Source organism: Acartia tonsa, chromosome 9 (genome assembly GCF_053477335.1).
Source record: "Acartia tonsa isolate MP-2025a chromosome 9, ASM5347733v1, whole genome shotgun sequence".
Taxonomy (NCBI): Eukaryota; Metazoa; Arthropoda; class Copepoda; order Calanoida; family Acartiidae; genus Acartia; species Acartia tonsa.
In genome coordinates, this window is record NC_137268.1 from 7,208,326 (window position 1) to 7,443,908 (window position 235,583).

General features: G+C 33.5%; 9 protein-coding genes and 3 long non-coding RNA genes across 22 annotated transcripts; 2 read left to right on the forward strand and 10 right to left on the reverse strand.

Annotated features, from left to right (window-relative positions):
• Window positions 1-42,164: 42,164 nt before the first annotated feature.
• Window positions 42,165-72,038, reverse strand: LOC145328107 (major facilitator superfamily domain-containing protein 12-like). Of its 4 annotated transcripts, none has more exons than XR_013882338.1 (19): window positions 70,503-72,038; window positions 69,472-69,522; window positions 67,256-67,326; window positions 66,023-66,128; window positions 64,829-64,965; window positions 63,027-63,120; window positions 61,208-61,312; window positions 56,654-56,720; window positions 55,981-56,023; window positions 52,187-52,232; window positions 51,444-51,541; window positions 49,176-49,263; window positions 47,933-48,044; window positions 47,680-47,735; window positions 46,532-46,585; window positions 46,125-46,145; window positions 45,467-45,580; window positions 43,641-43,809; window positions 42,165-43,266 (listed from the first exon to the last, which is right to left on the reverse strand). XR_013882338.1 is itself a non-coding variant. In XM_080171679.1 (19 exons), exons 1-18 carry the CDS (start codon window positions 70,647-70,649, stop codon window positions 44,400-44,402), a joined length of 1,485 nt encoding a protein of 494 aa, XP_080027805.1. In that variant the 5' UTR covers window positions 70,650-72,038; the 3' UTR covers window positions 42,165-43,809; window positions 44,362-44,399. The 4 variants fall into 4 exon arrangements, 3 of the variants coding, with proteins under 3 accessions (XP_080027805.1, XP_080027803.1, XP_080027806.1); XM_080171679.1 differs by adding an exon at window positions 44,362-44,474 and having other exon boundaries at window positions 42,165-43,809; XM_080171677.1 differs by having other exon boundaries at window positions 42,165-43,809.
• A 111-nt stretch (window positions 72,039-72,149) lies between these two features.
• LOC145328109 (charged multivesicular body protein 6-like) lies at window positions 72,150-82,013 on the reverse strand. Its single transcript, XM_080171682.1, has 8 exons — window positions 81,939-82,013; window positions 81,292-81,366; window positions 80,126-80,211; window positions 76,566-76,624; window positions 75,312-75,398; window positions 74,002-74,095; window positions 73,596-73,733; window positions 72,150-72,553 (listed from the first exon to the last, which is right to left on the reverse strand). Exons 1-8 carry the CDS (start codon window positions 81,985-81,987, stop codon window positions 72,512-72,514), a joined length of 630 nt encoding a protein of 209 aa, XP_080027808.1. The 5' UTR covers window positions 81,988-82,013; the 3' UTR covers window positions 72,150-72,511.
• A 1,700-nt stretch (window positions 82,014-83,713) lies between these two features.
• Window positions 83,714-127,317, reverse strand: LOC145328106 (putative phosphorylase b kinase regulatory subunit beta). 2 transcript variants are annotated; one of them, XM_080171676.1, is made up of 30 exons: window positions 127,205-127,317; window positions 126,093-126,200; window positions 125,555-125,615; window positions 124,797-124,878; window positions 124,183-124,264; window positions 123,105-123,208; window positions 122,766-122,841; window positions 121,647-121,746; window positions 121,341-121,417; window positions 120,165-120,346; window positions 119,664-119,812; window positions 118,892-119,050; window positions 118,379-118,482; window positions 117,647-117,746; window positions 117,013-117,072; window positions 116,520-116,608; window positions 115,801-115,979; window positions 96,805-96,914; window positions 96,314-96,403; window positions 95,806-95,897; window positions 95,292-95,397; window positions 94,757-94,860; window positions 94,225-94,408; window positions 93,351-93,460; window positions 92,273-92,392; window positions 91,696-91,848; window positions 91,121-91,252; window positions 84,929-85,002; window positions 84,281-84,368; window positions 83,714-83,898 (listed from the first exon to the last, which is right to left on the reverse strand). In XM_080171676.1, the coding sequence occupies exons 1-30, from the start codon at window positions 127,279-127,281 to the stop codon at window positions 83,796-83,798; spliced, it is 3,255 nt and encodes a 1,084-aa protein (XP_080027802.1). In that variant the 5' UTR covers window positions 127,282-127,317; the 3' UTR covers window positions 83,714-83,795. The 2 variants fall into 2 exon arrangements, with proteins under 2 accessions (XP_080027802.1, XP_080027801.1); XM_080171675.1 differs by having other exon boundaries at window positions 95,806-95,900.
• Window positions 127,318-127,405: 88 nt separating this feature from the next.
• Window positions 127,406-140,409, reverse strand: LOC145328108 (uncharacterized). The gene is made up of 11 exons (XM_080171681.1): window positions 140,270-140,409; window positions 139,238-139,363; window positions 138,924-139,031; window positions 137,064-137,181; window positions 135,604-135,697; window positions 135,060-135,228; window positions 133,885-133,950; window positions 133,189-133,225; window positions 132,643-132,730; window positions 131,612-131,671; window positions 127,406-131,263 (listed from the first exon to the last, which is right to left on the reverse strand). Exons 1-11 carry the CDS (start codon window positions 140,351-140,353, stop codon window positions 131,143-131,145), a joined length of 1,071 nt encoding a protein of 356 aa, XP_080027807.1. The 5' UTR covers window positions 140,354-140,409; the 3' UTR covers window positions 127,406-131,142.
• A 6,973-nt stretch (window positions 140,410-147,382) lies between these two features.
• LOC145328105 (uncharacterized) lies at window positions 147,383-149,066 on the forward strand. Its single transcript, XR_013882337.1, has 4 exons — window positions 147,383-147,520; window positions 148,046-148,115; window positions 148,511-148,568; window positions 148,976-149,066. It is a non-coding gene; the product is annotated as an uncharacterized LOC145328105 (long non-coding RNA).
• A 275-nt stretch (window positions 149,067-149,341) lies between these two features.
• On the forward strand, window positions 149,342-150,349 carry LOC145328103 (uncharacterized). The gene is made up of 2 exons (XR_013882336.1): window positions 149,342-149,445; window positions 149,665-150,349. It is a non-coding gene; the product is annotated as an uncharacterized LOC145328103 (long non-coding RNA).
• Window positions 150,350-152,246: 1,897 nt separating this feature from the next.
• Window positions 152,247-167,808, reverse strand: LOC145328110 (uncharacterized). 6 transcript variants are annotated; one of them, XM_080171686.1, is made up of 20 exons: window positions 167,672-167,808; window positions 164,463-164,520; window positions 163,257-163,328; window positions 163,054-163,121; window positions 162,178-162,273; window positions 161,433-161,489; window positions 160,869-160,926; window positions 160,344-160,446; window positions 159,597-159,688; window positions 159,066-159,111; window positions 157,752-157,823; window positions 157,548-157,596; window positions 156,761-156,813; window positions 156,639-156,683; window positions 156,066-156,098; window positions 155,683-155,728; window positions 155,451-155,579; window positions 154,126-154,218; window positions 153,352-153,425; window positions 152,247-152,430 (listed from the first exon to the last, which is right to left on the reverse strand). In XM_080171686.1, exons 1-20 carry the CDS (start codon window positions 167,718-167,720, stop codon window positions 152,350-152,352), a joined length of 1,374 nt encoding a protein of 457 aa, XP_080027812.1. In that variant the 5' UTR covers window positions 167,721-167,808; the 3' UTR covers window positions 152,247-152,349. The 6 variants fall into 6 exon arrangements, with proteins under 6 accessions (XP_080027812.1, XP_080027811.1, XP_080027810.1 ...); XM_080171685.1 differs by having other exon boundaries at window positions 155,668-155,728; XM_080171684.1 differs by having other exon boundaries at window positions 157,506-157,596.
• A 2,515-nt stretch (window positions 167,809-170,323) lies between these two features.
• On the reverse strand, window positions 170,324-177,427 carry LOC145327711 (uncharacterized). Of its 2 annotated transcripts, XM_080171265.1 has the most exons (9): window positions 177,366-177,427; window positions 176,511-176,597; window positions 175,375-175,461; window positions 174,892-174,954; window positions 174,511-174,588; window positions 173,799-173,846; window positions 172,725-172,751; window positions 171,239-171,297; window positions 170,324-170,619 (listed from the first exon to the last, which is right to left on the reverse strand). In XM_080171265.1, exons 1-9 carry the CDS (start codon window positions 177,403-177,405, stop codon window positions 170,599-170,601), a joined length of 510 nt encoding a protein of 169 aa, XP_080027391.1. In that variant the 5' UTR covers window positions 177,406-177,427; the 3' UTR covers window positions 170,324-170,598. The 2 variants fall into 2 exon arrangements, with proteins under 2 accessions (XP_080027391.1, XP_080027393.1); XM_080171267.1 differs by lacking the exon at window positions 174,892-174,954.
• A 16,330-nt stretch (window positions 177,428-193,757) lies between these two features.
• LOC145328490 (uncharacterized) lies at window positions 193,758-198,911 on the reverse strand. Its single transcript, XM_080172199.1, has 10 exons — window positions 198,850-198,911; window positions 197,993-198,231; window positions 197,497-197,543; window positions 197,109-197,177; window positions 196,497-196,601; window positions 196,076-196,146; window positions 195,388-195,470; window positions 194,859-194,918; window positions 194,329-194,399; window positions 193,758-193,814 (listed from the first exon to the last, which is right to left on the reverse strand). The coding sequence occupies exons 1-10, from the start codon at window positions 198,879-198,881 to the stop codon at window positions 193,758-193,760; spliced, it is 834 nt and encodes a 277-aa protein (XP_080028325.1). The 5' UTR covers window positions 198,882-198,911.
• A 2,417-nt stretch (window positions 198,912-201,328) lies between these two features.
• LOC145328320 (uncharacterized) lies at window positions 201,329-202,923 on the reverse strand. The gene is made up of 2 exons (XR_013882420.1): window positions 202,784-202,923; window positions 201,329-201,421 (listed from the first exon to the last, which is right to left on the reverse strand). It is a non-coding gene; the product is annotated as an uncharacterized LOC145328320 (long non-coding RNA).
• A 566-nt stretch (window positions 202,924-203,489) lies between these two features.
• Window positions 203,490-206,571, reverse strand: LOC145328491 (uncharacterized). Its single transcript, XM_080172200.1, has 7 exons — window positions 206,401-206,571; window positions 205,851-205,911; window positions 205,105-205,184; window positions 204,939-205,000; window positions 204,606-204,671; window positions 204,017-204,068; window positions 203,490-203,591 (listed from the first exon to the last, which is right to left on the reverse strand). The coding sequence occupies exons 1-7, from the start codon at window positions 206,410-206,412 to the stop codon at window positions 203,490-203,492; spliced, it is 435 nt and encodes a 144-aa protein (XP_080028326.1). The 5' UTR covers window positions 206,413-206,571.
• Window positions 206,572-206,764: 193 nt separating this feature from the next.
• Window positions 206,765-219,584, reverse strand: LOC145328492 (uncharacterized). Its single transcript, XM_080172201.1, has 13 exons — window positions 219,204-219,584; window positions 218,293-218,333; window positions 217,622-217,692; window positions 217,419-217,453; window positions 215,262-215,311; window positions 214,879-214,935; window positions 213,879-213,948; window positions 213,504-213,593; window positions 212,905-212,964; window positions 212,274-212,333; window positions 211,754-211,811; window positions 211,071-211,131; window positions 206,765-206,929 (listed from the first exon to the last, which is right to left on the reverse strand). The coding sequence occupies exons 1-13, from the start codon at window positions 219,262-219,264 to the stop codon at window positions 206,765-206,767; spliced, it is 879 nt and encodes a 292-aa protein (XP_080028327.1). The 5' UTR covers window positions 219,265-219,584.
• Window positions 219,585-235,583: the final 15,999 nt, after the last annotated feature.

Below are 235,583 nucleotides of genomic sequence, written 5' to 3' on the forward strand. Positions count from 1 at the left end.
TAAGTGTTTAATTTTGGCAATTTTTTTGAGTTTGATTATTGTACATATGTCTAAAATTTCTTATAGATTTTGTTAAATATAAATAATATACAAGAAATAGAATAACATGTGGATATAGGAAATGTGTATTCCACAAATGATCTGGTGATTAAGAAACCTCTTTCCTACCTCACATCCTATTGATAGCAGTGATTAGTCAGCAAGATATACTATTCACAAGATATATAGATAGATAGGAGGTCTTACTATAACATAGATAGATAGATAGGAGGTCTTACTATAACATAGATAGATAGATAGATATAAAGATATCTCCTACCTCACTACCTATTGATAGCAGTGATTAGTCAGCAAGTTATACTATTCACAAGATATATAGATAGATAGGAAGGCTTACTATAACATAGATAGATAGATAGGAGAGTCTACTATTACATAGATAGATAGATATAAAGATATCTCCTTACTTAATTACTATTGATAGCAGTGATTAGTCAGCAAGATATACTATTCACAAGATATATAGATAGATAGGAGGGCTTACTATAACATAGATAGATAGATAGGAGGGCTTACTATAACATAGATAGATAGATATAAAGATATCTCCTACCTCACATCCTATTGATAGCAGTGATTAGTCAGCAAGATGTACTATTCACAAGATATATATAGATAGATAGGAGAGCTTACTATAACACAGATAGATAGATAGAGGTCTTACTATAACACAGATAGATAGATAGGAGGGCTTACTATAACATAGATAGATAGATAGGAGGGCTTACTATAACATAGATAGATAGATAGGAGGGCTTACTATAACATAGATAGATAGATATAAAGATATCTCCTACCTCACACTTCCTATTGATAGCTGTGATTAGTCAGCAAGATATACTATTCACAAGATATATAGATAGATAGGAGGGCTTACTATAACATAGATAGATAGATATAAAGATATCTCCTAGATAGATAGATAAACATATATAAGAAGATATTAATATATAGATAGATCTGGTTGATTAATGATTAGTATTCAGCCAGTCACACCACAGATAGTTAGGTATACATAAGATAGAGAGATAGATATACATATATAGGAAGATATTAATAGATAGATATATCTGGTTGATTACTGATTAGTATTCAGCCACACCACAGATAGTTAGGTATGCATAAGGTAGATAGATAGATTGATAGATAAATAGATATTAATAGATATATATATCTGGTTGATTAATGATTAGTATTCAGCCAGTCACACCACAGATAGTTAGGTATGCATAAGATAGATAGATAGATAGATAGATAGGAAGATATTAATAGATAGATATTAATAGATAGATATATCTGGTTGATTAATGATTAGTATTCAGTCACACCACAGATAGTTAGGTATACGTAAGATAGATAGATAGATAGATAGGAAGATATTAATAGATAGATATTAATAGATAGATATTAATAGATAGATATATCTGGTTGATTAATGATTAGTATTCAGTCACACCACAGATAGTTAGGTATACATAAGATAGAGAGATAGATATACATATATAGGAAGATATTAATAGATAGATATATCTGGTTGATTAATGATTAGTATTCAGTCACACCACAGATAGTTAGGTATACATAAGATAGAGAGATAGATATACATATATAGGAAGATATTAATAGATAGATATATCTGGTTGATTAATGATTAGTATTCAGCCAGTCACACCACAGATAGTTAGGTATACATAAGATAGAGAGATAGATATACATATATAGGAAGATATTAATAGATAGATATATCTGGTTGATTAATGATTAGTATTCAGCCAGTCACACCACAGATAGTTAGGTATACATAAGATAGAGAGATAGATATACATATATAGGAAGATATTAATAGATAGATATATCTGGTTGATTAATGATTAGTATTCAGTCACACCACAGATAGTTAGGTATACGTAAGATAGATAGATAGATAGATAGGAAGATATTAATAGATAGATATTAATAGATAGATATTAATAGATAGATATATCTGGTTGATTAATGATTAGTATTCAGTCACACCACAGATAGTTAGGTATGCATAAGATAGATAGATAGATAGATAGATAGATAGATATATCTGGTTGATTAATGATTAGTATTCAGCCAGTCACACCACAGATAGTTAGGTATACATAAGATAGATAGATAGATAGATAGATATTAATAGATAGATATATTTGGTTGATTAATGATTAGTATTCAGCCAGTCACACCACAGATAGTTAGGTATGCATAAGTGGGAATTTAAAACAGTGGATAATGTAATGTACAAGAATTTAACACACAAAAATAACAAGATTTCAGTATCCTTATAATAAATTTACAGGACCTCTGTGTGTGTGTGTGTTTGTGTCTGCCTGTCTTTACCGTAGGATTTCGCTAACTGCTGAACCGATATACTTATCCTTTACAATGTAGGTCCTGGGAAGGTTTATTATTATTTTAGGTGATGGTACCACCACCATCCTGTAAGAAATCGCTATATAACAAGGATGACAACATCCATAAAAGCGAAGCACTGAAACGGAAGGACAAACGGACATTAACACTTGTATAGTGTCTGAACTGAATAATCCAGAATATAAAAGTATCGAAAGAGTCGAAGCAAAATTGTAAGTAAATTTGTTGAAAAACTACTTGATACAGGATAATGTTTATGGACATACTTACATTTTAAGGACTTGATTATAGAGTTGCGTCTTTTATACTATTGTTCTTTGTTGTCCCAGGAATCAATATACCAAAAATCAGATCAAACGGATAATTAGATCACATAAAAATTTGTTGTTAAAAAAGTAAAAAAAATCAACATGTTTAAAATGGACGTACGGACATTATGGTAATGATTATAGAGTTGCTATGCTTTCTAAATCGTACCTGACTACTACAGAAATCATCATGCAAAGTTTGAAATCGATAGGACAATTCTAACATGCCTAAAATAACGAATAAAAGCTATCTATCTCGGACGGACGGACGTACGGACGGACGGACCGACCCTAATTATAGAAAAGCTTCGCTTTTAAAAATGACCCACCCAAGAAACATTTTTGTTTTTTTACACTCAAATTATAAATGGTGTGGTTGGTTTCCTCGCCCTTATAAAAGTAAATAAAATTATATTTACAGAAGAAATTGCTATGGCCTTCATTGTTAATGATTAAAAAGTGGCATTTTCCCCAAATACCTTTTAAAATAAAATTTAACATAAATGGGATAGTTTGAGAAGGTAGTTTTTGGTAAAGTAAACTTATTTAGCTATATTAAATTTTTGTAACACTACATGACAATCCAAGCAAAAGCTAGTATACAACATACATACTTGCATATCTTGCACATTTATAATTAGACTAACACAGGAATATATATAATATATATAATTGCAAGTGTAGGATAATTAGTTTTTAAAGGCGAAGGTTTTCTAAATTTAGGTTCAGTCCGTCCGTACGTTACGTACAGTTAGCTCTTTTTGTTATTTTAAACAGGTTAAAATTGTTCTATCGATTCCAAATTTTGCATGGTGATTCATGTAGTAGTTAGGTATGATTTAGAAAGCGTAGCAACTCAATAATCGTTACTAAAATGTCCGTACGTTCATTTTTAACATGTTGATTTTTAACTTTATTAACAAATTTTTATGTTAAAAAATTATCCGATTGATCTGTTTTTTTGGAATACTGATTCCTAGGACAACAAAGTACAATGTTATAAGCGAAGCATCTCTATAATCAAGTCCTAATAATGTAAGTATGTCCTTGAACATTATCCTGTATTTCAGCAGTTTTTAACAAATTTACTTCCCATTTTTTCGACTTTTATATACTGATTAATGAGTTCTGACACTCTACAAGAGTTAATGTTCGTTTATCCTACCGTTTCAGAGCTTCGCTTTGTTCTTAAAGGCATTAACAAAATAGATAGATGGATAAATTTAAGAAGAATGGACGAATATATATGAAAGGTTGTATAGATGGGTGGAGGATAGAAAGATTGGAATAGATAGATAAATTAACGAAAAAAGCTAACCGTTGCGTATGGACGGACGGACGGATGACTTTTAAAAATGAATGGCGGTGACTAATATTATGGATGCCATGCTTATTTAACCCGAAACCTGTATTAAATACCACATTATAACCCACTTCTCTTTGCCAGGAATCTAAAGGGATGTACATCCCCAATAATGAAAACAAAATTACACCTTATGTATATTACAATTAGTTTTTGAAACGTTCCGACACATAACTTAAAGAATTACCCAATCAAAATTCAATAAAAGATCCCAAAGTATTTAAGCCAACGAATAAGAAAACGTTATAATAAAACTTTGGGGACTAGTGTAATAAACTGCTCTATGTCCCCTTCCATCCTGCATCTCTGCACAGTTGTGCAAAATACCGGAGAAAACATTTTGCAAACGTAACAAGAATGACACATGCAAAAAGTTTAACAAAATTGTGTAACATTAGCGCACTAAAACTACGCGTTGTCTACAATATAAATTCTTTTCTTTGAAATCAGGTAATATCTTATATACAAACACAGCAGGGTCTTCAACACTTGGGCCAGTTAGTTGTCTGGATTGTACATTTGTAACCTTTACTTAAATATATTTTTGTAAGCTTTAGACATTAGAAGATGATTAAAGTCCCTCAACAGATTATGACGTCATATGATAAAATAACCAATGAGAGGTCATCATAAATTTTACCATAGGTCAATTACAGTGTATACTGGCATCTAATTGGCTATTCTATCGTATGACGTCATAATCTGTTGAGGGACTTTTAATCATCTTCTATACACAATCATGTCGCTTCTATTAAGGCATAGGATGCAACTAGAAGCTGCCAATTTTTCTTAAAAAGTGAGATAAAATACTCTATAAGATGACAGCTTGCAATGTAGGCAAACAAAAATATTACTTTAAGTAAATTATATAGTAGCCCCGCTCTAAAATAAAAATTGCAATCTAGTTTTGTAAAATGTAAAAAGATTTACACATTGTCCTTTATAATTCTAGTTGTACAGTACAATGGCCATACTTTTTTCAAGAGAAATTCAATAATCATTTTTTATAATTTTTATTATTTAATATTTATATCATTTAATTTTAATGTCATCTTTAATGGTTATTGCGAGATAAATGTGCATTATTAAGTTATAACTATTCCAGAGTATTTGTAGAGCTTCTTTTGTCGGTTAAAATTTTGTGCGATCATAATCTATCGTTCCACCGTTTGGCCGTTAGCAGTCTTCAAAATTCTTACATTTTTTGAGATAATCGTTACCAGGAATATTTTACCGTGAACTGCACCAGATCCAATGAGATATATGGTTTGGAGTATCTAACAAAAAGTGGACATTACAAATAGGTAAGAAATTGTAAAAAGATTAAATCTGACAGAACATTTGTGTTGTATTATATCAAACAAAATCAAATTTCCACACATAAAACTACCAAAAAATGTGCTGTTTTGATTTTTTATTATATGATATTTACCAGGCTGACATGACATTTACTTTTTGTAAATAGATCTATTTTCTAAAATAATTTTACTCACACCTTGAATAGAGTTTTCTAGATATTTACATTGTTTAAAGGACGCCTGCAAGAAATACCACGCTTTAACTGCTGAAAGACTGCCACAAGTAGACCCAATACCCCAAATTTAAAGCTTTCAGCTTCAATAACAAAAAAGTTCTAGTCATTTCAAAATAGCATTTTATGTACAATTAAATGTTTGAAAGATTTCCAATGCTCATAAAAGAAAAAACAAAATTAAATTACGTCGCCTAGACACAAAATTATAATCTTATCTTTGTCAGAAACTTAGATTGCCGGTAACTGATTACATTTCTACAATAAAAACACCACATTTCATAGTCAAAATCTATGAAAAAAATTCGATTTAAATTGCATTTTTAAACGAAAATCATAGCGGAAACAAAGGGGTAAACTAATACAAGCTCAGCTGTGATTGGTTGTTAAGCTGATTCAGACTTCTGATTGGCTACATTACACTCGGTACAATGCAAGTTAAACTTATTTTTTTTAATGATTTTGACTATAAAAATGGGTATTTTTATTGTAAAAAATATAATTAGTTACTGGAAACCTAAATTTATGACAAAAATAAGCTTATAATTTTGTTTCTAGGCCACATAGTTTAATTTCAAAGTTTTCAACATGAGCATTGCAATTGTTTCAAAATTTTCATTGTACATAAAATGTCATTTTAAAATGCCTAGAACTTCTTTGTTATAGAAGCTGAAGGCTTCAAATTTGGGGTATTTGGTCTACTTGTGGCAGTCTTTCAGCAGTTAAAGCGTGGTATTTCTTGCAGGCTTCCTTTAATGATTGACCTTTTTGTTGTGGCATTTTCAGTCGAAAAAGTCTGTTTTATAATAAGTAGCAAAGCTCATAAACATAAAATAGTGTACTAGGTAACAAGGGGATAGCACCGTCTCTTGCTATTTTGTATAAAGATAAATATGAAAATGTTGTAAGATTTGCTTTGAAGCTCTGAGAAATTGTTGTATTGTTACAAATAATAACAAAATAAACTTTCTTTTCAACACAATTTCGTTCTGACTTTATTTGTAAATGCTATTAATAAAGGTTTTTGGGTAAAGCCTCTTAAGGAGGTTTCGTCGTATTTTCACAGTAGCTTTTTAAAGGTTATTTTAGGTTAGGTTAGGTTAAGTAAGGTAAGGTGATTGGCAGGAATTAGAAAAATGGGAAAAGCTTTTGTGAAAATACGACGAAACGCCCCTTAAGAGGCGTTGCCATGAAAGGGACTATACCCAAGATTTATTTTAATGGGGTTATATTGAATTTAAAAGGTTTTAGATGCTAATAAAATATATTTTGAATGCATAATGAGAGGTTCCAAAGTTTTAGGGGGGTAAACACCCCTTTATCCCAGTTACTTTTGGACGTCTTGACCTCTACATGATTTGTTTAACAAGGACTTAGCAGTGAACAGCGGCTTAAAGTGGGTGATTCTTCTTTCTGCAGACCTTTTGTTCTCGAATCTCCGCTGTTTGTAGCGGCTTTAACTGCAGCATGGTCTTGACTGAAGAAATAAGGCTTTTCTCTTTTCTGATTTTAAAAATCCTAGTTTTATGAATGTTGTCATCATAGCTACATTTATATTCATATTATTTATTATTTGTATTATGCAGGTGTATTGTATTCAGGGATTTAAAGGGATAAGACAAAGTATAATGTACATCACCAATTATGATACACAAAATTACGCATTCTGTAGATTACATTAGTGGGTGTAACGTTTGAATACTCAACTAAATGAACCAACTAATCAAAAATTCAATTAAAGCCCCCAAAGTTGTTAATCTGAAGAACAAGAAAAAGGTTATTTTAAAACTTTGGGGACTAGTGTAATAAAATAGTGGAGGGGATAGGGTAAAGGTAATGGAAAGAATGATCGTTTTTATAGCCCGCTACAAGTTTAACTTTATTAGAAAACATGTAAATCTGGTGTAAGATCCAAGTAATAATATATCCATTGCCAAGACTGTCCTATTAACCTCAGACAATATATCAAATAATCATATTTGTCTCACTTTATGTACAAAAATAATGATATGTATATTAAGAGATATAAGTTCTCCGGAATTTTAATGTAGGGAGTAGATTTGAAATCTGCATCAAATTTTAAGGATTTTTTTTATAAAATTCGTTTTTTGTAAAATTCTTTATCTAAAAGCGGAAATACATTTTAAGTTAATTAATTTTGACTAATAGGATAGGTGGATTTTAAACTACCTGCGCTCTAATTGGTTGAATGATGTACGACATCCAATCAGAGCGCAGATTTTTTAAATCCACCAATCACGGATGCCAAAATTAATTAACTTAATTTGTATTTCCGCTTTTAGATAAAGAATTATAGAAAAAACGAATTTTATAAAAAAAATCCTTAAAATTTGATGCAGATTTTAAATCTATTCATATTCTTTGCAGCAAAACTACTCTATGATTTACTTTGTCTGTCTGTCAGTCTGTAAAGCAATAGGGGGAAAGTGATTTTACGGATGACATATAAGACAGACTTCTATTTTTTGGCGACGGTCAGGGGTCTAAAGGGGTAAGTTAATGGCCGACTAATTGATGTATATCCCCAAAGTTTACAAAATTACTCCTTCTGTAGATTACAATTAGCTGTTGAAACGTATGGACACTTAATTTACTAAACCAACCAATTAAAAAAAAAATTAAAAAGTCCTGAAAGTTAACGAATAAAAAAACATTATTATAAAATTTTGGGGACTTAAGTAATTTAAAAAATTTTCTACAAGGATAACATTATTTGTAATTAAATTAAGGATAAAATATTGAGAAAAAATTATATCTCCCCTGTCCTATTATATAAAGTACTAGCGGCTGCGCCCCTAGCATTTAGAGGCTCTATATTCGAAGGAAACACCGGACATAAAAATAGCTTAAAACCATACTAAGACTTATTTATAAAAAGAAGATAACCTAAAACCATCTCAGGACCTATAAGAAGCTTCACTATAAAGGAGAACCATATCAGTTCAACAGTTAGCGAGAACCTTCGCTACAAACAAAAAAAGCTTAGTACTTTATAATACAGGATTAAGGTTTTTATGTCTGTAGTGAAGAATCTCGTTATTATATGAATTACTATTGGCTACGACACTATCAATCAGCATCTAGGGACTCGTTATTCGAATGTGTAGAGAGGGGATAAGAAACTAGATTAAAACCATCCCAAGACTTTAATCGGAAAATAAATAGCCTAAAACCACCAGAGGACATGTGTCTAATACAATACAATAGTGGTAGAAAAGGGTTGTAAATATGTATATTAATAAAGATTTACAGTCTTTTCTTTCTTGCGAGTGTCTAGTTTTGGTATAGACATGATAATTGCTTATATCAGGGCTCGGCAGCCGAGCTTCAGCCGCGACTAAGCCTCAAATTTGAATCTGTTTGGATGCCTCAACAATTTTACTATGTTTAGATCAGGTTTAGACTCCTTAAAATTGTTAAAGGTATATTTCCCTGAGGCATACATGCGGCTGAAGTGTGGCTGCCGAGCCCTTATTCTTGGTAATGCATAAAAAAAACCTATAAATTTATATTAATAGAACAACTATTGTCTGTAGCTTAATACATGTTTATGTAAAGATATGTTATTGATAAACATATCTTTTTACTTTTTAGTATCAAAGCTACTCTATAATTTACTTTGTCTGTCCGTCCGTCAGTCCGTAACGTTATGGGGAAAATGTGATTTTCTCGGCTGTTGTTGAAGATTTAAATTTTTAGGGAAGATTCCTAATTTGGAAGTTCTACATTGTTTCGTCTGTCCGTCTGATGGGAATACTTCAAAAGACATAAACATACTTTAAAGATTTCGTGATTTATTTCTTTGTCCGTTTGTCCATTCCATGATATTTGTTGTGCTTACCTACTTATGGACATTGTCATCCTTGTTTATATCTACCTGTGCACATATTATAGTATAAAGGTTTGGTATAACTACGGATCTAAATGGATAAGACAATGGCTGATAAAGTGATGTTTATCCCCAATGATGATGCATTAAATTAACCCGTTCTGTAGATTACAAATAATGGTTGAAACGTTTTGACTAGATTAAATAAAAGTCACCAACGTTGTTAAGCCAAAGAAAATGTTATTAAAAAACTTTGGGGACTAGTGTAATAAACAGACCAATGTCTCCTTCCTCCAAGAGTATAACACTACGGAAGAATCCAATTTGTGCATAGTTAGCATTCCACAGTTCTAACTTCTAAGTCCGTTCTATCTGTAGTACATTGGAAAAAGGAATTGTTAATTGTTCCCAAAAAGTTATTTACCAATGCTATGCATGATTTTTCAGTATGGCTGAGAACCGGTACTCATCCAGCTAATATTAGCGGTTTCGAAGCCATGACAACATCCATAAGTAGCGAAGCCTAAAAATTATGAATTTATATTAGAAAAAAAATTACTATAGAGCAATGTCATACAAGATAGGGAAATTACGAAACCTTTAAAATCACTAAATCTTGCACAGGAGCCTAGAAAATCACATTTCTCCTATAGCGTTACGGACGGACAGACAAATTGACTTATAAAGTAGCTTCGCTACTAAAAAAGGATGATAACATCCATAAGTAGCGAAGTACAAAAAATCAGGTAGATTTAAAGAATATAAAATGATTTATTAAAATCAAGAATAGAAATATATCGGGGGGGGGGGGGGTCACAAAACCTTTCGCACGTATTTCTAAGTTTTTTTATTTATATTTTGTAGCCTAGCTGACAGACTGACGGACAAAATAAATTACGCACTGGATGCTCATCGTTATAGGAAGTCTCCTTAAAATATGTCAGCCGGGTATCTTGATTAGCAACCAAGAAAATCATTAAGGAATTACAAACGTACTAATGGACAAATTCTTTAAACATAGATTTGATTGACGGACAACAATCAGAATATATGTAAGTTTTGGTTCAAACAATAAAATTTATTTTATTTTTCAACAAATCAACAAAGTCTTTTTCCTATAGCCAAAGATGAATGGACACATAACTATTTGCAAGGAAAAATTTTAGGATGCAAGATTAATAAATTGACCTACTTTATAAAGAACTAATTAATTCAAGTTTGGAGTAAATAAATAATTTTTTTGTGTAAAATATATACAATAACCGATCGAACTTTTGTTTAGGTAACCTACATGATACAAGGCCGTCCAAGCTTTTATAGAAAGGGTAAAATGAGGGGTTTTAGGGGGTTAATGTGCTGTATTTAAAACTTAAAAGAGGATAAAATTAGGAGTTTTAAAGTTATTTACAATATATTACGGATAGTAGAATTGCAATGCCGTGTAATAAAACAACCATTTAGAAAGCACAATTTGGGGAAATTTGACTTTAACAAAGTATTTGAAATACAATGTAAATGTGAAACAAAGTGACAAAAGCTGAAAATTAACCTTAGTTGCAAGACACGAGCCCCCTATCCTGATATTTTTTCCAAAATAATATTACTGTTGAAAGAAAAGTATTTTGTTATTCATTTTGTGCATTTGACTTTGTATCTTTACAGACATACTTAACAAGAACAAGGATGACAACACCCATAAAAGCGAAGCACTGAAACGGTAGGACAAACGGACACTAACACTTGTATAGTGTCAGAACTGAATAATCAGAATATAAATGTATAAATGTCGAAGCAAAATTGTAAGTAAAATTGTTGAAAAACTGCTTGATACAGAATAATGTTTATGGATTGGACATACTTACATTTTTAGGACTTGATTATAGAGTTGCTTCGCTTATAATATTGTACTTTGTTGTCCCAGGAATCAGTATACCAAAAATCAATCGGATTATTAGATCACAATAAAATTTGTTGTTAAAAAAGTAAAAAAATCAACATGTTTAAAATGGACGTACGGACATTCTGGAAATGATTATAGAGTTGCTATGCTACAGGAATCACCATGCATAGTTTGAAATCAATAGAACAATTCTAACATGCCTAAATTAGCGAAAAAATTTATCCGTTACGGACGGACGGACCGACCCTACTTTTTAAAATAAAATCTACTACTAAGAGTCTATGTGACTGTTTTTACATTTTTGCTAACAACTAATATCGAGAGTTTTTTTTCTGAAATAAAAGCTGAATATTGTCCATAAATTAATTTTAATTTTCTCATGTGTTCGGTTTTCCTAATGTAATTTGTAGACTGTCCATCCACTATTTTTTATACTATAATGTTAGAGCAACCATACATTCTACTTTGGTTGAAACAAACAAAAATAATGTTTTTGTGACCCAATTCCCTATTATATTATATCTTCTACAAAACTTTTATTTCAGATATAGTTAGAAAAAAACTAGATAGAATGCTGGTCTTATGCAGGAATAATTTTTTTTGCAAATATAAAAATGAGTCATTTGATACATCGTTATGTCGATAATATGCCAACCAATTTAACTTTTATTTCACAACAAATTGTCAGTTTAGTTTCAGTCAAGAGCACTTAATATTAAAGCTATATAGTTGACATTCACCATTGAAATTATATTTATTTATTGTATAAACAAGGATGACAACATCCATAAAAGCGAAGCACTGAAACGGTAGGACAAACGGACACTAACACTTGATACTTGATACTAAACTGCTTGATACAGAATAATGTTTATGGACATTCTTACATTTTTAGGACTTGATTATAGAGTTGCTTCGCTTATAATAATGTACTTTGTTGTCCCAGGAATCAGTATACCAAAAATCAATCGGATTATTAGATCACATAAAAATTTGTCGTTAAAAAAGTAATACAATCAGCATGTTTCAAATGGACGTACGGACATTCTGGTAATGATTATAGTGTTGCTACGCTTTCTAAATCGTACCTAACTACTACAGGAATCACCATGCAAAGTTTGAAATCAATAGGACAATTCTAACATGCCTAAATTAGCGAAAAAAGCTATCCGTTACGGACGGACGTACGGACGGACCGACCCTAATTATAGAAATTACAGGGGGAAATATAGGGCTCTGTTATGAACCTAATTTATTGGTCAGTTCGTTCAGTCAGTAGAAGTAGAGGGGATAGGATAGATTGGGTAGGGGTTAACGATCTTTTAACTAGCTGTGAGTATCACTCTTATTACATGGAAATCTGGTCCAACATCCAAGTAATAATAAATCGATTTTTATAGATATTCCTGTTTTAAAGTATCGTAGCTGCAAACTAAACGGTGTTTCAAGAGATATGTCTATTTTAAAACCTTAATTATGCATAGAAAAAAAAACAATTATACAAAATGGTTTCTATATTTGAAAAACCTGTTCTGGGGTATTTATGTTTCAAATATTTAAAAATGATTATTTCAACAAATTATGCCTAAAAAAACGGTTTTTCCAAGATTTTATTTTCGAAGATTTGTGGATTTAAAGGTTATGCAAAAAATGTGCACATTTTTAAAATTCCAAATATATAAAGCATTTTGTATAATTATTTTTCTATGTATAATTAAATTTTAAAAAAAAAGACACTTCTCTTAAAACACCCAGTACAACAACTTTAAACGAAAACCTTTGAAGATTTTTTTTCGTAAATTATATAATTATTTCTAGATGAATTTTCAAGTTTAAAATTTATGATCAAATAAAGAAGAAGTGGAATAATATTTGATAATAGAGGAATTGTATAAATTTTAATAGAGTCAATTTAGAGCTTCAAGGTACAGTTTTTTTCTGAAACAAAATCTTTTAAAGAAGATAAAAAATGACCATTTACAGAGGGATCTAAAGGGTTAAGACAATGGCCGAAAATTGATGTATATCCCTTCTGTAGATTACAATTAGTGGTTGAAACATTTGGACACTCAATTTAATAAACCAACAACCTATAAAATACCTCGTAAGGGCGAGGCTGATGTCCAGAACCAACGCGTCCAGGTCCACCAGCCCAGGATAACTAAGGAGAGCTATGTTGTCCCCTTCTCTGTTCATTCGCCCAAATAAACCAATTAATAAAAATAATAAAAATCAAAATTTCCCAAAGTTTTAATTTACATGAAACTTATTTGAAATCAAGAAAATTATTGACATTATAGAAAATAATAGGATGCCTATTGGTGTTTGTACTGAAGGATCTAGCTAACTGCTAAACTCATATGGTTCTACCTACAAAGAAGCTTCTTATAAGTCTTTGCGAGGATTATAACTATTTTTGGGGACGGTTATCTCTATCCTCCCAAGATAAATCACCCCTAGAAATTTAAAATTGTAAATAAAGGGTAGAATCCTTCACCACTCTATTGTCCCTGAAAGCTTGTAGTGCATACTTAAGGTAAAAACAAAAACTGCCTAAAAGAAAGATATATTATATAAAACTTTAAAAGGATAGGCACAATTTAAAAAATTTATGATGTAATTGAAATGAAAGATTTTATCATGTTGTTTTTCTTTAAAGATTTTATGCTTTGTCTACAAACAATTTGTCGTATTTTTCGAATAGAAGAGAACATCAAATTCAAATTATAAAAGGATTTCAAAATTTTTACCATTCAAATATTTTTCTCAATGAATTTGAACAAAAATATTTTTGTTATCAGCAAAATTAGAATAGTTACAGGAATATGGGATAGACAGCTTTTCGCAGATATTAAAATGAAATGTTACAAGATTAAAACCATTTTTAAGGCCGAAGACCATGGCTAACAAAACTGGTATTTTATGATTTTTATTTTAATATTCTTGGAAAATTGTCTGTAATACGATGATTTACATGATTTTTCAGTATGGCTGAGAACAGGGTTTAATACAGCGGATATTATACAGTTTCGAAGCCATAGCATTTTTTTATTTAACTATATTATAACATTAAAACATAAATCCTTACAAGTAACAGGATGTCTGTCTGTCTTTGTGAACTGAAGGATCCAGCAAACAAGTGAAGCAATATGGTTCTCTTTTACAATTTAGCTTCTCTTAGGTCCTAGGAAAGTTTATAAATATTTTGGAGGATGGTATCAACGTCTCCGAGGGTATAAACACGCTTCTATAAGAAATCACCCCTAGAAAAAAATTAACCCCTACACCACAAATAAAAGCTTTTATTTCTTTTTCTTTTTAAAACTATACAGAAAGAGGTTGACGACTACCCCCCCTTTTTTTTGTCATACAATATTTTATTTCAAATAATTTTGTCATGAGTAATCCTTTATCACTGGCATTGATAAACTTAGTTTTGCTGAGCAATACACAAAAATACAGAGATCTAAAGGGAAAATACTATGGCCGATAAATTGATGTACATCCCCAATGATGATGCACAAATTTACCCCTTCTGTAGAATAAAATTAGGGGTTAAAACGATTGAACACTCAACTTATTAAAGCAACCAATCAAAATTCAAAAATTCCCCAAAGTTGTTAAGCCAACGAATAAGAAAACGGTAATATAAAAAAAATTTGGGGACTAGTGTAATAAACAGCCCATTGTCCCCTCTTTCTCTGACAAAAATATAATCAGTACAACGTAAATCATTCCAATTCATTCAAAATAAATAGACTGAAAATTCTTATATTTTTTTGCAATTTCATCAATAATTTTAGTTATATATGTATAATATATATCAAACGAATTTTAAGGCTTCTAATGGTTAATGTTGAAAAAAACCTTTATGGAATTTATATATACGAGTTCTCAGCTTCTTTGGATATCTTTAAACCTTATACAAGAGTAAACAGATGTCTGCCTGTGTGTTTCTTCTGAAGGAGCTGATATGGTTCTCCTTTACATGTCCATGGAAGATGTATAACTATTTTGGGGAAGGGCACCTCTACACTCTCAAGGGAAATCGCCCTCCAAATTTATTTTTTTCTTTAAAACTCAAATTAGATAACTCAATGAGATCAGTTTAGTGATCTTAACATACAAACAAAAAACCTCTCTAATGTTACATTTAAAGCTTCGTCCTTAGAGGGATATAGTAGCACCTTGAATAGTAAGGGAGTTGTCATTTAGCTATTAAATGTTAAAGTTATGAGTACTTTTTCTACTTTAATAACAGACAGACAGACATCTTTTTTTAGAAATAATTCAACATATGCGCAACACTGAGAGATGAGTAGATGAAGCCATGGATCTAAAGGGATAAGACAAAAGTCAATAAATTGTTTTAAATCATCAATGATTATACACAAAATAACCTCTTCTGTACAATTAGTGATTGAAACGTTTGGACACTGAACTTAATTAACCAACCAATCAAAATTCAATAAAAGTCCCCAAAAGTTGTTAAGCCAAGGAATAAGAAAACGTTACCATAAAACTTTGGGGACTAGTATAATAAACAGCTCAATGTCCCCTCCCTCCATGAGAGGAAGCATTTTGTTGAAATTGAGTCAGATTTGACACCAATTTTTCATATTTTCCATCTATTCAAATTCAACAAAATTTGTGTAATGTGAAAATGGATATAAAATATGTTGATATAGTGCCTAAAAAAAAATTGTCGTCAATTTAGGTTGCCAGTATGGACCTCATTTATTTATTAGTTCGTTTATCCTATAGAAGGTGAGAAATGTTATTTTAGCCAGCTGCGAGTATCACTTTATTAGAGTACATTAAAATTCTGGTGCAACATCCAAGTAATAATACATCGATTAATGAGAGTGTCTTTAGTCACCCATTAGATTTACAGTGAAAACAAAATTTTTTAACTGTAAAAGGAAAATAGATAAAGACTAGTTTTCATGAAAAAGATTACCGAAAAGACATACTACCATTAGAAAATAGAACATATAGAAAAAATATTTCATGGCTTTAAAGCTAAAAAAATTAAACACTATCGTTTTTAGATGTCTCAAGGGTTAAACAAATGACGAGAAAGCACTAAAAGATAATTTAAATTGGTGGAAAAAGTGAAAACTATTTGCCTTTTTAAGAAAAGGCATAAATATAGAAGCATTGTATGTACCTAATGAAATATGCGGCTGCAGATTGTTATTTTGAAAAAGCAGTTCGTTTATTTTTCTGCTCATTAAGACTAAGGCTCGGCAGCAGCCCGTCAGCTGCCTGTAAGCAGAGAAATAAACCTTTTAAAATTTTATATTTTAACAATTTGTATTTATGATTTTATGTTATTTAACTAATTAAAAACCAATGAATTACGTAATAATAATAATAAAATTTTAACCTGACTTAAATATGGCAATCCTTCTTATAAAAAAATTGAAATGTCAAATAATTAGAAATAGATTAGCTCATAAAGTTTTTAAACATCGAGCTCGTTTTTTAACATAACTCTTTTCTAATCATTGCATGCTCCGTTCTTTTCAAAAATATAGGATTCTAAAACTTTGTAGTATTACTAGCGGCTTCGCTTCTAGCCTCTAGGGGATTTGCCCCTAGAGGTGATAAAAAAAATTAAGGTGAAATTCGTTAAAGGACCAAGGAAATCTTCAGCAAAAAAAAAAAAAAAAAAATGGGGGGGGGGATTTTTTTGTTTTTTGGGGGTTTGGGGTGTCCCACCCCCCAAGAAAATAGCTTAAAACCACCACAGGACCAATAGGTATATACCCTGAAGAGTAGAATCCGATCGGTTCAGTGGTTACCGAGATCTTAAGGGACAGACAGACGGACAGACAGACATCGTTCTACTTTGTATTATAGATTAAAAGAAGTTCCTATTTTTTTAATGCATAAAAAAGCATTACTTCCTTAAACCAAAGTTTGTTGGTTGCATATGAGTCTTCCCTCAAAAGGATGATTCAGTACGACCAATTTCCTAGGAGTTTTGCTTTAAAATAAAATACTTTTGTGCTTCATGTTATGGTTATGTAATTTAATTTTATAGAAAGACATTCTAGTTATCCTCGATCTCTGATAAATTTTGCGTTAGCTGGCACTCTCTTATTCCCTATTCAGCTTTTGTGTGCATTATTCCAAGGTGTCCCCTCCCTTCCATAATTTTTGTGTTATTATTTGTTATGATCATAAAAAGTGTTTTGCGTTATTCCTTTGATATTTTAATACATACTAGCGGCTTCACCCCTAGCCTCTAGGGGCGTTGCCCCAAGAGGTTTAATCAAACCAATTTTTGGTATTTTAGATTTAAAATAAAAATTTTAAAAAAAATCAGGGGGGGGGGGGTTTGGGGGGGAGGGTAGTCGACCCCACTGTTTTAAGAAAAAGAATTAATTTTTTGGGGTGGTTTGGTGTGTCCCACCCCCCAAGAAAATAGTTATAAACCTTCCCGGGACCTATGAGAAGCTAACCTGTAAAGGAGAACCCGATCGGTTCAGCGGTTAGCGAGATCCTTCGCTACAAACAAACAGACAGACAAACAAACAGACAGACAGACATTGTTCTACTTATTATAGATATACTTGGAATAAACAAGAAGTTAGACATTTCCTAACCGTACCTTATAGACAACCAATTTGATAATAATACGTCAAACTCAAAAGTAAAAAAACACCATAAGTAATATCGAAGAATTAGCTATCAGAATAATGGCCTAATATTTACTTATTTCGAATGCCTGATAGACATAATAATTTTCACTATGAAATTAATTTTACGAAATTTAAATTTGGCTAAAACAACAGTTGATATTTATGCATAAATGATGGAACACTATTATTTTCATATTCACATTTGATTATAAGACTGCATTTCAATATACAATTTTCTTTTCAAAGATTCAACAATAGGAACATTATTACAATAGATAAATTATTTCGTGGAGCTTGCACCAGATTTTAATGTTCTTAAAGACGTTAATAATGGTACCTACTTGCTTTGTTCGGTTCAGGACATGGGAATGCCTTGGCCCCAAACAGTCGAAGGTGAAGGACCAAGAGTCTGGCCTTGAGTTGACAAGTTGACTGTTCAGTCCAGGTGCAACTTACCCATACGGCATTGGCAACAATTAAAGTTAAACACGCAGCGGGCTAAAATAACGCATCCCCCTTCCACCATCTTTATCCCATTCCCTCCCCTACTACTGGATGAACACTAAATGAGTTCCATGGTAGCAACCTAAATTGAAAGATTTTCCAATGTTATAACATCCACGTATATTCTACATCCATTATTTTTAGAAGTGCAGTTGCTATATTATTCTCAAGATGGAATTTACCCTCAAAGTGCCGGTCGAGCTCAGACCCCTCCACCTCTATCTTAAAAATTAGTAGGGGAGTGGAATGAATAGTTTATCTTAAATCTAGAGAAGTAATAAAATTCTAGAGGTATTAATTATCTTTCAGTTGCTCTACTTACAGTATTCTTCAAAAGTAAAAAAAAGATGGTATGGTTTTAATGTGTACAAAACTGTTTTTCAAGCTTTTTTCTCTCTTTAGAATATGCACGGTTGTTTATTGCATCCAACTTTTTTGTCTTACCATTTAGGAGGGGGTATTTAAACCCCCCCCCCCACCCCAAAAAAATAAAATATGTTGGGTAAATGATCGGTTGACAAACCATTAAATAAATATATTACATTAACAATATTGACAAAAGAAGGGCTTGGCTTGGTGATCCTATTATTGCTAAAGCATAAACTCCATCTTGTTAAAAGCGAAGCTTTTCTATAATTAGGGTCGGCCATTGCTTCTGTCTGTACGTCGGTCCTTAACGGTTAGCTCTTTTCTTTAATTTAGACATGTTAAAATTGTTCTAGTGATTCCATTGCATGATGATTCCTGTAATCGTTAGGTAGAATTTGGAGAGTCCGTAAGTGCATTTCAAACATGCTGATCTTTTAAATGATATAACCATAAATATAATGATTTCTAGGACAACAAAGTACAATATTATAAGCGAGGCATCTTTATTTAAAATCAAAAATATGATAGTATGTCCTTTAACTGTAACCTGTATCTATGCAATTTTGCAACAAATTTATGTACAATTTTGTTTAGACTTACAAATTAATGTTCTGCTTATTAATTTCTGACACTCTACAGGATTTATTGTTTGTTTGTACTTCCTTTTGATTTTAGAGCTTTGCTGTTCTGATGGTTGTCATCCTTGTCCATCTATATCTATACAGGGATCTAAAGGGATAAGACAATGGCTGATAAATAATTGTACATCCCTAATGATAATAAACAAAATTACCTCTTCTGTAGATAAAAATTATTGGCTGCAACGTTTGAACACTCAACTTAAAGAATCAACTAATTAAAATGCAATAAAGTCCCCAAAGTTTTCGAGCCAACGAATAAGAAAAATTCATTATAAAACTTTGGGGACTAGTGTAATAAACAGCCAATTGTCCACTCTTTCTCTGATATCTGATATATCCTGAGTTGACTATTACCTTAGATAGTTTTCCAATTTCTATAAATACATAATGTACACAAAATGTAAACACTCATAAAAATGTTTCTCAAAAAATAATATGTCTATTTACTGTTTATCATAGGAAAATAAAAAAAACTATGATTTATAAAAAGTTTAAATATATCATTTTAAACAAAGTCATATTATAGAAATAAAAATATAATATAGTACTATTATATAGAGTAGTAAGGTTTTTCTGTATCTTAAGATTTTGGTAACTACTGAACCAATTGAGTTCTCCATTTTATGGAAGCTTCATATACACCCCAGGAGGGTTTTTGGCAATTTGATTTTTAAAGTAAATCTTGGTTTGGATGGTTTTATGGCTATTTTTCTTCTTTCTCTATCATTCTAATACAAAGCTCCTAGATGCTAAGGGTTCAGTCGCTAGTATGTTATAAGAAACTAACTAATATTTAAGAAACCTTGATGTCAACAAAGCATTTGATTAGTGACAACCAGGGAGGGAGGGGACATTGTATTGTTAATTATACTGCTACCCAAAGTTTTATAATCATGTCATCTTATTAGTTTGGTTTTAATTTTAATTAAATAATAATTGGTCAGTTCCAAACACAAAGTGACCAAGTTTTCCAACAAAAAAACCAGTAGAAATACATGCTTAATTCTGACACACAGAAAACTGTCCCGAATTTGTATTAATTTTGAGGAACAAAACTCCAGTTACGTCATATTTTTCTTTCCCGAAAAAGGGAAGGGGGAAAGAAAATCTCTTCAAAAGAGATGGGGAAAACCCCCTTTTCTCCCATCTCTTTTTTCTTCCCCCCTTCCCTTTTTTTTCTTTCCCCCTTCCCTTTTTCGGGAAAGAAAAATATGACGTAACTGGAGTCTTGTTCCTCAAAATTAATACAAATTCGGGACAGTTTTCTGTGTGTCTTAATTCTGATATGCTGTTCATAGATTGACTTTTTTGGAATATTTTTTACAGTGACCATTACATAATAAATGTCTAGAATACTTAATGTAGATATGTATTCAGAGAGGAAAGGGTCTATACAAAATTTTGGAGATATGGTGTTTTTAAAATGAAGATAAACTTTAAAATTAGCAAATAACATAAATTCCAGTATGGCTTTAAAACCGATTAATATCCGGGGATACTGAAAAATCATGTATAGCATTAAATTACAGACAATATCCCACGAATATTAAAATAAAAATCTTAAGATTTATACCAGTTTTGTTAGACCTGGCCTTCGGCCCCTCGGGACATTAAAACTGGTTTATATCTTATATTTTTTTATTTCAATATCCACAGAAAGCTGTCTCTAATACGATGCGGTAAATAGCTATTCTAAATCATTCTTACACATATAACATAGTGTCGGGCCAATAATAAAAAAGAACTACAATAATAACAAGATAGTCATAAATTGTTACACAATATTAATTTAGAATATAATTCTTAATATTTTGAGAAAAGTGCCAATTACAAAAAAGGGATAAATTGTTGGCTAATTTACTGGGAAGTACAGAAAAAAATTGTAAATTTGTATAAACATCTTTTACAAAAATATGTGTATAGAGTCTAGCTTGTAAAAAGAAAGTATTTTGTCTAAGGATGTGAAAAGCGACAGAATTGTATCAAGAAAAAGAAAAATTTTTTAGTTAAATTAAATGATCGAAAAATTTAAGTACATCGCTAATAATGATCCACAAAATTACCCCTTCTTTAGATTAAAATTAGTGGTTGAAATATGTGAACACTCAACTTAATTGACCAACCAATTAAAATTTACTACAGTACCCAAGGTTGTTAAGCCAACGAATACGAAAATATTAAATTGTGGGGACTATGAAATAAACAGTCAATAATCCCCTTTCTCTCTGTATTATAGTGCCATTTAAGAGTTGAACTGTCTGGTAATTAAGTCAACATAATATTCAAATCATAGTATCACTACTAGAAACCTGGATCTACCAAGGTATGACATTTGTCTACATCTTAATATAATTTTTTTATTGAGAAAACTTATCTGCATATATGTATATAGGTTTATTGATAACCCTATTTATTTATTCTAACATACATACATATATATATGTGTACTTCATGTATTCTAAATATGGAGAAAACTTATTCTTTAACACTATCTTTTCTTAAAGCAAATTTGTTGCTTTCCCTTGTAGTTCCTATCGAGCAAAAAAAAACCTTGAAAGAAAATGGTTAGAAAACCCCTAGCGGCGAGTCCAATATTACCCAGTAAAACCAAACACAACCTGGCATAAAATAAAAAAACAATCAAACGAAAAAATCCTCCTCCTCTCCCCTAATTAAAGCACACTTCCTTTACCCGCAATTGAGGTTTAACACAAAGCGCATCACCTCGACGTCGGAAAGGTGATAACAGCGTCATAAATAAAGACGTTAATAATAGTGTATACTGCTGTTATGTCAGGTATATGACATGAATAGTTACAAAAGTAGAGGGAATGCCTTTGCTCAAAACAGGCGCAACCTATTACCATGCACAATTCGGACTTAAATACAAAGATCAAGCAATCAAAGAGTTGGTTGTCTGTTGGATGTTACTTAACCTAATACCCCGGGTGGTTGAACAGAATTTTGGGTCCCCTTAGCTATCTTTGGAAGTTGGACTTGCCCCTGGAGTGTCATGGACAGAAGCCTCGCCCAAATGAAGTATTTTATTATTGAATACGTCCTAATTCTGAATAAGCTTTGTGAATATAACAGAAAAAATTTCAGTCGTCTATCTTGAATAGGAGTTGAGAAAACCATGAAAACTTAAAAATGTAGGAATTAATCTAGCACCCTTTAATTAACTGATGAATCTTGATGAAACTTGGTGAAAAATATAAAGAATGTTGACATAATAAATAATCCCTGAAAATTTCAGCCCTCTATCTTTTATAGAAGCCGAGAAAATCAAGTTTCCCCCTTTCTGTCTCTGACAGACGGACGAACGGACGGACATTTCGAATTATAGATTAGCTTTGCTTCTAATAAAAAAGATAGTTCTGACTTATGTGTAAATTTTATTCTTTACCTTAATTTTGTGTGACATATTAACACAAATATTATGGTAATTATTGTGCATACATCAAAATATATTAGAGTAACTTTTCTAGGGTTTTTGTGCCTTTTTTAAACAGAATTAATTTTTTCTGGCATTTAGGACAGTTGTCAAATACTTTGCTGAATTCAAACCTACACTTATTTGAACTATATACAAATTACATATTATATTGTTTTAAGCTTAGCATTCAAAATTTTAAACCTTAATAATAAACTAACAGACGAGCGGACTAAGGGAGTAACAGAGAAGATTGGCTTGTTAACGTTATTTAAGCCTAATTTTTAGTGGCGAAACTTCTCTATAATTCACTTTGTCTGTCCTCTCGTCACTCACCAACGCTTTGGGGTAAATGTGATTTTCGCGGCTACTATTTTTTGTTGTTGTAAAGATTCCCTAACCTTTGAGCATCCAGTATTTAATTTAGTTGGTCCGTCGGTTTGTCAGTCATACTACAAAATTGAAATATCGAAATCTATTTTGCTCTTTAAATCACCTTATATTAATCATATTCGCAATACTATTCTCTATTTTGCTCTTTAATCACCTTATATTAATCATATTCGCAGTACTTCGCTACTTATGTACTTATGTTAATTCTAAATTTTACTTGAACGTTGTAGTTTCTTAAATTGAAATTGAATTAATTCTCGACTGACTTTACTATGTGTTAGTGTTACATAATTATGAATACCATTGTTAATTGTTAATTCAATGAGTATTCAGAAGGGCAGGGATGGGACTATGGATGATATATTGTTCTTCAACCTCAATTCTAATTTGCAAAACTACAAATTACAAATATACAAAGAGAGCTAAATAAACTCTGGTGCTTTTTTCACAATGTGCCTGTTGAGCGCGGATACCCCCTCCACCCTCTCTTATTCTAGAAATATATAATACAAAGTAGAATGATGTCTGTCCGTCTGTCCCTTAAGATCTCGGTAACCACTGAACCAATCGGATTCTACTCTTCGGGGAATATACCTACTGGTCCTATGGTGGTTTTAGGCTATTTTCTTGGGGGGTGGAATACCCCTCCCACCCCCCCCCCCCAAAAAAAAATCCCCCTACCAATTTTTTTGTTCATTCTTTGAAATAGTGGTGGAGTGGGGGATTTCCAGGTAATAAAAGATGTAATTATACCTATTGGGGCAAAGCCCCTAGAGGCTAGGGGAGAAGCCGCTAGTTGGAAATAAAGGAGGGGTCAATTTAACTTAACCCTAAAGATTCTAAGATTTGTTCATAAGAAGCAATTGCAGAAGTTGTCTGTGAATATGAAAATAACAAAAAAAGAATCATTTTAACCAATTCAAAAAATGTTGATAAATATTCTGTAAGTAATGGATTTTCATCGTCTTTAAAAACTAGTTTTATTGATGTAAAAACAGTAGATTTTGAGTCCCAAAGTCAAAACTTCTAGTATAGTTTACTATGTCTACAAAATATACCAATCTTTTACACCCTCTCTATTTAAATTCTCCTATTCATTAATTTATTAGAAACCATTTCAAAGGCTACAAATCTAACCTCTTTCCCCCCTCACACAAATGTAAAATCATAATATGTGCCTACAATGATTTTAAAAACTTTATAATACATCCAGATCAATAGAAAAGAAATAATTTACATGCTTTATTTCTTGCACACAAATTTAAACTTTAAGCTAAATGCACCTTAAATATAAGAATGTTTCAATGGTTCATTGACAACAACTTTCCTTTTTTATTTCACTATAAATGTTGCTTACTTGCTAAGATTATAAAATAGTAGATTTACTTTTAGTAAAAATCTGTAATTTGTTTTAAATTTTGTTGCTTTATATGGTAACCATTTCATTTGACTTGATTACAATGTTGAAATTGAATTATGTGAACTCTGAAAGCCTGAGTGTTCCTTCATTAAAGTAAAAGAATAGAGGGAGCATGAACTATATGTGACTTTGCTCACAAGGCGGGGCTCTGTCCCGATTTGTATTGAGTCTTATCAGGTAATAGCGTCGGAAATATATTTGCAGACGAGTTCCTTCAAAAGAACAGAAAGTAATTTGCGAACAGATGAAAATGGTCTTCACCACTTGGGGCAGGTAGTTTTCTGAATTATACATCTATACTAAGTTAAAACATATTAAAACCTTATAAGAAGAGGATACCGCTTTAAATGCAAGATAAACTTTCAATGGACTTGTATTTTATTTATTTTATTGCAATGCTCAGATGTAGCAGCTGTGTTTTTTTTATGGTTAGTCCGTTATTTTTAGAAATATCCTCAGCCTTTTAAATTTTATATTTCTAGAAACTTTATGCTAAATTTATTACTCATTTCATATTTAACTAGTGGCTTCACTACTAAAATCTAGGGGCATTGAATTTAAAGAGGGAGTGAGTATAAGAATCCTGAAACTATCCAAAGGTTAAAATATAACAATGAAATATTCTTGGACCTAAGTGAAACTTCATAAAAATAGAGAATTTAATCGGTTCAGTGGATAGCGAGATAGAAATACAAAAAATATATTAGTCTTCAGCATCCCTCTTCCTTTTTAACCCCAAAATTTTTATGTTGAAGAATTTTGAATTATCATTTATGATTCTAGATACTTAAGTATGATCAGGGAGGAAGGGGATAATGAACTGTTAATTACACTATTACCCAAATCTTTATAATCACGGTTTCTTATTTGTTAGCTTTAGGCATTATTATTAGGTTTTGATTGGTTGGGTAATGAAATTGGAGCACTAAAACTTTTAAACAATTATAATTATTCGGTATTAATTTATCGGCTATAATGAACTTTGAGCACTAGAACTTTTAAACAATTATAATTAATCGGTATTAATTTAGCCATTGTCTTATCCCTTAAGATCCCTGAGTATAATTATTTAGTTGATAACTGTTGCATATCTCTATTCAATAGAAAGTTATATAATTCAATGAGAATACATTCATAATATATATGCTATTGTTTTATTCAAGGGTTGATTAACAATTTCAATGTATCATCCTATTATATAAAGTAATATGCTTATTTTTGTCTGTTGCGAAGGATTTCGCCCACCACTGAACCGATATGGTCTCCTTTATAGTGAGGCTTCTTTTATGCTCTGAGATGGTTTTAGGGTATTTTATTTTTACAAATAAGTCTGGGTATGGTTTTAGCCCTACATTTTACTGACTTTCCATATCACTTCAAATAGAGAGCCCCTAGATGGTAAAGGCGCAGCCGCTAGTTACAAAAAAGTATAAGTACACTAGTTTCTGCCTTTTCGCTAGTGAATATCAACAGTTTTTAGGTTGGTAGATATAGCTCTGGTGGCTTTGACATTAACTTGCTAGTTCGCGTATGTTTACAGTGGCTTTAAGTAATACTAAAGTAACAGGATGTCTGTTTGTTTGTCTGTGTGTTTGTACCGAAGGATCTCGCTAACCGCTGGACCGATCGGGTTCTCCTTAACAGGGTAGCTTCTCATAGTTCCCGGGAAGGTTTATAACTATTTTCTTGGGGGGTGGGACACTAACAACCCCCCCTTCAAAAAAATAAAAAATATCCCCCTCCCCCTAAAAAAATTAATTTTTAAACTAAAATTTAAAATGAGGGGGGACACCCGGCACCCCCCCCCAAAAAAAAAATTGTCCACAACCCAAAATTTTTTAAAATTTTTCTTTTAAAATCTAAAAAAAGAAATTGGGTTATCAAATTCGACTTCCCCCTCCTCAAGTGCCCCTAGAGGCGTAGCCGCAAGTAATCTATAATACAAAGTAGAACGATGTCTGTCTGTCTGTTTGTTTGTAGCGAAGGATCTCGCTAACCGCTGAACCGATCGGGTTCTCCTTTACAGGGTAGCTTCTCATTGGTCCCGGGAAGGTTTATAACTATTTTCTTGGGGGGTGGGACATCCCCAACCCCCCCAAAAAATGAAAAATACCCCCCCCCCAAAAAAAATTTCTTTTTAAAACAAAAAATAAAACAGTGGGGTCGACCATCCGCCCCCCCCCCCTTCAAAAAAAATTTCCTCACCAAAATTTTTTAAAAAAATTTTCTTTTAAATCTAAAATACGAAAAATTGGTTTGATTAGCCCTCTTGGGGCAAAGCCCCTAGAGGCTAGGGGCGAAGCCGCTAGTAATACACATAAAGCGATTAAGTTCTCCACTTTAAGGAAGGTTCAAAGAGGTTTTAGGGGCTATTTTATATTTAGATATTTAGTATTGGGATGGTTAATCAGGATTTTTCCCTTTGATTGCAGAGCCCCTTCATGATAGGCCGCTAGTTAATTAAAAATGTAATAATATTCCCAAATCCAAAGGCTAGCGTATTATATGTTAAGTAAAGATAATATAGATTTTGGCACTTGCATACATTCTTTATCAGTTAGTTCTTTATACGTTTTAATAAAACAGCAAATTTTTTTTTGATTTAAAAAAAACGCAACAACTATATGTGGTAAGCCGAACGTTTCAGCTCACAGGGTTGCGAGTTCGAGTCCAACGAGCCTTAGCCTTGAATTATTCTACCAAAACAAACTAGCAGGATTTAGTCATACAGAAATGATATATTTAACTGAATAATATTTACAATGAATGTTTACTATATATATACAACAGATTATAACAATGGTTAGGTTTGAAGGGGGTGTGGGACGCAAGGGCTTAGCTCCCGGCGGTAGACAGGCTGTGGGGGCAGCTGTGGTAAAAGGGGAGGCAGCGCCTCCCGGTTGTATAATCGCGTGAGGGGCGCGTGATAGCTGCGTGTTTGAGCCCCTCCCCACATTTAGGCAGGCCAGTTTGACCGCTGGATAGCGGGGTCAACATCGGTCATGAGATAAATGGTGATATAATAAGATTAGTGCAGAGGGTTTGTTATGATAAGTCACAGCGTAGCAATTCTGTAAACTGCCCGTCCGTCTGGCTGTCGTATTACCACAACCTCCCCTTCAAGGGTTGCGGGGCTCCCGAGCCACCAGGCCTTGAACCTGGGGATATGACAACCTATGTCTGCGCAGGACGGGCTCTTCCTGGGGCACAGCTCGGTGGAGGACAGCTCTGGCTATACAGGCTCCGCGAGACACTCGCTGCTCTGTCTGGCTGTGGTTGGATATCAACATTGTCAACTCCCGGTTGGCCTCCAGCCGTGGGTTAGCGACGGCCAAGCCCCGTCGTTGGAAGTTTTGCCTCGTCTGCAGAACTAACTCTGTCTCGGCGGGTAACTGGACACGGAGGCCTAGGCTAACTCTGGAGGCTCCCAAGGGGGGAATAACGATGGAGGAAGGCGCATAAAATTCCATGGGGGCGCCTGCTTGGTCCAGGTTGCTGGGCCTCCTAGCTCCTACTCTGATGGGGATGGCTGTCATCAGCAGGGGGCACATTGCTTCAGCTTCGTCCTCTGGGGCCGCCTCTTCCATCGCAGTGGCCGCCTCTCCTCCTGCAGGCTCGCTGCTGGCTGGCAGGTTCTCCATGTCAGTATCAGGGTTCCAGATGGCATCTCTGGGTGGCTCTGGAGCTGGCGGCGGCGGCGGTGGTTCGTTGGGTTGATGCTGCAGGTTCTCTTCTATCGGGTCACGATCCTGGCCGCTAGGCTGTGGGGCGGCTGCGGCTGGCTGGTACACTGGGAACTGTCCTGGGTCACTAGCTGGCGGCGCCGCAGCTCCGACCGGCAGCTTGGTGGCATCCTCGTCGCCGTCCAGGTCGCCTTGAATGTCTGTTGGAATCTGATGGGCAGTCACATCTCCAGTGTATTTGCGCAGTCGGCCTACATGCGCGGTGACTTCCGAGATCCTGGCGGTTGGAGAGGCAGGTTTGATAACATAATGGACGTCTGTAGCTTGCCGCACTACCTTCCAGGGGCCAGTCCATCTCTTGGTAATCTTGGCTGTCGTCCCTGGCACCAGGCGGGGGGCCAGGTACCAGACCAAGTCTCCAACCTCGTACTTGGCCGTGCCGTCGTAGGCTGCCGCGCTCCTCCGGATGGTTCCCTCCTCTCGCTGCTGGATGGCGTCATACACTGCATGGTAGCGTTGCAGGAGAGCTTGGACGTTGGCTGGAACCGAGGCATATTCTGTGTCTGGCAGCCGGAGCACCATGTCCACCGGAAGTTTGGCCTCTCTCCCAAAGTAGGCCAGGAACGGGGTCACGCTGGTGGATCTGCAGGCCTTGGTGTTGTAGGCGAAGGCAATGGCAGGCAAGTGTGGCTCCCAGTTGTTGTCGTCTCTGTCTAGGAACAGACGCATGCCTGTGTTGAGCGTCCGATGGAACCTTTCCACTCGGTTGGACTGCGGGTTGTAGGGCGGTGGATGTGTCAGGCCAATCTCAAGCTTGGAGGCCAGCTCCTTGAATACCTGGCCGGTGAACTCCATCCCGTTGTCGGAGTGGATCTTCAGGGGGCATCCGAACGTGGCCAGGTGGCGGTGCAGCAGGGCTTCAGCCACCGTGAGGGTGCGCTTGTTGGGGATGGCGTAGAGGCTGACAAACCGGCTGAACCCGTCTTGACAGGTGAGGATATAGCGGTTTCCAGCTGGGGTCTCTGGCAGCGGCCCCACCAGGTCAATAAACAGGACTTGCTGTGGATACCCCTGGCGGGAGGGCACATGTATTCCTAGCTTCAACCTTTCCTTGGTAACCTTCTGGACACACTCAGGACAAGTCTGAACCATCAGGCGGACGTCACGGGACAGGTTGGGCCACCAGAAATGCATGGCGACGTGGGCGATAGTAGCGTCCATTCCAAAGTGCCCGGCCATGGATCCTGCTGGATCCTGGGCAAAGGGTAGCTATCCAGTTCCAGGCACTTGTTGAGGGCTCTGTAGTCGACGGCCCAGCGGGTGCTCCCGTCCTTCTTCTTGATGGGCACCAGGGGGCTGCTCCAGGCGGAGTCTGAAGGCTCTATGACTCCCTCTTGTAGCCAGGTGTCCAGTTGTTTCTCCAGCTCAGCCTCCTGCCGCGGGTTCAGATCCCTAAATCTCTGGCGGATCGGCTGAGTCCCTGGTTTGAGGCGCAGCTGCAGCTCTACTACGTCCGTGCAGCCGGGGGTAGAGTTGGAGAAGACATCCCTGTATTCTGATAACAGGGTCCAAACCTCCTTCTTGAGCAAGGGGTCCTTGCGCAGGAACTAGTTGTCCTCCATCTCAAGGGCCTCCCACAGCTCCTGCATATCTGGGGGCTCAACAGGCTCTTGGAACGAGTGGAGACGAGGGGGAGGCTTATCAGAAACCTCTAAAATGTCAGGCTTGACTAGCTCCCCAGCCACTGGGAGGCCAGCGTCCAGCAGGAGGGGCGTCTCCCCTTCATTTACCACCAGCACTTGAAACACGCTGGCGGAGCCAGGCCTGTGGGCATACAGGCCTTCTGGGATGACAAGATCCTCCCCAAACCTCTGTTCTGGGGCAGCTAGTTGGATGGCATCCTTGGTACGGTGTCCTACTAACTCAACAGGGACAGCCATGACACCGCGGCCAGGCAAGACCACCCGCTTGGCCGTGCGGAGTTGGGGTGGCTGGCCGTCAGTTGGAGTGACAGCGCTTAGCCTATACGTGGCTGGTGCGGGGTCAGCTTCGGCTCCGGGACCCACCGGCCGCGACTTGACGGGCTCGGCCTCGGGAGGGGCTGACGTGTTGGAGCCAGGTGTGGCTCCGAGGGCGTCCGGCCACGATTTGACGGGCTCGGTGCTGGGAGAGGCCGGGGCGCTGGGACCAGCCTGGGCTCCGTGGGCGTCCGGCCGCGACTTGACGGGCTCGGCGCTAGGAGAGGCAGCGGAGCCATGCGTGGCTCCGGAGGCGGCCGGCCACGACTTGACGGGCACGGCGCTGGGAGAGGCTGATTCCTGGGAGTTGAGTGTGGCTCCGGGTGCATCAGACCGCGACTTGACGGGTCTGGACTCGGACTTGGCTGGCTGAATGGCTGGGGGTCCCAGGTAGAGGGGGCCAGGTGGACACGGCTGGCCGTTGATGAAGGTGTCGGCGGAGAAGATTGGTTCTGGAGGGCTGGCAATCTCAGGGAACGTTGTTGGCAGGTTCTCCAGCGGCACCTTGGGCACTGGGGGCAACCCCATGGCTAGCAGGTTGGTTCCCCTATGGGCGTTGAGTGCAGTGTCCACCCAGTGCGTGCCTTTCTCGACCACACGCGGCTGCTCTGGCAGTGGGCCTGGCAGAGGCCCCTCGTAACTCAACTCTCTCTCGGCTGTCTCCCGGTCGATGGGGACGCCACAGAGTGGGATGAACTCCCCACGCACCCACAAGCAGGGGGGTTGCATGTCGAAACAGAGCCTAGTTCCGAACTCCTTGAGAAAATACCCTCCTAGGTTCAGAGGGTGTGAGAGATTCCGTACCACAGTCACGTGGTACAGATGGAGTATAAGGGTGTGTGAGACTGCCATATATAATTCTTTCAATTTTCCTATTACCTGGAGGGGCTGGCCTTCCTCGTTAGCAGTCAGGATTTGGGTGTTGTCTGGAATCAACATGCGTTGCACGCCCATTGCGTGCATGAGGTGTTCAGAGATTACAGCAGACCCTGGTACACGGTTGCCAGAATCGACCATGGCATCAACCTGTACATGCTGGGCAGGGTCAGGAGTGGGAAACCTCACCCTGATATGGCAGGGGAAGTGGAGGTCCTGCCCTTGAGACAAGGGGGCCTCCCGTTCGGCTGGGGTTGGCAGAAACGTCGGTGGTGGCCGAACCGCAGCTATGGTGGTATCCCTTACCATGGTGGCTTAGCCTGTAGCTTCGAATCACTAGAGCTTATCAATTATCACTGGGTCAACAATTTTATATTTCTTTTTATCACTTGGTTGACATTTATACACACTTATGTGTTGTTATCACTAGGAGCTCTAGGTGTGATTCTGGAAGCACTGGCAGCAGGGAATGTCCGTCCTGCAAGGTTCAGAGGGGTGACGGCGGCAGGGAATGTCCCGTCCTACAGCGCCGCTGGTTCGAATCCCGAAAGATGGCGGCAGGGAATAGCTCGTCCTACAGCGCCTCGGGTTCGAATCCTGGAAGGCAGCGGCAGGGAATGTCCCGTCCTGCCGTGCCTGTTGCTCAAATTCTGCTATCCGTCGCAGTGGTAGGCCTTACTTGTGTGCTGAAGCTTCGCAGCCACACATTGCCTTCTCAAGGAGACCAGCACCCAGCTGTCTGTCTCGTAGGTTTGGCCTGGGTGTCCTGGGGCTTGTCCCAGCTACACTTGCCAATTTAAACTCAGTTCTGTAGCCGTTTGAGCTAAATTATCCGATTACCGTGGCTGCGCACCTAGCGCTACTCCTACACGGTACGGAAAAAGCGTCTTAACTGGCGCTTTTAGCAGGCTAAATCTGCTTGCCGTAGGCCAAAGGCCCACATATTGCGTTCAAAATGATGGAAATTCGACCTAAAAAGGCCGTCTCACGGGTCAGTTGGCTTCTCAGTTGGCGGCTGATTGTCCCCTTACTTGCCAAAGGGTCCAATCAGAGGTAGAATAGGCTAATTTCTGTAAGGCTCGATTGAAACACGCTGACACCAAGATGTGGTAAGCCGAACGTTTCAGCTCACAGGGTTGCGAGTTCGAGTCCAACGAGCCTTAGCCTTGAATTATTCTACCAAAACAAACTAGCAGGATTTAGTCATACAGAAATGATATATTTAACTGAATAATATTTACAATGAATGTTTACTATATATATACAACAGATTATAACAATGGTTAGGTTTGAAGGGGGTGTGGGACGCAAGGGCTTAGCTCCCGGCGGTAGACAGGCTGTGGGGGCAGCTGTGGTAAAAGGGGAGGCAGCGCCTCCCGGTTGTATAATCGCTGGATAGCGGGGTCAACATCGGTCATGAGATAAATGGTGATATAATAAGATTAGTGCAGAGGGTTTGTTATGATAAGTCACAGCGTAGCAATTCTGTAAACTGCCCGTCCGTCTGGCTGTCGTATTACCACATATACATCTAAAGTTCTTCGACCTTTAGAACAAAGCCAAAAAAAGACTTGGGTCATAGCCATTCAGTCAAATATACTTTGCGATGGCCACATGGACATAAACTAATGAAATTAATCAGAGGTTTGACTGTAGAAACAACTATGCATAGTTCTTTTGTCCTTGAGCTTGATTAAGCACTTACTTTTTATAAAAAGTAGCCAAGGAAAAAAACAATATTATCCGTTAAAGCGTAGCTGATTAATTTGATGTTAAAAAACGGTTAAACAAAACTAAATTAATCCTTAGTAAGCGCAGCAATATTAAGTTGAATATTCCAATAGATTTTGAACAACCACATTAGTTTGATTATTATGCTATACTTTTAATTGGGAAAATTTAGAGGGTGTGATCAAGAACGTTCAAGCTTTTTTATTGTGGGAGGGAGTGGGGGGAATTTTGAATTTTTTTTGAGGGGGGGGGGTAATCCATATATCATAGAGGCAAGGACGGCAAAGTTTTTTTTTTATTTGGGGGTGTGGGGTAAAAATGAATTCATATGGACGTCCCTGGCTGTGATTCAGCAATTTAATTCCATTTGAATTTGCTGAACTCTTTGATTGCACGACCCTTGTCTAGGAAGTCCTAACTAAGTTGCGCCTGTTTTGGGCAAAATCATTCTCCTTACTCTAACTATTAATGTAATGCAACTGACACAGTAGCAGTAGGAGTGAAACATTTTTAACGTCTTTAGTTATGACACGTTGTTAAGCCAAGATTCGAACTTATCACCACCCCCGACGACGAGCAGATGCGCTACGTGTTTAGCCATAGTCGCGGTTTTTGGATGTACCCTAATATACAGAAGCTACGCTACGATAAAACTATCAATGTACTAAGTTAAGAATCAGGGAGGGATGTAAGTATTGGACTGTAAATAATACTGGTACCCAATGTTTTACAATCAAATTATCTTAGTTTAGATCCTTTTATCCAATTTTAATTGGTTGGTTCAAAACTAGTAGTGTTTACACTTTTCAACCATCAAATTTTTCTTAACTACAGAAGAGGTAAATTTGTATATCATCCTTGGTAATGTATAATAATCAATCATCTGTTGTCTTATCCCTTTAGATCCCTGATACAGAATTGCCATATTCTTGTTCTAGGTGTACATACTATCGGGGATAAAGGAATGAGACAATAGCTGATAAATTGATAAACATCCCCAATGATGATGCACAATATTACCCCTTCTATAAATCACAATTAGTAGTTGATACGTTTGGACACCAAACTTAATGAACCAACCGATAAAAATTCCCTAAAGTTGCTAGGCCAATAAAAAACCGTTTTTATAAAACTTTGGAGACTAGTGTAATAAAAAGGCCATTGTCCCCTCCCTGCCTGACATAGTATCCAAATTTATATAAGACGTTGATTACACTTATCTTGCCAATAATCCTAGTTATTTTAATAGTTTGTCCAACATTAGATATATAATTTATTGGATGTTGCACCAGCTTTTCATGTAGTCTTATAAAGAGATACTCCCAGCTGGCTAAAATAATGATGACCCCCCCCCCCTTACCACCTTTACTTCATCCCCTAAAATCCTATTGGATGAACGAACTGACCAATAAAAAAGATCCATATTAGCATCCTAAATTGACGACAAATTTTCCCCTGTCAATATATCCACGTATTTTATACTTGGCCAACGGTTAGTTTTAAATAAATCAAAGTTATTCAGTTCAGCCAAAAGTCTGTTCGTCCGTCTGTCTAAAGATTAAGATATCTGTAACAACTAGACCGACAATATTGTGCTTCTCAGAGTATATACATACATATTGGCCCTATTGTGATTTTAATCTTTTTCTTTATTTCTTAATCAAAATAAGAATAAAGAATTTTGCTTCAAAACAATTTGTTTGTGGTCAAACCGCATAAAAACCACCAAATTAGTGCAACAATAAAATATCGTGCAATTAAAAGGTTTGTTAATAAGAGGCAGATTCAGTTTAAAGGTGCGTGGAATCCGAAGCGACACACAAAGCATTCCGAGAGGTAATTGTAAGTACATAATATAAAAAGGAAAAAATAAGAAAGAAATAGAAATACATAGTAAAATGAGTGCTAGAAAGATATAATGTAATTTCTTAGATTCTTCCCAAATTGACTTTTTATGTGTCTGGTAAAGAAAAATGTTTTGGGGAGAGAAAAATAGAAATAGAAAAGTATATTTTTAAAAATAAACAATAATATTCGATTTACCCTCGTATAAAAGTCTGTCTGTTACGAAGGATATGGTTCTCCTTTACAATGTAACTTCTAAAAAGTCCTGAGAAAGTTAATGATATTTTCAGGGATGGTACCACCAACCTCCAGGAGAAATCACCCCTAGAAAAAAATATTTTTTTTCTACTTTATTTTTTCAAAACTAAAGTTGAAAATGGAGTATAATGTAAAATCAATATACCCTTTTAAACAAATTATACTAGATATAATATGAAACTAGGATATTTATTTTATCTTTACATTGGATATTTGTCTTAGAAATATCTTGACTGGGTAATATAGACATCCAAGAAGGGAGGGGGGTGGGGCTAAAGGGGTTTCTACCCCCCTTAAGTTTCAGTCGAAGTATAAGGCCATTAGATGTAAGATCAAAGGCATATGACCTTTTTTAATTTAAAAAAAATTTATTAGTTCAGTCAATTTTAACTTTTTTAGTTTGATTATACTTTTATTATAAAACAAGACATCTAGACACACTTAGATAGATATGGCTAAACACTATTAATTCATCAAGCCTCATCATATATGCCTGATGCAATTTGATTTTTTAGTATAATTAACTCTGCTTTTTTTATGGATTATGTCTTGGACTTTCTAAATTTTTACAATTTACATAGTATTAAAAATAAAAGTCAACAACAAAAAATAACTTACTTAATCAGTTAAAATTAACAACAAGCAATTTGAATTTAACTCATAGTTGAAAAATGAGCTATAGAAATGAAATTATCCAACTAAAAAAAGCCAATTTTGATTTTTTAGTGTATTGAGTATATTGAATAAACCTAAGTTAGAATACAAATTGCCATAAAAATTCAACTTTAGAACATATACAAAGAACAAAACTTAATATAAAGATAAAATTCTACAATACCAACCTATCCAAAAGAACACAAATTCTCTTCTTTTGTTTGAATAATCCTGAGTAAATAAACTAATAAATAAACTAACTTTTGGTTCCCTTCGTCCTCCGGGGGTTCAAATGCTCCCTAAAAATTAACCTAACTTTGGTTATTTCATAAACCGTTTGATCATGAACTATAGATTAAGCAAGAAGCAACACCCCCTAGCCCGCAGGGGCTCAAAGAAATCTGACAATGAACCTAACCTTAGTTTCAAAGTAACACTTGATGAACTGTGCATATATTTTGGACTTTGGTTATCAGAGCTGTAGTTTAAATAAGAAGCAACACCGAAGCTTGTTTTATCAAATTAGAAAAAAATATTTGTTATAATATCGTAAAATCAATGTACCCTTTTAAACAAATTACTTGATATATTATGAACCTTGGTTATATAAGGAAATAGGCAAAATAAACATTAGAGTTTACACACCTAGGTCATCTTTAAATTAGAAACTTGTGCTATCATCGTGTTTGTTCACTCAGATCTTGTAAACGGCTAAACTGATCATTCCTCAATGTTAAACCGAAGATTTTCTACATTTAGGGTCAGTTTGTCCGTAATGTTTGAATCGTCCTTTTGATTTAAATCATATTGATTCCTGTATCAGTTAGAGATAATATTTAGAAAGTGTGACAACTTTATAATTTTTACCAGGTAGATCAATTGTAAAGGGGGGGGGGGGGGCGAAAGTGACACTTTTTGAAACCAAAACTAAAGGAGTCAAAGGAACTCAACTAAAAAAAAAGAGTTATTTTTTTTGAATTTCGGCGGTTTTCGGCGGTTGCGCCGCTGTTTCTTCACATTTCCATATTGTACCCCTATAAAGCAACTGCCATGCAAAATCTCAGACCTGTAACTCTTTTTTTAGTTGAGTTCCTATGACTCCTTTAGTTTTGGTTTCAAAAAGTGTCACTTTCGCCCCCCCCCCCCCCCTTTTTGATATATATTTTTATCTTTCTATTCACTAAATTTTTAAAATGATAATTCCTCGGGCAATCATGCATAATTTAATGAGCAGCAAGTCTTAAAAAGTAACTTGGATGTCGAGGAAGAGCCTGTACGAGGTGCATCTACCTGGAGTGCAACAACAACAGCAGCCCAGCAAAGTCTTCTACCCTACTCCTCTCAGAGGACATCAAGTCAGTCATTTATGAATTTTTCTACTAACTGACCAGCCGATGCCGGCAGGACTGGTCAGAATCTTATTGCTGATGGCCGGAATTGAACCCAACCCAGGACCTAAACCTACCTGGATATGCCCAGTATGCAATGTCAAACTCTCGACAAATTCAACATCAGTAAAATGCACCATCTGTCATCAATGGGTCCATTGCCGCAAACTTAACAATTGCAGCAAATTAAAATCTTATAAAGATTATGACAATACCTCATACACATGCTCCAGCTGTTTACCTGGCCTTCCTCGCATCCTCTCAACCTCAACTACATCCTCTTCATCTTTATCAACAACATCATTTTCACCACCATCAACTACATCAACTTTATCCTCTACTACTTCAACTTCATCATCTACTTTACCTTCAACTACATCCTCATCAAATGTTAAACCTATCCTGCAAATACATAACAGTGAAGCATATGAACTACCAATCCTTCAATGGAATTGTAATGGAATAAGAAGTAAATTAACCGAACTAATACAATACCTACATAAACACCAACTAAAGATTGCTGTCATTCAAGAATCGAAGCTGAACTGTAATTCAACACCTCCAACCATTCCAAACTTTACTATGATACGTAAAGATAGACTCTCCGATAAGGGGGGTGGACTCATCATCTATATACACAAAACAATACAGTTCCAAATGCTACCAGATTTTCCATCAGACGGCCATACAGAAGCTTTAGGTATTCTAGTGGGAGACACCAACATCATTAACATTTACATTCCTCCTACTACCAGCTGTACACCTGGTTTTAAACCCAAGCTCAATGACTATCTCCCAGCAGGAGACTCTTTGGTCTTAGGTGACTTTAATGCTCATGATCCACTCTGGCATTCAAGCATCCAGGACAACAGAGGTTCAGACCTAGCTGAAATTATAGGGAACTCACCCTATGGTGTGCTAAATGAGAACATGCCAACCAGACTTCCATCCAACGGCAATGCAACATCACCAGACATCTCTCTTGCCTCAATCTCACTTATTAACAGCACGGAATGGAGAACAACAACAAGTCTTGGATCAGATCACCTGCCAATCATTATCAAGATCAGCACCAAAATTACACCCATCAAAAGTGATTTCAGAAATTTTATAAATTTTGAAAAAGCTGACTGGGGTAAATTCACATCATTAACTGAAGAAGCATTTGAAAATCTACCTGATATTGAAAATGGTGACTCTATCCACACAGCTGAAAAACAGTTCAGGAAAATTATAAATAAAGCAGCCAAGAAAACCATACCTGGGGGCAGAATAAAGGACATAGTTCCAGAAATTCCCTCAGCCACAGCTGCCAAAATAAAACAAAGAGATGAGCTCAGAGCTAATGATCCACACTCGGCTGAAATTGCCGCTCTCAATAGAGACATCTATACAGAGATTAGTCAACATCGGAAAACTAAATGGCGAGAGAAAATTAGTTACATTAGCAAAGGCTGCTCAACTAAACTATTCAAATTGATTAAAAATCTGAATGGTAAAGGAACTAGCTCTCAAAATCAAGCAATAAAATTCAAAGTTAGATATATCTCTTCTGCCAGAGACATTGCTAACGGTTTTAACAAACAATTTACATCTGTTGTTAGACATATCAGTTCCAAGCAGTCAAGATCAGTTTCTAAAAACATCAAGAAAAATGATCTGGATAACCCAATCTCTTTCACCTACCAAGACACAGACAAGGCGATAAAATCATGCAAAGCTTCTAAAGCGGCTGGACCAGACAACATTTCCAACCTACACCTGAAACATCTTGGACCAAATGGTATTTCATACCTAACTAAAATCTTCAACCTATCAGTGTCTACCAGCATAATACCTGACATCTGGAAAAATTCCATAATTATTCCCCTCCTAAAACCAAACAAACCATCAAACATCTCTGATTCCTACAGACCTGTCTCCCTACTTTGTCCAGCAATCAAAATCCTAGAAAGACTTTTACTTCCCACTTTAACAGACAATTTAGAAGTTCCAGTTTTCCAGCACGGATTCAGGAAGAACCATTCAACAGTATCAGCTTTGAATGAGTTTAATGATCAAGTCGCCACAGGCTTTAATGAAAAAGCCTCCAAGAGACCAGACAGAACTGTTTTACTCCAAATAGACCTGAGCAAAGCATTTGACATGGTAAACCACGACAAGCTGCTCAAGGATCTAGATCAAACCACACTTCCATCATGTCTCAAACGATGGTTTTGTTGTTATCTGAAAGGTCGTCAATCTGTAGTTAACTTCAGAAATGAAAGATCTAAACACAGAAACAACAGATCTGGAGTACCACAAGGGGCAGTCACCTCCCCCATTCTGTTTAATTTCTACCTTCGACATCTTCCTAAACCTCCCAAGAACATCCAAGTTGTACAATATGCTGATGATATTAGCATTTATGCCACAGGTAAGCCTTATACAGGTCTTGCCGAAGCCATAAACAAGTACATCCCTGAGGTTCTTACATTTCTGGAAGAGAGAGAACTACAGGTTTCTCCCACAAAATCAACGGTCACACTCTTTACACCAGACACCAAAGAATTTAAAGAGATCCCAGAAATTAAGATGAAGGATACTGTTGTACCCCATGAACCTACCCCAAGGCTACTTGGTGTCACATTTGACACCATGTACACATTCTCACACCACGTGAAAAACATCACAGACTCTGCTAAGACCAAGATAAATCTGATGAAATCCTTGGCAGGCTCAACATGGGGACAAGATGTTGAAACCCTTGCTCTAACCTACAAATCCATCTGTCGTAGTGTTTTAGAGTATGCAGCTCCAATCTGGAGCCCAATTATATCAGATACCAGTTGGCTTAAACTCCAGACCACCCAAAACCAAGCTCTCAGAGTTGTCACAGGCAACCTCGCCATGGCCTCTGAGCAGCACCTGCACAGAGAATCTAAAATCATCCCAATCAAGGACCACTGTAGGATGATCACCTGCCAATACTTGTTGACCAACCATGTCCAAGACCACCCTGGTTTCAGACTAACAACTAAGCCTCTCCCCCCACGTAGTCTGAAACCTACAATCCAGCACTTTAGGAAAGACATTGAAAATCTTCTACCTGTGAATAAGGATGACCTAAAGGCCAAGATAAAGGTTATTCACACCACAGGCGTGCAAAAGGCCCTGGCACAATACCCCCCCAACAAAGTCCTCAATGCAACCCCTCCTGAGGTGAACAAGGAGGAAGCCAACCTACCCAGATTCACCAGATCCAGACTATCACAACTGCGATCTGGTTACTGCAGAACACTAAACTCTTATATGAGTAGAATAAATTCAAATATCGACGATTGTTGCCCACTTTGCAACAATTCACCCCACAACACCAATCATCTGTTCAACTGCCCAAATAACCCGACCAACCTCAACATTTTATCCCTTTGGACCCAACCTAAACAGGCGGCAGACTTTTTATCTATTGACGAGGGCATAACCTGAACAGAAAAATTCGAGACTGACAAGATGTAGCTCTGGAGGCTAATCAATCAATCAAAAAGTAACTTCGCTTATATGTATATGTTTTATCCTTAATTATTTTTGATTTTACTCTACTGTCGTCACACAATGGATTTAATATTATCTTTATCTTTCACAATAATATCATACAAGTGAAACTTATAGCTAGCTAAAATAACGATCCTTCCAATCCACCCCATCTCCATCCTGTTGAACGAACTGACTAATAAGTGATGTCCTTGTTAATGTTAGCAAACTAAATTGATGAAACTTTTTTCCTGACACAATATCCACGTATATTCTATATCCATTTGTATACTCCTCTGATTAAACTCTATTATCGCTCGCACAAACATATACTTTATCATTTATCATGTCAGCTTTATCAGTTTTCTCTCTCAAGAAAAAAGGATTCAATATTATCAGTTTAAATTGTTAACATTGAACTTGTTTATTGGTCAGTACATTCATCTAGTAGAAAGAGAGAGGATAGGATACAGGTGGAGGGGGGTATTTAAGCCCGCGTCTAGTTTCACTTTAATAGAGAACATGAAAGAATTGGTATTCGAAACAAGTGAAAATATATTCATTTTTGTTATAGACTTAAAGTTTTTATATTGTAAATATTCTATAGATAAATTCCTTCCTTACTCCCTGGTTTTCAATATAAAGTTATTAATACAAAATAAATCGACCCCATTTTCTATCCTAAACAATATCTTTTGTTAAAATCTTATTTTTTGCATTTTTATATATTGCAAGGTTATGCGATTTTTAAAGTGCGTTAAAACTATTGTTTAAAAATGGATATAGAATATTTGTATATTGACAGAAGGTGTCAATTTAGGTTGCTAATATGGAGCTCATTAATTGGGGAAGTTCGTTTATCCAGTATGAGGGGATGGGGTAAAGGAGTTGGATGGGTGGTATCGTGATCTTAGCCAGCTGCGAGCATTATTATATTGGAGTGCATTAAAATATGTTGCAACCTTCAGGTAATTTTATATCGATTTGTTTAAACAATTCATATCATAATGTTAAAAGCGAAGCTTTTAAAAAATTTTGGAAAATCCGTCAAACAATAGTTCTGAAAGTAAATTTTGGAAAGTAAATTTTGGTATGATAAATTTGTCATAACAGTCTGAAAGCTTGTCTAAGAGTTCTTTTAATTAAAGAATAAGATACAAATTTTAAAGCAACCAGGACTCGGCAGCCTCATGTACGCGTCAGGGAAATCAACCATTTACAATTTAAAAAATCAGCTTGAAGTCTAATTAAACCTGACCTAAATATGGCAATACCTCTTTTCACAAAGAAAAAATTTTAAGCATCCAAACAGGTTTAAATTTGAGGCTTACTCACGGCTGACGTGCGGCTGCCGAGCCTGAAATCAATTACATTCTAAATCAACTAAAAAATTTATTAAAGCCTCTAACAATGTCAAAAATCAACAAATCATATTATAATAATATAATGTTAATGTAATATAAAATTAATAATATCACAGAATCATATGGAATTATCATTTCATATAAAAAATAAGTTAAGGATCGAGTCGATATTACGAAAGAAGGCCTTTTACAGTGTGGCTTCAAAACCGATTAATATCCGCTAGATTAGAAACGGTTCTCAGCCATACTGAAAAATCTTGTATAGCGTCATATTTCACAATTCTTAACAGATATTAAAATAAAAATTTTAAAATTAATACCAGTTTCGTTAGCCTGAGTCTTCAGCCACTCTGGGCTAACAAAACTAATTTCAATCTTAAAATTTCTAATTTCAATATCTACGGAAAGCTGTCTATAATATGATGCAAATTAACAACTATTAGAAATGGCCTTTATCTTAATTATGAGACGATCCCCACCCAACATAATATATTATGGCTAAGATTTAATCATAATAGTAATTAAAAAAATAATACAACTTTTCTCTATTTCTAAAAAATATAATTTTCTAAGAAAAGATACCAAAATGTACTAGAGAGTAAAATACATGAAATTGAATAATTTGACAAATATAGTTTCTTCTTAAATACTTTTCGACCAAAATAAATATTTTATACGACTACGGAGATATAATTAAAAAATTAAAATAAAAAGTAAAGGGTTACCTTAAACGCTTAGGTGTAATAAAAGTATCAACCCTTTTTATATGCTAATTCTATACAATTTTTACAAATATAATATCTTAAATTTAGATAGAGTATTTTGATTTATCGCATTTTACTTTATACAGTTGGCTTCAGATAGGAAAATGAAATTTTGTGGGCTATACTATGTTTTGTTATTATATTCCGTTAAAAAGTTTTTATATATAAAATGGCTCAAAGATGGATTTAATCCCTTTTAAATGAATCGGAACAGGAGTCATATTTTATGGAAATTTTTAACAGTTAAAAATCTCAACATTTACATAATAAATTTTCTAATACATATAAAATATTCTAAAATGATAATACAATGGTTATTTAGTCTTTTTATGTTGCCGTAAGTTTTTTTTAATCTAGTGCAGTCCACGAAAAAAATGTTCCAGATAACGTTTATTTAAAAAAAATCTATGAACTTTAAAGGGAGATAACAGTCAACCGGTGGAATAAATAGATTATGCTCGCAAAAAATTTTAACAGACAAAGGAAGGCCTAAAAATAATCTAGAATAGTAATTACCAAATAATGCATGAATAATTATCTCGCAAAGCACATAACTGCGCGAAAAAGACATATTTTACCATGTTTTTTCTTCAATTAAGCTTTCCCTGTGCATTATAGGATCTTGAATATTCCATATTATTACGTACGTTCAGCCGTTTGTGGCAGCTAGCAGCCTTAAAAGTTACCTAATAGATTTTGAAAATAATAGTCACCAAGAACAGTTTACCATGAACTGCAATAGATCTTACTTTTTGTGTCACTGTGAATGAGATACAAATATGTTAAAATATGAAATTTATAATGAAGGATATACATTAATATTAAGTGTATAGGTTTGGTGAATCTTGTGTATTATTCAGTAATGGAGTTCTTTCTGATGATGCTTCAACAGAAACCTAAAATATATGAATATTCATCATTTAGGGGTATTTTTTCAACCTAATAAGTTACCCCTTAACTACATATTTAACTATATACATTATTTAAGACTTTTAAACAGAAGAAGAACACTAACATTTGGCATGGTAGTTGCTCTAATATGGTACAATATAAAACAGTAAAAAAATAGCGGCAAAAAATGCCGTTGCCGCCAAAAACAGGCCTATCCCGCCAGTTTTGTTTTGCTTAGTTTTAAAAGCTATTGATCCATCTCAACCCAAGACTACTTTATCAAACTAACATCTTTGTACAGGCCAAATATATATTGTTTTGCTTGTTCTGAATACATTGGACAAATTTTAATCATTAAAGACATGCTTATTATTTTCTAATAAAGTTCTAATGATAAGTTTCTTATAATTCTAGATAAAAAACTGATTACTTTTATTTTATACTAGAAGGATATTACAAACAGAATAGTTGCAAAATATATTCTAAATTAACTACCCCAATTAGATTTTCTAAATATAAAAACAACAATAAAAGACAATCCCGTGTGTTGAACTTACAATCTTTGCAGGTGCAGTACAATGAGGTGTCACAATTATTATTCATTTTTGTAATCATCATGATTATATTTATTATTATCAGCCACTATTACTCCAGATATACTTTTCACTTCCTAATTATAGTTAGAAATTAAAGTAAAAGATTAGAGGGGGCATGAGCTATTTGTAACTCTGCCCACATGGCAAGGGACCCTGTCCCGATTTTGTATTGGGAATTAGAAATTGGCTAATAACATCAGAAATATAAATGAACAAAAGCAATTTGTTAGCAAATGAAAAGGGTCTTCACCACTTGGGCCAGGTAGTTGTCTGGATTATATATCTATACATATACATTTATTGTCAAAACATGTATTCTTCATTAATTTAAAATTACATGCATTGTAACTACAAATAAAAGTAACATCTAATGTGGTGCCTCACAAAATGTAAACAAAGATCAGCTGATTGTAGAGCATGGTAATGCAGTGCGATTGCCGCTTACAATTATGAAAATATAATATCGTCTTTGTTTGTGTTAAAATAATATCAAGAAGTATTAATTAAAACAAATTCTTTCATGGATTTAAAATTACGTGCATTCTAACTACAATCAAATATAACATTAAAGCAAAGCTATTTTAGTGATAAAATACTGAAAAGGGTGATTTTTAAATATGAGAAATGAAACTAATGTGAAATTAATATAGCTTTTTAAAAAAACATTAGTGAAAAATTAAAAAGTATCAAACACTTGCCTAAAGTCTAAACTACTCAAATTAAAACGTGCTAATTAAGAAACAATGATTTTAAAATAGGGAAATGAGAACATGCAAGTTTTTTTGTTTACAAATTCAATTATAACATATCTTATGAATTCAGTTGGTCTTCATGTTTAACCTCTGCTAAGGGGCTTAACCCAAGATAACCTAACCTAACCTGACCTCACAAATAAACATACAAATGAAAAACTACAACACCTTACTTCCAATTTATTTTCAAATATAAACGGGGGAGGGGGGGGGGTGAATTATAAGTGCTCAACAAGGTAATTTGTGTGAAATCGCGTATAATTATTTTTAAAATCTTCGATTAATTTTTTTTTAAAATCCTCTAAAATGTGTACCTGAACTGGAGGTCTAGCTTGGTAAACCTTCATTTTGTAGAGGATCAGTGCAAATAGTCCTCCAAGTAATACTGATCCACCCACCACGTAGAATAATACATCTCGGAAATACCACTGCATTTCAAATTTTTATTGTTGGCTTGTCATTTTTTTGGTTAACCAACGATTATATTTATAAAATATTTTGGAAGCTTTTCTATAAATGTCTTACTAGTTACTTTATTGTAGAGAGAGGGGGAAGGCGGAGATAGGACACCTGTAATCTTGAATCTAAGTTTATATATATTACAAAAATGAATCTTAAACACTTTCAAGTAATTTTTTTTTCTATTCTTCAAAAAAACATTTCATGAAGAAAAAAATCAATCCAATTTCCCACCTCCTTTATAACGATGACTTGCATAAAAAATTTTCTCGACAATTTAAACTAAAAATTCAACACTTTTACTACTCTAGGATAAATACTTAATACCTAATAGATTATAATAATCATTAATAAGCTACATTTTTAGGGTTCTTAAGGGAAAAGACAATGGACGATTAGTTGATGTATATCCTTTTTGAACTTCAAATCCAATGAATGAGCCAATTCAAGTACAACCAATCTTTTGAAATTTAAAAATCAACTTTAATTTAAATTTAAGACAACAATTTTTTCCTTGAATGCTTCTTCAATGCACTAAAAATAGAATTAAATATTTTTTTAAAATTTTAAATCTAACAAATATTATTTTACAATTTGTATTTAAATCAAATTAAAATGTATTCTATAAATAAAATAAAATAAAGTATGTTTAAAGAAACTATAAAATAAAATAAACATACAGGGGTGTATATTCTGCAAAAGATTTTTTTCCCCTCCCTATGTTTTTGTCTATAGTTGTGAGAGGACAAGTAGCTTTTTGCTGATTTATCAAATATTTCCCCATATTTTAAGTGTTTTTGGTCCGATTTTAGAATTTTTTTCTGGATAATAGTATCAGCTGATATTTTCAGTACACTTTATCTTTTATCCTTTATCCGAAGATCCAAGAATATACACCCCTGTAAAAATATAAAACTTACTTTTTCACATGGAATGAACTGCTGTACTAAAACTACTACAACTCCATTTGAAACCTAAATAAAATAAATTTCAATATTTTTTTTTTCATGTGAAAATAAGGCCAATAAGCAATAAAAACTAAGTTTACGTAAAAAAGAAATCTATAATTTGAAAAATACAGTGTTTTTTTTTATGAGAACTTTTTTGAAAGCAAATTTTACCCCAATATATCAGAATTAAATGATTAATGACTTATTTTCTTCATTTTTATAACCATTAATAGAACATCACAAAAATATTTCAGTTTTTATTTAAAAAGTACAGAAAAATAAAAAATTCAAAACTTAGGTGTCATCATCTAAAAATGGGTTTAGCGCAATTTCTTATGCTCAAATCTTCTACCCTTTGCAAGAATATCTGCAAAACGCTTCAAAGTTGAGATATAGAGTTAAAAATTGATACAAATACTATTGTGGACATGTACTAGAACATTTTAAAGGTTGGAGGCCATATCTCAACTAGGAAGGAAAAAGTACCTCTAACCCTCCCCCAAAGATGAGAACCGAAAAAGTTTCAAAATTGAGTTCTCGATACATTTATTTTTGTCACTATACTGTCAATAGAATCAGTTCTAGACGTCCAAAACCACTTCCAAAGGTATTTTTGTCCTCCAACAAGTAAATGCGGAGGTTTAATTCTTAATCTTATTAGATATTTAAGCTGTTTTGGTAGGCCCAGGTAAAGATATTAATAGTGGTGGAGTTAACTTAACCCAATGTATCAAACTCCCCCCTCCCTCTAAAAAATTGGATTTTCGGCAGTCGACTTTGGGGGTTCAGTACTCCCTCCCTGGTAAAGACATGGCTTTCAAACTTTAAATGTCCTAGTACATGTCCCTAATAGTATCTGTATCAAGTTTTAGCTCTTTATCTCAACTTTGAAGCGTTTTGCAGCCATTCTTGCAAAGGGTAGAAGATTTGAGCAAGAGAAAAATGATAACTATATGATATAATGAAACTCATTTATTGGTCAGTTCGTTCATCCAGTTGGAGGGGAGGGGATGGGGTAAAGGGGATGCATTGACTTTATGCCAGCTGTGATTATTTAAATAAATTAATATATATTGATTGTTGAAATTTAAAAACTGAAATCAAAAAATAATCATTACCTTATCTGTAAATGACATGGCTCCATAAACAAAAGCTGAGGAACTAACATTTTCTCCTACAAAAGTATAGTTATTTATTGCGTCGTTTTATAGACAAGTTTCGGCGGATATTAAAATAAAAAGATTAAAACCATTGTGCAGGAAGAAATATAAAAAATTTGCGGGAAGGGAAGGGGTAATTTTGTGTATCATCATAGGGGATGTACAACAATATATCAGCAATTGGCTTATCCCTTTCTATCCCTGCACTTACCTATTAATTCAGCAGTTAACGAAAGACTGGTGACAAGAATAATACTAGAGGAAGCTCCGAACATAACAGCCACAGCAAATATTCCATAATTCAAGAAGAAACTTGATGTTCTCTGTAACAAAAATACATTTGATCATAAAAAATCTATTAATTAATAGTAAAAAAAATTAATAGGTAGGTATTTGTTTTCATATTATGATTTTTATTTCATTATTCGTAGAAAATTTTCTATAATACGATGCAATACATAATTTTTCAGTATGGCTCAAAGTGACACTATACTGGTTTTAAAATAAGTCAGCATAGAGAAAAAAATAAAAGAGAGGAATCGAAGCAACTAGAAGACGAAAATAGGCAGTGGGCCTAGAGGCCTACTCAGCGCTGTTGCCGCGCTAAAATTTATTGCTATTCCACTACTTTTCAAATGGGAGGATTAAAAATTATTTAAAAAAATATTTTTTTACTTTTTACTATTTCCATATTTAGGGCAAGAATATTAGATTAGATATTTTCGTTTTAATGTTTTAATTAAAAATTACATAGAATTTTATTTTTAATTAAAAAAAATTGTTCATGAAAGATGAATCCTTCTATTTCTAAAAAGGGGGAAATTTTTTTCATAATGAACATTCAGCTGATTCTGACCGCCCACGGCTGTTTGCTAAATATCGCTTTTCTTTTTATTCACATTATAATTTATGATTGACTTACAAAAAGCCCTGGGCGGCTTTTGATTTTCGTCTGCTTCTAAATTTAGGGATGGGGAAGTAGTATTTTACCATGAAAAAGGGGTGAGTATTCATCCTCTTATCCTTTTTCCTTATGTAAGTCAGTAACAATGAGTTTATTTCTAAACTTAGAAAAATCAAATACTTTGATAAAGTCATGGTTACATTAATTGAATTTGTACTTAAAACCCGTGAACTTTATTTAAAGGCTACTTACGGCAAAGTGGCTGACCCTATATATGGTAACACAAAATTTTAACCGACAAAAGAAGGCTTGCAAATTATCTCAAAGCGCACATAAATGCGCGAAGAAACCCTTATTTACGCGTGTTTTCTTCAATCAAGGTAATAATTAGGTATTAGATTACAGCTATTACAGATTACTTTAACAATATTCGGGCATAACATGTTCTTTCAGCCGTTTGACAGCTAACAGCCATAAAAAGTCATGATCATTTTGAAGATAAAAGATGCCAGAAATATTTTACCTTGCACAAGATCAAAAAAAATCTTACATTTTCACCGGAAGCTGCAAACGTGGTGACACAAGCGATGATACCAATGACTGCGCCCAAAACATAAGTTCCTTTGCTGCCCAACGTCCTAAAAAAGAAATAATGTTAATAAATCCTCCTTTCCTTATATAAAAGTAACAGTATGTCTGTATGTATGTAGTTTAAGATCTCGCTAACCGATGGACTAACATGGTTTTCCTCTACAGTGAAGCTTTAAGTCAAGGCAAGGTTTATAACTTTGGGAGAGGGTATTATCACCCTCTCAAGAGAGATCGTCCTAGGAAAAAATATCCTCGACTATTTTTTTAGGTGAAGGTAGATTCCTCCCCTCCCCTTTTCCTCGAGTGCCTTTAGAGGCATAGGGGCCAGTATTATATAGATTAGTAAGATTTTTTGATTGAAGCTTAAGACTTCGCTGATCACTGAACCCATTGGGCTGTTTTTTTAGGGAATTCCTCTACTGAGGTAGATTCTTAAAAAAAATGTGATTTTGGAGGATTTTTCACGAAAACAATTTTGCCCCACTTAACGATTAGTGGGGCAATTTTTTTTTAAAGAATCCACCTTTCAGCTATTTTCTTGGGATTAGTACTAATACACCACCCTACTAAAAAATATAATATAAAGTTAGATTTGTTTGCATTGCATTGGTAGTAAAAATTAAACGATTCTTTCTTCCAACTTTTAAACTCTTATCCTTTTCTATATAGTATCCATAGACAGTGTTTTGTACTTTTAAGGCTCATCAGTATGGCTCAATTCATCAGAGTTAAAAAGATCTTTTGTCTGAAGCTGAACATCTGGATGATTTCAAATCTGAATGGGTTGTACTCTTTAGGGAAGCTTTATATATGTCTTGGGGTGGTTTTAAGCTATTTTCTGGCCCTCTCATAAAGGCTTTGGACGAAGCAACTACCTAGTATTTTACATAATCTCTCAAAAAAATAATTGAGAATCTAATATGTTAAATAAATTTTAATCTGTTAGCTATGAATTCACTTACGTACATGTATCAATATTATAATAGTTATTTCTTTCATCGTATTATAAACGGCTTTCCGCGGATATAGAATGTACAATTATAAGATTAAAACCATTTTTTTAGCCCCCAGGTGCCGAAGGCACGGGCTAAAAAAATTTGTTTTAATTTTATGATTGTACATTTTTATATTCGTAGAAAGCCGTTTATAATACGATGCTAGACATAGTTTTTTCGTATTGATGAGAACCGGTTCCTATCCACCGGATTCGAATGAATACGAGAAATTATTTTATTTTATACGCCACTTGGAGCACTTAAAGGTGGGAGAGATGGGGAGGGGGGAGTTGAAGGCGTTGCCCCTGTTTTCAATTTGAGATTTTCAAAAGTACAAAACTTTTTTGATGGGATTATTTTTTCTAGAGGCAATTTCTCTTTTGAAGCAAGACCGACAGACAGACGTACAAAACAATACATCGAATGAATGCGCATATTTAAAAGATTTCCTTACTGAAGATTTCAGCTGTCTATCTTGAATAGCAGCGGAGAAAATGACATTTCTACCATAGCGTTACGGACTGACTGGCTGACGGACGTACAGACAAAGTGAATTATAGAGTACTAGCGGCTACGCCCCTAGAGGCCTCTAGTGGCACTTTAAATGTTTTTGTTTGTTAAATCAATTTTTTATGTACGATACCACCTTATTTGACGTTGAAGTCTCCCCTAAGGGGGGGATTTTTTTGTTTTTTTGGGGGTTAGGGGTGTCCCACCCCTCAAGAAAATATCTTAAAACCACCACAGGACCAGTAGGTATATTCCCTGAAGAGTAGAGCCCATTCGGTTCAGTGGTTACCGAGATCTTAAGCTTCAGACGGACAGACGGACAGACAGACGGACAGACAGACATCGTTCTACTTTGTATTATAGATAAATAAACATCTTTATGGTAGTGTGACAAGAAGCGGAAATGAACGCATATCTATCTTTTTTATTGGTATATTAAGCCTCTTGAAAATATATAATCTAGGATCACAATCCTTCTTAACTGTCTAATCATTAGTTTACAAGGAATTACAATAAAACAAGGATGACAACATCCAAAAAAGCAAAGCTTTAAAACAAGATGGCCAGACAAACTAACATGAACACTTGTAGAGTATCAGAACTTAATATGCAGAATTATAATTTATAAGTTTTGATAGCCGCGATAAAAATTGTCTGTAATACGATGTTGATTATTCAGCAGTTATTAATCGGTTTTAATGCCATACTGGAAAATAGCTTACCTATTTAAAGGATTTGTGAGAAATGATGTGAAAAATCCGGCAATAAACATAACTAGAGGTATGATGGCAATATATATTGTTGTCATGTCCAGAGATTCCTAAATTTCAAACATAAAATACTTGGTGCATTTACATATCACTGTTGCAGCTGCTATAAAAATACTGTCTTAAAAGGAAGCCTGCAGAAATTACATCCAGGGATCTAAAGGGATAAGACATTGGCCGATAAATTTATATACATCCCCAATGATGATACACAAAATTACCCCTTCTATAGATCAAAATTAATTGTTGAAACGCCAGGACACTTTACTTAATAGACAAACCAATCAAAATACAAAAAGTCCCCAAAGTTCTCAAGCTTACGAATTGAAATTATAAAACTTTTGAGACTAGTGTAATAAACAATCCAATGACCCCTCCCTCCCTGAATTACACCGCACCAACTGTTAAAAGACCGCCACAAGTAGCTTCAATAACAAAAAAAGACGTAGCCATCTAAAATGTCATTTTAGGGAGTTGAAATCTTTAAAAAATTTCCAGCTTTCATATCAGGAATTAAAATATTAAATCAGAACAGCAAAATTATAATCTTATTTTGTGCATACAAATTTGAAAAGCCATAACTGTTTACGGAAGCCATACCTTTTCCGTTTAAATATTAATTTCCTTATTTTTAAGCTAAGATTTAAACCTGTAACCTAATTGTTAAAGAAATCATCATATAAGTTTGAAACACTGACCTGAATATACAACGGAATGTACGCTTGAGAAAGATTCACAAATAATCTAAAATAAAACAAATAATTTCTCAAAAATTCCTACAAATAATGGTTACAAAAGTGTCTGATTTCAATCAAATATTTGATATCAGTGACACATGATCAAATATCTAATCCTAAAATAATTTTTTTAGGGTTGGGCCGGATATCCGGTGAGGCCGGATATCCGGCCGGATATCCGGCCATTTTCAATATCCGGCCGGATACCGGATATTGAAACTATCCGGCCGGATATCCGGCAATATAATATTTTATATTTTACAACAAATATTTCTGCTTTTTTTCTTATAAATGGCTGTAATTTTCTTATTATTGAAGCTATAAGAACAATTTTTAGTAGCGAAGCTACTCTATAATTCACTTTGTCCGTCCGTCCGTCCGTCAGTCCGTAACGCTATGGGGGAAATGGGATTTACTCAGCTCCTATAAAAGATAGAATGCTGAAATTTTTGACAATATTTCCATTATCAAGGAGCACAATTGACTATAAAACATCATTTGCGGTCGGACCGATTTTTATCAGGTTTTAGGCTATTTTTATATTTTTCACATTTTTCTCCATATCTTCAGTGTATGGTCCGATTTTCAAAATTTTTTCAGTTATAGATTTCAAAATTAAATTTCCCATTTTTTAAAGAAGACAACAATGACGGCCAGACTGCCTTTTCAGCAAAATTAAATTTCCCGTCTTTAAAGGAAATAACCATGACGGCCAGACTGCCTTTTTGGCAGGTTTTAGGCTATTTATAAATATATTTAACACTTTTTTCCATATCTTCAGTGTATATGGTCCGATTTTCCAAATTTTTGAAGTTTTAAGGATTTAAAAATTAAATTTTTTGTCGTTTTAAGAAAACAACCATGGCGGCCAGACTGCCTTTTATCAGGTTTTTGGCTATTTTTATATGTTTTACATATTTCCCAAGATCTTTGTTAATTTTGATCCAATTTTCAAACTTTTATGGGATATCAGTATCAAAATAATTTTCCCCATTGTAATGAGCATCTTTAATATAATTTACTTTGACCATTGTCATCATACAAAATAAAACAAGGTTGCATATTTATTTTATCCAATAAATCTATTCTTGATTTTAGTAAAAACCTTTTAAATCTACCTGTACGTATTCCCATCTACGATATTTTGTGCTTCGCTACTTATGGATGTTGTCATCCTTGTTTGAATATGTTTATCTTTATGTAAATTTTATATTAGAAATCTCAAAACATAAATTTTGGCGGGGGCAGCAGTTCTTGGCAGCTGCCAGCCTCAAACTGGCGGTCTGCAGGTAAACAGCAACGGCTTTTATGAAATTGTAATATGTCATGAAGACATACAAAAAGCCTAAATTTAAAATTTGAAGTGTCTAAGTCAAAAATTGCTGTCACAGGAACCGTTTAAAGATTTCTGGAGACCTGTAGGTTCAGGACTTGCAGGACTATACCTGGAACCTGAAATCCACTTGAACACCTATATTTCTTATGAGGATGTACGACTTTAGAATATTTAAGTATTTGATAACATGAAATGCTTTGTTTAAGTAAAAAAAATTTTTTTTACTTTTAACCTGAATGACCTTGCCAGGTTTGCTGGCATCCTGTGCCCGCCAGGAAGGAGGTATTCAAAAAATTCCAACTCTCAGTTATGTGTCATACCCATATTTCGAAAGTCATTTAGTTATAGCCCTCTACCTTTTATACAGAGAAAATGCACAGGGGGGGGGGGGGGCATGCGTTCAATGACACCTCCCCGCCCATCCTCCAACAGGGGTTAATATTACAGATTGAGGGTAGTAATAGTTTATTAGATTAATTGCTTAGAAGAAAGATCATTTAATAGTTACATAAATTTTAAGTTTTAACCTGAATCCTTATAATAAAGTAACAGGATGTCTATAAGTTTGTCTGTCTGTCTGTACTGAAGGATCTTGCTAACCGCTGAACCGATCGGGTTCTCCTTTACAGGGTAACTTCGCATAGGCCCTGGGAAGGTTCATAACAATTTTGGGTGAGGGTACCACCACTCCCAAGAGAAATTGCCCCTAGAAAAAAACACCCCCCACCCAAAAAAAAATATTTTTATTTAATTTTTCAACTAAATATAAAAATAAGTCAGCCCCCCCCAAATTCAACTCCCCTCCGCCCTCAAGTGCCCCTAGAGGCCTTTAAGGGCGTAGCCGCCAGTTTTATATAATAAGACGCCAGTAATATGGCCGGTTATCTGGCCGGATATCCGGCAATTTGGCCGGATATCCGGTAGTTGGCCGAATATCCGGCGTTGGCCGGATATCCGGCCGGATACCAGATATCCGGCATTTGAAATCGGCCGGATATCCGGTATCCGGCCAAAAAACTATCCGGCCCAACCCTAATTATTTTTTATAGAACACGAAATCAATATCATTTCGCTTTATTTTAAGACACTCAAGAATAAAGTTATAATTGAATAATATTTTATAATATTAAGAATTTTGGTGAAACATTAGACTTTACAAATCTTGAGAAGGTTTTAGGCTATGTTATGCAGTCTAATCCCCCTCCTCCCTTTCATTCACGACGCCGTCAAAAATGTGCTTTTAGGTGAAATAATGTCAGATCCGCAACATTAATCATCAGAATTGAGAAAATGCCTTGGCCAAAAACAGGCGCAACTCATTACCATGCACAGTTAGGACTTCCATACAGAGGTTGTACAGTGTGTTTTTTTGAAAGCAATTTTACCCCACTTATAGTTATCAGAATTTATTGATTAATGGCTTATTTTCTTCGTTTTTATAGAACATTAAAAATATATTACAGTTTTTGTTTAAAAAGTACAGTAAAATGTAAAATTCAAAACTTAGGTGTCAACATCTAAAATTGGTTTAAGCGCATTTTTCTTATGTTGCAAGAATGGCTGCGAAACGCTTCCAAGTTGAGATCTAGAGCTAAAAATTAATACAGATACTATTGGGGACATGTACTAGAATATATCAAAGTTTGCAGGTCATATCTGAATCAGGGAGGGAGTACTGGCCCCCCAAAGTCGACAACTGAAATCCAATTTTTTTCTTGCAAAGGGTAGAAGATTTGAGCATAAGAAAAATGCGCTAAAACCATTTTGATGTTGTCACCTAAGTTTTGAATTTTAAATTTTACTGTACTTTTTAATTAAAAACAGAAATATTTTTTTCAAGTTCTATATCTATTAATTGCATTAAAAAACGAAGAAAATACGCCATTAATCATTAAATTCTGATAACTATAAGTGGGGTAAAATTGCTTTCAAAAAAGTTCTCATAAAAAAAAACACTGTATAATTAAAAAGTGTGTTGTTTATTGGGTGTCACTTGACCTATAACCCCGGGACAGAAAAGGATGGATTGGCTTCCCGTAGTTATCCTGGGTTGTTGGGCCTGACATTAAATGTGTCATTGACAGCAGCTTCGCCCGTAAATAAAGGGTAGATAGGAATAAACAAATAAACAAGGATGACAACATCCATAAGTAGCGAAGCACAAAAAAATCATGGATAAGAAGTCAGACAAGAAGATTTAAAGAGCATTGATGTTGAAATCAATAATAAATTTTAGGAGAAAAAAAATCATGAAACCTTACTCAAGTATTATTATAGTTTTTAATATTTGTATTTTGTATGAGGACTGTCAGCTTTTTCTCTTAAATAGCAGCCAAGAAAATCACATTTCCTCGATAACGTTACGGACGGCCAGTCAAAATAAATTATAGAGTAGCTTTGCTACTAAAAAAACACAAACCTTGTTGACATATATAACACAGCTACTCCATAAGTTGCAGGCACTATAAAAAAAATCAGTTAATAAACAAGGATGACAACATACACAATAGCGAAGCTCAACGTAACAACGCATTCAAAATTATTAAGAAGCCTTAATATCTCAAAATTAGATAAATAAAGGATGCTTAATGAGGTCATACTTGCATTATAATATTCATTTTAGAGATGCTTCGCTAATAAAATTGTGCCGTATCGGAAATGGAATCAAAATGTTAAAATTAGATTTACAGACTTTCTTGTAATTATTAGATATGACACTTTCAAAATTGTACCTAACTCTTACAGGAATAAACATGCTAATGTAATGCAAAAATAGAAAAATAAAATGCCTGGATGGGGAAGGGAAACCATGATTGGTTATTTGTCGCATCGTGCAGCTTTCCGTGGATATTAAAATGAATAATGATAACAATAAAACCAGTTTTTTAGCCACTAGGGGCCAAAGGCTCATGCTAACAAAACTGGTAGTGATTTTTATTTCATCATTTGTGGAAAGTTGTCTATATTACGATACTATACATGAATTTTTTAGTATGGCTGAGAACCGGTTCTAATCCAGCAGATATTAATCAATTTTGAAGCCATACAAGAATAATAATTTTTACAACAGCACAAATGAAACAACGCATTACCTTTAAACCAGAAAATAATAGGAACTGAGGGTATTAATTCTTTGCTTCTATCCGCTTCTATCTCGAGCTAAAATTCAGAATATTTAACATTTTTTTTGTTGCAAAAAAGGGATAGTTGCACGAAGTGCATTTAACGAGTTTGGGTACTTAAAGTCAGGGATCTAAAGACACAGGTCTCCTTAACAAAACCTTAGATTAAAAAAAATCTCCAAAGAAACGGACAACGGGGCCTTCAAATAGGGCACAGTGGTGGTCAGAATCCGTTGGAGATTAAATCTTAGCTGCTCCTTCTTGCCAGATATTGCAATTTGAAGTTTTGTGGTAAAAATGCCTTAAATTACAAGAATTCCATGGATATATGCATACATTTTTCATCAAATAAAAAGGTGAGTTTAAAATTTGAGGAGTTTAGATGTCTCTGTATATGTAAACTACACAGTTGCTCCCCATTTAGAAAATTTTAAAACTTCTAAGAAATTATTTTAACAAGAGTAATGAAAAAGGTACAATGTCCTGTCCAGTTTATAACGTTAAGCTAGAGGCTGTTACCCTGGTACAGTAGGAAAAATCCTCAGTTCAAGTTTACATATAGCTAAAGTTAATTCTTAAAATACTCACAACCTCCTCCCCCCCCCCCTCCAACCCCACCACTTACAGCCCATAAATTTAAGGAGGGAGGGGGCGGGGGGGGGGGGGCAAAGTAACAGTATTATGTTTTACTCAAAACTACTTGAAGTATTGTGAGAAAAATTTATATGTAAGATTCTTAGGCCCAAAGTTTCTGGAAATATTGTTGACTACCCCCCATCTCCCCCCCTCCCCTGAGAAATCTAATAGGAAGGGGTGAAGGGGCAGAGTTCTTTAGATATCACTAAAGAAATATATAAGCTTTAGTACTTAAACTTTAGTAGGCATCAAAATCTCTTGCAAATATTACTTTTACAAACATTACTGAATCCCCCCCCCCATCTGTTGGAAATAGTGACTAGTGGCATAGGTAAATAATATTGTGTATCATTTAGAAATCTCTAGAGATATTTCAACTTATATAGGCCAATATTTACTTTTATAAATATCTATTCCAACTACAACCCTCCCAATTTAGTACAATTATTTTGCTGCATAATGTTCTCCAACCTATTGGACTTATAAAAGAAATATTGTCAACCCATTGCTCCTTCCCCAAACATTGAATAAGTAATACATATAAATCAATTTGGAAATCTAAAAGCTTTATTCCTAAGTTTGCTCCTTATTACTTTAGTGGTTCCTGAGTATAACACAGGTGGTGAGATTGTATGGAAGGTAGCTGTAGAGGGAGGGGAGGGCAAGCAATAATTTAATGTTTTTTTATGGGGTAGGAGTATGCAGCAATATGATTTTTCTGGTTGGGGTTGGTTGAAGTTGGGGAAAGGCCAGCAATATTTGTTCAAGTATGAAGTAATTATGGACTTACTAAAGTTTAAATCCAAAAGCACACTATATCTTGAGTAATCTCCAAGTAAATCACAAGGGTATTGCTATACTCGCTTCTATTACGTAATTGGAGGGGGGGGGGAAGGAGATTGTAAAGCAATATGGAGGGAAAGGGGGCTTGGAGGGGGGGTTTCAGCAAAATTTGTAAAAGTTACCAAAGCATATCTCAAAGGTTTGCTTTGTTGCTATAATTCTAGCAGTCTCTTAGTAACACAACAGAGTAGTACCCTATCAACTGCAACTCTCCCCCCTTTCTCTCTTTACAAAATGTTATGTTTTTGATTTATGGGGGGAGGGGAAGAGGTCAGCAATATATGAAAGAGTGCTTTGGGTCCTACAACAATACAAATCCAAAAGCTTATATATATATCTAATAGTCTTTTAAAACACATTGGAATGATCTTTTGCCAACCCCCTTCCCCTCTCAATTAGGTTAGGAAGAAGGGGAGGGGGAGGGGAGGTGGTGGTCAACATAATTTGTACAAACTTTTGGCCTGAAAACCTTACATAAAAATTTTTCTCACTATACTTCAATTAGTTTTTGAGAAACACATAATAGTATCATTATGCTTCCCCCCCCCCCCTCTCCACCATAAAGTTTGTTGGTTGTGAGAGTTTTTTGGGGGGGGGGAGGGGGCAGAATTACTAAAAGTAACTTATGCCATATGTAAACTTAAGGGTAATAGCCTTTAGGATAAAGTTGTAAATTGGACAAACCTCCTTAAGCTTATAGTACCTTATTTATTACTCTTATTTAAGTTAAAAATATCATCTATAGTAGTAAAAATTGTTTTGAATGGGGATGTAGTGTGTAGTTTACATATGAAGAGATATCTAAACTCCTCAAATGTTAAATTCACCCTTTTTATTTGATGAATTAAGGTGTTCACTTATGCATATATCCTTGGAATCCATGTAATTTTAGGCATTTTTACCACAAAACTTCCAATTGCAATATCTGGCAAGAAGGAGCAGCTAAGATTTAATCTCCAACGGATTCTGACCACCACTGTACCCTATTTGAAGGCCCCATTGTCCGTTTCTGTGGAGATTTTTTTTAATCTAAGGTTTTGTTAAGGAGACCTGTGAAGAGATAAGGCATTGGCTGAAAAATTGATGTACATCCACAATCATACACAAAATTACCTCTTATGTAGATTACAATTAGTGGTTGATACGTTTGTAAAGTAGTGAACCTTTAAATGTTTTTTTTTAGAATATGATAAAAATAGGTTAGACATGATGATAATCGAAAAAAAAGTTTACATTTTGAATTACGTCCAGAGGTGTCTAAAAGTCAAGGTATCAGAAAAATGATTGTAAGGATAATTTACAAGGTTACCGTCCAACATATAAAATTGAGTGAAGACAAATAAGTTGCATATATCAGAAGAATTTGATTTCAAGTCTTGATATTTTGCAAATAAGTGTTAGAAAATATAGAAATTATTTCAAATATATGACCTAAAAGTATAGTTTAAACCATTGAACAGGAAAAAATACTTGGTTCACTAAATTCAAGTTTAAATATATTTCGTGCAACTACCCCTTTAGTTTATTTCAGATTTTTTGTTTGTTGTAAATTTTGATTAATTTTAGTTAGAAACAAGCTTATTTTACCTAATGTTTTTGCTATTTAAATTATAGAGTTGTATCAAAATATTTTATTGAAAATATTATGAAATGTAATATTTTTTGATGGAAAATAGCATCAAAATATTAGGAATTCTCAGTAAAATATGAACAAAAATATATTTAACATTTAACAGATATACAGACAGACAAACTAACCTGGGTAGGATCAATATCTTCTTTAACAAGTAGATGGAAGAGCAGACTTAATACAGCCAGATATACAGACAGACAGATAAACTTACTTGGGTAGGATCAATATCTTCTTAGACAAGTAGATTGGATAACAAACTTGCTACAGACAGATAAACAGACAGACAGATAAACTTACTTGGGTAGGATCAATATCTTCTTAGACAAGTAGATGGGACAGCAAACTTGCTACAGACAGATAAACAGACAGACAGATAAACTTACTTGGGTAGGATCAATATCTTCTTTAACAAGTAGATGGAAGAGCAGACTTAATACAGCCAGATATGAAGACAGATGGACAGATAAACTTACCTGGGTAGGATCAATATCTTCTTAGACAAGTAGATGGAAGAACAAACTTGCTACAGACAGACAGACAAACTTACCTGGGTAGGATCAATTTCTTCTTTGACAAGTAGATGGAAGAACAAACTTGCTACATAGAGATATACAAACAGATAGATAGACAGACAAACTTACCTGGGTAGGATCAATATCTTCTTTAACAAGTAGATGGAAGAGCAAACTTGCTACAGACAGATAAACAGACAGACAGCTTAGCTTACTTGGGTAGGATCAATATCTTCTTTGACAAGTAGATGGAAGAACAAACTTGCTACACACAGATATACAAACAGATAGATAGACAGACAAACTTACCTGGGTAGGATCAATATCTTCTTTTACAAGTAGATGGGATAACAAACTTGCTACAGACAGATAAACAGACAGACAGCTTAGCTTACTTGGGTAGGATCAATATCTTCTTAGACAAGTAGATGGGATAACAAACTTGCTACAGACAGACAGACAAACAGATAAACTTACTTGGGTAGGATCAATATCTTCTTTAACAAGTAGATGGGATAACAAACTTGCTACAGACAGACAGACAGACAGATAAACTTACTTGGGTAGGATCAATATCTTCTTTTAACTAGTAGATGGAAGAACAAACTTGCTACAGACAGATATACAAACAGACAGATAAACTTACCTGGGTAGGATCAATATCTTCTTAGACAAGTAGATGGAAGAACAAACTTGCTACAGGCAGATAAACAGACAGACAGACAGACAGATAAACTTACTTGGGTAGGATCAATATCTTCATAGACAAGTAGATGGAAGAACAAACTTGCTACAGGCAGATAAACAGACAGACAGATAAACTTACTTGGGTAGGATCAATATCTTCTTAGACAAGTAGATGGGATAACAAACTTGCTACAGACATACAGATAAACTTACCTGGGTAGGATCAATATCTTCTTTGACAAGCAGATGGAAGAGGAGACTTGATACAGAGCCCAGTGCAATCACTATCAGGGTGATGTACAGAAAATTGTCTTCATCCTAGTAAACAAAACAAACAATGAAAATCTTATGGTTTTGAATATTTTTTTTATAGAAACAACGTTTTAACTTTAATTCTATTTATATTTATCTTAGAGTTTCATGCTTTTGTAATCTTGAAAAGATTTTTTTTCCAAAATATTTTAGGTTTTCAATATTTTGTATTTAATCATAAGTTGTTGTACTGCCTGCTATATTTCTAACTAGAGGTTTTTGGAGAAAGAGGGATGAGGACGACCCTCAACTTTTAATTTTTAAAAAATTCTCGGGTTGATTTTTCTTGGGAGGTTAGTAGATATAAACCATTCTCAGTAAATATGTAAAGCTTCACTATAAAGGAGACAATATAAGACATGGAACAGATATCATGTCACTTTTATATTAGGATACAAATGTTTGAAAGTGAAATTATAAACAATGAATTAAACCTTCCTAACACAGGGACGTCCAAGCTTTTTTTGAAATGGGTAAAATAAAGGGTTTCTTAAATTAAGAAGGGGTAATAATGAGGGTTGTAAAATGAGGGGTTTCAACTTATGAGGGATAAACACCCCAACCCTTGGACGTCTATGCTCTAACAAAAAGGTGTTCATCTATAGAATAATATCCACTTTTCAATTTTAAATCAATCAAATTAAAAATTCTTTCTTAAATACCTAAACAATATTTTTTTATCAATTATAAAGTGTTGATAGTTAGGTAAACATTATTTTAATCATTACGCAAAACGAAGATAAAAAACTTGCGTACAATTTTCAAAAAAGTGATGTACATCCCCAATGATGATAAACAAAACTATATCTTCTCTAAATTAAAATTAGATGTTGAAAGGCTTTTACACTCAACTTAATGAACCAACCAATCAAAGTCCAATAAAAGTCCCCAAAGTTGTTGAGACAACTTAAAAGAAAACGTTATTAAATAACTTTTGGGACAAGTGTAAATAAATCAGCTTTAAACAGAATGCTTTACCTACTTATAGGGGCTCGGAAGCCGAGTGCAAGCCTCAATGAAATAGTCATATCATAACTTTAAAATACAACAGAATAGCTAAACCTATTCCTAAACAGACAATACATCTTTTCTATTTTAGTGTACACAAGTGGGTTTTAATTTAAGGCTTATGCGCGGCTGCCGAGCCCCCATGATACTTCTTTAATCATAAATGATGATTAAAAGCTTTCTATAAAAGAAATTTCTAATTATAAGCAAACAATTAAAAGATAAGAATATTTTACTAAGTACATTTAATCCATAAGATTAACAAAGTTATTTTAAAACGATTTTGACCATAAATCTGACACTTTTAAGGGGCGCAATAAAAAATATTTACGACTATTTATTTTGCTAGTTACTTAATATGGCTTATTACATAAACTATGATAAATAATACCATTTTAATGATTTATTAAATATTTTTTTTCTTATGTAAGTAAATATAATGTTTTTATAATATAATTCATATATAAAAGTTTGCCTGTCTGTTTGTGTTTGTACTGAAGAATCTCGCTAACTGCTGAACCGATAAGATACTCATTTACAGTTTAGCTTCTCATAGGCATGAGTTTATAACAATTTCCCAACAAAAATTACCCCATGAAAAATTAACCCCCCGTCCTAAAATGTTTGTATGTAATGTAACATTTTCCCCTTAAAGTCCATGTAGTTCATATGCGATGCGAGAAAAATCGCTACAACAAAATCAAAAACTTACTTTGCTTGAAAGTTTTTCATCTGAAGAATTGAATCCAAAGAAGGCCAGCGCTATCAAATATACAATTATATTGGATGCTACTGTCATGGAATACCTAGAAAATAATTTTAATATTATTAAATTGACTGGCTTTAAATATTTTAATTTAAATCTGACAAAGCGACAAACAAACAATAACAATCATTGAGTATTAGAGAAACAGAGCACATATTCTTTAGAAAACAAAAGTTTTTCTAAATGAGTAATGTTAATGGATATAGAATACGTGGATATATTGACAGGGAAATTTGTCGTCAATTTAGGTTGCTAATCTAGAGTTTATTTATTGATCTGTTCGTTCATCCAGTAGGAAGTGGGGGGGGGGGGATTAGGTAAAGGGGATCTATTTAGCCAGTGGGGAGTATCACTTTAATAGAGTACAAGAAAATCTGTTGCAACATCCAAGTAATAATAATAATATATTAATTTACCCAATAGATTTAGTCCTCAGCCAGAGCTGAGATGGGTTTTTAAAAGATGCCGCGTTTTTCTCGACATTTTTTACGCTATGAATAACAAGCGCGGCATTCGCGAAATCTAAACATAGTATACAACTTAAGAATTCAAAATTTTAAAATTATTATTTTAGCTATTTGTATAATGTCTAATATAGCTCTAAAAAGATATATTAAATAATATGCAGCAAAAATGGATTTAAGATAATTTGTTTTTCTTTTAAAAAGGCATTACCAACAAAAGCTAAATAATTAAATAAATCGTTGTATACTCTGTTTAGATTTCGCGAATGCCGCGCTTGTTATTCATAGCGTAAAAAATGTCGAGAAAAAACGCGGCATCTTTTAAAAACCCATCTCTGGTATCATGGCCAAATAGCCGCTAGGAGATCCTACCTTATAGATGTGAGACCAGTCCTCTCATTCTGGTCCTCAGCCAGAGCTGGTATCATGGCCAAATAGCCGCTAGGAGATCCTACCTTATTGATGTGAAACTATTCCTCTCATTCTGGTCCTCAGCCAGAGCTGGTATCATAGCCAAATGACCGCTAGGAGATCCTACCTTATAGTGTGAGAACAGTCCTCTCATTCTGATCCTCAGCCAGAGCTGGTATCATGGCCAAATAGCCGCTAGGAGATCCTACCTTATAGATGTGAGACCAGTCCTCTCATTCTGGTCCTCAGCCAGAGCTGGTATCATGGCCATATAGCCGCTAGGAGATCCTACTTTATGGATGTGAGAACGGTCCTCTCATTCTGGTCCTCAGCCAGAGCTGGTATCATGGCCAAATAGCCGCTAGAAGATCCTACTTTATGGATGTGAGAACGGTCCTCTCATTCTGGTCCTCAGCCAGAGCTGGTAACATGGCCAAACAGCCGCTAGGAGATCCTACCTTATAAATGTGAGACCAGTTCTCTCATTCTGGTCCTTGATCAGAGCTGGTATCATGGCCAAATAGCCGCTAGAAGATCCTACCTTATAGATGTGAGACCAGTCCTCTCATTCTGGTCCTTGATCAGAGCTGGTATCATGGCCAAATAGCCGCTAGAAGATCCTACCTTATAGATGTGAGACCAGTCCTCTCATTCTGGTCCTCAACCAGAGCTGGTATCATGGCCAAATAGCCGCTAGGAGATCCTACCTTATAGATGTGAGACCAGTCCTCTCATTCTGGTCCTCAGCCAGAGCTGGTATCATGGCCAAATAGCCGCTAGGAGATCCTACCTTATAGATGTGAGACCAGTCCTCTCATTCTGATCCTCAGCCAAAGCTGGTATAATGGCCACATAGCCGCTAGGAGATCCTACCTTATAGATGTGAGACCGGTCCTCTCATTCTGGTCCTCAGCCAGAGCCGGTATCATGGCCAAGTGTGAGATCTGACAGGCGGCCCAACCAAATTGAAATATCACGGCAAAGGCAGAGTAATATATGACTTGGGCCCACTGAAGAAAAAAAATCATAACTAAGATATATTTTTTCCAGTATGGCTTCGAAACCGATTAATATCCGCTGGATTAGAATCAGTTCTCAGTCATCCTGAAATTCCTGTATATCTTCGTATTACAGAAAATTTGGGCCCACTAAAGAAAAAAATCATAACTATGATATATTTTTTTTAGTATGGCTTCAAAACCGATTACCTAATATCCGCTGGATTAGAATCAGTTCTCAGCCATACTGAAATTCCTGTATATCATCGTATTGCAGAAAATTTTCCATGAAGATTAAAATAAAATCATAAAATTGAAACCAGTTTTGTTAGACCGGGCCCCTCGGGTCTAAAAAAACTGGTTTTAATCTTATAAATTTTCATTCTATTATCCGCGGAAAGCTGTTGTATATAATACGATGCGATTAATAACTATCTATTCTATTGAAAGTATTAAATAGGGCGGTCCTAATCATATTTGTTTTTATCTTTACGTATAGGTATCTAAATGACTGTCCATTTTCTTCCTGTCTATCTTTTTATCTTCATATCCAACTGACTACCAAACTGCAAATCTAACTTTCTATTCACTAAACCAACAATCTATCACACTATTTATACAACTCACAACTAAATTGCCTATATATTTGTCTATCTAAATGCCACCGAATTGTCTATCTAACTACCTTGTTCACCTATCCAAACTGTCTATTTAACTGTCTATCCAACTGCCAACCAAACTGCCAATATATCTGTCTGTCTAACTGATTCTGAACCTGGCTACCTATCTAATTTTCAATCCAACTAACTACCAACCACTCTATCTATCAACTGACGACAAATCTTTCTATAAGTCAATCAAACTTACTCTCAGCCTTGCTAACTAACTGTCTATCCACCTAACCACCAAACTGTCTATTCAACTAACTATCAAAGTGTCTAGTTAACTGTATATCCAACTAACGACTAATCTGTCTATCTAACTTTCTGTCTATACAACTTACAACCAACATGTCTATATAACTATCTATCCACCTAACTACTAAACTGTCTAACGTAACCATCCTTACCTCATCCGAGCCCTCACAGCCCAAACAGGAATGAAAAATAAATGGAAAGCTGACAACAACACAAAATACACCAATTAAATGCCAAGATTTTCTTCGACCGTATTTCCTAAAAAAATATGATTACATTGATTCTATTTTTAATCTATATTCGTACCAGGGAAGCAGGGAACATTTGGCCGTTTATTACACTAGTCCCCAATGTTCTATAATAACGTTTTCTTATCCGTTTGCTCCACAACTTTGGGGACTTTCATTAAATTTTTATTGGTTGGTTCATAAAGTTAAGTAAACAAATATTTCAACCAAAAATTGTAATGTACAGAAGGGGTAATGTTGTAAGTACACCTACATAAATTTATAGGCCATTGTCGTATCCCTTACTGCAGTGATTTGGTATAATCTGAAAGTTAATTTAATTTATAGCCCAAATTTATTTTTATACACTATTATTTTTTTATCTGATTTGTTAAGATAAAGTTGTTAAGATAAAGCTAACAAATAAGAAAACGTTATTATAAAACTTTGGGGGCTAATGTAACAAAGAGCCCATTGTCCCCTCCCTCCCGGATTCATATTTCTATATAGTTATAAATGTCCCATTAGGTATATGTTTCATTTTTTAACGTTGCATTTATAGATGTTGTGTTTCTTGTACTTATTTTGTTGTTTCTTTAACAAACCAAAAAAGCATATTAATAACAAATACTTCCGGCCTTTGACTTTTTATATCTTAACAGTACTTAAAAAGTTAAACGTCGACAAAATATCTTTTTGTTGATTTTATTATCTCTTGTAAAGACAGAAAAACATGTTATTTCCTTTTGGTGTAAAGGTTATTTATGTATAATAGGGTATTTACTTTAAAGTCATATTTATAAATAATAAAATGATACCCAAAATAAAAAAAGGATAAATGAAATCAATACCTAAGGATTTAATGAACTAATAATTATCTATTTTTTTTGCATATACATTAAAGTAAAAACAACAATAAAGGGGGCATGATTTATATGTACCCACAGGGCAGGGACCCTGTTCCGATTTTGTATTGTGTCTTTGAAATCAGCTAACAATGTAAGAAAAATAAAAACACAGCCTAGTCCCTTTAAAAGAACAGAAAGTAATTTTCTAGCCGACGAAATGGGTCTCTACCACTTAGGCTAGGTAGTTGTCTCGATTACACATCTATGCCTTATTTATATATGTACATCTTTATAAATTTGAAAAATTTACCTACATAACCAAAGATTGTCTGGTTTATCACTCATTAACCCAACAAAAGTTGTACTCACTCCATCTGCCAACTAAATAGGAACAAAGTTAAATAATTATGAGGGTCCAAATATACATCCTTGTGGAACTCCAAAGATTGTCTGGTTTATCACTCATTGGCCCAACAAAAGTTGTACTCACTCCATCTGCCAACTGCATAGGAACAAAATTAAATAATTAAGAGGGTCCAAATACACATCCCTGTGGCACTCCAAAGATTGTCTGCTTTATCACCAATTAACCCTACAAAAGTTGTACTCACTCCATCTGCCAACTAAATAGAAACAAAGTTAAATAATTATGAGGGTCCAAATACACATCCTTGTGGAACTCCAAGATTGTTTGGTTCATACTAGGATCTAAAGCGATAAGACAATAGCCAATAATTGATGTACATCCCCAATGATGATACACAAAATTAAATTACCCCTTCTGTAGATTACAATAAATGATAAAACATTTTGAAACTCAATTTAGTGAATCAACCAATCAAAAGTCCTCAAAGTTGTTTAGTTAACGAATAGGAAAACGGTATTATAAAACTTTGGGTACTACCTAGGTAAAAAACAACCCACTGTCCCCTCCCTTCCTGGGTTTATCACTCGTTAACCAATAATAAACTAAGGATGACAATATCCAGAAAATCAAGGCTCTAAAATAAGACAATAACTCTTTAGATTATCCCACCTTTCTTTTTTCTTCATATTTCGCCTCCTTTATCCCTGTGCTTATCAAAATATTGCAGGACAGATGTGTGTGTGTGATTGTGTTGTCATGATAGATTGGTTTTACAAATGTGATGTCTCAACTTAATTTCAACTTCAGGAAGCTAACAACGTTTTTACAATACTTCCATAATTTAAATTGTCTAGTTAAACGCAGGGATTTAAAGGGACAAGGCAACGATGGCAAATATTTTATGTATATATCAAATAATGATACACAAAATTGCCCCTTCTGTAGATTACAATTAGTGTTTGAAACGTTAGGACACTCAATTTGATGATAAATGAACCACCATATCAAAATCCAATAGAAGTCCCCAAAGTTGTTAAGCAAACGAATAAGAAAACGTCATTATAATAAAATTTGGGGGACTAGTGTAATAAACCGCCCAATGAACCTCCCTCCCTGAGTTAAAAAACTTTCTAAAGGGCCTTTTGCAATTCCAATTAGTTTAATCGCTTTCTTTTGAGATATGTTTGTGAAAATGTACAAGAATTATTCTGATGTTTTTTTATTTGTTTTAAAAGAACATTATTAAAGAAATATAAGGTTATTAACCCCTTCTATGCATACTAATCTAATTTATATTTCCTTGCAATCATTCAAACTTGCACATTATAATTGGGATTAGAAATAATTTTCCAGTATGGATTCCAAACCGATTAATATCCGCTGGATTAGAACCGGTTTTGAGCTATAATGTACATTTATGTATCTTTTTGTTGTCAATTTTCAATGAATAAAATAAAAACCATAAAATTAAAACAAGTTTTGCCTAAGTCCTGCCGCCACCTACAAAGAAGGCGGGGAGCAACAAAATTGCAATTAATCAATTTTCTACCCGCGGAAAATTGTCTATAATACGATGCGATAAATAGCTAGTGGATATGACAATTTGCGGAAGTGCTATCACACCTATAAATTGCATATATATGAGTGAGACTTAATTAGTCTTCTATTAATTTGAATTTGATTTTTGTCTCTCCCAGTTTTTAGTCGGAAAAGTTAGAATTTTTTTCAGAATGCTTCTTTGATAACAGAGTATTGACCCCTTTAATTCCGTAAAAAATATCAAAAACCTGCCAAGACGGATACAAAGCGTGTCTATCAATTGTGCAATTTTCTAAGAGCATACAGTAATCGAATGATATTTTTACTTGGATGTTGCAGCAGCTTGTACTTTGATAGAGTGATACTCCCAGCTGGCTAAAACAAATTTACACCCTCTTCACCCCATTTCCTACCCTACTACTGAATGAACGAACTGACCAGTAAATGAGGTCCGTAGTAGCAACCTAAATTAACAACAAAGTTCCCCTGTTTATATATCCACGTATTCTATATCCATACATACGTTTTTTTTCTGATAAAATCCGAATAATTTGTGTTTTAATTATCTAAGCTCGCTACCTAATGATATTAGCATCATTGTTAATAAGAAAAGTACTAACCTGACCAACCAACAAGATTATACCAGAATATGTGTTGTTAAAATATAATACCTAAAAATAATAAATTAACAAGGATTAAATATATGAATAAAGTTTTGGCCTCCAGGGATAAAACAATGGGTGTTGGGTTGTAGTCTCAAGCTCTTATTAGGTCAGTGTTCTTAATTATAACCAAATGTATATATATATATATGAAATGGTACATAATAAAGAACAGTTTGACATAATAAGAGCATTTGACTACTATCAAACTTTACGGAATTGCGCGAATAATGACCCCCTTCTCTTCCTTCCGAAACTTGATTATTTAAATTAACAATGACCTCTCCCAACTTTATAGTTTGAAATCCCCGTTTTATGGCAGAGAGCGAGGGGACAATGGTTTTTTTTTATTACACTAGTCCCCCAAAGTCGTATAATAACATTTACTTATTCGTTAAGCTAAACAACTTTGGGAACTTAATTGAATTCTGTTTGGTTGGTTGATTAAGTTGAGTGTTCAAAAGTTTCAATCACCAATTTTAATCTACAGAAGGGGTACTTTAGTGTATGATCATTGGGATATACATCAATTTATCGGATATTGTCTTATCCCTTTAGATCCCTAGTTTTATGCAAGCCTTTATTACTTATGCTTAGTATTGCAAATATTGCATGATCATGATTAATAATTTCAAAATAGAATAAATAGATAACTAATATTGATTCTTAAATGTTTTTCCAGCGTCGCTTCAAATAGATTATAATCTGATGGATTAGAACCGGTTTTCAGCTATACTGAAAATTAATGTTTTACTTTGTATTACAGATAACTTTCCACGAATAGTAAATAAAAATCATAAAAATTAGCCTTCAGAATTTTTCATTTCAATTTCCGCTGAAAGCTGTCTATAATACGATGCGTTAAATAACTATTGTGAAACTTACTTCACTGAAGAAAACCAGAAGATATGTGAACCACATGGAGGCACACAAGTCATTCACAACAGACAGTTTTCCACTAATAGTAAGATAAAAATGATAAAACTTACTTTACTGAAGAAAACTAAAAGATATGTAAACCACATGGAGGCACATAAGTCATTGAGAACATGTCCAAACCCAAAACCAAGCTTCGTCTTCCAGTGCATTTTAAATTTATTTTGTAAATTTTTGTCTGCAATATAAATAACATACATTATTGTTTCATTATCTTTTTAAATAAGCAGATTAATTAAACTTTCCATAATATATTAACTGCATAAATATGACTTTTGCCTTAATATTTCATTTAAAAATAATATGAAACTTTTTTTCGACAAATAATATTGGAAATGACAAAAACATTACCTACCAAAAAAACATTTTTTATACTATTTGTACAATTTTTATGTAGCTCCCCAAAAAGTAAACTTAATACTAAACATTCTATAGATAATGATAAAAAAAATAATATCCGTGTTTAAATGAATTTAAAATGTATAAATTTGTTTGTCAAATCAATTAAAAAGAGATAAATATGTTTATATTTGTATTATTGTTTGAATGTTTTTTACATAGTAAATTGTGTACGTACTTTTTAACATTTTTAGGTAATATGCCTTATTGCTTTAATAAATTGCAGTTTCTAAAAAAATCTACGAAGTTTTTAATTGATTTGTGTTACAAAATATTTTCAAATAATATAATTATCAATATCACGGGTAATATATAATATTCTTTCCAGTACTGCTTCGAAACCGATTTATATCTGCTGGATTTAAACCTGTTCTCAGCCATACTGAAAAAGCATGTATAGCATCGAATTACAGTTAATTTTCCCCGAATATCAAAATAAAATTGATAAGACTAATACCAGTTTTGTTAGCCCGAGCCTTTCTTTTAAATTATTATTTTTTTATCTTAATATCCGCGGAAAACTGTTTATACTATGATAAATAAATATTTAATCCAATATTCTTTTTATAGATTTTTAAAAATGCAAATAGTTTTACAAAACATGAATAATGTAGAAACTACTTATATATGTATAATTTTAAAACCTATAAAACAAAAACAATAAGTCCACCAAACTATTAAATTACTAGTGGCTACGCCCCTATCATCTAGGGGCTCAGTATTCCAACTTAAAATTGTAAAAATAGTATAAAACCATCCACAGACTTAAATCATGAAATAATATAGCCTAAAACCGTTTTGGGACCTATGTGAAGATTTGCTAAATTGGAGAACCCTATTAGTTCACTAGTCATCAAAATCTTAAGCTTCAGACAAAAGAACCTTACTACTTTATATTATGGAATTGAACTTAATCTTTTTAAAATTATTATCACAGCACAAATTAAACTAGACCCACAAAACAATAAGTAAAATATCAAGACTTGACAATTAAAAAAAAAAAAAAAGATTTAAATGAACTTAATCCTTACTTTGAGAAATGATATTTTAAACATTCGTATTTAGATGGATACTTAAACCATTAAAAAAAATTAAATATATTTTTCAAATAATTGTGTTAATATCAAAGTAAATATAAAATAAATTTAAATTATGAAACTAGATTTAAATCATTTATTTTGATACTATCGCGCACCTCTAGCCTCTAGGAACTGAGTATTCAAAGGGGTAGAGGAAAGCCAAGAGTTAAATAAAAAAATAATATATACTAAAACCACCCCGTGACCTGTGTGATGCTTAGATGCTTACCTTAAATGGAGAACCCAATCGATTCAGTGGTCAGCGAGATCTTTAGCTACAGACAAAAAACCTTACTTTTTTATATAATACTCATTCCTTCACCCCTAGCTTCTAGGGAAGGGCTTAGGAGGTCAGAAAAATAGCTTAAAACCACCGCAAGATCTTTACAAAGCTTCCCTAAAGAGTAGAATCTATTAGAACCAGCAATTATCGAGATCTTAAGCTAAAGGTAAAAAAACTTACTCTTTTACAGAATAAGATTATATAACATATACACTATTACAATATATTCTGATTATTTATACTAACCATCCATCCATCAATACATACATATATCTACATCATAAGATACATAGTATTTTGATTATGAGGCAGCAACAGCAACTTTTTCTTTTGTTTTTGTTGCCTATAAATAAGAAAGAACAATTACTAACTAAACTTGTTCGGTGTATCTGTAATAAAACTTTAATTTTACATTTCAATTCCTAAATGTTTCATAAAACACTGATGACAACATCAATAAAAACGATGCTCTAAAATTAAAGACAAACGAACAATAACTTAATAAGCAGATTATTAATCAATAAATCTAAACAAAATTTTGCATAAAGTTACAAAATTGCGTAAAACATTATAAGGACATTCTTTCATTTTTAGGATTTTATAGTAATCATCATGTAAAGTTTAAAATCAATAGGACATTTTTAATATGTCTAAATTAACGAAAAGAGCTAACCGTTACAGACAGATGGACAGATCGACCCTAATTATAGAACAGATTTACTTTTAAAAATATCTTTTAAAAAATCTAACAAAGTCCAAGTCCACCATTTGATTGAGTGCTCGAACTTTTGTCTTGAAGTTCTAACAGTGAGTATATAACAACCACTTTTTATTGTCTTTGAATATGACACGGTATAGGCTCAACCTATTTGACACATTGAATAAACGTTTACATCCTTAGCATAACAAAGCTGAGGGTAATAAGAACAAGAAAGAAAATGCAATTATGTAGGTATAGTTTTGTGTACTTTTGACTTTAACAAAGTATTTGATTATATTCACTACCTGCCATAAGAATTGGGATCTAGTGCAGTTCAAGGTAGCACGTTTCTGGTACCGATTATCTCAAAAAATCAACGTATAATCGGGAACAGCCATTAAACAATGATGCACAGTTTTTCCGCAGTAAAAATAAATGCGTGAAAAAGACTTATTTTACGCGTTTTTCCTTCAGTGTATCTCCCTGTGCATCCTTGGATATTCCAAATTATTTATTGGCCTTCTTATGCCGCTTTTCATGGTGTGCGGGCATGACATGTAAGTTTAGCCGTTTGGCAGCTAGCAGCCTTCAAAGTTCTTAGATTTATGGTAATCGCTACCAGGAACATTTTACAGTAAACTGAACAAGATCCAAAAAATGGTCACAATCACATAATCAAACTGACCTTAGGTTGATGGGATGGCACATCAGGTAGCTGGTCAGTGATGGCTTCACTAGGCTCTGCCAGGGGTACGTCAGGCAAGGCTGCAGGATCCTCCAGGATCAGCGCATCCAGCTCTTTCAGAACTTCCTCTTCATCAGCCTAGACAATTAAAGTAAAAGAATAGAGGGTGCATTAGCTATACTCTGTCGCAATTTTGTATTGGGTCTTTAAAATCAGCTAATAGCGTCGGAAATCTAGGCACAAAAGAACAAAAAGCAATTTGCTAGCAGACAAAAAGGGTCTCTGTCACTTATCTCTAATGGTTTCAACCACCAAGTTTATACATGGGATATTTTCTGTATCTTCATTTGGAGTGTATATAATTTATTTTGCCATTGTCTTATCCCTTTATATCCCTGAAGTTTACCTCTGTTAATTGTCCGGACAAGAGTTGATCAATTTCTTTCTGTTTCTCTACAGCTTCAGAGGTTTCCGCTAATAAATCTTCAATTTCTTCAACACTAAAAATAAACATAGTATTATAGACAGCTTTCCGCGGATATTAATATTTCTTTCTGTTTCTCTACAGCTTCAGAGGTTTCCGCTAATAAATCTTCAATTTCTTCAACACTGAAAATAAACATAGTATTATAGACAGCTTTCCGCAGATATTAAGATAAAAAAGTATGAGAATAAAACCAGTTTCGAAGGCAAAGATTAGCAGAGATTTTATTGATTTTTATGCTCATAATGCTATCAAAAAAGAAAAATGTAATATCAAAAGTTTGTACCTCATGACAACTTACGTAAATTGATATAAAATATATAAAGGTAAAATTAAATAATAAAATTTAATAACTTAGAATTTCCTTGGTACTATTTGACGTAAAAATAAAACTAAAAAACAAACAAACTTATTTCATTGATGTATAAATTAAGCAAATAGTAATGTAATCTCTGCAAACAATATTAAGAATTATCTTCACATTTAATTTAAAGCAAAGATATTCTTTAATATGGGTTTATGTGTCTTCTAACAATGGATTTATCATTACTTGGATGTTACACCAGATTCTCATGTTCTTTAATAAAGTGAAACTTGCAGCGGGCTAAAATAAACGATTTTGGGTTAGGGTACCACTTCTATAAAAAAAATCCTTTCCTTTTTAAACTTCCCCACCTCAAGTGCCCCTAGATGCCTCTAGTATCCGCTAGTTAATAAAATAGATACCAAGTGACATTTATTGATATTGTCATCCTTGTTTAATACATCAAATTCTAGTTAAACAAAGATTTAAAAAAAAATACTTAAATTAAACAAATAACATAATTGCGCCTATTAAATAAAGTTATTTATCGTATCGTATTATATTCAGCTTTCCGCGGATATAAAAATTTACAAATATATGATTAAATCCAGGTTTTAACAAACCCCTAGATGCCGAAGACATAGTCTAACAAAACTGGTTTTAATATTATAATTGTACATTTTTATTTTTTATATTCGTAGAAAACTTGATATAGTACGATGCTATACATAAATTTTCAGTAGAACAGGTTCTCATCCATAAGGTTGAGTTTTCAAAAGTTTCAACTACTAATTTCAATCTACAGAAGGGGTAATTTTGTGTAACATCACTAGGCAATTGTCTTATCCCTTTAGACCCCTGATTAATAACTCAGACAGTGGTATAGAATTCCCAATTAAAGGATAGCCGCGCTATTGTGGTAGAATACCTGAATATTGAGTTAGCTCTCTGCAAGGCATCGTTACCCAGTTTCAGCCCATCTATGACTTGTTTCTCTATCTGGGCAAATTCTAGGTCCTGCGTGGTTCATCAATATTCAAAACCTTTTGCCGTAAAAAATATTTTCGACTATAAGGTAGGTAATATATTAATATTAATAACTAGTGGTTACGCCCCTAGAGGCCTCTATCCACCACTTACAATTGTAGTTTTAAAAAGAAAAAGTTTCGGCACCCTTGTACAAATGGAAGCCCAATAAGTCAGATTGGGTTTAACTTAAGGACTAGAAACGATGGCATAATGAGAACCGGTTCTTCCCCATACCTTATTATCTTCCCCACTTTTCGTCATGCGTCATGTTGGAAGGGTGACGCAAATTTCAGATCCAAGATTTCACGATTTAAAAAAAATTCTTTATATTATACCGAATTAAATAATCTTGCAAGCATCTCTTTTATCTTATAGAAAAAAAATAGTAGGTAAATCAAATAGCAAAAACAGATATCTGAAATTTGCGTCACCCTTCCAACCTGACGCATGACGGCGTAATACCGGGAGACGTGGCATTATTTTGTCCACAATCGTATGACAAGTGATACAGTAGTGTTTTCTATAGTCACCCCCCTCCCCCCTCCCCCCTCTCATATCATAGTATTTCATCCCTATTCGTGAGAACCAGTGTTGCAGATCAGGATCCGGATCCGCAAGTATCCGCATTTTTTTGAGTCCAAGGATCCAGATCCGGATCCTGGGGTATAAATTTATGGAAAAATGTAACTAAATTTATATAAAATAGTCACTTAAAAATTTTGAAATATCTGGTAACCGTGTTAAGATCAGCTGATTCACTCCCACACTCTTCTCTCTCACATTGTATATAATCTCCCCTTCCCTTTTCGTATACCCCTGGTATTTTTATTGTCAAGGATCCATACAATCAATGCGGATCCGCAACACTGGTGAGAACAGTTTAATTAAGTTTCTGACATGGAGGGAGGAGACATTGGGTTGTTTATTGCATTAGTCCCAAAAGCTTTAAAATAGCGTTTCATAATCGTTGGCTTAACAACTTTGGGGACTTTTATTGAATTTTGATTAGTCCGTTCATTAACCTGTATTCTATCACTAATTATAATCTACAGAAGGGTTCAATATGTGTATCATCATTGGAGATATATATCAATTTATTGTTCAGTGCCTTATCCCTTTAGATCCCTGCATCATTGACAAGTATTGAATAATTTCCTGGGTTAATCTTTCAAGTTGGTCCAATTGTTTATCCGCTTGATCTAAAAGTCCCTCCTAAAAATAAAAAAAACACAGTCGGTAATAGTTATTTATCACATCGTATTATAGACAGATTCCCACGTATATCAAATTTTAATTTTTATTTTAATATTTGTGGAAAATTGTGTCTGTAATACGATGCTATACATGATACGAGAACATGTTCAAATACAGCAGATATTAATCAGTATCGAAGCCATACTATAAAATGATAAATAATAAAATATATACATCATAAGGACAAATAATCTCATATTTAGCTTTCAATATTTGAATCTATGAAAGGAAATTTCGGGTATAGTCCCTTTTGTGGCAACGCCCCTTAATGGGTGATTCGTCGTATTTTTAAAACGGCTTTTAATAGGTTGTTTAGGTTAGGTTAGGTGATTTCCCCGCAGTGTTAGGCCATTGGCCCTGCAGGGTTAGAGCCCCCCACAGGGGCTAGAAAGAGGAAAAAAGCTACAGTGAAAAATACGAAGAATCGCCCTTTAAGGAGCGTTGCCACGATAAGAACTATACCCGATATTTCGTTTGGGAGGATCAATTTCTAGTCGATTGTCCTAGCCTACTTAATACAAGTTATAAAACTTACAATTATGCGAAAAATATAATTCTAAATTTTCAATTATAAAACCAAATTATATTAAAGTTTAAATTGAATAAAAAGAATCCAGGTATATAATCATAAATTTTTCATAATATTAATCATTCTATTCTTTTATTATGGTCTAACAAAAAGATATTTATATTTTACGTATCAAAGTTAGTAAAAAGAATATGCTAAAATTTATACAGTATACTTGTGCGGAAAATCCGCAAAGCAGTTTTTATTCTTATCACACAGCAAATGCAACTAAAGTTATAATATACATTTGAAGATAACAATACATAATTTTAATATTCCACAATTGTCAAAATTTTGTTGTTATATTATTATGATCAAATGAACCCCTTTTCCTAAATTACTTGGATGTTGCACAATATTTTCATGTCCTCTAATAAAGTGATAATTACAGCTAGATAAAATATCCCCATCCACCCCATTCCCTCCCCTCTTAATGGATTAACAAACTAACCAATAAATAAGAACTGTTGAAGCAACCAAAACTGACGACAAATTTTTCTCTGTCAATATATCCACGTATTCTATATCCATCTGTCTAATATATAAAATGCACATATCATGTATTAGGATATATAAGTTGGAAGGAATTTTAATGTTAGAGGGAGATTTGAAATCTGCATTAAATTTTAGGGATGTTTTACAAAATTCGTTTCTTGTATAATTCTTTATATAAAAGCGGAAATACAATTTAAGTTCATAGATTTTGACCAATAGGATAGGTGGATTGGAAACTACCTGCGCTCTAATTGGTTGAATGATGTGTTACACTTAAGCTTCTCCAATCAGAGCGCAGATAATTTTCAATCTACCAATCACAGATGTCAAAATTAATTAACTTAAATTGTATTTCCGCTTTTAGATTAAGAATTATACAAAAAACGAATTTTATAAAAAATTCTTAAAATTTGATGCAGATTTCAAATCTCCCTCTAACATTAAAATTCTTTCCAACTTATATATCTTAATATGTATCTACTTAAGTCAATTAAAGGAATCTGCACAAGAAAAATCCTAAATCCATAGGTATAACGTTTTTGATTTAGGACAAGAAACCTACATGCAAACCGTAGTTATAAAGTAGCTACTGCAATTAAAATTAATATTACATAGTTATTATTTTGTAAAGGGGGTTCAAATAAGCTAAATAAAGAATACTATAAAACTTATCATAAGATAAGTATAGGGTATTCAATGATTCATTAGTTATATAAAAAAAAATTCAAAGAATTAATAAGTCCGAACGTCACATTTTCTCAAAGGCGAAGCATCTCTATAATATATTATTTCTACTAAATCCCTTGCATAGCTAGGATTATCCAATCATATAGTTTTTTTGGTTACTCAAGTTAGATCATGAACCATTTGAGGACATGTTTCCATAGCTCCCGGTTTTGTTTTAGATATATTATTCTAAGTTAGTCCTAGGGTGGTTTTAGGCTAATTTTACCACACCTATCCAAGCCCCTAGATGCTTGAGGTGAAACATCTAGTTTATTTGACATTTAACATGTTTGATAACTTAAATCATTATTACCTACTAATTTGTTAAAAGAGTAATTCAATTACCACTTTCAAAATATTTTTTATTACAAGTCTAAACTAAAAAGGTTGATTTTTGCTATCAATTAAAAGTTACGCTATTTTGAACATTATTGTATTTTTAACTTTATGGATTTTCTAAAGTAGGTAGTAATGATAATAAATGCGTCAAAAATTTGCAATGGAGTACGTATACAAACAAATATTTGCGGATGAAAGGTTTATAGAATATGTACACAACAATACTAGGTAATAAACAAAAACATGTGGGAACAAAGCAAAGACGATATGTAAAGTACTTTGTCTTTTTTGGTACAAGTACATAAATAGTTTTAAGCAGATGCGTCTATAACAATAAACTACCGTACAGTAATATTAAAATCTTTCGAAATATATTTAGCAAATTGATTGTGTCGGAAAATAGCAAAGAACACTGTTAAACTCAATTGAGTTGTAAGCAAGCACCTTAATATGTTACTACTGCGACCACAATCCACTGTGTATTGATGAATTGTTTAGATATGAATAATATTACAAAAATATGTGCCATGACTAATTCAATATACACTTGTAATTAGAATACAAGGAAGATCTTATTCAAAAGCAGCGGTACACTGCACAATAATTAGCGCACTTGCAAATATTCGATGATTGTAATTAAGGCCAATTTTGTAACAAAAGACACTTAGTTTTGGATGGTAACCAAAATTTTAAGAACCTTTACTAATTCAATGGGCATACAGACATAATGAATTAATGAGTAGCTTTGCTCCAAAATAAAAAGTGATGAATATTATTTATGCCTGAATAGTTATCTATCGCATTGTATTATAGACAGCTTTCCGTGGATAATGAAACAATCTTTTTTTAAAGTTTCGTTAGCCCCGAGGGGCCAAAGGCCCGGGCAAACAAAACTTGTAATAATATTATGATTTTTATTCATTATTGGTATAATACAAAGTAGAATGATGTCTGTCTGTTTGTTTATAGCGAAGGATCTCGCTAACCGCTGAACCGATCGGGTTCTCCTTTACAGGGTAGCTTCTCATAGGTCCCGGGAAGGTTTATAACTATTTTCTTAGGGGGTGGGACACCCCTAACCCCCCCCCCCAAAAAAAAAATGAAAAATACCCCCCCCCCCTAAAAAAAAATCTAAAATCTAAAACACGAAAAATTAGTTTGATTAAACCTTTTGGGGCATAGCCCCTAGAGGCTAGGGGAGAAGCCGCTAGTTGGTAAATAATTGTCTAAAATAGAATACAAAAATAATTTTTCAACATGGCCCAGAGCCAGTTGTAATCCAGCGAATATTAACCGGTTTCGAGTCCATACCAACTGGAGAAATAACTTACCTGATATTTCTTTTTTCTCAATAAAAGTTTGGCTCGATCTTTTTTGCCTTCCTTTAACAACTTTTTAGCCAACTCTTTGTCTTTTTCTAAACAAATAATAAGTTTGATAAACTATATCACAATATAAAGACTGGCGGCTACGCCTCTAGAGGCCTCTAAGCAGCACTTTCGGTGGGGGGGAGGGGTGGGGGAAAGTCACCCAAAATTAGTCTTAAAAAAAAATATTTTTACATGGATCTTTTTTTTAGGGCTGATTTCTCTCAGGAGGGTGGTGGTACTCTCTCCCAAAATAGTTATAAGACATTCTGGAACCTATGAAAAGCTATTAAGAACGTTGGAAAATACGGAAAATAACAGAGAAATGATTTTTAATGACGATTGTGTACTTTATTTATATCTATTAAACGGATATATAAAATACGTGGATATTATGACAGGGGAAAAATTGTCGTCAATTTAGGTTCCTAACGTGGATCTCATTTATTGTTTAGTTCGAAAATCCAGTGGGAGTCGAGGAGATGGGGTAAAGGGGGTGGATCAGTATTTTAGCCCGCTGTGAGTTTCTTTTAATTAGAGAACATGAAAATCTGGTGTAACATCCAATTAATAATATATCCATCGTCTCTTATCATTTGGAGAAAATATATTTTCATTGTCAATGCTTTTAGTTCCAGATTGTTGACCTTTAGATTATCTTTGAACAATTTCGTCCATGAGATTTAAACAAATTAAAATGAAGTATTAGGTAAAGGTTATTTGTATGAAGCTCAAGACCTCGGAATTGGCTGGTTGGAATAGGTTGTACGTTTCAAGGAAGCTTTATAAATGTCTTGAGGAGGTAAAGGGTTTTAGGGTATTTTTCTGAACCTCCCTGCCCTCCCCTAGATGCTAGGGGCGACGCAACTTCAATGAATATATAAGTGTATTCAAACAAGGAGTATAAAGATGCAGCGCATCTTAGGGAAACAAGGATAAAAACATCCATAAGTAGCGAAGCACCAAAAAATCACGGAATGGAGAAATGGACATAGAAAGTTAAAGAAAGAGACTAAACTAAAAGAAAATCCCAAAACCTTTGGCAAATCATTGATACGGACTAGCTTACTGACGGACGGACAGACAAAGTGAATTATAGAGTAGCTACTAATAAAAAATATTAATCATACCTAAATTATTATTGATTCTTTTCTGATATTGTTTCAGTTGGTCCCTCTGTTTCTTAAGGGCTAAAACTGCCTTGTCCTGAGTCAATAAACAATTATACCAATGAATATATTAGGTATTACATACTATGTTGCACCAGATTTTCGTGTACTCTAATTAAGTGACACTCTCAGCTGGTTAAAATAACGATATCCCCCATCCACCCCATTTACCCCATTCCCTTCCACTCCCACTGGATTTACGAACTAACCAATAATTGAGTAATTGGACCCCAATCCACCCCCTCTACTATACCCCATGCCCTCTCCTTCTAATAAATGAACGAACTGACCAATTAATGAGTTCCATGCAAACTAAATTGACGACAAATTTTACCCTGCCAATATTTCCATGTACTCTGAATCAATTCTTACACCTCATATGGGAAACGTATTTAGTTATTTGATCATCCTTGTTAATAAGACTGACGGATTTCCGGACAGGCAATTTGATTTATAGAGAATAGCTTCGCTACTAAGAACAATAAGAAAAGAGACAATGACTTTTACTAGTTACAAAAGGCATAATTTTTTAAACCCCAAAACACGAATTTTTGGTAAAATAAAATATCTCTTCTTTCCCGAATCAAATGATATAAAATTGTTTTTTCCCTGTTCTGTAATTCTGCTCTTTTTGTTAGAACTAAATATAGTTCCCATTTCTTTTTACCTATAATATGGTATCTGAAATAAAATAACAAGAAAATACAATAACAATTTTGCATACTTTGTAAATATACTAGCGGCTGTGCCCCTAGCATCTAGGGGCTCTGTATTTCAAGAGCTAGGAAATGGCAAAAAAATTGCCTAAAACCATCCCAAGACATAAATCCGGAAATAAAATAGCCAAAAACCACCATACAATATATTTAAAGATTCCTTGAAAAGGAGAACTAAATCGGTTCAGTGGTTAGTGAGATCCTTCGTTACAGAGAAAAAAAGCTTATTACTTTATATAATAGGATAATATGCTAATAGAGATACTAGAATCCCTTAAAATATTATGGAAGTGTGTCTATCTGAATGTAAGCACCGAAGGATCTCTCTATACTAACTGAAAACCTATAAGGTTCTCCTTAAGCTTCTCATAGGTCCTAGGAAAGTTTTTCAACTAAATTGGTGGAGGGTAGTACAACATCCCAGGATAAATTACCCCTTTCCCCATTAATTTCAAGTATGCCTCTAGAGGTCTCTAGGGGGCGTAGCTGCTAGTACATACATAAGATAGGCGCACCAAGATTATAAATTGGCCAATATGTCCATCAATTACTTTCTCTATTATTAGGATAATAAAATTCATAAAATAAGTACACCAAAATTTAATGAGATTCCAGTTTCTTTTCTACCCTTAAAGATTCAAAATAGATTCTGTTTATAGATTAATATTAATAAAATAACGATATAAAACAATTTTATGTATAAAAGATCATTTTTAGCACCATAGATTTTTTATAACAGCCAAGTTTTAATTTATAATTGTGTTGAGTATTTTTAACGAGCTCAAATAGTAGCATAGCAATTGAAGATTACAACATCCATAAGTAGCGAAGCACAAAAAAAATCATGGATGGGAATATGAACTTAAAGAACATTTGTTAAAGTCAAGAATAGATTTATTGGAGAAAAATCACAAAAACTTTCTCACGTATTCATATACTTGAATGTTTATATTTCGTAGCATGACTAACAGAATGACGGACGATTACATAATGGAAGATCATTGGTAAAGAGAATCTTTTAAAAATTCAGTCGACAATCTTGAATAGCAGCTCAAAGATTTTAACCATAGCATTACGGACTGAAAGACTGTCTGACGAATTGAAAGACGAACGGAGAGACAAAGTGAATTATGGAGTAGCTTTAAGAACATATTTAATATTTATAACATATTATTACAATTAAAACAAAAAACTGTTAATATTACCATTCTTAAAAATATCAGATTAATAAAGATAATTATGTAAAAACTCTCTTGAGAATACTTGAAGAATATTGAGATTTTAGAAGAAAAAAATTTGATGGTACTTGAAGTATAAATAGGAGTTTAATGAATTGATTTACAGAACTCTTTGTAATAAATACTATTTAATACAATTTTTAGAAACAATCCCATCTACGTTTTCTCGAAAATTTAGTACAAAATCTAAATGTTGAGGCACTTAAAATGTTTTTAGGTTACTAAATATTCAAAATAGCACAACTTATATATAACTAGAAAAGGACATAGTTATTTTTCGCATCGTATTATAGACAGCTTTCCGCGAATTTTAAAATATAATATTAAAACCATTTTTGTAAGCCCCGAAGGATCGAAGGCAAGGGCTAATAAAACTGGTTATATTTCTATGATTTTTATTTTAATATTCGTGAAAATTGTCTATAATACGATGCTAAATATGATTTTTCAGTATGGCTGAGAACTACTAAAGTTGACTAAACATCTCTGACTAATGAGCGAAGCTACTCTATCACTGAATCTTGCAGTCCGCCGTAGCGTGACCAATCTCTCCTCCCAGCAATATGTTGACAATGGCTCTGCCAATAAAACTATCAGACAGCTGACATGATTGCCTAATTTTGTTTATACAGGTTTTACAAACTTCATAATTTGAACAAGTTAGCGGCTATTCCCCTAATGGCATTTGAGGGAAGAATGATAAAGGTATGTGTTGACCTTCAACTTTCAATTTCTGGAAAAACGGAAAAAGTAAATAAAATTAAATTAAAACTCGAGAAGCAGGATTTTTATGCAGGGGCAATTTTTCTAGAGAGATTGAAGATTCCCTCTCCCCTAAAATAAAATAGTTAAAAACCTTCTCAGGACCAACAAAAGGTGAACGGTTAGTAAGATACTACGTTTAAAACAGACACACACATACTCAGACAGACAAACAGAGATATCCATTTACTTTTATATGGAATTATATTTAACAAAAGTTTGTGCTAAACCTGCCTGTTAAAACCTTCAATACCCTTCTGCTCACTGGTAGCATCCTTATGTAAGCTCTTCTCATATAATTCAATAGAATCACTGATCAAATCTTAATTTAAACAAAAATTAAACATTATCATTTTAAGATTTATAGGTGCTTTCATTCATAACTATTTTAGGACCACAAACTATCCCCCCCCCCCCCTTCTGTTTCCTGGTAGCATCTTTATGTAAGCTCTTCTCATATAATTCAATAGAATCACTGATCAAATCTTAATTTAAACAAAAATTTAACATTTTCATTTTATGATCTATAGGTGCTACCACTATTACCAATTTTAGAACCTAACCTCCTACCCCTTTCTCCCCCCCCCCCCTTAAGAGATATCTTGAGGTGCTCTATCCCAACGCCCTACTATCCCTACGGAGTTCCTCATACCTTTACTTCCTAACCTAAAACAAGCATAAGATACGTTTTTCAAAATTTTTTGTGGCCCATATGCGATTCGAGGGTAATCAAAGAGTAAATTTGCCCATTACCTCAATTTCAAAGAAAATAAACGTGTTGGTAGCAACTTAAGATCTGTTGAAAAAAGCAAAGCGTTATAATACTAAATATTTGTAATGTGCTCCTTTATCATTTTCATTCTTGTTGAAAAATTATTTCACCTTCAATGCAAATTTCTTTTGTGTACTGGATCTCTGGATTTCTCTTGATTACAATCGCAAGAATTGTCAGGACTCTAAACAACATAAATGGATATAAAATAATAGGGTTGGGCCGGATATCCGGTGTGGCCGGATATCCGGCCGGATATCCGGCCATTTTTAATATCCGGCCGGATACCGGATATTGAAACTATCCGGCCGGATATCCGGCTCTATAATATTTTATACTTTACACCAAAAATCTCTGCTTTTTAAAATCTTAAATGGCTATAATTTTCTTATTATTGAAGCTAGAAGAACATTTTTTCTGAATAAGTTTAACTTTATGTAAATTTATATAAGATTTCTGAAGAAATTTTTTTTAACTACTTTAATATCTGGTAATTTGGCCGGTTATCCGGCCGGATATCCGGTAATTTGGCCGGATATCCGGATATTTGCCGGATATCCGGCGTTGGCCGGATATCCGGCCGGTTACCGGATATCCGGTATTTGAAATCAGCCGGATATCCGGTATCCGGTATCCGGCCAAAAAAGTATCCGGCCCAACCCTATAAAATAAGTGGATATTGTGAAAGGGGAATATTTGTCTTCAATTTAGGTTGCTAATATAGAGATATTGCAGGTCAATACCATTGCCTTAGGATGGCAAGTCATAAAACGAATTCCAAGTCATTACATCTTTGTCATCACATCTGTAGTAAGTCTCATGTGGTATTATGCCATCTTTGAGGGTGAGACCAGGGGCGTCCAAGCTTTTTTATTTGGGGGGGGGGGTGTAAAATTTTGAAAATAAAAATTTTGGGGATGCCTACCCCCAAGCTCATTTTTTTTTGGGGGGGGGTAATCTTTATTTCATAGAGGCAATTTTTTTATTTCGGGGGGGAGGGAATCACCCCTTTACAACCCCCCTGGGACGTCTATGGGTGAGACCACCCCTGAATGAATTTTCCTTTCAAAATCAAAAGAGGGGACTTCGAGTCCCCCCCCCCTTCCTTAAAAAGACAAAGCAACAAAAGGATAGAAAAAAATTTAAAAAAAAAATGTAATAGGGAAGGACTTGTAAGGCTGAAGTACCTAGAGGCCGCCTTGGGTTAAGCTACTAATATATACATATTCTCTTAATGTATAATATAAATTGTAATTTAAGTTTTATATGAATAAAATATCTTTTATTACATTTTAAATTACACAATTTATTGAATGTATTATCAAAGTTCAAAAGATAAAATAAATGTTAAGTACATCAGACAGTCATTTTATCTATTATATTATGTTATTTCTCTTATATATGAATTTTGAAATTATCAAATATATCAAGTTAAGATAAAAAAAAATATAAAAGGCAGGTATGGTAATTTTTAAATCAAAATAATGACATTTCAGATAAATTACAAGTAAAAATTTTAATGTTTTTCATAGAATCATTAAAGTGGCATATAGAAAAATTATATTTAAAGTGCATGAGTCTTGTAGTGTTCATCTAATAGATATGTTTTTTTTCAGTATGGCTTCGAAACCGATTAATATCTGCTGGAATATAACAGGTTCTGAGCCAAAGTGAAAAATAATAATAATATCATATTATAGAATTTATTCACAAATAAACTAAATGAAGAAATTTTATCATTTTTCATTTTAATATCCACGGAAAGCTGTCTAAAATACGATGCAATAAATAACTATTACTATACTTTTCCTATTTCCAAATGAAATTTTATAATCCAATAATATAAAGTAATAAGCTTTTTTGTCTGTAGCGAAGGATTTCGCTAACCGCTGAACCGATATGGTTCTTCTTTACAGTGAAGCCTGTTAAAGGCTCTGAGAGGGTTTTAGGCTATTTAATTTTTTTCAAATAAGTCTGGGTATGGTTTTAGGCTATTTTTGTGCCCTCCGAATATAGAGCCCCTAGATGCTAGGGGCGCAGCCGCTAGTTATATATATTTCTTTGTGGTCAATTATAAAACAATTACAGAATTTCTTATTGCAATTTTATAAGAGATGAGATAGTTTATTTTTACATTAAGGTTATAAGGAATTTTCCAGGTTGGCTTCGAAACAAATTTATGTCCGGTGGATTAGAACCGGTTATCAACCAGGCTGAAAAAGTATGTACTCTGTATATCATCGAACTACAGACAATCTTCTACGAATATTAAATAAAGACAATAAAAGTAATACAATACTTTTAGCCCGGACTAACAAAACTGGTTTTAGTCTTCTACTTTTTCATTTCAATATTTACGGAAAGTTGTATATAATGCGATGCGATAAATTTTGGGATGTTTTAGAAAAGAAGTCACCAAAATCTTCGTAAAACAGGGTTAACAACATCCGTAAGTAGCGAAGCACAAAAAACTGACGAAGAAAAATGTAGATGATTGTTCATTGGCCATAAGAGAGGAAGATTAATAAAGTATCAGGAGGAATAATAGAAAATCACGAAACCTACATAAAAATAATTATTATTTTTATGTACTTTTTTGTTGCATGAATGACGGACCGACAGACAAAGTAAGTTGTATACTAGATGCTGTTTGTAAAGGGGAAATCTTTACACAAAAATTCAGCAATCTATCTAAAATATAAGCCTAGAAAATCGAACAAACCCCATTGATTTACTAACTAAACAAAGTAAATTATAAAAAAAATACTTTGCTGCTGAAAAAAAATAGACAGCGTTACGCGGATTGTAATCTTTTGGTTAGTATTCTTCTTTTTCGTGGAAAATTGTCTGTTATACGATGCTATACATGATATTTAAGTATAGCTGAGAACCATACTGGAAAATCATTTAAAGTTAAGAAAATTAGAATTAAAATGTGGAACATGGTTGAATGCATTTTAAAAGGAAAGGAAATGTAATACAAACAAAATTAAATGTATTTCCTTGCAGACATAGTTAACATAGAGTGCCAGGGACGTCCAAGCTTATCATTTTTCAGGGGTTTAAAATAGGGGTTTTCAAAAGTTTGAGAGGGTGAGGAGTAAGAAATGTGTTTTGAGGTAGGTAAAATGAGGGAAATAACACCCCTTTACCCCCACCTTTAGACGTCTATGTAATAGAGTGCTGCTATATAACATCTAGTAGAAAGTAGTAAGGTTTTTCTAAAGCCAAAGATCTTGGAAAGTGATCCGAATGGGTTGTAGACTTTTGGGGAAGTATTATAAGTGCTTTTGTGTGGTTTTAGGCTATTTTCCTGAACTTTCCTATCCTCCATTATAGGCTAGGGAAGTGGCATATAGTCTAAATATCGAGTATCTAGGTTTACTATGACAATAAGTCTATGGATGAGAAAATAAGGTGACGCAAAAAATTGCATAAGTTTAACATGAGCAACCACTATGTTGCAAGTATGGCTTCAAAACCGTTTAATACCCACCGGATTAGAACCAGTTCTCAGCCATACTGAAAAATTATGTTACAGACAATTTTCTAAGAATATTAAAATAAAAATCATTTTTCGGCACCTCGGGGCTAACAAAACTAGCTTTAAACTTTTAAAGGCTTTCTAAAATAATAAATAATATTGATCTAATTGTTCTTAGTCTATAAACTAAATATTTTGTGTACATTACAAACTAAATGCATAAACGGACTTTATAACCAAACTAAGACGTTCCAACTTTACCGTTCAATTCTTAAAACTTTAAATTCTAGGTTTCGTAGCAATTATTTGAGTTGGGTGGTCTGTTTGTGTGTCGGTATTACAATTTGCACAATGAATTATATGAATTATATAAGAAAGGTGGCTTGAAGTGAGACAATAAAACAGCATTATTAAAACAAATGAATTGGTTTTTGACAGGAAATGTATATATGAAGACTTGCTCTCAAAAATAAAGAAATGTGTAAAAAAACACCATTTTACAGCAATTATTTTATCAAACTATTTTACTAGGTATTTAAAAAACATAGGGTACATTTTGTAGTAAATCTGTTTATCTCATATTTAAAAAATTATTGACATGGTATGGACACTCGGTCTGAAATTGACTTTAGTGACCCTCTTAGTTTACTGGTACTTCCACATTTCAGGTATAAACGGAATAAAGCAAAATATAGATTTTAGGTTTTTTTGTATGTGTGCACTTTTCCTTCTCTCGTGAATTTTGTGTTCATTTATCTAATATAATTTGTAAATCTTAGAATAGTTATTTCTCGCATCGTATTATAAACGGCTATCCGCAGATATAGAATGTACAATTATAAGATTAAAACCAGTTTTTTAGCCCCTAGGTGCCATAGGCACGGGCTAAAAAACTGGTTTTATCTTATGATTGTACATTTTTATATTCGTAGAAAGCTGGATATAATACGATGACATAGTTTTTTCGTATGGATGAGAACCGGTTCCTATCCACCGGATTCGAATGAATACGAGAAAAGCATTTCTAAAATAAACCTGTTGTCTTAGTAGTTATTTTATTTGAGCTGATAAAAAATTGGTGGATAGAACAGTTATTTTTCGAATCGATTTATATAATTATACAGCGTTTCTTGGACATAAATATGCAAAATCATTCGGCAGAAGGCCCGGGCTATCAAAAGTTTTGTTTTATTTTAATAATTTTGTGGAAAATTGTCTGTAATACAACTTTATACAATACACAAGATTTTTCAGTAATGCTGAGAACCTGTTCTAATCCTTACTGGAAAAGATTTTCTACTGTAATGTAGTGTTGCCATTTTTTGTACAATTGCAGACTATTAAAGTCCGTTTCAAATTGTTTATCCTGCCACAATACCTTATCCCTGGAAGAAATGTAATCTCCGTGGTTGCATTTATTTTGAAATAACCCTTCTCTCCCAAGAGAGTCTAAATCTTTTAATAGAGTTCATAAACCTTGCTTTAAACCAGCTAAAAACTTTATAAATAAGTAGGAATAGTTATTTATCGCATTTATACAGGGAAAAAGGGATAATTATAAGATTAAAACCAGTTATGTTGACCCCGGGCTAACAGACTTGTGTTGTTATTATGATTTTTATTTTACCATTCGTAGAAAGTTGTCTGCAATACGATGCTATATATGGTTTTTAAGTATGGCTTTGAACCGGTTTTAATCCATCGGGTACTATCGGTATCGAATTTATACTGGAAAAATAAATTCCCTTATTGATCTAAAACAGTGTTTATATATTGTTATACTTTCTAACATAACTTAGGGCTAACAAAACTGGTTTGAATCTTATAAAATTTTATCTTAATGCCCTGTATATAATACGATGCGATCTTAAGAATTTAGAGCCTTTAGATTGTTGTATTTAATGTATGAACACCACATCAGGCTCTCAAACAGAATTAGATCAATTTGTTTCTTTCAAGTTAAAGTAGATGTGGATTTATTTAATTCTATATTGCTTCAATACCTAATCTAACCGTTGACCAAAACAAATAATGTTAAACTTCTTTGCAATTTAGAGCTATTTGTATAAAACAAGGATAACAACATCCATAAAAGCGAAGCAATAAAAGCAGTTTAAAACTATTTCGATGCATTTGAGGAAAAAAAGCTGACAACAACCTACCTAACAGCAATAATAACAAGAACTAAATATCATTTAAAAGTTTTCCAAAAAGTACTAGGCAGGATTATTCTATTATGTAAAATTTTGTCAGAAGCTGTAGATTTCGTTGTGTATTGAACTGATTGAGTTCTCTAATTTAGGGAAACTTCAAATAGATCCCAGGGCAGTTTTAGGCTATTTATTTAAAAGATTTAGATCTTCGAATTTTTTTAGCAGGGTTGTGCCGGATACTTTTTGGCCGGAGACCGAATATCCGGCTGATTTCTAATGCCGATTATCCGGTATCCAACCAGATATTGAAAGAAGCCTAAAATCCGGCAAATTACCGGATATCCGGCATTAGAAATCAGCCGGATATCCAGTATCCAAATAGTTTCAATATCCGGTATCCGGCCGGATATATAATTCAATCTTCTAAAATAGAGCACCTAAATACTAGAAGCGAGGCAACTTGTCTATGAATATAAAATTACCTAATAACCAGATGTCTGTAGCAAGGCTCTTCATATTGTGCAAAGAAAGATTCTACAAGATGATAGAAGCTCAGCTCGAATGGTTCGTGAAGCTTAATGAATGTCTTGGGATGGTTTTATGCTATTTTCTTTACCCCCCTTTCCCTAGACTCGAGGCAACTTGTCTATTAACTATACAATTACCTAATAACCAGATGTCTGTAGCAAGGTTCTTCATATTGTGCAAAGAAAGATTCTACAAGATGATAGAAGCTCAGTTCGAATGGCTCGTGAAGCTTAATTGTCGGCAACTGGGGCAAGCGTTCGGATCCAAACCTTAAAGAAAACATATTGAAATTTATTTATTCTAATAGATGTATTACCTATTACTTGGATATTGCACCATATTCTTTTTGTACTACTATAAAGTGAATTTTGTAGCTGGTTTAAATAATTATCTCCCCCATTTACCCCCATCCACCCCCTTTAGCCCTTCCTTTCACCTCCTATTGAATGAACGAAGTGACCAATCATTGAGGTCCATATTAGCAAGCTAATTTTACAACAAACTTTCTCGGTATATCCATTGAGTTTCGTATTTCTCAAGATGAAAAGGATAATTATATCGAACAGAAAGTTGTTCTCAAAAAAGTAAAAAAAAATCAGCATGTTTTAAATGGAAGTACGGACTTTCTGGTAACGATTACAGAGTTGCAACGCTTCCTAAACCAGTTAAGGAATCATAATGCAAAGTTTGAAATCGATAGGACAAATCTAACCTGAGACCACCAGGGCATCTGGTAAGAATCTGCCAGATGGAGGAATAGAAGTTATCTGGAACTCTGAGCAGACAACCGTTCAGCTGCTTGATCTGATAATCTGTCAGATTGGTCACTAGAGGATGTTCTACCTCAGAATTGTTAGCTGTGTCCCTAAAATAATAACTATAGAAAATCATCGCTTTTAAAAATAAAAGACTAAAAATTTAAGAGAAGGGAATACATTTTAAAGAAATAAAACAAGTATTAAGAACTTAACAATGCTTATAATTGGATTATCACAATGTTTTAATAAAATATAGAACTAAGATTTTGATAACATTGTAAATATTAAGGGACATTTAGCTGTTTTATTACACTAGTTTAAAAGATTGGTTAGTTCATTAAGTTGAGTGTCCAAACATTTTAACCACTAATTTTAATCTAGAGATTTTTATTATTTGTTATTTTTGTGCATCATCATTTGAGATGTACATCAATTTATCGGCCATTGTCTTTTCTTTTTAGATCCCTGATTACATTGTAATAATATTTTGTAGTTTTGACATAATAAAAGTGTTTGAAATGAAATTCAAACCTGAGCATATCATGAACCAGACTCCAAATTTTGGATGGTGGCAGGTTGTCCAGGGTATTTTTAACATCCGGCATCGTGAAGGATTTATACAGATCTACAGCTCGGATAAGCCAGCCCATTCTTAAATAAATAGATATATCATTATTTGCATCAGATTTTCAGTTTCTCTAATAAAGTTGAATTCGCAGCGGGCAGCAACACCCAATCCATTCCCCTCCTAATGGATGAACGAACTGAGTAATACATGAGTTCCATGTAAGCAACCTAAATTGACGACAATTTTTCCCCTGTCATAATATCCACGTATATTTTACACCTATCATTCAGAAACATCATTATAAGCTTATAAGTGTATTTTCAATGTTTCTTTACCTCTTAGTACACATTGAACTTTTCAAATCATATTTTGAGATGTCGACAAGGAGTTAAAACGCTAGTTTATAAGTTTTTTTCATAAGTAGCGAAGCTACTCAATAACTCAATTTGTCTGTCCGTCAGTCAGTCAGTCCATAACGCTATGGAGGAAATTTAATTTTTTCGGCTGCTATATAAACTTATAAAGATAGATAGCTGATATGTTTAATGAAGATTCCTATGACATATGCGCATCTAATCTATACATTGTTTTTTTTCTTCTGTCAGTATTCAGTAATGCGTTAAAATCCAGGGAAAAGGGAATGTGATTCTGACAAACAATTCTAAGTGAAAATTTCCCCTCAACCCCCTTCCTTTTTTTTCTCCCCCCCCCCTTCTTACCCACTTCCCTTTTAGTTACATCAAATAAAAAAGTTTTTCTCCAACAAAATATATTAAATTTCGGCAATTTCAAATGGAATTGATTGACTGAATAGCAGCCTCTGGTTAAAATCAATAAATGTTAATTTTTAAGTTTTCTTCATTTGCTTTAAATAATTGCATATTACCTCTCATGTTTTTAATGTCATGAGAACTAAACATCTGTTCTATATATCTTTTTATATGTTTGTCCATGATTTCTTTGTGCTCAGCCACTTATGGATGTTGTCATCCTTGTTCATTTTCACTTGAAACATATCATTAATTTAAATCATAATCTGACCTTAGAACAAGAATGCCCACAAAAAGCTCAGGATTTGTTGCAATTAGTTTTCCACAGTATAAAATCATCTCCTGTTGCAGTACAGCTCCACTTACACTGTGCGGAAATACCTAGTATAGTTATTTATTAATATTATAGACAGCTTTCCGCGGATATTAAAATAAGTTTTCCACAATATAAATTATCTCCTATTGAAGCACAGCTCCACTTACATTCCCCAAGAAAATAGCTTAAAACCAACACAGGACCAGTAGGTATATTCCCTGAAGAGTAGGATCTGATTGGTTCAGTGGTTACCGAGATCTTAAGGGACAGAGACAGACATCATTCTACTTTGTATTATAGATAGTATCATTTAGCTCTTTAGGTGTCATAGGTGCCAGAACCAATTGAGTTTTCCATTTTAGGAAAGCTTCACAAGTTCACATAGGTCTTGGAATGGTTTTAGCCTATTCTTTTTTTTAAATATTAGTCTTAGCATAGTTTTAGACTATTTTCATAGACCCTAGTTGACTCCTAGTCCTACCTTGTTAAATATGGCATCATTGAGATCTTTAGGTGTCATATGCGCCTGAACCTATTGAGTTTTTCATTTTAGGGAAGTTTCATATAGGTCTCAGCATGGTTTTAGAATATTCTATTTTTAAGATTTAAGATGGTTTTAGGCTATTCTCATGCCCTTCCCTACAAAGCTATTAATCCTAACTCTTAAGCTCTTTAGGAATCATGGGTGCCCGAAACGGTTGAGTTCTTCATTTTAGGGAAGATTCACATAGGTCTTAGCATGGTTTTAGAATATTTGATTTTATGATTTATGCTTTAGGAAGGTTTTAGGCTATTCTTATGTCCTTCACTACAAAGCTTCTAATCCTACCTTATTAAATATGGCATCATTGAGTTCTTTAGGTGTCATGGGGGCCTGGAACGTTTCTGTAGCCACTCCAATTGTGCCCACACACAATGACTTTCCATTGACAATAACAGCCGTGGCATAGGGGGTCAGGGAGTCGACTGTTTTGCGCAGCAGGCTTGAGGCATACCGCAGTGCAGACCAATATCTAAATACAAAATTAAATATTTTTTCTACATTATTTTGTCAATAACAATCGTGCAAAATCAATCTAATAATATATAAGTTTTAAAAAGAACAGTAGAATCTTTTCCAGTATGGCTTCCAAACCGATTAATATCCCCTGGATTAGGAGCGGTTCATCAATCATAAAATTCGACTCCTTGGGGCTAACAAAACTGGTTTTAGTCGCGGAAAGCTGTCTATAACACGATGCAAAAAATAACTATTCGTCGTTCAAAACAATACTTAAAACTTCCGATATGTAAGAATAGTGAAAGATCAAAATAAAAACATTTTTAGAGATCTTTATATCATTTAAACAAAAGTTTCCTACCTCAAAATAGCAGCTGTTTTGCTGAGTTCTTCAACTCTTTGTTTAGCGGATTTTTCTCCAATTGGGAAGTCAGGCCCTTCTCTTGTTAGCAGAATACCACACAGCTTAATATTTAAAAGTATTTTTAACAAAATCATCCATAAAAAAAAAGACAAACAAACCCTGGAGAGAGGGGATATTGGGGCATTTATTGCATTGGTCCCTAAAGTTATATATAACGTTTTATTAAATTTTGATTGGTTGGTACATGAAGTTGTAATTAAGTGTCCAAACGTTTCAACCACTCAATGTAACCTACAGAAGGGGTATTTTTTGTATAAACATCATAAATGACATTAATTCACCGGCCATTGCCTTATCCCTTTAGATGCCTTATCCCTTTAGATCCCTTCCCTACAGACAAACAGACATTGAACTGACCAATATATGATTTCCATGTCAGCAAACTAAATTAACAACAATTTTTCATATCCACGTATAATATCCTATATCCATTATATACATGGACTGAAAATATTTTGATTAGGATTTTTACCTGGATTTTTCCAAATAAATGGTTTGTGTTGGCAATGAGTTCAACAATTTCATAGCTAGGCTTGGCTTTATACTCAGTGGCAAAATCTCTCCATTCTTCCTCAATTCTAAAATTAGTTGGGTTTTTATATAATCTGGTATTCTAATTGCTCTTCCCCTTTAAAGTAAGATATTGATATTAGAAAAGTTGACCCCCTAAGAAGCATAAATTATGAAAAAGTTGAAGGTTACAAAAGATCGTCCGATGTTTTTACAGTCGGATATTTTTTTACTAAGAAAGTAAACAATGACAAAATAATTGTAGAACTCTAGCTCTTATAGGAGCTGAGATAATGCCAATCGATGAAAGTCCGGATAAAGACCCAAGAATTTTAGACAAATGAATACATCCCTTCTAAAGATACTTTGACGTATATCATCGTGAGTTCTGAGAGTAAATATGATTTGCACAAGATTTAATTAGTGTTTTTTAGACTTAAGAAAGACATTTGATACAATATTAAATTGTTTTGTACCTGCTTTGTTTGGGTATATCTGTAAGGCTCTGATAACCAGCATACAAGTTTTTATTTTCTTTAACTGGCTTTATCTCTGGAACCTCAGTTTCCTGCTAGACAAAAACATTTATTTTATTACGATTCCTTTTACTATGAGGCATGTTAATTATGGCCCCTCTCGATTGTGAATACTTTGGTGATTTTATTATTATTGAAAATCTATACTGTTGTATTTCCCCCACTTTTCAGTTGTCAATTTTTACCTTTTTAAATATTTTCACCTACTTTCCAGTATGGCTTCAAAACCGGTTAATATGCACTAAATTAGAACCGGTTCTCAGCCATACTAAAAAATCATGTATCATATCATATTATAGATAATAGGAAAAATACCCAAAAACCATACAAAGACATTTATAAAGCTTCCCTGAAAAGTACAATCAATCCAGACCAGGAGTTTCTGGGATATTTAGCTGCATTCAAAAAAAAACATATTACTTTATCAACAACAAAAATGTTTAGATACCTCTGGCAAATCCAAGTGTTCAATGCAGGCAGATGATAAGAGATTTTGAAGTCTTCCAAGACGGATTTTTACACCTCCATATTGGCCCAGCTGAAAATAATTTGCTTGTTCATTGACTTTTAGATATTAAATACCTAGGTAGCTTTTCTAAAATTAGGGTTGGTCTGTCCATAACGAATAGCTTATTTGTTAATTGCTACATATTTCAATTGTCCTTTCAAACTTTCATGATGATTCCTATTTCAAATAGGTACGATTTGGGAAGCGTAAAACCCCTGCAGTCGTTACCAGAGAGTCCGTAAGTCCATTTAAAATATGCTGATTTTGAACTTTTTTTATTATATGATAATCCTACATGTCTGATTTTTTATTTCTAGGACAAGGTCCAATATTAAAGCGAAGCATCTCTATCATTTAATACTTAAAATGAAAGTATGTCCTTAGAGTTACATATAAGTCGTGCCCCCTCTATTTTTTTACTTTGAATTTACCTTAAATTCTGAGAGAAGGTTGAGCATTTCATTAAACTGGGGATCCCTCATATCATCCTCTGATATGATGACACAGAAAGTTGGCCGGCCTGACAGTCTCCAGCATTTACCTGAAAAGTTAGCTAGTTACTTGGATGGCACTAAATCCAGGGATCAAAAGGGGAAAATAAAATGGCCGATAAATTGATGTACGTCCTCAACAATGATTTTTACTTTGGGGACTTATGTAATAAAGAGCACAATGTCCCCTCCCTACCCATATAAAAACAGATTTTACACTAGTTTTGAAGATAAATAGGAAAAAATGGTTATATTAGGTTCGATAATATTGGATACAGGGTAGCCCCGAAGGGATTTTAAAACTCAGAAGAAAAAAAACATCCCTATATTTTTTGTATTTTCCAATTTACTAAAAAGAGAGAGGTCATTTTATAGTAAATCCCGTAAAGGTGTGTGTTATAAGGCCTAAAAATAGTAGTAGAACGATAAGGTGCTCTATATATTTGTGTTCCTATTGAATAGAACAATAGGGAAATTTTTTTTTTTTTTTTGATAACCGTACCTGGAATATCTTTAAAAAATACGAAATTTTTATCAAACGCTTTGTATGGCTCAAACTGACAAAAATTTAAAAAAATATAATTATAATAATAATGTTTTCTATAGGTACAAGGTAAAGGTTAAGAACAATCTATACCATTAAACAAAGGAAGAAGTCATTCTTTACAGGTTGATTTATTATAATTATATTTTTTTTATTTGTGTCAGTTTGAGCCAAACAAAGCGTTTGATAGAAATTTCAAGATATTCCAGGTACGGTTATCAAAAAAAAAAAAAAAAATTTCTTCCCTATTGTTCTATTCAATAGGAAATACAAATATATAGAGCACCTTATCCCTAGTAGTTTTTACCCCTTTTCGGTCAGATTAGAAATCCACAGTCACTAGATTTCAGATTTAAATCTGTCTCAATATGACTCTTTCTTACCAAAGTTCAGATATGACAAAATTTGACCAAAGTTCAGATTTCAATCTGAAATTTAGTGACATTATGTCAGGTTATTTTCTCATTTTTGGCAATGCAAACAAATCTGACACAATATCACCAAAAGTCATATATGACATTTAGTGACATAGAGTCAGAGTTGGAGAAAATACCTAATCTGACACTTTATTGCCAAAAGTCATATATGACATTTAGTGAAATAGAGTCAGAGTTGAGAAAATTACCTAATCTGACACAATATCACTAAAAGTCATATATGACATTTAGTGACATAGAGTCAGAGTTGGGGAAATTACCTAATCTGACACAATATCACTAAAAGTCATATATGACATTTAGTGACATAGAGTCAGAGTTGGGGAAATTACCTAATCTGACACAATATCACTAAAAGTCATATATGACATTTAGTGACATAGAGTCAGAGTTGGGGAAATTACCTAATCTGACACATTATTGCCAAAAGTCAGATATGACATTTAGTGAAATAGAGTCAGAGTTGAGAAAATTACCTAATCTGACACAATATCACTAAAAGTCATATATGACATTTAGTGACATAGAGTAAGAGTTGGGGAAATTACCTAATCTGACACAATGTTACTAAAAGTCATATATGACATTTAGTGACATAGAGTCAGAGTTGAGGAAATTACCTAATCTGACACATTATTGCCAAAAGTCATATATGACATTTAGTGAAATAGAGTCAGAGTTGAGAAAATTACCTAATCTGACACAATATCACTAAAAGTCATATATGACATTTAGTGACATAGAGTCAGAGTTGGGGAAATTACCTAATCTGACACAATATCACTAAAAGTCATATATGACATTTAGTGACATAGAGTCAGAGTTGGGGAAATTACCTAATCTGACACAATTTGACTAAAAGTCATATATGACATTTAGTGACATAGAGTGAGAGTTGAGGAAATTACCTAATCTGACACAATATCACTAAAAGTCATATATGACATTTAGTGACATAGAGTCAGAGTTGGGGAAATTACCTAATCTGACACAATATCACTAAAAGTCATATATGACATTTAGTGACATAGAGTCAGAGTGGGGGAAATTACCTAATCTGACACAATGTTACTAAAAGTCATATATGACATTTAGTGACATAGAGTCAGAGTTGGGGAAATTACCTAATCTGACACATTATTGCCAAAAGTCATATATGACATTTAGTGAAATAGAGTCAGAGTTGAGAAAATTACCTAATCTGACACATTGTTGCTAAAAGTCAGATATGACATTTAGTGACATAGAGTCAGAGTTGAGAAAATTACCTAATATGACACAATATCACCAAAAGTCATATATGATATTTAGTAACATAGAGTCAGAGTTGAGGAAATTATATAATCTGACACATTGTTACCAAATGTCATATATGACTTTTAGTGACATAGAGTCGTTTGGGCAATTACCATATCTGACACATTGTTAACAAAAGTCAGATATGACATTTAATGACATAGAGTCAGAGTTGGGGCAATCACCATATCTGACACATTGTTACCAAAAGTCATATATGACATTTGTTGTGACATAAAGTCAGAGTCTGGGCAATTACCAAATCTGAAACATTGTTAACCCTTACAGATTGGCCCCAATTCTCACCTTAAAAGGCCCCCCTCCCTCTATCTTGACTTCTGTTACAGATAGAGACATAAAAAAAATTTCTGGTGCTTCATGTGCATTTTTAAAGAAAATTACTTTTTCTAGTTATAGCGGTATGACCACTCCATAGCCGCTTTTTAGCAGCCAGCCGCTAAATATTAAAACAGCTGTAGAGCTGCCAATTTTAAAGCTAGGAATACCAAATTTTAGGTGGAATTTTAATTTTTTTAACAAACAATTAACTTTTTTTACAATGGCCGAAAAACAGCAAATAATGGAAACTGCCATATTTGGTGGTTACAGCGGTTTGACGGCACCTTTTAATATTTTTTTTCTGTATCTTATCACAACAAAAGACTAAAAAAAATGGGCTGGTCTAAGGCTATTTTGAAATATGGCACCTGGCAGCTTACAAACAGCAAAATTACAGGTAGGAAATTGAAAAATGATCAAGAAGTGGTCAAATAATAATGACCTTACTATTCACAGAATTTTATTTTTACTCAAGAATTTACCACAAAAATTTTTTGGTCTCTAGCTGTAATAGAAGCCATGATATTTATGATATATGTCTATAGTAAAAGCTGGACAAAAAACCGGTCCTACAAAACAGTCATGGAGCGGTCAAACAGTCATAACACCATTTTTCTCAGATGCTCATTGATATCTAAGTGTTTGCCAAAAAAAAAAATTAGGTGACTACCTTACACACCACTTTTCTCAGATGCTCATTGATATCTAAGTGTTTGCCAAAAAAAAAAATTAAGTGACTACCTTACACACCACTTTTCTCAGATGCTCATTGATATCTAAGTGTTTGCCAAAAAAAAAATTAGGTGACTACCTTACACACCACTTTTCTCAGATGCTCATTGATATCTAAGTGTTTGCCAAAAAAAAAATTAGGTGACTACCTTATACACAAAAGACATATTGTATAAATTAAGATTTATTTACAATTTTATCTAATTTTGAAGCCACGTAATCAACCGGAGGGGTGGGTGATGAATGCCCCCCCCAACCGTTAAGGGTTAAAAATAAGTATTTTTTGACTTTTCAAGCATTAGTGACAGACAGACGAAAATAAAATGTATATGAATACAGATGGGCACAGGCCTTGGAATCTTCACTAAAAATTTTAGCTGTCTACCTTAAATAACAGCCGAGAAAATCACAGTGTTCCCATAGTGACTGTTACATAATGACTTAATGATGGACAGGACAACAGATAAATAAAGTGAATTTTACAGTAGCCTTGCTACTAAAAAGGGTATTTTGTCAGTTTGTTTGATCAAGATTTTTACCTATGTGTCTTTATCTAGCTATTGTATCTCATTTATAGAAATGAAGCTACTCAGTAATTCATCCGTATGGAAGCTACTCTATTATTCACTTTTTATATCTGTACACCAGTTGAACAGTGAGGAAATGTGATTTTCTCGGCTGTTATTAAATGAAGACAGCTGAAATTTCAGTGATAATTCATATGAAAATTTGTACATCTAAACACTGTTTATTCGTCTTTTCTGTCATTCATACCATAAAAAAAAAATTGTCTAAAATTCTTAAATGGACAATTGCTTGTCACTAAATAGGATATGACATTCTCAATTTTTTTCATTAATAAGGAGGGAGTAAGATATGAATCTTGCCCCAAACCACACTGCCATATTACACCTTTCAACAGATATAAACATTGAAAATTATAAGATTTAAACCAGTTTTCATCTGTCTGTCCGTCTGTCTGTCCATCTGTATGTTTTTCTGTATGTCTGTCCTTCTGTATGTCTGTCTGTTCGTCTGTCTATCCATTTATCTGTCTGTTTGTCTATCTGTCCATCCATCTGTCCGTCCATATGTTTGTAAATTTTAAGATTTAAACTAGTTTCTGTCTATTTCTTTGTCAGTCTCTCTGTCTGTATGTTCGTCTATCTGTCCATATGTTTGTAAATTATAAGATTTAAAACATTTTCTATCTCTCTCCCCTTCTGTCTGTCCGTATGTCTGTCCATCTGTTTGTCTGCCTGTCATTCTGTTTGTCTGTCTGTCAATCTGTCTGTGTTTCTGTTTGTCTGTCTGTCTATCTATTTTTCTGTCTGTTCATATCTCTGTCTGTACGTCTCTCTGTCCATCTGTTTTCTGTCCGTCTGTCTGTCTGTCCATCATTATGTACGTATGTCGTTCTGTCTATCCGTCTGTCATTCCATTTATCTGTCTGTCTTACTGTCTATCTATGTGTATGTCTGTCTGTCTCTCCATCTGTATGTCCGTCTGTATGTCCGTCTGTCTGTCCATCTGTTCGAGTTTTTGGAAGGACCTTGGACCTACGTGAAGCCATATTTTAAAGAAGAATAATAGCAGTCAAGTGGCCAGCTAGATTCTTTGGTACAAACAGAAAATCATCTTGTTACTTTTATGTAAGGATTAACTCAGGTCCAAACGCAAAAAAAGAACATGATACATCCACTTGTTGTTAGTGAGGAAATGGGTTTGATTTGCTCAATGTACGACGTTTGTTTATTATATTTATGTGCTTTGTCAACTATGGATGATGTCATTCTTATTTAATTTAAATCCAAGTATAATAATTCATAGAGGGAGTGTACATTGGGATGTTTATTACACTAGTCCCCAAAGTCTTTTAAAAAGTTTTCTTATTCGTTGGCCCAACAACCTTAGGGACTTTTATTAAATTGTGATTGATTGGTTCATTTAGTTGAGTGTCCAAAGGTTTCATTCACTAATTGTAATCTACAGAAAGGATATTTTGTGTATCTTCATTGGGGCAGTACATCAATTTATCAGCCATTGTCTTGTCCCTGTTGATTTTAAAACTTCGATAAAAGTACCGAAATCGAATAAGAAAAAATTTAATATATAATATGTGATAAGACAATGAATGTATACATACATCCACAATGATGATAAATAAAATTAACACTCTTATAGATGGAAATTATTTGTTTTTGGCCCTACAGGTTTGAAACTAACAAATTCAATAAAAGTACCCAACGTTTTTAAGATGACCAATGAGTGAGCCTGGGTATTTAGTAAGGGTTGTAAACAGGGACAATGGACGAAAAAATTAATTAAATTCTCTATAATATAACAGAGAACTGGAAAACATAAAGTAATTAGATCCCTGGCTATTATTACTGTTTTTTTAAAGCTTCGCTTTTTGTAAGTTACCATCCTTGTTTTCTCGTTAAAAACGAAGCTTCTATAGAATTGGGGTATGTATGTCCAGTCCATACATAAATGATAAGTCTTAATGTTAATTTAGGCATGTTAGAAATGTTGTATCGATTTGAAACTTTACATGATTATTTCTGTAAGAGTTAGGTACACTTAAGAAAGCAAACCAATCTAGAAAGTCTGTACATCTCTTTTAAAACATGCTGATTTTATTTAACATTTTTGACAACCATTTTTTATGATGTAATTATTTATCCTATTAATTTATATCCTGAGCAACTGTTCATATGACCTATTGCTTTGGAGCTTCGCTTTTATTTAATTTATTTTCATTCTTGTTTCCTTATTTAAGTAGGGATAGAGAAACAAGATAAAACACACACAACAAAAATAAGAAAAAAAGTCTTTTTTAAATGTTCATTTGAAAAAAAGATTTTATAATTTTAAAAAAAGGGGAGCGGGCTGACTTTTAAAGAATGCTCTTACTTGTAGAAGCGAAGCTAAATAAATATCCTTGGTAAACTGTCTATAATGAATACTATAAATAATCCCTCACAGCTTAGAATCAACCTATTTTCAAAAAACTTTTACACATTTAAAGTGACCTTTTTTATTCAAGGTCATCTGTAAATACATGTATTAAGGGATAGGACAATGCTAGTATATTACTTGACTAATCAAAGTTTGATAAAAGTGTTGAGGAAACGAATAGAAATTGTGCTATGAAATTTTGATATTGTTGTAACAAGGAGGGAGGGGACATTAGGCTAAAAATTATGCTGGTACCCAAAGTAATTTTTGTTGACTCAGACACTTAAATTTTGTTTTTTTCTTAACTTGCAGAGTCTAAATTTTTCAACTAATAATTTTATTCTAAAGTAGGGTGGAAACGCTTGGACACTGCTAGAATATTAATTGACTAATCATAATTTAATAAAAGTACCCAAAATGTTGAGGGAATGAATAAGAAATCGTACTACTAAATTGTGGTATTATTGTAATAAGGAGGGAGGGGACATTGGGCTTTAAATTATGCTGGTACCCAAAGTATTCTACCGTTGGCTCAAACACTTGAATTTGGATGTTTTTTTTTCTAAACTAGTACATTTAAAACATTTTAACCAATAAATTCATTCTACGGTAGTTTATCTTGTTTATCATCATTGGGGAAATGAATAAATGTATTGTCATTGACCTATCCCTTGAATTCCTGTTAAAACTTTATGAGGTGCATACAAGGGTAGGAAGGGACATTTAACTGTTTATTACACTAGTCCCCAAAGGTTTATAATAACGTTTTATCATTCATTAGCACAAAACTTTGGGGACTTTTATTACTTAGTAATTGGTTGGTTTATTGTTCGAGTGTCCTAATGTTTTAACCATTAATTATAACCTACAGAAGGGGTAATTTTGTGTATCATTATTTGGATTTATGTGCATCAATTTTTCGGCCATTGTCTTATCCCTGAAAAAAATACATTAAAATTCGTAAAATCAAAGGATACAGTATTGGATCAATACTAGTTAAATTATTCTGTCTTTCTGCAATAACCATATAATAGCAGGTAGAAGTCAGCGGTTTGCGAGATCGTAAGCTTTATGCTGATAATGATTAATATTTTTCATTATAGATATATACATCTTAACTGAAATCTTTAAATACATTAATCACTCTAAAAACTAAAGAAAATCTTTTTGTTTGTTTATATTTATTCTAGCGGCTTCGCCCCTAACCTCTAGGGGCTTTGCCCCAAGAGGTTTGATCAACCTAATTTTTTGTATTTTAGATTTAAAAAGAAAAAAGTAAAAAACAAAATTTTTTTAGTGGGGGATTATTAGTTGATTAGATCTTAAGCTTCAGACGGACAGAGAGACATCGTTCTACTTTGCATTGTATTATAGACATTGTAGAATATGTGTTTGTGTGTATGTATGTGTGAATGTGCGCGCGTGTTTGTGTAAGTGCGTGTGTGTGCGAGTGAACTGGCGTGCCCACAGCCATTCTTTCGGTCAGTTTTGAGAGACAGGTGACTATGTGAAGATATAACGCGAGTTTTGATGCTCAGATTCAGTGTATTAAGTGTTAAGTTATAAAAAGTTTATCAATAGAAACAATAGAATAAGAAATTCCTAGAAGTTCATTGGTTCAAATCATTCTTATTTTAATTTAAATAGTGCTTTAAACAGTTAGATTCAAATACTGAAATTAAAAGTTTTGAATTTTAATTGTTTATTTAGCAAAATTTAAACATGATTCAATTTATCGCAATATAAAAGAAAAAAATACATAAATTAGAAATCGCCAACATGGTTTTTAAAAAAACAAACTGAGAGGTAAGAATGATATAGTAAATGATTTATATATTTTGTTTAAAATATGTGTAATTATCATAATAATCAAAAACGTTTTGTGGGTTAAGAAGGAAATGAGTTGGCTTGGGTTTGTGGTAATAAAGTATAGAAACGGGAAGGGGCAAGAAAATTAACCATTTATAATCAATTTATTTCCAGGGAAGAAGGGATTTGAAGAGATAAGACAATGGCCGATAAATTAATGTACAAAATTACCCCTTCTTTAGATAAAATAATTTTAAACTGCAGAAGGGGAAACTTTGTCAGGGATCTTAAGGGATAAGACAAACATAACTAATCACCATTTCTGTTAAAGTTTTTAATCCAACGAATAAAAATTTGATTTTAAATCTTTGGGTACTTGTATATTTTCCCATTCCTCCCTCAACTTTGTTCATTTATTATCTTTAGTGACATATATAATTATGCCGTCAATTGTCTTATCCCCTATTATCCCTGGAATGACATTAAGTAATAATTGTTTAGAACACTACAATTTTCTTTATAATTCTATTTGTCCATCAGACCTTCCGTAACTCTATGAGGACAATGAAATATTGTTAACTAATACTGAAGATAGACCGTTTAAAAATTTGGGGTATAGTCCTTTCGTGGCAATGCCTCTTAAGGGGTGTTTCGTTGTATTTTCACAGTAGCTTTTCCCCTTTTCTAGCCCATATGGGGGGCTCTAACCCTGCAGGAAAATCACCTAAACCTACTTAAACTAAGCTAACCTAAATAAATTATAAAAACTATATATATAAAACAATATTTAGTTCTAAAATTTATTTAATATTTTCTTCTTTTTGTATCAGCCGACAATCCTTTCTATAATAATAAGTTTTGTGCTTTGTTTCTTGTGGTTATTGTCTTTCTTGTTAAAGGCAAAGCTTTTCTATAATTAGGGTCGGTCCGTCCGTAGGTCCGTCCGTCCATACGTAAGTCACAGAGAGTTAGCTCTTTTCGTTAGTTTAAACAGGTTAGAATTATCCTATCGATTCCAAACTTTGCATGATGATTCCTGTAGTAGTTTGGTTCAATTTAGAAAGCGTAGCAACTCTATAATCAATACCAGAATGTCCATACGTTTATTTGAAACATGTTGATTTTTAACTTTTTTGACAACAAATTTTTGTACGTTAAAATTATCCGATTCTTCTGATTTTTTGAAAACTGATTCCTAATGCAACAAGGTTCAATGTTGTAAGCAAAGCATCTCTATAAACAAGTCCCAAAAATGTAAGTATGTCCTTAAACAGTATCATCTATTTATGCAGTTTTGCAACAAATTTACTTACAACATTGTTTGTATTGATGCATTAATATTCTGCTAATTCAGTTCTGACACTATTCAAGTAATACACCTCCCAGACATTGGTTTTTGATATAATAAGAATAGCGTCGCTTTTAACAAGAATGATAAACATGCATTTTTATAAAGTGACAAGGATGACAACATCCATAAAAGCGAAGCCTTGAAACGGTATGACAGACGAACATTAACTCTTATAGAGTATCAGAACTGAATTTACAAAATATAAATATAAAAGTTTTGACAAAATTATATGTATATTTTTAAAAGCGAAGCTTTTCTATAATTAGGGTCGGTCCGTCCGTCCGTACGTCAGTCCGAGATAGATAGCTTTTTTTCGTTAATTTAGGCATGTTAGAATTGTACTATCGATTTCAAACTTTGCATGGTGATTCCTATAGTAGTTAGGTACGATTTAGAAAAAGTACGTCCATTTTAAACATGTTGATTTTTCTACTTTTTTAAAAACAAATTTTTGATGTGATTTTTGGTATATTGATTCCGAAGACAGCAAAGAACAATATTTAAGCGAAGCAACTCTATAATCAAGTCCTAAGAATGTAAGAATGTCCTGTATCAAGCAGTTTTTCAACAAATATATTTACAATTTTGCTTCGCCTCTTATACATTTATATTCTGATTATTCAGTTCAGACATTATACATTTGTTAATGTCCGTTTGTCCTACCGTTTCAGTGCTTCGCTTTTATGGATGTTGTCATCCTTGTTGTAACAAAACTTCTTAAATACAGAATTCTGTTTAAGGACATACTGACATTTTTAGGACTTGATTATAAAGATGCTTCGCTTATAATATTGTACCTTATTGTATTAGGAATCAGTATTTCAGATCAATCGGATGATTATATTAAATAAAATTATGTTGTTAAAAAAAGATAAAAAATCAACATGTTTAAAATGAACTTACGGACATTCTGGTAACGATTATAGAGTTGCTACGCTTTCTAAATCGTACCTAACTACTACAGGAATAATCATGCAAAGTTTGAAATCGATAGTACAATTTTAATTTGCCTATATTAACGGAAAAAGCTATCAGTTACGTATGGACGGACTGACACTAATAATAGAAAAGCTTTATAATGAAATCTATCTATACATTTATTACCATGAACAATTTATCTCTAAGTAGTGAAGCTTTTCTTTTGTCTATAAGATGTGCAGCTACATAAAACTAACTATTATATACCCTCCCCTAAACAAATTTTGAAAGTACATTAGATCCCCAATTTTCTCCCCTCTGACCTTAGAAGGGCCTCTTTTTAACCACCCTCCAAAAAAATAAAGCTTGGACGTCCTTGTATTTATGTCCTGAAATAGTCAGGGATCTTAATGGATAAGAGTCTGACCAATAAATTGATGTACATCCCCAATTTTAAAACACAAAATTACCCCTTCTGTAGATTACAATTAGTGGTAAAATATTTGGACACTCAATTTAATAAACCAACCAATCATATTTCATTCCCTCTCTCCCTCTCTTGCAGAAAATCTAGCTGACAATTTTATATTAATAAGGAAAATTATGCTCATGATTAGCGAAGCAAAATATTTTAAATAGATAGTCTAATAAGAACTATCAAATCCTATCCATACTAACATAGCAATAGCGTTATGTAATTATTTCTAAAAAAAAGAAATACGTCTTTTAATAGCGCAGCAATATATCTTTCTTATTTTAATAATATATAGCTACTAGAGTTGGCTCGATAAAATTATCTCCCTATTGGCTAGTTTTCTATATGCATATCTATTTCTCAATAAATCTATTTTCCTCACCCGGCATTACTTTCTAAAAGAATGTAAATATTTAATAATTTAAATGATTTTTAAAAGATTTTTTTGAATTATATTTTTTTCTTTACATTACCATCACCAAAGGGTTAATGATGATGATTACAATTTTAGTTTAATATTTGAACACATAAAATGTCGCCAAAATCGAATTCTTTTAAAACATAGTTTTCTTAAATTTATCATATTATAAATTTAAATTTTCTTTTTTATGATTAGAAATTAAATACATCAATATAAGGTAAATAGCAACATGAAATGAAAAAAATGAATTTATTTTTAATAAAGTAAAATAATGGGTCTTATCGTTCTGGGTAATGAGAGTTTATTATGGATTATTGGAGCACTATGAGTTTTAATCATATATTCCTTGGAAAACTTGAGCTCGTTTATAGACATTTATTTCCTATATAGATCTGACATGGATCTTGAAGCAATTAAGCAGGCCGTTTTGTACATGTTAAAAATTGGAAGATTTCATTAAATAAAAGTAATCGCAAATATACTTAGTAAATGAAATAAAAGTGCACTTAAAACTAGCTATACTAATTCTAACCAAGTACAATTTCAACAATAAATAGCACAGCAAAACCAGCCAACTATTTATCGTGCAAAGCTTGAAATTAATGCATTGCAATGGGACAAAATTTATTAATTACGGATGTACAGACCTATCCTAATTACCTCCTAAAAACTCATGGTATCAAGGACGTCCAAGCTTTTTTTGATAGGGGGGGTAGTCATCCCTTTATAAGTAAAGTTTAATAAAAGTATAGTTTTTATCCAACGAATAAATAAACGTGATTTTAAAACTTTGGGTACTTTACCCTCCTCCCTGAAGATATTTAAATTAATTCTTTAACTAATATCCCTGAAAAAATAGATTGACGATAATATGTCTGCCAATGGTATCATTTTAACAGCTATATAGTCGAGTATTATATTAATTTGAACTTTTTTCCACTTCTATTTTTAGCAAAGCTACTCTATTATTATCCTTGTCCTTAAGTCTGTTCGTAACTCTATATGGGCAATGCTAATGTTTAAGATAGACCGCTTAAATATTTGGTACTAAAATTCTTTTCCACTTCTATTTTTTGCAAAGCTACTCTATGATTATTATCTTTGTCCATCAGTTCGTCAGTAACTCTAAGTGGGCGATGCTAATATTTAAAATTGACCCCTTAAATATATTGGTACTAAAATTTATTTAATATTTTTTTCTTTTCTATATCAGCTGACCATCCTCTCATATAATAAGTTTTTAGGCTTTGTTTCTTGTGGATTTTGTCATCCTTGTTATTAATGTTGCAAAGTCTAGTATTTTCAAACTCGTTATTTCCTCACTCCCTATTTAAATATGCTTGCACGCCCTTGAACGAGAATGACAAGCATGCATCTTTATAAAGTAAAAACGCATTTAAGACTACGCTTTTTAGATCGTACCTAACTGTTTGAATCATCATGAAAAGTTTGGATTCGATAGGACAATTATGACATTTTTAAATTATTCAAAAGAGCTATGCGTTTTGAACTGACATACGGATAGACCAACCAGAATTATAGGAAAGCTTAGGGTTTTAACAATTGTTACTTATGCATAGCTAACTTCTTTTCAGGGATCGAAAGGGATAAGACAATGACCGATTATTTGATGCACATCCCCAATGATGGTACACAAAATTACCCCTTCTGTAGATTACAATTATTGGTTGAAACGTTTGAACACTCAACTTTCTGAACCAACCAATAAAAATTCAATAAAAAGTCCCCAAAGTTTGCAACAAATAAGAAAACATTATCATAAGACTTTAGGGACTATAAAGTAAGAAACAGCCCAATGTACCCTCCCTCCCCAACTACTATACTATTTTTTTCAGAGAAAGAGGGGTAATTGGCTGTTTACTACACTAGTCCTCAAATTATTAGAAAAATGTTTTCAACTTTGGGCTCTTTAGTTAATTTTGATTTGTTGTTTCATTAAGTTGAAAGTTCAAACGTTTCAACTAATAATTTTAACCTACAGAAACGGAGATTTTGTGTATCATCATTGGGAAGTACATCAATTTATCAGCCATTGTCTTATAACTTTAAATCCCTGGGTTTTTTAAAGCGACTTTGTATAATTGGGGTCGGTCTGGCTAGCTAGAATTATCATATTGATAATCAACAAATATAAAATTTTTTTGATAAATATTTTTTTTGGCATAGAGTTGGCCAATTAAAACTTGTTTCTTGATGTAACTGAAGGGAAGTGGGTAAGAACAGCAGAAAAGGGGGAAGGAGATTGTGGGGAAATTTTCACTTAGAATTGTTTGTCAGAATCCAATCCCTTTTCCCTGGTTTTACTAATTTTGGAGCTTCGCTTTTGTATGTTTTCTCGTCAAAAGAGAAGCTTTTTATATAGTTAGGGTCTGTTTGTCCATACATAATGGTTATATTTTATTAATTTATGCATGTTAGAATGTTCTATCCATTTCAAACTTTTCATAATTTTTCTATAAATGTTATCAGAAAGTCTACACATCCATTTAATACATTTTATTTTTTATCAATTAGTTCAAGTGTCCTTTGATATGTTTAGGTGAAATTTTGGAAAGTTGAATATAAGGGGGGGAGGGGGCTGAGGTGCATTTATAAAATTGAGAGATATTGATATTCATTTTAATACTGATTTTTAGATGATGCTCTTACTTGAAGTAGCTTAGCTAAAAGATGACCAATATCCTTGGTCAACTGTCTATAATTAATACTAAAATTAATCCTTCACAGATTAGAATCCACCTGCTTTTCAGAGACGTATAACATTTTCAGTGATAAAACGGATAAAACAATGGATGATACATCAAAATACCCCTTCTAAATTCTATAATTATTGGTTAAAACGTTTGGACACTGCTGGTATATTGATTGACTAATCAAATTTAATAAAAGTACCTAAAGTGTTGAGCGAATGAATTAAAACTTTGGTATTATTGTAATATACATTTCAATGTCTCCTCCCTCTCTCTTTGACCAGGGAGGGAGGGGACATTAGGCTTTAAATTACGCTGACACCCAAAGTTATCTTCGGTTGAAAATACGTACAGGTTTTTCTTATTAAATTTTGAATGATTTTTTTCTACATTAGAAGAGTGCAAATTTTTCAACCAATAATTTTATTCTACAGTAGGATTATCTTGTTTATCATCATTTGGGATATGACTAAATGTTTTGTCCATTGGTTTATCCCTTGAATTCCTGTTAAATCTTTAACGTTTTTTCATTCATTGGCACAACAACTTTAGGGACTTTTTTACTCATTTTGAGTCTCCAAACGTTTTAACTACTAATTATAATTTACAGAAGGGGTAATTTTGTGCATCATCATTGGAGATGTATGTTAAGGCGGGTAGATTTTCCACTTTTTTGTTTACACAATTTTTTTAGTAAAAGTCCCGAAAGTTGTTAAATCAGTGAATGAGCAAACGTTATTAAAAAACTTGTGTAATAAATAGCTCAATGTTCCCTCTCTCTCTGGACGATGTGGTGATTAAACTTTGGGTACTTACTTATTCCCTACTTTGACATTGGGCTGTTTATAACACTGGTACCCAAAGTTTTATGATAATGTTTTCTCATTCGTTGGTTTAACAACTTTTACCAAATTATGATTGGTTGATTTATTAAATTTAGTGTTCAAATGTTTCAACCACTAATTTTAATCTTCAGAAGGTTTAATTTTGTGTGCCATTGATATGTACATCCATTTATCTGCCATTGTCTTATCCCTTTGGATCCCTGAGTATCATTAAATATTGCTATTTTGTTCAGGGATCAAAAGGAATAAGGCAAGGGCCGATATAAAAGTTGTTGTATATCTCCAATGATAATACACAAAATTAACCCATCTGTGGATTGAAATAATTGGTTAAAACGTTTGAACACTCAACTTTATGAAATAATCAATAAAAATACAATAAATATCCCTAGAGCTGGCGAGACAAAGAACAAGGAAAGGTTATTATAAAACTTTGGGAAATAGTGTATTAAAATGCCCATGGTTTTTCCCTCCCTGTATTTTGTTTCTAATTAGCGGGTACACCCCTAAAAGCCTCTAATGGGGGGGGGGGGGGGTGGGACGAATCAACTCCCCTTAATATTAAATTTTAGTTTTATAAATAAAAGGTAAAAAACATCTTTTCAGGACCTATGAGAAGCTACATTGTTAATTAGAACCATACTGGTTCAGCAGTTAGAGAGATCCCATTGTATTAACAGACAAACTGACACTCTCATATAGACATCCTGTTACTTTTATATAAGGAGAAACAAATATATGAATTGTTACTTTCAATAGATAGATAGTAAAGTTTAAGTTTTAAAAGGAAAAAAATATATTAAAAAAACTATATTAAATTTAAATAGTTGGAGAAAATATTTTGTGTTTGTCTTTTTTAGATATCCTTTCCGGTTAGTTTTTTTTCTAGATAATCGTTTTTGTGGTTAAATTTTTGTGTTATATAAAAATCAAGTTATTTGCATAAACCACAGAGGGAGTGGACATTGGACTGGAAATTATACTGGTTCTATAATCTCTAATTTGTTGGCTTAAAATCTTTGAATATTATTTAAAAATATTGATTGGATGTTACATGCCAAACATACAGACTGAAAGTTTTAAAAATTTTCATAAAAAATTGTGTAAAAGTTAGAAGAACACTTTAGATTATAAGTACTGAGTCATTTAAAAAAAGGTTTTAGTAGGATTATAATAAATGTTACTTTGTGTTTCGTGCAAAAAAATTGGTGACAGCTAGGAGTAAAAAAATTACAGTAAAGGTTGCATATTTGTGTAATTTAAAAAGAAATTTTGTAAATCTAACATTCAAAATAAGAGACAAAAAACTTTATGGGGGGGAGGATATTAAAAAAATATAGAAACTACTTCAAAATATATCACAATTTAAATCTTGATCTTAGCTACATTAACAAAAACAAAAAATATTGTTGCATATTCTGTGTTTTTTAGTTTTTTTTCTGATATATTATTATTATTTAGTTTAATAAATTGTGTAATTTAAATAATTGAATGTTGAAATCAAATATTCATAGATATCTAATTAATAGTATTAAATTTTTCCTTATTTTTTGCATCAAAGGGGTAGTTGCAAGAATTGCATTTAAACTTGAATTTAGTGAACTGCATATTTTTTATGTTCAATAGTTTATCTAGAGGACATACATTTGTAATAATTTCAATTTTCTACCAGGTAGTTTTAAAAATATCAAGACTTGAAAATTATATAAGTTAGATGGTATTTTTGTAACTTATGCTTGCCATCAAACTTTTTTAATGCACTTTATGCAACTATCCCTTTAGATATTATATGTTGATTTGTAATCATTTCTAATTAGTATACCTATTGTCAAAAATTAATTTAACACAAAATTTTAGAATCACTTCAATGTCAGGTTGTTATTTTTTTTAATCTGGTGTTGAGGTGGTTTTGAAAATCTTAAAACTACATCATAACTTATTTTTAAATTGTTGATGAACAGTTTTTGATGCTGTTACCACACAAACAAAGAAATGAGAAACCAAGAAAGAGACAATTTTCAATAGAATAACTTAATTAAAAGATTGTTACATAAGTACAAAATCGTTTATGATAGTTACTTCTGTTGACCCATTTGCACAACTAGAACAACCAGAAACTTTTGAAGAGTACCATCATTTAATTTTATAGTTTTATATTTTTTAATTAAATATTTTTTAATTTTGTAAAATTTATTGCTATTAAAATCAAAATATCAGAATTATTATTTGTTTAAATAAATAGTATGACTATTTGTCATTAAGAGTCAGATTAGAGTATGACTATTTTTCACATGAATTCAGATTAGAGTATAACTGTTTGTCAATAAAAGGCAGTTTAGAGTATGACTGTCACTAAAAGACAGTATGGAGTATGACTGTTTGTCACTAAAAGTCAGTTTAGAGTATGACTATTTGTCATTAAATATCAGATTAGAGTATGACTGTTTGTCATCAAAAGTCAGGTTAGAGTATGACTGTTGGTCATCAAATGTCAGATTAAAGTATGACTGTTTGTCATCAAATGTCAGATTAGAGTATGACTGTTTGTCATCAAATGTCAGATTAGAGTATGACTGTTTGTCTTCAAATGTCAGATTAGAGTATGACTGTTTGTCATCAATTGTCAGATTAGAGTATGACTGTTTGTCATCAAATGTCAGATTAGAGTATGACTGTTTGTCATCAATTGTCAGATTAGAGTATGACTGTTTGTCATCAAATGTCAAATTAGAGTATGACTGTTTGTAATCAAATGTCAGATTAGAGTATGACTGTTTGTCATCAAATGTCAGATTAAAATATGACTGTTTGTCTTCAAATGTCAGATTAGTGTATGACTGTTTGTCATCAATTGTCAGATTAGAGTATGACTGTTTGTCATCAAATGTCAGATTAGAGTATGACTGTTTGTCATCAAATGTCAGATTAAAGTATGACTGTTTGTCACTAAAAGTCAGTTAGGAGTATGACCATTTGTTATCAAATGTCAGATCAGAGTATGACTGTTTGTCATCAAATGTCAGATTAGAGTATGACTGTTTGTCACTAAAAGTCAGTTAGGAGTATGACCATTTGTTATCAAATGTCAGATTAGAGTATGACTGTTTGTCATCAAATGTCAGATTAAAGTATGACTGATTGTCATCAAATGTCAGATTAGAGTATGACTGTTTGTCATCAAATGTCAGATTAAAGTATGACTGTTTGTCTTCAAATGTCAGATAAGAGTATGACTGTTTGTCATCAATTGTCAGATTAGAGTATGACTGTTTGTCATCAAATGTCAGATTACAGTATGACTGTTTGTCATCAAATGTCAGATTAGAGTATGACTGTTTGTCATCAAATGTCAGATTACAGTATGACTGTTTGTCATCAAATGTCAGATTACAGTATGACTGTTTGTCATCAAATGTCAGATTAAAGTATGACTGTTTGTCATCAAATGTCAGATTACAGTATGACTGTTTGTCATCAAATGTCAGATTAGAGTATGACTGTTTGTCATCAATTGTCAGATTAGAGTATGACTGTTTGTCATTAAATGTCAGGTTAGAGTATGACTGTTTGTCATCAAATGTCAGGTTAGAGTATGACTGTTTGTCATCAAATGTCAGATAAGGGATTAACTGGGCAAATTTTGAGGGTAAATTTAATCACAGATTACGATCTTAATCACCTGAACTTATTTCACATTGAGTCAGATTCGTCAGATTATAACCTGAAATCCCCCCTGACAGATTAAAAATTTGGCGGCAAATCCTGAGTAATCTGAGTTTTAGTACCTTTTTGCGCAAAAACACAGGTTTCGTCAGATTACAATCTGACGAAATGTAATCAAATGTCAGAGTTGATTGATGAGGGGCGGGCAGATTAAAACCTGAGGAAAACCTGTCAAAATTCAGATTAGACAAGGTTTTGTCACTACTTGTCAGATTTAAAAACTAATAGGGTATCGTTCTACTACTATTTTTAGGCCTTATAACACACACCTTTACGGGATTTACTAGAAAATGACCTCCCTCTTAATCACAATGAGTTTGCAAGGCACTTTGAGAGAAAGCACAAACCCTTATAAATATGCAATATCTAACTACCTATAAACTGTAGTTCAGATCTGATATTGGTAGTGAGCAGAGCAATATCGTGGGACAGATAGAAGTCATTGGCAGAGAATATGAGCGGATAGCACAGCACTGTCTTCCCCATGACTCTGTACACCTTGCTGGTGCCCAGGCAGCCGATAGGACGCTCGGGACGTCCCTTTAATCCAAGCCTTAAAACAAAAAGTAGGTAGGTATAATATCATAAGGAATATTTTATCATTGAAAAAAACTTTGAACAGGTTAGAATTGTCCTATCGATTCCAAACTTTGCAAGGTGATTCCTGTATAGTAAGGTACGACTTTGAAAGCGTAACAACTCTATAATTGTTACTAGAATGTCCGTACTTCCATTTTAAACATGTTGATTTTTAACTTTTATAGGTAACAAAAAATTTTTGTTGGTATAATTATTCGATTTATCTGATATTTTGAATACTGATTCCAAGGACAACAAAGTACAATGTCATAAGCGAAACATCTCTATATTCAAGTCCTAAAAATGTAAGCATATCCTTAAACAATATCCAGTATTTGGGTAGTTTTTTAACAAATTTACTTGCAATTTTGTTTCGACTTTTTTACATTTATATTCTGATTATTCAGTTCTGACACTCTTTAAGTGTTAATGTTCGTTTGTCCTACTGTTTCAGAGCTAAACTTTTATGGATGTTGTCATCCGTTTTTTATCTTAATCTAAAAAATCTTGGTACCTTGGACATTTACCCATGAGCGTAAACACTTTGACCAGCTCAGAAGGTGGCCAAATTTGGACAGGTTCCACTTCTGTTGGTGTCTGAGCCTAATTTTTTTTTAATAAGAAAAATGTTAGGTACTTATTTAAACTACAAAATGTTGTTAAAAAAGATATAACTTTTTATCTTACTAACTATTCTAACCACCCTGTTGAATGGGGGACTGCCATTTACACATCCTGCAAATTTACAGTGGATGTATTTTCGCTGGTGAAATGAATGTACTTATGGCAAACTGAATTTTGATTGTATAAATGACAATAAAATAACATAAAGCAAATAACAAATAAATGATCTACCCCACTTATTTTCAATTTATTATACAGTAAGGGAGGTGAGTTCTTTGTTCGACTAGGCACTTTGAAGGAAACCACTTCGAACAAATAACATATCCTTACTGTTGATGGTCAAACATTATCATTAAGTCAAGAGTGCACAAATTAAAGTTTACCTGTATTCCGTAGTTGGCAAGCATAGCTTGCAGTCTTGTTGTTTCTGCTATCAAAACAACCTTAATATATTAAAGTTAGGTACAATAAATAGTTAGTTATAACTTTATAAGTAATTTCAACTGATTTATAAATTTGTTTTGCAAGATAGTTGCGCTCCTAGCATAGCATTTAGAATCAAAGGGAAGGGCAGACAAATAGCCCAAACCAACCCAAGTTTTAAGTCATGGAAATGAAAAAGCATAAAACCATTCCAAGCCCGATATCAAGCTTCCATAAAAAGTAATACTTGATTCAATAGTTATCAAAATCTTAAGCTTCACACCTGAACAACTTTCTTCATTCGTTCACCCTACTGTGCTTCCCTCATAAATCTGGCTGTTCTTTACCTGAACATCTTGTTCCATACGTTGACCCTGCTGTTCTTTACCTGAACAACTTGTTCCATACGTTGACCATACTGTTCTTTACTTTAACAATTTGTTCCATGCATTGACCCTACTGTTTTTTACCTGAACAACTTGCTCCATATGTTGAACCTACTATTTTTTTTCCTGAACAACTTGCTCCATACGTTGAACCTACTGTTCTTTATCTGAAAAACTTCTTCCATGCGTTAACCCTACTGTTTTTTACCTGAACAACTTGCTCCATTCGTTGACCCTGTTGTGCGCTCCTCATAAAGGCTGAATACCTCGATGTCAATCTTGGCCTCAGATAGTTTGGAAGGTACCTCCTAACAAAACATTTAAAGTGCCACTAGAGGCCTCTAGGGGCGTAGCCGCTAGTTAGTTACTAAAGTAGGTAGTAAAAATTGTAGAAAATATCAGTAAAGTTTTTAGTAGCGAAGCTACTCTATAATATACTTTGTCTGTCTTTCTGTTCGCCAGTCCGTCCGACGTTATGGGAGATATATCATTTACCCAGCTGCTATTAAAGCTAGACTTCTGATTTTGTCTCCATTCCCATTATTTTGGGGCAAATTCAATATATGTATAACATCCATAGGTAGCAGAGGTAGCAGTCCGACTGCTTAGAAACAGCTTTTTTTACTGTTTTTTAAATTATATAACAATTACCTATGTTGTAATACCATTATCCAGACAAACATTTGTACCCAGAGATTTGAAGGGATAAGACAATGGCATTGGCCAATAAATTGATGTAGATCCCCAATGACGATACAACAATAACCTCTTCTGTAGAATACAATCAGTCGTTTGAATACTCAACTTAATAAACCCATCAATCAAAATTCATTAATTCTCCAAAGTTGTATAGCCAACAAATAAGAAAACTTTATCATAAAACTTTGGGGACTAGATAGTAAAATCAACAGCCCAATATCACACCCCTCTCTATTTGTACCTGATTGGATCAAGATCCCAGAGTTGAATAAGATGTTTTGTGAGAAGGTTGGAGATGATGAACATGGCCTGGGACCACAGGAAGATATTCTCTGCCTCCCCAACCTAAAATCAAAATAAATGTCCTCAATATTTGTTTATGTTGCATATACTTGTTAACCAAGAAATATTCCTCATGGATTATCCATTACAAATTCCACTTGCTGTACAACAGAAATGTAGTAAAATGTCAGTAATTTTATGAATACTAACGGATTTAACTGTAGTTTTTAAAAGTTTCCGCAAACTTGTACAAATGGAAGTCCAGTAAGTCATACAGTGGCACCGCCCTAGGGAACTAAATAATTTTTTTCGATAATGTTGAGAAAATGGTGGTACATTTCCCCCAAAATAGCTATAAATCTTCCCAGGACCTATGAGAAGTTACAGTTCGGCGGTTTGCGAGGTTTTATAATACAAATGAATGGACAGACAGATATTTTGTTACTTTTTATGGCAGTCCTACAAAAATTACCTTAATATGATATGAACTGGCTCTTCTCGACTGAGACCGTGGGGCTTTTCTTTCACTGTCCACTGAACTCTTGGGGACCACAAACATCTTAGGGATAACTGGGTCCCCGTTGCAGTCGTACGAGATCAACTTCTCCAACTTGTCCTGGTACAGCTGGACCTTAATTCAATAAATCAAAAACTTAAAAATCAGCATGTTATAAATAGACGTAGGGACTTTCTGAAACAATTATATAGTTGCTACGTTTCCTAAATCGTACCTAACTGTTATAGGAATCGTCATGCAAAGTTTTAAATCGATAGGACAATTCTAACATGTATAAATTAATGTGAAGAGCTAATCGTTACGGGCGGACGGACCGCCCCTAATTTATGAAAAGCTTAGCTTTTATCAAGGATGACAATATCCAAAGCACAAAAATCATGAAATGGACAAACTGATAAAGTTAGTTATAGACCAGAAGTTCAGTTCTCATAACAATGAAAAAAGAGGGATTATAATATGCAAAAACTGCAAGAGAATAAGGAAACATAAAAAAATGTTTACATCTTTTGAAGCATGACCAACAGACAGACGGACATAACAATGTATAGATTAGATGCACTATGTCATGACTAACGGACGGACAGACAAAAATAAATATAGAGAAGCTTCACTACTAACAATCAGTAATATTTTCGGTAAAACAAGGATTAATAGCACCAAAATTAGCACAGCAATAAAGAAAAGAACATAAAAAGGCTTCTTTAGCTGCACTACTAAAGAATCTAACCTGTTCTTGGTCATCCTCAAACATGCCATCAACAATCATATACAGGTAGAAGAGCGGCCATTCATTCTCAATATGTTCATAGTTCATCACCTCCCCAACATCATAGAATCTCTTCACTGGATTCTCCACCTCACATCCATAACCATCACCTAAAGTTTAGAAAGATTTTAGGTTATTGAATAATAATGAATGTAGAAAATACGTGGATATTTAGACAGGGGCTATTTCCCTCGTCATTTATTGGTAAGTTTCTTTATCCAGTAGGAGGGGACGGTATGGGTAATCGTTATTTTAGCCCGCTTCACTTTTTTAGAGTACATGATATGATAATCTTGTGTAAGATCCAAGTAAGAGATTTTAGTTTTATAGTATATTGGAAAAGTAAAAAACATGTATTTGTTTTGCTATATATCTCAGAAGGTTTACTTAAACCCTTTGCCAAATAAGGAAACCTAAGCTCCCCTAAAATTGCACACAAAAACATTAAAAGCCTTTACTTACCAATATACCGTTTAAAGCCATACTCTCCATCCAGCTCTCTGATAATCCTGTTCTTGGTCCTCTTGTAGTTGCTGTACACATGGGTTGCAAAAGCTGGCCACGAGATGGCGCACATCAGCGAGGCATCAGTGTTCTTCGTGTTGGACCCACGTGGGATCAGGGTCTCAAAGATGCTGCGATTTCTGAAATAAATAAAGTTAACAAAACTGATATTTAATCCAGGGATAAGAGAACGGCCTATAAATTGATAGGTAAATATACAATAAACATCCCCGATGATATTACACAAAATAACCCTTCTGTAGATTACAATGTGGATTGAAACTTTGGAAACTTCGATAATGTTTATATCTCCATTTTGGTCAAGATTTGACATTTATGAGTTTTAATAAAAAAAATTATATCAAAACTTATGAATACCAAAAAAAGAAGGCTTTTATTTAGGTATTCTAAAATTCTAAAAGATAAAATTGTGTTTAAACTTTTCACCCTAAAATCTTTGAAACCCCTCATTTAACCTCCTTTAAATTAAATGCGTGGACGTCTCTGCTTCTGTAAATCAAAAAGAGTTAAAAATATCTATTGTTTACCTGTTTTGAGCATCTATATCAGCATAGACAACAGCATGGTTACCAGGACTATTGTTTACCTGTTATGAGCATCTATATCAGCATAGACAACAGCATGGTTACCATGACTATTGTTTACCTGTTATGAGCATCTATTTCAGCATAGACAACAGCATGGTTACCAGAACTATAGGTTTACCTGTTATGAGCATCTATATCAGCATAGACAACAGCATGGTTACCAGAACTATTGTTTACCTGTTATGAGCATCTATATCAGCATAGACAACAGCATGGTTACCAGGACTATTGTGTACCTGTTATGAGCATCTCTATCAGCATAGACAACACCATGGTTACCAGAACTATTGTTTACCTGTTATGAGCATCTATATCAGCAAGCATAGACAACAGCATGGTTACCAGGACTAGTGTTTACCTGTTATGAGCATCTATATCAGCATAGACAACAGTGTGATTACCTGTTATGAGCATTGAGCATCTATATCAGCATAGACAACAGCATAATTACCAGGACTAGTGTTTACCTGTTATGAGCATCTATATCAGCATAGACAACATCATGGTTACCAGAACTATTGTTTACCTGTTATGAGCATCTATGTCAGCATATACAACAGCATGGTTACCAGGACTTCCAAACAGATTAAATCCATTAACAGCCTGGAAGGAACGAATATTCATTAGATTTTGGAAATATTTTTTGAAGTTTTTTAATTCTTAAGAAATGGATTCCTACTACAAATTTAGGGAGTGTTTTTATGGGAATGTATTTGATATCAGCTTCGCGTATTGATATCAAATAAATAATTCCATAGAGGCAAGGGGCAGAGCCACTAGTAAATTTAAAGGATTTCCTCGACTGCTATGTAAGATATAAGTCTGATTTTACCTCTAGGGCAGCCTTTGCCAGGCCAATGGAGCTGGCATTAACTTCTGGCTTACCATCATTGTATTTTGTACCACGACCCCACATTCCAAAATCAGGCGTTCTATAAAGGGATTTAAATTAATAGATTTATTATTACTAGAATCCTACACCAGATTAGCATGTACTCGAATAGATTGAAACTTATAGCTTGCTAAAATAACAATCCCCTTCTTACCTCATTCCCTCCACTTCTAATGGGTGAACGAATTGACCAACAAGTGATGTCCATGTTAACAACCCAAATTGACAATTTTTCCCCCTACGGCCTACATAATATCCACGTATATTATATATTCATTTTTAAATTTAAAGGGGGGAGGCGGATGTGCCACTTTTTGAAACCAAAAGTAAAACGTGCATGATCTCAGTCCATAAAAGAGTTACAGCTCTAAAATTCGGCACAGAAATTGCTTTTGTGGAGAACATTATGGAACTGTGAAGAAACGGCGGCGGAACCACCCCCCGCCGAATTTTTTTTGTTTTTTTTTTCGCCAAATTAGACAGTTCTCAATCATCTGAGATAAACTTTTTTTCTCATAAAAATTTCCCTTATATTTTCACGTGACACTTATCATATCAATATTAAAAAAAAATTGCAAGTGTAAAATCTTACAAGTGTAAAAAAAAGTTTATCTCAGATGATTGAAAATTATCTATTGTGGCAAGAAAAGGCAAAACTAAATTGGCGGGAAACGGGGGTTATCGGCGGGAGTGGCGGTTCCGCCGCCTTTTCTTCACAGTTCCATATTGTTCTCCACAAAAGCAACTGTTGTGCCAAATTTTAGAGCTTTAACTCTTTTATGGGCTTAGATCATGCACGTTTTACTTTTGGTTTCAAAAAGTGGCACATCCGCCTCCCCCCTTTACATTTAACATAATTGTGTAGGTACCTAGGTATGTATTTGTTTTATTTCAAGTTTTAGTTCTTTTGGTTTTTATTTCCTTGAAGCTAGTTAAAACTCTTTTTAGGTATCTCAAACTTTGTTTTAATAATACTCAAGTAGAATAGACTTTGTATTTTATACTTCTAATTTAAAACTTTAAACAAATAATAAATCAAGTAATTATTAATGTTCAAACCTGTAAGCTCTCTCCACATAATAGATAAGGTTCTGGACTAAAGCAACCTCTTCTTGACTGTAAATAATCTGTAAGCCTACAAAACATAACATAAACATCCCTCATTTATTTGTAAAAAAAAAATACATTTAAATCTTTGAGTAATGAATAACACTCATTAAATAAGGTTATGTCCACTAACCCCCCCCCCCCCCCCCTCCCTTCAGCTTAGAATATTTCATTTGGAAGATTTCGACTAATAATAAAATATGATTAAGATACCTAACCCGTTTGAATAAAATAGTTTTAAATCTTAAATCAGATAATACAAAATAAAGATTAATAGAAATATATCAATACCTGAGGCAATCATTTGTACCAGGTAGATAAGATAGAGAGATACACAGTCTAGCTGTAGATGATTATAATCTGCTGTAGAGATTATTTCTTGACCTGTCTTCAGACTAGAATAATAGATATAATATAGATAGATACACAGTCTAGATGTAGATAATTATAATCTGCTGTAGAGATTATTTCTTGACCTGTCTTCAGACTAGAATAATAGATATAATATAGATAAATACACAGTCTAGCTGTAGATGATTATAATCTGCTGTAGAGATTATTTCTTGTCCTGTCTTTAGACTAGAATAATAGATATAATATAGATAAATACACAGTCTAGCTGTAGATGATTATAATCTGCTGTAGAGATTATTTCTTGTCCTGTCTTCAGACTAGAATAATAGATATAATATAGATAGATACACAGTCTAGCTGTAGATGATTATAATCTGCTGTAGAGGTTATTTCTTGACCTGTCTTCAGACTAGAATAATAGATATAATATAGATAAATACACAGTCTAGCTGTAGATAATTATAATCTGCTGTAGAGATTATTTCTTGTCCTGTCTTCAGACTAGAATAATAGATATAATATAGATAGATACACAGTCTAGCTGTAGATGATTATAATCTGCTGTAGAGGTTATTTCTTGACCTGTCTTCAGACTAGAATAATAGATATAAGATAGAGAGATACACAGTCTAGCTGTAGATTATTATACTCTGATTATTTCTTGGCCTGTCTTCAGACTAGAACATAAAAATGTAAGTTTTTAGTGTCTTGCCAGTTGTTGCACATGGGTAGGAGATACAACCCAGAGATCTAAATGGATAAGACAATAACCGTTAAAATGATGTATATTCCCAAGATGATACACAAAATTAATTACACCTTATGTAGATTTCAACTAGAGGTAAAAACGTTTGGACATTCTAATTATTGAACCAAATCAAAATAAAAAAAGTCCCCAAAAATGTTAAGCCAACGAATAAGAAAACGTTAATATAAAACTTTGGGGACTAGTGTAATACACAGCCCAATGACCCCTCCCTCCCTGGGTTTGAACAATATTCTTGAAAGCAATTACCAAAATAGGGAATGGAGAGCCGTTTTAGGATCTTGGCATTCTTTCCATACTTCCAGCTTGGCTGACTGACGCATCCAACAAGCTAAATAGATAGATAAAGATATTAGATACAAAATTAATATAACAAGGATGACAACATCCATGAAAGCAGAGCTCTGAAACGGTAGGACAAACGAACAATAACACTTGTAAAATCGTACCTAACTGTAACTAGGAATCATCATGGAAAGTTTGAAATCGGTAGGAAAATTCTAACATGTCTAAATTATCGAAAAGAGCTTACCTACTGTTCCGGACAGATGAACCCTAATTATACCTACATAAAATTCCTCTCACAAAAAGAACACTACTTTGGCCAAGCTCATAACATTTTCCTCTATCATTGTACAAATTACAGAAGACCTAATTACAAAACACTAGAACTAACCCTACAAAAGACCTAACACCTAAAAAAAGGCCTAAATTACAAAAGACATAAATGTTGTACATAAAATGCCTTTCATACAAAGAACACTACTTAGACCAACCTAACGACAAGAAGTTACAAAAGATTTAATTACAAGAGACCTGACCCTACAAAAGGCCTAAATTACAAAAGACCTAAAATATTGTACCTAAAATTCCCCTCATACAAAGAACTGCGCTTTGACCAAGCTCATAACATTTTCCTCTATCATCATCCACACTTCTGTATGCCTGTAAAAATATGAAACTAAACTTTTTGTACCACTTTATATTACAGTCCAATGTCCCCTCCCTCCCTACAGGGATATCATGACAATGGACAATAAATTGTCAAAATTACCCCTTTGGTAGAATAATTGAGGAAAAGTTTGGAATTGGATACTGCTAGTATATGCGGTGTGTACCAAACAATCTAATAGAAGTATGCAAAGTTTTTAAAGTAGCAAATGAGATAACGTGTTTATAAAACTTTGGGTACCATTACAAGTTAGAGTCCATTGTCTCCTCCCTTTCTACAGGGATAGAACAATGGACAATTGATATGAACTCTCCCAATTATTAAAAAAAAATATAGATGATCTGAAAGTCAATCAGGCACTACAATCCGTCAAATTTATATTTATACATGCGTTAATCCTAGCAGACGAACCCTTTGGTTTATTATAGTCATGTACGATTTATTCCAATAATACGAAGAAATTTTTTATTGATATTTTTTGGAGAGGTGGGGATATTTTTCTAGGGATGATATTTCTTTGGAGGTTGAATTTACCTTTCAACATTAGTTATAAGCCATCTGTGTACCTATAAGATAGAAAAGACAGGGGTTAGCAAGATCCATCTATACAAACATATTGACAGAAAGATTTCATCCTGTTACTATTTTAAAGGGATATTCTATCTTTACCTGGTATAAAGCCCAGACAGAAACAGCTGAGTAAATACTGTCTCGAACAGATCCAATTTTTCTAAACAAAGAAAGAATATTTATAATAATGTTTACCTAGGTACCTACACAATAAAAATGTTTACCTAGGTACCTAAACAATAATAATGTTTACCTAGGTACCTACACAATAATAATGTTTACATAGGTACCTACACAATAATAATGTTTACCTAGGTACCTAAATAAAATGGCGATGTCTTTACTCACTGAATATTACTTGAATTGGTACATAATCATATCTTATGCAGCAATTCCTGATAAGGGTTGTGCAAAGAAAGGGTTTTTGGGGTTCTGCCAAACTGCCTATCAAGCAAAGAAACTTGCGGGGCGACCCTATAGGTATCCATTATTCTATTATCTAACCTAACCTAAAGTAAATAAAAAACTAAACTTCCGCCCCCTACTTTTTTTCAATATATTTCAAAACAATAGTTTCAATAATGCTCAACTAGGGACTTTGAGTGAAACTACCAATGCAAATGTTGTTAAAACTTACTTTTCACTTGATTGAGCAGGGAAAAGGCCGGAAGTTGGACTCTGATATGCAAGAATTTGTCTCTTTACCAGCCCATAGTAGGAATCTAGCTGCTTTATTGTGTCAACTCTAAATACAAATCCTTGATTTCCTTCGTAATCAACTTTAAATCCGTTTTAATTTATCGGATATTACGATTTTGTAACCTTATCTAGTATTTACCAACCCTGACATCCTGTATTTTCTTTAATATTTCTCTAACCACTGAAACGACGAAATGAGATTTTCATTTTACAGATTTTTTTCATTAGTCTTAGCCCAGGGATGGATTTGGAGCAGCGTTTCGGTGCCGGGAGCAGCAACATTTTTGGTGGAGCCGGATCCGGAGCCGTATTTTTCGTTTAAAACGGCTCCGGCTCCAGATTAGCTAAAAATGATTTTTTAAAGTAATATTATAATTTGGCAACGGTCTATTTCCATATAATTGTTACTTAACAAATAAACACACATCCTTCTACTTTTATATAGCTTTAATCAAATAAAAGCAAAATATTTTATATTATTTATTTTATTTTATCAAATTCAATAATGAACAAAAATTGATATATTAATTTTAAGGTAGGAGCCGGAGCCGCATCAAAATTAAACGGCTCCGATACGCTGATTTGGAGTATTTATTCTTCTGTCCCCTTTTAAACCAAAGAACCTAGACGCATGCTAGTGGAGAAGCCGCTGGTTTCTGTCACATTATTAACAACTTGGTATTTTGTTATAAGGGTGTCATTTTCTATGCCCGTCCATCACTCAAAGTTCAGTAAAAGTATCTCTGAGTAATATACAGTCTCTACTCACGCCAGTTTCTTCATCTAAATCTTTTTATTGTACAAACCCAGGGAGGGAGGGGACATTGAACTGTTTATTACACTAGTCTCCACAAGTTTGATACTAAAGTTTTGTTGTTCATTGGCTTAATAACTTTGGGGGAGTTTGAATGGTTAGTTCATAAAGTTGAGTGTCCAAACATTTCAACCATGGATTGTAATCTACAGACGGGATAATTTTATGCATCATTATCGGGCATGTATATCAATACATCGGCCATTGTCTTTTCCCCTCACATCCCTGGTACAAACCTGTCTAACCCAAGCAGCTTGGGTGGTTCGATCCCCGCCAAACTTGTCTTGGGGGAGGGATCCAACGAGAGAACCATTTTTTTTAGTAAATGGATTCTGAAATTACAAAATTTATGCAAATAAAAAACACGTAGGTTTACTGTTTATCAAAATTTCTTTGTTATAAATTCATTGATCTGACTACAAGTTACACTTTTATAAAAATTTTCATCATATAAAACTTATTCCAAAATACATTAATTGCAAGGCACTTTTTTTCTTTACAACCATAAAAATATTGATTTAAAAATCAATTTTAAAATGAGAGAAAATATGGCTAAAATTTTAGGCCAAAATTGTTCAAATTAGGCACCCTTAAAAAAGGGCATAAAATAAAATTTAATGAACTTTATTTTAATAAAAATACAGTATTTTGTAAGTTAAAATAAATATATACATATTTTACAGTATAATTTAACCCTTAAATTTTGATGTGATGCAAGATTCATAAATGCAAAGTAATGGTACACAGGAAAAAAGGGATAGGACAATGGACAATAAATTCAATTTTACTGACTAATCACTCTTAAAAATCAGATTTATGTAGAAAAATAGCGGCATTATGCGCTAGTCCCCAAAGTCTCAAATAATAGACAAAATAATAAAAGTTGTTTTGGTTCTAGTACCCAAAGTCCAGGACATTTAAAAAAATGAATATTTGATTTATTGTCCCATGCCTATATCCCTGAAAGGTAGATATATATAAATATGAGATATCAAACACAAAATAGCACAAATAGTTCATAGATAAAATTTATATATGTACATGATTCAAATCACAAGTTAATCACTCATATAGTTACAAGGTTATATAAAAGTAAGAAAATAGAAAGTTTTTTTTCTAGTATGGCTTCAAACCGATTAATATCCGATGGGTTAGAACCGGTTCTCAGCCATACGAAAAAAAATCATGTATCGTATTACAGACAAATTTCTACGAATAATTGAAAAAAATCATAAAATTAATACCAGTTTTGCTGACAAAACTAGCTCTAATCTTAAAATTTTTAATTTTACTATCCGCGAAAAGCTGTCGATAATACGATGCGATAGATAACTATTACAATATTTGGCTCTTTAATTAGAGTTATAATTAAAATAGGACGAAAAAATTAATTGTAATAAAGAACAAGATAAAGAAAAAGAATTTGAGGTGCGTGCAAAAAAAGAATTTGTAGGTAGACTCAACGTTTTCTTTCTTTGAGGGGGTGGGGGGGGGAGGGTAAAGGGGTTAATATAATGTATTTAAAAAATGTTTAGGGGGATAAAAACACCTCTTTACCCTCAAAATTCGACGTCTTTGGGTAGACTCTTTCACGTTTAGCAAGATTCTTTTCAAAAAAAAAAACATTTTAAGTTTATTCCCAAAATTTACAAGTTTCTTTTTCATAAAAGTATTTGGTCTCTATCGCCCCCAGAATTTAAGGATGATATTGACCCCACATCCCCCATCAAATACCTTTACAACAAATCCTCCTTTAAAAAAATGCAATATCGACCATAAATGCTATTAAAAATGCTGTGCTTGTGACTTTTAATTGTAAATTTTTCAGAAATTTTGTATCACAAAAGGTAGGTATAAAATTAGATAAATACAAAACTAGCCAAATGCACTGGGACAGATACAAAATCATTGGGTAAATAATATTACATTATAGCTTAGAATCCGATTAATATCCGCTGGATTAGAACTGGTTCTCAGCCATACATAAAAATCATGTTTATCATCGTATTACAGACAATTTTCAACGGATATTAAAATAAAATCATAAAATTAATGACAGTTTTGTTAACCCGAGCATTAAGCACATCGGAGCTAAAAAAATTGGTTTTAATCTTATATTTTTTTATTTTAATAATCACGGAAAGATGTCTATAATACGATGCGATAAACATCTATCATATATTAAATGACAATAATATATTAGTAGACTAGAAGAACACATAATGTAGATTCTTCTTTTTTATCATATTTACAAAACAAGTTAACAATCACATTTATAAGTTATTTTATCTCCATATCAAAATATTTTGTTATAAATTAAAGTAAAAAAAAGTATTAAGCAGTTTTGTTATGCATTGAATGTTGAAAAAATGGTGTTAATGATTACAAAATGAAATTAGTAGACAGAGAGACTTGATAACTGGGATCTAGTGCAGTCAACGTAAAATATTCCTGGTAACGATTATCTCCAAAATTATATTAACTTTAAAAGCTTCTACCGGCCAAACAACTGAACGTGTAACACATTATGCCCCCACCCCACATCGCGATAAGCGGCAAAAGAAGGTAATGGCTATTCCAGATAATTTGCAGGCCTCTTTTTGTCGGTTAAAATTTTGTGCAAAAATAATATATTATATATATGTTCAGCCGTTTAGCCGCTAGCAGCCTATAAAGTTCATAGATTTTCCATTACCAGGAACAGTTTACGTGAACTACACTATATCCTATTTATATATAGGAGATAATTCTTTAAAGCTTAGGGATATGACCTGATTTTTACAATCAGAAACTGACAAAATCTTCATGCAAATTTCTATCAAATTTAGGATTTATAAGAAAAAATTTATATAAGTAAACACTCTAAAAATATATACAAATGAAATTATAACTTAAGATTACATACTTAGATAGATAGAACAACCTTCAAAGCTTTGAAAAGTTTTACTATAGAAAATCATAGTGATTATTCATAAAAATACAACCATTAAAAAAATATGCATAAGTAACATCCATGATTAGCGAAGCACAAAAAACATGTATGGACAAACAAATTGATTTATAGAGCAGAAAATCACGAAACCTTTATAATAAAGTAATTTTTCATGTCTTTTGAAGAATGAAAGATATACATTAGGGTGGGTCGATTTTGGACATTTTTTTTCTGAGGCCAAAGCGGGGATCTGCACTCAATTTATATAGATATAATACACCTCTGGATGATTTAAAATTTATCCTAAGTCTTAAAACCGCTGACGACCAGACATTCAATTGTATAGCTATTTGTAAATAGGAGTCAAAAATTTATTGAATCAGAACTATGGCTTCATGGTGCTCCCTTGAAATGCCTTGAGGAGCGGAGTCAGGAACTTTTGTCCGTTTAAAAAAATCTCGTTCCTAGCCTGAGAAAATCTAAAAAACCTCTACAAATTGGACAATTCTCAATAAACCTTAAATTTTTTTGGTTTTTTAGTGATTTCTAAGGCTAGGAACGAGATATTTTGAAACGTACAAAAGTTCCTGATTCAGCTCCTCAAGGCCTTTCCAGGGAGCACCATGAAGCCATAGTTCTGATTCAAAAAAAATTTGAATGTCGTCTTTGCATACAAATAAGTAATGAATCATATTTTTAAGTGGTCGTGTTCTAAAACTCAATTTTTTAAAATTCTTTTTCGGTCAGAAATGTTTTTAAGGTTAATTTTATCTGTTGCATATCCCCGCTTTGTCTAATTCCGATATGAACCCACCCTAATATACATATGGACAAAACAATGTATATATTGAAGATGCGCATACAATATAGGATTATCCACACAAAAATTCAGCTGTCTATCTTAAACAGCAGTCGAGAAAATAGCGTTACGAACCAACGTACAGACAAAGTGAACTTATTATAGAGTAGCTTCGCTACTAATTATGTGATGCTGCCATTAGATACCTAGCTAAATATTTTTTTTAAATGCTGAAAAATATAAAATTTTAATTTGGTCCTATAACAAATAGGTAATAGTTTAGTACAAATGTATTTTGCAATGAAAAAAACTATTCGGCACAAGATTCTTAGATTTTGAAAAGAGAGACAAATAAAAGCTGCTGTTGATATGAAATTTATTCAAGTCAAATCAGCTGTTCGCTTTTCTCAGCTGTTGTTATGCACATGTGACAGCTGATATATTTAGCTGATGCTAGCAGCTGTGGCAGCTTGCAATGCCACTGGAGAATCTGCAACACGAGGGGTGCTTTCCCTTCCTCTCTTGTGGAACCTCCAAATATGACAGCCGAGGGAGTTTTTGTTCCTAAAAACAAATTTAATATTTTTTTCTAGTATGGCTTCGTAGCCGATTAATATCCTCTGGATTAGATATGGTTCAAAGTAACACTGCAAAATCATGTGTAGTACCTGTTATATTATACACATTTTTTACAAATAATAAAATAAAACTCATAATGCTATACCTACTGGCTTTGTTAGTCCGGGCATCTGTCCCCTCAGGGGTAACAAAACTGGATTTTTTTTTTAATTTCATTATTCACGGAAAGCTGTCTATAACAACTATTCCCATGAATATTTTAATCTGTCCAATATAATTTGCGAAAGTAAATGGATGTGTGTGTTGCAGTGTGTAAATAAAGAAAATAATTACCTAAATGGCTTGCCACAGTATTTACAGTTCACCATATCAGACTTAGCCTTATGCATGTCCCTGTAAATATAAATTTAATTAGTATAGATGTATAATTCAAATAACTAACTGGCCCCGGTCTTGGGGACTTTTTTCGTCTGCTAGCATATTACTTCCTGCTCTTCTGTAGCGACTTGGCTGTACTAATATTTATTATGCTGTTAGCTGATATTAAAAGACCAAATTGAAAGTCAGCACAGGGTTCACGGAGTGGGGACATACAGTTATTTAAACCCGTTCCCCTCTATCGTTTTACTCTAATCCTATAAACAAAGTATTAAATGTTAATGTTCAAGAAATTGAACCGTGATATTTTGAAATAAATATATTTTCGCTAACAAAGTGTTTGGACCATGCAAACCAACTTTTTTTTGAGAAAAAAACGTAATTTAAATCCTATTTTAGGTTAAGTTAGGTTAAGTAAAGATTAGAAGAGCAAAGGTTAAACTATAATAAGTTTTTCTCGTATTCATTCGAATCCGGTGGATAGTAACCGGTTCACATCCATACGAAAAAACTATGTCTAGCATCGTATTATATACAGCTTTCTACGAACATAAAAATGTAAAATCATTAGATTATAACCAGTTTTTTTAGACACTGCCTTCGGCACCTCGAGGCTAAAAAAACTTTTAATCTTATAATTGAACATTAAATATCCGCGGAAAGCTGTTTATAATACGATGCGAGAAATAACTATTTCACATTCTAAATAAGGGAAAGGTGGCCTTTGTTTTTAGTGGACAAGAAATTTGGTTGAGTTAAAGAACTAGGTATATATTTTTTGTTGTAAATGAATAATGAATGGTTGGTCTAAAATAAAGTAAAGACAGGCAGGTAAGGGAAGGTCTTAACCATCACACAGGCTTAACTCGCCACCATAAACAATAAGAACGTTCAGATAAAGGTCGTGCAATTAGAAGGTGCGTGAATGGATAAATAAAGTGGATATAAAAATGATGGATAAATATACATATTAGATATAAAAATACCTGATGTGCCTGGAGAGCGCGTGCCAAGAAAGTTTCTGGAAGCAATAAGGACAGGTTTTCTTCAGTCCCATTTCAGCCGGGGTCATACCTTAGGTAATAATTTTATAATTTTTAATTATATTTTGTATGCAGTTAATTATTAATTTTTATTCCCTTAATAAAATTAGGTATAAATTAAAATTATAATTTAAACTTTTTTTTGTTAGGTGTTATATTCTACATTTCAAATAAGTAACCATAAGCAAAAAATTTATAATTCAAGTTTTTTTTTAATTTAAGCCCCCTCTTTCCCTCTTTGAATGCAGGCTTTCTGCAGATCTGTTATGTTATGCAAGCGGATGCTTGCAGAATAATACTAATTGCCTTTGTAAAACGATGACGGACATCATTTGATTCTCTAATTAACACAAAAGTTTAAAAGACCTCTCTTTTCCTTTTTCAGTCTTTATTAATTCATGTATCTAACAACTTTCTATCTACTTGTACATTCAGCGACTATCTATCTATCTATCCTCCTGTTATTCTTTCTATCTATCTATTGTTTACCTGGTGGAATTTGAAGAAGGTTGCCATCAGTCTCATACTAAAGACAATAATAAATAATGTATTAGGAATAAATTCATTAAATTTGTACCTTGTAATTAGTTTCAATTTTTACATTTTATCTAGTGTTTTCATGTATAGGAATGAGATGCAAACAAATAAAAGTGAATATACGACCGTTTTCCAGAATGGTTAGTATGGTTTCGAAACCAATTACTATCCGCTGGATTAGAGCTGGGTTTCAGCCATACTGAAAATTTATGTTGGCATTGTAGTACAGACAATTTTCAATGAATAAAATAAAATTAATGATTAAATACCAAACAGTTTTGTTAACCCAGGCTTTTGCAACCTCGAATCTAACAAAACTGGTCTTAACCTTATATTTTTTATTTTAATATCCGCGGAAAGCTGTCTATAATACGATAAATATATAAATGAAATACAACAATATGAATGCTTGTTCTTAATCATTAATGTACCATTTGCCTAATTGTGGCAGGTGTTCTATTCTGTTTACCCAATAACAAGTTTAAGTCCAATTATAATGGTAATCATGCTAAATATGATTTTGGTAAAATAAAGAACATTTGAAAGTTGCATATAACACCTGAAATGATAAATTCATTTTTGTAACTAAACTAACTCTTCATAGGTGGTAGACAAGGCTTGCAAAGTAGATTTGTAAAAAAAAATTACTTTATCCATAGCTGCTTCTTGTGCCTTTATCTCATCCTCAGTCATCTCATAATCATCAAAGTCATCCTAGATAGATAATCCTTATAATAAAGTAACAGGATGTCTACTGTTTGTCTGTCTGTGTGTTAGTCTGTTTGTTATACCGAAGGATCTCGCTAACCGCTGAACCGATATGGTTCTCCTTTACAGGTTAGCTTCTCACAGTTCCTGGGAAGGTTTATAACTATTTTTTTTGGAGGGGGGGGGGGTACCACCACCCTCCCAAGAGAAATCGCCTCTATAAAAAAAAATCCCCCCTTCTCAAATGCCATTAGAGGCCTCTAGGGGCGTAGCCGCTAGTTATAAAGATAGAGGGAGAATTATTATAGATAGGTATTCAATCTTTAATAAATAGATCCATAAAAAGTTTATATATTATATATTAGCTACCTAGGTAAATATAATTTCTTAAAACTTTTCACTTAAAAACTAAACTAAGTTAGACTAAATAGGAATCAAAAGCATGCAGGTGTGTATATTCTGCATGGGATCCCCGGCTCAGGGGGGGGAAAAAAATAAAAAATACCTATGTGGTTGGAGGGAAAAAAAATGTAAAAATTAAGAAAACTGAAAACATTTTTTCCATTGTCCCCCCTCCTTGGTGGAAAAAAAACTAAAAAAATGTGTGGTAGGAGGGATAAAATAGAGTTCTTTAAATATTTTTCCATTTTCCCCCCTACTTGGTGAGAAAAAACTAGGGGGGAAAAAAATAAAAAATTTTGTAGCCGGGGAAAAAAAATAAATCTTGTGCAGAATATACACCCCTGAAAGCATGAAAGCCCTAGTTTTTAGGTAATAAAAAATATTCATAACTTACAGATCTCTATCATTTCAAAATTGTAAAGCTTACTACTTGATATTATAGATAGGATGAATATTAGAGTAAAACACTATAGAGGAAGGGGTTCAAAAACTGTACAGTATGTCTCCATCCCAAGAACCTTGCGCCGACTCTAAATTGGGTCTTTGAAAATCAATTAATAGTGTCGGGAATATCAACACAGCCAAGTAGAAGAAACAATTTGCTAACAGACGAAAAATGTCCTTGGAAAGGGGGGACAGGAAGTTAGCTGTATATACATACATCTATACCTACGCTACTATAGATCTGTTGAATTTTTGATTATAAATCATACCTCAAAGCTCTGTTCATCAATGACAGTGGGGGGTGGTGTAACCCCATTCTTGATAGCATCCACCATCTGTCCCTGGACAGCAACCTCGGGGGCGGGGTTACTCAAATGTCTCATGGCAGGGGCTGGAGGGGAAATTGCTAGGGCTCCCAACAGGTCTTCTGATTTAAATCTAGAATTTTATTAAAAATTATTAGATATTTTGTTTCTTTTATTACCTTACACAGTTTTAGAGTTCATGGTAAGAGTTTACCATCATAGCCACCGAAGAATTGATAATATCTTTGTATAGTAAGGGCCAACAAAACGGAAATGAATCCAACTACTATTCATTTTACTATCAGTAGATTTTATTGTTGCGTAATTACCATATGAAGAATATACTTGTATTTATAGGATTTTAGGTATTATAGAGATGACTCGCTTACAATTTTACTTTGTTAAATAAATTATAGGACAATTTTAACATGTCTCAATTAAGGAAAAGATCTAACCGTTACGGATGGACACTAATTTATATGGAAAAGCTTCGCTTTAAAAAACTCACCCATTAATAGTCTCTTTGTTAGTTTTGATCTTTGTAAATTCCTCCTGTACACCATTCTGGTGGGGTGTGGGTCTTTGGCTTTCTTCAGTCAGTCCTATACAAAATATTAAACATTAACAGAATGAGTGTATGATACAGGGTGGGGAAAAACCCAGGGTTTTTTTAAAAAGCCCAACCCAACCCGTAAAAACCCTTAAAACCCTGGGTTTTTATGGGTTTTTTAGGGTTTTATTGGGTTTTTTCATTTAGGAGTCAAATACATTTGATATATTGATGAAATATTAATGTTTATGTTGTTGTAGGTAAAAGGTAAGCAAGATTTCACAATAAACAAGATAGATAATGAAGAAAGCTGGCATTCCGATCATTTAGCAATGGTGCAAACAATATTCTATTAGGGGGGAGGGGAGGTTAAAAGCTTCAAAACATGGAACCTACTCCTCTATTCTTAAGCTGTCAACCCCCCCCCCCCCCCTCCCAGAAATTATTAAGGTCTTTTCCTTTTTACATCCCCCTAATAAAACCCTCTGCACGCCACTGTAACTATTTCCTTTCATAAATTGTTATGATTTAGTTTAAAAAATCAATTATGATTATGTAATTTACACAATTTATATATCATCAGTTTAGTAGCAAAGCGTTTTCTGAAATTAAGTTTTGAGAGAAAGTAATTTCATAAACATTTGAACAATAAGTAGAGCATCATTTATATAATGACTTCATATTTTTTGTTTTTTAGGTAAAATTTGCTTTAAAATGTTATTAGATCCTAGTCTTTGAGTAAATATAGATTTAATTTGTAAATTTTAACGTGAGATTTCAATGGTTTTTTCAAAAACCCAAAAAACCTTGGGTTTTTTTTCAATGGGTTTTTAAAAAAACCCTGGGTGGGTTTTCTTGGGTGGGTTTTTTGTATGCCCACCCTGAGTGTATCACACACCTACCTGGCCCAAGTGGTGGATACCATTTCGTATACTAGCAAAATTACTTTCTATTAATTTTTAGGGACTTAGCTGTGTTTCCGACATTATCGTATCTCAAAGACCCAATACAAAATCGGGACAGGGTCCCCCCGCTGTGGTCAGAAATACATAAAGCTGATGCCCCCTCTATTCTTTTCTTCAATATTTAAAGTGGCATTGAAATCAGAGATATTAAAGGATAAGACAGACAATAATACATCCTCAATGATGATAAAGCAAAGCAACCCGTCAGCAGATTAAGATTATTGGTTGGAAAGCTTGGAAACTAGTAGTTTGGAACCATCCAATCACATTTTGATGAAAGTACACAAAGTTTTTGGCCCAACGAACCAGATAACTTTAGGTACCAGCCATATAAGTACGTCCAAAAAAAATTGATTTTAACACAAAAAAAAGTTATATTACCTCCTTCTAACCTTTGAAACCCGACATTTTACCCCCCTCAAATTAAAAGCTTGAACGTCCCTGAATAGTTACCTTTGATTTTCAGGCTTTCAGCTGCAATAAGGAAGGAGGTGAGGGCTCCTTGGTCTATGCTAACTTCTCCATTATAGATAAACTCTATGATTCCTTTCAAATCTGCATATTTCATATCCTAAATAAAGATATAGGTATTAAAAAATAGGAAATTTCGTGGATATAAAGGAACAGGATGACTATCAATCTCGAAGGATTTCGCTAACAGCTGAACCGATATCTTTTACAATGTAGACTAATCTCGTATAGTTCCCGGGAAGGTTTACAACTATTTTGGGGAGGGGGCCACTACCCTCCTTGGAGAAATCGCAAATTGAAAAAATGACCCCTAACAGAAATTGTTTTCCTTTTTCTCTCAAAAATTTAAATTGAAAATGGGGACTGTACTTATGAAAATTACCTTAAGAAAAACAACAGGTTGTTGCCAGGGCTGTACAGTAGACCGACTCAGAATTACCACTTTTTTTGAAATTCAATGGGCGCGCTATTTCAACCCATTCCTTTTATGATATAAAGACCAATGATACCAAAAAAAGTGTTCTGGTAGCTTTTTTTCAGCAATATGTCAAATTCGATTTTCATAAAAAAGGGGAAGGTTCCCCCCTGGGGGTGAAATTTTTTTTTCTTTCAAACCATGGCTTTATACACCTTCCTGGATTCGTCTTGAAGAGTACATTAAGGATCAAAAACGATTTTAAAATATTTTGATCATAGCAAGAGCTATTCTCAAAAAACTAACAATTTTGGCCATTTTAGCAAAATCAGGTGATTTTGACGGTTATTTGAGGATAACTTTTTCTGGGATCAATATTTTTAAAAAACGTTTTTTGATTCATAATGTACTCTTCAAGACGAATTCAGGAAGGTGTATAAAGCCATGGTTTGAAAGAAAAAAAATTTTCACCCCCAGGGGGGAACCTTCCCCTTTTTTATGAAATTCGAATTTGACATATTGCTGAAAAAATAGTCTGAGAACACTTTTAAAGGTATCAATAGTCTTATATTTATGAAGAGAATGGGTTAAAATAGCGCGCCAAAAAATTTTGCATCTTGAGTCGGCCTACTGTACAGATGAAAATTACCTTAAGAAAAACAACAGGTTGTTGCCAGGGCTGTACAGATGAAAATTACCTTAAGAAAAACAACAGGTTGTTGACAGGGCTGTACAGATGAAAATTACCTTAAGAAAAACAACAGGTTGTTGCCAGGGCTGTACAGATGAAAATTACCTTAAGAAAAACTACAGGTTGTTGCCAGAGATGGGTTTTTTAAAGATGCCGCGTTTTTTCGACAATTTTTTAGACATTGATTGATTGAACGAAGACGATGGGATTTCAACACAGAGTATACAACATAAGAATTCAAATATTAAAATGTCTAATACAACTTAAATCCATTTTCGCTGCATATTTATTAATGCATCTTTTTAGAGATGTGTTAGACATTATACAAATGGCTAAAATAATAATTTAAAATTTTGAATTCTCAAGTTGATTACTCTGTTAAAATCGTACGGGGCATTGATCTTCAAGATGGAATAAGGTTTTTAACAGGGTATACAACTTGAGAATTCAAAATTTTAAATTATTATTTTAGCCATTTGTATAATGTCTAACACAGCTCTAAAAAGATGCATTAATAAATATGCAACGAAAATGGATTTAAGTTGTATTAGACATTTTAAATATTTGAATTCTTACAAATGGCTAAAATAATAATTTTAAAATTTTGAATTCTTATGTTGTATACTCTGTGTTGAAATTTCATCGTCTTCGTTCATTCAATCAATGTCAAAAAAATTGTCGAAAAAACGCGGCATCTTTCAAAAACCCATCTCAGGGCTGTACAAATGAAAATTACCTTAAGAAAAACTACAGGTTGTTGCCAGGGCTGTACAGATGAAAAAGCTTTCCTAAAGAATCCAGAACAGGCTGTCAGTATCAACCTGTGCGCTTTTATTGTCTGGTCCTAGAACAGTAAACTGTTAAATGTAAAAGTACTACTATAAAAAGAATCGAAGTACAAAAATAATCGTGGATGGACAAACGGACAGAGCGAATCATAAACTAATAGAAAATAAAAATAAAATAACGCCGGGAAATTTTGTGTATCATCATCATTCACATCAACTTATCGGACATTGTCTTATCCCTTTAGATCTTTGGATACTATACCTGGGCTGTTAATGTTACATCACAGAGCTGTTCATTTTCCAGGAGTTCTTTGAACACCGAGGTCATGTTCGTGGAATAATTGTTCCATTTTAAACAAAATTGTTGTTCGTCTTCGACCATGGTACTCTGAAAGAATAATGGATATATGATTACTTGGATATTACACCAGATTTTCATGTTCTCTAATAAAGTGAAACTTGCAGCGGGATATAATAACGATTTCCTTCTTCCACCCATCCCCCCTCCTCCTAATGAATGAACAAACTGCCCAATAAAAGAGTTCCATGTTCCCAAGTTAAATTGACAATTTTTCCTCTGTCATAACATCCACGTATATTATTTTATGGCAGGTGTTCAATAATTTCATACAATTTTGTATCAAGGTAAGGATAGATTTGCCTATATTCATGTTATAAATTGAAGAAAGAAATCAAGAAAGGAAAAGAGAGAAAGAAGTTCAAAGTGATCAGGTAGAAAATATACATCACTAAATAAAAAATTTATATTTGGATTAATATTCAATAGGTATTTATCAAAGATAGTAGGTAGGTAATCAATTGTTATTTTATATTTATTAATTTTAAAATTTTTGTGTTGAATATGGTATTTTAATGTACTTGGATGAAATACAACCAATGGATGATAAAGATTACTTTGGATATGAACATTACAACATCCTTATATAAAAGTAACAGGATGTACGTGTACGTCTGTAACTTAAGATCTCACTAACCACCCCTTCAATATGGTTCTCCTTTAGAGGGTAGCATCTCGACATAGGTTCTGGGTAGGTTTATAACTTCAAAATCGATAGGACAATTCTAACATGTATTAATTAACAAAAAGAGCTAACCATTATGGACGGACGGACCGACCTGATCACAAAAAAGATTCGCTTTATAAAAAAAAAAGTATGGTGAAATAAGAATACAAACCTTATCAATACCAATCAAATGCGATAAAATTTTTAAAAATAGTCCTACATAAGAAATTAGAAAGCCAAGATATATTTTCACATTTAATTATTTATACCTTAGACAACGTATTCCATCTGACCCAGTCTTTGAATACAGAATCATACATTTTGATATTATTATTGGTCCTAACTCCATCCATACCAAAAAGAAACTGAGCGGATTTTGTTAGACAATTTTATCTCCTACTGGTATTTTACAACATTGGACAAACTTGTTTCATGTAGAATAGACTACGCAAAAAAAAGTAAGCAAAAATATCAGGGATCTAAAGGGATAAGACAATGGTCGATAAATTGATGATTCACAAGATTACCCTCGTGTAGACTACAATTAGTGGTTGAAACGCTTGGACACTGATCTTAATGAACCAACCAATTGAAATTCAATAAATGTTCTCGACGAATACAAAAATATTTGTATAGAACTTTGGGGACTATTGTAATAGTCGGCCCAATGTCCCCTCCCTCCCTGAAAATATAAATATAATTGGTACCTAACAAATTGACGTATACCAATATGTTTATAGTTTCTTTCTTAGCCCGCATTTAACCTAACATAACCTAAAATAAAAATGAATAACCATTCTTTTTTTTCAAATAGTTTGCTTAAGGTCGATTTTTGGTTTCATGGAAATTCCCTAGACCTATGAGAAGCTTTACTGTTGAGAAGAACAAAATTGGTTCAACGGTTAAAGAGATCCTTCGCTATACACACTTACAGACATCCCGTTACTTTTATATTAGGATCTCTTATCACCTTTAAGGTCGTATTTATTATTTTTAACATTTTTTGTACGACGCAGTCTCGCTCATGGATCTACAACCATACCTAATCAGTTAAAAACAAGGATGACAACTTGACAAGCCTTCTATCTTAAATAGCAGCTGAGAAAATCACATGTTCACAATAACGTTACAGACTAACGGACGGACGGACAAATGTTTTAAAATTTTGGGGAAACACATGATACGCGCTTAACTCTACTGGTTGAAGATGTACAAATAAAACCATTGCGCAACTACTATCATCACAAGAATGGATATATTATTACTTGGATGTTGCACAACATTTTCATCCAGTTGTTAAAATAACGAACCTTCCATCCATCTACTCCCCTCCTACTGTATGAACAAACTAACCAATAAATTAGGTCCATATTAGCAACATAAATTGACGACAATTTTCCCCTGACAATATATCTACATATACTACATCCATTATCACAAGTTTTATCCCAGAGAAAAAGGAAGATGGAAAATTTCATGAATATAGGTTAACTTAACAGGGATAATCATGATCACAAGTAGCGCAACAATGAAACAATGTCTTGGAACAGCAACCTGTAATAAACCAGAAATGCCAAAGAAAATCTTGTGATATATAATACCTACCTATAATAATAAAATAATAGATACAGAAAAAAATCCAAGATTAGATTACCTACCTAGTATGAGTTTATAACCATAGGTATTCCTAATCATTCAAAGATTAATTTTTACTTTCAAATATCAAGTTCATATTACCTTTATATGAAAACTTTTTAAATAGTTATTTATCGCATTGTATTATAAACGGCTTACCGCAGATATTAGAATAAAGAAATATAAAATTTAAACCAGTTTTGTTAACCTAAGGCCCTGCTTAACAAACCTGGTTTTAATTTTATAATTTTTATTTTAATATTCGTTGATAATTGTATGTAATAAAGTGCTATACATATTTTTTCTCTGAGAACCGCTTCCAATTTACATTTCCCTCTATTCATTGAAATTTCAAGTCTTCTTACTATAAATAGTTTCTTATCTTGTTTGGAAAAGAATAAATTATAACCCAAAAACATTATAGAAGGCCCCAACAAAAAAGATAGGTACCAGGCCTCATTACATAAAACTGAAAGGTACTTGTATAAAAAGATAGATGATATAATATTAATAAGCTTAGTACTGTGAAAAATACTCAGTTCTACTCAGGGATCTAAAGGGATAAGACAATGTCCAATAAAATTATGTATATCCCAAATAATAATTCACAAAACTACCCCTTCCGTATATTACAATTAGTGGTTAAAACGTTTGGACACTCAACTTAATGAACCAACCTATCAAAATTCAATATAAGGACACTCAACTTAATGAACCAACCTATCAAAATTCAATATAAGGACACTCAACTTAATGAACCAACCTATCAAAATTCAATATAAGGACACTCAACTTAATGAACCAACCTATCAAAATTCAATATTAGTCCCCAAATTTGTTGAGCCAACGAATAAGAAAACGTTGGAGACTGGTGTAATAAACAGCCCAATGTCTCCACCCTCCCTGAATATTAATAATCCTATGAAAAATACTTAGTACCACTACGCAAAATGTTTTGGAATTCCCCGCTAAAGAAACAGGATTTTTCACTAGGTAACTAAGTTACACATTCTTGGACATTACAATACAGAAAGAATTTATGGTCCGATGATTTTAAACACAATTTTAGTGGGTTAGCTGGTACTTGGTTCGAATCTTGGTCAAATAACAATGTCTTTAGGTATATAAAAGTAACCGGATGTCTATTTATGTGTTTGTAAGGAAGGATCTCGTTAAATGCTTTACCGATATGATTCTCCTTTACTCTGTAGCTTCTCATAGGGCCTAGAAAAGTTTAAACTATTTTGGGAAAAAATGCCCCCCCCCCAAAAAAAAAAAATAAAAAATTGAATAATCGGGGAGGTCTCTAGGGTCGAAGCAGCTGGTACAAATTAACATAGTAACAAAAAATTATACTTAAAATGAAAGAATGTAAGAATTAAAGAAGTGGAAATCACACAACTAAAGCTCAAAAATCCCCGATTGCACAATCAATGGAAAATCTGCATAGATAAGAAACATAATTTTTGTGCTAGATATGTGCTATGAAAAACTAAAATAGATAGGTAGGTAAATAGCTGAATTAATAAATCTAAAGAATCTTTTATGTTAGTCCATATGTATTAAAGGGGTAAATGTTAAAATACATGAAAACTTAAATTTAGTATTGTCTTAAACGTCATAGAATGTCTTGAAATTTTTTATGATACTTTACGCAAAAAAAATTAAAACCAATGAAAACTAGCCTAGATACGCAAAATTTTATACAGACAGACACTCATATAGCATACTACTTAGGCAGATATATATCCAATTATTCCATAGAACGCAGATAATTTTAACTCCCAAAAATTGAGAACACAATGAAAATCGGCTAAGATATGCAAAAAGTAAAAAAAAAGTACAACTAACATAGACAAAAATTTTCGAGACAGTTATACCTAGAAAAACCTTGGACCAATACAAATAGCGAAAAATATGATTAGCTGAAAAGCAAAAACTACTTATGCAAAAAAAAATATATTTAAAAATATTTTTCTTGATAGATAGGTAGGTTTGGCTTATTATTAGGTCATATATGCGCCAAAAAAATACATTTTATTTGGTGGGAGTTTCTCAATATCAGAATTTTTCAGGGAAAGATGATGATACATTGCAATGGTTTGTTTTTTTACACTATTCAACAAAGTTTAATAATAACGGTTTCTTCTTCGTTGGCTTAACAAATGTAGGGACTTTCATTGTGTTATGGTTAGTTGGTTCATTAAGTTGGCGCATAAAATTTCCAACCACTAAATATAATCAACAGAAAGGCTAATTTTGTGCATCATCTTTGGGGATGTACATCAATTTAATGGCCATTATCTTATTCATTTCAATCGAATCCCTGGATTTTTTATTTAAATAAGACAAACTAGAACGATGTCTGTCTGTTCGAATGATGCTTTAGACCTCGATAACCGCTGGACCGTATGTGCTCTGCTTTTCAGGGAATATCCGGGTACATGAAAAGACTTTGGCTATTTTCGCCCCCATTCCCTTTACTTTAAGAATTATGATTGGCAGATATAACAAATCCTTATATTAAAAGTTTTTGTGCCGAAGGATCTAGCTAATAACTTGACCAATATGGTTATCCTTTACAATGTAGCTTATCATAGACCATTTTTGAGGGAGATTACCACACCACCACTATCCGGCCAAAGAGAATAGATGAACGCACGGACTTTCTGGTATCGATTATAGAGCTGATACGCTTTCTAAATTCTTATATTTAACTCTGAATTTCCAAGATATAATTTATTCATTCTTAAGAATTGTTTTAATTCATTATTTTAAAATGTTAATCTTAAGGAAGTATAAAATAAGGATGACAACATACCTATAAGTAGAGATGCACAAAAATCATAAACGGACATACGTACGTAAAAAGTGACTTTAAAAGGCAAATGTTCTTGGCTCATACGTATCTAGAATAAAATAGAAAACTACAATATCTTTCACATATGTTTTAATATTTTTTAAAGCATTACTGAAAGACCTACGTACAAATTATACAAGATAAAATAAATTCTACAAAATAATCACAAAAAAAGTCAGCCGTTTTCTTGAATAGCATTAGTGAAAATCACGTTTCCACCTAAAAGTATCTTACTGACAGATGAACAGAATATTAGGGTAGCTTTTAATTTAATAACTATAAATCTATTAGATTATATTAACACGTAATCACTTTTTTATATATCTCTTAACAAAAACACACAGTGCTAAAAACACACAATTTTCTAATACTAAAAAACTTTCCAAAATTCACGGAAAGACTGCTTGGAAAAATGCGTGCCGGGTCGTTTTTTTTTCAACTTTCATTGCACTCAATCAAAAATAGGGAGTTTTCGCTGCTTTAACTATGGAAATCTGATATATTTTCACTCTATCTATTATCTATCTATTTAGTTTAGAAGCAGAAGGGCTGGGAAAGTTTGTTTTCCTTCTTCCCAGATTTTCTCTGTCTGCTCATCACAGCAAAATCAACTGATTAGCCGTCATAGACAAACTATTTGTGTCGCCTTTAGATCGGATATTTTCATCTATTTAAAAAAATTATTTTTTCATCAAACGGTTTTAAAATAGTGTTCTAATACCAACCAATCATTTTTTATATTAAAAAATATCTTATTTTTTGTCTATGACGCATAGATACGCCAATCGACGATGATTTCTTTCGTGTAATGAAACTTATCAGAAAAGAGGAAGGGAGATCTTTCCTCTTGGAGAAAAATACTTGAACCGGTTCTTAATATCTTTTCCACATATGCAAGTATAGTAGTGTATTGTATAGCTTGCTGCTAGCAATGGATATAAAATATACATGGATTTGGATATTATGACAAGGGAAAAATTGGGAAAGTTGCAAACATGGATTTGATTTATAATTGGTCAGTTCGTTTATCCAATAGGAAGGGATGTGGCAAAGGGGGTCTATGTATTGTATTGGTATCTAGCCCGCTACAAGTTTTACTTTATTAAAGAACAGATCATGAAAATCTGGTGTATAACATCCAAGTAATAATATATCCATTCTGTTAACTATAAAGTAAACAAATGTTTTCCAACACTTTCTTTCTACTCTTTAATATTACATATCTTATAATAAGCGAGACTTTTCTTGAATTGGTTTGTGTTACTTTAGAAGACATATGAACTTAGTGCATTTAAAAATAATAGTTGCCTCACTTCTACCCTATGAGCTATAGTGCCCAGTAAAATGTTGGTCACATGTCACAATAATTGTGACAATATTATTTGTGACATGTCACTAGTTTTATCAATTTTAAGATTTTTTGTGACATTTCACAAAGAAATGAATCCCTCCAAAAATATTATTTGTGACATGTCACTAGTTTTTACAGTTAGAGAATTTTTTGTGACATTTCACAAAAAAATAATTCACTCCAAAAATATTTTTTGTGACATGTCACTAGTTTTTAGAATTTTAGAATTTTTTGGGACATTTCACAACAAAATGATTCACTCCAAAAAAAATGTTTTGTGACATGTCACTAGTATTATAATTTTAGAATTTTTGTGACATTTCACAAAAAATTATCCATACCAATTTACAAAGAAATGATTCCCTCCAAAAATATTAATTGTGACATGTCACTAGTTTTTACAAATTAAAAATTTATTTGCGACATGTCACTAGTTTTTATAATTTTAGAATTTTTGTGACATTTCACAAAAAATTATCCATACCAATTCACAAAGAAATGATGCCCTCCAAAAATATTATTTGTGACATGTCACTAGTTTTTACAATTTAAAAATTTATCTGTGACATGTCACTAGTTTTTACAATTTTAAATTTTTTGTGACACTTCACAAAAAAATATTTGTGACATGTCACTAGTTTTTAAAAAAATACCTAAGGGAAATTGTGACAGGTCACCAAAAAAATTAACCCATTATATATCAAAATCCCAAATAAATATATTTTTTGCAATTTATATTATATATACTCCTCTAACACCATGGAGGACTATATTCGATTGTGAAGAGAGCAAAAAAAATGCCCAAAAAATCTTAAAATTTGAAAAAATTTTATTATCTGGCGCATGCGCCTAGTAGTGTTGTCAAATATTTTTTAATGGGGCCATAATATAAGAATAAAGATTGAATAAAAATAAGATTCTAGGGTTTCTAGCTTATATTCAAAAATATTTTATTACAAAATTTTAAATTACAATTTAGTTAAGAAAATTACAAAAATAAGTAAATTTGAACCTATTGGCGCTCAGTCACAACAAAAGATGGCAACCTTAAAAAATTTAAAAATTACACACAACTGTTACAAACAACACTGGCGAGTGTGACTGAAATTGCAAAATTAAATTGTGTAAAATTACGTTATTCTAAAAACATAAGTTATAAGTTTATGGTAATTTTTAGTTTATTTACGTTTTTACATAATTAATTTTCATAATATATTTATTTTTCAATAAAGTAAAGCAAAACTCGCTGCTTTTCTTTTAAAGTTTAATAGTTATTTCTCGTATCGTATTATAAACGGCTTTCCGTGGATATAGAATGTACAATTATAAGATTAAAACTAGTTTTTTTAGCCCCGAGGTGCCGGAGGCACCGGCTAAAAAAACTGGTTTTAATCTTATGATTGTACATTTCTATATTCGTAGAAATTAACTGGATATAATACGATGCTAGACATAGTTTTTTCGTATGGATGAGAACCGGTTCCTATCCACCGGATTCGAATGAATACCAGAAATATTTTTCTAAATTTCAGAATCAAGAATGCAGGGAGTTATATCAGAATTTGAAGCTAATATTTAAATCTGGCTTGTACGCCAGTTTTACTAAAGCGTTTCAGTTTGTTGACAGCATTGACCTCTGCAGAGTTGAAGCTTTGAATTTAAATATTTATCAAGGTAAAAAAACGCGTATTACCAAAAATTTGTATTTTATGGCATTTTTAAAATTTTGTCAATAAATCGCTTATCATGACATTTTGAATTAAAAAGATTAAAGTAACATTGTTCTATCATATGTATTCTTTAATCAAATACCTCACAGAGGAGAGGGATACATACTATTTGTACCCAAAGTTTTAGAATCATGTTCGTTGGATCAAATACTTTGGGTTGGTACTAATATTGAATTTTATTGGTTGGTTTAAAACTAGTAGGTTTGAAGTTTTTAACAAATAATTATATTTTGTTCATGATTATTGGGGATGTATAACAATTTATCTCCATTGTCTTATCCCTGTTAATAGTAGACAGTCCACCCACTAACAAATGTCGTAAATTATTTTTTTTCCAAAGTCTTATCCCCTAAAATCCCTGAAAATTTTTTGCTATTGAACTAACAGTTGTTTTATTCGCAGTACGATAGAGTAACTTAAAACCTAAAGATACGCACATACCAAAGTCAAATTCTTGTTTTATGTTAAGGTGGGCAACGAGAGCAAAAGTGAAATCGAAATTAACTGCTGTGAACTTTAGTGCTAGCTCAAGGAATAAGGTTTATGCTTAATTGATTTGACAACCTATTTAAAACCTAAATTATACATGTATTAAATGTATCTCTAATATTTAATAGGTAGACGTTCCTATAAAAATAATTTAGAAAAACATCCTAGAAACTTTAAAAAGCATGTTTTGCCTAGTCTCCTGAAAATAGTCGTAATCAGGGAGGGAGGGGACATTTGACTGTACATTGCACTAACTACCAAAATTTTACGAACGCTTTCTAGTTTCTGATATTCGTTGGCTATAAAATGTAGATACACTAATAGTGTCGAAATGTTCTTTAATTTTATTTATCAGGAGATGAATACCTATACATTTATCGTTTTTGTTGACTTGTAACGTAAGATGCCAGATATTATGTAAACCTTATTTCTCTGTTGATTTTAGTTAAACAGATTTGGTGCTTAGTTTCACCATTGTCTTGTCTGTCCGTTCGCTCCTTAAGGTAAGATTCACATTCCCACATGAACAATCATTACACCACAGAAAAAAGTCCTTGTGTAAAAGTTCCAGGATGTCTGTCTGTGTGTCACACAATTGAGAATGGAGTATAGCCTATGTAGATCTAATTTAGGATCCTTGATAATCAATAATTTTTAAAAACAAAGCTTTTCTAGTATTAGGGCAGGTCCGTCCGTACTTCCGTCCTTCTGAAACTGTTTGCTCTTTTCTTGAAAATAAATTTCTTTTTAATACTGATGTTTATACAATTAGATAAAATTGATAATAGATAATTTAGATAATCTACAAGTGGATTTCTTCTTAATAATACTTCTACGAGACGAACAGACAGATCCTTTTTATACAGTAGTTTCGTTTGAATAGTAAAGTTAATAATATATTTTCATTAAGGATGTCGTAACTGCTGGGGGCAAACTTCCAGCATCTGAAGCTGGATGGTAACAGTCATTTATCTGCGCACAGGCTGCTTTGTATGCTAAGGAAAGAATTCATATCAAATTATTGTTTTTTAAGTCTCAAAAGCAATTAAAATATAGAAAGGCAAATATAAAAAAAACCTATGATAGAAGACACATCCTATTAAAGTCTTCACCCCCCTCCCCTTTTTTTGTGTCTTGACTTATTCTAACTTAACTAAAAAAAGTTTCCTATGTTTGCTATGTTAGATACATGACAATGTGTAATGTTAAATTAATACCTAGCATGTCGAACAAAGGAAATAACCTAAGAATGTTTATTTTATGAATTCATAAAAAAAATAATAGGGATTTGAAACCTGTATAAAAGAATAAGATCCGATATTCCACATAATTTCAAAGAAAACTGAATCACCAAGGACTTTTTTCAATGCAAAAGAACAGGTAATTCTATATCTGTATTTTTAATAGCAGCTAAGATGTTTTAAAAAAATATGTACAAGGTTTACGACATACTGGCATTCAAATTATAGAGTAATTTTGCTTTAAAATTGACTAATATCATGTTTAATAATCATAAGAATAAACATAAATTCGGGTATTATGGTCATAATAATACTTGAATGTTAAGAGTAATCTTAATAATAAAGTTTTCTTTTTCAGGGATACTGTAGAAGAAAGTATGCCGTTGATTTCGAAGCCTTATTGTAACTGACCTCCATCGTTAATTAACATATATCCTGCATTCCTTTTTTTGGGAGAGTAATTTTTAGCATTAGAACTTTTTGTTTTGCAAGAGTTGAACTTATTAACATAAATAAATTGCAGTGGTTTTCACTATAATGCTTGGCGACAAACCAACCACAAATTAATATAACAAAAGTATTGAGGGGGGGGGGAGTCTTTAATCCTTAATTAACTTAACATAAATTCACTTAAAATAAGTAACAAAATAGTTTGTTTGGTCAGCAAGCATTAGACGGGAAAACTTCTTTCTATAGTATCAAACTTTAAATATGTTTTCTCGTATTCATTCTAATCCGGTGGATAGGAACCGGTTCTCATCCATACCAAAAAACTATGTCTAGCATCGAATTATATCCAGCTTTCTACGAATATAAAAATGTACAATCATGAGATTAAAACAGTTTTTTTAGCCCGTGCCTTCGGTACCTCGGGGCTAAAAAAACGGGTTTTAATCTTATAATTGTATATTCTATATGCGCGGAAAGCTGTTTATAATATGATGCGAGAAATAACTATTATCAAATGCTGTGATTATTAAGTTTTGTCAAATGGTGTGCTTATTAAGAAGTTAATATTTATAAATAAATCTATTTTTTTATTACCTTTTTATTTCTGTAGTACCATTGTGACATGTCACTTGTGACGTGTCACTTATATTTCATGTTAATAAAAATTGTGACAAGTCACACACATACTTGGTGACAAGTCACACAATACTTTGTGACAAGTCACACAATACTTTGTGACAAGTCACATATTCGGAGACATTCATACATTCAATGTGACAAGTCACAAACATTCTTAGTGACAAGTCACAAACATTCTTAGTGACAAGTCACACAATACTTTGTGACAAGTCACATATTCTGAGACATTCATACATTCAATGTGACAAGTCACAAACATTCCTTGTGACAAGTCACATATTCTGAGACATTCATACATTCTATGTGACAAGTCACACACTTTCTTTGTGACAAGTCACACAATACTTTGTGATATGTCACTCAAAAATCTTGTGACATGTCACATTTTTGATGACAAACTCACTATATAAAGTGTGTGACCGGTCACAAGTTTAGGTGTGTGACATTGTGACATGTCACAAACGTCAACATCGGAAAAAGTTGTGACATTTTTCAAAAACATGTTACTGGGTGGAGTAAAAAAAGGTCTGCATAATAGCCTAAAACCACCCCTAAATATATAAAGCTGTACAACCAATCATGGCCAGTATTTTCTGAGATCCTTAATTTCCAGATATCATCCTTATTATATACTAATATAGATTGTATGTTAGTTAGCAAAAAACAAGAATGATAACATCCATCTATTGTAAAATTTCTAAAATTGAAGGATTCTTATTTCAGGGCATATACTTTCAATTTTAGGCTTGATTATTACGATGCTTAGCTTTTTAACGATTGTACCCAATTGTCTAGAGTTAAGGGGTACGGACAGACGCATGTACGCCACGGACCAACTCCAATGTACAAATGTCCGGATACTGGAGAAAATTTGTCGTCAATTTAACTTGCTAATAAGGACCACCTTATTTATTGGTCAGTTAGTTCATCCATTACGAGAGAAGGGGCTGGGGGTTATAGTTATGTTAGCCAGCTTGGAGAATCACTTTATTAGAGTAAATGAAAATCTTGTGCAAGAAATTAATAATATATAACTATTAATGTAGAAAAACTCTGAACAAGGATGATTGATAATCATATAAGATTGGAGCTTAACAAATCATACAGACGAATATTGCAAAACATAAAGTGGATTTGCACTTTTAAAATTTTGTCTGTCATTCCGTTTCAGAGCTTCGCCTTTATGGATGTTGTCATCCTTGTTTTTGAGCAAAAAGTTGATGTAAAAGGCAAGTCTCCCATTTTTAAAGAAAGCGACACTTGATATAATTGCTGATGATTCCTTTAACGGAAAGATTAAACTCAATAATTGTTTCCAGAAAATCCAGAGTTCTATTTTTTTCTATAGGCAGGGTCATTCCTATGGTATTATAGCACTAGATCTTTATATTTTTACTGATCCTCCAGGTCTCCAACAATTTTGAATATGATTGCAATTTTCGACGAAAGTTTTAAACTTAATTTTTTATATGTATACATGACATAGGTATTAGAATTAGGTAAATATCCGCTGACGTAATGATGTGTCTGCTAAATATATGTATCTGTTGTTTTTGACTTGATTTTTGGATAATTATATTTGCTTTGTATTGTTTCAACTCTTTATTTATCTTTCTTGACTAATATTCCACATGCATTTTTATACCCTATCTTTTGGTTTTTGTCCCCTACTTGACCCTTATCTTTACTTATATCTCTTTATTTGTGAGCATTATGACTGCAGCTGTTCATGTGTAGTATATATATGAATCAAAATTATAGTAGTTATGAACGCTTTCGGTCTTGAATGATAAGTTGTTGCAACCTATATTCAATTTTACAACATTTTTATTATAGTAAATAGACTTTAAATTTTTGGATTTATTTACTTGGCAATGAAATTTATTACAATTTCTGACTAACTGACTAAAAACTTCTTAGATATAAAATAAATCTTGTAAAAGTAACAATTGTTTTAAAGTTTTAAGGCACATATGTAGTGTCCAATATCTTTACATTCACATTCAGAATCATTCCACTCGTTCTCTCTAGTCACCTATATATATTGAATTACATTATTATCAAAACCGCGACCGTTGCCTAACACATAGCTCATCCGTTCATCTTTTGGAAGTGTAGGTTTGAATCTTGGCTTAACACCAAGTTAAAAATCAAGATGTTAAAAATGTTTTCTACTGCTGCTATGTATAAAAAAATTTCATAACATGAATTTTATATTACAATATCCATAAAATAAATTTGGGTGGCTGTCCATGGCAGGTGCCTGCCGCAGCAGACCCCACCCGATTTTCATCAAAGTTTAACATGATATGTAGACTAGACATGTAAGATAGATTTAAGTCAAAAATTACAATAACAGGAGCCATTTAAAGATTGTGGGAGACCTGCAGGATCATACCTGGAACCTGAAATTGACTTAAATACCTACATTTCATATTAAGTTGTACTATTATCGCAGCTGACAAATTTGTAATAATTTTAATCAGGACCTGCAGGATATTTCACATGAGGATGTACTACTATACAAGGACGTATAAGCTTTCTGATTTGGTGGGGGGTAATCTTTATAACATAGAGGCAAGGATGTCCAAGCTTTATTTGCGGGGGGGGGGGGGGGGTAAAAAATTAAAATTTATTGGAGGGGGGGAGGGGGTAATTAACCATTTACCCAACCCACACTTGCACGTTTCTGCTACTGTAGGATATTTTACTTAAAATATTTTGTTTAGGTCAAATAAAATATTAACAAAAATTTAAACCCTCACTTATGTGTCATTTAAAAAGTCAGTTAATTATGGCCATCTATCTTTTACACATGGAAAATGAGATAAAAAAAACCCGTAATAAAAGGAGGCGTTTAACGAATCCCTCCCCCCCCCCCCCCCCCACCAAATGTTGAGGGAAGCCTGATCTTTAAGTTAGAAATGATTATCATTTCCTGAAAAGATTTAAATACCTCAACACAATCTTCTTTTTTTGAGTCCCCAGTATAACCACTAGGTTCTCCTTTTTTCCAGTAAGTAACTGTCACTATAATAGGAAAAAAATCAGGTGGTGTCTCATTTGCCAACTAAAACAATATCCTGCACTACCTCTCCGATTTTATGTTTCAATGGGGCATGTAAAGACCTTTATTTAATCAGCATAAAAAGACATACCCATCAAACATTGGAACAAAATGGCTCTGTCTAGTTCTTGATGTTTGACAGGTTTTTCTTTTTTTAAGAAACCTGGTTAAGGTGTCTATAGAAAGGTTCTTGCAATGTCCCATTTAATACTCTGAAAGATTATGGGGTCTTTCTAGAAGATTTCTAGTACTTGGTTGGATTATATAGAAAAAATAAAGCGATTGTTTTTTTAACACCCTTTGTATATCTACCATATGTTCCCATTACTTTAGGACTACATAAACAACTAGGATTTTTGCCCAACTACTTTCAGTTGTTTGCAGTACCAAACAAAAGTATTTATACAGCAACAGTAAGTAATATCAAAAAACTACTCTTAAGCTGGTTAAGTGCAAAATATCAAAGAAGGATTATCAAAGTATGTACCCTTTTTACTTTTCAGATCTTTAAAATTAAATAATGGTGCAATGTTGGTTAAACTAAGTTCAATCTGAATTTTATTAATGAATAACTTTGCTTATCATTATGTCTCGATATTTCATATAGTTTCCAAGATAGGAGTGGGCACATTGAATGTCCCCAGAGTATGGTGAATTGCATACCTTCAGATTGATCAGACCATTTGAAGGAATTATTTTCACTTCTATCATTTAAGCCTATCCACCCTCTGGTAACATGATTATGTTTGATTATACCTAATAAAGCATAATAGATATTGTTACATGGGTGTTTAACCTGTTTTTTTTTCTTTCAAGACTTTCCCAATTTCATCTTGAACAGTTAGGGAGTTGAATCCATTTTTGTAGAAGCAGAAATATAATCTATGATTATGGTTTGGACCCTCTAAAACTGTAATCTACCCTTCCACTTTCCCCTCTCTTGGTGAAGATATCTTCAACGCCGATACGATTTTTGAAATATAAGATTCCACTTTTGTCTCTCTTGTTAAAGATATCTTCACCAAGAGAGGCAAAAGTGGAATCTTAAATTTCAAAAATCGTATCGGCGTTGAAGATATCTTCACCAAGAGAGGGGAAAGTGGAATCTTACATTTCAAAAATCGTATCGGTGTTGAAGATATCTTCACCAAGAGAGGGGAAAGTAAAATCTTACATTTCAAAAATCGTATCGGCGTTAAAGATATCTTCACCAAGAGAGGGGAAAGTGGAAAGGTAGATTACAGTTTTAGAGGGTCCAAACCATAATCATAGATTATATTTCTGCTTCTATAAAAATGGATTCAACTCCCTAACTGTTGAAGTGTAGAATAAGAATCAAAAAATTGTTATCTAAACTATTGATCCAAGTAAGAGAAAACATTCAGATCTTGAAAAAAATAAACTTTATAGTTAATTTTGGATAACTTGGATCAATACTTTTTAAAAACGTGTTTTTCATTCTTTTTCTGCTTTTCAATACAAAGTTGGGAAGTTGCATAAGTTATATTTTTAATGACAAAGAATTTTCCCCCCATATGCAAAAATATTTTTTCTTCGTTTCTTGGTTTCTTATATAATGTTTAAAAAGTAGATGTTGCACCACATTTTAATTTCAAAATTAACCTTACCTAATAAGTAAACATCCTTGTTAGGATTTTTCAATTTTTTTTTGTTATTTATGAAAAAGGGTGTGAAAAAATGCATCTTTTTTAAAATCTAAATTGCTATCTTTGTGTCGTTATAGTACTTTTTTAGTTATGTTAATAGTGTGAGGAAGGTTAAAAAATGCAACTTGCAAGTAAATGATAAAAAAACTTTTATGTATGTAATTGACTTTAACTTAAATTAAACAATGAATTACTTTATTTCATTTTCAAAGCTTGTGGCAGTTCTTATGACATTTGTGGCATTTTTTTAATATTAGCACAAGCCACGCAATTTCAATTTGAAATAAATATGCATTTTTTTTGCACACCCATTAAACTTACTTTCAAGAAGTTGATGTTCCATTTCTGAATGAATTGATATGAGATCAGCATTTTCAACTAGACATTTATCTCTTGCATCCATCCATGAAATTCCAGTCCTGTTAACATAATAAACTTTCCAACAAATACCTAGAAAAATTGATTAGCCTAAATAAATAAAAACTTTCCACAACTAACCTGAGCTTTCATTTTATTCAGAATATAAAAAATCCTAAACCTAGAGTTATCACACCTGTTGAAGAATCATAATTCCAGCCCTTTGTTAAACAAAGTAAATTCTAAAATAATAAACATTTAATGCCTTATATTTGTAAATAAGTTTCTAAAACAAAATCTGTTAATTTTTAACTTTTACAAAAGATCCCTCCTTGTTCCAATGAAATCCTATGAAAATATTATTATATTAATATTATATAATTATATATTATATAATATTATACAGCAAAATGAATCAAACTGTCTATTGCTTTAATTTGAAAGTTTGGTCTTCTATTAATTGTTAGATATTCTAGTTAAAATAAGTGAAATAATTATTACTTGTAGCTAAGAACTGTAAACTGTTTTAATTTATTATTTAACAATTTGTTTCATTTTATAAATCATTTGAATTGTTACCTGTTTCATTAGTTTATTCTCAGACTTCAAATCCTATTTATAGTTATAAAAGAAAGTCAATGCACACAAAATATCTGTCAGTTTATATAGTTACATTATTTCAATTGCCTTAATTTCTGATGTTTAATCTTGTAATCTTAAATTGTTACCTATTTTATTACATGTATTTAATTATAAAAAATTATTTTTCAGTTAGTAGAGTTACATAATTTAAAACTAGAGACTACGCCCCCTTGAGGCCTCTAGAGGCATTTGAGGACAGGATATTTGAATTCAATAACCTATTTTTTATTTTAGATTTTTAAAGAAAAAGTAAAGAAGTATCAAAAACTTTTTTTTTCTAGGGGCGATTTCTCTTAGGAGGATGGTGTTACCCTCTCCTAAAATAGTTATAAACCTTTCGAGGACCTATGAGAAGCTACCTTATTAAGGAGAACCATATTGGTTCAGCGGTTAGCAAGATCCTTCAGTACAGACATTAGACAGAAAGACATCCTGTTACTTTATTATAAGGATTGCATTAATATCTGTAATAATTAAGATTGAGTGTAAGATAATTTTGCTTCTTTATACCTCAAATATATTTGATTTTATCAACTTTACACTAGTCATCAGTGTCTAAATATTAAATCATATCATTCCAATTGTAAATAGTTTGATAAAATATTTAGAAAATACTTGTTATTTTAACAAACCTTAATAATTTGTAAAATTTGAATTTGATAATTATTTGCCAATCTGTTGTCATCTAAATTATGTATTAAATAATCAAAACAAACTAATGTGAGGAGTTGACACAAGCCGCGCAATTAAAATTTTAAAAAGATATGCATTTTTATCAAATACTTTAATCTTTAATGATTTACTGGCAAGTCAAGTTTTAAGTCAGGTAGGACATTTTAACATGTAGCTCCTAAACTATGCGTAGCACATGAATCATTCTTATATTCCAAAACTAGAGCTACAGCGGTTCTGACAGCATGCATAACCTTGTTCTACTATTAACACAAGCCGCGCAATTTGAATTTTAAAAATCTATGCATTTTTTGCTCACCCTTTATAAACCTCCTCCATGTGAACCTGTACTGTAAAGGTAAAGGAGAAACATATCAGTTCAGCGATTAACAAGATTCTTCTGAACAGACAGACATCCTGTTACTTTTATATCAGGATTTTGTTTCCTTTTAATTCCTAAATATATGTAATTTAGTATTTTTAACTCTTTATTTGAAGAAAAATAGGGTAGCAACGCCTTTTAAGGGGTGTTACTTCGTATTTTCACTTATATTTTTTCCTATTTCTAGCCACTGCACGGGGCTCTAACCCTGTGGGGCCAATTGCCTAACCCTACGGGCAATAACCTAACCTAACCTAAAATAACCTATAAAAGCTACTGTAAAAATACGACGAAACACCCCTAACAAAGCGTTGCCACGATACCATATATTGGGTGTAATGTTGGAAATCCTAAAGAAAACTCACTTTTTTCTTCAGCAGTCAAGATTTTCATAAAATAATCAATGTAAGTTTCCTACAAAAAACACCAACATATTAGTAAATGTTTTTAACAGAAAAGTAAAATTGATATTATTGCACAACATAATTTAATACCAAATAACTTTAAAATTACAAAATTTAAAATACTTTGCATCAAAACTTTTAAATGATAAAAGAAAAAAAATTTACCAAAACGTCTGGATGAATAGGACAACCATAAGCTGTTGATATTTCAATTATGTCAATTGATGAAAGTTCATTCTAAAAGGGGCTATAATGAAAATATAAAAGAAAGCGTTATGGGGAATTCATAACCCATAGATTTATGGTTCGCAGTACCACATTTTTAAAAGTATTCTATATCTAGAGGCATAATGCTTTTAAATGGAGCTAGAGTTAGCCCTAGTGCAAAAGTGTCTACTCTTAGATGTAGTCAGGGATAAGGGATAGGAAACCTGGCCATAAATTAGGTCTCGGCCTGGTTTTGAAAGGGATCATGCAACTTTTACCATTTGCCTAATTTAATGACATTACTGGCGGACGGCTCATATTGGCTACCGCTCTAAACTAATAGTGTTCTGTGATTTGGGCTTGTTTTGTATCAACCAATCACAGATGGCGGAAATTTTAGAAGCAGACAATTCTAGAAAAAATAATGATTTCGTCTGCTACGAAAAAATAAATATAAATGGTGTTAGATCACATTAGTTTAATTATTAAATCTGCTTAGAGTTAAACATTAAAAAAGGGCCATATAGAAAAAACAAAAATAACGGGATTATTTTTTTGGAAAGAAGGTAGCTACGAATTTTCATTTGGTAGTTTATAAATTAGATGTTGTATTTTGAATTTTAAAAATTTAGTACGGAATTGTATCAACACCTTAACCCTAATTTTTGTACAATACAACACAGTACAGATATATCATTACTTTATAGTATCCAAAGAACTTGATAGAATGTTACCCAAGTGCTTATTTATTTATTTATTTATTTTGAATTTTAATTAGCAATGAAATTTTCAAATAAAATTTTTACTCATTAATAAAAATGCAAATAATACAAACTAAAATCTGTCTGAGGGAAACCCAACGATAGCTTTCTGACAGTTCAAATTACCAAAGTAAAAGATAAAAAATTTTGGGAGAGAAAAAACTTCATTTTAACAAAAGCCATTAATATATAGGTTTATAAAAAGTTATGTTTTTTACTTTAAACTAGCTACCTGAATTTGATTCTATACTTTATCTACACACACACACACAGCTTTTTCATTAGCATTTTATACGAACCACTGCGCTATCCCAAAACTGGTTTATTAGGCTAGAAATAGGCCTAGGCTTGAAATAGGCCTGAAATAATATTTTCCTACGTTTCCCATCCCTTATCCCTGGATGTAGTGACCAGCCCTAACTATAGGCTAGCTGCGCTTCCTTTAAATATATATTCCTTGTAAAGATGTTACTATTTTTAATCCATATTTTGTGTTGTACTTTATACTTACTGGGTAATGTTTCAATAGATAGAGGCCATCTTTTTCAAATTCATCTCTGTAAATTAAACATATACCATACATTAACAAGGATGACAGCAATCATACATTTGTAAATGCCAGCAAAGGAAACTTTTTTTGAGCTACATTACTTTATATTTCAAAAAACCTTCTGTCTATCTGTCTGATACATTTTGGGGGAAATTCGAATTTCTCAACTCCTATTCAAGATAGGAGGCTGAATTTCTTGTCAACCATCCTATCACAATGGAGTAAATTTAAGTAAAAAAGTCGAACTGCTTTTAAACAGCTTCATCCCATACAACTAATTTAAACATATCTGTAATTTGTTTGTTGTCCAATACTTTTGTGGGTAAAGTATTAAAACTTAAATCCTGGCATTTAAAGTAATTTTGGTGTCTTTATATGAAATATCAAGTAACTTTTTTTTGGTTCAATTAAATTTTTTTGCGAAAAAGGGGTAATTTTGATGAAAGATATGTTAGCTATATTCAACTAATAATATATGTGAATTTTTTATACCTGTATGGATTTTTAACTCTGATACAAACCTCATTTCCTTTACAAGCAAGAGTTTGGGGATAATGAAGAACCGAATAATAGTCATAAATAGTCTAATCTCAATAAAATGATTTTTAATTTATATTTTTCATTTAACCCTTAAAATCCAGGCCTTTTTTCGCACAATAATGGGTGGGGGGGGGGGGTGAGGGGTGTTGAACGTCCCTTTCCCTATTATCTCCTTTCAAGCTAGAGGGCGAAAGGGTTTTGTGCATTTCCCCTGTTTGATAAAGAATTTCCGACAAAAAATAACTCTCAGTTATGTGTCATAAAAAAGTCACTTAGTTATAGCCCTCAACCTTTTACTACACACAGAAAATGAGATTGGAAAAACCAATTGATTCATATAAAGAATACTTTTGCGTCCTTTCCATTTTTATTTATGTTTGTTTGCCTGTCTGATTTCTTGAGCTTTGCTTTTTGAATGTTCCCAAATGTCTTTTAACAAATTTTGAAAATGTCAGAAAATGTATCCACAAAAATTATTAATAATACACAATCCTATTATATATAGTAGTAAAGTTTTTTTGTCTGAAGCTTAAGATCTCATTAACTACTGAACCGATTGAGGTTTCCATTTTAGGGGACCTTACTTAGGTCCCGAAATGGTTAGGCTATTTATTTAGGCTTTCCCCACCTTTTGAATACAATGCCCCTAGATGCTAGGGGCACAGCCGCTAGTTAAAGTATAAATTAAAAATCTTATTCCTGAAAGGTCTGTCCATATCTTAACTCTTTTATACTCATACTTTGTTTAGCACTATCCTCCACCAGATCTGTCAGTATTTCTACATACTTATCTCTATCTGGTCTAAATATTTTATATAATTTTTTATTCTAATGAATAAATTTACTACTACTAAGCAGGGAAAAGGGAATGTGATTCTAACAAACAATTCTAACGGAAAATTTCCCCACAACCCCCTTCCCCTTTTCCTTCCCTTCTTATCCACCCCTCTTCAGTTACATAAAAAAAAACAAGATACACCCCCACCTAACTTCCAAAGGTTTCGTGATTTTTGTAGAATTGATTGTTAGAATAGCTAGGCCTGCTACTAAGAAAATAAATTATTAAAAGTTTATGCAATACAATCAATGAAATAATTTAAATTTGAAAATAAATATGCATAGAGTTTATTGAGTTCTTATTAAAATTAAAAACAATCCCAGGACAGGTATTGGACATGGTAGAATATAAATAATTGAATAGATCTTAGTCGATTCTTTTTTAACCTGTTTTGTTCATGAGATGCTCCCAGAACATGTAGAAGTTCATGAAGCACTACAGCCCCTAGAAACATACCATAAAGAAAATATTTCATAACAATGCAATGAGATAAATATCAAAAAAGTAAACCATTTTTTTTATATTCCAGATATTAGTTTGGTTAAACGAGATTAGTTTTAATGGAAACTTATGCCATTTTGAAAAAAAATTTATCTCCTTTGTTTATGTCCAAAATTTATATTCAGTCTAAAATTTTTAGTTAAACGTGTAGAAGACATTTTTATTAATGAACTAGCGGCTACGCCCCTAGAAGCCTCTAGGGGCACTGTACTGGTAGGAGAAGGAAAAGTCGACCTCATCCTATTTTAAATTTGAGTTTCCAAAGAGTTTTAAAAATTATTTTTTGGGGGAGAGGGGGGTTAAGACACCCTCTCGAAAAATAGTTTAAAACCTTCCCAGGACTTATAAGGAAGCTTCACTGTAAAGGAGAACAATATCGGTTCAGCGGTTAGCGAGATCCTTCGGGACAGACAAAAAACCCTTACTACTTTATATAATAGGATTGTTACCTTGTTGGTCAAAACATTCATACATTGACAGAGTTACACGGGAATCAAATTTCATACCTGTGAATATATATGTGAAATTAACACGGCTATGATAACTTTATGAAAAAGTAACAGAATGTCTGCCTGTCTTTCTTTCTGTCTGCCTGTGTAGTTTTATAGGTCCAGGAAGATTTATTTTAAGGGAGGGTAAATAAAATATAAATCATTCTTAGAAAAAAATTATTATTTTAAAAAATAATATTGAAAGGGAAGGTTGACTCCAGGGACGTCCAAGCTTTTTTTTGGGGGGGGGTTAAACATCTTTTAAGGGGTGGGTAATTTGTTTTTTGGGGGGGTAAAATGGCGCGCGAAGCTCGCCGAATTTTTTTTTTTACCCCAAACAAATTTTACCCCCGGGGTAAAAATTTTTTTTACCCCTCACAAAATTTTTACCCCGGGGGTTAAATTTTTTGGGGGGGTAATTACCCCCCCTGAAATCTGTTGGCAGGGGTAAATTTTGTTTACCCCCCAAAAAAAAATTTACCCCCCCCCAAAATTGTTTTGAGGGGGGTAAATACCATAACTCAAGGTGGAGTTGCAATAATTTAAGTTCTATGGACAACTAAGTAATTACACATTGCCAGATAATACGACACATATGATTTGAGTTTTGGGGTAGAACCACAATTCAAACAGCATACACGTCTAAAACTGTCTGTAGTTGTCATTATTAATTTTTGGAAGTACATGATAAAACAATATTAACCTATTGTAGCCTTACACTCTAGTCCAATTTTGTCAAATTTGACACAATCTTCATTACAATCTTCATCTAGTCCAACTTCTGTAAATGTAATGCAGCCTAAAATATAAATGTTTTTAGTAGCGAACATTCTTATCATTACGGATTACTTTTAAGTAACATTCATGGCTTGCAAACTGCTTTAAGCAGCTTTACATATGCTTTTATCCTTTTCAAATATAGATAATTGTGATTTTCTCGGCTCCTGTTTAAGATATCTGCCAGAAATTTCTTGTCAGTATTGTAATTATCTTGACGTATTTTTATGTATAAAACAGTAGCAAAATCCTTTTAAGTTTTATCATTATATAAAAGTAACAAAATGTTTAGGTATAGTCCCTTTTGTGACATCGCCTCTTTAGGGGCGTTCATTTTTTCTATTTGTCTATGTGTATGTTTAGATCTAACTAACCGCTAACTGATATGATTCTCCTTGACATTAAAGCTTCCTATGTGTCTAGGAAATTTTTTTTTTACTATTTTGGTGAAGAGTCTTTGTTGTTTACACTTGTCTTATATTATTAAATTTCTCAAAAATAGGGATGACAACATCCATAAAATCGAAGCTCTGAAACGATATGACAGAATGACGTACGGGCATTCTGGTAACGATTATAGAGTTGCTACACTTTCTAAACCGTACCTAACTACTACAGGAATCACCATGCAAAGTTTGAAATCGATAGGACAATTCTAATATGCCTAAATTAACGAATAAAAGCTAACTATCTCGGACGGACATACAGACGAACCGACCCTAATTATAGAAAAGCTTCGCTTCTAAAAATCTATAATATTGGTACCGATGCAATACTACATCTTTATTGTCAAATTGCTAACCTGATGAAAGTTGACTTTGAATTTCTTCCATCATTTGACGAATAATTGCTTTTTCTGTTGCATTGTACCTTAAAATATAAATAGAGAGAAAAGAGTTGAAAATGAGTTTGAGACCTCTAAATTATTTAAAATTCAAACCATTGTCCCATCCCATATCCCTGTATTAATATAAATTTTATAAGTTTCAAAATAAATAAACTTACGCCCTTCCAGTTGTGGGTGTGTCAAGAAATTTATACTTAATAATTCCATCAGGCCAATATTTTGTTTCATCTCTTAATTAACAAAGCAGACTATGTATTGTGCTTAATAAAAATATGTTAATAAATTTAGAAAAGTTATTGTGAAATAGTCTTCAATAAAACATTTAAATTATTTGTTAATTATTAAAATAAATGGGGTATTCCTGTCCAGTTTTTTGTTTAGGAATGAATATTTCTTACCCGAGGGAATAAATGATGGACCGATAGGTCATCATTTATTCACAAGGGTAAGAAATATTCATTCCTAAACAAAAAACTGGATAGGAATATCATTCTCATTTAAACAAAAAACTCATTTTTTTATGCTAAAATGTGGTTTAATTTTGATTTTTAATTTTCATTTATTTCCCGGCTATGATCATTTATATCCCTGATATCAAGTTTCTTTTAATAGTTAATAAAAATTCAAAAATCTTCAAAAAAAAATTAAAAATCTTCTAAAAATGACTACCTCCGGGAAATAAATGATTACCTCCGGGAAATAAATGAATATTTACATCCACTATTTAAGGGGTTGTTTATATGGGAATGATTTTTCAAAACATGTTTGAAAGAATTTTATTTGTATAATTATTAATCATCATATTAATGCTAACAAGGATGACAACATCCATAAAGGCAAAGCTCTAAAACGGTATGAGAGACGAACATAAATATTGTAGAGTGTCAGGACTGAATTTACAAAATATAAAAATGTAAATTTGTTGCAAAACTTCTTAAATACAGAATTATGTTTAAGGACACACCGACATTTTTAGGACTTGATTACAGAGCTGCTTCGCTTATAATATTGTACCTTATTGTAAAAGTAATCAGAACTCCAAAAATCGGATGATTATATCACATAAAAAAGATGTTGTTAAAAAAGTTTTAAAAATCAGCATTTCTAAAATGAACGTACGGACATTCTGGTAACGATTATAGAGTTGCTACGCTTTCTAAATCGTACCTAATTACTACAGGAATCACCTTTCAAAGTTTAAAATCGGTAGGAAAATTCTAACATGCCTAAATTAACGAAAAAAGCTATCCGTTACGGACGTACCTACCGACCCTAATAATAAAAAAGCTTCACTTTTAAAAAGGTGTGATTAATAATAAGAATTTAAAATTTTGTGCATAAAAAAATGAGTTTTATTTAATTACCGGACCCAGTTGAGACCATCTTCATAATCAAAATCCTCTCCGCTAGCTGTAGGAAAATCTGAAATAAAACAAGGATTAAAACATCAATAGGAAGAGTAATAGGTGGATAAAAAAAGTTTTGACAATGAAATTTTTAATTTGATATTTAGAATTTATCCAAAAGGGTCACTATGTTCCAGCGAGTGACAAATAATCGTTTTTTACATTTTGGAAAATACACTTTTAAACAATTGTTTAGTAATATACACAAGTTTTTGGAAATAAAGCCGAAAGAATTAGCTCTTTACTATGAAAAATAAGAATTTCATGTGTAATTATACCAGAGGTATGGAATTAAGTTCCTTTTCATCATTGTTAACAACTATTTTTAAGGTCAACTAAACTACATTTCAAATAAGTGTGGACCCTTTATTTTTAAAGCTATTTTTAAGTATTATATATTTTTGGAATCAGTATGTAATAATTTATACGTTTAGCCTTTAAAAGAAGTCAAATCTCCATTTTTGATGTAATTGTAGATGGTTTTCTTAGCATACCCGATTTCTGTAAAATAGACAATTTTCTTCTAATGAAAATTTTACGTTTGGTTCCAGATCTCGTAAGCGCAAAAGAGCGCAAGCAAATCCTCTCACATGGTGATATTAGATGTATGTATAATATCAGAGAACTTTACCCTGTGTATGCGAAAGTATGCGAAGTTTGTTTTTTTAAGCCCTAAAAATACTGGGTCTATCAAAAAAATTTTTAGATATAAAAGTAATTTATTTTCTACTTATTTAAAACACATATTCATTTAAACTAGAAGTAAAGAAAAGTTTTAAATAAAGATTATCCCTAAATGTCTAGGCTCTTATCTGAAACATTTTACCTTTTTATTGGGGGGGGAATGCCCCACTTATATCCACATCTGAACCCATTAAAGCTAGAAGTTTAAAAAAATTTATGTCGTTTCCTAATTCAAATATATATTCTTATTTAATTCGTTAGCATTATTTACTCCCTTCACCCTTTCATTAAGCAACCTTATTCCAAAGGTGCTTTCACACTTATTAAAAAAAGACAAGTAGAATTTGTATTGTTTAGGATAGAAAATGCTTCCTTTTAAGTATATTGAAAATAAAATAAAAGTATTACATATCAGAGATTTATAGGGATTAGACAATGGCCGAGAAATTAATGTACATTCCCAATGCTAATACACAAAATTGCCTCTTCTATAAATTACAATTAGTGATTGAAACGTTTGAACACTCAACTAATAAACTAACCAATCAAAATTCAATAAAAGTTCAGCAAATTGTTATGCCTACAAATAAGAAAACGCTATTTGGTGAATTTGGGGACTATTATAATAAACAGCCCATTGTCCCCTCCCTCCCTACATATACACACAGAAAATTAATAAGAAATAGGCTCATCTGTATGTCAACTTTGGATTAGAAATCGTAAAATATAAATTAATTTCTGCGGCGGCAGTCGGCGGGAAAACGGCGGGAGATTTTCATATGATTTCAGTAGTTCATACATACTTGTTAGAAAAGCTTATGTTTAAAATTTGAAGTCTATAGGTCAAAAATTGCGGTCTCAAGACCTGTTTAAATATTTCTGAGGGATCAGGACCTACAGGATCATACCTGGACCCTGAAACACTTAAATTTGATATTGGTATGTACTGGTATAGGAAATTTTAGTATTTGGTAACTTAAAATGCTTAGTTTAAGGCAAACAAAATATTTTTGCTCTTTACCTGTATGACCCTGCCAGGTTTGCTGGCATCCTGTGCCAGCCAGGATGGAGATATTTAAAATTTCGCCATTATATTGAAAGATATATTGATACTTATTGCTATTTAAATAAAATTTCATCAAAATTCTAAAATATACACTCTCTATTATTTTTTGTCATTTCTTGGCTTTTCTGGAACACGGTGAGGGTGTGATAGCTTTTTATCATATTGTTTTATAGATAATTTTCTGGAAATTTGAATAAAAAAGTATAAAATTGAAAGAATTGATTTTATGTTTTTTTTTAATATTCGTCGAAAATATTTTGTTATACGATGCTATACATATCTTTTTTCAGAGCTGGATCTTTAAATCACCGATCTGCCAGAGCTAGGCAAGCGATCCAATTTTGAAAGTGGCTTACCTCATATTGATCTTAAAATCAAAATGGCATTGGTGATCCGGCTCACCAAGTGGATCGCCTACGAATCACCAATCCAGTATATTTTTATAGTTGTAATGATTTAAACGTCTGGTAACATGCACACACTTACACAAACAAATTATAAATACATATTCACACACAAACATTTAAGAGTTCTTTTAAAATTAATTAAATTCATAAAGGATACATGATAATTTTTCCTTTTATTTATTATTTGGAGATTTTGTTTTTTGGGGGTGAGCCAAAAAAAGTATTTAAAGATAAGACCGATCCATAAATCTTTTAAAGGTATATATTATTTTATCTGAAGCTGTGACTCACTCCGCCTCACCTATGGCTCACCTCGATCTGGCTCACCACCAAATGATTTAAAGTTCCAGCTTAGCTCAGTATGATTAAGATGATTAAGAAGGGAGGAATTAATTAAGCACCACCTTAAATTTTAGTTTTTAGAATAAAAGATAAAAAATAATTGTTTTTGAAAGGGGGAATTAAAGAAAATGTAGATGGAAATCTGCATGAATGGTTCAAATCCTTAAAAAGGATGACAACATCCATAAAAGCGAAGCACTGAAACGGTAAAACAAACGGACATTAACATTTGTATAGTGTCAGAACTGAATAATCAGAATATAAATGTATGTATAAGAGTCGAAGCCAATGTAAATGAATTTGTTGAAAAACTGCTTGATACAGGATAATATTTAATGTTTATGGACATACTTACATTTTTAGGACTTGATTTTAAAGTTGCTTCGCTGATAACATTAAACTTTGTTGACCCAGAAATCAATATACCAAAAATCAGATCAACCGGTTATTTAGATCACATAAAAATTTACTGTTCAAAAAGTAAAAAAAATCAAAATGTTTAAATGGACGTACGGACATTCTGGTAACAATTATAGAGTTGCTACGCTTTCTAAATCGTACCTAATTACTACAGGAATCACCATGAAAAGTTTGAAATTGATAGGACAATTCTAAATTAACGAAAAAGCAACCCTGATTATAGAAAAGCTTCGCTTTTAAAAACTTACCCTTCATAGCAGCTAGTAAACCCAAAAAAATAATAAGTTTTTTCTTCATTTTTAATCTTTAAATAGACATAGAAAATTTTAAGACTTATTTTGAACTAAGTTGTTGAATAAACATATATTAAGTATTTACTTGTCAAAATGAAACTTAATGACTAAAAACTTGTTTCTAAAGTCATATTTGGAATTTCCAATACTTGTGAATACATAGTCTTTCGTCTACACATGGGTTTCTTTTTTATCTGTCTGCTTTTAACCCTTTTAGTGAGAGCTTTTTCAGCAACGCATATGGGAGTGGGTTGGGAGTGTCTTTAGCGAATTTAGGCATTAAAAAAGAAACAATATTGCTCTATTTTCTGTCAACCCTAAGGTATAGGGCCCTCAGCGAGTTCTTTATTGATCAAGGAGGGGGGGGGGGGGGGGCGAAAATGCCCTTCTTTTCTAACTCCTATTTAGGCTACTTAAAAGTGATTAGAGGGCTAAAAATTTTTGCAGAGATTTCGCTTCCTTACCCCTTTTATTTGGCAAACTTTATATGTAGGTCCTTTTTTTTATATAAAAATACCTGTAAATCGGCTCCACCTAACCTAACCTAAACTAACCAAGCCTTACCAAAACCCCGCTGGGGGCGCGACATTAATAGTAAAGATAAGGGAAATGCCTTGTCCAAAATCAGGTAAAACTCAGATTTGGACTTTTAGACAATAGTTGTGCCATCAAAAGGTTGGTTGTCTGAAATAGTTGGGATATTATTGCCTTGGAAACTAGTATGCAGGTCTAGCCCAAGGTTATTATTAACCGTCCTCCAATTAATTAATATCAATTTTAATTTTGGATCAAAAAAGAAAGAATATAGAGGGGATATACTGCAGAAAATGGAAGAAGGAAAAATACCCATTTGAAAGCTGTTCCCCCACAAATAGGGTAAATATACTTGTCACAAGATCATATGATTAAACTAGAATTGAATGCCCAATAATGGTGAATCTCAGAAAAAGAAAGAAAGAAAAGAAAATTTGAATAAACATAATACTCAATTGTACCAACTTCGTCGACTGACTTAATTAGACGAAGCCCAATCTGTACCACTTTTGCACCACTTATGATTCTTGTGACGTCATAAAATGAGGGAGATGAGAGGAGAAGTGGGAAAGAAAACCCCTTAAAAAAAGAGATGGAGAATATGACGTCAAAAGTGGTACGGATTGGGCTTCGTCACATAATTATAATTTTATGAGTATATTAAATTTAAAAGAATAAAATTAAATCAAAGTTATTACAAGTTATAAATTTAGAAATGTACATTTTATAAGCTTATAGAATAAATAGGACAAACAATTTAAGTGGGTTCTATGGAGATATATATACATGCATATATGTGTTGTTAATATGTAACATGTGGATATTTTATACATCTTCCAAAAAAGTTATATTTCTTGACACCAGGGGCGTCCAAGCTTTTTCATTTGGGGGGGGGGGGGTAAAAATTTGAAAATAAAATTTTTTTTTTGGGGGGGGGTAATCTTTATATCATAGAGGGAAGCTTTTTTATTTGGGGGGGGGGGTAAAATTTAAAAATCCAAATTCACTTGGGGGGGGGGGGTAATCACCCCTTTACCCCCTCCCCCTTGGACGTCTATGCTTGACACCATGGTGTAAAGCCCTTAGTTTTTATAAATAGGTAATTTTTTACATCCTCAAAAACAAACAAACTTGAATTTTTATTGTTAAGTGTTAAATCTTGATTATTATTTACATAAGGGTTTATTTTGTCTATCATAATTGAAAGCTACATTAATTATCTTTGTTAATTGTCCCATCCCTTAAGAACTAGATCATTCTTATGGAGTTAGTATACGCTTATATATTGTCAGGGGAAAATTTGTCGACAATTTAGGCTACTAATATGGAACTCATTTATTGGACAGTTCGTTCATCCAGTAGAGGGGAGGTGATGGGGTAAAAAGGTGGATGGGGGGGATTGCTATATTAGCCAGCTGCAGGTATAATTTTATTAAAATACATGAAAATCTGATGCTACATCCAAGTAATAATATACAGATAATTATTCTATATTTTATAGAATCTATTTTGGCCAGAACTCTAGGTTTACAGGGTGACAAAAAAACAGTATATTTTGGATATCTTGCATAATACCCAATTTTTTTTTATTAAATCCTGTTTTTCTTCTTTGGGCATATGTGGTGTTAAGGGCCCAAATAAACCAGTACTATAAGGTTGTCAAATTTCACTTTGGGACACCCTGTAAGTGTGATTTTTTTTCAAATTACTCTACTAAGTATCTAAGTATGTTAGGACATAGTGTTTTCGGACCAGGTCAAAATTTTTATATTTTGTGCCCCTTTTGGGGAGGCAGGAGTAGTTTAAGGGCCATAGACTTTTTCTTCATAGTTTTAGAACTTTTTTAGGTGCATCATTTGTTATTTATGCATCAACCGCCTCCGTCCCTCAACAAAAATGTCCCAAGCAACAGTAAATATTAATTTTTAAATTCCCCCAAAAAAGTTAATCTGGGGTTTAATTAAAATTTAGGCTCTGCAGTCTAATTTTACAGGTGTTCTATTATATTTTTGACCCCCCATTCAAAAATAGGTTAAAAACAGTTTAAAATATATATAAAATTATAAAAAAAACTTGAGAATGCAGAATATTATATTAAGTAAAAAAGATTAGGTATTATATTACGAAAAACAATTAATTCACAAAATTTAGATAAATTAATTGTGGCATTATTCAATCACAAATTCCTTTTCAGTCACAAAATAAAAATGAAATGATCATAATTTAAAAACAAAATCTATAATTTATCATTAACATAATCAAAGGACAAATAACAGTGGTGGTTGTTGGTGGAGAAGTAGTTGATATTATGGAAGTTGCAGTAGTGGTTGATGTTGGACAAACAGTTGTTACCAGGGTTTCAAGGGTTTCTAGAATAATAACTATGGATTTAATACCTACCCTACCAATTATCCAAGTCTTATTAAATATATGATATGTAATTGTAAATTAGTTAAAAATAATGGGGGATGGAGGTTCTGTGCTAGCTAGAAACTTTCAGGGAAACTGGAGGCTATGACCCTCAAGGCCTCTAAAGGCACTTTAAATTTTTTTTAAAATATCTTTTTACATATAATTTGTCTTTGTTAAGATTAGCTGTTTTTTATTGATGTTTCTACAACACTGGCACCGTCCTGAAGATATATTTCAATTTATTTCTTTGTATTTGTGGCCGATTTCTCTAGTGAGGGTGGTGGTATCCTCCCCCTAAATTGTAATTAACCTTCCCCGGACCTATGAAAAGCTACCCTGTCAAGGAGAACTATATTGGTTCAGCAGTTAGCAAGATCCTTCAGTACAGACAGACATACAAACATCCTGTTACTTTATTATAATGATTGTCTGTGTTTATGTAAATTGGTCAGCTAAGATTTTAGAATAAATAGGGTTTCTGTTTTTGACCTGTTCTTGTTTCTTTTCACAATTTTACCTATAAGAATCTTCTTTTTCAGTTTGGATATTCATTTCTATACTTTTTGTTCTATTTACCTTGCAATAAGAAGAATCCACATCACTCATACAAGTCCAATCAGTGTTTGGTACAAAGGCTATACAAAAATTATTGCTACAAATTTTGGGTATAGTCCCTTTCGTGGCAACGCCTCTTAGGGAGCGATTCGTCGTATTCTAAAATGGCTTTCAATAGGTTATTTTATTCCCTGCAGGGTTAGAGGGATCTTGGACAAAGTAGCTTCGGACAAAGTAGCTTCGGACAAAGTAGCTTCAGGACAAAGTAGCTTCCGGACAAAGTAGCTTCAGGACATTTACCTAAGAAAATTAGCTTCCTTAGAAAAATAGGAAAATGTCTACAGAGAAAGAGAGACATAAGGAAAGGCATAAAGACAGACATAAAGACAGACAAAAAGACAGACAAAATGACAGACAGACAGACAGAAAGAAGGACAGAAATTGTAAAAATTTTAAAAAATGTTAAAACGAATTAAAAATTATAAAAAAATCGCCGAACCATTTTTAGTAAAATCCACGATCCACTTTTTGTTAAAATTGTTAAAGTTTTGTTTGCTTTCAATAAAATTAGAAGTTAATGTACATTAAACATTCTTACATAGGTTAGGTTAGGTTATAGGCAAGGGGGCCGAGCGCCCGCGGCTAGGCAGGCCAGGGGGCCGAGCGCTGCGGCCATAACCTTTATTACTATTAGAAGCTACTTTTCTTAAGTAAATGTCCTGAAGCTACTTTGTCCGGAAGCTACTTTGTCCTGAAGCTACTTTGTCCGAAGCTACTTTGTCCGAAGCTACTTTGTCCAAGATCCGGTTAGAGCCCCCCGCAGGAGCTAGAAATGGGAGAAAAGCTACTGTTAAAAATACGAAGAAGCACCTTAAGGAACTGCCACAAATGGGACTATACCCCAAATTTCAAACATAAGTTAAATGTACTATTTTTAATGAACATACGAAAAGTATTACACATGACAGCTCTGACGCTTAGGTGGTTGATAGTTTAGTTTAGGGAAAACCAACATTAAAAGTTTAAGTTTTATATATGTATTTATGGGCAAAGGCAAGCACATGTGGATAAGAGGCAATTATTGGCAAGAACATTTTGACCATACCTCATTTTCTTCCATCTGTCTTGATTTACTTATATTATCTAACTACCTACTGCGCCCCTAGCATCTATGGGCTATATATTTAAATGGCTATGGAAAGGCAGATAAATACCTTAAAACCATACACAGGCTTATTTTTGTAAAAATAGCCTAAAACCATTCCAGGACCATATCGTTTCAACTGTTAGCAAGATTCTTTGCTACAGACAAATAGACTATGTCTGTCCGACTTCAATACTAATAGAAATTGATATGATGTATAGATGTATAATCAATGATTCTAAATTATAGAATATTTACCATAATTAATTTCAATTAATTTGGTGAGCTACGCTTTTATGATTGTTTACATTCACTATTAAGATTGAAAGTATAATATAATCTAAATAGGATATGAAATGTTACCTGTTCCTTCATAACACCTTTCCTCCCCTAATAATATTTATAATCGAGTATGTAATATTCAAATTTATTCTTTTAAATAATTTAATTGAATTGAATGACACAACTGAAGCTATACATTAAAATATCTTTATAAAATAGAAGAATAATGTGACTAAAACTAAGAATGACTAGTCTATACATTCATAGAATTGCAAATAAGAATCTTTAGTCAAGTATTACCAAAAATAATTAAGATACATATATTTCATATTGTTTCAAACTGCTTCAAACTTTAATTTACTCCTATTATAGACAGATCGAAAAATTGATGCACAACTTACATGCACAACCACAAACATACACATACTATGACTGGTATATTAAGACATATGACTACAATTGCAGAACACAAAAATTCCCACACAGAAACATACATAGCACTTCTCTATTTTTGTTCCATAAACTTATATCTTTGATTGTTGAATCTAGCAGGGAATTGGTGTAATAAGATTTGTACAAAGTGGAAAAGATTAAAGGGGATTATGCACAAACGAGAGCAAGTGATTCTAAGCACCTTCCAGCAGTGAATCTCTATATTTTTTTGGTGAATATACTAGGGTTATGTTTGATATAATTATATTGACTAAATTAAGTTTCACCATGATTTTCTATGAATAAAACTTTTAAAAATGAGGCATTTTTTGACAAAATATCATCAAATGTTTTGTTGAGTTCAAATAAAATAACACACCAAAACATAATCAAATGCTGTAAATTATGAAAGTACACTAATCAAACTGTTTATAATATTACAAGTTACCCTCCTTTTTCTAAATCAAAATCATTGAAAAAGTTTACTTTTGAATCACAGCAGTTTGAAATCAACAAAACATTTGTTAATTTTTGGTCAAAATATGCCTTACAGTTTTTTCATACAAAGCCATGGTGAAACATATTTTAATAAAATTAATATAACGATATTATACATAAAACTAGTATATTCACAAAAAAAAAACATTTAGAATCACTGCTGGAAGGTGCTTAAAATCACTTGCTCTTGTTCCTGCATAGTCCCTTTTAGAAATAATAACTTACATATTATGACTTCACCAAGATAACAATACCACCAACCACGACAATCACCTAAATATGGATAGCATGTTGTCGTTCATGGTTCTGGAATACAAAAAATTTTTCTCATTGTTTTGCATTATCCTATTTTTAAAAAATACCATTTTTTTTCTCTTTTATAATCTTTGTCTGAACCAGTAGAGTACTATAGACTGACAGGTTCGCCCCTAGCCTCAAATGGCTCTACAATGGGTATGAATAAAATATAAATACATGAGGCTTCTCATAAAAGCATATATCATAAACAAACATTTATACTATCCTTTTCTTTAAACAAAGACTGTACTACAGAAAAACATAGAATATTAGCTTTGCTCATATCTTATAGGAAATATACATTTACACATCGAAATATTTCTTCAAAGAACAAGCAAAATTATGAATATGTGAAGATATGGGAGATAAAAATTATAGAGTTGCATATCATCTAAAAAAGATAATGTGTTACTTTGTTTTATACTGGTTGCTTTTCCCTTAGCCGCTATAAAAATGGGTCACAGGGAAAAAATGCAACATATAACTATACCAAGACATTTATAAAGCTTTCCTTTAAAGCAATTCCTGAGATCTTAAATTCTATACAAACTTTATACTACTACTTTATATTATAGGATGCTGCCTTTCAAGGAAACAACAGAAAGTTAAAGTCTGAACTGATGAAACTAAATGAACTCACATGGAAGGGGAAAGACATCAGACTCTCCATCTGTAAACATGGTGCAGTCTTCATTCGTGGGCCATTCACAATTTTCATCTAAACATATAACAATGCAATTTGACTATATCTATTTACTGCGGTTCCAGGATTAGTTTAGGTTAAAATATGAATGAACAAATAAGCCCCCCTCAGAGGTTAGGCATTTAAAAAACCTATTAGATGGTCTAAAATAGGTTAGGTTAGTGTCCACTCCGACGTTTGTCCACTCCTAAGCGAAGTTCTAAAATCAGACATTAAGTCAAACGAACATCAACAATTGTCAGAACTTAAGTTTGAACTAAACTGAATATGATCTTTTTTGCAAAATTGTTTCAATACATGATTCTACAAAAGTTTTACCTGTGTTGCAGATATTATCTGGAGCTACAGCTAAATCGTGACACTTTCCCATTAGCTTCGCATCTAATTATCAAAACATATTCAATGTTTTAATTGTATTTCCAGTTAAGGATTTAAGTTCCCCCCAGCAAGGAAAATACCTTACTTACTACCCCTCCTCTGCGATGTCCTAATTAGGATACCCTTAGAGTGAAAGATTTGGACATCCCATCTTTACTCATTCCATTGGAAAGTAGGAAAAGTTATAGTAAACATTACTAGTTGCTTTCCTCTTTTACATAGATTCGTTCTTTAAGCCAATAAATGATAAGTACGTTTATACCCAGAAGAGTAGAACCCTATCAGTCGAGCAGGTACCAAGATCTTTTATTAAGACAGATAAACAGATGGTCAAACAGACATCATTCTACTATGTAATATACATAAATTTTAGCACAATCTTAACAAGATATTTAGATATGGAAATAGATAAAATATAGTTACAATATTCTGTTCCATCATCTACATCTGGTTTACAGATTCTAGTCTGAAGTTTTCCTTCATGACACCACCAGACTTTCCGACAGTCACCTTTCAAATACAAGTTATAAATTATTAAATTTTAGATCATAAATGATTAAGAACCTATCAAATTTTTGTGTAATTATTAAGGAATCTTGAGGGATAGGATAAGGATTGTTAAATTGATCCCCTGTGATTATACATAAAATTAATTTTTGAAAAGTCTGTATGATACTAGCTTAAAACCAACCAATCAAAATTCAATAAAAGTACCCAAAATTTATTAGCTAATGAATAAGATTACATCATTGTTATAAAACTTTGTGGACCAGTGTTATACATATATAATCCATATCCCCTCCCTCCCTGGAAGTGAGTTATCATAATGTAAGTAGAATATTGTTATGCTGATAAAATGTCAGCCATTTAAATTTCATGAAATTGATATAATGGCAATTGTAAAATAATATGTTTTCCATTGTAATTAACCAATTTAATTATATCTATCGAATTTGCATGTTAACTAAGTTTGACATGGTACAAAAGTATATAAAGTATTGTAGTGTATTAAGCTCTATCCTACTACTGAGCCGATATGGTTCTCCTTTACAATAAAGCTTTGTTTAGGTCATTAAAAGTTATATAAGCATTTGGGGTTAGGTACCTCCACCTTCCTAAGAGAAATTGCCCTTAAAAATTATTTTCTATTTTCTTTAACAATCAAAAAGTGAATGTTCAATTATCCCTTGAGTGTTCCTAGAGGCCTCTAGTGGCGTGCCTCTAGTAATGCATAAAATAATGTGTTATATACAGGGTGTACAATACATTAAGACACTGCATTTTCCAGGTGAGACAACCAGAAGGGCGATTAAGAATAAAATCCTAGCGGCTTTAATTCTCTTTAACACAAAAGGTCAAAATGAGTATTATTTCATAATCAAAAATAAATGTAAAAACTGTTTAATTGATCTGAAAGAAGTCATATTGGTCCTTATAAGTCTGTAAATTATTTTTGTACACACAGAAAACTAATATTAATAAATCTGGCTCCCTTTTATTTTTAAAATAAATCTAAGCCAATTAGTTTATAACTCTTATAATTAATTTATAACTCTTACATGGCCATCTGTTGACAATTGTATAATCTCCATTGTCCACTACATCTTGGCAATCAGCATCTGATGGTTCCACACAGTACTCGGAACCTGAATCAGCATCTGATGGTTCCACACAGTACTCGGAACCTGAATTGAAAAAAAATATATTTATATCATAAGGTTAGAAGAGTTTAGATTCTATAGAACTTGATTGTATCTGTACTTCATTTTTATATCTGTCTGCAAGGACTTACATTTAAGTAAAGGGAAATGCTACTCTTACCCCCAATAGAGATCCTCTAAAACACATGGTTCGCAGCCCTTAATTTCAACAAGTCAGATATTTTTAGTAGCGAAGCTACTCTATAATTTGAAATATCCGTCTGTCCGTATGTCCGTCTGTCTTAGTTTGGGGGAAACGTGATTTTCTCGGCTCCTATAAAAGATAAAAAGCTGAAATTTTTTGACAACATTCCCATTGTTAAGGAGCCCAATTAACTATAAAACATCAATGACGGTCGAACCGTTTTTAAGCAGGTTTTAGGCTATTTTTGTATTTTTCACATTTTTCTCCATATCTTTGGTGTTTATGGTCCAATTTTCAAAATTTTTTCAGTTTTAGATATCAAAATAAAAATTCCTGTCATTTCATTAAAACAACTATGACGGTCAGACTGCCTTTGAGCAGGTTTTAGGCTAGTTTGTATTTTTCACATTTTTATCCATACCTTTGGTGTTTATGGTCCGATTTCCAAAATTTTTTCAGTTATAGATATCAAAAAGACAAAGGCAAGGAAAAAATGACCTAAATAAGTGGGAGTGTAGCCCCCCTTAGCACACCCACCCCCTTGATCTATTAAAGGTTATGACTTGTACCTGTTACAAAAGTAAATAGCAGGAATAGTAAGAAAACCATCTTGAATGACTAAATAACAACTAACTAGAGTATTCTTAAATATTTTCTTTATCTCTTGTGTGTACTATCTATTATTATAATTATTTTAATGCTTATCAAGGACAATTTATTATGTTAATACACTTATATAAATACTAATAATCTGATGGACAAACAAACATAAAAAATTATAACATAGACAAAAAGAATATTTTTGATAAAATTAAGATAAGTCTACCATGTACAGTAAGTGAAATCAATATTTTTTTTCCTTTTTATTGATATTGTAGTTTCTTTATAAAAGATAATAAAAATAATTCATAATTAAAAAATCATTCTAACATATTAAACTGATAGGAATCCCATTTTCCTTTTCATCTTTTCTTCCTCAAATAAGAAAGAATAATTCAACTTAAAAAGGAAAGTATTTTCCTTTTTGTCTGCTGAAAGTTGTTGAATATGAGAAGAAATTAAGACACTTTTTTACCTATATTTATTTTTTTTAATTAAACATTTTTTTCTTTATTGTCTGTTGAGACATAAAATTTATTCAAATACTTTTTCCTGTTTTATGTCATTAAACATTAATTTGTTGCAGTTTTTCATCATTTGTATTCTAATAAGACTAAAAGCTACTGTTTTAGTACAACTTATTACAAAAATTATTAGTTTTAAAAACCCGATGTTTTTAGACGTTTCCTATGGAGAAAATACACTTTTCAGATCAAAATCCTTATTTATATTATAAAAGGTTACAACTGCACTTATATTCCAAAAATTTTATTGGTTTTAGTAAAAATTGACAGCACTTAAATTGTACAGGGTATTTTGAGTAGACATACTTACATTTAGCACTTTCACCAGTTATAAAGCTATCTCAACCATGACATTTATAATTAGGAACTACTGCTGCTTCATAAAGGAAATCTTCATTAATCAATCATCTCTCTTGGTCAAGTTAATGTAGCTTGGTCCTATTAAACATAAATATAGATATGCCTTGCTTAAAATCAACCATTTAGAATTTTAAAGATATAGGACAATAATAGATCATTATTTAAAAATAAGAAACAAAAAAGATGAAATAAAATTTATCAAAAGGAAAAGGAACAGACTTACATCTAAATAAAAAAAGATGTTGTTGGATAATTAGGGAGAGGTCTTAAATGTAATAAAGCTTTGCTCTTATAAATTACTAACTTATTTATGGCCATCTACCCCTTTGTTCCGGGCCAACTGCTCAATTTGCTCAAAGGTCATGCCAAAGTCATTCAGCTAATTTTTAAGTTTCCTTCTCCATGTGAGCCTTGAGCACCTATCCTCCAGGTTCCAGGTAAGGGCTTCTCTTTGAACCTCGGAAATAGTTCGCCTCAGAGTGTGTCCAATCCATTTAAATGTTCTCCTTCTTATTTGGGTTTCAATTCGGGGCTGTTTGGTTAAATCCCATATATCAACAAAAAAGAATTAAGAATTATTCTTAGACAGTTGTTAACAAACACCTGTAATTTTGACTTCCGCTTTTTTGTCAAGCTCCAGCTTTGATCGATAGAGTAAAACTAATTGAACATTTGCAAAAAATATCCGTATTTTTGTTGTTCTTATGTTTGTGGCCCTCCAGATCTTGGACAGTATTCCCGTAGGTTGCCCTAGCCTTCTTATTTCTGTTATTTACATCCTTTTCAGTGTCACCGAATTTATTTACAATGATACCATGGTAAGTAAAACTATCCACCTCTTCAAGAAACCAGTCCTTATTTTGATTTGTTTTCCCTTGCATTTTATCAAGTGTGTCAGATGGTACAGCAAGATCATCAGCAAAGTCCAGATCATCAATTTCCTCCTCTTCTACCCAGGGGAGACCATTTCCTTGATTACACTTGGTACACCATAAAATGCTAGGATCTTCCAGAGTGTGTTTCCGTCCAAGCTATCAAATGCTTTATGATAGTCAACAAAATTGAGAATACATGGCTGTCTCATGTGTCAATAAATTGTATTGTACAATAATGATTCTAAGTGTAATTATGTGGTCAGAACATGATTTTCCAGCTCTTTAACCAGCTTGTTTTGCTTATAAATTGCTGCTTAAGTCTTTCTAGGATTTTTATTAGAAAGAACTTTACCAGGTACAGATAACAACATGATTCCTCTATGATTATCACAGTATGTAAGGTCACCTTTCCTAGCAAGAACTGTTAGGTGATCATCACCGTTCCAGTCCTGAGGAATTTTATTGGTCTTGCAAATATTCTTCAGTGCTTATAAATATTTTTTTTTAAATAAAAAAAAAGACGGAATATTTAGTATAAAAGATATTTATGTATTAGAGTGGCTTCATAATATACATAATGCATAGAATTAGGTTTGATTAACGTAAGCATAAGATAAGAAATTTTTTGCAGACTAGATGAGTACATTTATTACATACTTTTTCATATTCATTGGACTAATATAGCGCAGCTACTTTATAAATAAGAAGTTTCCAGGATGGGGGTGGGCGGGGGGGGGGGGTATCAAAGGCTTGTAGACCCTTGTCAAGGGTGGTGTAGAGGGGTGAACATCTATAGGTTACATCCAGCCTTCTTAATTATGCCAGGGGGGGTATGTACACCCCCCTTCTATATACACTAATCTGCTTTTACTTTTATGTGATGTTAAGCTATACTTGGTTTATACATTGTAATACTTGTTTAGATGATTCCCTATTTTTAAAAACGAAGCCTTTCAATAATTTGGTTCAGTCCGTATTTTTATTTGCACATGTTAGAATTGTCTTATTGATATGAAACTTAATATGATGATTTCTATAACAATTAAGTACGATGTAGGAAGCATAGCATCTCAATTATCGTCACCATAAATCTGATTTTTGGAATACTCTATAATAATGCGGGTATGTCCTTAAACAGTATCCTGTATTATAGTGTCTTAACCATGACACTTTGGTTAAGTATGACTTCCGAATTCGCGGGAAGTTCTAGAGATCTTAGTCTTACGGACAAATCCCCCAACACCAGGAACCATCAAGTTTCAACAGCAGGTTTGAGTATAGATTTATTAATACAAACTATTTCAAAGTCCTGAAGTTCTTATGGTTAAAGCACCTGGTATACTAGGGTTGTTCACGCACTATGAGACCAATGATAGGCCCGACTTTATTCTCCGAAATCTTCATCCACTCACATATCATTCAAAAGTAAAGAACGTGGAGACACCAAAACATAAACAACATTCCATGCCGCGTCTCTTTAGGAAAGGACAGTCAAACAAAGACGACATTTTCGCTGAATTGGAATTGTGAATAAGGAAATTAATTTTGATCTTGATAAACACAAAGCTTCCTCGAAAAGAGGTTAAGACACACCCCCCGTTTGAAAGTCAAATTAACTTCCTTAACAAGATTCAAGATTTTTTGCGCTGAGCACTAGCAACATTTCTCACTAAACTCAACTCACCATAATCACATGAGAATGGCCACATCCCGAAAAACATGACAATTTTTGCTCCTAACTAAATGAAACCCCGTGAAATGCATACACAATATTATACTCCTCACTAGGACTCATAATACCTCACATTTTAGGATAGAAGGATGGGGATTGGTTTGTACCATACAATATTCCAGACACATGACACTCACAAGATCACATACACAAAATCCTAAATTGGACAATCCTATTAATCATGATGTTATAAATATAACAACTTATACTGGTTAATAATCATTTCATAATCAATAGGTAATAAATCATTATTAATAAATCAATAAGTACCTACGAAATCTGGTTGAAATGTAAACAAATAATGGTAAGAACAAATAACGAAATAAATCTTAGACAAGAAAATTAAGATTTATAGGTACTTAAAACTAAATTTGTTAAGCATCAAAAAGAGTAGTTAGAAAAAAAATTCAAAATCCTCGGGCAGAAAGTTTTTCAAACTTAATGAATAAGAACTGTAACTATCTTAATCAACAATAAAACTTTTCAATACTTAGATAATAGCAAAATAATAATAATATCTCTGTTAGAATTTCCATCAAAATTATATAAAAAAATACCAATTTTTTCTTTGTAAAAAAAATGAGAATTTAAATATGAATTTTCAATCATTCCTTGATCTGAATAAAATGTTTTACTTGATTGAAATTCATGTGTAATTTTAAAGAAAATCTGCTAAAAAAATACTTGATTTTTTTCTTAGAATAAATATCGAATCACGCAACCTCGACACATTTATTCTTTTTTGGTAAACTTTTCAGGTAAGTTTTATAATGAATTGTACTTTTGAAAAGAAATTAGACTCAATAAAAATAAATTTGAGCATATGAAATAGAATAAAAATTAATCGCATTTCGCTTGATTCTTATTTTAGGCATAAAAAATAGGCATATGAAAATGTGGCTTTTTACTAAAAAAAATGTTCTCAATTTTCATAAAATAAGAATCAATTATTAATCATAATTTTTAATAACTGCCTGACTGATACAGCATGTTCTTCCAGGGGAGATTTATCTGTCAGCCTGAACAAGACTCTTGCAGTCTTTCTCCCATCTTCAATCCTTGTCACACTGCCCATCCGCAGACATCTCATCAGCGGATTTGTACTCGTAACCAGCACTACATCTCCGTCAGCTAGCGGCTCCGCCATTTCATCTTTCCACTTGGACAACCTCAATAACTTCGGCAAAATCTCCTGGCGGTAGGAAGTCCAAAACTGGGCAGACAAATCTTCTAACAACTTCAACCTGGAGGAAATTTGGTCCTCTGGTTTCATCGCCACATTGCACAACGGCTGGCGGTCTACATTCCCCAGCAGCTGGCCAGGGGTAATCAACCGCCAATTTTCCGCGTCATTCGCAGCTTCTATCGTCAATGGCCTGCTATTCATTAACTTGCTAACCTCCGCCAACAGCACCAGGAGCTCATTAAAATTAACAGTACTATTCACCAACTTCTTGGACAGCAATCTCTTGGTTAATCCCACCATTTTCTCAGCTTGCCCAATAAAATGGTGGGCACGGGCTGGAATCTGGGACCACGAGAACTCTACCTGGCTGCCCAACTTCTGCTCTAAAACCTTGCGAGCAGCGGATAATTGTGTGCCCATGTCGCTTACTATAACCTTCAGCAAACAATGAACAGCCTCCAACTTGCGCAGGGACAACAGGATACTGCTGGTATCATACCTCTCCAAGGCATCCAGCCACAGCGCCCCCGAGAACCTGCAGACTACCACAAACACCCACACCTTCTTCGTTGCTGTCTGACTCCTCGTTTTGGCGGTAGCTCTCTTCGTAACCAGCGGACCCATAAGGTCAACTTGCACAGCTTCAAATGGCCTGCTCGGAACCAACTTGTCAGGTAAAACATCCTTCATGGTAGTACGACATTCCTTGGCCCTCTCAACACTGCAGGGCCAACACTTCTTAACCTCCATGATGGACAACCTCCTTGCCTTCACAATCCAGCACCATCGGCGGCTCTCAGCTAAAGTTCCACGGACACCAGAATGAAGCTCAACATGCGCCTCTCTCATAATGACAGAAGCTAACCAATTACCAGGCTCCAGAATCACCAAACCTGGCATGTCTTCAAATAGCATTTTACGGCCACCAGTAATGGCGTCAATGACGGGCTCGCCACGACCAACCATTTTTAGGACACGCATCTCCCTGGTCACATATTTACCTCCGGGACCAACGATAGGCCAGGTCAAGGATACTTCATGCGCCAATGGATTTAATGACGAATAATTGCCTTTAGCGTCATTTATCCACTCTTCCTGTTGGCTACATGACACAATGAAAAGTTCCGCTGCCGCCATAAAATTGTACAATGAAGGCTTGTACACAGAATCTGCGGCTGCTACATGACTACCAGCTGCTGTAGTCTGGCCTTCTTGTCTGCTCTTTAGCTTCTTCAACCAGGTGTTCGACACTTGCAGGACAGCTGCCATAATACGCTTGGCCTGTCCGAATGATCTCCTGTGCTTGAACCTAAAGACATCTTCAGCGGCTTCTCCAGTAACTTTCATTGAACACAACTTAACCATCTTGGTATTCAACTCCTCCGGTGGTAAATCCTGCTTGACTTGCTCGGCAGTTTTTACCGGCCACGCACTCTCGTCCTGGCGCAACCATTCTGGACCCAATCTGTACCTGGAACCTGGACCCAAATCTGTTACCTTGCAGGTGCTCCTGGTGCCCAAATCTGCAACATTGTGAGTCCCAGGAACCCACCTCCAGTCATCCTTGTTGGTTGCAGATTGGATTTCACCAATGCGATGAGAATTAAATGTGTTCAACATGGCACTGTTGGAAACAATTTGCGATAATACGCACGATGAATCTGTAAAGTACATCACTCTGACAACATCAAAGGGCAGGGCATCTCTGATGGACTTTGACAACCTGGTGGACATCTGGCAACCCATCAACTCAAGGCGTGGAATTGATTCAGTCTTGACCGGCGCAACTCTTGACTTTGTGGCTAGCAGGAACGTTTCATACCCTTGCCTAGTAGGCCACCTCAAGTATGCCATACACGCATAGGCCTCTGATGACCCATCCGAAAACATCATCAAGGATGGAAGGCCAGTTGGTTCCTCCGGGATCACACAACGGTCAAACTCCAATTTAGCGACCTCAGCTCTGTCCTCCAGCGACTTTACAAGTTCATCCCGTAGACTTTTTGGAATGAAATCTTGCCAGCCCAAATTCAGCAAGCATGTTTTCCGCAGGACAAGTTTAATTCTCAACAGAATAGGGCTACAAAGCCCTAACGGGTCGAAGGTCTGGGCGGCGAACCTGTGGACCATCTTCTTTGTCAGATTTTCGTCCAAGGCATCCTGGAGGTTGTACAAATCAGCATCCTCTTTCACCTTCTTTCCCTTGACTTTACCATCTTGATTAACTCTCGTGGCGATGGATAAAACATCAGTGGCTGGCCTCCAGATTAACCCAAGAACCTTGGTTGGCTGGCACTCGTCACCAGAATAAATGACTTGTTTGAAGGAAAAACTACCTTTGCTGATAATTCTGTCGGCTTCTTTCATCATCTCCTTGGCTTCTGGCACAGAACCTGCCCCCGAAATAACATCATCTATGAAGCTGTGCTTCTCAAGCTTGACTGCAACTGGAATCTGAGGTAACTTGAAATTTTCCTCTGGGTAGGTAGGTATTTCTGGCTCCTTCCATAATTCAGGTTTCGCAACTATATCACTACCATTAATCTGTCCCTCTCCATACATCTCCTTGATCTCTGCTTCACTCTTTCCGCCAAACAGGCGGGACGTTAACTTCAGGGCTGTAACTGCCAGATTCCCGGCGGCCAGTTCGCCAAAATTCACCACTTTAGTCAGGTAAATTTCAAGTGGACCGTCTGGCGTCGGGGAAAATAGGACTCTCTTCATCTGGCTGTCGAACTCTGTGGCCAGGATGGAGTTATAAAACTTGGAAATGTCCGCGGTTAAACCAACCTTATAACCGCGGTAAAGCAACAGATGATAAAAAATCTTCTGCATTGGCGGCGGACCTCCCAGCATTATGTGATTAAAACTGGTACCCTTGAACATCAGAGAACTATTAGCACATAATCTCATGGGTGTGGAACTCGAATCCTCCTTGAAAGCAACCACTATTGACGAACAAGACTTGGGCCCTTCATACTTCAATTCTTCAGGTGTTGCTTTTTGGAAAACGCCTCTGGCGATGGCGTCATTGAATACCTGCACATACATATCATAGGTACCTTCCTTGACCATTCTGGCATGATCCTTTTCAGCAATCTTACGGGCCAAACTCTCATTGTAGGGCAAGGTGTGAGGATCTTCAATGTAAGCATATTGACCTGTCCACTTGTTGGATTGCAAGTCTAGTGTTAAACCTGCCTCAATTATTCTCTGCCTCTCACGCTGGTCCCAGGTAGTGCCGTCGGCCATAGCCTTGCACTCTTGGCATGCAGTACATCCTGGACAAAGTGCCTGCGGCTGTACTCCAAATGACTCTGACGTCAGAAAATCAGGCAAAATGCCTCCACTAACATATGTAAATCTTTCTGGCGGCATCTTAAAGATTTCGGCGGCTGTTTCAGGGTGGACCGAGCGCATCTCGTTGGCCCCGCCGAGGGTAGGCATAACAGCTGCCTCAAACTCCCTCAAATTACCATCCCTGTCCTTCAGATAAAACACAACATTGCGGCAGGATGTTTCACTGCCGTCAGCCACAGAAATGGTTGTATATCTGCCGGTAGATTTCAGCTTCAACTTGTTGGATAACTTCTCAGACACAAGTGGTAGATTTGCACCCGAGTCAAACATGACGGTGGCGTGGCAGGCGCCGCCGCCAGGTGCTACAACAGGAACTAACTGAAGCAGGAAGGTACAGGGGCTAGGTGCAGAACTTGACTTGTAGACTGTATTCACACCAGCACTAGCCTCATGGAGCAACCGGCTATGATATCTGTCGCAATTATTTGTGCCACAGACACCAAGCTTATCCGATTTAGTACACTTGTCAGCAGCATGGCCATCACACAGACAGAGTTCACACAACTTCTTTTGCTGGACAACTTTTTTACGGTAAACAACATCCATCTTCTTAAACGTGAGACAACGGAAAATTGGATGTTTCTCCTTGCAGCTTTCAACAGGACATGTACTGTTCCACTTGGAAGTTTTGTCCTTTCCGGCCCGTCCATTTTTATTGTCACTGCGGCCAGATACTTGCGCGGCGGCAGCTATGTCACGATTCCTCTTGCCAGCGCTAGTGTCATAGGACATATCACCAGCCAACATTGCTCCCCTTGTCCTCTCCAGAAGTTCTACAATCTTCTTGATGTCTGGCAGGTTCATGCTGCCTAACTCCATCATAATTTTCTCTCTCAGGGCATCTGGACATTTGTCCTTGAAAATATGAATCAGAGTTAGGTGGTGGTAATCCTTAGCTTCGGAACCAACGATGGCTTCTACCTCCTGCATGGTGCTTTTGAAGGTAGCAATTGCACTGACTACGTCCACAGGTTTATCCACAGGTTTCATCTTGTTCAACTTAGTCAAAATTTTCATAAACCGGCGGGTGTTTGATAAAAACATCTGATCCAAAAACAACCATTGTTCATTATGATCTCTAATCGCTGACACTTGCTTGCGCAGCTCCGGATTGGTTATCACCTTTTCCATACACAACATCAGACTTAGCCTCTGGTCAGTAAATCCGTAACCAGCGCACAGATCTTTAAATACCTGTTTAAAGTTGGAGTAATCCGTGTCAGTACCATCAAAAGACGGCAACAGGCTGTTGTCCCAGCGCCCATACTGCGGGTTGGGACTCCGAATATCCACGGCGGACATACTCCTGGAGAGTATGGCAGGTGTCCCACTCTCATCCAAGTTAGATGAACGACGTTCCATCTCTCTAAGCCTTCGGTACATATCACGTACTTCTTGGCGCAACTCCATGGAAATCTTGAGCACTCCCATGTCCATCCTCACCTTCTCAATGATGTTGAGGTTCTTGGCGACGGTGCTCAACCTCGCGTCGTCCGAATCATTGTCAAGCCAGTGCAGAATTTTCGTACACTGCTCCAACGATGCATAAACTTTGTCGGCAACATTTTTCTGCTCACTAGCTTCATCCAAATCACGCTTAAACTCGCGCATCTCACTAGTCTCCACGGCAGATTTTAGACTTTTTATTATGTCAGATTGGTCCTTGACCTCACTAAAAATGTCACGAATTGATTTTAAATTCCCATTTCCACATGAACTAAAACTTTGGCAGGCTTTTAGATTTTCATAAAACACTTTTAACTGTTCATCAAACACTTCTAGCCTTTCACTGCCAATAGCGATAGCTCGCTCAATTTTCTGCTTTTTAGTTAGTGGCATATTGATTCACTAGGTATTTATTTCACAGAAAAATTGTCACAGTTTTTTTGCATCAATAATCACTGGATGCTATTGATCTCTTGAAGAATGCTAACGCCTATTCTTCAGATACTTTGAAATTGTCTTAACCATGACACTTTGGTTAAGTATGACTTCCGAATTCGCGGGAAGTTCTAGAGATCTTAGTCTTACGGACAAATCCCCCAACACCAGGAACCATCAAGTTTCAACAGCAGGTTTGAGTATAGATTTATTGATACAAACTATTTCAAAGTCCTAAAGTTCTTATGGTTAAAGCACCTGGTATACTAGGGTTGTTCACGCACTATGAGACCAATGATAGGCCCGACTTTATTCTCCGAAATCTTCATCCACTCACATATCATTCAAAAGTAAAGAACGTGGAGACACCAAAACATAAACAACATTCCATGCCGCGTCTCTTTAGGAAAGGACAGTCAAACAAAGATGACATTTTCGCTGAATTGGAATTGTGAATAAGGAAATTAATTTCGATCTTGATAAACACAAAGCTTCCTCGAAAAGAGGTTAAGACATATAGAATCAGCAGTTTTGCAACAAATTTACTTACAATTGTTTTTATACTTTTATAAATAAACTCTTCTTATTCAGTTCTGATACACAAGCATTAATGTTCGTTTGTCCTACTATTTCAGAGCTTAGCTTTCATGGATGCTGTCATCCTTGTTTTATACACAGTTTTTATAATGTTTTTTTCCTCCACACTTAATATGAAAAATTACAAGGACAATGACATCCAATAATAATCGATAAATTATTACTTTCATGGTGCACCAGATTTTCATGTACTCTGATAAAATAATACCCGCAGTTGGCTAAAATAACGATTCCCCATCCACCCCCTTTATCCCATTTTCTGACCTCCTACTGGATGAAAGAACTGATCAATAAATAAGTTCCATATTAACAAGCTACATTGACGAGAAATTTCCCCCTGTCACAATATCCACGTATTCTACATCCATTCCATAAGTAGCGAAACTTTAGCATATTATATAAACACTAGCGGATTCGCCCCTAGCCTCTAGAGGCTTTGCCCCAAGAGGTTTAATCAAACCAATTTTTCGTGTTTTAGATTTAAAAGAAAAATTAAAAAAAAAAATTTTGTGGGGGGCCGAAAATTTTTTTTTTTTTTGGGGGGGGGTTGTCGACCCCACTATTTTAATTTTAGTTCTAAAAAATAAATTTTTTTTGGGGGGGGGAGGTATTTTTTTATTTTTTTGGGGGGGGGAGTTGGGGGTGTCCCACCCCCCAAGAAAATAGTTATAAACCTTCCCGGGACCTATGAGAAGCTACCCTGTAAAGGAGAACCCGATAAGTTCAGCGGTTAGCGAGATCCTTCGCTACAAACAAACAGACAGACAAACAGACAGACAAACAGACAGACAAACAAACAGACAAACAGACAGACATCATTCTACTTTGTATTATAGACAAAAGTAAAATAAGGGATGGGAGAGTGTAATTTTTTGCATGCCTAACCTCTGAAGGCAATTTCTTATTTTACATTTTAAAAGAAAAAGTAAAAAAAAAATTTTGGGGGGGGGCGAAATTTTTTTTTTTGGGGGGGGGGTGATTTTTTAATTTTTTGGGGGGGTTGTGGGTGTCCCACCCCCCAAGGAAATAGTTATAAACCTTCCCGGGACCTATGAGAAGCTACCCTGTTAAGGAGAACCCGATCGGTTCAGCGGTTAGCGAGATCCTTCGGTACAAACATACAAACACACAAACATCCTGTTACTTTATTATAAGGATAAAACAAGGATGAATCACCCGTAAAAGCAAAGCTATAAAACGGTAAGACAAACAAACATTAACACTTATAGAGTGTCAGAACTGAATAAGCAGAATATGAATGTATGTGTCTAAACAAAAACCAAAAGTTAATTTGTTGTAGGAATAAGGTGTAACCAACAAGCAAAATATTTCTAAAATAATATTTGTGGGCATATGTAAAGGTAGTCAATTCTAGGATGTGTTGACCAACATCTGAAATTACATATAGGTTTCATGATTTTTATTCGAATTAGTTATGTTGTTGGCATAAGCTGTAATTTTTGTCATAATATTTTACAATTTACTGATTCATAATCTATCAGTCTTTCTGGAGATTAAGATCTCAAAAACCGCAGAATCAATCCTGTTGTGTTTTTAAGCTATTTATTTCAAAAAGTCTTCCCTGAAATTGTGGGGAAAAGCCAGTAGTCTCATATATCTAGTGAAAGCAAGCTATCTGTATGTATATATATTTACATATCATGGTGAACGGCGTTGCTACAAAAGACCAACTCTACAAAAGACCACCGCCTACAAAAGACCAACGCCTACAAAAGACCAACACTACAAAAGACCAACGCTTTCAAAAGACCAACAAATATATATTGTTATATAAACATCAAATAAAGGCCATGGCCGCAGCGCTCGGCCCCCTGGCAGCCTAGACGCGGGCGCTCGGCCCCCTAGCCTATAACCTAACCTAACCTAACATAAAAATTGTAAAAACAATATTAAAAATTGTAAAAACAATAATAAAAATTATAAAAATCTACCAACCACTTTTTGTAAAATCCACGAAAGTCTAAACCACCTATGTATTAACAGTTGAGGATATTTTTCTTAAATAAATGTCCTGGGGCTAACATAGGTTAGGTTAGGTTATAGGCTAGGGGGCCCAGTGCCCGCGGCTAGGCAGGTCAGGTACACCATTTGCAGCAATAGACCTTCCAGCTCTACGATTTTTTGTAGGCGTTGGTCTTTTGTAGTGTTGGTCTTTTGTAGAACTGACTAGTTGGTCTTTTGTAGGCGTTGGTCTTTTGTAGCAACGCAATGGTGAACAGTTGGTTCTCATGCCACAAAGGAGAAAGTAACCATAACAATATACATATCATTGAAAACCACCTCTCTCTGACGTCAAACTTGAAATCTGGTTTTGCTGTACATCTTTTAAAAGATTCATTTAAAACCACCTCTCTCTGAGTTTGACGTCAAACTTGAAATCTGGTTTTGCTATATTTTCTTGCATAAAATTGTAAAAAATTATAAGAAAAAAAATAACAATGAAATAAGTAGAATTTTTTGTCTAATTCATTTAGTTCTTCTCTCTAGGGAAGCTTCACATTTGTTTGGGCTGGTTTTAAGATATTTTGTTATTATATTTAAGCCTATCTTTACTTCCTACTACTTTCCTTTTTGAATAAGGAGCCCCTAAATGAAAGGGCCGCTGCCTCTAGTTTTATATAACTTAGTAACATCAATAAAACTGAGCTTAAAATATCAGACAAACAAACATTGAATCCAAAAGATCGAAGGGGGTCCGGGGGGAGGGGGGGTTAAACACCACTCGCTCTCGTTTGTTAAAAAACAGCCTGTCCCAATTTTTTATTTTTAAAAATGAAATTAAAATGGAGGTGGGGGTGAACTTTCCCTCCACCCTCCTCAAGCAAGTAGAGGATAAATTAAAATTTATTAACAGAAAAATATTCTCTTGATTAGAATTAGAATAAATAACTGGTGGAAAGGCTTAAAGCAAATCTTACTTTGTAGAATTGAATTATTTATGGTATAAATATTCTTTACATGTCATTGTCATAATTAGCAGAATAATCGCCTTACATCCATAAGTAGCGAAGCTAAAAATTTATGGATGGATATCTGGAAAAAATTAACTTTATTGCAAGTTCATAAAAAAAACATTAAACTAAAAAATCACGAAACCTTGTACGATTTATTACGTGAAAATCTAGGAGTCAATCTAGCACCTCAGCAAATCCTAATGAAACTTTGTGGGGATAAGTAAATTGCGAACTTATTTAATCTCTAAAAATATCAGCCGTCTATCTCAGATAGGAGTCAGTAAAGAAAATCATAAAAACCTAAAAATCTAGGAATCGAACTAACACCCCAACTAGTAAGCAAATCTCGATAAAACTTAATAAAGGTATGCAGAATATGAAAGTATTCAATCCCTGAAAATTTCAGCCGTCTATGTTGAATAGGAGTTGAGAAAATCATGAAAACTTAAAAATGTAGGAATCGATCTAGTCCCCCAACCAACTGAAAAATCTTAATGAAACTTGGTGAAAATATGAAGACAGGCAGACGGACAGACAGACAGACGGACATACAGATGGACGGAAGGACGGACATTACGAATTATAGAGCAGCTTCGCTACTAAAAAAGATAAAAGGTAATTTAACTAATTTTATTATGCATAAAGTAGGTTACAAAAAAGCTATAGAAATAAACATGTATAACATGGATTGACAAGCAGCTTATTGTGCCTATAAAAAATTACCATTGGTTAATACAATTGTATACTGGCCTATCATTGGTCATTTGTATTGTATGACGTCATTTTTTATAGGCACTAAAAGCTCCTTTCTTTTTGATAATGATAACATTTGTTGTTAAACCTCGAACATCATTTTTCTATAGTAATAATTATAGCTATCCATTTTAGGAACATCAAAACGGACTGTTCTTAAAATGAGATTCAATCTATTTGTATCTTTTTAGACCCCATTCAATGAATTTACCCACAAAAGCTTTGTTGACCAGCATTCTTGTGTGTGCTTTCTGTATAAAAGGTATGTTTTTATTATCAATGATACTCTATAACCCACTTTGTCCATCTGTCCATCAGTCAGTCTGTCTCACAGGCTACATTTTCCCCCTGTGAAGCATAGGATATCGCTAACAGCTGAACTGATTTGGTACACTGAGATGAGGGTACCTCAACACTCCCACGACAAAGAGCCCATACCTTTAAACAAGTACATAGCTCATAGATTTTAATATCCTTATAATAAAGTAGCAGGATGTCTGTTTCAAAGGATCTCGCTAACCGCTGAACCGTTATGGTTCTCCTTTACAGGGTAACTTCTCATAGGTCCTGGGAAGGTTAATAAGGAAAAAATTCAACCCCCCCCCCAACAAAAAATTTAAATTTGTATTAAAAATAAAATCAATAATGGAGGGGAGGGGGGGGGGGTTAGACTTTTACTTTTTAAATCTAAAATAAAAATTGGGTTATCGAATTCAACTCCACCCTCTTATAGTGCCCCTAGAGGCCTCTAGGGGGCGTAGCTGCTAGTAATTGGTAAACCATTCTTAAAGTGCACATACTTAATCAACTGCCATACAAGACAACCAATAATGTAGCAAAGCTTAGATTTGTTGTGCTTTGTTACTCATGGATGTTGTCATCCTTGTTTTATTATGCTTTACTGTACAAGTTGATAATTAATATTTGTTTTAACTACAGATGATAACCATTTTGAAATAATCGGTCCAATCAATTCTGAAAAAAATAATAACTAAAAATTTTTAAAGCAAAGCTTTTCTATAATTAGTGTCGGTCCGTCCGTCCTTCCGTAACGATTAGCTTTTTTTTTGTTATTTTAGGCATGTTAGAATTGTGCTATCAATTTTAATCTTTGCATGATGATTCCTGTAGTAGTTAGGTACGATTAAGAGAGCGTACCAACTGTATAATAGTTACTAGAATGTCCGTACGTCCATTGTAAACATATTGAATTTTAACTTTTTTAACAACAAATTTTTATGTGATATACTTATCCAATTGGTCTGTTTTTTTGGTATTGATTCCTATTACAACAAGGTAAAATATTGTAAGCGAAGCATATCTTTAATCAAGTCCTAAAAATGTAAGTATGTCCTTAAACATTTTTCTATATTTTAGAACTTTTGCAACAAATTTACGTATAATTTTGTCAAAACTTTTATATTTAGATTTTGCATATTCAGTTCGGACACTCTACAAGACTTACTGTTTGTCTGTCCTACCGTTTCAGAGCATAGCTTTTATAAATGTGGTCATTCTTGTTTTCAATGTGTAAAGTCTTCGACTCTATGTCAGTGAATAACTATGCCAGGAATAATTAGGTCCATTTCACTTTAAAAACGATAGAATTGTCTGTTTGTTATCAAAAGTAATTCTCAGATGTCTAGTCCATATAAAATTGTATTTGCTATTAAAACATAGTAAAATCATAAGACAACTGTCCCTTTCATTGCACTAATCTTTTTGAAAGTCCTAAATGTTTTTTTATGGCCAAGTTATTCCCTCTATCTTGAAACAAATTAATATCTTTAATTATGATGCAGTTTTGCCAAGATTGGAAACCTTTTAATGAGTTTAAAACTGACCTAGCTTTTTTGTTTCATTATGTCGACAATTTTTATTTATAATGATTCCAACAAGATATTTGTGAGCATTTCTTGTCTCATACACAACTATGCCTCCTGATGCCTAAAAAAGATATTTGTGAGCATTTCTTGTCTCATACACAACTATGCCTCCTGGTGCCTAAATAAGATATTTGTGAGCATTTCTTGTCTCATACACAACTATGCCTCCTGGTGCCTTAATTAGATATTTGTGAGCATTTCTTGTCTCATACACAACTATGCCTCCTGGTGCCTAAATAAGATATTTGTGAGCATTTCTTGTCTCATACACAACTATGCCTCCTGGTGCCTAAATAAGATATTTGTGAGCATTTCTTGTCTCATACACAACTATGCCTCCTGGTGCATAAAAAAGATATTTGTGAGGATTTCTTGTCTCATACAGAACTATGCCTCCTGGTGCCTAAATAAGATATTTGTGAGCATTTCTTGTTTCATACACAATTATGCCTCCTGGTGCCTAAATAAGATATTTGTGAGCATTTCTTGTCTTATACACAACTATGCCTCCTGGTGCCTTAATTAGATATTTGTGAGCATTTCTTGTCTCATACACAACTATTTATTTTAATAGCAAGAAAGTTATTTCAAATGCTTTAGCCCAAAAAATTAAAATCCTTTAAAAATTGATTAAGATATGGTAAAGGAGCAGGATTAAAGTATCATAAAAGTGTTAAATACATACATTTGGAGACAACTGTTTTGGAAGTCTCTAGGGCTATACAAATGACAAGAGAGCAATTAAAATTTTTAATTGGTGGAAGCAGTGAAAACTATATGCATGTTAAAAGAATTGTACTTACTAAAGATTTAACAAAGTGTTGATTTCTATCAAGATTGAGATCATCCATTGTTGATTTATAAACTGTACTTGCTGCTCATTAAACAGAGATTATAATAATATTGGGTTAAGATTGGGGTTAAAATTTCCTAGGCTAGTTAGGAGTTACCAATATAAATAAGAATATGTAAGACTGAGGAAATCCTGTGATTGAATAAAGCTTCGTATTAGATTGTATAAAATACAGTATATAAATATAACCTATACAAAATATCAAGAAAGCGATTTTTTATACTGATTAGAATTTGTTCTTTGCTAGAAAATTGGAGTCTAACTTATATAGCAATCAAGTAAATTATATTTCTCCATGTGAAGTGGAAGGACGAATAGATAAATTGAGTTGCAAATACATCCATCTTGATAAGAAATGACAAAATCAAGCTTTCCCTTTTATGGTTTTCAAACAGACAAGCATTTAATATTTTTGAGCATCCTTGCCACTAAAAATTACTAATTCTTCTTTTAGTTTTTTAAATTCTAATCTCTGTTTTCCTGTATATTCTCTACTAGAATTAGAATGACCCACCAGGTTCAGACTTCCTTTCTCAACATCTAAAAATAGAGCATTTAACCAGGCCTCTAGGGGTGAGTAACCCAATGACTTATTTTTTTGTTTGTTAATGAAACTATACAAAAAATATTTTTTGGGTAGAATATTAAAGATGTTACCCTTTCACAGACGAACACAAATTTATTATGAAGTTTAAGATATTTTGTCAAACGCTTTGTTAATGTCAAGGTGCACATAATCAAACTTTGTTTCCAAGCAATTTTTATTTTTTTTTGGAGGGAGTTGGCTAAAAATCTTAATGAGGAGGGGGGAGTGGGGCAGGGAGTGGTCCCCCTAGCATCCCTAACTCGGAGTTCAATTTATATAAGCTAAGGATAAAATCTGATTTTTTTTATTTTGGAACCCTTGAATGTCCTTGTATTTAAGTAGCTTGGATGAATGAGTTTTATAAAGATTATATAATAATAGGTAACCTCTATTGCTAGAAATTTGAAACTGTTGACTTATTACCTATTTTTTCATTGAGTAAGCATATTGTGTCTTCCATAGTTGTCTGGGTCTCAATCAGTCCAAAATCATTCTTCCCATTTGACCTTAACATTAAAGTTTTTTCAAATTGATTTTAAAATTTTGAGAAACAAACCATTCAATGAGATATAAGAAGTTTCATATTGATATAGAATTTAAGAAATAGTTTAATTGTTTAAGTAGGACTAATTTTGATGACAAATATTTTAATTTACTGTGTTTTATAAAGAGGTGATTTATAGTTGACATCTTTTCGATCGACAAATCTATTAGCAAATTTGATGAGGTGTGTTTTGAACTTTTAGTATAATAGAAGTGGATATTATGACAGGGGAAAAATTGTTGCTAACATGGACATAATTTATTGGTCAGTTTGTTCATCCAGGGGATGGGATAATGGGATTGATAGGGGAACGCGTTTTTTCGGTCAGCTACAAGTCTTATTTTATTAATAAGTACATGATAATGATAATCTGGTGTAAGATCTAAATAATAATAAATACATTATTTTGGTTTAGCTGGTTTTGACGGCTTTACTTATGACGCGGTGTTTGGACGAGACTCGATCTAATCACCTACAGTACATGTTACGTCACAATTACGCGTTGGATAAAATTAGGAGCATAGCTGCTCTATAACAATGGTATGTCCATCCTATTGAATAAACTACCTGTTCCACCCTGGGTGTAGATGGATAGTTTTAATAGATAGGTTACCCTTCACGCTGGAAACATAATTAACCTAAAAAAGAGCATTAATGTAATAAAAAGCTGTTTGAAACATAAGGACATATATTGAGAGAAATAAAGAAATTTCAACACATATAAGTGGCTTGTAATTTTAGTGAAGTAAAATAATAGGCGATGCAGTGATCGGTCAAAATAAGAATACACAAGCCATAACAATTTGACAGTAAAAAATGCGAAGTCATGAAAATATTGTTTGCTTGAAATGAGAGCGAAAACAGTTTCTTGTACCGCTTTAAATTTCTGATGGATTAGAAACGGTTATCAGCCATGCTGAAAAATTATGTATAGCATCGGCGGAAAGCTGTCTATAATACGATGCAATAAAGAACCATTTTGAATTACCTTATTATGATCCAAAGTTAGAATACAGCTGGCTGAAGTTAGAATAAAGAATTGTGAGATGATCACTCCTGTACATACCAGTGCACCTTCACTTAAGATTCCTACCTAGAATAATATATAGGTATATCAATCAATTATTTGGTTTATTATGCACTATTGGCTACAACTCTATAGGCCTCTGTGGACACTTTAAGAATTTGCGGATTTTTTTCCATTTCATCAGGGATATTACAGGATAAGACAATACACGAAAATTTTATGCATAAAACCAATGATAATTAACAAAATTACCCCTTTGGCACCAGTGTAATTTAAAGTCAAAATTTCCTTACTTTTAATATACATTTGGTGAACTTTCCTGTCTATTTTATATTTATTTAATTTTATCATATAATCCTATAATTGTATAGCTTATAATTTAAGAACTTTTGCTGTAAGTTGTATGCTTGGATGCTTTTCAGGACAAGTTATCCTTAAAAGAATTATGAATCTATCTCATGTAGGAGTAGAGAGAATCAATTTTTGTGCTGATAACTTCTCATTGCTTCCATATCGTTATGGAAGATAGACATAGTGAATTATAGAGTAGCTTTGCTACTACTGATGGCTTACTATAAAGGGATACTCTTGTAGTTGATGTCCTTCTATTTTTAATTCTTTTTCAATATTGGATACTGTCTCCTAAAAATTAATAAACATATCTCATTATTTATTTTCTTTGAATTATAGAATACTAGCAGTTACGCCACCAGCGTCTAGGAGCTAGGTATTTGAAGGAGTAAGGAAAGTAGGAAAACAGCCTAAAACCAAACTTACAAAGATATAAGAATGAAATATCCTAAAACCATCCAGTAACCTATAAGAAGCTTCCATATAATGTTCGTTAGTTATTAATAAGTATACTTTTATATTTTCATCAAAATCATTATTTTATTATTATGTTTTTTAACCAACATAAAATTTCGAAGATAAACAATTAATTTAAATTTAATTATCTTACTCTTGGCTTGCCATTTTTAGTCATGTGGCTTGGAGTCTCTTGATTATCTAGATATAAAAATACATTCCAAATCGTTATTAAGAACATAAAGATAATTGAGTCATCAGACATTATTAAGGGAAACTTTGAGATGGTACAGTGTTGTTTTTTTGTTACAATTTTCGAGGTTATATAAGTATTTTTTTATTCTAACTTAAAATTCAAATGATGTTTTACAATCCCATTTACTAAAGTAATAGGATGTCTGTCAGTCTATATGTAAACGTATGTCCGCTGGGATAGGGTAAACAGCTGGTCTGATCTTTTAATTTTCAAGGAAGTCTTTCATTAGGTTATTTGCCGGGGGAGGAGACATTTCCCAACCCCCTGGAAAAATCTCCCCTCCTTCAAAGTTATTTTTCAAAACAAAATTTAATAACGGAATTATGATTTCTCCCACAACATTTTTTTCTGAATCCAATAGTTATTATAAAAAGAAAAAAAATATTTAACATACCTTTCTTCATTTTAGGCTGAGACTTTAGTGGGGGCAACTGAAAAGGATTCAAATACTGCGGCTTCAATTCAGAGTCGGCTGAATCTAGTTCCAAGTTGACCGCAGACGCGAAAATATCCTCAAAACTTAGATCCGAGCCTTCCCGTTTAGTTCTGACCTCCTGGTTGCGGACAAAATTAAGTTTACTGTTGCCGGGCCCCCAGATTGTAAAGCCACTGCCACCTCGCGAGGGATCCAACCTGAATTAACAATAGATGTTAAAACGTTTGTCTCTCTGTCCATCTAAAATGTTTTGGATTAATTGTGATTTTCTCTGCTCCTACTAAAGATAGGTGGCTAAATTTTCTTTTTTTATCATTATGGATCATATTTAAGTAGAAATTGGAATGCTTTAAAGCTGCTTTTTTGTATATATTATAATTTTAAGCAGCTTTTGTTTTCTTTTTATGCTTTTTTTGGAGAAAGAATGACTGTTTCTTGGCAGCTTTTTAAAAATAATTTTATTGGCAAAGCTACTCTATAATTCCAATTGTCCGTCTGTCTGTGATTTCTATCCTCATATTTAAGTATGTCATAAATTAATCTATTTCCTGTGTTTATCGGGGGTATCCAGGTAGTCATTTGCCAGCAGATTGGGGTTGGTGTCTCCTATACATCTATCTATCTGTCTATTACCTGTAGTTAGTGGGAGGTGTCCAGGTAGTCATTTGCCAGCTGGGGGGAGTTGTTGTCTCCTGTACATCTAACTATCTATCTATTACCTGTAGTTAGTGGGAGGTGTCCAGGTAGTCATTTGCCAGCTGGATGGAGTTGTTGTCTCCTGTACATCTATCTATCTATATATATATATATATTACCTATAGTTAGTGGGTGGTGTCCAGGTAGTCATTTGCCAGCTGGAAGGGGTTGTTGTCTCCTGCACAGAAAGGTTGGAGGATTTTTTTATGCATAAAAATCATTAGTAAAAAAATTAAATGTGTGTTTTTTTTTATGTTAAAATATAGTCTTTCTGTAGACTTTTATCTGCCTCATTTCCTCTTCATACAAAACCATACTATTAATATACACAAGGTAGAATATTGAACGGCTTGACTATTTTGTCCTATCAAAATATTGTGTAGCAGTATATTTTTTTTCATTTGAAAAAGCCATATGCTTCATGGAAACTTGTCTTGTTTTAACATGACCATACATTGTCTTGCTTTATTGCTTTCATTACAACAAATGCCTTTTTAGTATTTAATGAATAAAAGGCGATTTCCATCAAAGTGCCTAGTTGAGTATGAATTCCCTTCCTTACCTTGAAATAGATTTATGATAAGGCTTAGATTGGTTTGGATTAATTTAGATTGTATTTGTATACTATATAGGATACAGGTAGCACCGCAGGGGTTGGGCATAAAGAAAAAAAAACCAGCCTTATTTTCAAATAAGTTAAAAAATAGGGGAAGGAAAGGTTTGAGATAAAAAAAATCCTCAATTTCCTGAACCGAGCTCCACACATGGACTTTAGGTGAAGTGAGCCCACTTGTGTCTGGTACCCGTCGTACTATGTTATTTATAATCACCTTTATAATATAAATAAATAGATAAGAATATATATACATATGGACTATAGGTGAAGTGAGTCTACTTGTGTCTGGTACCCGTCGTACTATGTTATTTATAATCACCTTTATAATATAAATAAATAGATGAGAATATGTATATATACAGGGTGGGGCAAATAAGACCGGAAAAATTCTAACTTCTAAACAAATGAACATAAAATCGTCAATTTTAAAGATTTTATTGAATTTTAAAAACTGGCAAGCAAAATAGATATATGACTATTAGATTGTTCAATAAAGTCGCCGCCAGCCTTAATTACCGCCTCTACCCGTCTCTTCAACCGCCGGCAGGTCCAGGTAATTATTGATATTTTTTGTAAAAAGGATTTTATATAAAAAGTTTTAAAACTCGAGTTATGTAGTGGTTCTAAAAAAGGTTGCGAATTTATGCAATTTTCTTGCAAAAAAAATTTTCTAGGATTTTAAAAATAGCAAAGGGTGTTATTAGACGTACTTACAGATACAATTGCAAAGTCATTTTGGCCAAACACTAAAATAAAGTTTTGACATCTGAGGGTCCAACCGTGTCTTATACATTCGCATTCTGATTATTCAGTTCTGACATTATACAAGAGTTAATGTCCGTTTGTCCTACCGTTTCAGAGCTTCATCCTTGTTTTAATATAGATTTCTAGCACAATTATATACAATGTTATATGCAACACATCTTTATAATCGAATCTTAAAATTCAAGTATATTCATATATATTCAGTATCCTGTATCTACGTAATTTGAAGATGATAAAATTGTCCTCCAAAAAAAGGGACAAGTGTTACAACGTTCAAGCAAACTATTCCTAATGACGTCATATTAGAAGGAAATATGATATCAATCAGGATACTTTGGGCAAAAGATTTTTAATTTTATCAGCTTCAAAAAATTTGTATCAAATATTTACAAAAAATTATTTTTGTTCAAGCTTCAAATAATATTCTATGTCAAACGCGACATTTGTCCATTTTATTGAACTTCGCTTTTATGGATGTTGTCATCCTTTTATTACATAAATTCTTATCTAATCATTTCATTGCCTTTTTGCTGTTGCTACTTTCTCCAATCATATTTCTGTTTGTATAATAATCATCTGATTTTTGTCTTTCATTTATATAATTATCTACAATTTTGTTACTAGTAGTCTTGGATGGTGCATTTTTGTTTCTGATAAAAATATTAGATTAGAATTCTAAAATTTAAATTGTAAACTAATACAAAAAGTTATAATATAAAAAATAGGTTATTTCTATAATTTAGGGAAGCTTTACATAGGTCCCATGATGGTTTAAGGCTAATCTATTTAGAAATTAAAGTCTTTGGATGGTGTTAGGCTATTTTTTCTATCACCTTGCTTGGGGTCGAAAACGTATTTTTGAATTTAAGACTTAATGCCCCTCTACCACAAAATAGCTTAAAACATTCCCAGTACCAGAATGTTCTCAAGAATGTTGTCAATACCCGTCACGACTTTTGTTAAACCTTTGCAGACAGACTGACATTCCTACATTTATAAAAGTATAACATGATGTCTCTCTGTAGCTTAGTCTCTCACTAACCAATATGGTTCTCCTATTTAGAGAATCTCTTTAAAGGTCCAGGGAAGGTTTGTAGCTATTTTGTGATAAGTCACCCTCCCAAGCCACTTCCCTCAAGTGCCCCTATTGTTGCTAATAGTATAACCGCTAGTTTTAATACATGATATTTAAATTTGGCTAGAATTCTAAAAATTCCCTATTTCTAAGAAACCATCTGGAATTGTTTTCATGCTTGATGTCAGGAGATACACTTTTTAACAATTCCTCTCTATCTAACTCACTTTGTCTTCTAAAAAAATATAAAATAAATAATAACTTTGGAAGCTATTGATGGTTGATTAATCTTTTAGGAACAGGTTTAGACAAATAGACATCCACCTGAATTTTGAAGGTATAATATGGCGATTTTAAAGAGGCTTACACGCGACTGCCGAGTTCTACAAGAAACAATAAAAATATTCTGTGAAAGTTTTGGTAGTGCGAATGGGGCGCTTGCCCAAAACTTTGAATATGGGGGTCGCTCTTCTATGAGTACTGCTTAAATTAGACTTTCAGTGAAATACCCATAGACATTCTCAACATCGGTGTCAGTGTAGAATTCTTTGTCCTTTTACTCCCACAATTATAATACGAATTTAGTTGAACCCGTTGCAGTTCACCAAATACCCACGCTTGGTATTATAGTGCTTTAAATTAAGAGTAACGGGTGGTTAAGAGTATTTGTATATACATGTAAATCAGTTAAGTGTTAAAGTTACAGGATAGGAGATAATAAATATAAGTAGTGTAGGACGAGAATGTGCCAAAGTCCAAACCATGATTGTGCATATTGTTAGGCCTCTAACATAAGTCATATGCACAATTCATGCCAAGTACAAAGGAACCTAAATTTGAACTTGACAATGCATGCTAAATTAACTAAGTCATATTACCTTTAAGCCAGGAGAGAAAAGAGGAGAACCAGTTGGTTTAAGAGTTAATAAATAACTGAAGTTTTTAGTGCTTACAAGCTACAAAGAAAAATAAATACTTGGATTTGGCGTACTGTCTGTTCTTGACAGTGTCTGTGTGTTAAGCGTGAGCTTAAAATTGATCAGTTGGCTTAGTTATGACTTGTTTACAGAAATAGTTACATGGTTATTTAACAATGGTTATATAGTTCAATATAATCATATAACATTGGTAAATCACATATAAATTACCATAGGTTTGCCTACATGTTCCATATATGTAAGTATATTGATAAGAAATAGGCCTAATAATGCATAAAAACTGCCTAAGTCTTGGCTTTGATAGCAATGACTTATGCCCTGAGATTGGTGTTCTAATTAAGGGGATCATGTCAATCAACATCAGCTATATGTATCTATTATACATATTCATAATTAAGATTGGATAAAATTAATCTAGGAGCGAAGCTTTTCTTCAAAAGTAGCATCCGTATGTTCAATTCATTTGAAACTTAGATGTTGCATCTACAGTTTCGAAGCATAGCATCTCTTTTTTCACCTTTGAAAATTTATTTTTTGATCGTTTTTTTGTTTTGTAATTATTAAAATGTGTATTTTTAGTGCCCTTTTTGGCCAATTTTTCCCTTTTTTGTCAAAGTTCCATTGCATGTATTAAAATATGTATGTAATTGTAAAATTACCTGCTAATAAGCACAGAATCTTCAAACTTATTTCTTAAATTAAATTTGCTTTCTGGAACATATTTCAAGGCATTGTTTATAACCACAGGCCTCAGGCCTCCAGAAATTGGCCTTCTTTTGTCATGGCTTGCTGGAATCCTTTTCAAATAATAATTTTGTTGATAGAAAAGATTTTTGGAAAATTCCTAGGGATCTAATGGGATAAGACATCCCCGATGTTGATCTACAAAATTACCCATTCTGTAGATTATGATTAGTGGTTGAAACGTTTGGAAACTCATCTTAATGAACCAACAAATCATATACAATGAAAGTCCCCAAAGTTTTCAGCCATTGAATAAGAAAATGTTATTATGAAACTTTGGGGACTAGTGTGTGTAATAAACAGCCCAATGTCACCACCTTCTCTAGGAAGAGATTCTCTCCTGATCATATCTTGATCAATCACCGCAAGGGCATTAAAGACTTTTGTTTGTAGGACGGGGGGGGGGGGGGAATGCACAAAAGAATTTTTACTCCTCTCTGAAGCAGGGGCGTCCAAGCTTTTTTATTTGGGGGGGGGGTAATCAACCCTTTACCCCCCCCCCCTTGGACGTCATTGCTCTGAAGTACAACCCCCCCCCCCCTCGATCTTACAACTTTCTTGAAAACTTTAGGGGGAAGGGGGGGTTTAGAAGGGTAAAGTAGTTTTTCCTTTGCATAAATTTTATTCATTAAAAGGATTTACAAAATCTCTTCTATTCCTGTTAAATTCAATTGGTTGTTGGTCAACTTGGATCTGTTGTTTCTTTCTCAATTGGTTAGAAACCTTATTAGGTTGTATTTGACATTTTTATACAGTTTTCATATACTAATATTTATTATTATAAGGGTTATTTTTGCATGGTGTGGAGAGATATTTTTTGCTGTCACATTTACATGATTTGTTTAAATATATGCAAAACACACTCAAAAAAAGGTGTCCAAAAGGAAATAGGTGTTATATGGTAGTAACCCAATTCCACCTGCTTTTAAGAAAAATACATTACATTTAATCTTGTTTGGGTCGGGATGGGGTGGTTAAAAAAACACTCCACAAGGTTAAATTATCACCCCATTTGAGTTTATTTAAACTTCCCCATCTCACAAAAAAATTAAATGCTTGAAATTCTTTTGTCCAACCGATACTGCTGAATTGAAAAGTAGCTTGACTATTAAAATCTTATTGTTAGTTTTTATGTAAAAATGTAAAACCTTTGGTCTTGATTTTGTTCTTGTATTTTTAAAATCTCCCCATGTTACAAGTCTAACATTAAATTGTCCTAGATATTTTCTTTTTTAAAACATGGATCTTTAGAGTCGGGGAACGACAACAAAAAAATGTACCTTATTAATGATAATAAACTAAATTTCCCTTTTATTGAATAACCCCCCCTAAATCTATGTTTTATGTTTACTACTTGATGCCAATTAGGTCTTTTTAAGAACTTGGTGGCCCCGCAACGATAGGTAACCCCCCCCCCCTCGCAGTGGCTAGGCATCGGAATTAAATTACAACTTCATTTTGTTTCATTTCACTTATATACTTATTATTTTATATTAGAGTAAAACACTAGAGAGAAAAAAGGGATAAATAACTGTATTTCCCTATCGCAATTACCTTGCGCCGACTCTCAATAGGGTCTTTGAAAATCAACCAATGGTTACAGGAATATTAACACACCCAAGTAGCAGAAAACAATCGTAGCAGACAAAAAAGGTCATTGAAAAAGGTGGGGATGTAGTTATCTGCACATACAATACATCTTTACTAATGCTCTGTTAGTTTAGATATTTAGAACACCTGTCATAATCCTTGGGTCTTTGATAATTTGCATGTTCTTCTGTCACTCCCTCCATCTCATAATCACTGTGCCAATAATTAATATTTTTGTTTTTCTATGCCAATGGATGAATTAATTGGATCTTACACCAGATTATCATATAGTAAAACTTGTAGCTGGCTAAAATAACGATCCCCCCATCAACCCCCTTTACCCCATCATAAATTAGAAATGAATCACAACGAAATAGTTCGAGGTTTGATAGGAAAAGACGACCAGACTGAAGTGGGGGGGGGGGGGGACCAAAGCTTTGAAGAACAAATATTTGATTCATAAATTAAATATTTATATTCCTGGTATCAGTCCATGTTATTATTCCATTGTTTTGAATAACTTCGAGTGGTAAACTCTGACCCTAAAATAGTTTAAGCATTTTTTCTTATGCAAATATGCTTGATTTTTCAGTATAGATGGAAACGGTTCTAATCCAGCGGATATTAAAGAGTTTCAAAGCCATACCTGATGTCCACCAGTCCAGGTTACAAGCTTGTCTGGATTTGAGAACTGGCCAGGGGTTTTGTATACATTCCCTTTGCTATCTAAATTTAGTTAAAGTTTCATTTAAGAAAAATGGAAAGTAATGAGTATTAAATTAAAAAAATTGAAAATCAAGTAGATTATATTAGGGAGGGGAATATTAGGCTGTTTATTGAACTAGTACTCAAAGTTTTATAAAAACTTTTTTCTAATTGGCTTAACAACTTTGGTGTCTTTAATTGAATTTGAAGTTGAGCGTTCAAACGTTTCAACAGCTAATTGTAATCTACAGGAGGGGTAATTTTGTGTATCATCATTGGGGATGTACATTAATGTATCGGCCATTGTCTTATACCTTTAGATTCCTAAATCATAGCAATAGATATAAAAATGAAAATCGGACAAGATATGGCTAAGAAATCAAAATAAAGCTACTTGTCCATTCATCTATAGAGACAAAAATACCATTGAAAGTCGAAAATTTAATTTTGATACAATCAATAAAAAAAAATTGAAAATCAGACAAAGAACACCATTAATATGATGTAATTATATGTGTTAGAAAAAGCAGCTAATATATGCCTTAAAGCAGTCAGACAGCTATGAATACTTCGTAGTTGTAGTTTTGGTAACAGCTGTGAAAAAATCATTTTGTAGTGACATACATATTTATTATAGTCATAATTTTAAATTGTTTAACTTACCCTTTATATAAATAAAATTACTACCTTGATTATAATATTGTCCTCTTGTTCTATATAATGGCCCTCCTCTCTCAGAAATTTTGTCCTTGTTAAAAATATTCTTAAAAAGGTATATTTTTTAACTATTAAAAAAAGATTAAATGTTTAGTGACCATGCAAAAGTATTTATATAGAAAACCACGAAACCTTTTATAAATATACCAGTATCTGGGGGCTCTGTATTTAAAGGGGGCTAGAAAATAGCTTAAAGACTTTAATCTGAAAATAAAATAGCCTAAAACCACCAAAGAATCTATGTGAGGGCTTCCTATCATATAGAAACCAATCTATTCTGTAGTTAATAGGCTTCAAAAAATATATATGTATATATACATATCTTTTGGAGCCAATAGACCAAAGGACTAAGAAAATTATATACCTGATGCTCAAAAAGGTGTCTATCTTTATTAGCAGCTACAAAATCATATTTTCCACATTCTGTTTATTATAGGTAGATGAACAGACTAACAGATGGACAGACAGACAGATAGACAAACAGACAGACTGAAGGACATCTTGCTACTAAAAAAATTACCTGGCTTTGCATATGATGTTCATTGATTATTTCATAATCATTATAGTTATTAAAGTTATTATGATTGTAATCACTATAATCATTGACAATATTTTGTGAGTCATAACCATTAATAGTTTGGCTGGTAGTAAATTCTCCATAGTTGTTATTAAATACAGTGGTTTCATAACTGTTTCTGGTAATTAAATATAGGGTTTCAAAATTTTACAAGGATGACAACATCAATAAGAAGTTGAGCATAAAAAGTCATAGATTGAAATACAGACAACGTGACTTCATGAACAGATGTGAAATGATTATAAATCAAAAATAAACTGACCGACTGACGTAGGAACAGCCAAAGAAAATTATAGAGTATCTTTGCTCAAAGAAAGGAATTGGCAATAGGAGATATAACATTAATTTTTAAAAATCTTCTAATTATCTCAACCCCATTCCTATTTGTAGTAGCTTGATTATTGTGAGAATAATAATTTCTTTCATCTTGATATCTTCCTCCAATTACCAAATCTAAGCCTTTATAATTCACCTAAAATTTTTAAAAATAAAAACAAATATGGCATATCAAAGCAATGAAAAAACTTGGTAATCAAGAATTGAATAATATTGATGAAAGAAAAACTTAAATATTTCATCTACCACTAGTCGCCGGAAGGAAAAGGCAGTTTTTTGAAAGGGGCTATCTGAGATTATTACAGATTCCGATATATACATATATAGACTAATGAAAAATGCAAAAAACGAAATCAAAAGCGTTCCTTCTTGGCAGAAAATCTGGGAAAAAGAGTTAAGCTATTTTAACCTAAAATTTACATTGGCAAGCCTGCAAAAAATATACAGACATTTTAAACATGTCATTGCTCAGCACATAGAAAAGGTAGAAAAATGCTATGCATACCATTGGAAAGCTTATAACCTCTATTTTTCATATTAGTATATTATGTTTTTGTACTATAATAAGTTTTTGGGCTATCCTCTGAAAAATGCACAAGTTTTGAAAATGCAGTTTTTTTTCTTGAATTTTAAGTTTAATACTTGTTACACAAACCTTTTAAAAATTATATTGCTTAGCACCTAGAGTTATATAATTATTCTATATAGATATCTTTGTATATTTTAGGTACATTGGGTACTTTAAATTTTTGCTTAATTAAAAATTGTCTTTTAAATGTGTATAGTTTGTAGTAAGAACCAAATAGGGAGGGGGAAAATTTATACACTTATAGGCAATGAAATTCAGTATAAAATTTTGCCATGGATGTTTTTGGGCTTGTTGTTATAGCCATTAAACTGATTCTTTTTGTAAAATCTCTTATATGATTAAATATACCACTAAACCCAATGTTTGGTATTTTCCTTCAAGGGGTTAGTGGGGTAAAACTGCACCTAAAACTACTAAAACTTTAAGTTCTGGGCTTATTTTTAGAGATATCAAGCTGACTTTATTAAAGTATACTTTTTTGCATAATTTAGCCAAGTAGCCACTTTTTATTTGATTTTGGCACTTTCCTCCTTGGGGCTATTGGGGTAAAACACTCCCCAAAACACTAAAATTTAAGCCTTTAAGGCTTGAGCTTATTTATCAGGGTTCGGCAGCCGCGAGCCTCAGCCGCACATAAGCCTCAGTTTTAAACCTGCTTGAGGGCAGAAAAAGAAATTTCAGAAAGAAGGATTGTCTGCTAAAGAGCAGTTTTATACATCCAGCTGAATTTTATAGTGATAAAATGACGATTTCACTGAGGCTTACACGCGGCTTACATGTGGCTGCCGATCCCTGTTATTTATAGAGATTTCAAGTTGATTTTTTAATGTAAACTTTTTCACATAATTGAGCTAAGTAGCAACTAAAGATTTCATTTTAACACTTTCTTTCTAGGTGGTAGTGGGGTGAAAGACCCCCGATTAATTAAGTTATCAGATCCAAGGGGGGGGGGGGGAGTTTACATCATTTTTATAAATTTGGTACAAAATTTTGCTCTAGATGTTTGGGCTTGTTGTTATCAACCTGATTATTTTTGTAAAATCTCTTATATCCTCCTCCTATTATATAAAGTAGTAAGCTATTTTTGTCTGTAGAAAAGGATCTCTGTAACCGCTGGTCAGATATGGTCCTTCTATACTGTGTAGCTTCTCATAGGTTCTGGGAAGGTTTCTAACTATTTTGGGGGAGGGTACAATCACCCTCCCAAGGGAAATCACCCTAAAAAAATGAACTCTTCCCATTTTTAAAAACTTTTCTTTTAATAAGTACAATAGAAAGTAGAGGGGTCACCTTCACCACAAGGGCCTCTAGAGTACTCTAGGGCCTAACCGCTAGTGATTAAATATACCAGAAAGTCTTAAGTTTTGGCACTTTCCTTCGAGGGGAAAGTGGGGGTAAAACTGACCCCAAAACTACTAAAACATTAAGTTCTGTGCTTCTTTTTAAAAATATTTGTTATGAAAACTTTTTTCAAATAACTGAACTAAATAATCATTAGATTTCAATTAGGCACTTTCTTTCAAGGACTATATCATTTTTTTCAATTATGTGAAATATGTTTTCATCAAAGTTCAATATGATATCTTTGAAAATAAGCTCAAAACTCATAATTTTTGTATTTGGATGTGTTTTACCCCACTAGACTCAAGAGGGAAAGTGCCATAAGGAAATCTGTAATAGCTACTAATTCAATTAGTAAAATATGTTTATATTAAAAAAATTTGTTTGATATCTTCAAAAATAATCTCAAAGCTTATAATTTTAGTGTTTTAGAGGTTTTTTACCCCACAAGCCCCTAGAAGGAAAGTGCCAAAATTCAATTTTTAAAGTTTTACAGGTAGATCTATTTATATAGGAAAATTTTAAAAAAGAATCATTTAATAACTATAACAACAAGTCTAAACAGCCAGGGCAAAATCTGGTACTGACTTATGATTTTAATGTTTTAGGGAGTGTTTTACCCCACTAGCCCCAAGAAGGAAAGTGCCAAAATGAAAAAAAACTTAAATTAAAAAAATCTTCTTGACATCTTAAAAATAGGCTCCAAGGAGGAAAGTACCAAATGAAATCTTCAGTGACTACTTAGCTTAATTATGTAAAAAAGTTTACATTAAAAAATCAGCTTAATATCTCTAAAACTAAGCTCAGACTTTAGATTTTAGTGTTTTTGAAGTTGTTTTACCCCACTAGCCTCTAGAAGGAAAGTGCCAAATTCAATTTTCAAAGATTTGTTGGCAGTTTATATCATACTAACGGCTACGCCCCTAGAGGCCTCTAGGGACACTTGAGGAAGAGAGAGTCAAATTTAATAACCCAATTTCTTATTTTAAATTTTTAAAGAAAAAGTAAAAAAAAAAAATTTTTTTTGGGGGGGGGTGCCCCCCCCCTTAATTTTCAATTTTAGTTAAAAAAAATAAAAAAAATAAAAATTTTGTTGGGGGGGGGGGATTTTTCATTTTTTGGGGGGGTTGGAGTTGTCCCACCCCCCAAAAAATTAGTTATAAACCTTCCCGGGACCTATGAGAAGCTACCCTGTTAAGGAGAACCCGATCGGTTCAGCGGTTAGCGAGATCCTTCGGTACAGACACACAGATACACAGACACATAGACATCCTGTTACTTTAGTATAAGGATAAGAAATTTTACAAAAAGAATCAGGTTAATGACAACAAACCCAAAAACATCCAAGGCAAAATTTTATACTGAATTGCATTGCCTATAAGTGTAAACCCCCCCCCCAAACTACAACCTATGCACATTTCTAAGACAATTTTTAATTAAGCTAAAATTAAAAATACCCAAAGTACCTAAAATATACAAATATCTATAATACAAAGTAGCTTGATGTCTGTCCGTCTGTCTGTCCCTTAAGATCTTGGTAACCACTGAACCAATCGGAACCGAGGGTATATACCTATTGGTCCTGTGGTGGTTTTAAGCTATTTTCTTGGGGGGAGGGGGGGGGGTGGGACACCTCCAACCCCCGAAAAATGAAAATTCCCCCCCCAAAAAAAAAAAAAATTCCTGGTGCTGCCCATAAATTATTTTTTAAAAATTACCTCATAGGCCAAAGCCCCTAGCGAGGAAGCCGCTAGTATCTATATAAAATAATTATATAACTCTAGGTGCTAAGCAATAAGATTTGAGGTTTGTGTAACAAGTATCATATCAAACTTAAAATTCAAGATTTTTTTAATTTGTGTATACTTCAGAGGATAGCTCAAAAAATAATAATAGTACAAAAACGTAATATACCAATATGAAAAATAGAGGTTATAAGCTTTCCAATGGTATGCGTAGCATTTTTTTACCACTTCTTGGTGCAGAGTAATGACATGTTTAAAATGTCTGTATATTTTTTGCAGGATTGCCAATGTGAATTTTAGGTTAAAAATAGCTAAAATCTTTTTCCCGGATTTTCTCCCAAGAAGGAACGCTTTTGATTTCGTTTTTTGCATTTTTCATTTGTCTATATATGTATATATCAGAATCTGTAATAATCTCAGATAGCCCCTTTCAAAAAACTGCTTTTTCCTTCTGGCGACTAGTGCTACTGATGGGGTAATTTTTTTATAACATCATTGGAAATGTATATTAATTAATCGTCCATTGTCTTATCCCTTAAGAACCGGTTTTTATCCATTCTAAAAAATCATGTATAGCATGCGACAAGTAACTATTCTTTTACCTCTTGAGCATAAGGTGTATCTTGGACAGTAATTAAACCAGATGCTAATTTTTCTGCACTTCTGAAATGGATATTTAATATATGTGGATATTATGACAGGGTGAAAATTGTGATCAATTAATGTTGTAATTTCCACTGCCATTTATTGGCCAGTTTGTTCCTACAGTAGGAGGGGAGGGAATAGGGTAAAGGGGGTAGTTAGGGGGATCGTTATTTTAGCCAGCTACAAGTTTCCCTTAATTAGAATACTGGTGTTAAATCCATTACTTTTGAATTGTGAATTGTATAATTATTACATATTTCATTGTAAATGCAAACAAAATTATATAAAATTTAGTGTAATAATATTAAAAACAAGGATGACAATATCTATAAAGAGCGAAGCACAAAAAATCATGGAATGGAGAAACGGACAAAGTGAGTTATAGAGCAGATATTCAGTTCTCATAATATTAAAAAAGAATATACAATCACGAAACCTTTAAAATGTAAGGTTTATCTCTTTTGAATGACCGACAGACAGAAAAACAAACCAATGTTAAGGTTAGATGCGTTTATATCATAGGAATCTTCACTTGAAATTTTAGCTTTCTACCTTAATATCTGCCGAGAAAACCACATTTCCTCCATAGCGTTACGGACTGACGGACGGACAGACAAGACCTTCCATGATAAAAGTTTACCTTATAAATGCTTCTCGTTTTGGTCTCTTTAAAGATTTGAAACACTGACTATTTGCTCCTACAAATTTTTAAAAAAACAAGGATGGAAACATCCATAAAAAGCAAAGCAATAGAAATAATGGACAAACTGACGGACAAAGCAGATGTTTAATGGTCAGTCATAGAAAACTGAATGATTAATTTCAACCATATCCTTATGATAAAGTAAAAGGATCTTTGTCTGTATGTCTGTACCAAAGGATCTCGTTAACCACTGAACCGATATAGTTCTCCTTTACAGGGTAGGTTCTCATAGGTTCTGGGAAGGTTTGTTACGATTTTGAGGAACGGTACCACCATCCTCTCAAGTGAAATCGCCCCTAGAAAATAATAACTCCCCCATAATAATAACCATGCTTTGGCAGCTAGCAGCCTTAAAAACAATTTTTAAAGATAATCTTTACCAGGAACATTTTTCCGTGAATTGCACTAGATACAACTATTTTGATAAAATTACACAGGATTATTAAAATGTACATACCCTCCCAAGGGGAAGTTTGGTTGCATCTAACTTGAATAATCTCTATATTCCAAATACCACCTTAAAAACCAAGTATGAATTAAAGGGTCTAGTTTCCTTCGGCTACAATTTAAAATCTGTGCAGACTTGCTTAGAGTGGCTTTGACTTTTTAAAAGTTGGAATGGCTCAAACCACCCAGCTTCTACAGCCAAGCACTGGTAAAATAAAGCTAATATCTATATAAAGGTGATTTACCAAAAAAATGTTTAACATGAATTGCAACACTCATAAAAAGCGAAGCTCAACTAAATACAAAGGAAAACACTTTTCTAAAACACGTTCAGTAATTCTAGAAGTTTTGCTTTACTACTGACATAATGCCTAATCGTATTAAGATTATTATTCCAAAAAGTTGTGGTCGAATAAGTTACAAGATCGAAATGTTTTCATTAGGCCCACGGACTTATAATAGAGTTTTTACGCTTTCTAAACTGCACCTTGCTGTTACAGAAATCTTTATGCAAAGTTTGAAATCAAAAGGACAATTCCGAAATGCCCAAAATAACAATAATAGCCATCCGTTTCGGAATTATGGACCGAGTTTAGTTCTTGTTGATGTATCATATTTTATCTATAAAAAAAGATATTAACCTAAGGTTTGGACACCAGCTCCAAGAATCAGATTTTCTCCAGCCAAGACAGGTATTGTCACTAAATAAAATATCATATTAAAATAGATAGTAATATATTATTACTTGGATTTTACACCATATTTTCATGTTCTCCAAGTGATACTCACAGCTGGCTAAAACAACGATACATCCCATCCACCCACTTTATCCCCTCCCCTCCCCTCCTACTGGATGAACGAACTAACAAATAAATGAGTTCCTTATTAGCAAGCTTAATTAACAACAAGTTTTCCCCTGTTAAAATATTCAGGTATTTTATATGCATTGATATTAAAAAAGATTAAATTTTGTCGGCAAAACCCTGTGCAGTGCATGTGCACTCAACTGAATGGGTCATCTCAAAAAACGCCTATCTCAAAAAACGTCTATCTTAATAAACGCCCTTCTCAAAAAACGCCTATCTCAAAAAACGCCTTTCCCATAAAATGCCAACTACGTTTAAAAATAAAGCACTGTTTCATATCTAGTATTCAATAGTATGAAAAGACTATATTTTGATATCTTGAATTCTGAGATAGGCGTTTTTTGAGTATAACCAACTGAATCTGAAGGTCATACCTGAATGTTTGTCTAAATTTCCACACAACAGGGGTGATCTAACACCCTCAGATCCTCCAATAATTGTCAAGAAATCATTCAAACATTCTCCTAAATATATTACAAAGTTTAAATTTATTACATTTGGTTTCTCTTGTACATGTATTTCTAGGCCCCTAAAGTAACTTTTAAGAATGAAATTCAAAACAGTGTATTTTGAGTAACACGTCTAACCCGCATTCCTTCTAAAAAAAATATTTTAAAAATAAGAAGGGAAGAAGAGATCAGTTAGGCACTCTAAGGGAAAGTACCAAAAAAATAACAACTAATTTATTTATCATTATATTTTTCGTACGTAATTGCTGCCCTACTTAAACAGATTTGTTCTTGTTTTACCTCTAGTTTGAGATGGTCCCATCGAAAATTTGATAAAATTTAACTGAACATGGCAGATTTCTTCTTGGATCTGTTGAATAGATAAACATATAATTAGTTTTCATCAAAAAGGATTACTTTATTTACTGCTATTTTATGCACTAGCGGCTTCGCCCTAGCCTTTTGGGGCTTTGCCCTAAGAGAATTTATCAACCTATTTTTGCGTTATTCAAATTTAAATAGAAAAATCAAAAAAAAAATTTGTGGTGGGGAAATTTTTTTTTTTTTTGGGGGGGGGGTAGCGACCCCCGTTTTTTTATTTTAGGTTTAAAAGAAAAGAAAAAAATTTGGGGGGGTGTTATTTTTCATTTTTTGGGGGTTGTGGGTGTTCCACCCCCTAAGAAAATAGCTTAAAACCATCACAGGACCAGTAGATATATTCCCTGAAGAGTAGAGTCTAATGTTTAGTTCAGTGGTTACTGAGATCTTTAGCTTCAGACAGACAGACAGACGGACGGACAGACAGACAGAAGACAGACAGACATCATACTACTTGGTATTATAGATAAACTTACTCTTTTAAATCCGATCAAAAATCGCAAAAAATGCAAATTTTGATATAAACAGGTAGTCATATCAAATAAGTATTTTCCGAACTCTAATTCCAAGAATATACAGGCAGGCCAGGAGCCTAGCGCTGCGGCCATGACCTTTATTAACAGTGGAGGCTACTTTCCTTAGGAAGCTACTTTGTCCGGAAGCTACATTGTCCTGAAGCTACTTTGTCCTGAAGCTACTTTGTCCTGAAGCTACTTTGTCCGAAGCTACTTTGTCTGAAGCTACTTTGTCCAAAGCTACTTTGTCCAAGATCAACCAAAACTTGTATAAATTTTATGATTTTATTCTATTATTGTAGAAATTTATTTGTAATACGATGCTATAAATGATTTTTCTTTATAACTGAGATGTGGTTCTAAATCCAGCAGATATCAATTGTTATACTGGAAATGAAAAAATATACCTTTAAAATATGACTACAGAGTGTACCAGTCTCTACAGGATGTGGATATTCATAATTCTATAATATTACAATGTTAGAGTAAATCACTAGAAGGAGAAAGGATTAAATAACTGTATCTCCCCATCGCAACCGTCTTGTGCAACCTTTCTATTGGGTCATTGCAAATCAACCAATGGTATCGCTTATATTAACACAGCCAAGTATGAGAAAATAATTTAGAAGCAGACGAAAGAGGTCTTTGAAAAAAGAAGGGAGGTAGTTGTCTGTATATAATCTATACTATAGATCTGTTATATTACAATTAATACACAAAAATGTTTTTTGTTATTTCAAATATATCCTTATATAAAAGTAACAGGATGTCTGTCGGATAACCGGCTTACCTGGAAATACGAGACAATAGCGGATGTAGAACCTCCACACTTGTGCTCCTCTAAATACAACGTCCATTAAAATGAAGTTCAACATATCAGACAATCATACAAACGAAAATTAACAATTATATAGTAATATCACTCTTGATATATTGGAATAAAATTTGAGCAAAATTTTTCTTAAAACAGGATGCTATGTGAATAAACTGTTCAGTCTATTGAATTTTTGGGGGTAGGGGACAGGGGTACCCAAAATTTAGTGTATAAAACGTTTGGAAATAAACAAGTGATAAGCTTTGATTATCTTGCTAATAACATATTTGTGGACATTGTTAATCTAATGATCGCTAAGGACGGACAGTCAGACTAATAATATATATAAAATCTTCGTTTATTAAATCTAGAGGTCGGCAGCCGCGCCTAAGTCGCGAAAAAGCATCAAATTTAAACCCGATTGTGCCAATAAGAAAAAATCCGAAATGATTGTCTGTTTAGGAACAGGTTTAGACATCCAGATGAATTTTAAAGTTATATTGATGATTTCATTGAGGCCTAAACGTGCTAATTTATTCAAAACCTTGACATTGAAAAAGGATAATTATATTATAATTTGCAAGCAAATAATAACGTACTTATACACTGAGTGGGTCAGTATAATTTAAGTCCCCTCCATCTCTATGTTAATAGCATATTTTTGCAAGCAACGCTAATTTACAGTTACGGACGGACAGTTTTAAGAAAAGATTCGCTTGCAAATTCGCTTTTAAAAATTGACTTTGAAAAAGGACAATGATATAGAAAAATGTTGCAAAGAAAAGAAAAAAAAAACTTTTTATAAAAAGCACTGCAATGGAAATAATTCATTACAAGGACAAAGTAATTCATAAAAACACAGCAATATAAAATTATGAAATTTAGCTATATTAAATGACAGAGGAAAAAATGTGTTTCTTCTTGAGCAACTCCCACTCATCCTTATTTTGAAATTTATTGAAAATGAAGGGGAGGGGAAGTTTTTCGTTTGCTTCATAATTAATTACTTTAGGTTAGGTTAAGTTAGGGTATATTGTATACTAGGTAGCCCCGCGGGGTTGAGCACCATAGCTAGGTGTGGATCCTGCAGGTTTAGGGCCCCTTGCAGGGATTAGGCATAGTTAACCCTCCCCCTTAATTTTCGATTTATTATAAAAATAATGGGAGGGGCTTTCAGTGCTCAAACGGCATGTTGTGTGAACGCAACGGAAAAATGAAGAAAAATATTATAGGTTCTGCCTTTTGGGAAAGCTTTATACTGACTTTCTGATTTGGAAAGCTTTTTTCCGTAAAATAGATCCATTTATCTATGAAAACGTGTCTTAAAAACACATCCACAATAACAGAAAGACAGATTGCATTACATCTATTTCTACAGATACATACAGAAAATAAAATATATAGAAGTCCAAAAGGACATACAGGCAGTCGCTTTCACAGTAGCTTTGCTCCTAAAGATTTGGTTATTTACTTGAATATATTTTCCTGTCTTAAAATTCTTATCCTTTTCTTTATGAACATGTGAAAAACAACAACAAAGGAGATTTTTTGTGTCCAAAATGACATGACTTGATTTCTAGCCTTAAAGCTAAAACATGGGATAAAAGGGATTTCATGTGCAAAATTTCTTTTTGCACATTATTGGATATAGGATACACATGGATATATTTGAAGGGGGAAATTTGCCGTCAATTTAGTTCGCTAATAAGGAACTCATTTATCGGTCAGTTCGATCATCCAGTTGGAGGGAAGGGGTTGGGGTAAAGGGGGTTTCACTTTATTAAAGAACATGAAAATCTAAGGTAACATCCAAGATACATTATATCCATTGAAAATGAATATAATGTGCAAAATATCATGTACTAAGATATCAAGATTGTAGTACCATTGGGAAATATGCAATTTTCTCAGCTATTAATGAAGATAGTTATGTAAAATTTTAAATATGTTTTCCTTTACAAATTAGCATCTATTCTACACCTTACGTTGTCCGTTCTCTGCTATTACAAATTGCTTTTTTCTCTTTGCCGTGAAAAAAATTTAATTCATTAAAACTTTTTCTAGTATGGCTTCGGAACCGAATACTATCTGCTGGATTAGAACCGCGGAAAGCTGTCTATAACTATTCCTTACCTAAGCAGCAGATATTGAAATTAAATTTGCAAAATCCTGATTTTAAAGCAGCTTAAAGTGCCTATAAAAAAATAACGTCATATAATACAAATTACCAATTACAGGCCAGTATACATTTTAATTTAAGTAAAATATATACTTGACTATCATAGGCCATTTGTATTGTATGACGTCAATTTTTTAAAGGGACTATAAGCTGCTTCCCTGATTTAGTGTGAGCATGTCCCGTACACTCTGCATTGTCCCTGCATACACCCAGCCTTCCTTCAGTATCCTAAATATACAATTACCATTATATAAAAGTAAGAGGATGTTCATCTGTCTGTAGATTAATATCTCCCACCTTCCTCAGTATCCTAAATACTATTAGAGTAAAACAATGAAGGGGTTAAATAACTGTATGTCCCTACCCCCAAGGACCCTGTGCCGACTTTCAATATGTTTTTTTTTTAAATCAACTAATAACGTCGGAAAAATATTACCACAGCCAAATCGCTACAAGGAGAAAGCAATTTGCAAGCAGACGAAAAAGGTCGCCAACCAGGAAAAAAACTCACACTTTCTATTTGTCAGTTAAAAAGACAATTTCATTTTATCAATTTGAAAAAAAGACGGACATACCTAATTGTAGAACAGCTCCAAGAAAATAAATTGGCTCAATACCAGCTGAGTATCCACGTGGATATTCAGCTTCTATTGGGGTCATTTTTGGATACTCAGCTACCATTGGGAAAATGTGTGGATATTCAACTACCATTGGGGGAAAAAAGTTTTTAAACAATTATTTTGGTTAGCTTTTTTGTTAATGTGTGGATACTCAGCTACTATTGGGGAATTTGTGGATACTCAGCTGGTATTGAGCCAATAAATTTACCTGACATATTTCTGTAAACATACAGGCATCCCCTTCACACACTAAAATATTAAAGTGATAGAATGTCTTTCAGTCTCCGGGTACAATGGATTTAGAATACGTGGATATATTGACAGGGAAAACTTGTCTTTAATCTAGGTTGCTTATATGGACCTCATTTATTAGTCAGTTCTTTAATCCAGTAGAAGTGGAGGGGATGTGGTAAAGGGGGTTGATGAGAGGTATCATTATTTTAGCTAGTTGTGAGTATTAAATGATGAACCCCTTTGTACTTTTAAAACTAATTCATATGAAAGAGGGTTAAAACTAATAATTTTTCCTTTAAATAAAAACTAAAAAGTCAAAGCCTGAGGGGAGCTCTATAATCTTGTAGGGGCTCTATCCCGACGGAAAACTAGCGTTTTGGGGTTAACCTAAATTTTACGTCACCTAACCTAATACGTTTTTTAAAATAAAAAAAACAGGAGGGTCTTTTGGTAGTCCACTATTCAAAACTTGGGAAATCGTCGCTAATTTTTCTCGCGTCATATGCGAGAATATTCACAAACAATATGCAACTATTTTATATTGCAAAATATAAATTCTAACTTTTTTTGCAAAGAAATTTATTTAGATTTCTTTGTTCAAAAAAAATAGGGATTAATTTTTATGCGGTCTTTCAGTTGTGAATTACAGACAATCAACCCTTTAATGGCAAGATCTTTATCTAGAAGTCCTGGGGAATTTTTTTTGATGGTGGTGGTATCCCACCCCCCAAGAAAGTAGCTCAAACCCACCACAGGACCAGTAGGTATATTTAATGAAGAGTAGTGCTCAATCGGTTTATCGGTTACTAAGATCTTAAGCTTCAGACGGACAGACTGGGAGACATCGTTCTGCTTTGTATTATAGAGGTTATTATTTTATTCTACCTGTCTTAGTAGACCTAACTTTTCCAAAGAACGCTAACAAAAACAAAATAATAATATACATTTTTCAAATAACTTTATTTAACACTAAGAATTATTTAACTATATAATTTTGATTCTCATTTTTATCTGAAAGTTTTTTTCATAAAATTTTATCATCTAGTGTAGTTTATGAATTTGCAATAAAATAAGGTTATTTCCAGTATGGCTACGAAACCGATTAATATCCGCTGGATTAGAACTGAATCTCAGCCATATTGAAATATCATGTACTGTATCGCACTACACACAATTGACTACGCACGAATAATAGAAGTTTGATTAGTCCGGGCCTATGGCCCCTAGGGGCTAACAAAACTGGAATTAATCATATGATTTTTAATGTTGCTACCCGCGGAAAGCTGTCTATAAATTGATGCTATTCAGGAGAGGAGCCGGTCAAATTAAATAGCGAAGTTTTCTACATTTCGGGGCAGTCTGACCGTAACGGATACCTCTTGTTGTTCATCTAGACTAATTAGAATTGCCTTAAAGATTTCAAACTTGGTATGATGAGTTATTCTATTGATTTTTATTAAATTTTATTGGTCTGAACGTCTCTTTTTTTTGTCAAGCTTCGCTTTTATTGATGTTGTCATCCTTGTTTTCTTTTCAATATATAAACTAAATTATGTTGTGGTATCATCCCTATCATTTATAGAGTAGCTATGCTAATATGGATGTCAAATATTAATTTAAATTTCAATTTTCAGTGGGTTGTTTAAACACCCCCCCCTCCCCCCAACACATATACATTGATCTATATTTATTATAACCAAAATAATAATAAACTAATTCTAACAAATTACCATATGTCAAAGTTTAAAGATTTTATGATATTTGCGGTTTGGAATACTTTGTACAACATATTAAACAATTATTTTGCAAAAAAATCTTTGTCGCATTAAAAATCAAAGTATCAAAATGTCTGTTTGTCTTGAAAATAGCTGATGGAATTAGTTACACTTTTCAGGGCAGCTTTTTCATTTAAAAAAACTTTTTTTATAGGTCATAAAAACAAACAGGAAGTTTATCATTTTTTGGCATGATATAACTATTTGATTGTTTTAAAACATGTATCAATTGTAATTTAAAAATATAAACAATTTGCATCAATTTGCAATTTTATTGCAAAAAAAGTCAAATTTTTCGGGGAGCGAGGGGACATTTTGCTGTTTATTTGCACTAGTTCCCAATGTTTTATATTAACGTTTTCCTATTCGTTAACATAATAACTTTGGGGACTTTTGTTAAATTTTGATTGGTTGGTTCTTTAAGTTGAGTGTCCAACCGTTTAACCATTATAAATTGTAATCATACAGAAGGGGTAATTTTGTATATTATAATTGGAGATGTACAACAATTTATCGGCCATTGTCATTAATAGATCCCTGACAATTTAATTCTATCATTTTTAAGGCTTGGTAACTTTTTTCAAACGAACATTAAATAAATGTATTATCACTTATAATAATTAATTAAATTAACATATGCCATAAGAAGTATATGTGATGTCAGCGTGTGCTAATTCTTCTTGAATAACCGCGAAAAACTGAGAGATACATTTCTCCTTGAGGGTGGCAGAACAGTGGAGTGGAGTAATAGATATAATATACGCGGATATATTGACAGGGGAAAATTTGTCGTCAATTTAGTTTGTCATCATGGACCACTTTAATTGGTTAGTTCGTTTATCAAGTACGGTGGTGGGGATGGGGTAAAGAGGGTGGATGGAGGTATCGTTACTTTAGCCAGCTAGGAGTATCACTATATTAGAGTACATGAAAATCTGGCGCAATATCCAAGTAATAATATATCCATTGGAGTGGTCGTAAGAAGCGCTGCTATGGTGTCCTCACATTAGAACAAATTCATCTTCATATATAAATAATAGGATGTCTTCCTGTCTCGCTAACCGCTTGACCGATATGATTTTCCTTTACAGTGAAGGTTTTTTTAGGTCAAGAGACGTTTTTTTTTTTATATATTTAGTGGGAGGGGGGGGGGGGCTGCTTCCTTTCTGCCTTAAGAAACACCGCCCCCCCCCCCAACAAAAAAATAAAAAAAGTATAATACTTCCAAAACATAGTAGTGTTGTTCCTGTAGTTCAAGAGATCTTATACGGTATAACTTACCGCTTTATATAATATCAAATTATTATAAAGACTATTTAAAATATTTACTAGTTTATAGTTTTAATTATAATTGAATTGCAAAAAAACAAATTAGCTATTTATAATTTAATGCTGTAAAGTATTAATAACAAACATTGTAATATAGAGTATGTAAAAAAATTAAGATTCCACAATTTTTTTTTGCGCCAATGCGTTTATTATTGTTTTTTTCACTTTTAATTTGCGTAAAAATGCGCGAAGGGAAATATTTCTTTGCGTATAAGTATTTAACACTTGATATGCTTATCATACACACACACACACATTGCCCACAGGGATATAAGGGATAAGACAATGGCAAATAAATTTATGTGCATCTCCAATGATAATACACAAAATTCCCCTTCTGTAGATGACAATAAGTGGTATAGACGTTTGGACACTCAACTTAAAGAATCAACCATTAAAAATACAGCAAACCTCCCAAAAGTTGTTAAACTAACAAATAAGAAAACGTTATTATTAACCATTGGAGACTAGTGTCATTAACAGCCCTATGCCTCAACTGTAAGCAAATGTTAATTCTAAACAACACAAATATCAAATTTCATTTATAAACATGTAAAATATTATATATATAGTTCTAAATTTTTGCACTAGGAGTCTCAAAATTATTATATAAAAAGAATTTTTAACCTCAAAATAAAAAGTTTAAGTTAAAAAAATTATAAAGTTTACCAATTAAAAGCATTTTATAATAAAAATGTAACATAAAAATCGAAAATATATAAGTTTTTAATCATAAATAGTCCTAGTTTTATTTAAAGATCTTTAGGGTTTTTTTTTTCTTGTCTAAATAGTTAGTATAATCTCTGAGAGACGTAACATTACGACCAGAGCTCGTTGCGACTTGCGACGTGACGAGAGGCTTCTCAATAAGTCAGTTTTTCTGTAGGTATACTATCGTACACCAATTAGTTATTGTGATACATTTAGAGAGGGTGAGCAATGAATACCCTTAACAACGTCCGTAGCATTAATTTATACAAGTTATAATTGTCTAATCAATTTCAAAACTTTAAATAATGAGTCTTATAACCGTTGTAGCAACTCTATAATACTTCCCAGAAAGTCCGTACGTCCATTTAAGATATATAGATTACTAACTTTTTGTAAAGTTCAATTATCCTATTTATCTGATTTTTGGCATAAAAATTGAATTCCAGGACAAAAAAGTATAAAATTATAGACGAACTATCTCTATAATCAAATCCTAGATTTTAGAGCTTCGCTTTCGTGGATGTTGTTGTCCTTGTTTAAAACTCAAATTGGGCGGCTTGTGTAGACAATAGAAAAACAAGGATGACAAGCTCTGAAACGGTAGAACAAACGAACATTAACACTTGTATAGTGTCAGAACTGAATAGTCAGAATTTAAATGTATAAAAGTCAAACAAAACTAAATTTTAAGTAATCTTCTGAAAACTGCTTAAATACAAGATATTCTTTAAGGACATACTTACATTTTTAAGGCTTGATTATCAAGATGCTTCACTTATAACAATGTATTTTGTTATCCTAGGAATCAGTATTCCAAAAATCAGACCAATCGGATAATTTTATCACATAAAAATTTGATGTTAAAAAATTTAAAAAGCAACATGTTTAAAATGGACGTACCGACTTTCTTGTAACGATTATAGAGTTGCGGCGCTTTCTAACTCGTACCTAACTCCTATAGGAATCATCATGCAAAGTTTGAAATCGATAGGACAATTCTAACATGCCTAAATTAACTAAAAGAGCTTTCCGTTACGTACGGAAGGACCTACCCTAATTATAGAAATAGCTTCGATTTTAAAAAGGGTTATTATTACTTTGATGGAGGGTACCACAACCCTACCAAAGGAATTCGCCCCTATGAAAAAATAAATTCCCACCAAAAAAATCTTTTTCTTATTAAAACCAAAAGTAAAATTAGAGGCCTCTAGGGGCGTAGCTGTTAGTAGTCTATATAATTACCATTATTCTATATCTTTCAAATTTTGCAACCCTGGATCGATTTTCCAATTTTGACAACCGTATATTTATGGTCCAATGATCATTTAAACATGAAATTATGCAATATTATATTACTAGAGTTGGCTCGATATAATTATCTCCCTATTGGCTAGTTTTCTTTATGCATATCTATTTCTCAATAAATCTATTTTCCTCACCCGGCATTACTATCTAAAAGAAAGTAAATATTCAATAATTTAAATGATATATTTTAAAAAGATTTTTAAAATTATATTTTTTTCTTTACATTACCATCACCAAAGGGTTAATGATGATGATTACAATTTTAGTTTAATATTTGAACATACAAAGTGTCGCCACAATCGAATTCTTTTAAAACAGAGTTTTCTTAAATTTATTATATTATAAATTTAAATTTTCTTTTTTATGATTAGAAATTAAATACATCAATATAAGGTGAATAGCAACATGAAATGAAAATAATGAATTTATTTTTAATAAAGTAAAATAATGGGTCTTATCGTTCTAGCCAATGAGAGTTTATTATGGATTATTGGAGCACTATGAGTTATATACATATTAGGGTGGGTTCATATCGGAATTAGACAAAGCGGGAATATGCAACAGATAAAATTAACCTTAAAAACATTTCTGACTGAAAAAGAATTTTAAAAAATTGAGTTTTAGAACACGACCACTTAAAAATATAATTCATTACTTATTAGTATGCAAAGACGACATTCAAATTTTTTTTTGAATCAGAACTATGGCTTCATGGTGCTCCCAGGAAAGGCCTTGAGGAGCTGAATCAGGAACTTTTGTCCGTTTCAAAATATCTCGTTCCTAGCCTTAGAAATCACTAAAAAACCAAAAAAATTTAAGGTTTATTGAGAATTGTCCAATTTGTAGAGGTTTTTTTAGATTTTCTCAGGCTAGGAACGAGATTTTTTTAAACGGACAAAAGTTCCTGACTCAGCTCCTCAAGGCATTATCAGGGAGCACCATGAAGCCATAGTTCTGATTTAATAAATTTTTGACTCCCATTTACAAATAGCTATACAATTGAATGTCTGGTCGTCAGCGGTTTTAAGACTTAGGATAAATTTTAAATCATCCAGAGGTGTATTGTATCTATATAAATTGAGTGCAGATCCCCGCTTTGGCCTCAGAAAAAAAATATCCAAAATCGACCCACCCTAATACATATATTCCTTGGAAAACTTGAGCTCGTTTATAGACATTTATTTCCTATATAGATCTGACATGGATCTTGAAGCAATTAAGCAGGCCGTTTTGTACATGTTAAAAATTGGAAGATTTCATTAAACAAAAGTTATTGCAAACATACTTAGTAAATAATACCCGGTAAAACAAGAATGATGTCTCAACCATGACACTTTGGTTGAGCTTGACTTCCGAATTAGCGGGAAGTTCACGAGATCAGTTGGCGAACATACAAACCCCCAATACCAGGAACCATCAAGTTTCAACAGCAGGTTTGAATATAGATTTATTGATGAAATTATTTCAAAGACCTGAAATTACAATATCAATTAGTTCATAATTCCAGTTATTTATAACCACGTAATCTTATTTGCTTTTTAAAAATCATTTTTCTCTACGGTAAAAAATCTTTGGAAACTTTGGCTTTAAAGGAAAATTATTTGGTTTAATAAATCATTGTTAAATGCAACAATAAGGCACATAAAAATTACTAAAACATATATTAATCATAATTAAGTTTCATGCTTAGCTGGCTAAAGCCTTTTTAAAACTACATATAATCGTCCTATACACCATTCTTCCTTATCAAATTAACAAATTCTACCTGAAGCTCTTTTGGTTTCAAATCCCTGATATACTAGGGTCGTTCACACACTATGAGACCAATGATAGGCCCAATTTTGTTCTCCGAAATCTTCACACTCTCATATCTCATTCAAAAGTGAAAAACGTGGGCGCATATAAACATTCCATGCCGCGTCTATTATGAAAGGAAAGCCCTAAAAGACGACATTTGCGCTTTGTTTTTGGTTAATGATAAGGAATTTAATTTCGAACTTGATAAACACAAAGCTTCCTCGAAAAGAGGTTAAGACACACCCCCCGTTTGAAAGTCAAATTAACTTCCTTAACGAGATTCAAGGTTTTTTTGCGCTGAGCACTAGCAACATTTCTCACTAAACTCAACTCACCATAATCACATGAGAATGGCCACATCCCGAAAACGTGACAATTTTGCTCCTAACTAAATGAAACCCCGTGAAATGCATACACAATATTACACTCCTCACTAGGACTCATAATACCTCACATTTTAGGATAGAAGGATGGGGATTGGTTTGTACCATACAACATTCCGTGCACATGACAATCACAAGATCACATACACAAATCCTAAAATAGATAATCCTATTAATCATGATGTTGTAATATAACAACTATACTAAATAATAATCATTTCATAATCAATAGGTAATAAATCATTATTAATAAATCAATAAGTACCTACGAAATCAGGTTGAAATGTAAATGTAAACAATAATGGTAAAAATAAAACGAAATAAATCTTAGACAAGAAAATTAAGATTTATAGGTACTTAAAACTAAATTTGTTAAGCATCAAAAAGAGTAGTAAGAAAAAATTTTTCAAAATCCTTGGGCAGAAAGTTTTTCAAACCTAATGAATAAGAACTGTAATATCTTAATCAACAAATAAAACTTTTTAATACTTAAAGAATAGCAAAATAATAATATCCTCGTTAGAATTTTCATTGAAATTATGAAAAAAAATACCAATTTTTCTTTGTAAAAAAAATGAGACTTTAAATATGAATTTTCAATCATTCCTTGATCTGAATAAAAATGTTTTACTTGATTGAAATTCATATATAATTTTAAAAAAATCTGATAAAAAAAAATACTTGATTTTTTTCTTAGAATAAATATCGAATCACGCAACCTCGACACATTTATTCCTTTTGGTTAAACTTTTCAGGTAAGTTTTAAAATGAATTGTACTTTTGAAAAGAAATTAAACTCAATAAAATTAAATTTGAGCATATGAAATAGAAGAATATTTAATCGCATTTCATTTGATTCTTATTTTAGGCATAAAAATAGGCATATGAAAAATGTGGCTTTTTTACTAAAAAAATCTCAATTTCCATAAAATAAGAATCAATTATTAATCATAATTTTTAACAACTGCCTGACTGATACAGCATGTTCTTCTAGGGGAGATTTATCTGTCAGTCTGAACAAGACTCTTGCAGTCTTACTTCCATCCTCAATTCTCGTCACTCGGCCCATCCTCAAACATCTCATCAGTGGATTGGTACTCGTAACCAGAACTATATCTCCGTCAGCTAGTGGCTCCGCCATCTCATCCTTCCACTTGGACATCCGTAATATCTTCGGTAGGATCTCCTGGCGGTAGGCAGTCCAAAACTGGGCAGATAAATCTTCCAACAACTTCAACCTGGAGGAAATTTGGTCCTCCGGTTTCATCGCCACATTGCACAACGGCTGGCGGTCAACATTTCCCAGCAGCTGGCCAGGGGTAATCAGCCGCCAATTCTCCACGTCGTTCGCAGCTTCAATCGTCAGTGGTCTGCTATTCATAATTTTGCTGACCTCCGCCAACAGCACCAGGAGCTCGTTGAAATTAACAGAACTATTCACCAACTTCTTGGACAGCAATCTCTTGGTTAATCCCACCATTTTCTCAGCCTGCCCAATATAATGGTGGGCTCGGGCCGGGATCTGAGACCAAGAAAACTCTACCTGGCTGCCCAACTTCTGCTCTAAAACCTTGCGAGCACCGGATAATTGTGTGCCCATGTCGCTTACTATGATCTTCGGCAGACAATGAACAGCTTCCAACTTGCGCAGGGACAACAGGACACTGCTGGTATCATACTTTTCCAAGGCATCTAACCACAACGCCCCTGAGAATCTGCAGACCACCACGAACACCCACACCTTCTTCGTTGCTGTCTGACTCCTCGTTTTGGCGGCAGCTCTCCTCGTAACCAGCGGACCCATCAGGTCGACTTGCACAGCTTCAAAAGGCCTGCTCGGGACCAACTTGTCAGGTAACACCTCCTTCATGGTAGCACGACATTCCTTAGCCCTCTCAACACTGCAGGGCCAACATTTCTTCACTTCCATGATGGCCAACCTCCTTGCCTTCACAATCCAGCACCAACGGCGGCTCTCAGCTAAAGTTCCACGGACACCAGAGTGAAGCTCAACATGCGCTTCTCTCATAAAAACAGCAGCTAACCAATTACCAGGCTCCAAAATTATTAAACCTGGCATGTCTTCAAATATCATTTTACGGCCACCAGTAATGGCGTCAATGACTGGCTGGCCACGACCAACCATCTTAAGAATCCTCATCACCCTGGTCACATAATTTCCTCCGGGACCAACGACAGGCCAGGTCAATGATACTTCATGCACTAATGGATTTAATGACGCATAATTGCCTTTAGCGTCATTTATCCACTCATCCTCTTGGCTTCGTGACACAATGAAAAGTTCCGCCGCCGCCATAAAATTGTACAAAGACGGCTTGTACACAGAATCTGCGGCTGCTACATGACTACCAGCGGCTGTAGTCTTACCTTCTTGTCTGCTCTTTAGCTTCTTCAACCAGGTGTTCGCAACGTGCAGGACAACTGCCATAATACGCTTGGCCTGTCCAAATGATCTCCTGTGCTTGAACCTAAAGACATCTTCAGCGGCTTCTCCGGCAACTTTCATTGAACATAACTTAACCATTTTGGTATTCAACTCCTCTGGGGGCAAAACCTGCTTGACTTCTTCGGCAGTTTTCACCGGCCACGCACTTTCATCCTGGCGCAACCATTCTGGGCCCAATCTGTACCTGGAACCTGGTCCCAAATCTGATACCTTGCAGGTGCTTCTGGTGCCCAAATCTGCAACGTTTTGCGTCCCCGGGACCCACCTCCAGTCATCCTTGTTGGTCGCAGATTGAATTTCTCCAATACGATGAGAATTAAATGTGTTCAACATAGCACTGTTGGAAACTATTTGTGATAAAACACACGATGAATCAGTAAAATACATCACTCTGATAACATCAAAGGGCAGGGCATCTCTGACGGACTTTGCCAACCTTGTGGACATTTGGCATCCCATCAACTCAAGGCGTGGGATTGACTCACACTTGACCGGCGCAACTCTTGACTTAGTGGCTAGCAGAAACGTTTCAAATCCTTGTCTAGTTGGCCACCTCAAATATGCATTAGATGCATAAGCCTCTGATGACCCATCCGAAAACATCATCAAGGATGGAAGGCCAGTTGGTTCATCCGGAACCACACAACGGTCAAACTCCAATTTAGCGACCTCAGCTCTGTCCTCCAGCGACTGAACAAGTTCATCCCGTAGACTTTTTGGAATGAAATCTTGCCAGCCCAAATTCAGCAAACATGTTTTCCGCAGGACAAGTTTAATTCTCAACAGAATAGGGCTGCAAAGCCCGATCGGGTCGAAGGTTTGGGCGGCGAACCTGTGGACCATCTTCTTTGTCAGATTCTCGTCCAAGGCGTCCTGGAGGTTGTACAAATCAGCATCCTCTTTCACCTTCCTTCCCTTGACTTTACCATCTTGGTTGACTCTTGTGGCGATGGACAACACATCGGTGGCTGGCTTCCATATCAGCCCGAGAACCTTGGTAGGCTGGCAATCATCTCCAGAATAAATGACTTGTTTGAAGGAAAAACTACCTTTGCCGATAATCCTGTCGGCCTCTTTCATCATCTCCTTGGCTTCTGGCTTCGATCCTGCTCCCGAAATAACGTCATCTATGAAGCTGTGCTTCTCAAGCTTGACTGCAACTGGAATCTGAGGTAACTTGAATTCCTCATCATGGTAGGTAGGTATTTGTGGCTCCTTCCATAATTCAGGTTTGGCAACAATTTCACTACCGTTTATTTGTCCCTCTCCATACATCTCCTTGACCTCTGCTTCACTCTTTCCGCCGAATAGGCGGGACGTCAACTTCAGGGCTGTAACTGCCAAATTTCCCGCAGCTAACTCGCCGAAATTTACAACTTTGGTCAGGTAAATTTCAAGTGGACCATCTGGCGTCGGGGAAAATAAAACTCTCTTCATCTGGCTGTCGAACTCTGTGGCCAGGATGGAGTTATAAAACTTGGAGATATCCGCGGTTATACCAATCTTGTAACCGCGGAAAAGCATCAAATGATAAAATATCTTCTGCATTGGCGGCGGGCCTCCCAGCATTATGTTATTAAAACTGGTACCCTTGAACGTCAGAGAACTATTTGCACACAAACGCATGGGTGTGGAACTTGAATCCTCCTTGAAGGCAACCACTATTGATGAACAAGACTTAGGTCCTTCATACTGCAATTCTTCAGGCGTGGCTTTTTGAAAAACGCCTCTTCTTATGGCGTCGTTGAATACCTCCACATACATTCCATAGGTACCTTCCTTGACCATCCTGGCACGATCCTTTTCAGCAATTTTGCGGGCTAAACTCTCATTGTAAGGTAAAGTGTGAGGATCTTCAATATAAGCATATTGACCTGTCCACTTGTTGGACTGCAAGTCTAGTGTTAAACCTGCCTCAATTATCCTCTGCCTCTCACGCTGGTCCCAGGTAGTGCCGTCGGCCATAGCCTTGCACTCTTGACAAGCAGTACATCCTGGACAAAGTGCCTGCGGCTGTACGCCAAACGATTCAGACGTCAGAAAGTCTGGCAAAGTGCCTCCACTGACACTGACAGCCTTATAAGCCGACTTTTGATCTCCAGCTCCACCATCAGCACTCGTACAGATAAAACCACTACCAAAAATGGTTCGCCACAACATAGACTGGCCCACTTTCTGGTAGGTTGAAGGAAACACGTCAGGATGTGTATTTCCAATGATGATATCTAAGCCTCCACTAATATATGTAAACCTTTCTGGCGGCATTTTAAATATCTCGGCGGCAGTTTCGGGGTGGACCGAGCGCATCTCGTTGGCCCCGCCGAGGGTAGGCATGACAGCTGCCTCAAACTCCCTCAGATTGCCGTCCCTATCCTTCAGATAAAACACAACGTTGCGGCAGGAAGACTCACTGCCATCAGCTACAGAAATAGTTGTATATCTGCCAGTAGATTTCAGCTTCAACTTGTTGGATAACTTCTCAGACACAAGTGGCAAATTTGCCCCGGAGTCAAACATTACCGTGGCGTGGCAGGTGCCGCCGCCAGGTGCTACAACAGGAACTAACTGAAGTAAGAAGGTACAGGGGCTGGGTGCAGAACTTGACTTGTAGACTGTATTCACACCAGCACTAGCCTCATGGAGTAACCTGGAATGGTATCTGTCGCAATTATTGGTACCACAAACACCAAGCTTATCAGATTTATTACACTTGTCAGCAGTATGGCCGTCGCACAAACAGAGTTCACATAATTTCTTCTGCTGGACAACTTTCTTTCGGTCAACCACATCCATCTTCTTAAACGTGAGGCAACGGAAAATCGGGTGCTTCTCCTTGCAGCTCTCCACAGGACATGCACTGTTCCACTTGGAAGCCTTGTCCTTCCCAGCCTTTCCATTCTTATTGTCGCTGCGGCCAGATACTTGCGCGGCGGCAGCTCTGTCACGATTTCTCTTGCCGGCGCCACTGTCATAGGACATATCACCGGCCAACATGGCACCCCTGGTCCTCTCCAGCAGTTCAACAATCTTCGGGATGTTAGGTTGGTTCATGCTACCTAGCTCCATCATAATTTTGTCTCTCAAATTTTCAGGGCACTTGTCTTTAAAAATATGAATGAGAGTTAGGTGGTTGTAATCCTTAGCTGCAGAACCAACGATGGCTTCTACCTCCTGCATCATGCTCTTGAAGGTAGCAATTGCGCTAACCACGTCCACAGGTTTATCCACAGGTTTCATCTTGTTCAACTTAGTTAAAATCCTCATGAACCGGCGAGTGTTTGATAAAAACATCTGATCAAGAAACGCCCATTGTTCATTATGATCTCTAATCGCTGACACTTGCTTGCGTAGTTCCGGGTTGGTTATCACCTTCTCCATACACAACATCAGACTTAACCTCTGGTCAGCAAATCCATAACCAGAACATAGATCTTTAAAGACCTGTTTAAAGTTTGGGTAATCCGTGTCAGTACCGTCGAACGACGGCAACAAACTGTTGTCCCAGCGCCCATACTGCGGGTTGGAACTCCGAATATCCACGGCAGACATACTTCTGGAGAGCATGGCAGGTGTCCCACTCTCATCCAGGTTAGATGAACGACGTTCCATCTCTCTAAGCCTTCGGTACATATCACGTACTTCTTGGCGCAACTCCACGGAAATTTTAAGCACTCCCATGTCCATCTTCACCTTCTCAATGACGTCAAGGTTCCTGGCGACAGTGCTTGACCTCGCGTCATCTGAATCATTGTCAAGCCAGTACAGAATTTTTGTACACTGCTCCAACGACGCATAAACTTTATCTGCAACAGTTTTCTGCTCACTAGCTTCATCCAAATCACGCTTGAACTCGCGCAGCTCACTAGTCTCCACGGCAGGTTTTAGACTTTTTATTAGGTCAGATTGGTCCTTGACCTCACTAAAAATGTCACGAATTGATTTTACAGTCACATTTTCACATGAACTAAAACTTTGGCAGGCTTTTAGATTGTCATAAAACACTTTTAACTGTTCATCAAAAACTTCTAGCCTTTCACTGCCAATAGCGATAGCTCGCTCAATTTTCTGCTTTTTGGTTAGTGGCATATTGATTCACTAGGTACTTATTTCACAGAAAAATTGTCACAGTTTATTGCATCAATAATTCACTAGATGCTATTGATCTCTTGATGAATGCTAACGCCTATTCATCAGATACTTTGAAATTGTCTCAACCATGACACTTTGGTTGAGCTTGACTTCCGAATTAGCGGGAAGTTCACGAGATCAGTTGGCGAACATACAAACCCCCAATACCAGGAACCATCAAGTTTCAACAGCAGGTTTGAATATAGATTTATTGATGAAATTATTTCAAAGACCTGAAATTACAATATCAATTAGTTCATAATTCCAGTTATTTATAACCACGTAATCTTATTTGCTTTTTAAAAATCATTTTTCTCTACGGTAAAAAATCTTTGGAAACTTTGGCTTTAAAGGAAAATTATTTGGTTTAATAAATCATTGTTAAATGCAACAATAAGGCACATAAAAATTACTAAAACATATATTAATCATAATTAAGTTTCATGCTTAGCTGGCTAAAGCCTTTTTAAAACTACATATAATCGTCCTATACACCATTCTTCCTTATCAAATTAACAAATTCTACCTGAAGCTCTTTTGGTTTCAAATCCCTGATATACTAGGGTCGTTCACACACTATGAGACCAATGATAGGCCCAATTTTGTTCTCCGAAATCTTCACACTCTCATATCTCATTCAAAAGTGAAAAACGTGGGCGCATATAAACATTCCATGCCGCGTCTATTATGAAAGGAAAGCCCTAAAAGACGACATTTGCGCTTTGTTTTTGGTTAATGATAAGGAATTTAATTTCGAACTTGATAAACACAAAGCTTCCTCGAAAAGAGGTTAAGACAAATGAAGACATTCATAATGGCGAAGCTCAGCAAATCGAAATTATTTTATAATTCTAAGAAAACCTGCTGTAAAATAATAAAATGCATTATAATATTCGATCGTATGAGATGTACGCACATAATTATTAGAGTTGCTACGCTTCTTAATTGTTCATATCTGTTATAGGAACATTATGTAAAGTTTGAAACCGATAGTACGGTTCTAACATGCCTTAAATAATAGTGAAAGCTATACGTTAAGGACTGATAAATTCTGTATGTATATAAACTTACATTCTAACAATGTATTATGAATATTTTCGCTCATCACAAAATAAATTTTGCAATGGATATAGAATACAAGTGGATATTATGACATGAGAACAATTGTCGTCAATATAGGTTCAGACTGGCCAGCCAATTTTGAAAATAAAAAACGTACATAACGTACACAAAAAAAATACGTTACGTACATAAAAAAAGTAAAAAAACGTACAAAAAACGTACATTCCTAATAAAAATAAGTTAAATAATTTCCTAGTTACCTATTATCAATACATTTAAGTCTACTAGCAGCTACCTGTAAAGGAGAACCATAGCGAACTGACAGACACAAGATATCCTATTACTCTATTCAAAAGAACTAGCGTCTACGCTCCTAAAGGCCTCTAGGGGCACTTGAGGAGGGGAGAGTTGAATTCAATAAAAAAAAAAAAACATGGATGACAACATACATAAGTAGCGAAGCTCAAAAGTTATTTATAGACATCTGGAAAAAAATTAACTTAAAATCGCAATTAAAATTCATTTTTTGGGGGAGGAGGTAGTTTTTTTTCTATAGTCAATTTCTCTTGGGAGGGTGGATGGTGATACTCTTCCCCAAAATAGTTATAAAACTTCCAAAAACCTATGAGAAGCTATCCTGTTAAGGAGAACCATATCGGTTCCGTGGTTAGCGAGATTCTTTGGTTCAAACAAACAGACATTCTGTTATTATGTACAAAGTATATCCTATTATAAGGACCAGCGACTACGCCCTTAGAGGCCTCTAGAGGAACTTGATTAGGGGGGGGGGGGGAGTTGAATTCAAAAACCCATTTTTTTATTTAAAAATAAAAAGTAAAAAACAAGGATGACAACATCCTTAAGTAGCGAAGCTCAAAAGTTATGGATGGAAATCTGGGAACTATATAAACTATAGAGTAGTGTCGTAAAAAATAAGCATTTAACTTATTTAAATAAATCACAAAACCTTTTAAAAATATATAATAACGTGAAAATCTAGAAATAAATTCAGCCCCCCAACCAATAAGCAAATCTCAATGAAATTTAGTGGAAGTATTAAGAATGAAAACTAATACAATCCCTGAAAATTACAACCGTCTATCAGGAATATGAGTTGTGAAAATCACAAAAACCTATACATCTAGGAATCGATCTAGCACTGCAACAAATAGACAAACCTTAAAGAAACTTTTTGAAAATATGTAGAATGTGAATTTATTTATTCCCTGAAAATTTCAGCCGTCTATCTTGAATAGAAGTCGAGAAAACCATGAAAAAAAGAAAATCTAGGAATAGATCTAGCACCCAACCAAAAGGCAAATCTCAATGAAAATATGTAGAATGTGAACTTATTCAATCAAAAAACAGGAGCCGAGAAAATTACGTTTCTCCGATAGCATAACGGACTGACAAAGTGATTATAGAGTAGCTTCGCTAATAATTTTTTTAGTGAGGGAAGGGGGAGTAGACCACCCCCATTTCTGATTTCAATTTTAAAAAGAAAGAAAAAATAGGGGAAGGGTTGTGATTTTTTTCTAAGAGTAGTTTCTCTTGGGAGGGTGGTTGTACCCTCTCCCAGGACCTATGAGAAGCTACCCTGTAAAAGAGAACCATATCGGTTTAGCGGTTAGCGAGAACCTTCGGTACAAATAAACTGACAGAGAGACATACATCCTGTTATTACGTACTAAGTATATTCTATTAAATAAAGTAGTAAGTTTTTTGTCTGATGCTTAAGATTTTCATAACTACTTCACACAGTTACCGAGATGGTTTTAGGCTATTTATTCTACCATTTTGAATACAGGTTCTTGAAGGGATATGGAAGATCATATCGGTTCAGCAGTTAGCGAGATTCTTTGTTACAGAAAAAAAAGAATTTATAGGATAAACATATAATAGGATATAGGGTTATTTTGTCTATTGCTAAAGATCTCAGAAAATACTAGTCTTTAATACAAAGTAAATCAATGCCTGTCTGTCTAAAGCTTAAGATCTTGGTAACCGCTGAACAGATTGGGTTCTAAATTCTAATCTTCAGGGAATATATCTACTAGTCCTGTGGTAGTTTTAGGCAATTTTCTTAGAGTGTGGGAAACCCACCCCCCCCCCCTAAAAAAAAATCAACCACCCCTCAATTTATTTTTGTAAACTAATGCAAATCAGCGGGGTGGGGGAACCCCCACCGCACCCTGGGGCGAAGCCTAAATGAAAAAAATAATCACAATCTTTTTTTATATTTTTTTTGACAAATTTCCAACAAACGATTCTATAAAAGAGGGATACGAAGCCTCTAATCCTAGTAGAA

Excerpts from the sequence above, each read along its gene's own strand:
- LOC145328109 (XM_080171682.1), bottom strand. The coding sequence starts at position 81,987 with ATGGGAACTATATTTAGTTCTAACAAAAAGAGCAGAATTACAGAACAG. Across the intron at positions 81,367-81,938 it reads GAGCAGAATTACAGAACAGG|ACAAGGCAGTTTTAGCCCTT; the intron begins GAAAAAACAATT and ends TATTGACTCAGG. Across the intron at positions 74,096-75,311 it reads AGAGCTAACTCAATATTCAG|TGTTGAAGAAATTGAAGATT; the intron begins GTATTCTACCAC and ends GTTTATTTTTAG.
- LOC145328107 (XM_080171677.1), bottom strand. The coding sequence starts at position 70,649 with ATGTATGTTATTTATATTGCAGACAAAAATTTACAAAATAAATTTAAA. Across the intron at positions 56,721-61,207 it reads AAGATATTGATCCTACCCAG|CTCGAGATAGAAGCGGATAG; the intron begins GTAAGTTTATCT and ends TCTGAATTTTAG. Across the intron at positions 48,045-49,175 it reads TTGCAGCTTCCGGTGAAAAT|AGAACATCAAGTTTCTTCTT; the intron begins GTAAGATTTTTT and ends TTTTTGTTACAG.
- LOC145328492 (XM_080172201.1), bottom strand. The coding sequence starts at position 219,264 with ATGTATATTATTATTTTGTTTTTGTTAGCGTTCTTTGGAAAAGTTAGG. Across the intron at positions 217,693-218,292 it reads TGTTTACAGAAATATGTCAG|GATACTGAAGGAAGGCTGGG; the intron begins GTAAATTTATTG and ends TTGTATATTTAG. Across the intron at positions 217,454-217,621 it reads CATGCTCACACTAAATCAGG|ATTTTGCAAATTTAATTTCA; the intron begins GAAGCAGCTTAT and ends TTTAAAATCAGG.
- LOC145328110 (XM_080171683.1), bottom strand. The coding sequence starts at position 167,720 with ATGAAGAAAAAACTTATTATTTTTTTGGGTTTACTAGCTGCTATGAAG. Across the intron at positions 164,521-167,671 it reads TTTACTAGCTGCTATGAAGG|ATTTTCCTACAGCTAGCGGA; the intron begins GTAAGTTTTTAA and ends GTTTTATTTCAG. Across the intron at positions 161,490-162,177 it reads AGAGTGTAAGGCTACAATAG|GTATGAAATTTGATTCCCGT; the intron begins GTTAATATTGTT and ends ATATATTCACAG.
- LOC145328108 (XM_080171681.1), bottom strand. The coding sequence starts at position 140,353 with ATGGATGGAGTTAGGACCAATAATAATATCAAAATGTATGATTCTGTA. Across the intron at positions 139,364-140,269 it reads GATGGAATACGTTGTCTAAG|AGTACCATGGTCGAAGACGA; the intron begins GTATAAATAATT and ends TTATTCTTTCAG. Across the intron at positions 135,698-137,063 it reads TGAAAGCCTGAAAATCAAAG|GACTGACTGAAGAAAGCCAA; the intron begins GTAACTATTCAG and ends TATTTTGTATAG.
- LOC145328490 (XM_080172199.1), bottom strand. The coding sequence starts at position 198,881 with ATGACTACCTGGACACCACCCACTAACTATAG. Across the intron at positions 198,232-198,849 it reads ACACCACCCACTAACTATAG|GTTGGATCCCTCGCGAGGTG; the intron begins GTAATATATATA and ends TTGTTAATTCAG. Across the intron at positions 194,919-195,387 it reads CTTACTCAATGAAAAAATAG|ATGTTGAGAAAGGAAGTCTG; the intron begins GTAATAAGTCAA and ends CTCTATTTTTAG.
- LOC145328491 (XM_080172200.1), bottom strand. Across the intron at positions 205,185-205,850 it reads AGGACAATATTATAATCAAG|ATAGCAAAGGGAATGTATAC; the intron begins GTAGTAATTTTA and ends AACTAAATTTAG. Across the intron at positions 205,001-205,104 it reads CCTGGACTGGTGGACATCAG|GGTCAGAGTTTACCACTCGA; the intron begins GTATGGCTTTGA and ends AAACTATTTTAG.
- LOC145327711 (XM_080171265.1), bottom strand. The coding sequence starts at position 177,405 with ATGGTTTTCTTACTATTCCTGCTATTTACTTTTGTAACAG. Across the intron at positions 176,598-177,365 it reads GCTATTTACTTTTGTAACAG|GTTCCGAGTACTGTGTGGAA; the intron begins GTACAAGTCATA and ends ATGCTGATTCAG. Across the intron at positions 171,298-172,724 it reads AAGGTGTTATGAAGGAACAG|CCTTTGTACCAAACACTGAT; the intron begins GTAACATTTCAT and ends ATTTTTGTATAG.
- LOC145328106 (XM_080171675.1), bottom strand. The coding sequence starts at position 127,281 with ATGGTTCTCTCGTTGGATCCCTCCCCCAAGACAAGTTTGGCGGGGATC. Across the intron at positions 125,616-126,092 it reads CCTGCTCAATCAAGTGAAAA|AAAAATTGGATCTGTTCGAG; the intron begins GTAAGTTTTAAC and ends TTCTTTGTTTAG. Across the intron at positions 85,003-91,120 it reads TACAGACATCTGGTTATTAG|AGTCCTGACAATTCTTGCGA; the intron begins GTAATTGTATAG and ends TATGTTGTTTAG.